The sequence below is a fragment of the Leptonotus elevatus genome, chromosome 15 (genome assembly GCF_054856555.1).
Source record: "Leptonotus elevatus isolate MCC_2025b chromosome 15, RoL_Lele_1.0, whole genome shotgun sequence".
Classification (NCBI taxonomy): domain Eukaryota; kingdom Metazoa; phylum Chordata; class Actinopteri; order Syngnathiformes; family Syngnathidae; genus Leptonotus; species Leptonotus elevatus.
Genome location: NC_141253.1, coordinates 15,060,139 through 15,319,123, shown reverse-complemented (window position 1 = coordinate 15,319,123; position 258,985 = coordinate 15,060,139). Strand labels below are relative to the sequence as shown.

The following is a 258,985-nucleotide window of genomic DNA, read 5'->3' as shown; positions in this document are numbered from 1 at the left end:
GAAAAATGTCTGACTGAGGAATAATTGACAAAATGTCTGAGAGAGCAGACTGATTCATCTTAAACTGTCAAGTAAAGAGACTAACCAGATTGTGTTGGCGTTGCCCATTTTCTGTGGGCTTATCCTGCATGTTTAACTAAATATGTCAGACGTGGACCCTTAAAAGAACAAACGACAAATGTTTTTAATTGGTACACATGTGTTTTTAAAGGGCATTCTGTTTGGTTGGTACAAATAAATGTGATGCGTTACGTCATCACAATTATGTTCTCTCTGCACTTAAGTGGATTTCCCACATGTACTCCAGCATCCACCCACATTTAAAAAACATGTACTGAAGAATGTAGATTGCCCACAGGTGTGAAAGTGCCAGTGGTTATAATTGGTCCTGTAAAATTTACTAAATTGCAATATGGGAAAGCAGCATACATTCGTCTCTGTCATGCTCAAGCTAAAGTTCACATCATTATTTCTTGTATACTGCAGTCAACTCTGATTAGTGTTAATGTAACATGTCCCACCTCCCAGGCACGTTCCGTAACCTGCCCACCAAAATAAAAAAGTGATTACATAATATCGATTGTATAAAGTACTTCTCTTAACATATTTATACTATAGGGGTGTCAAAATTACTGCATTAATTTTGAATTTAATTTAAAGTTCCTTTTTTTTTTAAATGCACGATTAATGATTAATGACCGCCCCTTACTTGGAAAACCTGTACTGGGGGAACTACAATCGCAATGCAGCAGACAAGTCAAAATTTAGCAATAAATTAAATAATAATGCGTATATTTGTGGATACTGGGGTCAAGTTGTATTTTTAAATTTTAAAATTGTGCAGAATTTCACAATTTACTTAATGTAAAGATTAGATAGCTCTTATTATGAAAATAATTATGCATTGAGCTGTCATCAATGTCATACAAATGCAATTGTGCCATCTAGTGGCAGAAAATTGACCTCAGCACAAATCAATATCACACTAGTTTTTTTACAGTGCAGTAGGCTACATCTTTTTAATTTTAACTCAATTGCATAAATTATTAAATTACCGTATCAATGACGAAAAGATGCAACCATATTTCTTTAACATTTTCCCCGACTTTTACGTTAACAAGAGTATGAAAACTGAAAAAAAATATTGTGCATTTTATTGTACTTTTAGAACAGACATAAAATTTGCAATTAATCTGGGGTTAACTATTGAAGTCATGCGATTAATTATGATTAAAAAATTTAACCGCCTAACACCCCTATTTTATAGACTACAAAATGTTTTGCATGATTTCATTCTGCCTACCACGAAACAGTAAGAACATTTCCTATCTCCTACCTCCCCCCATTGCTTCATTTTGAACTTGTTCGCATTATCTTTATAATAACTATAATAATATAGAATGTTTCAATATATATATTTTTATACTACTTATCATATTTAGTGTTGTAGGCAGGTGGAGTCTATCCCAGCTGACTTCAGGCAAAATGTGTCTACACCCTAAACAGGCCGGCAGTCACTCACATTTAAGACGTCACTGAGTGGAAACTGAAAACATCCTGCCTGCTCAGAAATCAGGCAAATGAACTACAACATGATCAACAACGTAACTAAATGTTGCCAATGTATCATTCTGCTATTGTTTATTGTGATGATATGGAAATGCAGATGTTAGACGAAGTGACACAGGTGTACTTAAAATGACAACAAAGGTTACAGAAGTATCATCTGACTGTGCTACAATAACGTAGCATATGTCTGCTGTCATTATTATTGTCTCTCACAATGTTCCATGATGATTGGGTGGGTGGTGTTATTCTTGTGTCTGGCCTGGCTATATTGTCTCACTTCTTGTTTCCATTAAGGCACGTTAGTCACTAATCATTTTTATTTTCAAAACAAGGGAATTTCATGTTACATTTCTAGATGGATCAAGTAGAACTACTATTTGAAATCTCATGATCGGTATAACTTGCTTGTCATCATCAGTATGATAAGAAGCAATTTTCTAAAAAAAAAAAAAATATATATATATATTAATCAGAGCGCACTGTGCTTTCGGTAGAGTAGTTGTCTTCCATTCATCCATTTTTTATACTGCTTGCCCTCTGAAGGGTTGTGAGTGTGCTGGAGCAGGGGTATATACCGTATAAACAACTATTCACAGTCACATACACAACTAATTGCTGTAATCCGCAGTTAAAATGATACATGCATTTTTATTTAATTTAATTTTTTTGTAATGTGGGAACAGGGTTATAACAGCTTTGGATTTTTAATTATACAATAGTTAGTTTATATTTCATTTTGATTTTGTTTTAATTCAGTTACTTTTAAATCATTTTTTAGCTAGGTTTTTTGTTATTAGGTTTTTTTTCCGAAAATGCTTCGATTTAGTTTAGTTTTTTTTTTAAATTAATCTAGTTAGTTAGATAGTTAGATAGTTAGTTGGTTAGTTTATTTGTTTTAATATGCAAAGTAAAATGCAAAACTATTGGGTTTATTTGAACAGTAGGGGAGACCGGGGCTAGTTGTATCACTTTTTATATTGTTATAAATTTATTTGAATCAATATATCATATATAAACAAAATGTATACCAAATGAAAGACCCAAGTCTTAGGTATATTTTTTGTATTCATGTTATTTTCATTATTTGTGTCAGTGCAGAGTTATAAGCCACCAAATACAGGGAGTGAACATGTGAAATGTTGCCCCACCAATGGGTAAGTTGTCACACTATATGGGGTAAGATGTCACATTGGATTTTGCAACTAATAAAACAAGGACAAAATGATGCTTGTTCTCCTGTTTGTTTGTTTTTTGTTTGTTTTTACAGCCAGAGAAATTGTTTATCATTGATCTTGAACATTTACCATAGTCATTGAGCAACATTAACATAAAATACTATGAAACAGAAATAAAGTCTTTAGGAACTACTGGCATGTAGAGCATAGCTCTCAGCCTCAAATGCCTGTTTTGTTTCCCTTAAACTGGAAATTTGAGATTAAACTTAAAAAAATAAATAAAATAAAAAGCTTTTCAGTTAATGGATGGATCATCGTGAAACTTAAACAGTCCTGACGTGGGCATACTGTGGTTCCAACAACTGCAAAATCCATTTTTAAACAATGGAACACAACCCGTCAAACTAATTTCCTCACTCTTCAGAATCATCATCTGAAAAACAATTCTGCAACGTAAACAGAGTTGCCAGAGGTGCATTTTTATTGGCCCATTCTTAGCATATGTGACAACAAACCCCAAAGTGACTGAGACAAACTACCATGTTGGCTATTACTTGCTCTAGTTCACAGTTAGCTTAAAAAAGAGCTGTGACTGAGGAATGACAAGATGCCTGAATCTCTCCTCTAACAAGTCCACGTGATTTGCTGCTAGAATTTGTCTATGTACGACGCCTGTTTCAAAATATATGAAGTTGAAAATTTTTACTTTGGGTTGTGCAAAAACGATAACTGCCACTCATCTCAGCTCACAATGTGCAATTCTCTTCTCAGAAAGTACACAACACCTGACTATTTATATGAAGAAAACTAATATTCCACTTTTTCGTTGTGCCCTCTGGTGGAGAATAAAATTACAATTTGACAACTTACCCGTGAAACAACTAGCCCCGCTCTCCCCTACATATTTATCAACTTTAAAAAAGAAACATCAACAGCTTAAATCTTTTCTTTTCAGGAAAGTACAATATCAATAGTTTTTCTGCTTTTTAGATGACTGTAGAAAGGTGCAAAACCGTTTGAGCAGTGTGCATTATTATGCTATAACAACACAAATGGCAATTGTTATTGCTTCGACTCCTTCTGAATAGCCCGGGAGTTTTCTATCAAAATTTTGCTGGAAGTTGCATTTGTACCACACTATTTTTTCCCCGTGCTGCACAATTATTCACATTTGTGTAATGCAATTGGTAGGTGGACAGTGATGTGTGAGTCTGGATAAGGGTGGAGGGATAAACTAGGGAGTGATTTGTTCATTCAACAGCATGATTGTTTGTTTTGTGATTAATCAGAGGTCTGTCTGGTTTCCAGTCACTGTTGCCATTTATAGGATGGAACAAAGGAATATGCATGTTTCACAATCACATGTTAATCTGAACTTCTTCAGCGTTTTCCTCTAACGGTGTTATGTTGCAATTAAGAGTATTGTGTCGAAAACTAGTAATAGTTTGGGTCAAGTCAAATTAACAATTGGCAGCGGACGTTACAAACTGCAGACGGAGTTAGAGTAGAGATAAGTGGATCAAATACTGTAGACTGATCCTGTAAAATGTTTTTTTGATCAAAATAAATTTTCAGATGACCACTGTTGTCAAATCAAAACCTTTTTAGGTCACCTGTGTCACAAAGGAAAAATATTTTGTTTCCACAGCAGAAAATAGTCCAACGAATTTGCAGCAAAACTTGTTAGTCTGTGGCATGCATTGTCAAAGCACATAGGAAAGTATACAGTAATGTCAGAAAATAATATTTTTCTATAAAAAGCAGGGTGGCTCAAACAACACAGCAACGCAGATGGCTCGTCGTGCCTGTCATGGTCAACAACAGTCAAAGGAAGGACATCCGTTCCTCACCAACTGGAGGTATTTCACACAGCAGTGGGGGACCAGCTGCCCGGGACAATTGCTGAAACACAGAAACACCACAACAAAAACTATACACTGTCAAAGAGGATGTTTTTGGTCCACACAAGAAGTGTTTGTGCAATCCAGCCCCAGCCTCATTTGAAAAAAAAAAAAAAAAGAAGACAAATATACAGACAGCGGAAGTGTTCCGGAGCTTCAGTTCCCAGATCTGATTCCAAGTTGATGACTGTGGAATTATACCCCACATGCAGCCATCAAATTTCTCCACTCAGAACTGTGTTGGTTTGGCAAGTGCTTCAGACAAGTCTTTCTCCTCAACATTGTTATTACTCTTGGGAGCTGAGTTGTCTCACAAAAGGCACAGTCGGATGATTGTTCTAAAGATAAAGCAGCCAGACAAATACCCAATGCAAACAAGTGACTTATAATTTATCAATCAATCAATCAAACTTTATTTAAATAGCACCTCCCATACATTAAAAAGCAACTCAAGGTGTTTAACAATTAAAACAAAACAAAAACACCCATCCCACCAAAAACCGAAACCAAGAAGCGCCGATGGCAGGGGGAAACAAACAAACCTAACAGCTGAATGGACGCTGCAATTAATTCTGTTCTTGCAGAATTACTCACTGGTTTTTTTGTTAAATATTGAACAGCTAGAGGCGCTTCGTGCATTTTTATCTGGTAAAGATGTTCGTGCTTTTTTCCCCGCCCCCCTAAGACGAAACCGACGACGACATTTTCACCCGCTGCCTTGATTGGTCAAAACAAACATGCAAAGATGCCGCATCGTCCAATCAGCTCAAAGTATTGTACAGCAAGTCCCTCTTTTCAAGAACGGATCTGCCGAGTGAAGTTCCAGATTGATAATTTGAAGAACTCCCTTGAGTGAATCACAATTATCAATCTGGCTTGTGAGGTTATCTTGAGCCTCCTCTTAAAAATATCAATAGTCTCTAAGGCTAACAATACGTAATCAACATTGTAAGTGGAGGGTACCAAAATAACTTTGGTCCATTATGGTGTTATGCCACGTGAAGGAAAGAGCTAAGCGCATGTCAGTGTGTTCATTGGTTGACAGAGAATTGATATTTTATTCAAAAAACACAAACGTGGCTTTGGATAGCATCTTCCTTTCTGTTCATGCTGGACGGTTTACAGCATGACTGCGTTTGATTGGCAACATTTCGTTTGCCTCACCAGGGTGTGTTCTTCATAGTTGTGGCTGGGAGTGCATGTTGCCCGGAGAATTATTGGGTGGAAAATGTAGCTTTGTTTTTGTACAGTTTATGATTTATAGTGAACTGTGTGTTGCAAACTCATCTGAGTAAAGTTTTTGTAGTGACTAAGATTCTTGCAACAAAATGCATCATGTCAATATTTTTCAATAGGTCTTGGTGGTGGAATCAAAACAGTTAGCCAATGTAATTGTAATTTGTGCAATTGGTCAGTGTTGCAATAATTCGCCTTTTCAGGGACGAAATGCTGGATTAAAACACCAGCATGTTTTTGTGTCATATTGAAATAATGTGTTTTCTGGAATGATGGAATTATTTTTTTGCACAAAATTGAATTCCCGCAGGGGCCATGCACAGTCAGAAGTATTTTTGTTTAAGGGTGTGGCTGCAGAGGGGCTGCATGGGTTATTTGTGTCTGTAAGGATGGCCGCTGTGGTTGTGTTGTGGTCAGACTCAAACCAGACTTTTACGCGCTTAAGAAAAGAGAGGCAGAGAAGGAGAAATGAGGACTGAAAAGAGAAGAGATGAGAGAGATCATCATTTTTAAGGGCGATTTTGGAAAAGTGTGGGGGGGGGGGGTTATACACAGGTGCAGGTTATTCACGGGATAATAAATTATGGGATTATACGTATATGTTTTTACAAAGCCACAATATTTTTCCAAAATGCTTATAGACAGTCCCCGAAAAAAATGGTGGGGAATTTAAATTTAAAAAGGGGAGGCCGGACCCAAACATATTTAAAAATATTGAAAAAAACAATGAAAACAATTGTACAAATGTGCAAATCTGTGGGTACTGACTAAGTATACAGGGGTCAACTATACAGGTTTTTTTTTTTTGTGAAGCCCTTCTCCAATTCATCCAATCGTAACGGAGGTGTAAAATGGTTTGGCCAACAGCTCAATAATACTCTTATCTTTATTTTGCTCCATTGTTGCTATTTGTTACTAAGTCTCATTTTAAAAAATAACCGCAAATAGTTTTTATGTAATACATGATGAGCATTGATGTTTTTTTTCCTATCATTACCTTCATTGTGAAAGTAGAGACATTATTTAGAGTTTGTTTTATAGGGAAGAGTAGAGTTTACTCTTTTAAAACAGCATAACCTCACACATCTTCATTGTGGTGTGCATTTGGTACATTTTCATTGTGGGACACATCACTGTGGTCCCTCCCATTGGTCTCCAAGCCAGCATTATAAACTATGAAAATCACAGTGAGGAAACCCCCGTCATTGCGGCTCCATCAGGTTATTGTTTCCCAAAAGATATCTGGAAAGGAAAACCAGGGACCAGTCGTGGCTTGACTCGAGGTTATAGCAGATGGATGAAGATCTAAAGATGTAGTAGCTTTATGACAAGAAGTGAACGTGGGTCAGAAAGTTGTTGTTCTGATTTTGTAGTTTGACCAACAAGATTAAAAAGCAGAAGAGAGCACAGCACGGTGCATCTTTTGTAGCCGTTGAAATGACAAAAGATACTTTGCCGAGTCATCAATGGAGAGAGAATAATTGAACAGGAGAAGTGAGGCTCATAATGGGAAATGTCTGAGCAGTCAATGCCTATAACTGCCACAATTTTACATTGAAGCAATAGGTACAGTATATGCTTCACGTATGTCCCCAGCAGCCCCGTTTGCCCGACGCACAGTATGCTGGTGAAAGGCGATGGAGTGGAGCTCAGGCTCAAATGAAACTTCCTTGCCGGGTTATGGCATTATAACCCTCCCCGACCAGGGTTGGGAGGGTTGCTTTTAAAATGTAATCCGTTACAGTTACAAGTTACCTGCTAAAAAATGTAGTTAGTAACATAATCCAAGTACCATAATATTAAAGTCATGTAACTGGATTACTTTTGGATTACTTTTGGATTACTCCAATATTGAGTATGCTCATGAAGACAAAATAAAAATAAATATCACCACAATATATATTCTGTACAATGTGCCCCTGCTATATAGCTAGCTAGATAGCTAGCTAGATAGCTAGCTAGATAGATAGCTAGATAGATAGATAGATAGATAGATAGATAGATAGATAGATAGATAGATAGATAGATAGATAGATAGATAGATAGATAGATTAGCCGTCCAACAGTCTTTTTATTAGAGAATATGTTTCTATGTGGTATGGAGTTAATTAAGCTGAGGGTTGATATGTTTACAAGGCTGCAATGCCAATGACGAAATAAATGCTTCAAACTGATTATAATCACAGCATCACATTCAAATGCAAGCGCAAACTGGACTTTCAGTGGAGCTCAAATGCTTCCATAATTGTTTTTAACCGCAGAGGGGATGTGTGCATTTAACTGTATCACCCAAAAATAGTGTGATGGGTGGAGCCTCGTGCACTAAATAAATCTCATCAGTATGCCCCAGCATAAAACTAAATTAGGTTTGTGTCTTTCCATAAAGGATATTTATATAGAAATATTTGAAATTGAATACAGACAGTCTAGTGGATTCTAGAAAGTCAAAACTCTGAGGTGATACAATATAGCTTTCATTGAACATTACCCCACCTACAGGAAAACCTTTCAAACTGTTTTCATGACCATGTGAGAATATTTCCTAAGTGTCAAGGGACTGACACTTTGCCAATATTTCTATCCATCCATTTTCTTAACCGCTTGTCCTCACAAGGGTCACTGGAGCCTATCCCAGCTGGCTTCGGGCTGTAGGCGGGGTACACCCTGAACTGGTTGACAGCCAATCGCAGGGCACACAGAGACAAACAACCATCCACACTCACAATCACACCTATGGACTATTTAGAGTGTTCAATTAACCTGCCATGCATGTCTTTGGAATGTGGGAGGAAACCAGAGAACCAGGAGGAAACCCACGCACACACGGGGAGAACATGTAAACTCTACCCAGGCCCAGGAAGGCCGAAGCCTGGACTCGATCTCACGTCCTCTGGACTGGGAGGTGGACGTGCTAACCAGTCAGCCACCGTGCCACCTCCAACATTTCTACTTTCTTTTTCTTTTCTTTTTTACAAGAATAAACAGCCTCCTAAAGTGATTATCTTATCAAAATGTAGGTGATTGAGTTGTTCTTTAAAGCAGTTAACTTCATTGTATAACAAAAATGATACTATTATGATGCATGTTCACTTTACGCTTTCATCGCTATGACCAAATGCTTAATAAATTTTACTTACTATTATTAATATTGGTCAACTTGGACAGTATCATATGTACATATGTAACCATTAAGAATGTTCAAAATACTGATCTGAGTCTACCTGTATGCATTGTAGAGCTGGGGAATAACTGTGAAACCACCATTACACTTGGGACTTACCCCAGACTGGTCAGCGTACTGTCCCATGGTTTGAGTTGTTTATACCCTTTTATACTTATGAACAGATCATAAAAGCTCAGAAAAAAGTCCAGTCATTGACCACAATCCAACCAACTGGAATCAGTCAGATCAGCAGCTAGCATATACTGGCCTTAGAGCTGCTCTCTGTAACTATTTTCTCAAAAAAAATCTTTACAATAGCATTTGTATTTGTTTTTTTATGAAACATCTTCTAATTAGTAAATTAACACTTTAGCTGTTCACAGTGGATACTCCTGCAAGCCTCTGGCCAATAGTTTTCAGCCTGAACTTGGGTTCAAATTTCCTGCTCTCTGTCTGCGGATGTGACGTCATGCGTGCATTGTGTACGTGAAGAAGTGTGTGTGCAGTTTTATTTTTTTATCAACAGGTGGCAGTAGCGATTCCAAATTGAATTTTCTGCATTCAGTAGCTTTAATGATGAAACTTAAAAAAATACTTCACTCTTAATTTCATTCCTGATTCTGCTGTTTTCTTATAAAATTCCCAATTTGTCTGCAGGCCAGGGTAGTTTTGGAATTTTCATTATAGTTAGTTTTTATTTTATTTTGAGATTTGTTTTTAAATATAGTCAGTTTTCATTAGTTTTCAGAGTGGCTCTGTTAGTTTATATTGGTTTTAGTTATTTAAAAAAAAATGCTTAGTTTTAGTTTAGTTTTAATAATTTCTTTTTATTTTTTTTACATTGTGTATTACTTGTGTGCAATATTTAATAAACACCATGGTAAGATAAAAAAAAAAAAAAAAAACACTTCTTACCTAGCGATGCGTTTCAGCTGAATTATATTAAAAAGCAGGCAAGGCGAGATATTGGAGCCAAAAGTCAAACAAGCAAAATTGTCACCTAGACGATGTCACTTCTGTGTGACACACTTTCAAAACTGGCTAATATCGAAATAAAAATACTTAAATCACATTTAAAATCAACCCAAAAGGCTCATGCATTAAATCAATCACCAAGATGAGGACTAAGGACATTTTCACTAAAATTATAGTTAGTTTTAGTTTGTTTTGTCAATGTAGTTTCAGTTCGTTTTTTTTTTTTTTCGTTAATTAAATTGTTTTTTGAATTTTTGTTGTAGTTATTTTGTTAGTTTTAGTTAACTAAAATAATATTATTATGCATTTTTCAGTCATATCCAGCTTGGCTGCGGCAAGAGCCCAGCTGAGAAGACTCAGAAAATGAAATACTCGGTTAATATGTATTGATTCAAGGAACCGTTCATTGTGGCATATATATTGTTTAATACAACATATTCAAATTTGGCGTCCCATTGACTTTAACAGTCATTAAAGAACTACAGCATACTGAGTATCCATTTGCCTCACTCAGTTTTGTGGGCAGTTTGGTCTCAGTTAAATCATTTACTACGTGACTGGTGGCAGGGACGCAAGTGGCAACTCTTGTTGCCAACTTAAGTGGCCTTATTTAGTGACCTTTCCGACACCTCAAGCAACTATTTTCCCAAAAGGCGACAAGCAACGAAACTAGTGACTTTTCGTGGCGTTTTTGGAGATTTCTGGAGACTGAGATAGCGCCACAGCAAATCCACCACATTACACTTTTCAATTAGTGTAACGATCCGTATGTGTCTATTTTAACTACTTTTTCACAAATTTGGTTGTCACTGTTCTTATTGTTTTTATTGCTGTCCTAAATTAAAGAGCGTTTGTTTCATTGTAATTTTACATTCCCCACTTATACACAACAGAGTGTGCGTTGGTGTCAAATTATGTCCAGACAAGGAGGTGTTATGCAAGCTTATCCTGTATACCGTTTTAAACATGGTCTTCCTTTACATACGTGAGCATGTGATTACATGTTTATGCACGTGTGTTCCAGCTCTAATTTGAAACATTTTAGGAAAAGTAGAACTAACACTCATGTGGCTCCCATTGGATCAGCCAAGTGTAATTATAGAGCACCACACAGTCGAGGCTGACACTCCCTGAGACGAGGCCCTGCTGCAGGGCCGAGGAAACAACCTTATATGGCCACTTCCTTTGTGTGACTCTCGGGCCAAAAGTCCACCTCTGTGACCTGCAACAACCTTTTTGAACATGCCGAAAGAAAAATAAAAAACAATTGGAAATAGAACAACGCATGACTAAGATGTAAGAAGTACTGGCAGGTTATGCGGCTTTGCAGTTACGGTAAGATGTAGGTCTCCAACCTCTTCCTGATTTAACAGCATGAAGTGGCCTGGTACTTTTATTTAGACAGCTGATCTACTCCCAAAACAGCTGATTCACCTATTGCTCTAACAGTGTTGCTTTTGAAACAGTGTCCTGTTTTCAACTTAATGAAACTATTCATTTTAAATTATATCAATTAAAGGAACCATTGGTAGTATAGTGGTGCATTCATTTGCCTGACTTTTGTGCCGGCTGCATGGGTTTCGTTGTCAATGACCATGTGAATGGTTTGCTAGCCTGTGATTGACTGGCGATGGCGACGAATCAAGGGTGTAGTCTGTGTTTTGTCTGATGTTGACTGGGATAGGCTCCAGCTCTCCACAACCCGCAAGCTGTATAGGAAAATGGATAAATGACAAAAAAAAAAAAATTAAAATGATGTCCTTTGTCTTATTTTTACTGGCTTATAAAATGACTGATGAATGAATGATTTTTGACTGACAAAACAGCAAAAATAGCCTAAATTTGACAGACATTTGCTTTTCTTTCTTTATTTTCCATGTCTGATATGCAACAGGGTTTCACATCAATTAATACTCTAAGAAACATATTTTCCATACACTTGTTCATTCATTTGTTAGTGTCAAACCTGTGTTTTTAAAGTATTTAACTCATTTTCCACATTATGCTGTTTCAGGGTTCATGGTACAGCAATTATCATTGAAGTATAATATGAATAGTTCAGGGCCAACCCTTGGGGAGCCCCACGAGTGATTTACAATTAGTTTGATTCCATATGGTTAAACTAGATGACTATCAGTCATCTTGGTAAGTTTTCATCTATTTGTATATCAGACCTATTTTCCATATCTCATATAATATCATATAATTCCTTAATTCCTTACTATGATCTACAGTATCAAGTTCTTCACATTATCAATCTGGAACTTCACTCTGCAGTTCCGTTCGGAAAAGGAGGGACATTCTGCACAATACTTTGAGCTGATTGGACAACGCAGCATCTTGTTTTGACCAATCACGGCAACAGATGAAAATGTCGTCTTCGGTCTCGTCTTCGAAAGAAAAAAAAACAACGAACATCTTTACCAGATAAAAATGCACGAAGCACCACTCGCTGTTCAACATTCAACAAGGAAACAATTAATTACAGCATCCATTCGTATGTTAGCTTTGTTTGTTAATGCAAAAACTATGAACGCTAGATTTGAGAATTGAGCCCAGGTGTGTCCCACCAGCTGCCAGCCACACCCACCCGCCTGACCTGCCAGGAGAAAACAGACCTGCCATGCACAAAAAGGCAATCATGACAAGTGCTGCACATTAGATTTTTTTTGTTCGTTTTTTTGTCTGTCTTACTGGAACTACATGTTTTGTGTGTTTTTGGGTTACATGAGTGGGCATTTTGAATTGTCTGTGTCATCTGAGGTTTGGCTCAGACTCCAGGGATGTTCCCTTTAAATATACTTAAACATGCTCTTAAAGACGTCACTAACCGTCCTGTTTTTGTTTTTTCTTCCATTACACCACTTGACATAATTACATTAGCTGACATGTATTTGTGCTTGGCATCATTTTATGCTCGTAGGTGTGAGCTTTTGGTACGGAACGTAAAATAGGGTGAGCTGGGAATGTGTGAATCACTCTTTTCTCACAGCTTGTTTGTATAATCATCAGCAACATTAATGCTGACTAATTCCTACATTATATACATTATTGCTTCTGTTGCCATCCTGCTATGAAGACATAATTCCTCAACTGTAAATGACATTTACATATACTGTACTGTTGTATATATATGTACATTGATGGTCTATACAGCAATTATTATTTTTTAGATTGAAATTCATCTGAAATGTCTCAGAGACTGTCCAGCATAATTGGATGCTGTCATGCTGACTTCAATTCAAATTAAATTCAATTTTTAGAAATTAAACAGTTAGGAACAGGAGGAATGAGGTGTTCCAGACAGAATGCATCCTTAAAAAAAATATCTTAATCAATAAATAGTATTGACTTTTTCAAGGCAATACTGTAGGGTAGTGATTAGCATGTCTACCTTTCTCTGCCAAAGTAAGCTGGGCTTTAGGCTTCAACTCACCTGCAACCTGAACGAGGACAAACTAAAATGGTCAGATGGCTTTTTTTCTTTCGTTTTTATACCGTTTTTTGATACAATTAATAATTATATTTTAACATTAAAATATCAATTCAGTAAAAGAGCTTCTAAATAGTATGTGTTAACTATCAAAGAAACATAAAATCAAAGCATATTGTGTTGCTCAAAATGAGTTTATAAAGCAGTAGTATTAACTCCCTGTCCCGTCATACCCTCACCTGTGGTTTATGACCAAATAATTGTTTGTCCTTACAAGTTTCATAACACTATGATGTTACATAACTGACTAGAGTGTGCGTGTGTGTCTTTTATTGAAACACAAAAAAGCACAAAAACTTTCCAGTCAAGGTGCCAAAGATTTTACTGGGGTGAGATGAGAGAGGGAGCTAAATATACACTCTAAATGTCTGGATCTGGGAATAGTCAGCAGAAGAAGACGGATTGCCACATACTATGCTGTATGTCTGCCTCCTATGTTTGCATGTGTGTGCGTGTGTGCACGCGTGCGTGCGTGCGTGCGTGTGTGTGTGTGAGCGTGAACACACGCACACACTAATTCTAATCAACTTTTTTTCCCCACAGCACACAAGAAATAAGTGTTTTTCGCTTAATATTTGTCAACATTATCTATTTAAAAGCCATTACAGCTTAGCCTTTGTCATGAACAAGTTTACTGTATATTACTTGACAATTACTGAGAAACTGTTCTAAATGGAATCTTGTGTGGACACCCTGCAATATCTAAATGTTACCACTGCATGTCACCATTGTTCACTTTAAAATACAATACAGTATTTATTGGCCTTTTTATTTTATATAACATTGTACAGTACTCTGTTGTTGTATCTGAACTGTCACACTAGAGGGCAGCATCATTCCTCAATGATATATGGCATTGTAACATTTTTGAATATTATTGTAAATATTAATTATGCAATTATTATAAACAATGGTTATTATTATTATTATTATTATTATTGGTAATAGACTCAATCAATAATCAATATATATATATATATATATATATATATATATATATATATATACATATATATATATATGTATATATATATATATATATATATATATATATATATATATATATATATATATATATATATATATATATATATATATATATATATATGTATATATATATATGTATATATATATAATGGGTATGAATTGCCTTAGGCTTATAACTGTGAGCCACTGTATTTATTAAACAACCTGTTGCTATCCATTTCATGTTTGAACAGCATTGAAATAAAATATTAAGGGTTATTGTTCCATTAATATAAAATTTTTCCATGCTTAACGTGTAAACCCTAACCCTATGTAAGACGTTTTGTTGAATATTTCCATTAAAAAATTGACATATTAAACATCGATTCGTCCGCATATCGCATTGATTCGAGAATTGTGCGCTGTAATATCGTTATATATTGCCGAATCGATTTATATATATATATATATATATATACACACACATAATTTGCATTGTATAGTACAAAAAAATCCATTCCTTTTCTGTTCCACTTTTCCTCACAAGGGTCACAGCCATGTTGGAGCCTAAACTGCTCACCAGCCACATTCACATTCACACCAAAGGACAAGTCAGAGTTTTCAATGTAACTATTATTTTGGAATGAGTAAGGAAGCCGGAGTACCTGCAGAAAACCCCCACACACACCCAAGTACTGGTAGAACATGCAAACGCCACACAATTAGGCCGTAGTCCGTATTCGAGGCTTGTGGTGTATTATTAGACAATTCAGTCAGTCACCTACTGAATCAAATCGGTCAGCAATAATTGGATAAAATTGCATTTCTGTATACCCGAAGTCATGTTCTGAGCTAGTGAGCGCAAAATTATGTTGATTATGCATGTGTCCATGTCAAATGTAAAAAAATAAAAATAAATCATAGAATTAATTTTTTGACATAAGTTTAAAAGTCATTATCAGTCACATAACTGGGTAAAATGAGGAAAAAGCATTATTTTAATTGAATTTAATAAATTGTAGAGAGGACTAAAAATCGGAAGAAAAAACTGCATACAAGGAAGACATGAGTCAGAGAGTCCGCTCATTGTCGCTGTTGTGGTTTGACATGTTTCCTGTGACTGCTAAAAATGGTGCAGTGTGTGTTGATCTTTCTGAGACTGTGAGAAGCGTGGGTTGAACCAACGGTTCATGTTGGACACGCTTTCTGTCACTACAGGGGAAACAATAACATCCCCTTTGACAAAATATACACATTTGTTTTTCCCTAGCCAAATCAAAAGGAAATGTGGTCTCAGTTCAAATTCATTTTGTGCTCAAATGCTAACTGGTGGGCAACAGAGGCAGAGGTTTTAAACCAAGATGTTTGTTGACAGCAAAGACTTTTGAGCATAACACTTATTACATACCAGAGGTGGGAGTAAGTCATTGTTTTGCAAGTCGCAAGTATGTCTCAAGCTTTTATGAAATGCTTTTGCCCATTAAATTAAAAAATATATATATATATATATAAACTCAGAACGTGGCCATTAGGATTTAGGAACACAACTTTAAGTGCAAGATAAGACAAGATACATAATTATTTTATACATGGCCTATGTATAAAATAACAAGGTATCCTGCCTTACGTTATATTGCACTTGTAATGCACTTGAAGTCATGTTCCTAAAATCCAAATGGTCATATTAGACTTTTTTGTTTCCATTTTTTGTTTTGTTTTAAGCTAGTGTTTTATAAACTAATTAGAAATAAAGGCATAGTTCTATTTATTTGTTTTTAATAATGAAAAATGAAGGCATAGTTCTATTTATTTGTTTTTAATAATGAAAAATGAAGGCATAGTTCTATTTATTTGTTTTTAATAATGAAAAATACATTTAAGTGCAATTTAAGGTACATTCCCTTCGTTTAATCATGGAGAGTAGCATAGGTCGACAATATTAAAAACAATAAGAAAAGAAAGCGAGCCAAGCAACAGCTGTCAAACTACTGCAGTCAGCCAGGCACCCGATGCTAATGCTAACTAGTTACTAGCTACGATTGCCGGAGGCTTGCGCCGTATCATACAATGACGGCGTAAATAACTTGCGGTTACTTTGCGTCCTAAATTAGCTATTTAATATACTTTTTAGGTGGCGTTATGATAATGGTGGTAGAAAATATGTAATTTCAATAAAAACGTCAATAATGCCATGCAGGCAGACTTCAACGTAAACTCTGCCAAGGCTGTTGCATTGGTGTCAATGTATTATTTGGTCAGCTTTATTTTGAAGTTTGCCTTTGCGTGGGCGGCGTGTGTTTGCGCTTTTGCGGCTTCTTTGACATGTCTGAATGACGGTGCTGTGCCAGCCCAGCTCGCACACGTACACACACACTGAGACTGAATTTATTCGTTAACATACATTTTTTATTTATTTTTTTTGGTGGAAGAGGCAAGTCTTTTAAAGTCAAAGGGCTCAAGACCAAGTGAAGTCACAAGTCATTGTTGTAAAAGTCCAAGTTGAGTTGCAAGTCTTTTTAAAAAATTTCAAGTCGAGTCTAGAGTTGTCAAATTCATGACTTGAGTCTGACTCGAGTCCAAATCACATGACTCTAGTCCACACATCTGTTACGTACTACTATACTCAACCAGTATTTCTAGGAGGCGGCACGGTGGTTGACTGGTTAGCCCGTCCGCCTCCCAGTGCAAAGGATGTGAGATCGAGTACATGCTTCGGCCTTCCTGGGTGGAGTTTGCATGTTCTCGTGGGTTTTCTCCGGGTATTCCGGTTTCCTCCCTTATTCCAAAGACATGCATGGCAGGTTAATTGAGCGCTCTGAATTGTCCCTAGGTGTGTTTGTGAGTGTGAATGGTTGTTTGTCCGTGTGTGCCCTGGATTGTCTGGCAACCAGTTCAGGATGTACCCCGCCTACTGCCCGAAGCCAGCTGGGTTAGGCTCCAGCACTCCAGCGACCTTTGTGAGGAATAAGCGGCTCAGAAAATGGATGGAAATGGACAGTGTTTCCAGGGCACTGAGATTATACTGTACTACTTTCCTAATTAAATTTGCCCAAAAGTTAAATGTCTGTGATATGAACTAATACAGCGTTGGCCAAGTTTGGTCCTCAAGAGCCACTATCCAGCAATTGTTCTGTTTTCTATTGAAACTATGCCAGTATTTGGGGCTCATAACGCTATCTCGTTGTTTATAACCATTTTATTTGCAATGACAAATAAATATTGAATTGAATTGATTCATGATCGGCGGCACGGTGGCTGACTGGTTAGCACGTCCCCCTCCCAGTGCAGAGGACGTGAGATCGAGTCCAGGCTTTGATCATTAGATTCAGCTTCGCTGAAGGAGGCAGACATGAGAAACAGGCTGGATAGTGGCTCTCGAGGATTGAATTTAGCCACCGCTGAACTAATAAATCAAAATTGCAGACTGGATCTCAAGATTATAATTTAAGGAATGTATCCTGGTACATATCCTGAGTGGTTAATGACTCTCTTTTAACATGAAAAGCAATTGCTCCCTAACATAAAATACACTAGTGTGTGTGTGTGGGTGTGTGGGTGTGCGGGTGTGCGGGTGGGTGTGTGTGGGTGTGTGGGTGTGTGTGAATGCACGCGTGTGTGTATGGAAAGATGCATGATGCACGAAGCAACAAACAAATGGGAAGTGTTACGTTCGATTAAGTTTTGTTTCAGCTTTTATTAATGTGGACTTTACTCCTTGGCTTAGTCAAGCAAGAAGTAAAACTAAGTGTCTTCAAAGGGTCAAAATGGTGGAATCGGGTTAAAGCACAAAATTATCTGGAAAAAAAAATTGAGCTTCAGCGCACCTGAGTATTTTGTTAATTCTATACACGTTGAAAAATATTATTGATTTGACAGTCCAAAAATGTCTGAGCTCTCTTCTCAAATCTTCCTTGAGAACACAAATCTCTGTTCTGTAGTGACAATTGTCTTTGACATTTATTCTTTGAACACAGGAAGCTGTTAGGTTTGAGGTTATTTTAGTTTTCTTGTTCTGTGTTAATTACGGAAACACACCACATAATTTTGCTCCCTACTAGTCTAAGCACAGCATTCTAATTAATATTGCTTTAGTGGAATATGAATTAAGCAGACAAATCTTCAAATTTTTATCCATCTCAGGGGACGGCCATTTTTCCTCATGTTGTTGACTCAAAATGACATCACAGTACCTAAGGACTCATCTTGTGAACATCACAGCTCACCTTTTTTCTAGCTTTCGTCATTCTTTCCTGATTTTATTTAAAATTAATTGGATTTGTTTTCATGTTTAAAATAATGTCAATAAATAAAATAAAGACCGTTTCTATATTTTACTTAACATCAATAAAAAATATATGTATTATATAAAAGCAATGTTTTTTTACCTGACATATTTACTTTACTATTTATATTTTAATGGCAAAAAATTTACATTTATAATGTACATTGTGTGTAGTCAGACAATCTGGTGAGACTTTCTCTATTTTTGAATGCATGCTGCGCTGCTTCCATGTTTTGTTTTGTTTTAAGTAAGTTTTTGACGGTAGATAACACTTTAACAACAGCACAGAGTGCGTAAAAATCCTTAGTATTTTTTTATTTTGTCACTATCACCAATGCAAACAATAGTGATCGTATTCCCATCTTGAAAATGTGAATTTCTCTTTGTCCACCATTGTTGTTTATGTATTGACATGTGAGTTGCCAATGCACTGAAAATGTGGCATGTGCATGCCTGACATCACTACGCCTAAACATGAAAGTTCCCACAATGCCTCAATTAAAGCTGTAAATACCAGACTTCCTCTTTCTTACTTTTTCCATTATGTACAGCAGTTTGTGGAGTGGCTCTAGTGAATTATAGTGTCAGGTAGGAATCAGATATCCTTCTGTATTTTATTAATCGCTAACTATTAGTTGTGTTGCATGCACATAACATTATGTGTGTGAGAGACCACCGTGGAGGAAAAATACTGCTTGTGCTGTTTTAGAATCTTGTCAAATGTTGCTCATTGCTGTAACTCGGTGGCAATTAATGGTAATTATCTTTTGTGGTGAAAAGTGTTTTGCAGCTGAAATTCAGGCATCAAACTAGAGATATAAATACAACATAGTAATATATGAGTTTGATGAGCAACTTTAATCTGATTATTTACCTGAGAATAATTAAGGTAGTTTAGTCGTTGCTGGAACACATGCACATTTTGGTGTAATACATTACTTGTAACGTGCTACTAGCATAACTGTTGATAGCACACAAATGGGGTTGGTAATCATCAGACCCATATATATTATGGGTGTGAAATAATAATAATAATAATAATAATAATACAGACAATCTGAGGCAGCATTTATACCTTGAAAGGAATTTCACTTGGAATTTTATTTGTATTTTGTAAGGCCAAAATAAGAATAATATTGATGAAAGATGTGAAATGAGAGTGTGCTAAAATATACTGAAGCCGTTTCAGTATCACACTGTTCTACCAACAGTGCGTAGCTTTTCACACCACCAATGAATAAAGATGACTTGACTTGACACCACCTACCTTCTAGAGTCACATATTCACCTACACACCTCAGCCCATTTTTCTGCTGAGACATGCAGTATGCTAATCATTAACCCCGGCCTACCATTCTTATCAAACAACTGCCTATTTTAGGCACATGATAGAAACAGTTACAGTTAGACAATGAGAGTCTAAGGAAGTGGTGAATGTTAACAATGATATTGCCATTACAGTTGACGGCTAAAAGCTTCATTAGTTGAAGAAGCTAAGCTAACTCTTAATGTATGTGCTAACTACATTGGATGGAAAACTCCTCCTTGCCATTTTCATTGTGGGCCTGTTACAATTGCTCATATGGATGTGTTGTGTACCTTCTACCAGTTATGATATGACAATAGTATAATATTTGACAATGGCAAAAGCCAACTTGCAAAATAAACATCAGAATAAGCGGCACAATGCTGAGGTACAAATGAGTGTAAGTGTGCTGTATGTGTAAGTGCAGGCCAGAGGGTGTACGGGAAGGGAGGGTTGATTGTGCCAAAGAATGGTACGAGGGGAAAAACTGGCCTTGGGTGATAGCCCTCAGTTCCTCTTCCAAAACCACAATCTTATTTGTTTTATCTCCATTTGCCTGAACTTCTATTATGCTTGAAAGCCACCCATTGAGTTCCACCTGAAGTGTTGATTTTCATTTGGACTGTGTTTTGTTAAGGTTTTGTGTTTTTGTTTTGTTTTTTGCCTGTATAATGCTGCTCATTGTCAATTTCACATTTGTGGTTACTAGGCTACTGTCCTATAGCCAAAATGCTTTTGTTTTTACACAAATGTAAGTTTTCAATGACTAATCACTGTAGATTTCATTTTATCTTTTTGCCAGATTCTCGCTGTTTGTGTCATTGTACGCATCATCATCACCACCAGGTGTAAGGACCAGCCAAGGCCAAAGAATGGACCACAAAGCAGAAAAAGGTTGGAACAGTAACAAAGGCAGTTTCTCAAGATGAAGAATGCCATGTACGGCCTCGTGAACTCTCGTGAAGTACACATATTCAAGAACGTCCTTCCTAAGAACGTGAGTCTCTTTGTAATAGGAACAGCTGTATACACTGATCTATTTCCGCAACAGCAGCACAAAATGCCTCTTGGGATAATTTCCCAGCCGAGCCTTGACAAGCATCCAATTGATGCTCCTTGGTTTTAAGCCAGTGTTTCTCAACAAGGGGCACGCATGCGGCGTAACCCTTGCTGTACATGAGCACCTTTCAAGGGTTACATGCAAACATTTAATAATCTAGTTCCAAGATCAATAATATGACACAGCCACACCAAAATGACAACAGACACTCGTCATGTTTGCAGGGTTGCTGAACAGCCTCCTCTTTGGAGTTAATTGCCTCCAATTACCTTTTTCTTTTCTCCTTCTTGATAAGCAGAGAAAGGGCTAAAACGAGGAGGACTCTCCTCCTCCAAAAAGAGAAATAGACTTTATTCATTCATTTGTTCGTTCATTTATTCATTCATTCACACATTCATATTATATATTCATATTGTATTTTGTATAAAAAGTGGATCGGAGAATGGGTGGATGGATGAATGAATGAATGAATGAATGAATGAGATTGTGTTATTAAGTGTATTATTCATGATATTTAAAGTTTAAACGCCTGTTTAAAGTTTTTGTGGTAACTGTCATAAGAGTTAAGGCAGTTTTTTTTTATTCTGATTAGTATTTGTTTTTATTTATAGCTATTACTGTACTTATTTATATTCAAACTAATATTTTTATTTGTAGGTGTAAAATCAAAAGAATGCATTACAAGTTAAAATTAAGGAAACAAAAATAAAATTAGTTTCATTTAATAATTATCAGTTGGGTTAAAGGGGAAATCAACCCCCCAAAAATGGTGTTCTATGCAGCCCCACTGGTCTAAATATGGTATTCTGGTTAATATTGTTTTTTTGTGGAATATGAGTTAAGCAGCAAAATCCAGCCATTTTTATCAATATCAGCAACTTTGCCACTTGCTGTCGAGTGAAAATGACATCACAGTTGATCTGGTCACAGGTAACAGCCAATCACAACTCAGCAACAGGTGAGCTGTGATTGGTGGTTGCCTGAGCCCTGAGCAACTGTGATGCCTTCTTCAGTCAACAGCAAGTGGCAAAATGGGATAAAAACGGCTGGATTTTGCTGCATAATTCATATTTCACAAATGTAATATTAATCAGAATGTCATGTTTAGACTAGTGAGGTCACATATAACATATTGTTGTCAAGAAATGTTTAAGTTTGACTTCCCCTTTAAGTTCTACTTATGGAAAATCATCAACATGCATAAGTGAGGGTGTGCTCATAATAGCCTAGGACAAAAAGGTTTGGGGGTACACAAGCCAAAAAAGGTTGGCAACCACTAAGATGGCTGACAAGAACAACTTCCAGATATTCCATGTGTTTTTCCTTTATGCGTACTTTCTCCTGGAACAGTAATTGGGCCGAGACTGATGACATTTCATGAGATCACAAGGATGTAAGAACAGACAAGAATGCATGCTGAGAAATAGCGACCACCGTATATTCTCTCTCTCAGCTTTTTTGTTTTGTGTTAGATATCAAAATAATATTCCATAATACTTATTTTGTGAATCTTTTTATAAAGTTACTTGATAGCAGGAAGGTGTGGCTATGGAAATCCGCCCACCGAGACAGGGTGAGACAGAATCAGGCCAAAACCCAAAATATGACACTATGATTGGTTTTTACCCTTCCAACTTGGAACCTGCCTCCAGGAATTATTTCCCAAATTCATTCATGGCGATATAGTTTATTCTGGCTACTTTAAAGCTACCATTTTGGCATTTGGCCTTGTTTAAAAGGAATGCCCCTTCAACCAATTTCTGCTTCTAGACTTGCTTTCAGCTTTGTCAGTATTTCTGCTTGAGAGCTGTAGTCTTATTTTTAGATCAGACCAATGCCTCTGGCCATCCTTTCAGGTTTTGTCTTGAAAACAATCATGAGAAGTAACACAATGCTAAAGACAGGATCTTGGGGGGGGGGGGGGGGGGATCCATTGTCTATGAGAGGTGTTCAAAATTCTTTATGCTGTAACTTTTATCAAGTCGGTATCTGGGTGAAATAATCACTAGCACTTCCAGTTCTGAAGAAAGTTATGGGGAAATAAACACTTACATACATTGTGTGAAAATGCAATTGCATTAGCTACAATTGACAAAAAATAATAATGAATAGATGTTTAATAATGTTTTTAATGTTGGTAATAGAAAACGACTTTTAGTCTAAGTCGAATATCAATTCTAATCTAAAAATAATTTTCAAACTTGATGTCCGAGGTTATTCAACTTGTAGCTCCTAGCGTGCGTGTTTATGACATCATTTATGAACAGATGTTTGAGGGAGTTATCTGTAAAGAGGAAGTTCAGAATTTGACTGCTGTCAAACCGGCACACTTGTAGTAGGGATTTGGAACTGTGTTTTGTTTCGCTGGTGTAATTGTTTAACCATCTGAATGAAAACCACAGCTATTTTTTTCTTGTGGCGAATGGAGCCCTGACGCGGTGCACATTAGCTCTGAAAAGCCGTGTCAGGAAGTGATCTGGGCTGGAACTCAGCAGGACTGAGAGCTGCAACGACACACGCAGAGGAGCTGCTCAACTGACGATACACTAGATGGGTGAGTTTCTTTCCAAATTGAAATCTCATTTATCATACTTAATACTTAACTTTTATACTTTCCTTTGGCATTTACTTCAATGTTTCTTGCTTATGAAAAAGTTGTAAAACATCTCTGAGAGTTAATTACACCTTTTTGTCTGCTTTCTCTGCTTGTTAGAAAAATGGCGCTTTTTAAAAATATTGTCAATATATAATGCATAGAAAAGCATCGTTACAAAAGGTAATATGTCCTATTTAGCATGCACCACTTCGAATACTACATTTTGTTGTTGTCGGTCACCCATTGTGCACATTGTTACACTAGTCAGGTCTGATCAACCAATCAAAGGATTAAAAAAAAGTCTCATGCAAAGCATTTCAATTAATTTGACAGTTTTTTTCTATCTTAAAAAAACACACACACACAAAAACAGCTATTGCTAATAGTGCATTATGTACCAGCGCTTCTTACTCTGAAGGCACTGTGCAGATTATATTGACATGGCAACACAAAAAAAATATATATATATATATCTAGAATTCACACTAGCTGGGCAGCCAAGACACACACACTATGAAATTAAAATAATAGTCTGTATATAAATAATAACAATAATAATCCATCCATCCTTTTTCTTAACCGCTTGTGCTCACAAGGGTCACGGGGGGCGCTGAGCCTATCCCAGCTGGCTTCGGGCAGTAGGCGGGGTACACTCTAAACTGGTTGCCAGCCAATTGCAGGGCACACAGAGACAAACAACCATTAATAATAATGCTAGGTTAAAAATGAGTGCAAAACATGAGTGAGTGAAGGCCAGTGACGACATGGAAGGGAGGGTTAATCATAGGAATGTTTAAAAAAAAATCCAATAATCACATTGAATAGATCTTCTTTTCTCAGAATCAGATATTGATTCATGTAACCAAAATAATTGGTCCACCCACAAAATTCACCCATAAATTCATGAGAAAATATCATTAATAAATTAGTTTTTGTATCGTAAAGGAATTTAAAAGTATTTTGTTACATTTACAGAATACCTCGTTTATTTCAATTAAAATTATTCAAAATATTTTAGATGTATATTTACAATTATTGAATTACAATTATGAAAATAATATTTTCATCTCATCCTTGCTAATGTCAATGTTTGTGTAACACATCAGTGTTTATATTGTATACGTATTAATACAAATAAGCTCAATTATACTCAAGAAAAATTTGAACGCAACACTTTTGTTTTTGCTGCCATTTTTTATGAGATGAACTCAAAGATCTAAAACTTCTTCCACATACTACACAAAAATATCACTATTTTTCCACAAATATTGTTCTCAAACCAGTCTAAATCTGTGATAGTGGGCACTTCTACTTTGCCGAGATATTCCAATCCACCTCACATGTGTTCCCTATCAAGATGCTGACTAGACACCGTGATTACTGCACAGGTGTGCCTTAGACTGCCCACAATAAAAGGCCACTCTGAAAGGTGCAGTTTCAGAGTCTGGGTTTGGAGTCTGGGGACTCAGAAAACAAGTTTGTAGACCTACTGGCTGGTTTTCTGAGTAAATTAACAGAACAAAGTGTTCCCTTAATTGTTTTTATTTTATTTATTTATTTTTTGCAGTACATACTGTATATACATAGCATATACACTGCTCAAAACAATTAAGGGAAAACTTTGTTCCTTTATTTTTTATTTTTTGCAGTATATTATGTATACGAATCAATATTAAATTGAATTGAAAACAAATCTTAATTGAATAAAACTGAACTCTTGTGGATAAAAAAAAAGAAGAATTGATTCAGGAAATTAGTATCTATATCAAGCTCACCACCAATTTGAAAATGAGAACTACTTCTCTTTACTGATTAATGTAAAGGGCTACCAGTTTAAAACACACTTATGGAATAACACATTTGCTCAAATGATCTTTAATAATATTATAATAAAATGTTATTATGATTCCTTATGATATTCATTTATGTGAAAACATTAATCATGGTCATGACTTCTCACAACAATGAGGAAACAGATAAATAACAATATGCAACACTTTATTTCGATACATCTCTGCCAGTATGCATCATCTTAGGTACCAGGGCGACAACCTCCCTTTACAATCAAGCAAATGCCACTTTTCAAATGCTAAAGCTGTTATCTGATGCTAATCCGCCCATCTAACAAATCTCAATTCAGCTCTGCTTACCTTTTGGCTTTGACATGGTAGTTATTCACCCCTTTGAAGTTGGGCTAAAAACGAAAAACAAAATAACCCCACCTGCCACCCGTTTACATTACCAAACTCAGCTGCACGCATACACACGTAATGGAAATGTAGCCGGAAATGTGTTTTCCCAAGCTTAAGGAGTACAGACGTGTGACCACACCAGGCAACCAGGGTTGCCACATTTGGTGACACGAGAGGCTGTCTGAGATGGGCCACCCAGACATATAATAGAACAGTTGGGTTGCATTAATGTTTCTTTAAAATAAAATAAAAACAAGGACTCTAAATCTGTCTGAGGGAAGCGCAGCCGAGTGCTGTTGGCCCTCGCAGGATTTGCTCATAGCATCGTAACATCTGCCTGAGTGGACAAATAAAAGCGGACAGCTAGCAGTGCCTGATGAAAGAAATGTCGTTTGTGGGATTATGATGTAGACAGGAATACAAGAAATCCTGGAAAGTGGCCTGCATTCTCACCAGAGCTATCACCTATTTTGTACATGTGGTTAATTGTGGAAATATCACTGACAGGATATCCAGACTCATCTAACTACATGTGCTACAACCCATCCAGTCTATTTTAATAGGCCTATATGCACAGTACTAACACTATATTTATCATATTTGTTGCATAGTTATTAATGAAATAAATAAATGGAACTTCAGCACTCAGCATCACATTGAAAACCAAAAGATATGGAATGATTTCAGTTGAATTCATGAGACTTTAGCTGTCTGCTCGTGCCGCAGTTTTACTTGCTGACAGACAAAGGCCTTGTGGTTTGAGACGCAGTGTAAGTGTAACTTACTGTAACAGGAAGTAGTCACACTTTCAAATGTCTGATAGTCCCGTTATCTGCTATGTACATACTAATACTTATATACTACCTATAAAGTAATACCGACTTAAATTCAACATTGTTTAGAGTTCATTTTTATGGCCGTTTGTTTGTTAAATTACAGAAGAAACATTTTTGTTTGTCTCTAGCATTCTAGTTGTTACATGTTTTGTGAAAATCAACTGAATTAAAGATATGGTTGATGGATATAGACATTAACATTGGCAAAGTAACAAAGACATGATTAAGTTTTATGTTAAATAGGTCATGGGTGGTCTAATGGTTCACTGGATCACTCAGCTTCTATGCAGGCAGCTTGGGTTTAGTTCCCATCAAGTCACGCTGTGAAATTTGAAATTAATCTAAATGATTGTCTCTCTCTATGGGCCCCATTTTCGTGCCAAGCGCAACTCTTGCGCAAAATGCAGTCCAACTGTGCACATGGGTGGAGTTTTGTTTCTTTTGGTATTTATATAGACGGGCGCATGGAGAAAGGTATGTTTGCGCCATTGTGGGGGTGAACATCTGACTTACTTTCTGGCCAATGAAAGGGCAGGAGAGATGCACACACAGACGTTGATATTGCGTAAGCAGAAATAGACTCACTGGGGTCCATGCAGAGGATCGACATGTGTAAAGTTTGTTTAGAAAGAACTACAAGTAGACTTCCACTTGAGGATGATGTGGTTGACCAGGGTGAAAACTGTGTGCTCATATGTGGGGCCTATTCACTTTTTGTTCTGTGCCCGTTCCAAACTGATTTGTTGTTGTTCAAAACTCGGTTAACTTTAAGCAAATGTTAACTTGGCGTTAAAGCTTCTCAATTAGGGGTGCCCCCCCCCCCCCCGGGGGTTGTGATGCCAGGGGGTGTGCATGTTTTTTTGTTGCTAAACTAGAATAAAGTGTAATTGCACATCCAATACAGTAAATGGCAGTAACGCTCTCACTGTCAGAGAACGCACAAGGAGTATTAGCTCCTCTGCAGAGGATTACTTACCGCAATTTTATAAACAAAGGATTCTATTTATCGTTAAATATATTTTTCCTGACGCAGAATTTGACAAAATTATAAGAAAAGAATGGGCAGACTTTTTGGAAATAAATGACTCTCCAGACCTATCTCCAGCTCTTCTCTGGGAAGCCGGGAAAGCAGTAATTAGAGGTAAAATTATATCATATTCATCTTATAAAAAGAAACAGGATCAAAAATTAGAAAAAGACTTGGAAGATAAAATTAAACAACTGACGGATGAGTACGCAATAAACCCAAATAACCAAATATGGACTGACTTACAAAATACAAAAATACAGTTAGACGATATGTTAACTAAAAAGACAGAGTTTATAATACAACAATTGAGATACAACAACTTTGAATATAATAACAAATCAGGTAAATTTCTTGCAAACCAACTTCAACGTAATCGGGAAAAATCGCTTATAACGGCTATTAAAGGTACAACTGGTGAATGTACACAATCACCAGAAGAAATTAATCAAATTTTTTATAATTATTATCACAACTTATACTCAGAAACTAATAAACCTAACCCAGAGCATATTGAGGCATTCCTCAGTAGCTTAAGTATACCTCAGGTAACTACTGAATATAAAGATATGTTAGATGCACCACTTACTATAAACGAGTTGTACAGTGCTCTAGATAGTATGCCAAATGGCAAAGCACCCGGCCCGGATGGTTATCCGGCTATATTTTTAAAGCACTTCTGGTCAATGCTTGCTCCACTATTCTTAAGAGTAGTAACAGAAATTAAAACTAATGGTCACATACGCCCACACATGAATACAGCAGCAATTAAACTTTTATTAAAGCCAGAAAAAGACCCCACCCTTCCATCAAGTTACCGTCCGATTTCACTAATTAACACTGATATTAAAATGATCACTAAGACTTTTACATCTAGATTAGAAACAGTAATCCCGACAATCATTCATAGCGACCAAACAGGCTTTATTAAAGAGCTACTACTACTAATAATAATATTAGAAGGCTCTTTAACCTTATTAGTATGTCACAGCGGCATGATAAAAAGGCAGTTATTATATCATTGGATGCAGAAAAAGCTTTTGATAAAGTTAACTGGTCCTTCCTCTTTGCTGTTTTAAATAAATTTGGCTTTGGGAAGTCATTTATTCACTGGGTGTCAGTATTATATGATTCTCCTAAAGCTACTGTTACTACTAATGGGATTATATCTAAGAGTTTTACTCTACAGAGAGGCACAAGACAGGGATGCCCACTGTCGCCTTTATTATTTGCAATATTTATTGAACCGCTTGCATTAGCCATACGCCAGGAAAGAATGATTCAAGGAATTCACTCTGGGGTAACAGAACATAAAATTAATCTATATGCCGATGATATTTTACTTTATTTAGAAAAGCCTGCCATTTCGTTAGGGGAAGTATTTAACTTAATAACTAAATTCTCACAGTTATCAGACTATTCTATTAACTGGACAAAATCAACACTTCTACCTATTACAGAAAATTCATGGAACCCTGCAAGCCAGGACCCATACTACTCATTTCCTATAGGTAATTTAAAATACTTAGGCATAAAAATCTCACCTAAATTAACTGATTTAGTTAATTTAAATTTCACTCCACTTCTGGATAGCATTTATAGTGACTTGGAGCGCTGGAATAATCTTCCTATTTCTCTAATAGGACGAATAGCCACTATTAAAATGAAAGTTTTACCCAAAATAAACTATTTTTTCTCAATGATTCCATTTAAACCTACGGCTAACTGGTTCCAGTTGTTGGACTCAGCCGTTACAAAATTTTACTGGAAAAAAAAAAGAAGCAAAGATTAGTCTATCTACTCTTCAGAAAAATAAATCCAAAGGAGGTCTAGAGGCACCAAATTTTATGCACTATTATATAGCCAACCAGCTACAATATATTATTTTATGGGCACAACCCAATAGAGATACTAACTATTGGCTGGAACTAGAACAGAAGGATTGTAATAACCTCAGACTCCTAGATTTACTCTTTATTACAACATCGATTAAGCGACATAACTGCTTTAAAAATCCAATGATTTCCGCCACCCTGACTGCCTGGTGGAAGGCACTAGAAATGACAAAAGCCCAAGTGGAGCCCAGCGGGCTTTCTCCCCTATGGCATAACCCCGACTTTCAAATTAACAACCAATCGTTTTATTTGAATGTGTGGGAGCAGAAAGGAATTACACATCTCCACCATCTCTTCTCAGATAATATGTTTATATCATATACATCCTTGCTCCAAAAATATAAAATAAAAAACGGAAACTTTTTACATTATTTGCAAGTTAAAAGTATGATAAAGAAACAAATTCCAACACTCCAGGGTACGCTCCAACCGCCTGTTTTAGCTAAAGATATTACCAAGCTTTCTCCGACAACAACAAAAAAACTCTCAAAAATATATAAGTTACTTTCATATACTGATAAAACGTCTTTACCCATCTCAAAATGGGAAACAGACTTGTCTATAGCTCCGGAATCTGTCTTTTGGATTCAAGTTTGTGAAAATGTTTTTAAAATGACAAAACACACAAATTTACAACTTATCCAATATAAAATTATTCACAGAACATACATTACTCAATATATGATGAAGAAAATGGGACTCTCAGACTCCGACATTTGTCTCCAGTGTTTACAAAACACTACAGACACTTATTTTCATGCTTTATGGTTATGTACTCCGGTTATGTGTTTCTGGACTAAAGTCTTAGAAAAACTTTCCGCTGTCTTGGACTGTAGGATACCGTTCTCTCCAAACTTGTGTTTGCTAGGTGACTTAACAACAATTGACTTACCACATAAACAATTTCAATCTATACTTGTAGCCCTTACTATCGCAAAAAAAACAATTCTTGTTAACTGGAAAAATAAACAAACTTTGAATATCGACCAATGGTCTAACCTCCTCATAAATCATATTTTAATGGAAAAAATATCTGCCTCAAATAAAAACCAAATGTCAAAATTTAAAGAAACATGGTCTACGTATATCGAATTTTTTAACCTAAACTTGGATTTTAATTCTGCCTGTTAGCGAGAGCCACAGCAGCGTTATAACTTGCATTGATGTTTCTGTATTAGGCAATTTGTAACTAATGGTTGTGTTTCTATAGTCAGGAACCCGGCTGCTGCCAGCGGGATCGAGCGGATTCACCTCCGATGGGCACCAGGGGTTGATATTCGGATTCACGGCATGCCAGTGGGTTAATTCTGTGGGTGCTGTCCCCCCTGGCGGGGAGTGGGCGGGTCTGCCCCTCTGTTGGCTGCTGGGTGGCGGCTGCGTCTTGGCCGTTCCCTGGGTCTCTTGGGGGGTGCTACGTTGCGGGGCTTTCCCTGGTGTCGGGGGCGGCGCCGTTCCGGCGCGGTCCGTCGCTCTGGGCCCGGCGACGCGGTTCGGGGCCTGTGGGCCGCCGGGGTGCCCGGTGGTTCCCTCTCCCCTCCCCCTTCCTCCCCCTTGCTGCCTCTCCCTCCTCGCCTCTCCCCGCCCGTCCTCCGCCTCCCTGTCCCCTCTCCCTCGTCACCCTTCCTCCTCCTCTCCCCCTCTCCTTGCGTCCCTGCCGCTGCCCCCTGCCCTTCTTGTTGTCCCCTTCCCTCCTCCCTTCCCCTTCCCCGGTACGCCTTCCTTCCCCTCCCCTGGGCCGGGGGCTCCATCCATGGCCCGGGTCTCGGTGCTATGGGGGCCGGCGGGGGTGGCTGGGGTTTGGTGTCGTGCCCGCCCCGCTCCGGTGGGCGTCCTGACACCTCGGGCGGGACCCAGTATCCGGGGGCCGAGCCCTATCGCCCCGCCGGACGGGTCCCATATGCCCGCCGGGGTCCTGGTGGGGTGGGTGGGGGCTTGGTGGGCCGGTGCGCCTCCTGCCCCCGCCCGGTTGGGGAGGGCCCCGCTGGTCACTCCTCTTAACTCACTACACTAGGTTTGCACAATACACTTTTATAGACATATAGGGCACATAACACACTTTGGGGGGTGGGGTAGGGTGGAAACACCGTCTTCACCCTACAACTCCCCTCCAATTTTAATACACCACACAACTTGTGGGTGGGGGGGGTGCTTGTGGGGGTGCCATCGGTTGGGGGCCGCAGTATAGAGCAGTGCTGCGGTCCCCTAGGGGTAGAGTTCGCCAGTCCGCGAGCTGGCGGACTCAGTAACAGGGGTTAATTTTCACAAAGAACGCTGGGGTGACGACCGGGGCCTTCCCCCGCTGGGCCTGGGGTTCGGGGGTGTCGGCCGCCCTCCGGTGCCCCCATCTCCCCCTTCTGCCCCCGGTGTTCCGTCCTTCCACACGGCGGGGGGTGGGGTGGGCGCGGCTGCCCTCTCCGCTCCGCTGTCCGGCCCCTCTTCGGCGCCGGTGCCTGGGTGCGGGTGGTCCCCGGGGGCTGGGAGTCGGGGGTTGGGGGGCTGCCGGTTGGTTGGGGTGGGGTCGGGGGGGGGGGCTTTGTTGGCGGGGGGGGCGGTGGTGGGGTTGCGGGGTGGGGGGGTGCTGGGGGTGGGGGGTGTCTGGGGGATTGGGGGCGTGGGGGCGGCTGGGGCTGGGTTGGGGTGGGTGGCGGGGGTGGATGGGGGGTGGGGGGTCGTGGGGGGGCGGGGGTTGGGGGCCGGTGGGGTGCCTGGTGGGCCTGCAGTGCCCCGTCCTGCTGCGTTGGGCCGGGGGCGCGGGCCGTGTTGGGGCGGGGGGCGCTCCTGCTCCTGGGTTTGCTCTCCGGCCGGTGGCCCTGGCGGGGCCCGGGGGTCGTCCTTTGGCGCTGCCGCGGCCTGGGGGGCCCTGAGGTGTTGCGCTTGCTCTGTTCCGGCGGGGGTCGACGGCTCCCCTCTTTGGTGGAGATTTTCATGCATGCCAGATCCACCACACCAGCATCTACCGAAACTCAGACACAATCTGTTTCCTCCTCAGGTTATTGAATCGGTGGAGGCTGGTGTCTGCGGATCTCACGCGGCTTCGTCTGTCCTTCCTTCCTTTTCTCGGTCTCTCCTTTGGTCTCTTGAGGCCTCCCTGATTTTATGTTTTTTGGATTTGTTGGGGTCTGGATGTTTCTTGGGCTGGGGAGGAGTTCTGGTGGGGGGTGTCTGGTCGGTGCTGGATTTCACCTTCCTTGGTTTTCTTCGGTCCCCTCGGGTCTCCTGGTGTTCGGTTTAGGTGAACGGTATGAGATTTTTTTCTAATAGGTTTTCTGGTGAGCTAACAAATACACGCACGCACGCACGCACGCACATACACATACTCACCCACACACACACAAAAAAAAAATATATATATATATATATATATATATATATATTAAAAAAAAAAAAAAAAAAAAAAAAAGAGCAATGATGATGACATTTCCGAATGAACAATACTGAGCTCTTAAGAAAAAAAAAAAATATATATATATATATATTATTTTTTTTTTCCTCCAGGGGGGTAGCAAAAACAAATTGAGAAGCACCGTGTTAAAGTTACCACACCTAACGACCACAGCTAATTTTTTTTACCACTGGTGAACGCTCAAGTTGGTGAATTGAAATGAATCCTACTTTATCCATATTTTCAGAAGCTTTTGTTAAGTCTGGAAAACATATTTCATAGATTTATTCAGATTTATTCAGTGGCATGGCTCAGTGGTAGAGTGCTCGTTTCCCAACCCAGAGGTTGGTGATTTGATCCGTGGCCCTTGTGACCATGTCAAACAAGATGAGCGAGATATTGAACCCCCAGTTACTCCTGATGAAGTCCCTTTATAGCTGGAAAAGTGCCATACCAGTAAAAAAAAAAACATTTTGATCTTATCAAATGAAGTCAAAAACAAACATTGAAAATAGGTCAACATTGCATCTGTGTATCCATAAAATGTCTATATTTTCTCTCACCACGATAACTTAACAGTCTGTAATTTGATTCAATTAGATATACCGGTAGTATAAATGGAAAATAGTGCTCGGGATCGTTTGGAAGTAAACGTAATGAGTAGTTGTTTGATATATTGGCGCTAAAAAGTGCCGCTAACTTTACACTTTAACGGCGTTGTTTACTAATAACATTACCAACCATGTTTTGAACAACGCTAACAGTTGGTTAGCAAACGGCGGTTTAAGAATGTGACCATCAGTTAGGGGTTAACTAATGGTTCAAATAACCGAGAACTGAACAACCGGGCCCCGATTGTTGCACTTAGTATAACAACTCTGTTTTTGTGCTTTGCTGAGTCTTGGCATTCATACCCGCTTCCTTTAGCCACATTTCTCCTGTTCGCTACAGTTTTATATTTCCAACAAACCCAAGATGTTTATCTGAGTTTCAGAGTCAGGAAGGAAGTTGGAAGTGCAGTAGAGTGCAAAACTCACATCAAACTAAATCTGTGAGATGTGACAAAGCTTCACTGAGAGATTTGGTTCTGTATAAGATGTGTGTTATTGTATCATTATGGAACATAACACATAAACATCATTATACGGGTTGACAGGATCAGGGTCACTTGCGGCTACTGTGGCTCCACAATAGAGTTCTTCTGGTAAGTCACCTGAAAGGAACAGCTCTTTTGGTTGACAGCAGTGTTTCTGGCTGCAACGGATGGAAAGTCCCCCCGTCTTTCTCAGGTCCTTTGTGACAGCATGAAGGGCATGTTTGTGTAGAGGTGTGGGTTCGTTCTGCGAACCAATCATATTGTGACTTACACTAGGCAGGAAGGAAAACGCTTCAGGCAGCCGACCAATCACAAGGAAACCCCTGCAGGAAATGACTGACAGAGATCGAAGACTTCAAACCCTCTCCGCAGAATTAAGGGAAGACACAACTTATTCACCTTTTCTTCTTCAATATGTCCTTCTAACCACACCGTCTCTCATCTCACAACATTGGCAACCTGGTCTGATTCTTCCGTCTCTTATCTCAAAATGGATTCCACCTACCCAACTCTTGCTCAATTCAACTAGATATTTAACTTCCATCAAGCCACGAGAGGCAAGAAAATATGCTGTACTGGGATTTTCTAGCACTGGCATGTATGTTCCATCTGTGAGGAAGAATTCTATGTGGAGCTCCAAGCCGAGCACCAGGATGTGTTTTCATGAACAGAGGGATGTCATGTGAGTAAGGACTTTCCTGGTACTGTGGTGTATGCTGTTCTTTACTTTTTGTGCATTCTTGGGTAGTGATGGGTTTTATATACTGTGTGTGTGTATATATATATATATATATATATATATATATATATATATATATATATATATATATATATATATTTGAGCTGTCAAACGATAAAAAAATTGTAATCAGATCAATCACAGAATTTTGATTAATCACGATTAATCGCTGAATAAAAAAGGCTGTTTTTATCTACATTTTTTTTTCACGCCCAATTTGAAGAGCACCGGTTATGTGTTAATTATTTTGACATTTAATGAGGACGTCTTCAAAAAAAATGTATCCACTGCACACTCTCATCCTCCTCTTTTTCTAATCAGTTAATTACTTGCATAATTTAAAATGGAAAAAAATGACCCCGATATTTTGACATGAACAAATATTCTAAATGTGATACGCAAACATTCATTAAATGCTTTACTTTAATATGTGTAGTTTTGTTTATTGCTCAAACACAACCTGTGCTACCTTAAACGTAGCCATCCTCTGTCACGCTAAAGGCTAATCTATGGTCAAAATTAATAGTGCGATTAATCTGCGTTAATTCATAATTAATGCGATAAATGTTTGTGATTAATATATATATAGTATTTTTTACCAATTTTGTGCCATTTGTATTATTGTTGTCCAATTCAAGTTTTTCCCCACTACACTAAGTCAGTGAGTAAGTAAGAAAATAAAGTAGGTCTCTCAGTAAGACTGTCAATCAAGTGTGCGGTTTCTCAGAAGTTCTTTGAATTAAAATTTTAGGAAATTCTCAACTAACGTTATTAATCCAGCAGCATTGCGTTTATAGTCTTAAGCACACCTCTTGTTTCAGATCTTATTGAGATTTAGTGGAACATCTCAAATTGAATACCCACTCATACAATTTGGGATTTTTTCAAGATGTTTGGGGGAACTGAGGTTACACGTACTGCCGTCAATATTGCATGGGATATCAGATCAGTCCAGATGTCAGCGTGCATTACAGTCTTCAGTTCAGTGAGCAAAATTGGGTTATTTAGGATAAATGCACTCATCATCAGCAATCATTGTTCTGAAATTACTTATGTGATATGGCGTGCATATACAGTATATAAAGTCAGACGTGGGCATTGCTTTTGTGGCATGTGTTTTCATAGATGTCAGTAATACTGTTTCAGTCAGATGTTACTTACTGTGGATATTGTTATCTGTTTGAGATAACACTCCATGCCAAGTCAGTTGTTGTTAGGCAATTGGTTTGTGTTAGAAAATGGGAGATTTCCAGGAAGTGTCTCAGTTTGAAACCTCTGTCAGGGGGGAGGATGGGCATGACATCTTACTTGTCTTCCTGCCTTGTGCTCTTTCACTTTACCTCATTGTTTGCTTCAATATGTACGTATGAGTTTTTATTTACTGTGCGACGACAGTTGGTTGCAATAATATGCATTCTATATTTTTCCATGTGTGAAGTGACAGTACAAGTGCATACTTTTAACATTATCTAGGCTATACTGTATAATGTACATGTTTGAAAATAAGGCATTTAACTTCTTTATTTTAGTCACAGGAAATGTAGATAATCTTAAATGGTCAGATTGAGTGAATTGAGGTGATTTTTTTAAATTTAGTTATTTGTTTATTTTGGCAAAAAGTACATTAAGAAAGTGATGCTTTCATTTTCAAAATGGATGTTTCATTGTAATTTAATAAAATGCAACAACAACAAAATATAAAAATGAATTGTGTATATAACTATTAACAGGAAGGGCCCCATTTTCGTGCCCAGCACAAGTCTAGTACAAAGTGTGGTCTAAATCTTCCATGGGTGGGGTTTTCTTTCTTTTGGTATTTTTTGCAGGTGTGCAGTTCGAAACATGCATTTGCACTGTTGTGGGTGTGAACACAGCTAACTAGGTTCTCGGCCAAGTGACACCTCTCATTCCCTTTAAATTGAATGCATGAGAGTTGCATGGTTTAGAAGCATAAATGGACTCGCTGGAATCTATGCAGGATCACCCTGATCGTTCGTGTCCGTGTGTGATACCCCAACCCCCCGCCACATAGCTGTGTCGCAGTCAGGTAGATAATAATAATAATGCATTCACTGAATTGCTTACAATGGGTTTGATGCAGACTGTAGTTCAGTGTTTCTTAACCTTGTTGGAGGTACTGAACCACACCAGTTTCCTGTACGCATTCACCGAACACTTCTTTATCGCAAACTAAAATGTGATTTTTTTTTAAACACATCACATAGCTACAGGGTTTACTGTCGAATAAAATGAACAGAATTTTCATTGAATCTCGCTCTCTTCACCTCAAATTCAGAATATGTTCTTGTATTCTTCATTTCCATGCAGCTTGTTCCTAGTTTTGCTAGAGAGCTAGTTGAGCTGGACTATAATTGCTCTACTTGGCATTACAAATCATGCAGTTAAAACTCCGTCTCCCATCACTCAACTCAACATTTATAGAGCATGTTAAAACAACAACTGCTGTTTTCTTATGATAGAACCTAGGGGTTAGCCCAGAATTTAACCCTATGGATTACCATACGTTTTGTTATACATGTGAATTCATATCGTACATATTCATCTGGCCTTTTTTTTTTTGCTCATAGTTAATTAGTTATTGCGAAGGGATTAGAAAGAAAAAAAATCACACAACGTACCATCACAACAGCCATAAGTTGACTATTGAGCGCATGAAATTCCCTGCAGCACAGATAGCAGCCAACAGGTACGTTTCCATCTAGCTATTTGTATTCAAATTTTCAAGAATTGTGAAAAATAAACTGAATGGAAACAGCAGAAATTCTAAAAAAGGCCCAAAATTCACAACAAAGTTTTTGCGCACACGCACGTTTGTAGTCACAATAAATGGTGGATGATAAAGTAAGATATGTTTGGGGAGACGAATAAACACGATTATTTTTATAATTAATTAAAGAAAAAAAAACATTAATGCAATTTTAGATGGCTTTATTAACATCAGCTCTCAATGTAACGACACACTTCACTTACATGCGGGACAGAAGCCAACAAGACTTCCGTTCAGTCCGTCAAAACCAACATTCCCACCTGGAACTCCCCATTGTGAAATATTTCCGCCACTACAACGTCATCTCGCGGCACATATTTGCAAAAGAAGAGCGGTTGGAAACGGGCATAAGTCGCATAACCGTTTTGCGCATTTTCACAAAATTCGCATACAAATTTCAAAACATTCGGATGGAAACCTGACTAATGATGGCCGAGCGGGGTGTATCATCACAAATCATATGAATCAGGTGTGTGTCTTGACCTATGCCGAACCCGTGAGACTGACTCACCAAACCCCCCGGGTTTCGATTGAACTCAAGTTAAGAACCATTGCTAGTTATACTTATGAATGAAATATGATGACATCCACCATCCAGAGTGCAGAATATTTCTGTCTGCACTTCTATCAAATTACCCAAAATCGCATTACACCACCTGCGCCACAACTTAGACCTGCTTCATTTAGTCTACTGCCACCTATATGTGCGAAAAATACAACTCCAAGAGCTACTTAATCAACAAAATAAATGTTATTATTCCTTTTGGGTTGATTCCAAAAACATGCAGCTTCACTGATGACTCTAGATGATGTTTAGGTTTGTTTATATATTAATGTGAGGGTGAATGCTTGTCTATATGTGCCCAGCGATTGGCTGACAACCAGTCCAGGGTGTAAACCACTTATTGGCCCAAGTCAGCGGAGATAGGCACCAGCTCACTTTGGCCCTGAGAGGATTAGCAATACAGAAAATGGAAGGTTGGTTGGTTTCAGTAGAGGTGCGTGTTAGTAAGAAGCAGCAATAGACTGTAGCTAATTGTGAAGTAGTTGTGTGATCTTAATAATAATATCAGAATTATTTCTAACAGAAAAGAGATAACAATACAATCATAGTAATATGTGTTTTAAAACTGAAACTGTCAAACAGTTACTGCACCATTATGTTTTAGTTTGGTCTGCTGCCTGAGGGTTGGATTTTCGACTGAGGAGGGGCAGGAAATCCAACCCTCCAGTTGATAAACAGAAGGAGAACCCGGACCTCTGCCACACTGAGATGATGATAGTGGTGGTGTTCACGCCAGAGAACAAACCAAACATATCTCTTCTGTATGTCTTCTTGCAGCCGCTCCACCCCGATGATTGAGTGGCTTTTCATCTTTTATCTGCATTCCATTTCAGCCTCCAATAGGCTGACATGCCTATCATTCCTGAGGGTTGACTCATGGTTTGACTTTTGACCAAAAAGTTGTCAGCATTCCAAATCATAAGTTGACTCATACTCTCATTATGTTTTTGGTGCACTTCAAACGGGACTTTGGGCTCATGCTCTGTGGATTTATTTCTGTAACACACAGTGATCGAGTGTTTTTCTCTGTGATGCTGGTGGGTAATTAATTTGTTCTAATAGAAAATGAAGTGGATTTGCTTGTTTCAGACAACATTCAAATAATTAGCAACCAAAAGCAATGAACCACTCACCCCTTAAAGCAGGGATGTGAGGGAGTCCTGCAGGTTTTGTATATTTCCCTTTTGCAACGCAGCTGATTAATGATCAGCTCATCAGCAAGCTCTGCATAAGCGTGATAACGATCCTGTTAATTGGAATCAGCTGCAGTCCGAGTAGCGAGACCTCTAAAACCTGCAGTTTGCCATCCCTGCCTTAAAGGCAGCTGAAATTATTTGCAGTGTGATCCTGCCACCTGGTGACGTTTCCGGAATTACGTTTATCAGCACCTCTTTGGCAAAAAAACAATAATAATAATATACTTAATTAACACGACATTTGTACCTAATGCTATTGCCATGATAATATTACAAAAACTCACTTGTCATCATATCATACTATTTTTAAGAATGCAGTTGGATCGCAGCACATCAAGTCAAATATTTATACATTTCTGTACTGTGACGGCAAAAGGGAGTAATGCCTTCATTCTTAAACTACACATCATCACATTATCATCCACCCTTCGTCCTCTGGGATCTGCTGATAAACTGCAAGTTAAACGTAAACTCATTTGAGGATGAAGAGCTTGACTTGGGATGTTTATTTTAACACACATGCACTCGCCACACACACACATTACATGAAACCTCAGCTGAAAGACTCTGGGCATGAATGTTTCCTGTTTGAGTCAGGAGTCTATCTCAGTTAGGTGTGTGAGGGAGGGCATGCATGAGAAAAGTTTCCAGTAAGAGAGAAATGTAACTATGTCGACCTCAAGGGAGGAAGTGGAAAGGCAAAAGGAGTCTAGTGGACTTCATCTGGGTCCGGTAAAAGGTCCTGCCGTAGAGCTCTTGCCAGCATTGGCGTACACGGCGGTCGTCTCTACTGTCAATCTGCTGTGAAGAGCATCAAGATAAAGCGTGACAGAAGGTAGGCAGCAAACTATACAGGTCAAACTTTGTCACATCTGACGCAAAGGAATGTGCGAGATCTGTGCTTGTGGAGTTCATCTGGCGCTAAGAAGGATGTTGCCAATTATTGCAGTGATATTTGATATTCTTTTAGAAGTCATGAGTCATGACATTTAGGAATACGAGTATAATGATGAGATAAAGATTAATAGATTTAGCCTGTGTACTGTTATGATTTGTGTATATCATGCTTAGGTTTGTTGTTTTGGCTTTGTGTCCTGTCTTGCTTGTTAGGTTTTGTTTGCACCTGTACTCCCTTGTGTCATCCAATCATCTCCCCCAGCCACTTGTGTCTTGTCCAGGTGTCTCTCGTTATCTTGTCAGTTGGCTTGTATTTAGTTTCCTGGTTTCGTTCAGTCTTTGTTGGATCATTGTCGTTGTCACCGCTCTGGTGTTTTGTTGTTACTTTGCTTTTTGGTCTTTTCAGAACTTTGTTGGTTTTGTTTATTTAGGGTTTTACCCAGTTCCCTTGTTCGTGTTTTTGTTAAATAAATCGTGTTCAGTATAACATGCATCCCTGCCGTGGTTCTCCTGCCTCCCTGCATTTGGGTCCTCCACCCTCATCGTGACATGTACTGCCAGTATTTTTTTTTATTGTACTTGTTTTTGCACAGGGCACATATCGTCACCCTCTTAAAATAATTGGTAAAAAAAATATTTATTTGCCTAAATTGTCTCCTCGTGATGCAAATGGTTAAATTTTTCGTGTTTCCAGAAAAATCTGGAAATAAAAGACTATTTTAAGAAGGTGTCCATATGCTTGTCCACAAACCAACAAATGGGTAACACTGCTTTGATTCATGTCTCAGCTTCATACATTGTCCCCAGCTACACTGCACGCACAGGCAATATACAGTATTTGCTATCTTCTTCCACGCACTCGGACTTGTTTGTAAATGCCTTTAAATGTTGGATTTTTAATCATGTGAACGTTGAAGAACATTAAATTACCTTGTGTATAGGTGCTATATGCCTTGCATTGCCTTGCAATTAAGAAACTTAATCATGCCATTCTTATTGCAGCAAAGGATAGTCATTTGAATACAGATAAACTATATAAAATATTGAAAATATGCTTCTCCTTTATTTATTTTTGATGAATGTATTTAAACTTCCCAATAAAGGATATACAACTACTGACCATTTTTTTGTCAGAGCACACATGGTTTATTGCAATAGCTCATGCTCCACAATTTCATTTTTTTAAACTTTAGCGCAGGGATGTTCTTATTCTTACTGACTGCTATACTAGTTTAAGTTATCCTTAAGTTACGACTTGTCTTTAACTACCAAAATCGGGACTCACGTTCATTGTCATTGATTGTCATTCATCCTCTTCCTTCCCATGCAGAACCATGTCATCTCTGGAGGTGTGTTGGCCTGTGCCAATGCGAGCCATCGGAGCACAGAACCTCCTAACAATGCCTGGAGGAGTTTCTATGGCGGGATACCTCCACAAAAAGGGAGCCAGCCAGTTTAGTCTCATGAGATGTGAGTAAATATTGACAAAACCTTTTGCGGCAAAAGCTGTTGTGGATGATGAGACAGGAGTCAAGAAAAGTTTAACCAGTAGTTTAATCAACCAGAGACACTCGTTCTAATCCAGAACCAGAAGCCACAGACCACACAATTGGCTGGCCATCGTAAGGCATCTAGCGTGGCCTATATACATGGAAATACTTTGTCATGTCCTGGGTTGGAAGTGGCCTCTTATTAGCTGCAAAGAGCTGTATCAAATAATTTTCCTCAACAGAGATAATTTATTTATTTTTTATTCTAACAGACAAGTATTAACTATCCAGCACTACAATGCAATGCAACGCAACATCTCTAACAACCTGTTTTATCGATAGCTATAATATAGGAACATCAGCGTTAACCATTATTATTACTTTGTGAAGTTAGAATTACATATACAGCTCTTGCTATTGATCAAAACATACACTCTAAAAACAGTTGGGCCTAAAATAACCTGATATGGGTCAAAAAGTGATTGACCCAACTTTTTGGGTTCTACGTTCAACCCAAAAACATTGGGTCAAAATAAATAACCCACAAAACAACCCGAAAAATTGGCTTGCTTTTGTTCAAACCTATTCCGTAAAATTGGATTGTTTTGTAATAAACTAAAAAATTGGGTTGTGTACAAAAAAACAACACCCCAAAAAATAAATAACATTAATAGTTAAATAAATAACTCAAAAACAACCCGAAAAATGTAGCTGTGTTGTACAAAACTACCCACCAAAATTGGGTTGTTTTGCACTAAACTAAAAAATTGGGTTGTTGTGTACAAAAAATAATAACTCAAAAAGTGTGGACCTTAGTGCAGGTAAACAAGGTGGCGAAGCAGGTCGGGACTCGGGAGTATTTATTATCAAAAGAACAAACAGGCTAAAAGGTACTTGGAAGAATCAAAAATGCTGAATTAACAAAAGTTCAAATTAACAGGGAGAACGTAACTAACCCAAACATTAACATAGACAAAACTAAAATAGAACTGAGGAAGCAAACACGGGGACCACGCGTGGCAAGGACATGACATGTCATCGACAATAAACCAACGGGACTGAAAGAAAGCAGGGAATTAAATACACATAGTGTTCCCTCGCTATAACGTGGTTCACTTTTCGCGGCCTTGCTGTTTCGCAGATTTTTTTAATGCAATTTAGCTTGTTTGTTTTTGTTTTTTACACAGTAATGTACCTAATTTATAACATTCATGAAAGTTTTACATTGATATTGTTTAAACAAGAGAGAAATGTGAAAACATGTAAATGCCTCAATGATAAAGTGTATAAACTGTTTGGTGAGGGGTTTTAGAGCCTTAAAACATTTATAATAAATGTAAAACATAAAGCTAACTACTTCGTGGATTTCATTGATTGCGGGCATTTTTTGGAGCCTAACCATAGTATAAAAGGAGGGAACACTGTACTAACAAGACAACGAGAGCCACCAGTAAGACACGCGGGGCTGATAGAGCTGATTAAATGACATAAACCGGGATGACAAGCACGGGTGGACATGATAAAACTTGACGAGACAGACAATGTCACCAGGGACACAAGGAAAAATGAAACAAGCACGCGTCATGATGACAAGAAATAACCCAATTCGGGTAAAAAAATAATTTTTAAAGGACTTTCTGGATTCTTTTGCACAAAACAACCCAAAAATGTGGTCGTTTTGTACAAAACAACATAGAAAGTACTGGATCAACGTTTTTACCCAAAGTGAGTTATTTTTTTCAATCTAACTGTTTATCAAATAGGGATGGGCAAGAACCGATACCAGGGCTGATTCCAAACCAGTATTGGTCTCCCTCTTGTGGACGTTTTACAATCAGGAACTAGACATCAGAATTTAGAGAAATAGAAAATTGGATAGAAAAGTACTATTTATCGGTACTTGGTATCGGTATCAGTGACTACTCAAGAGTTGAGCACTCGTACTAGCCTTGAAAAAGTGGCATCAAACACCCCTATTATCAAGTGTACTTAAAGGCCAGTGAGCGAAAAATGTTTTCTTTTCTTTCAGGGCCATTGAGGTATATCATCGTCCACAAGGGCTGTGTGTACTACTTTAAAAGTAGTACGTCTCCTGCACCACAGGGAGCATTCTCATTAAATGGTTACAATAGGTCAGCAGCGTCTCTATCTCTCTCTCTCTTTTTTTTTTTTTGTTCAAATGTTCCTTATGGAGAGTTGGCTTTTTAAAAATGCATTAAATGCTATGCTATGTTCACCCCCCCACCCCCCTCCCACAGAGTGATGAGAGCAGCGGAGGAGACAACATCTAACAATGTTTTCCCATTTAAGATGATCCACTTCAGTAAAAAACACAGGACGTGGCTTTTCTCTGCAGCTGGTGAAGATGAGAGGAGGGTAGGAGAAATCATACCCACACGTCATAGCTGTAAAAAAGAAAAGGAAAAAAAGAGACAGAATACCGTTATATAGGGATGAACTAGGTAAAAAAATTTACTGCATATGCACACCAACGTAACCTGTTACATGTTTTATTTGCTACACAGAAATGGATGCGAGCCTTACGACGGGAGATTGATCATTATAATGACAGAAAAGAGTCCCAGATTCCAAGGTAACCCAATTAAACCCATTCCAATTCTCCAGGGTGGCAATTTTTATGTTTCATTTGCTTTCTGCATATAATCACTTAGTAACTTTGTCTTTGTTGCCATAGTGACTCCGATTCAGATGCAGACAGTTTCTATGGGACCATCGAGAGGCCTTTGGATATTAAACACCCAATCAATAATGCAGACACTGGTAGGACATGCAGAGGAAATTGATTTTGGATCAAATTTGCCACTGAGCTACCCAATCCTCTCTGCATGTAGATTATGGTGAGGATGATGATGATGAAGATGAGGAAGACTATCTGAAACCAGACGATGACTGTTTACCAACATGTACAAGTGAGTGCAACACACATTATCTCCACAGTATAAATCAAAGTACAGTATCGAAGCCATTATAACTGATGCTCACTGAAGTATAATATATTATTCAGCTTTTCCATTTAAAGTAGAACGAGACATGTTCAAGTATCGTATAGGAATTAAAGTTTCCCGTAAGATGGGGAACTTGGAGAGGCACAGTTTTAAGCCATTATTCGAGCAAACAAAACAAGATTTGGGGAGATGGTCGGCCTTGCCAATCTCACTTGCAGGTCGGCTCAATACGGTTAAAATGACTAGATTCCTTTATGTGTTTCAGATGATTCCAATATATATCTCTATGAAAACATTCAAACAATTAGACAAACTGGTTTCTTCATTTATATGGAACAGTTCTAACCCTAGGATGATTTTTTTTTTTTACCTCGAGGTTCCCAAAGAAGCTGGTGCGTTGGGGTTACCCAATTTTCTCTGGCATTACTGGGCACTTACATCATCGTTACCGCATGACAGTAGTTTTCATTCAGCTAACCCCCAAAAAAATAAAAAATATATTTTTTCCATTTACTTGTGTACATACACTCTAAAACCAGTTGAGTAAAAAAAATATGGAAAAAAAAAATTGGATCAAAAACGGCAACACAACTTTTTGGGGTTGTACCATAATGGGTCAAAATTAAACGACCCCACACAAAATCGTTGTTGTTTATTTACTGTTTATACACTGTTTATTTATATATATATATATATATATATATATATATATATATATATATATATATATATATATATATATATATATATATATATATATATATAAACAACCTGGTACACCCTAAAAACAGTTGGGTAAAAAAAAAATAATTGAATCCCAATTTGGGCTCAAAAATGGACCGATCCACTACTTTGATACGCTAATTTGACCCAACGTCCCCCAATTCTCTAATTTATTTTGTTTCTGTTTTTATTTTGTTTTCTCAAACAGACCCAATTTTGGAGGGTTACTTTATACAAAATATGTTTTGTGCAAAATAACCCAGAAAGTTGGGTCACATTGATCAAGTGGCTGATCGGTCCATTTTTTACCCAAATTGTTTTTTTTGTTTTTGTTTTTTGACCTAACTGTGTTTAGAGCGTTGTATGCATTTTGACAATAAAAGTACCTAAAAGGAAAAAAAATGAGTGCCTAAAATTGATTGAAAATGTTGGTTCTAATTCCACAGGTCGACCCACTGGGCATCCACCTTCTTACCCCCCTCCTCCTGTTCCAATGATACCTCATCGACATCAAGGATCCTGTGTAGACATCCATAAAGGCCTACCACCTCCAGTCCCATCACACAACAGATGCCAAACCAATGCAAACCTCAAAAAAACCCTGCCTTCTATACCCCCTCCCATTCTAAAGGACCCAAACAAAGGTCCGCCTCCTCCTCCCCCCTTCGCCTCGCAGCTGCACAATCACTCCTCTCCTATCCCACCACCTCTTCCTCCCCCAAATTCACAGCGGCCTCTTAAAAGCAGGGCACAGTCTGTGGTTGGGCCAGGAATTGACAGAAGACACCACAGACCTCCATCAGCAATCTCAGTACAAACCCCCGCCACCTTGCCTATTTGTGACCAGCTGGAAAGCAGGATGGTAGTCAGTGATTCAGACTTCTCTCGTGATGCCGGAAGCAACCTGTCTCGTGTCAGTAAATCCAGCAACCTCCGCATCAAGCCAAGCCGACCAGTGACCAAGCCTGCAAATTTTGAAGGCCCAACCCCAAAACCTCGAATGGCATACCCCCTGTTGCTGACTGAAACACCCTCCGGCTACCCACTGGTACCCTGTCACGCACCTAGATCTCCTCTTCTTCAAACTGGACTGCACAACAAGAGTGCAAATGCATCGAAAGCTCCACCAGTTCAGCCTCCACTGCCTTTAACCAAGCCCAGACAGACAGGCACGCCCCTCCAGTAAGTTTTACTCGCATACATTCACATTCAGTTTGTTTGGCAGATATAATTAGTAAAAAATAAAAAAAATAAAAAATAAAGAGTCTTCAAGCTGTTTATTGCCATTCTCAGATAAGGGTTACTGTCAAACTAAACATAAAAAAAAAATACACATTATGTATTTAAAGCAACCATGCATAACCTCCTCTACCGGAATGCTAACATGCAATGGGAAACTGTCATTACACAACTAGCAAATAGCATCTATGTTGTGGCGGTGCTGATACCCTTCAAGCAATGAATATCTCAACATAAACGTTTCTCCAACACATGTAGACAGACCATTTAACAATGCTCACTGGCCTATATTCCATCCTTTGCGAAGAATGACTAATATTAGCACCATATCAATGAGCAAAAACGGAGTTGAGGCGTCTCAATGAACAGTATCTATCTCGCTCTCCTATACTGCCCCCAGGTGGCCAAGGTGTGCACACCAGAATTAGCAGCACAAGTGAAGAAGAAAGTGTGACTAAAATATTTTTAATTCCGCTTATGTACTACAGTATACTATGCTATGCTATACTATACTATACTATACTATACTATACTATTGTTGTCACAATACTAACATTTTGACTTCGATACTATACCTGCATAGATTACATCGACACCTATACTGAAATGATACCATGGCAAAAACTAGAAGTTAAGTAAAACACAATTAATTAACCTTGGATTATTTTTTACTTGTATTAATTCAGATTACACATAAACACTTTAAAACAAATAAACTTGTTTCACTTTTATTAGAGAATAAAACAATGAGCATTTTTGATATCCCCGTATCAACCAATTAATTGAAAAAAATATTGATGTTTCAAAAACTGCAGCCTGCTCAAAGAAGCAGATGTCAATTTCAGACTCAGCAGCCCAAGATTACCTAGAAACCATTCAAACATCTTTGGCTAGTGTTACACTTGAAATTCATCATGATAATTGATGGTAATAATAATAATGCATTCAATGAATTGATTTGTACAATTATTCAGATTGCACGCTTTTGTCATATTTATGAATGAAATGCAATGACATCCACCACACGCCTCTGCAGAGCTCAGAATTTGTCTTCCTGCACCTCGATTAAACCCATGAAAATTATATTGCACCACCTGCACCACAACTTAGACCTGCTTTTAGCAAAAAATAGAGCCCATAATGTATTGCCGGAATATTGATATACAGTTTATTGCACCTAAACAAATACCAAAAAACTGCAGGTAACAAGATTTGACAAAACATGGATTTAAAATACTTTTTGTGATTTTATTGTGTGTCTACAAGTCATGGAGTGAAGCATAAAACGACAACACAAGTCGAGGTAGAACATGCAAATAACACAGAAATTCAAACCCATTCAATCCTCTTACCTGCTTGCCACATATTAGCCTGCTATTGTACCACACACTCACCGGTTCAATTTATACTTATTATTCAACGGAATTTCCCCCAAAATAAAAGTGCGTTTTGTGTTGTTTGTACTGCAGTGTATTCTTGTGGAAGCGGTCCTGCTATTTGTAATGTGTTTTCCCACCAGAAGAGCAGCCCCAGAAGGTCAAAGTTTCCGTTCATCAGGAGACAAGACTGCTAAGAAGTTCAAGAAGAAACACGACTTGACCAAGTGCACTGAAGGAGATGTGTCAGATGAGGATTATGATAATGTAGGAAAAAATTTGAATCTTGTTACGTTAGCATGATTTATTTCCAATAACGATACTTGAATTACCCCTGTGTGAACCGTCACCTTTGAATGGTAACTTGGTTTGTGTGCCTTGCAATGATCCTAGGAGCTAAGCTATGCTTTATGCACCTGGCAGGGTCCCCCATGGCAAACAGGTCGTAAGTGAGGGACCAGACAAAGCACGGCTCACAGATATATTGCTAACCACAAAGGGTTGTGGTTAGCAATATCAGTAGATCACGTTTTTTCTTACCGAAACGCCGGTCATCAGACCCCCCGCCCCCTTAGATAGAGCTCAATGCGAGACCAGGCCTGCACCCATGAGACCCAAAAAGGGTCCCCCTTGCCTCGGAGAGTATGTTCCAACTGCAGGGGGATCACACTCCTCAGCCTCCCTGATAGGGAGAGGGGGGTCTATCAGGAAGTCATCATGAGAAAACCCATATACGTATAAATTGAAGCTAGCAATTTTTTTTTAATTTGCAGATGCATCTACCAGAATCCGTTTTCATTGACTCGACGGAAACCAGCTTTGTAGAGAAGTATGACACTGATGTTTTGAATGATATTAATGTTTTAAATGTAAATTTAAAGACTCTACCGTATTATTGTATTGGATCATGCTTATTGCTTTCACTACTAAAAACTGGGTGACTTTTGCTCCTGTAGATTATTTAAGGAGAGCTGTGACGTTCCACAAGATGGACTTTATGGCATTAGAAACTCCGGAACCAAAACCTCCAAGGTACAAAAGATTTCAAGACTGCAATTTCAAAATAGAATAAAAGCGTATATCAAATTGTATATGCTGTACTAATATTTGGCATGCCAGTTTTTCGCCAACAGCTGATTGTTTTATTTGATTGTACAACAATTGTAATGTCTTAACAAAATATGCGATGTACCGATTTAGGTGTTGGTGGTATGGGATGTCAGCGTGGGCAAAGCCAGAAACTACCGGTTGTTTGAAGAGGTACACAAAACTCCTGTTACCTTTCATATTTGCCCATCTAAAATGACAGATCCCACAATGAAACCTCACACATTGAAATGTAATGTCCTCTGTAAAACACAGGGTGAGCAGGTATTTCTGGACAGTGATGTGACCTTCCCCACTCTGTCATCCCTGATCGAACACTACTACAGCCATCCTCTTCCTCACCAGGGCTCCCTTTGCCTGCAGAAACCTTACTCATAAAGCACCACGTTAAACAAGAGGGAGAACTTGCAATGTTAAGATGCTGACTAGCATGGAGACAAAGCCTGCTTTAAATTCAGAATTGAATCATCACCGTAGGTATTAGAATGACTGACATGTTGTCTCTTGTTGCTGGTTTAATATTCTGTGACACTCAGGTAGAGAAAACAAAACAAGATGGAGCCAACTCTAGATCTACACATTAGTATGGCGGGCAAATGTGAAATTGTGTCTTGTGTTTTACTATACGGTATTTCACGGAATATTCCTGTGGAGAAATATAACATCGCTGTCGATACAAGAAAGTAGTGTCTATGTGCACTATTTTGTTTTAAATCTAAGAACCTGACAATGGCTGGCTAGGGGTGTCATAGAATGAGCTACTTTTCTACATGCAGTGTAGCAATGCTGGTCATCACTCTATATTTATATTTGCTGTCCGTGATGTATGTTATAAGATGTAAAACTGAATGCAAATGTAAATATGAATGTCATTTTTTTATATATATATAAATGAGATTATATGAAACGGGCCTGCTGTTGTTTTTGCTTTTTCGAAACACAAAAGAAAAGTTCAAATAGTTCTTTCTCAGGAACAGACACATATTTTTGCAAAATCACATTAACCTATTATTGTGCTGATGTGGCAAAATATCACTATTCTTTGATAATCTTCCCAAAACAGTTTGTTTTTAAAACACTTAAGTACAGAGTACGCAGTTGGGGGGCTTAGGTGGGGTGGAGTGTTGGAACGCAGTCATCAGTGGCCGGAAACGACGCTGATGTGTAAAGCCCCGAAGTCGAAAGTCCGTAGCATCTACCCCATAAGGCTTTCAATTATTTGTGGCTCCAGACAGATTTTTTTAAATGTATTTATTCATTTATTTATTTATTTTTGGTCCAATATGGCTCTTTCAACATTTAGAGTTGCCAGCCCCTGCTCTGACTAGCTAACCTTCTTCAGGAAACAGACATATGACAAGCTTCCAGTTGGTACTATCTTCAAAACATGAATAGATCTCGCGCTTTCTCTATTTCTGTATCGGTTGCCAACTGGTGTACACATCATGATTTCCCAACGATCTCACTGTCAAATTAGTTTTTTATTTCGTTTTAGAAGTCACACTATCACTCAATTAAATGTATAAAAAAAAATTGAATATTTTAGAAAGGGGGAAAAAAGGGAATAAGCAATTATTCAACAAGTATGGTGACCTATTCATCAAAGCATTATCGGTTGTGTATGTGCCACCAAACCAGTCAGATGATGTTTCCAGATGACTGCAGTCGCTGTCTATGGTGCTGAAGTGTTTAAAAAGAAAAATAGGATGAACGGTATATGTTTCTTTCCAGATCACACCTAATAGTTCATGTAGTTTTCAAGATAAAATGGGACTTCTTCACCTTGAAAAGTTTGTTATGCTATCTGGCACTACCGTGTTTTTGTGATGATTATCCTGTATATGGCACCATGTCGGTGTCAACGTGCTAAGCAACAGTATAATAATTTTTGCATACTATATTTTTTTATTTCAAGTCCAAGAATGTTGTTAAGTAAGAAAATGAAGAAGGGCATTTTTTGACATATGATTCTTAAATTAAGGCTGAGCAGTGAATACACACCTATTTTTTTCCTGTACTTTATTATGTATCATGCAGTGAGAAAATGCTGCATTATTTATAGATTATTTATGAAATGCCCCTGTTATTTTGGCTGGTCATATTTGCAGCTGTTCTGCCTTTCCAGTGTTGTCACACTGTTAAAGGCATGACACGCTAATGTGGAGTTATCTATTTTAGAAGAGACAACTGTCATATTTGGTTTCTGTTTTTGGTTGTGTGTCTCCCTTGGTCTTGTTGAGTGTAATCCTGCCCTTCCTCGTGTCAACCAATCCGTGCCCTCAGCCACTTGTGTCTTGCCCCAGGTGTGTCTTGTTGTGTCATTAGTGTGTGTGTATATAGTTTCAGCAACCCTTTTACATAAATATCATGAACTTGTATACCATTTGGGGCTTGTAAAATGACATATTTGTCCAAGTTGAGACAGTTGTCCTGCAAACAAAAACAGTGGCAATTGGAAACAAAGTGAATCCCTGTGGTATAAAGCGTTTGATTGAATTCCTCAACCATAGTTTTTTAAATTATGTAACAATAAACCAATAAATAATATAAATGCAGAACTGCCGTGCATAGAGTATTATTCAGTCATCTGCAGTATATGCAGTGTAATTCATGAGGAATAATCATTACATCTGCAAGATAAATTGATGTTGGCAGTCAACAAATGCAGAATAGTTCAGTGGCTTGTGAGCCCCCCCCCCCCCCCAAAGAATGTAAGAATCTAGGGCAGAACAAGCTTTAGGGGGTATCTGCAGCCATCAGCCATCACCAAGGATGAGGTTCAATCCTCTGATAGAAAAAGAGTCTACAATTTGGCAACAAGCAACCCTCGAATAGTCAAAGGTTTGTTCGGTTTCAAATTGACTTTTAGTTAAGACTGTAAGTAGTGAATAAAATACAGGGAAAAAAAGGAATAATATAATAAATATTCCCTCTGGAAATGCAAAAATTAAAGACACTTCATTGCATGCATTTTGTATGCCATTTGCCCACATACATTTTGCAGATCAGCTGAATCCTATCCCAGCTGACTTTGGGCAAGAGGCTGTACACATTGGACTGGTCGCCAGTCATTCCCAGGGCGCGGGCATAATAGACATCTTGAGCTGGGAATCAAACCCATAACCTCTTGACTGTGAGGAAAATATGCCAACCACTTTGTGAACCATGTTCATCGCATACAATTTATAATGAAATGGTGGAGAGAGGATATTACAGCGGAATTAATTTAACAATGAAAATACAGTACAATATTTTGCCCCTAGCTTGTATTAAATTAAGAAATTAATATGGCTCATTTCATCAACACCATTTTGTATCTTTAATGTGAAGTATGAACTCAATGGCTAATACTAAGTAGTGAAATAGGTTGATCATCAGCAGTGGTGGTAGTGGTACGGGTAACATAACGGTACGCGTGCACCCTCTAGTGGTATGCAAAATGATAAAAAATATATATATATATATATATATATATATATATATATATATATATATATATATATATATATATATATATATATATATATATATAATATTGACCTTTATATGCAGTACATTTTAATTTAATACTTTTCTAAATACTGTTCTGTTTTAACTTCCACATTAAGCACAAAACTGTGCATAATATTACAGTGTATTACAATTATATTTTTATTCATGCATTTTATTTAATTATTTATGTATCTCTTTTTTGTAAACACACGTGCCTTGTATACTGTATTTTAATATTGACCACAACTTGGAGAACAATAGGTGTTACTTATTTAAGTTGGAGAATCACTGCTGTACTGTAGATAATAATATTAAGTTATTGTCTTTATTTAATGCTTGGCTCTGTGAGTAAATTTCAACATGTGTGTTTTTAAATATACGTTACGTTTACTTGTACGTGTACTTGTCATGACGCTTATTGTTGATAACGCTGTCAAAAACATTCAGTATTTTTGTATTAATGAATAAGGGGGGCGAGAGGGGGGAGTCTGTCATTTGATTGCGGATCGTTAAGGGTTAACAAGACGTAGAGAAGGAGGGGAAAATCCACCTTGGCCTTGACGGCCGGTATTACACCAGCTAACCGATCACCTGTACCGGCCTTAAACGTCAAATTTATGACATGGATTTAGTGTGGAATCGAGTAAACGGGTCCACTGGCGACCAGTGAGGCGCGTGACCATCTCGTTGGCTCCGTAGAGCGCGTGCTGGTCACTCCGCCGTGCGTCAATTTGTGTTTGCGTACGTGCTTACGTGCGTGGGAGTGTGTATGTCCGGGTGCATATGCGAGAGCGCGCACGTGTACGTGTATATGTGGTGGGCGCTTGAACCGCAACAGACCCAAAGACCAAGCAGGGCAGCGCCAAGCAGCCGCAAGAAAGCCGAGCGGAGCACAGCACAGCACAGCACAGCACAGCAGCAGCTAAGCAGGCAGCCCGCGAGCGCTCGGCTAGCAACCAAGCAACCGCACGTTTCCACGGCGAGACATGGTCGCTTCCACACCCGGAATCCTGCTCCTGCCGCTGCTAATATGCCTCCAACAATACACAGCCGTTCGCGGTAAGTGTTGACACTCGCCATGAAGGCAACGCTCGCAGCGTCCAGTCGGTAATGTTAGCTAATGTCGCCGGGCTTGAACACCTGTCTTAGTGCTGCCCCCTGATTTGAATGACCCAGCTTGGCTGTGCTGTTCCTTTGCCTTTATTGTTGGCGACGGGGCCGTGCAAGCATGACCCCATTTTGTTGGCACATGGCACGATATTATTATATACAAATGATTGCAAATGATTTCGGATTTATTGGAATGAGGTTCGAAGCAGGCCTGTTTCGTCTGTGCTGCGCTGACTCGTGTCTAATTATCCTTGTCAATTTCCTCCTTTCCGTAAAACGCCTGCTGTTCATATGTGTGTACAGCTCATTTAATAATACTGCGGGATCACCCACTACCATTTGTATTACAATTGTTATATACTGATTCGAAATGGGTCACGATGAGTTCTGGTATGAAATTGACAGTACTTTACAATCATCACTGACAGGTGCATGGCGACAGATGAGTTCACCTGCCGCATGTGATTTCAATCGAGCTCTGATTAACGTGGCATTTTGTATGAATTACTCAATTTATTTTACGGAATGTGTGTGTTTTTTTTTTTTTTAAGCGCTTGTAGTTATCAAATCTTTAACACAAGTACCACTTGAAAAAATACTCGCGCTCCAATACAAACGTCATGATCTTGACATACATTAAAATGCTGTAGTAAGTGCAAATGTTTGGGGAAACTAAGTCACTGTAAGATACATTAACACTGTGCCAATATATAGGAAATGTGTACAAAAAAAACTTAAATACAACTGAGCTTCATTTGTTCAGTGATTAATTTGCATAAAATGTGTGTTACTGTACTGTGCTTGGCAACAAAGGTAGCATTGCAGATCAATCCAACCAGTTTCCAATGCTAAATCTCTGAGTTCAAATAGAACCTTTTCAGAGCAACCGTTTAACATGAAAGCATGGATGCAGGATGTATGTATATAAAGTATTTTAATAATTCAACATTTATTGCAGAGGCAAATGAATTAACTAGCCATCCATTTCCTATAGCGCCTATCCTCGTTAGGTTACTGATACATCTCTGCAGACTTTGGGAAAGAGGCGGTGTACCCTCTGGACCAGGGGTCTCAAAGTCCAGTGCTTGAGAGCCTTTGTCCAGCCTGTAATCAATGTTCCCACCTTCAACACACCTGAATCACATGCAGAATTCTGATAGTGATCATGATAATTTGATTCAGCTATGTTGGAGGAGGGATACATGGATAACCGGCTGGGTAGTGGCTCAGGAGGACTGCCAACAATTCACAACAAAAGACAGTTTAGAGCAGGAGTGTATACAACTTTTCTTCCAAGGCCAGCTGACAGATAAATTGAAGGTTACAAGGGCCGCTTTGGCATTCTGCTCTCTGTAATAATTTGGCCAAAAATATCTTTACAATAGCCTTTTTATTAGACAATTTGTGACTGAAGCATCTTCTAATTAGTAGGCTAACACCTGAGTTGTTCACAGACTGGATTTGGGTTTGAATGTCCCACCCGCTCTCTGTCTGCAGATGTGAAGTCATGTGTGCTTTGTGTATGTGAAGAAGTATGTGTGCAGTTAAATTTTTTGTCTACAGGTGGCAGTAGCGATTCAAAATTGAATTTTCTGCATTCAGTAGCTTTAATTAATTTACATTAACGTTAAAATTTAAGCTAAAACCAATCAATCTGTGTAGGTTGGTAAAGAAATGCGCAGCAACAGTGAGCCTCAGTGTTATGTGCCTTTCGGCCTGCACAAATTTGCATATTCATGGTTCACCTGTGAAAGTGATTTGTGTACAAATACTGAAGACAGCCATTTATGTGACATGTTCATGATTGTGTACAACATGCTAGATGCCTCATCGTGGTGAATTATCATCGCCTCTGTTTTAAGCGCTTTGCTGTCATTTTGTGGCATCCATAAAAAATGAGTCTTTATTGTATTTTATTAAAAAATATATTTATTTTTTTATTGAGGGTGTCAATTACTTGTGGATTTCCGCTATTCATGTCAGGGTTTGGTTCCTATCTGCTGTCAATAGTGGTGGTATGTAATTTATGTGTATATAACAAAGAAAGAAAGGAAAAATGAATGAATAAATAAATCAAACGGATCAGTGATCATGCAAAGAGTCCAATATTTTTCAGGATTTTAGGTTGGCCAATGGCCATAGCCCTCTAACCCATAACCATAGACGGTACTGAGCAGCAGCAGAATCGTATCTCCACATTCAGAACTGTTGACATTGTTAACATTTTTTACTGTTTTACTTTATATTTTAACCATTTTGAATTTAGTTATAACTGTGTAGATGTAGGTATAATTATGTTAACTCAGTATAGCTCAATGAATAGTATTGTCTATTGTATTCTTATCTGTCTCTCTCGCCTGAGAAGAGAAGGGCAACAAGTTTCTTTTCCATGTTATCTAGAAGGGAGTGTAGCCTAGTGCCGGTCTCAGTCGGTCGAGGAGAGTCCAAGGACAGGCTGATGTATTCTAATCTGATTTATACCTATGGGAACTTGCTGATGGGAGGAGAGAGGGATTTTCTTGTATTCACTGATTTTCAATAAATGTACTGTGTGCTGGAGGAGGAGACACACTTTTGAACAGAACACTGCAGCCAATAAACGGGCCTTTGCTGACTATGATTGGAAGCAGGGCCTCAAAATTGATCCAATTATCGGTGTATATATACAGCGAGCTTAAGCACACAAGCAAATGTAACTTTATGTTTCAGATTATTCAATCTTGACAAAGCTGACTAGATTGGAATTGTTGGACTCAGACCTCTGCCAAAGCCAAATAGCCAGCGATTTGGATATGCTCACCTTAAGCACTCATTTTAGTTCCTTAGTCACATCGTTTTTTGAAATTGTTTTTTTTAAACATCTTCTCATGAAATGTCAATTGACTGATATATTACATCAGATTTTATCATTGTTTCTTTTCCCCTCCTTGTTATGTGCATTCAATGTGTGTATACATCGGCACATTGGTCATACAGTCCGTTTCTGCAAATCTGTCCAAGGAAATGCAGGCTCATTTATCAAATGCTTTCGAGAAGGACAGTTTGTCTTTTTCACTTGCATTTATTTCTTTCTTTCAGTCTTTGGTATTTAGTGTTATTGTGGCTTGTAATTTACACAATTTTAATACCTGAACAATTGCCTCCTAAAGAAGAAAAACCCAGAAGATCGTAGAGCTAAATTAAGAGTCTCTGAGCAAGGCGTCTCACAAATTAGATCAGCAGCAATGCTTGCCCTGATTAAAATGGATGTAGCTTCCCTCCACAGTCAGTATGATGGCATGCTAGACCCAGATCCTCAGCTACATGAGCGCGCACGCAGTGTGGGGGTGTGCTTGGCTCCTGAAGTGGGCGGGGTGGTGGACTGGAAGAGGAGGAGGGGAACACATTGCAACAGTTTGTGTTACTGGGGAAAATTGCTTGAACGTGACAGCAGTATAGACTTGACAACCTATTTTTAGCAGAATACATAAGTGCAACATCGTGTTTGTTTTATTTTTATTTAGTTCAGAAAATGCATGTTTACCATGTGATGGTTGTTTATTCTTATGTACCATTTTGAATTCATTCTTTGAAATTGTTGTTGAGGCGACTGAAACTGTGTGTAGTTAAAGCTCAGCATATATTACTCTCATGTTCAGTATTATGATTTCTGACTGCCTAAATTGCTGTAGATTAACCTTGCATGCTAATGGTGACTACATAAATAGTTAAAGGTGGCAGTACATTGAACATTTCACAGATCTGAGTATGTACTGTTTCATAGGACCTTCTTAGACTTAACTTGCATAACTTGAATTTGTAGACGAGCATTTAAAAAAAAAAAATAATAATTCTGAATGTCTTGTTTAAAGTAATGAACCACTTCATATTTTTGTTAATTATTTTAGTATCTGTTTAAGAGGCAAAATCATTTTGAGAATGATGTGAGACATGAGTACATTTAGCCTCTTGGATAGTCATACAGTTCAGGTTAGAATTAGTACCAAGGTCAGATGGTCATATTTTAAGTTATTGGGTCATGGTCAACCGTCATCTCCATTATGACAGACTGCACAAATTGTGAAAGTAGTTTATTCTATTTCTTGTGATTTGCTATGACTTATTAAATCAACAGTTTTCAATTTGAATACATACCCAAGCATAGATGGAACATATGGCAAGGTTTGGAGAAATAAATTTGTCCCCCCACCCAAAAAAAAACGTATAGGTGCAGAACCGTTTGCTAATGTGGGCATCTCTTTTTTTTTTTCTTTTTTTTTTTTTCCTACGGCAAGTCGATGCATGCATAATAATAATAATTCAGTTGAGTCTGCCAATGAGACATTTGAAATGTGAACTTAAAATTGCTTTCTTATCTATTTAAAAAAAATAATAATAATGAGGTTGATGTATACTGAAACAAGAACTCCAGGGATCATTAAACATTATAAAATAATTGCTCTTTCTGTAAAAGTGATGCAAACTTTGTCACGATCTGTTTATGTCCTCCAGGAACTAAAACGGAATGTGAGGCAAACCAGTTTCAATGTGAAAATGGTCGATGCATCCAGTCTGTTTGGAAGTGTGATGGTGATGAGGACTGCAGTGATGGCAGTGACGAACGCTCATGTGGTAAGAAATGCTTGTTAATCTAATCAGATTTGGAACTGGCGTAGAACGAGAGGGACGCATCAGAGTACTGCTTATGGCATGTCTTTTGAACCAATCATTAATATACGTGTATACACACTTTTTTTTTTTTTAACTTATCCAGAGTTTCACCACCTCCTTTTTATTTTTATCTAGGTCATGTGAAGAAACAGTGGCAGGGCTGTAGACTGCCCATAAATAGTGTAATTTTGCCCCTGAAAACTACATTTTTTTTCATCATTTTTATTTTTGTGAATGTGTGACCAATAAATTTGCCTTTTATTTTGTATACGGTATGTATATTTTGGTAATTTTTTAAATTTATATATATATATTTTTTGCCTTCAAGCTTTTGCCACATACTTCCACCCATTTCTCAGTAATATAGTGAAAAAGAGTGGAAATGTGAATATTTACCATGCAAAACACTGGGCAGTATGCATGGTGATTTCATCACAGTATAATTTTTTTTTTTGACGTCCTGTTTTCGTGGGCTTTATAAGATGGAAGCCCAAATAATGTAAAGATAAACAAATAAATACTTGGAATCACTTAAATTGTGAGCCCTGAATCTATAATCTATGAAAGTTTGACTTTTTGAATGAAATTATGGAAATTATTCAACTTTTTCGAGGATATTCAAAAAAAAAATTTGACGAGCGAGCACCTGTCCTGTATACGAAAGTGGAAATAAAATTCTGGATGACATAAAAGAAGATAATAACTGATTGTCCTTCTCCTCATCCAAACAGTCAAGAAGGTTTGTCCAGACACAGACTTTGTCTGTCGCAATGGCCAGTGTGTTCCAAAGAGGTGGCAATGTGATGGGGAGCCAGACTGTGAGGACGGGTCAGACGAAAGTGTAGACATTTGCCGTAAGTAAAGTAGAGCTCAACTTAAATTCTCAAGTTTTCAGTTGGGTTTTGTCACATTGTTATACTTTTTAACTACTAAAATATTATACAGAGTATTACATTCACCAAACTATATTTCATAATTAGATTGACAATTAATACTGAATAGTGGAACACTAGTCTTATACAAAGTTGTGCATTGAAATGGTGATGAAGGTATGGGTACTGAGAAAGATCCAGTGTATTTGCATATATTAACTCATAATTGGTTAATCGGATTGCATGTTAATACTATGAATGAGCAAGTCTGAGATATGGGTTAAGAGGAGCATTTACCAAGCAAAGTGTGTGCATCAAAGATTGATAAATGTATCTGATAATAGAGTGCCGTGGTTACAATGGGTAGTGTGTTAGTATGTGTACTGTTAAATAATTATTTTCCCTTACAAGGTTCTGTTCATGTGCACATGATTAAGTTACAGGCATACCAACTGCAGTGTACATGGGCTGAGCTGCACGTGCAACTGGTTACAATCACTGCTGTTTGTCCAGCTGTTCTTATTCTTAGTAATGGAAAATGTTGCACTTGCATTGTTATTGTTACTGACTTTAATAGACTGTTTATTAGTAAAATAAACAACTAATAGAATATTTTGACATTGTGTTAATAATACACTGTAGATGCATATGTCCTTTGTAATGATCTTTAATACATGTTAATAGTGAGAGTAATGTTATTTATATGTAACTTCCATCATAAAAAAAATATACAGTATAGGTCTGATGCGTACAACCTGAAAAAAACTTATTTGAGGTACTGTTTAAGTGTGTGGTAACGCGAGCAGCATGAACATTTTGACTTCTAGGGAAGAGGTATACAAAGTGGCCAATAATGTAATCCTAGTATTAATAAGTTAATTATTTAATTCATATACACATTTTGCAAATCAATTATTAATAATAATAATAATAATAAATAGTATTCATAATGATAGTAATACTAGTTTTTATAAATCTGGAAGATCACATTTTCAAAACAAAATTAATACAGCTAGCTAGAAAAAAAAAAGCTGAAGATCCTTGTCCTATTCTTTACCTGTGCAGCCAGTACTACTGAGACAACCAAACATTTAGCATTTTAATATTGGTATATACACTAATTTTTGCCGTTAAATTGCTTGTTGTATTTTGTGCCGTTCTAATTCTTCTCTCTTCTGCTGGTTTCTTGTAACATCTGCTGACATTTGGAAAACAAAATATATGGATAGCTGTTCTTTTCAAATGTGAAATCTATTGTTTGTTTTTTAACCTAGAGCAGAAAAAATGTGTATACTGGGGAAAGATCTTAACTTCCATAGCACATGGAAATATGAGAACAATTCTGTGTAACAAAACAGCACTGCAATACTTTTTGACTTGTGGAATGTGTTTTATGTTCATGCAGACATGCGGACATGCCGTTTGAATGAGTTTAGTTGTGGAGCAGGTTCCACTCAGTGTATCCCCAACTTCTGGAAGTGTGATGGCGAAAAGGACTGTGACAACGGAGAAGATGAGGTCAACTGTGGTAGGTTGACATATACAGTCAATAAACAGAGACACAACTCATTTTTTACTTGAGTATTACAATGGTTGTTGGAGTGGGTTTGTTTTATGCATGCATGAAGTTATTTTGTCAGATTTATTTATGTAAATGTATATCCGTTGGGTACAAGTCATGTTTGTTTGTTTGTCTGGCTGCCACTAATTGAAATCAACTGCCAGGAAGGCACTTAATTGCCCTCTTGCTCAATCAAATTAAATCGGTTTAAATCAATATTACCTACCATAAACACAATTAAATAAAAATAGGCACCAGAAATGGAATTAACTTTTTGAGGGCTTCACACAATGCTCAATGACCATATGCAACACTCGAGACTGTGACCAATATGCTTGCAAATGCGGCCAACTTTTCAGTGTGTGGGGATAAAAATAATAATAATCCGGTCGTACTAATGCAAGTGCATGTATTAATGTTCCCTCTGCAGTATCAGTGGTTGAAAGTCACAGACTTTTTTTCACTACTTAAGCCATTCTCCTTCTCTGTCGGCTCCTTAACTTTGGGCGCGTTCAAAAATAAATTCCGAGCGTCCTCTCCTCCACTCCCACCGTTGAAAAACTGTGACCGTTTTTCAAAAGGGCCATTTGGTGCGGCAGAGCTCTTTGAGCACTCTGCGTCAAGCAGTACAGCTAGAAACGTTCAACAGGTGCTGCTGATTGGATGCGTTCGAACATTGCATTGTCTTGACCAGAAAACATTCTTCGTGCTACCTCTGCCGCTGCAGTGGCTTTTAAGAAGTAGCAGAACAAGGACTTTAAGGCAAAGCAAGTTTGAGCACAAATTTGCAGTTGTATTTAGTTTTGTCAGACTTTCATTAAGCACATGATTGAAGATTAGATCAGGGCTGGTTTTCAATTTCCAATTTTTCAATGAAAAACAGGAGATGACTTGTTCCCGTTCATTAGGGATGACAGTGTAGCATCTTAGCGGGTTGTTTAGAACGTGCATGTGAATATCTTAATCTGTGTGATGTTTGTCTCAAAAATAAATGTGAGCCAATGCTGAGCCACAAACACACCATCAACAGTTCACAAGCTGAATTGAATAGTTACAAATTAGCCCAATACCCCAATTATACAAAATTGACCTTTTTTTGCAGACAAACTTCTTGTTCAAATACATATTGACTTACTGTCAGTCTTCATCATACGAAACAATAGTATGCCTATTAAGAAAATTTTACATCAGCTACAGTGGGCATGCTGTACCGCACACAAAAAAGGATATGGGCAAATCCTGGTGCGACCAACTGAAGGAGTTGGTCGCACCAGTACAAAAGTTAGTGTAGAGTCCTGATATGATGGGATTTGAAACTGCAGGAACAGGTCATGGCTGTTGTGGTTGCATAATATTTTTGACTGCTAAATTAAAATCCCCTTAAGTTACAATTTCAGTTCATGTGTGAATATGCATTTTCAGGCGACGTAACCTGCGCTCCAAACGAGTTCACCTGTGCCAGCAACCGCTGCATCTCCCGAAACTTTGTTTGCAATGGCGAGGATGACTGCGGTGATGGCTCAGATGAGGTGGAGTGTACGCCTTCGTCCTGTGGCCCAAGTGAATTTCGGTGTGGAAATTCATCATGCATCCCGAACAGTTGGGTGTGTGATGAGGATGTTGACTGCCAGGTAAGGGGAATGTCCCAAGACTACCACCATTCCATACTGGGTCTTAGTTTCTTATTATTTTTTAATTAAGATTTTATAAGATGTCACTCTTGGAGGACTAGATTCTAGAATGGTATGGAACAGAATCTTCGTAATTGGTCCTGTGGTGTTCTTTACAAAAGCACACTACATAGTATAATCAAAATCGATAAACAAAAAAACCAAATCATCTTTATGTGTGGTTTAACAGATACAGTAATCTCTTATATCTTCTCGTGTGTACCAGGCCTGAGACAGACCCTGAATTTACATATTATTCTCTGGTAGGAAAGTTTTTTTTTTTTTTTTTTTTTTTTTTTTTTTTTTTTTTATAACTTTAAAGCATCTGGACTGTCTGACAGTTTACATATCATGCGGACTCCCTGCATATTAGTGTGTGGTTTTGTGAACTCCTAATGCAATAATAATATTCTTCAAAACGATCAATTGCTTTTCATTTGCCACAGTCTTAACCACTGTACTCCCCAATTCACAATAAGACAAATGTTGAAAATGTGAACCAAGCACAACATAAAATTCCTGCCCTTAATTTGAAATAATCACTGACTTTTTTTTTTTTACTGGGCTGAAAATGATTTAAATTAATCCATGAGTGACATGTATTCTGTCCCTTTTAGTTGCACTTGCACCCAGCCAGGCCTGCGTCAACTAGTTTGCACCAACTACTGTCCAATTCAGTCAATACTGTTGTTTTTGCTCCACATGTTGTTACAAGTTATTTTTATGTTCTTCTGCAGGATCAGTCTGATGAGTCACCGTCTCATTGTGGCCGTCACCCAACCCCACCAGCCAAATGCTTAACTAGTGAGATGCAATGCCTTTCAGGAGAGTGTATTCACAAAAAGTGGAGGTGTGACGGGGACCCTGATTGCAAAGATGGCAGCGACGAAACAAACTGTCGTATGTACCAATATATTACTTGTTTTTCATACTGTAATTTCTGTACATGTTCACAGCTCGACACTTGAGCCTTCACTTATTTGCTGATTTGTATAATATATTTGTAATTGTATTTGCGGGCTGTCAAAGATGTAACAAAAATGTTCATTTTAGTTATCACACAAATATTTTCCTGACCGAAAAACTTTTTTTGAGGTGTCTAATATGATTCGAGCAATGTTGTATGATGTTTGCAGCTGTACGCACCTGTGGCGCAGATCAGTTCAAATGTGATGATGGAAACTGCATTCTGGGCAACAGACAGTGCAACGGCATCAGAGAGTGCACTGATGGATCAGATGAGCTTAACTGCAAAAACCGTGAGTTCTGATCTCTTTAGTAGTATCTTTGCGTATTTTTGTTTTACATATACGCAATTTTCTACGTGCAGCTGTGACTTTCCTTCACTTTGAATCACATTGTGTGAAATTAGCGGACGTGAAGTCTTCAACAATATAATTTGATCTTGTCAGAGAAACAAGCGCAGTTTACAAAGCATTAAAAAAACTGAAATAATACAGTGGGAGGAGAAAGTTTGTGAACACGTTGGAATTTGCCTAACATTTACATGAGGTGAAAGAAATTCCAAGTGAAGTCCTTGATTTAATAACTACTGTAGATGACCGTCTTGGCAGCAATAACATCAACCAAATATTTACTGTAGTTGAAAATAAGACGTGCACAATGCTTAGGGTGAATTTTGCACTGTTCCTCTTTACAAAACTCTTGGTTACAAAATTGTTGATGTTCAACTCTGTTGCTGCTTTTCCTGAGGAGTAGCTGTCATGAAAAGATGACTGCAAGAGCTCAGCACAGTGCGGGGGAGAACACAAAGGAGGAAGTTGTTACTGTCTATCAAAATATGGCATTTCGTTCTTTATGTATATTGTGGCCAGATAAAACCAAAGTTGTTTCGGAGGCCATGCGTGGAGGGGAAATTGCACAGCACACAAACATCAGACCCTTATCCCAACTGTGAAGCATGCAGCGACAAATCCGTCATGCATGTGCTTTGCTCCCTCAGGGCTTGGACAGCTTGCAAGTTTATTAAGATATTTTGCAATCTATCCAATAGTTGAAGCTAAAAAAAGGATAGGTGTTGCAACAGTTCAATGATCCAAAACAGATTCCACTCAACACAATGGTTTTACAAGTTGAAACTGTGCATTTGGAGTAGTCCGGTCAGTCCTGACCTAAACGAGATCACCTCGAGCTATTCACATAAATCATCCCAGGAATCTTGTTCACACTGCAACAGTTTTTTTTATTTATAAAGAGGAATGGTCCAAAAATGTGCCTGATCATTGTGCATGTCTGAACAAATGTTGAGTTGAAGTTATTGCTGCCAAAAGGGGGTAAATTTTTAAATCCAAGGATTCACCTACTTTTTCCACTGTCCTGTGAATGTTTACATGTTGTTTAAAAATAAGAACCTATAATTGTTTTTGTGGTGTTGGTTTCAGCAGACTGTTTATTGTGATTTAGATGATCAGACTACATATTACCAATTTGTGCACAAATGGAATGCGTTCCAAAGTGTGCACATACCTTTTCCTCCTGCTGTAATACAACTCAACCCCCAAATAAAAATGTTCTGATGTTCAATTGCCAGAACTATAGTAGATTAGTCGGCATACTTATGTTTTCTTTTCAAGCAAACAAGGTGGTAATTTCTATCTTACATTTACTTTCATAATTACCGTATTTTTTGCACTATTAGGCGCATCGGATTTTAAGGCGCCCCTTCAATGAATAGCCTATTTAAAAGGAGCACCTCATTATAAGGCGCATAGAATAGAAGCTACTGTAGTAGCTGGGGTTGCGTTAAGCATCCACTAGATGGATCTTACTTAACCAATATTGATCCACATTTAAGGCGCTTTGGATTATAAGATGCCAAGGTCAGTTTTTGAGAAAATTAAAGGCTTTTAGGTGCGCCTTTATAGTGTGTAGATTTTCTTACTTGAAATCTGCATCATTAGCAGCTAGGTAATGAAGGAATATGCATCGTATTAGGACAATAAATCTATTGTAAATGTAGTGCAAATTAGTGTATCTCCCCTCTTCACAGTGACTCAGTGTCATGGACCAGAAAGGTTCAAATGTCGCAGCGGGGAATGTATCGAGATGAGCAAAGTGTGCAACAAGAACCGTGACTGTCCAGACTGGAGCGATGAACCCATTAACGAATGCGGTGAGTTTTACTACACAAACTAGTAATAGTGTAGAAATACTGCAACATCCATAGAATACATTGTCGAGCAGATTGATGTACCTATTGTGATGGGTGTAAATGATCTATTAATTAGCCTAAAATGCTTCCTGCATGTTGCACAAGCGGTAACTGAGCCAATGTAGACCACGTGTTATTTGTGCAGGTAGCGGCTTATTGTTAAACAAAACAAATCCTTGCTTAATTTGAGGCCCAGTTGGAGAAGTCTGACTAATGGGGTCATGGACTCTGGAAATTAGTCATGTGTTCTCCTGTCAGCCAACTCATCATAATTTTGAAACTTAAAAAAAATAAAAAATAAAAATAATCCCTAGATTTTTCTGTATCTCCTGTTTTAGTTCCCCAATATTATCATAGTTCATTTTCAAACAAAATGTCAAAGCAGTCATTCAACAGAACAACAAAAAAAAGCTTTACGGTTGAACATGTTTCAATTATTTAACTATCAGGTGGAAAGAACAGTGTCCATTACTAGGATGAACAGTTTTTGATTTGCTGTCTTGTGTTTTTCTGCAGATGTCAACGAGTGCCTAATGAACAATGGTGGCTGCTCACATATCTGCAAAGACATGGCAATTAGCTTTGAGTGTGACTGCACACCCGGGCTACAGCTCATTGACCACAAGACCTGTGGAGGTATGACTTTTTTTTGGTTCACAAATAGTATTTATTTAAAACATTGCTTGCTATTATTATCTAGCAATTCTTGAAATGCTGCCAACAGCTTAGCGATTTCTGTTGCTCATTTTTGACAAATACTAGATCTTATGGAATTAATGACCACCAGCAGCTCCATGAAACCGTTTGAATTCCTGATCTCGTTCTACCCTTCTTTCTTCAGACGTCAATGAGTGTCTGAACCCAGGCATCTGCAGTCAGATCTGCATTAACCTAAAGGGAGGATACAAATGTGAATGCCACAATGGCTATCAAATGGATCCAACTACAGGAGTATGTAAGGCTGTAGGTGAGTGGTGCCTCAGTGCCTGACCTAATCAAATCTAGCCCCACCTATTCTAGCACCTGTTAGAGTAGACAATATTAAGTATTGTACTCTTTGCGTGTTCAATTAACTGAATGGTGAGATCCTGGTGAAGAAGTCCCTTTGCAAAGGTATTATAATTATCAGAAGCTTCTGATGACAAAAGGCTGACGACACTGAAGCCATGTTGTGTCAGGCTCTCCGGCACATCCTTATTTATTGAAAAGTGGGTCCATAGAAAAGTCAGCCCACAGTACATTTGTTTACAACTCAGTAAAAACAAGAGAATTCCTCTCTCCTCCCTTCTGCAAGTTCCCATAGCTATAAATCAGATTAGAGAAAAACAATAACCAGCCTGTGCCTCCCTTTCCGACAGAGACAGGTACCAGACACATACACTCCTTTATTTTCTCAGGAGTGAGACAGATACAATAGACAATCCCATTCATTGAGCTCCACAGCTATAACTAAATCCAAAACGGCTAAAATATAAATTGAAACTGAAAAACAATGTTAATAACTTAACACACCTTACCAACAGCCGTCAGCATTAAAGATGCACAGAAATGTTTTGATCCCAAGTGCATTCCACTTTACTACGCTGCATCAAAGCTATAAGTTGACTAATTGCTAATCACGTTTTTTGGCATCTAGTCTCCTAAGCAGCCAATTTGGAGACTTTCTACTCACCCGTCTGGATACTCCACCAAACTATGCTTTGTGCAGCTAACGAGGAAACTTGGACGTAGTTCGTACAGCTACACGGGTCTGAGAATACAAAGAGTTGGTAGTAGCTAGTTGGCTAGCACCATGTAACTCCGGCTCTTCTGATCACCACTAGTCTTTAAAACATTTATACCAACAGGACCACAGGATTGGTGGTAAGGAATGAGAACAGCAGTGCAAAGTGAAGCTCCATTTTGTTATGTCAGTAATGTGTGGGAAACATCTTTGTGAGGATGGAAATTATTCATATCACGACACGTACAAACATGACTTCACTTGTTGCAGTACGGCATATGAAAATTTGAAACCATGAGAATAGCAATTGAAGTTACCAGCACCCCCCAAAATCACACAAAAATACTCTACTAGTAAAGTGTGTCCAAACTTGATTTGTAATGTAAAATGTTCCACAATCTGTTGAAGTGCTTTTCAAATCACAAATGCTCTAGACCTTTATGTTAAATAATTATATGAAACCTATTTTTGATATGATATATATATTTTAAAGGCTTTTCAAGCACAAGGTGTGTTTTGACTGTTGATACAAAGTTGAGAATTTCTGTCCTTAACAAGTGCTTCTTTATTCTCAGGTAAGGAGCCCAGTCTGATTTTCACAAACCGCCGCGATGTTCGTCGTCTGGGTCTGGAGAGGAAGGAGTACACTCAGATTGTGGAGCAGCAGAGGAACACCGTGGCTCTAGATGCAGACATTGACCAACAGATGATATTTTGGGCTGACCTGGGACAGAAGGCCATATTTAGGTTACTCTCACATTACTCAGACACATTGTTTGCTCACAAATGTATCTATCTCCTGCAATTTTTTAGGAATGTTCGATAGCACTTTTTTCAGGCTGATACAGTAAAAGTACTGAACTCTTGACTAGCACTTGTACTTTGGCTCGTCCAGAGTACTAAAAATAAGACTGGAATCGGCGGTCAGCACACAAAGTATCAGTACTCGCCCATCCTTATAACAGTTTTTTTTTTCACAGTAAAACCTTGTGTATGTGCCAAAAGTTAAGTTTGGGAAAACTGCGCTAAATTAGTTTGTGTAGAATTTAAAATGCATTGAGCTAGTATTGAGATATTATGAATGGGAAGACAGTTAAGTCTCCCTTTAAATGTAGGCTTTGTATTTACTACTTCTTTTTTCTTTTTCTTCCAATGTGTTGAAATGGTGAAGTGAAACTGCAAGCTTAATATTTGTGTAAATGCTGTAATGTGACACCATTATTTAGTCGTGCAGCTGCCAGACTTTTTTAGGCAACATTTTATTTTAAACTCATACAAAATGTTTAGCAGTACTTGATGTGAGCATGACACCAAAATAATTTTCTGTTTTAAGAACTTTGACAATTCAAGTTTTACTTGATTCAATTGAACAGCAAGTGGCAGTGTGCTCAACGAACAAAGGTGTGACAATTGTCCTTTCCAAATAACACTAGAAACTTGGAATGGTCTGTGGTAGTATGTAATGCTTTGTGCACATGTAGTGTTCACAAAGCTAATGTGCTCACTTTTTTTTTTTCGTAACAGTGACTCGATGCAGCTTTCCTCAGTGTCTGCAAATCGATTGTAGGAGCTGTATCCAAAATACTGTTCTTACAACTATATTGCTCAATTTTGATTGCCGCTGTCAGGTTATTAATTTATTGGTTTATTCATGTGGCTATGCAGTGAATCTTGAGCTGCATCGCATTCTACTGAGAACAGTTTGCAATATTATGATTACCTTTAACTACAAGTCCAAATATGATGCACTACAAACGTGCTAATAAACTGTGATTCGTTCTGTTAAAATATTAAATGGCTTGTTGTATTGCTACACTTGTTTCTGATAATGGTCTAAATTACAGCTTGTGCATGAGGTGATGGATAGGAAATTTTTCAATTTGAAACCCCATTTGTCTTTTTTGACAGCACTCTGCTGGACAAACGAGGCGATGTGAGCACCCACAACAAAGTGATAGAAAACGTCCACTCTCCCGTTGGAATCGCCGTGGACTGGATATACAAGAATCTGTACTGGTCCGATCTAGGCACTAAAACTATTTCTGTTGCAAACTTTAATGGGACGAAGCAAAAAATTCTGTTTAGTAGAGGTCTCAAAGAACCAGCTTCCATTGCCGTGGATCCTCTGTCGGGGTAGGTGCTTATCAGGAATGAAGATGTCAATACAGTTTACTGTACAATCTCTTCTTTTTTTCCCCGTATTTGTTAATTGTAGGTTTCTGTACTGGTCAGACTGGGGTGTGCCAGCCAAGATTGAGAAGTCTGGTATGAATGGAGTCAATAGGCAGATTCTGGTGGCAACGGACATCCAATGGCCAAACGGTATAACCCTCGGTAAGAACAAAGCTGTGCATACAAGTCTACAGGTCAAGTTGTGATCTCATAAAGTACTTGTGGTTTGCGATTTTAAGTTCTTAACCTGAAAACATGACTTGTGGGTGAAGGATTTGGTTCGTGGTTCATCTACAATGTTGACTAGGTTTGTTGTGATAGTGTTTCTTCAATGTGCAAGGCAAATTTTTCAATGGCACTTTTGTGTATTTTTAACTTGTGGCTTTGCTTTCATTGAATTGACGTCTTCCAATAGCTTCTTAGTCATTTTCTAATGTTTGATTGATTTTTTTTAATTACCTTGGATGTTCTCATTAGCAGTGAAAGCAAGTTGAAATTAGATTATTACCCTTTGAGCTACATTTCTCTTGACTATATTTTGTTACCTTTGACATTTTTTTTAATGTCATGCCTTTCTAATCTTCTCTCTGTTTTTTATCTAGATCTAATCAAAGGCAGGCTGTACTGGGTTGATTCAAAACTGCATATGCTCTGCAGTGTCGACCTGAATGGTGACAACAGGAAGAAAGTGCTACAGTCTTCAGACTACCTTGCTCATCCTTTTGCTCTCACTGTGTTTGAGGTACTGCTGCCATGTTCTTTGGCATGTTTCCTTTTTACAAAACAGTATCCTTTTTTTTATTTTAATTTTTTCTTGTCAGTTACATATATTGTTTTCTTTTTTTTAATATATATATATATTTTTGTAATGTGGAATAGGTAACCTGTAAGGGCTACAATTATCATGCGAGCGCTCTTTCTTCTGAAACAATCTGCATTTTATTTATTCATTTTTTCGGTACACCAAATAATATATTTTTTGATGTACCAGATAAAAGTAGTTGGGTTGCTTCAGGAAATACAAACTGTGTCAAACATGTGACTCGCTGTGGAGACATCTGACGAGGAAAAGCCAAAACTCGCTTCGTCTTATTAGTCTACTGTTAATTTTTGTAATTAGAATTCAGTTATTTCTAAAAGTACATTTATTTTTTGCTTCTCTAATGTAGGTATCCTTTGATTGAGTTTATGTGCAGCATTGTTTTGAGGTGCTGACAAATATGTACTGTATTTATTTTTTATTTATTTTTTTCTTAATCAAAACAATGTACATGACATGATCCTCTTTCCAGGACCGCGTCTTCTGGACAGATGGTGAGAAGAAAGCCATTTATGGAGCTAACAAATTCACTGGAATGGACATTGTGACACTAGCCAACAACCTGAATGATCCACAGGACATCATAGTGTATCATGAGCTCATTCAGCTTTCTGGTAAGAACCTAACACAATTACAAAAACAATGTGTGCACATATACAGACTCATGTGTGTATATAATGACACCCAAAATTGTTTCATGAAACAGTAAATTGGGTGGTTTCCAATTTGTTTACATAACTTTTTGGACAAGATACCTTGACTCATTCATGGCCATTGGTGTTTATATGCATTTGTTGTCTTCGCTTTTTGGTCAGAAATAGGTGTTTTGGGCTAAAACAAACTGTGTTCTGCTGCTGATTTACTAAAAGCTAAATACATGTTTTTCTTCTCCTCTGGTCAAATAAGAGTCCATTCTTTTGCCATGTATGGTGCCTATATTGTCACAAAACACAATATTCTGTGGTAACTGGTGGAATGATGGTAGAATGTATAAATGAATTCAGTGGCAACACTGCTAAATGTGGACATGAACTAACCAGAAACCTAAATTTGTTTGCAGGAACTAACTGGTGTGCAGAGAAAGGTGCAAATGGAGGCTGCAGCTACATGTGTCTAGCTGCACCACAGATCAACAAACACTCCCCCAAATGTACTTGTCTGTGCCCAGCAGGACAGGAATTGACTGCTGATGGTCTACGCTGTAGACCTGGTGAGTTAAAACTTGCCTAATGAGCGTGATTTTGTATGTTGTGCTGTTGTCTTTTGTTCATTGATGGTTCTGTTGTCGTGCAGCTTTGCCACATCATCATGCGATGCATGTTGTCTGAAATACGGCCATGCCAGCCACATACTGTGCCCTGTCTGATTACGATCACATTTTTCAGCCCCTTCAAAACTCAAGTCTTCGCCATTTCATATACTTCTACTATGACTCCTATTACTTTTATTTCTTGTTGATACAGCAGTCCTCCTCAGAATTGCAATGTGTTCAGTGCTTATCTCCCTGTGTTTGTGTCCCAGCCAGTTCAATATTCAGTACTGGTGTCATGCAATTGGGCTCCTCCTATAATTGTGAATTTGTAAAAGTGTAAAACAATAACAGTCATAGGCAGAGCAAATGCAAGAGACATCCAGGTTGTATCTGGTGATTTTAGTACTTGTGTGACCAAGAGCTAGGCTAATAAAATGGGTTTAATTGGTTCTGTAATTTATTTTAGCAACATAACAAGATTTCCCCAAAACGATCTGTCGAAATACATTTTTTATTTACATTTCAAGTTCAACGTATGTAGCGCGCACCAAGCTATTTGAAAATATGATGCAATTAGCAGCGCAGAATTTGCTTTTGAACTTCTTATGAAGGGTTTCTTAAATGCCCCAATTTGTCAAAAGGTTAAGTTCATATGAATGGAAATTCCAAGGTGTTCTTCAAATCAGCCTCCCAAAATTAGTGATGTTTCAGAGTATTTTTGTAACAAGTTTGGGCAGTAGAATAGGTTGCATACTTGAATAATCAATTGGTTTACATTAATTATTAGAGGTGTTTGATTTTTGTTTTTTAGAAAATTCCACTAAGATAGCAGCCACTTGTCAAGTTGCTACTTATGTACAACAGCTATACAGTGCCTGCATAATCAAAAGATCTTGATAATTTTCTGGGAATAGATGAGCATTCATATACCACCATGCCATCAGTCTCCTTTTTTATAACAATGTGACTGGGGAATACTAGTCTAATCTGCTCCATCTGATTTTTGTTGAGCCATCCTTCTGCCTGCTCTTCCAGTGTTTTTTTTGTTTTTAATGTATAGACAGTGAGAACCTGGGAACGGAATTCAGTGCATATAAACTCCTAATTAGACTCTCAGCTGCAGACTAAGCAACTGGTGTAAAGAAAGCTCTGAACATCTCCCTGACAACTGTGCCACTGTGCTCCTCAAAAGAAAAATGCCTTGTTAGTCTAAATTGCCTTGAAACATTGGATTGCAAGTTTGTGTGTATAATTGCGTTAACACACCCTTCAGCGAATTTAGTGCGCTGAATTAATAGCTTGAGACAAGGATGCCTTTCACCATCTCTTAATGTTGGGCTGTAGCCAAAAGCCTTTTTATAGTGTGCTGAATCTCGAGCAAATGCATTTATCCCATTTGTTCAGCAATTGTAGTGGAACTGTGGATAATTGTTGCTGACATTTTTACTACCCCTTATCGTGTTTTTTCACGGAAGGTAGCTGATAGGCACTGTCATCCATTTGAGGCTGAACCAATATTTTGGACTTTAACAAATCTTGAATTTAACATTATGTTCCAATTCACTCTTATAAATTGGCCATTAGCGGGGTCGGAAAATCTCTTGTCTTCTGTGAGATCTTTCCGATGTAAAATGTGTGCCTTGGCTCTAAAGTTGGTAAGCAAGTGTGTGCTGCAAACGCTGCCTTGAGGACTGTAAAACAACCCCTCGGTAAGATATTACTTGGAGGACATAAAAAGCCTGGCTGCAATACAGTTTCCCACCAGAGAGTGGCAGTGTAAGCAGAAGGCTATAAACAAATGCTAAACTTTCATTCAGGTCCCTCCCACCAGACTGTAAATAATCAAAAACAATGGTGTGTAATATATGTATGTAGTATGTACCCATGGGAGCGGGTGCTCGTTTACTTGGTTGGCCAAAAACCTAAAGACATAGTCAGTGCTTGCCAATAAACAATTTGCTACGTAGCCCTGAACAGGGGGAAAAGTGTCAATGGTAAAAAAAAAATAATAATTAGTCTCATGGCTATTTGGAAGTCAGTAAAAAATAAATAAATAAAATATAACCCTTGATTCTTTGACAGACCCTTCTACCAAAAGTCCCTCAGAGGATGGGAAACCTCTATTGCCACCCTCCCCAGGTAAAAGCATCAGCTGTTGCCTGCTTTGCTTTCTGATGTTGGGCTGTGCTCCTCGCAACTCTCCTATAAACTAAGATGCTTTGCCTTTTTCTGACTGCGTAACTCTGCTAGGCAAGTGTTTGTTTCACATTTTGTTATAGGGACAAAACCTAAATGTTAATTTTTCAGTGATCATCGCCGCAGCTGCTCTTTGCTCTATTTTCTATGACTTATTTACTGATTTATATCTTTAGAACCTCATTTGATCCAGCTTTCCCTTGTAGTTTTAATATTACTGTTTTGTTTGGAGTAAGATGTGATTTTTGCCTGTAATGAGTCAAATTTCTTGCTTGACTCAAGATGGTTGTGGAGTTTAACACAAATGCTGTAATGTTTCAGACTTGAGGCTTTTAAATGTGATCATTGAATCTCTTCTGGGATGTTTAGTTTCCTAATCTAAATAGCATTTGTGGAATGAGTTCTCGTAAATTGAAAGTTCACACACAGGTTCTCTCTTTAATTTACAGCAGAACTTCACTAGTGACAATTCTTTGTTAGCGGTCATAAGCTATCCAAGTTTGTGTGTGTGTGCGACTGAAGGTTTCCAAATACTGTCAACCATTTGAGACTAGGTCAAACCTGAAAACAAAAGATCAGAAATAGCTGCCTTAAGTACTTATGAATTCTCCTACTCTACTTTGCGCTTAGCTGTTTGGCATTCATGGCACTTGTTTACTGCTTGACATCACTGCAAAGTCCTTTTTGCATGGGGCCAAGAGGGGAGATGTGCCCTTTCACTCGCATTGTTCAAATAAGTCGAGAACTTACTAGGGTACACACAACAATATTGGTGTGGTTCTCAAAGGAGTACAAGGTTGTTTGGTGCTGTCCTCCCCACTGCCCTCATGCATGAACTTAGAGCTATTCTCCCCATGTGCTTAAATCAGACAATGCAGTCACAAACTCACTAGTCACTCAAATCAAGAGTGGTTTGTTTAGAGTTTTTGCTATTTGAAGTAGAAAAATAGCTACCGGTACTATTCAAGGGTTGGCTAGAATGTAGATTGGTGCGCAACTCGTAGATGTATGTTGTTTTTTTTTCCCATTTTCCTTCCAAAGCCTTCACCCTCTTTAAATGCCACTAATGACTGACACAATTATCTGAACAATCGAGACGGCAGTCTCATAACAAATACCACAATAATCACTTCAAGTTATAATGTACTTGGTTTTCTTACAAGGACTTTTTTTTTCTCCAGAAGCCAATGTGAGTACGTCGATTCACGTGAACACCACAGCTAGAGGTTCTGCAGCGGCTTGGGCCATACTACCCTTGTGTAAGTCAATTTCATGAAATTCATATCAACACTAGGGGTGCAACGGTAGAAGATTTTGGTGTACGATAATTGTCTGAGGAAAAAATGCGGTTGTACAGTTATTCTTGTAGACGTAGAAAAAAAAATCACATCAGCATTCTTTGAAAATATTTATTTTTAACACCAATATATAACTGGAAATATATATATTTTTAAGTTGCTGCCTTTTAAAACCGCAGATTAGACAGAAAATAGGGCCTCGGCACACAAGTGGATGGCATGTACCCTCTTTTTCTCTCTTAAAAAAAAATTATATATTTTTTTTCTTTCAATTCCATTTTAACCATACTTACAGGTGAAATGTTCATCCACAGCCTTTAAACTGGTGTTTTGCGCAGTTTACCGCTACACATGTAAGCATTTTGCAGCCATAATGCGTATGCTGAGATACGTTTCTTGGGAGTCTTAAGATGGCGCCCCGCGGCTTCAAAAGTCTCGGGAAAAAAGGGTATTAATGGAGATAAAATCATGCACCCCGTCACGGAAACGGATGCCACCAAAACAGCAAATCAACATTAAGTGCATATTTGCAATTCGGCACCCGTGAAGCTCATTTTGGTGCCCCCTCTTTTTTCCTTCTTGTTCTTCTTTATTTTAATTTAGTGTTTTTTCTTTTTGGGTGGAGATTTTATCTCCATTAATAGCGTTTTTCCCCGAAAATTTAACAATGAGGGTGCATTGTTTTTTTGAGAATTATTATTCCTTTAGTTAGTTTATTTGCGTAATTAATCAAGGGGCAACTCGAACAACGTATGAGGCGGCGGGGGTGCATTTTGCGAAACACCGGCCGCCACGGAACCTTACCCACAGCCGTCGGGTACGCAACTCTCTCCGGGCGGCGTTCAAAGCTGAGCCCTGTGTTGTTGTGCGCCCGCTAAATGGGCCGTGTGGAAACAGAAGAACTATGAACTATGCTGCATGGCTCGTTTCGCGCCGCACCTGAGTGAAAATAACCGGTGTTGTTGAACGGCCGCGGTTATTTAATCCTGACGTTTAAAAACCACGGTTAATTAGTAAAACTGATTAATTGCTGCACCCCTAATCAACACCTTAGTTATAGTTATACAAAAGGTTATGATAATTATTAATAAAATAAATCACCTTTTGTGCTGCATAGAGCATTACTAAATATGTCCTGGGTTATCTCAATTGCTTGAAGCAGTTGTCATTGATTTTTCTTGTGTTCTTTAAAGCATGTTGAAGTATAGGAAATTACTGAATGTACAAAAAACTATTAGTTATGGTTCTGTTTGAATTGTATTTCACTTGTGCAATTCACCCAGGGAGGTTGTGTTAATGGTTTCTAACCTGATGGCACAATTTAACCATCTCATTTCATCATTTGTCATTTTTGTCAATGACTGCCTGAAAACTTTGTGTCCATTCTCACACCCGCAGTGCTGCTTGCCATGGCGGCAGTAGGCGGGTATTTGATGTGGAGAAACTGGACATCGAAGAACCACAAAAGCATGAACTTTGACAACCCGGTCTACCTGAAGACCACAGAAGAAGACCTCAACATTGACATCACACGACACAGCGCCAATGTGGGGCACACATACCCAGCGGTAAGTCAAAGGCTTCCATCTGAAACGACAAACAACCACAACTCACATGATTCCCCCCAAACTGACCTGAAAGGGAGACTTTGCTAAGTAAAGAAATTGAGTAATTGGTGCAGAGTTCCTTAGCATTAGATGAAACTAGGTTAAATCATTTCTTCTCAACAGAGGATTGAGACTGCTTGTTAATGACCGCCACTCACATCTGCAGCCTTTCTTAATCTTTAGTGCATTGTTGACATCCATAGGGCACATCCCCCTTGTACACAGATTAAGCAGATTAACCTCGGCCCACTCAAAGCTCCAAGGCAGAGAACCACATTAACCTTAGCTGTCATCCTCACAGCTGTTGACATGACTCTTGTGACAGCATTCAACAAACCCCATAAACATCAAGTTATATGTATGAGTTTTACAAATGTTATCCCGCTATCAGGTCAAACAGAGGTGTCCAAACTATGGCCCCTGGGCCATTTGCAGCCCGCCATCAGTTTTCACTGGCCCATGACATGACAAAAACAATATTTGACACTCCTCGCAAGGCAGTCAGTCGGTTTATTATACTGCAGATCCTATCTAAATATGCAAATAACGTATTTATGACTAAAATCAACACAATTCATCTTCAAAAAACACTGTAGTGTATAAAGATCAAATTGCGTATTAAATAATTTTAAAAGTGGCCCTCAAACACTGCAGGTCTTAATGCTCAAATCAGATTTATTTTATTTATTTTGTGAAATCAGAGTTGTTGTTTTTTTTTAAGTAAGCGTTCACACTACCCATTAACTGCGACCTCAGTCTGTCTGCTTTGTGAACGTTATGCGACCGCAAAGTGACCTGCATGCGCAGAAAAAGATACAAAGTCACTCAACGCTGTGTTTGCGGAAGTATATGCGTATGGTGCAGCGTGTCAGGGCCACGGAGTTTTATAAGTCCGTCATCGGGGCTCATATTTTTACCTTCTCATATCTGGAGGAGGTGGAAATATTTTGTGAAAATGAGGAGTCTTTTCGAGCTCATCTCACAAAGACCTCTCCTTTTTTCTCTCTCCCCTACTGATGACGTCACGTCATTGACGCGCATAATAAATCAGTCGTCTGCGAGGCTAAATATATACATCACCACAAATGTCAACTTTATGCTTCATGTTTTAAGTGGGATTAATGTCAAATTTGCATTTGCCTGCAGTATGAACGTAGCCAAAGTTTGTACAACCTTGATGCAAAACCTTAAAACATGCACATTGCATAAATACTTTAAATATTTTTGTCGAGTGTTATTGTTGTTGTTGTCACTCAAATGTACAGCTTTTGAAGTATGATGGAATATATTTTATTGGTGCAAATAAGTGCATTTTCAAAATATTCCAAATTATTATCATATTGCAAAGTAACCTGGCATGTCTTGGCAAAAATGAGCAAAACATTTTTGCATGAAATGCTGAGAAGCAGCCAAATTTCAAAATGTCATTTAAGAGGTCGTCAGTGTGCCCTCCAGTGGGTTAAATTAGTTACTGCTAATTTTTGTGAAAACTGCAGTTTGTTTCTTCCTCATGGGCCAAATTGGACCCCCAGGCGGGCCGGTTCTGGCCCCGCGGGCCGTATGTTTAGCACCCCTGTTATACGGTTTGAATGAGTGGCCATTAAGATAAGATAATTTTCATAATGAATGTTTTTTTTCTATCTTTTCAGATTTCAATAGTGAGCACAGAGGATGATCTGTCATGACCATGTTGGTTTATTTATTTTTTTCTTTCTCATTTTTGTTAATGGAATTCATGGCAGCACGTCGTCCCCTTGTTCCCACACTGGGGGGGTTTCAACATCGCTCGCAGTATGACAACATGCCTCCTGAGTGCATTAAATCATTATCAGTGGTGACAGTATCTGAAAGAAATGTTATTTATTTTTGTAAATACTTTGGATTGTGTTGCTTTTGCTCTGTCGGTCTTGAAATCGAGTCTGCTGGACAGGTTTTACGAGATCTGAACTACATCTTTGCCTTTTTAAACCTACAGGCGCTGTTTTATGTATGGCCATGTCTTCAGTAAAAATATTCAGTTTTTGCAATACCTCCTAGAGTAAGTTGTTTTGAATATCTATTATTATTATGGTTATTGAGAGCAGGTTTTCAGCACTTGTACATATTTTGCCATCATCTCAGACTGTCAATCAGGATTCTATTCAATGCACTTTGATGAAATGTTTTGTGTAAATAAGATTGTATACATTTGACATGAAATCTTTTTTGCTATGGTTGTCTGTTGTACCAGGGTTAGGTTTAAAATGTACTGAACAGAGAGAGAGAGAGAGAAAAAAAGTAACACAATTTGGTAAGCTATTTTGTATGTTTGCTGTGGATGTGGATCTTTTCTAGCCTTGTACAGTTGTTTAAACATTTGACATATCTGTGGGGGGGGGGGGGGGGTGGAATGCTTTCCAAACCAATTAAATTAAAACTCTAATTCAGAGAATTGATCCAATCACGGCTTCCTGTCATTACTTTGTGTACCACAGTGGTTGTAAACCTTGTTGGAGGTACTGAACACCACCAGTTTCTTATGCACATTCATCAAACCCTTATTTATTTAAATATGTGTTTTGAAAATGTAATTTTAGTTGGATAACATTTTTTTCATATCGCACATGTTTGTCCAACCACTTTTTTTTCCTTTTTTTTTTTGCTTGTTTGTATGATGAGATTACATTAAAGAAATCACACGACATACCATCACAACAGTCAAGTCAACTAGTGAGTGCACCAAATTTCATGCAGGACAGATGGGCCAAGCAATGTAGTGTGATCACCTGCATTGGATGATGGCCAAGCGGGGCATATCATCACAAATCTCATGAGTAGAATGTGCCTTGACCTCCGCTGAACCCCTGATACTCACTCACTGAACCCCTGGGCTTCAATCCAACCCAGGTTAAGAACTATAACTCTATCTGTTTGTTTGTTTTACCATTTTATAAATTTGTTTTTATTTTATCAACAGACCTTGCATTTGAAAGGTTTTTTTTAAACTATTTGCTAGTGCTTTAATTAAGGTGCTGTAAACTGTTTACTTTTAGATGAATGCCATTTTAGAAACGTTTTTTTTTAAGAGGCTTACATTTGTCTTTGTAAAAGGCCGTAGAAGCCTAAACAATTTTTGTCATGAACGCTGGCTGTGCAGCCAGCCTTCTCATTGAATTCTTGACTTCACCAGACCTCCAAGTTGTTTCTAAACACAAGGGTGTGCATTAATTAAATTAAGCATGTGGGTCAACACACTGGAAGGACAACTAACTTGTTGCATTGGGTACAAATCATCCAATTTCAGTCCAAAGTTCATCTTCATTCATGAACAACAGAGAAGCTGTCAAAGCGACTAATACATCAAACCTTCAGTTTAGCCCCTTTCCATGGAAATTGAATGATAGTGTAAAATGTTTGAAATGGAACAAGTTAAATTCAGATTTATTTTAAAGCGCGTACGCACACTCTGAGAGCATGTAGGCTAAGTCATACACAAAGATAGCATTTATCCCAAAGCCCTTGTATCTACACAGTCTTGATTCTTCCACTCGTTTTAGTGAGCTTGTTGCCATTAGCTCTACCAAAGTTTGCCAAAATAAACCTAAATATGTTATTTATTGTTTATCGTTTAGTGTTAATTTCATCTAACATTTTTAAAATTAGTCTTAGTCCAGTTTGAATTACGATTGCTAGTTTTTATCAGCCAACATCATCCGGTTTTTATTTAGTCCATTTTTAGTCTACTATAAATCTAGCATTTTCGTCTTTATTTTACTCTTTAAAAAAAAAAAACATGATTGTATTCGTCTAGTTTTAGTCAACAAAAACGGTCAACGATTTAGTCAAGACAAACATTTTACCCCTGTACTTTATTAATTTTTTTGGTCAGCAGATTATGTTGAGCATTTCGAATCTAAAATTTATTTCATATAAAATGTGCTCATCTTTTTGATGAAAAACAACTTCACACACAATTGCAGTATATCAACAAGTGGCTACTATTGCTTCATGCTATGAGCTAGTAAATTAGCCAGCATTAGTTAGCGGTCAAATTAACATTATTGTTGGAAGGTTATAGCTGTTGGATTGTTTCGTTATAACTATAAATTTACTTCTTTTTTTTCAGTGACAGATCAGCAGAGACAAGATTTTACAAAATCATATAATTTTCCTCTTGTTTTTGTTCATGAACTAAAATGTCCGTAAATTTTTGTCCAGTTTTAATTAAGTGCAGTTGTTATATATTAAAGTATTTTATCTTTTTGAGAGAAAAGTAGGTCGGCCTTTCACATACCTCACTTCCTGAGCATTCAAATGATGTCCTGAGCGATGAGGAAAAGACTATCGCGGGAAGTAACTAAGACTTCAAAAGAGTGTTTCATTTTCGACTCTATAAAGGATGCATACGTTAAAAAAACTATAATTTATCAAATTTTTGAGTATAATTTAAATATCAGTTTGGAAATGAAAATATGCTCACCCTATCTCATACAGCCGACGTCAACCTGATTGGTCAAGTTATATGATGGTTTGAGTGGAAGGAGAGGGATCAAGAGATGGATGAGCCAAAGGATAATACCATCGAAAACAGGCTAAGCACCCAGATCATCTCAGAGCAACTTCAAACCTCAACAGGGTTCATATGCCATCGAGCGTCTCGCGATGATGCGTTCAATGTGAATCCATTCCGATGCTTTTTTTCCCCCCCTTTTGACAAAATTGACTTTTGCATGATTTCCGTCGTGTGTGTGTAAACTTTCATGTATGAGAGTCAAAGCATGTTGAGACGCCTGAGAGCTCGCAGCAGGAGTTTGTTCCCCGGTTACAAAACCGGCAGCCAAACTGCAGCCTTTCGGGAACGCGACGACTTTGTGGAGCTGACCAGCATCTTTGTGAAGCCATGGAATTCCATGCAGGTCAGACATTTCATCTCTTGATATATCTTCTTTTCTTTTATTGTTTTTTTTTTGGTGGGGGCTTGTTTGCATTTTTTTTTTAATTGTTTTTTTGTTTTGTTTTGTTTTTGAACCAAAGTTAACTCATTCACTGCCATTGATGGCTATAAGCGTCAAAAATTTACAACTGGCTACATTTGCTTTGTGTAGGATCTAGGCAGAGACGTCTATGATCTCTATGCTGAGGACGAAGAAGAGGAGGATGTGTCGCCCTCTTGCATTCTGCTTTCTCCCGCGAAGCACTTCACCCTCAACATCAATGTTGGTGGAACTGTAAGTTTCTACTTGACCCATTTTAACCGTTTGTTCAAATTGTTTTGAACAGTCAATCCAGCACTTAACAAATGACATCACCTGACAGACGCCATCCAGCATGGTAATGTGCTTTAATGTGGACACTTTCAGTTTGAACAGGATTTCAACTTGAGTTGACCTTTTTTATACCCAAAAACTCAACACAACAATCAAGTACCAATATCACTAGTACTTTGATACATACAATTTCTACCCCCAAAAAATGACAGCATTTTAAAATAAGTCCTGTATATCCAAATATAGCATTTTCCCTTAAAAATGCTTGAAAGTAACGGCAATTGCTTGGAATATTGCTAGCTAAATAATTCTAAATAGACCCTTACATCCTTCATCCTTAGAGGAAAACGTTTGACACCCCTGCCCTAAATAGACTGAGCCTGCAGATAATCAGCACTTACTCACTTCAGAGTGAAATAAAGAAAACTATTGTCATCTACTGTACCTCATAATCCAAATGATGTTGTTTTTCCACTTTGCAGGTATACCACCTACCCTACAGGTTAGCTGTCAGGTATCCCAAAACACGGATTGGTCGCCTCGCCACATACACAGACCATAACAGGAAGTTGGAACTATGTGATGACTACATTGTGCACAGCAATGAGTTCTTCTTTGACCGGGATCCCGCCATTTTCCAAAATATCTTCAACTTTTATAGGTAAAAACAAGCTGTGATGCAATGACACCGAATTGAAGCAAAACACAGGCCACAAATATGAAAAAAGACAATCATGTGTAATCTTCTTCTTCTTTGTCCCTTCTGCCAAGGACTGGCGTGCTGTGGATTAAAGATGACCTTTGCCCCCGTAACTTCCTGGAGGAGATCAACTACTGGGGCGTCAGGATCAAGAACAGCCAGCGCTGCTGCCGCATCTCGTTCGAGGAGAGGCAGGACGAGCTGAACGAGCAACTGAAAATACAGAAGCAGCTTATGGCAGAGGTGGGTCGGCCTTGGTGTCTCTTCCGCGGTCCGGGGAAGGAATTCTGTTTCACTTTTTTATAAGTAGATTGGGGTCGGCAACCTTTCCTGTCAAGAGTCATTTTAGGCCTGGAGCCGCAAAACATTTGGATTATGTGACGAAGGAAACGGTGTGTTAGTCGAATATACTGAGGGCCCAAGAACTAATTAGATCTGCACCAGAACAGAAAAATATGCAGCATCCAATACGTAGAGATTCATTGTCTTCCGTTTTTTGATTTGTGTTTGTAATTTTTCACACTTACCAGTAGTTTGATAACATTTTGGGCAATTTTGTGGACATTTTATGGTCATGTTGGGGGTTTCTTCTTTTGTTTTGGGATATTTTATGGTTACTTTTTGAACATTTTCTTTCCTGCCTTTTCTTAAATCCCAACCTTTTTTATTTATTTTCTTTTTTTTCAATTTTGTGGACATTTTATGATAATTTTCTGGATTTCTTCTTTTGTAATTTGACCTTTTTTAGTTACTTTTTAAACTGGGTTTTTCTGCCTTTTTAAAAAATGTAAATGTAAAAAAATTTCTGACTTTTTTTGTTGCAATTTTTGGGTAATTTGCTCTTGGAATATTTTATAGTTACTTTTTGAACGTTTTCCATTCTGTGTTTTATTTCATCCATTTTCTGACTTTTTTGGCAACTCCAAAGACATCTTACCGTAATTTTCTGCTTTTCCTTTTCTTTTTTCAACATTTTTATGGTCACTTTTTGGAAATTTTAGCTAATTTTGAAATATTTTTCATCCAACTTTCGTTCTAACAAATTCCAATTTTGGAAATGTTTTGAATATTTAATTATACATTTTTTAACTCAAAATCATCAATTCATTAATGAATATTTTATCAATTTTTTTTTTAATTTGTACTCATTCGGACAGACACTGAGTCACAGGAAATTGGGACTAAAGTGCCACATGTGGCTCCAGAACCGCAGGTTGCAGACCCCTCAACTAAAAAGAATTCCATCACGAATGCCTATACATCAAAACATACAATAGCAATCATAGAATCCAATGCAAACAAACACATTAACAATATATAAACAAAGTATGAAACGAGTTATATTGACCACGAAATGGCAACTCATCCCCACCCATCCGCACTTCCACAGTTTTTCTTACGTAATCTGCGTGTTGACTGAGTGTGTCTGACCTAAATCAGGGTTCTTGTGGACAGATGGTGTGAGGAGAAAAGGCTTCTTCTTGGCACACTTATGTTCCCATCTGATAAGTCCTTGCTCTGATAGTTTGTCATACCACCATTCACCTTGACGTTTATGTTAGGTTACTGGTTATGATGTCGCTCCGACGTCTTTGAAATTTCCCATTTTAGGATGGCATGTCAAATATTTGGCATTTTGACTATTGTCATTTCTTGAAAAGCTAATGGTGTGCAAGATTTCTGGGAAATAGGACATATTCTTCTTCGCATTTACAAGGTCTGACCACAAAGCCTGCTGTCTTTTTTTATTCCAATACATTTGATATTTTTATCACTTTTGTATAGCCTACATTTTAGACACTGTGTTTTTAATATTTCTTTTTATATTATTTCACTTATGGTAACACTCAGGAAACATTGGTGCAACATATCTGCTAGTCTGTAAAATCAGGCCTTTCACAAAACATACCAGTAAAATAACACGCATCCGAAATGCAAAGTCAGGTGGGCCTCAGAAATGGAGGAGCAGCCCCTGGTGCCGAGGGAAGCCTGAGCGTTTTTCCAGTTTTAAATAGCCCCATGACCACCATCATTTATTCCTCTCGTGTTCTCTTTCACGATTGACATAATGAAAGTTTTTGTCACACCTTCTCATTCAATACAATGCACTTTATGCTGCCCTTCTCGGTGTGTGCGCCTCGGCAACCTGGAAGCAGGAATAAAGACCAATATATGATTTTCTACTTGGATGTAGCATCCAATTATATTGCAGCAGGGTGTGTCCTGCCGAGAAATCTAGTGGGATTAATAACGCGTGTGAAGAGATCCGCTAGTTTCCCTAGCTTTAGCATTCCAATGGAAATATCAAGAGAGCCAGATGGTTCAAAACCAGACAATTCACGTTTGTCCTGACAGAAAAGAAAATGTATATAATTGTAAACTGTAAAATGATCATATAAATAACACATGTTGTGGGAGGAACAGCTGCATGTTCACATTTCTCATACAGCCTATATGCAGTTAATTGTGGAAGTGACAACTTTTATGAAAAACGAATAAAATACAACACATTTGAAGCACACTCAGTACGCTGCCTCAAAAAGATCACACTTCGCAACCCTACCACCAATTACTCCCTATTTTTATTTGGAGTGAGCGGTCAGCAACAGCTAGCAGGAGCTAGCATTAGCAGAAAAAAAGAGCGGCTAGCCAGAACTCACTAGAGTGGCTAACAAGGGTGGCTAGCAAGAACTAGCTGGAGTGGCCTTTGAGCGGCTAGTGAGAGCAAAGCAGAGGGAAACAAGCGGCAGGAGCCTGAATCACGGGACTCTGCAACGATTATTTGCAAGCCCCGCCTGTGGAAGTCAAGCGGCGGTGACCCATTGGGTCAGACATTAGCTACAAGCACCACCAGAGGCTAGGCTAATTACTGTTAAGTTATTAACATTGTTTTTCAGTTTCAATTTATATTTTAGCCGTTTTGGATTTAGTTATAGCAGTATGGCTCAATGAATAGAATTGTATTTTTATCTGTGTTACTTTCATGAGAGAAAGGGCAACGGGTTTATTTCATTTGCTATCTAAAAGGGAGTTTTAGTCTGGGGTCGGTCTCTGCCGGTCGGAAGAAGGGAGTCACAGGCTCATTATGATTGTTTTTCTCTAATCTGATTTATAGCTATGGGAACTTGCAGAAGGGAGGAGAGAGGAATTCTCTTGTTTTTACTGAATTGTCTACTCTAACATTACGCTTGTAGTTCTTCTCTGTCGGATATCCATAGCAGACAGATGGCAGTGATACATGTCAGGGTCCTGTTCAGCGTGGCGCGACCAATGTAATAGAATTCACAAAAGCGAGACCTAGGAAAATATTTTTAAAAATGTACGTTGAGGTGATAGAACATAATTTTTATTATTTTATTTTATAAATGTTTGGTCTTATCAAGTCCAAGTGTCATGGAAGCAGGAAGTGCACTTTTGATCTTATTTATTGTAAGTAAAGTGAATTTAATTATGTCTGCTCCAAATATTTTATTCACTTGAAAAGTGGGTGGATTCAAACAAAAAGTGCTATGTCCCGAGGTATTTAACACATCTCCATGTAAATAAGATGGAATTCCGAACTGTCCCAAATTTCCAAGTTGCCACGCACGCTCGTATTTATGTAGTCAAAAGGATCCCTCTCAAAGCGATGTGTTGGCATGACAACCTGACACCTGGTAATGTGGCCTTGTGGGTCTCCAGGCTGAAACACAGGACAGTCGCTGTGTGAAAATATAAATAATCAAATAAATAGTAACAATCATATTACAATTCACAATTTTGTCAACCCTGTGCCGGGTTTCTCTACTGTCCTGCAGGTGGAGGTAATGGCACTGGAGGAGGACGAGGCCTTGTATCGAAACATGATCTTTGGATGGACGCGCTGGAAGATCTGGAACATGATGGAAAAGCCGTTCTCCTCCGTTTCTGCCAAGCTGATGGCCGTCGCGTCCTCCATGTTTGTCCTGATCTCACTGGTTGCTATGACGATGAACACCGTTGAGGAGATGCAGTATAAGGTGTTAAGGGGGGAAACCAAAAAAAAGTGTTTCATTGTTTACAGATGCCACATGATGTCAAAACATTAGTGAACACACCCCTTGAATTCTCTCGATAGCCATACAACAAAAGTGAGCACACCCCCAAGTGAAAATGTCCAAATTTAGCACAGTTTGTCATTCCCTCTCTAGTGTCATGAGACTTGTTAGTGAATTCTAGTCAGTTCTGATTACAAAAATGTGGGGGAAAAAATACTGTCTGATTTTATGTTCCAGTTGCCATCAGGGCAGTTAAGCGGCAGGTTCTACGGCGAGCACGTGGAGACTTTCTGCATCGCCTTCTTCACCCTGGAGTATGTTCTCCGTTTGCTGTCCACCGCCAGCATCCGAAATTTTGGACGCAGCGTCGTCAATTCTGTCGACCTGATCGCCATCTTGCCGCACTACTTGCAGATGGTCTTGGAGTGTTTTGATGAAGAGGACACACACGTCCATTCTGGGGACATTGAGGCCATGTCACGTGTTGGAAAGGTGAAAAACGGCACACTCGGTGACTGTTGGGATTAACATGACATTGCACTAAGAAGCAAAAGAAATGATGGTGCAATTGTTTTTTTTGTTTTTTTTGGGGGGGGGGGCAAAATTAGTGTTAATTTTGAGTTAATTTAATTTTTTTTTTAATTATCGCGCCATTAACTCTGCTATAGACGTCAAAAATGTTTTTGAACTATTTCTATTAGTTAAAATGTTTTTCCCAATTTTGTTAACAAGAGTATGAAAACCTAGAATTGTTTTAATTGTATTAGAACAGATATAATATTTGTGATTAATTGTTGAGTTAACTGTGAAGTCATGTGATTAATTACGATAACACATTTTAATCGCCTGATGCCCCTAATTTTTAATAATCTTTTCTAAAAAAAAATAAAAAAAGATTAAAAAAATATATAAATTCATTCAAAACAAAAAAGGATGATTAAAAATTAAAAGCAAGAGGCGTTGTAATTAATCGCATGACTTCACTAGTTAACTCACGATTAATCACACATTTTATATCTGTTTTAAATGTACCCAAAAAAATTCTAGGCTTTCATACTCTTAACAAAAATGGAAAAAAATGTTAAACTAATAGAAATAGTTCAAATTAATTTTTGACGTCTATTGCTGTCAATGGCAGTGGATGAATTAAGGACCTCCCCTTACTTGGAAAGTCTGTATTGGGGGGAATTCCAGTTGCAACACAGCAGACACGTCCACGTCGAAATTTAGCAGTAATACATTTAATAATAATGCATATATTTGTGGAGACTGGGGTCAAGTTGTATTTTTACAATTTTAAAAATGTGCACTTCATGTTAAAGATTAGATAGCTCTTAATATAAAAAGAAAAATGCACAGAGCTGTCACCAATGTCTTACAAATGCAATTATGCTAGTGGCAGTAAAATGACTAACAAATCAATATTACACTTCACACTATCACAGCTCAGTACATCTTTTTAATTTTAGATTTTTTTTCAAATGAAATTACTGTATTCTATTAGTTTAACATTTTTCCACCTATGTTAACAAGAGTATGACAACTTAGAATTTTTTTTATTGTGCATTTTAGTGTACATTTAGAACAGATATAAAATTTACGATTGATTGTGAGTTAACTATTAAAATCATGCGATTAATTACAATTAAAATTTTTAATTGCATACTACTTTTTATTTATTTACAGTATATCTATCTGAACCTGCCAGTTAGTAATAAGTTTGATACAACCAGTGACAGAATTAGGGCTGAACAATTAATGAAATTCAAATCAACATCAAAATGTAGTACGAGGACATTTTCAAATCGCAAAGCCTGCATCTTTCATTCCAGTTGCTCGATAGGCTTTACTTATATATATATATATATATGTATCTTATCTCATATCATTGATTTAAAAAAGAAAATTCTGTGTCTTTAAGTAACGCCACAAGAGTCAATCTTGGACCTAGTCAGACCTAAATTGTTTATCCATCTATGGCGTCTAAATCTGTCAATTGCATTCTTTTTTGCAGATGACACTTTTTTTTTTTTTTGGCTCCGGGGTACCCTTAATGATTTGATCACCACTGTTGAATGTGAAATTGGTTGAAAAAATAAATAAATAAAACCGGATGCATGATATTTGGGAACCATAAAACAGATTTAGCAGTGAAGCTGAGAATACCTTTTGTTGTCAACACTTGCAAATGTTTTTCAGTAGGATATGGGCTTTATTTTTTCTATCTATAATAGAAGTAGCTGAAATCATCTCTTTCATAATATTCTTTACATTATCATAAGCTGAAGTATCTTCTGTATGTTTTCTCTCTGTAGTTGGGCCAAGTTCTGAAGATCATGCGATTGATGCGAATCTTTCGAATCCTGAAGCTGGCTCGTCACTCAACGGGGCTCAGAGCCTTCGGCTTCACTCTGAGGCAGTGCTACCAGCAGGTCACGCGCCATTTCATGCTCCTCAGCCCAGACCACCTGTCGTGACATCGTTTACGTGCGTGTGTGTGTTTAGGTGGGCTGTTTGCTGCTCTTCATTGGCATGGGGATCTTCATGTTTTCAGCCATGGTGTACACTGTCGAGCGGGACGTTCCCAACACCAAATTCACCTCCATGCCGCTTGCGTGGTGGTGGGCCGCAGTGAGTCATTACAATGACAAACTCATTAAGGTTGTTAATGAAAGCTAATGAAATAATTCAAACTACTAAAATAAAAATACATTTTTTTTATTTTGACTGCGGCAAACGCAGATTTGGAAGCAGTCAACGGAAAACACTTGTGATAATAACAATCCTAAGCAGTTCCACACACTCTAAAGTATGTATATAAATTTAGCCTATAAAAAAAATTTACGCAACAATTACCATAAGTCTGAAAGTGAAATAAACAACATTACTTTGAATGAAATAGCTTTTCTTCTTCAGTAAAACATTATCAAGTACTGCTTACTTAATAACTGTTAAGGACACATTTTTAAGTTGGCAACTCAAAAGAAATGCGTTACAACTGACTTTTTCATATTATAAAGTAGGCTAGGCTACTTTAGCTTCTTGTCTTAATTATGAGTGATGTCGGTTATGCTTGTTACGTAGCCTAACTTTTTCCAAACAAATAATCAAAGTACAGGTGTAATTAAAATGCTTCCATTAGTTACTGTCAAACACATGCGCTTCTAAATACAGTACAAGTAGCGTTCCTAAATCGTTAGCACATTACGCCACTATCTGCAGTTAACTGCCTGTAGGGTGCAGTAGTGAGCAAGAGTTGACAATACTCAGTAAACAGCAGACACTTTTTAGTAATAAAATACACATGTATTTTAATGTAAAACTAACAAATTAGAAATAGAAAATGCCCATTCAAAACAAAAAAAGATTATTAAAAATTAAAAGCAAGAGATGTTGTAATTAATCGCATGACTTCGCTAGTTAACTCACGATTAATCACAAATTTTACATCTGTTCTAAATGTACAATAAAAAAATTCTAGGTTTTCATACTATTATTGACAAAAGTGGGAAAAAATGTTAAACAAATCTAAATAGTTAAAATGATTTTTTGACGTTTATAGCCGTCAATGGCAGTGAATGAATTAAAAAAAAAAAAGAGAAAGAAAATAATATTTAGTGGTGTCAGGCGATTAAGTTTTTAATCGTAATTAATCGCATGACTTCACTACTTAACTCGCGATTAATCACAAATTTAATATCTGTTCTAAATGTACAATAAAAACATTCTAGGTTTTCATACTATTATTAAACAAAAGTGGGAAAAAAATTTAACTAATAGAAATAGCTAAAATGAATTTTGGTCGTTCATAGCCGTCAATGGCAGTGAATGAGTTAAGTCACTACGCAAATACATTATAGAGGACAGAAAGCAAGATTCTGGTATTTGCAGCTTGAACATGATGTGGGAGTATTCAAAGCATCAAAATGGAGTCGGTGTTGAGAAAAGTGAGTGATGCCAACTTGAATTTTGTTTTCAGCCAACCAACAGTGACTTTTGAGTGTACATGACATGCTAAATCAAGTTGATGTAATTCCCTTCATTAGCATTTAATTCAAACTCCTAAAATAAATGTAGCCACTTAGCAAGTTTATCTAGATCAATTCATTACATATTTTAACTTGCATTTATGTATTAAATCAAGTGGTAACAGATCCTCCAAGCTTCTGACATTGTCGTCTTTGTGTCTCCACTCCCACAGGTAAGCATTTCCACGGTCGGCTACGGCGACATGCTCCCAGAAACTAACCTGGGCCGCCTCTTTGCCTTCGCCTGCATCGCTTTCGGCATCATCCTCAACGGCATGCCCATCTCCGTCCTCTACAACAAGTTCTCCGACTACTACGGCAAGCTCAAGTCACAAGAATACGCCGCCGTCACCAAGGCTCGCGGCGATGTGCATTTCGCCCGAAGGGCGGCCAAGAAGTTTGCGGAATGTTATCAGGACGCCGTTCAGTCGAGAGCGTCTCGGCTGCAGGGTCAATTGGCTGACACAGCACAGGGGAGACGGGCCAATGTCAAAAAAGCTTTTGCAGGCTGTCATGGCCACACTGACCACACATGTCCGTGACGTCCATTTACAAAACCTCACAAAGTTCTTTTGACCCTGGGCCTGTAATCTAGTTGTTGGACTTTTTGAGCTTTTAAGGCTACCGTACTCCACACTGAAAATCTAAAGCTTTTTGTACATGTCCTTTTTTATTTATTTTTTTGGGCACAATATTTTGACATTGTAGTTCCAGTAAACTCTGTTGACTGAAGGGAAGAGCTTAATTTGTGCTTTGTCACCATCTTGTGGCAACTTTAGGCAATTAGGAACCTTTTGGGGGCATACATTGCTTGCAGTATTGTGCTATTTTGACTATAATACTGGGGAAACACTGGTTTAAATTATTTTATTTTTTTTAAATTATGACCACTATTACTACCACCATTTGTTCTTTATATAACAGGATACACAAACAAAAAAAAGTTTCAAGGACCCATGCCCTAAATTCAACAGGAAGTTAGCCATTTTGGTTTGAAGCAGCCATAGGCTACTTGGAAAACTCCTACTTGGTAATTTTCCCAAGTGAGTGTATGACACTTTTTTGCAAAGCATTTTCTCCATAAATCTAATGTGGGTGGAGCTTGTCATCAAAAGGCTAATGCTTGTTTTGTGGATCCGGGTGTTTATTATTTGTAAACTTCAGATTCAGTTTAAAAGTGGCACTAGGACTGGATCAACGCAACTAGTATGACAGCCGTTCTACTAGTGTGCCCTTTGCTAGTACCTGGACTTTAAACTCGACAAGGATATAGAATTAATGTTAATACCTTTCCAACACCCACTGTTGCTCGCGTGACCTGGCAAAAGAGGGTGAAAATGTCTGCTCCTTGTCCTAACTTTGTGATATCTTTCCTGATAGTCTGCAATAGACCTGCACTGACGTTCATACTTCCGCTTTTCTAAATGCCCGACTGTGTCACAATGTCTTAAGAGGGACCAACATTGCAAAGTGAGGCATGTCTAATGTGTGTGTGTGTGCGTGCTAAGAGTACACGCGCGCGAGATATATCGCGTTAATTTGTCATGGAGGCAAGTGCGTTTGCGTCACAGGCGCCACCAGACTGACCAGATGGAATATTCACACGCACTTATTTTACAAAGGATTTGCAAACGGAGGGAATTAACATCCAGAGTAATCAAACCTTTCGCACAGTTCTTGGCCGGCTGCAAAGTCAGCAATGTGACTCTTAAGAAAAACAACTTGTAAGCATGTTTTGCAGTTGATCTCCCAGTGGAAGTTAAGCCGGCAATCACAGCTGCTCTTCTAAATAAATCAAGTCAGTCAATTTCAGAATAAATGTATTCAAAACTGGTTACAACTTTACATGAGCGTAAAAATATATTTTCAAAACTGTCTATGTCATGCATTTACCGTTTATGAACCATTAAACAGAACTGATCTGACCATATATTATGATGCAGTTTTGACTTGGAACAGCAAAACAAAAGCATCATGGAGCAATTTACGTGCAAGCTTTCCTGCTTGCGGTTCTTTTGTTAAACTGGATTATGCTACACATCCCAGAGATGATTTTCAGTGGTCCTCAAGCAGAAGACCCCAATTAACTTTGGAGTACATACATGTTTACAAATACTCAAACATCTGCCTTGGTCCATGATGTTCTGTGACCATCCCAGGACACGTTTTGGTGTTCAACATATGTAACCAATAGTTAAGAAACGTTCATCAGTTGCTGATGTGACACAGTCCTACTTCCAGGTCCAAAGTGATGCCGAGTGTCACCCCTCGTGTCTATTTTCTCAAATTTTCCCGCAGGATTTCAGCTCCCTTGCTGCTGTTGGTGCTGTCGAGCTCAAAGTCCTGCAGAGCTATCTTCACGTCTGCCACCACAGATTTGTCGCAGCTGTTTAGGAGGCTGCGGACAGTAAAGACGCATTTTTAAAATGTCCTCACAGCTTCAAATACAGTTTTATCCTGGGAAAAGCATTTGTGGTGTGGTAGGATAATTTTACACTTCCCTGTCTGAATGGCAGGTTTTTGTGACACAAAGATAATTCATTACAAAACTTTTTCCGTCAATAATGATCTCATCAAAATGTGACCTGTGACAAGTACAAATCCATAAGAGAAAAAAATAAAGTGAAATAATGTGGTTGCTAGATTTAACCGAGGATGTGACTGTTCATGTTCATGAATAGCCAATCACCATGCCTCAACTCAAGGCCGCTCAACTGTGACTACTCTGCAATAACTTGAGTGGAGCATGAACACAAATACACGCACACACCTGCAGAGGACCATGGCTCCTCTGTTGACTTTGCTCCAACTCCTCAGTTTTTCCATCCCAACAGTGTCAACCAGGATCCTGGAAAAGCACTCTGGTAGGAGGAGAGAAGTTACTCAGCATTCCATTGGCAAAGACAGTGGGATTAAAATTAATAAACAAAATGAACATGAATATTTGGAGTTTCGTGTGTAGTCAGGTATTAAAGGTATTTTAAAAAAGTTCCGTAAAATCATTGTTCAGCAGAATGCATTGCTGAGAGAACAAAAAATAATGTAACAGCAGTAATGTTCCTAGCACTTACTGTGCATAGTGCTTGCAGCCACTAGAGGGCGCAGCTGTACAATATTATTCTACTGCATTAAAGCAACCTCAATCTCCATTTTGGTGTAGGGATGTTTGATACCAGTACGAGTACTCAACTCTTGTAGTCATTGATATCATGTACAGATACGACTCCTTTTGATAATTTTTTTAAATTATTGAACCAACGACAGATACTTTTAAAGACTATATGTATATATAACACCAATATAGCATTTTTCCTTAAAATTGAATGAAATTAATGGCCATTTTTTATTATCTTTTTTCACATTTGTTCATAAAGTTGCAATGTGTGGCACAATAAATTTAATGAGGTAAGGACATTAATTCTTGTCATGTCTATGGGCGTTGTGTTACTCGTAGTTGGATGCGATTGCATGTCATATTTAACTCTGACATTTATTCAGTATTTGTTGTACTGCTTTTATTTTTTAAACTAACCTGACCTTAGATTGTGTTCAAAATGGTGACATCCAGGTCAAATCCTGCTAAGCATGAATATAAACCTCGTGCTTAGGCTATTTGTTATGAAATCACCTTGTTTGCCAGCCTCCAGCAGAGTGAGGTCCTGCTCTATGAGCCATTTGAGTACCAGGTGTCCTGCAGGATGTTCTGCCATGTGAAGCTAGAAAAGAGAGATGCACATCAACACTTTTTAGTGCTATTTTCAAAACATTTTTGTATCCTAATGATTTTAAAGGGGAAGTCAAGTCCCAAAAATTCTTCACAATAATATGTTCTATGCAGCCCCATTAGTCTAAATACAGTATTCTGGTTAATATTGCATTAGTGGAATATGAGTTAAGCGGCGTAAGTCTAACAGCTTTTATCAATATCAGAAGGCGGCCATTTTGCCACTTGGTGTCGACTGAAGATGACAGTTGCTCAGGGAACGACCATTCACATCTCACCTTCTTTTTTTTTAAGCCGAGCTGTGACTGGTCGCCACCTGAGATGGATAAAAACGGCTGGATTTTGCTTCATAACTCATATTCCACAAATGTAATTAATGTCATGTTTAGACTAGTGAGTTCACATATTACATATTGTCAAGAAATTGTTGACTTCCCCTTTAAATACAAAACAGCCCTCATTCACTCACGCTCACCTGTCCTTCGACGCCCCCTGGCACTAGATCCTGATTGGCCAGCTGAGCTACAGCCTCCATGGCGGGTCGCAGGTCGCCGCAGGCCGACGCCAGAATGTCACTAACTGTCACGCTGGTGGCCTTGTCCATGACCATGGCGGCGGCATTGTCGCGCAGATAATCTAGCAGCGGCGGGGAGACCACCTCAAGCAGCTCCTTCCTTCGAAGGGCTGTGTCCTTTTTACTGATGGGAGAAGAAAAGAGACAGAGATGAAAACTTTTCCATCAGTTGTGATTAATAACACGCCAAAAAGTGACTACAAATAATAATTTTCATTGTCTGACCTGTGCGTGTTTCCATCTCCTTTTTGCAGCACCTTGATGATCTCAGGCAGCAGGTGCGCAGGGTCTCTGGGGCTCAGTAGGTACAGCAGAACCTTCTTGCCATACTTGTTGCTGATGACCCCATCCAAAGATGACATGAGTTCCTGGACAAGTGAGAAACATGTAAAACGCCCATCTTAAGACATTTGATAGAGCAAAGAACAAAACGGAAACAGATGGTACACTTACAGATAACACAGCCTGTTTGACAAGTTTGGTGTCATCAACGCAGTCAAATATGGCGAGAAGCACCAGGTGACCAAACTCCCCCTGAGGAGACAAATGTTAAATCTGTTCTTAGCGGTTTTAATTGCATCAAGACTTCATCAACAAAAATATTTAATTCATTTGATTTGTGTTTAAGCACTACAAGAAAAATTATGAAAAGTTGCCTAAAAGTGACAAACACATTAAAACAGCCAGTTTGTGTGAAACCCACCGTTGCAAACTTCACCATGTACGTCTTCATTGTTTTGATGATGACTTTCCTGTCCTGAAACAGAAAATAAACTTTAGACAGAGTAAGTACTAAATTTACAGTGCACCCCCAGTAAAAGGACCCAGCTCTGACACAAATAGCAAAAATTTGCACCTAATTGATGACCTGAAAAAGGGTTTGTAATTTCCGTAAGATGCCACAAGAGGGCAGAAAAGAACAACATGCCTTCATCTCACTTTAAATTGTTTTCGTGGCAACAAGACACAACAGATGGCGCCAAAGCAATCCTGTTATGTTATTGGTTTGGTCAGTGTGTGTTTACCTTGGAATTCCCGTGCCACAGACAGTGCATGGCCACTCGAGCTCCATCGTGGGTGTGAGCCATGTAGACTGCTGCCTCCCTTATGGACTCAATCATCTCCTGTAATGAAGTGAATTGTCTGTCAACAAATCAGACTAGACTCACTGTCTAACCATACTGTAGCAGCCAATCGCAGTGCACAGTTATACTATACAAATTATCCACAGACTCACCGCTCTCTCTTTGTCAGGACTTAACAAGAAAAAGTCCAGGAAGACTTTGTGGACCAAAGAATGTTTGATGACCTGCTCTCTGAAACAAAAAATACAACACATGGTGACGTCACATTTTCACATCCTAGTTCGATTCAATTTTAGTTTGGCCATCCTCTAAAAACAAACAAACACATCAACTCAAACCAAAGCTCACAATAATAAAAGAAAAAAAAAAACACAATATTTTTGTCATAATGTTCTCCGTGGTGGATGATAAATCACTTTCAGTAGTCTTACTTCTGTGCCAATGGTGTAAGTATTTGCTTCATATTAATGATGATTTGGTTCAGCTTGTCCGGGTTGGCTTCTGCAACCTTCTCGATGGTGTTGCACACCGATGTCTGCACACATTGACAAACGGCAGAAGCATGTGACACATTCTTAACTCGCGTCATCGAAAGTTGAGTGTGCACAGGAGAGATATTATGCAATTTAACCTAAACAGGTCTAAGGTGTGTTGTCATGCTATACTATCAAGAATTAAAGTGCAACTGTAACCCTGTTAAGTTGGTTCTGGGGGCTGGCCTGTCTCTTGCAATGAGCCCCCAGAAATATACACAGATGGGGTGTGCACATGACATTATTTTTTAAATTCTTACGGCAGTTACAGTTTGGACTCTAAAACGAAATAATTACATTTTAAATAAATTAAATCAAAGTGAAGTTCACATCACAGAAAGGACCTCTCGTGATTAGATCTCGCTCAGGGATTGGGCCTCCCATGACCACAGTCTTTTTATTTATTTATTATTAAGCTAGCTGTTAGTTACATGAGGTTAATAATGTTCTGTTCCTGTCTTTTTCCGGGCACTTTTAGTGCATGACGGGTTAAGTGATGAACACCTAATACCAAGTGGCAGGTTATATTTTGGACCAAGTGCTTTTTAAGAAGTTCAGAAACTTGTTTCCTGGGTTTTGATGAAGCTCAATGTGCTGTATTGTCTTTAATAAAAACCACTAAGTACTAAGTCAGTGAGCTTCTTTTTTTTTAAGCACACAAATAACATCTGCCATTCGGCCACTAGATGGTACACTAACAGAAGAAATAAAGATCAGGGCCCGTATTCCTTAAGGTTCTCTGAAGTATCTCAGAGAGCTCCTAATTTAGCCTAAAAAATCCTAGCAAGGAGTGTCAGCTTAGGAGTGATTTCAGAGCCTTCTCAGCTAACTCTGAGCAAGGAATAGACAGAAACTCGTATCTAAAAGTCAGTATATAAAACGTGGACAGCCCAAACTTTTAGCCGACCTATTTTTAAAGTCGACTTATCCAACTTGGTCAACTTTTCTCCATATATACATGTATCTTGCCTTTACCTAAAATAGCATTTTTGTCATACATCTAGTTAGGAAGCCCTTTTGTTTGTGTACTTGTGTACCTTACAGATGATGAAGGTGTTTCCGTACAGTTCCTCGGTGAGCATGAGTCTCTGCGCGAGCACAGCTTTGTCGTTGTAGGCGTACTCAACGATGGCGGAAGCGGCAGCGTGGCGAAGCATCTGCCGCACGTTACCTTTAAACGTTTGCATCACAGCCGCCACCAGCTCCTTATTCCTGTAGTGCAAATACAATAGGTAACATGTTGCTTCAAATCTAGATGATCAAGGAGCACCAGACGATCCACAGCAGAACGGCTAATGGAAGAGTCAAAATGTGAATTCAAGTTTCCAAGTAGAAGTACTGTATACTAGATCATACAACACACAGTGTTGTTGGGAGAAGTTCTTGAATTTCTGTGATAAAAAGCCTGACCGAGCCTATTTTAAGAGTGTGATGGATAAGTTATGAAGCTTTTTGATAAATATATTAGCACGGATGAAAAAAAAAGCCAGTTTTACATTAAACATTAACTACTCAGATGCAAAATTACATATATTGAATTTTCTAGAAATATTTATTGTCAGACTTGTACAACATGGTTGTTATTAAGTTAAAGGAGCAAACAATGTCAAAATGGGACATCTGCTCATAGAAGAGCAACTCACCCGTACATCAGCATCTTTTTCACCACGTGTTTGCCGTACTGCGACTTACTCAAAGCAAGGACATCATCTGCAGGAGACAAGATGACAACATACATGAGCAAATCCTCCCCCCTCCCCGAAATGAACAGAACTAATGAGCAAATCATTCCAAATAAGCAATGTTTCAATTTCAAATGGACGTTGTCAAAAGGCAAAATTTTTTTAATTGTACCTGTAACATTTAAAAAACAATTTTCATATAAGAAATAACGTAAAGAGAATTGACTTGTTCAAGGTTCAAACTATCGCCGTCATGAAAACCCTTTAACAACATTTAAAGGGGAAGCCAACTCCAAAATTTTATTAAGGGTGTATTCAAGGATCATTTTTTGCTGTGTCTTCCGGGTCGATCATTTTAACCATTGGTTCTCAATCCCGTCAATCAATCTACTGTAACGACGTCGTGCGTGCTCGCTCCTAGTGCAGCATGTGCAGTTTAAGTATTTGTAGAGTGTAGCCGCTGAGATTTGGATTCAGCAATTCATTGTTGTAGCTCCACCAATCTCACCGCATACTTTGAAAATAGCTGAGCTGCAAGAGGACATCAGTCTAGGAAGTGAGGCTGGCTGCAGAGACTGATGAAGATGAGGATGAAGATGAGCTTGCACATTCCCGACATTTGGTTTAACTTGGAAAAAATCTAGTAAATTTTTTTTCACATCAAAAATACTAGTTAAACTCCTTAAAAAATATACTTCGAATTTCTGAGTGCATCAACCTTTACTAGGCTTTTTCAAGTAAATATCACTCCCCATTGTTACAGTGTAGGCGTTTCCTCCAGACGAGCAAGAGAGCTGGTAGGAAGGTCTACCGCATGCGCATTAAAAAAAGAAAAGAAAAAAAAGTGAATAACGGGAACGTTTACCTTCTACTTTTCGAGCAGATCCTTCCTTGAATACACTTTTAAAATATGTTGGTGCTCCCATTTGTCTAAACACAACCTTGTAGTATTGCGTTTGTAGAACCTGAATTAGCAGCAAAATCCACCTATTTTATCCATCTCAGAGGGCGGCCATTTTGCCACTTGCTGTTGAGCGAAAATGGCATCACAGTTGCTAAGGGCTCAGGTAATGACCAATCACGGCTCACTTTGGTCATGTGATGTTTGCAAGCTGAACTGTGATTGGTCAGTTCCAGAGCCCTGAGAAACTGACATCATTTTCAGTCGACAGCAAGTAACAAAATGGCCACCTCCTGCGATTGTTAAATACGGGTGGATTTTGCTGCTTTATCTATATTCCACGAACGCAATATTAACCAGAATGTCGTGTTTATTTTTGTGTAACAGTTTATTGTAGAGAGAATTTTGGGTTGACTACCCTTTTGTGGCGATGGCTGGTGGATGGATAACCATACAGGCCACGATTGACACCTCACCTTTAAGTTCGCCAAACACTTCCTTTCTCTGCTCGTGACTACCCCACTGGATAAAACATTGCAGCACTCGCACAGAGTCATGAGCATACGCCATCTGGTGGAGGGAGATGGTGGCTCTCAGCACATACAGACACAAAGCGCATGTAACCGGCGTAGATTGGGTTTGAAAAACTGGTTTTGAAAATACCTGTTTGTACTTTCCCCTAATCAGGTCATGAAGATCCTTCATCAACTTCTTCTTCAAACCGCCATCACACTTCTTCCTGTGGACACGCACGCAGGACACACAAATTAGCTTCTTCATATTCAGCAGAGGTCAAAAGCCAGTTCAAACTATTTCCTGAGTGAATCTACGTACAATCTTAGGTCTCCCCACACTTGTTTGGCCTGATTGATGATTTGGTACATGTCCTTTCGATCTGCTTGCTGTCTTCTATTTTTCAGGTCTTTCTTCTTCTGTAGCCTGTTCTTGTTCAGCTCTTCATCTGTCTGCTGTGCTGACTGCTTCTTCTTCTTTGGCTTAAAATCTTCTTTCTTGAACCTCCTTGCCTGTGGACCTGGTCATACACATAAAAATAAAATCACTATTAACATGCTCTAATCTCTCTCTCTCTAATCTAATGTAAGTACAAGGTATGTGGAATTTGACATTTCTTACCTCCATCTTCTTTTGCGTTGTCTCCTTCCCCTTCGTCGACAGAGAATTTTCTCTTTGTCCCTTTTCCACCTTTAACAAAAGTTTGTTGTTTCTTGGTGTTATTGCTACTCTTCCCCACTTTGCCCTTTATGTCCTTGTTGTAAGGTTTGAAGGGCTTTTTAGCAGTTGGCTTACTACTAGGTGATCTAGGTGATTTCCCACGAGAATCTGTAAAGAGACATGTCAATGACTGCATTCCGTTCAAACTTTCAAAATGAGCATTTACCGGTAGTTGTTTAACAGTGTTTCCTTCTTATCCTTAACGTTCTCTAATATAAGTGTGTGGAATTTGAAATTTCTTACCTCCATCCTCTTCGCCAACAGGGAATTTTCTCTTTGTCCCTCTTCCACCTTTAACAAATGTTTGTTGTTTCTTAGTGTTATCGCCACTCTTTCCCACTTTGCCCTTTATGTCCTTGTTGTAAGGTTTGAAGGGCTTTTTGCCAGTTAACTTAGTACCAGGTGCTTTCCCAGGAGAATCTGTATAGCGACATGTCAATGACCACATTAGGTTCAAACTTTCAAAATGAGTATTTAGTTGTTTAACAGTGTTTTCATCTTACCCTTGCCTTTCTGTTTCAACTTCTTTCCTCCTTTGGGGATAAAGGGTGTTTTGGGTTTAGCTTCCATTCTACACAAGAGAAACATGTTCAGGAAAAATATTTATACAGTACACATTTACAGTCCCAGATGTTTAAAGTCTTAAAACTTGACAGGATTAAGATTATTTTTGATAAAGTATGGAAAGTTAATTAAATTACCTGAATTAGCTAATTCAATATTGAATACTAACAGTTAAAATAGGACGGTTCAGGGAAATCAGTCTCGGGGGAAAACTAGTTTAAAGAACTCGTGACAAGTGGAGGAGAAATAAACTGCATATGCTAAACTATGTAACTAATTTCTTAGGTAAAATACATTGAAGGTACTGTCGCCATTTTTTATCGAGTGTAATGGATTTATGCCACTCTCGACAACCAAAATAACCAATCCCTCAAATAATTCACACACACTTGAGAGCTAATAATAACACACATCAAATGATAACACCACTGATTATGTTAGTAGTTTGATACGCTTACTTACGTTAATTGCAGATTTACAGACACGCCGTCTCAAACTGCCCATGCGTGTTTTACCGCTACGATTTACGACACTGAAGCTCCAATCAAACTCAGCGTTTGCTGCCGTAAAACGTTGACATCTTTACGACAGTGATGCCGCACAAAACAGAAGCGATAAATGCGAATGTAATGTGATTTGGGTTCACGTTACACAAACGTGGTTCTGCTGAATTAGTTAAAGTTATTTTATTCTGTTCTGAAGTCAGCAAGGGAAGCGTACACGATTGTGAAACAATATTTTCAGTGGTGCATTTGAGTATCACGCTTTAAAGGTTACAATTAATATTTAGGAGTTGCTAATTTGCTTATTGAAAACAAAATTGTAATTACTTCTAGTCCTTCAAATCTCCCAAGTGGTTTTAAATGGCCTGTGTTAAAAAAAAAAGAAAAGAAAGAAGGAAAAAAGAATAAAACACTGGGCGTGGACTACAGTAGCCTACAGGCTTCCTGTTGCCTGGCTACAGACCCAACGTAACAGGACAGAAAAGTTTGGACATGAGACGCGCTGAAATTGCAACGCTCAAGTGAAAAAAACGTAAGCGCAGCCGACCGCGTTTTGCATAGATTTAATGTGTAATCATGTGGCCAACAATGAATTGCTGCTCCCCCCCTTTTTTTTTTTCTTGTTTAGTTTCAGGACCACCAGGAGTGAAAATGTCTACAACCCCCTCAATTCACGATGCCAGTGAAAATGGTGACAGCACACACACATTATGCCTGAATGACAGTATTTACCACATATTAACGTTTATATAGCTATAGCTGGAACAATAGAAGACAAACAGGCCAGTAACTTCAAATGCTTGTTAAAAAATGTAATTATGAATGAAACATATTAATAAAAAAAACTGAACAAATTAACATAAAACACATGAACTTGGTAAACTAGTCAAAAACAGACAGTTATTACATTAGATTTAATGTTGTGATGGTGCTTATGCTTGCCTTCTGTAAAATGATATAATTGATGAGTGACGATAACTGTCAATAGATGTTTGTTTTTATTGTCACCGGAGGGGCTTGTGATCACAGTGGGATATCTGCTGAGGGGAAACAACGCTCTGCAGACATGTGCTACAAATATGAGCAGCTTTATTCAAGACCGTTCATCACACCCGACTCTGACTTCCCAAAGAACCTCCTGAAACTCTCGTATCCTTCATGTATTTTTTTTTCTTTTTTGCAGGAACCCCCTTTCAGTGACATGTCAAAAAGTATGCCCATCCAGGAAAAGTTCTTTTGGAACTACAAAAAAAAAACTGTTCTTAATTGTAATTTTGACACACTTGCTCAATTAATTTAAGTGCAATAAATGAAAAAGATTATTTAAAATTAAGTTACAGGCATCTTAGAATGCTGTCTATACACTCTTGTATTTTCCCCATCAAAACAACACACTTGATGATACACTCATATTGAGATTATATTTTTATTCTAAACCATCCAAGATCCTTCACTAGAGATGCAGCTATTACTATAAAAAGCTGGCCTTGATTTCATGTTAGGTTGCTCTAAAGTAAAACATTTTCAAAAATGTAATCATGAACCTTGATTCTGTCTTCTCGAAGTCACTCTTTTGGCTACGACTGTAGGCGCAGAGCAAACCTTCAGCTGCTGGAAAACAGAACTCTGATCTATATTGCTGGTCAGATGCTGATCCTGCTTGATGTTTCCACCAAGCAGCAGAGATACATCCGCTCCTGCAGTGGCCGTGGAATTGGTGCAATAGGGGTAAGAATGAGGGAAATATACAAGAGCAATTATAAGTGAGCCAATAGAAACGCTGTGAGCAACCTGAGTCCCAGAGATAAGAGAGCCCAGACTGCTTCCTCTTAGAAACGCAAGGAATTGAGGTCCTTGAAGTATTCGTCCTCACTTAGTAATTGGTGAATCAGAATCTCATCGAAGTTGTTTGGAAGATGAATTTATTTTTTCTTATCTGCAGACCAAGCAGGCCAATAGAATTCCCTATTACGCTTGACCACCATGACAGGGACCAACAACCTCATGGCCACAGCTCCAGCTGGCCACCATTGGCCCACTCAGACTCAATGTCTCACACCTCCCCCAGGACAGGCGAACAGACCTTTACAAGTTCGGTTCTGCCAGGCCTGGCATGTGTCCTCTCCCACCAGAGGAACTAAAACAACATCAGGTCGTGATCAGTTGATCTATTCTCTGCAGCTGGAGAATATGTTGTCATGATAGTCATTAGGTAATTGGAAGGTTGGTTTCACAAATTCAACTCAACTTTATTTATAGAGCACTTTAAAACAACCAATACAGCACATGGAGCAAACATTAGTCATACAACAAAACTGTTAAAACAGTAGATTGATAACATAAAAATAGTCAACACCGCAAACACTAAACAATACTTTGTTTTATTTTCATTGAAATTCATCGCCATCCAGGCCTTGATTTCCTGCAAACAAACGTGGCCTCAGTGAGAATGTGTCTGGGACAACGGACTTTCATCCGTATAGCAGTGGAAAGAAATACCAAGTTTTGTTGAGATTAAACACAGGGTCAGCAGATACAGTGAAAACTGCAGAAAGCCCAGAATTGAACCCTATGGAACACCATATGACAGTGGGGCAGTGCGGGACTTAGAAAAACCAAGGATAACACATAAAGTTCTTCCAGCCAATTGGAATCTAAACCACTAGAGAGTACTACCGCCAATGCTCACTGCTGCAAACGAGCCAACAGAATACTGTGGTCCACCGTATCAAATTCAGGTGAAATGGACTCCATTTCTTTCATTGGCCCTGGAGTGCTTAAGCAGTATAGGAAATTGATGGATAGGCCTGTTCCTGTGAAGGTGTTCAAGTAAAATTCAAGTCTTGAGTGCTATCAGCATACTTTGAAACCTAGAAAATCCTTGGGACACTAATATATGCGTGTAGACCCTTCAATTTATTCTCCATCCTTGCAACGTGTCTGTGTATTAATATTTTTCTTGTGTATGTATAGGTACACCCAAGCCAAGAGTACTTTGTCGTGGCAGAAAAGGGTAAAAAGCCCATCCTGATAGTATATGAATCTTCTTCATTACAAGCATACCGCATCCTGAGAGGTGATTAGAACCACAATCCAATCATTATTTCCATTGAGGTCTTGTGCCTGATCATGTGTTTCCTGTGCGTAGAAGGTACAGAGCTTGCATTCGGCTCTGTGAACTTTAACAGCGATGGAAGTCTCCTGGCCACCCTGGGCAGTGCACCAGACTACATGCTGACAGTGTGGAAGTGGAGACAGGAGGAGGTAATGCTCAGGTGCAAAGCAATTTCTCAGGATGTTTACCGAGTGAGCTTCTCTCCATACAACCCTGGCCTACTGACATCATCAGGATCTGGACACATCAAGTAAAGGACAAAATATTTACTCTTCTTAAATTGTATGTGTTCTGTTGATGGAGTCATTATAGAAATGTTTCAAGTCATTATAAAAATAAAAAAAGTTGGATATTATCATACTGTCAGAACCTGCCAATAAATTCAACAAGAAAAGACCCAGTTCTTTCAATGTCCATTTATGATTCAAATATTGTCTCTGCCTAGGTTCTGGAGAATGGCCAGCACATTTACAGGTCTCAAATTGGAAGGACTTATGGGCCATTTTGGAAAAACTGCAGCTACAGATATTGAAGGCTACATAGAGCTTCCCGACGGAAAGGTTTGTGCTCTACATATATGGCAGGTTGGGTTTATTTAAGGAAGGTGCTGGTGTGGCTCAACAACAACAATGCAGGACTTTAACCATTGTCCATCCTCTTAGGTGGTGTCTGGCTCAAGCTGGGGTAACCTGCTTTTGTGGGATGGAAATGCCATTAAAGTAGAGCTCTGCAGCAAGGGAGGACAATGTTGTCATGCAGGGGTTGTCCAACCTTTTGCCTTGGAGGACGGGCAACTGATGACCATTGGCTCTGATGGAGTGATCCGGGTAAAGCAGAGATTACTGCATAATTGAAAGGCTACAATGGCCCAATATGACATTGCAACCTCCCTTTGAGCCTGCAGGGCTGGGACTTTGAGACAATCGACAATGCAGACAGTAGCAGTGAAAGCGGCAAGTTTGAGATGGAACCCATTAATGAGATGACAGTTGGGCGCCATGCATGTCTCTCCTCAATAGTGAAAAGCTCCCAGCCTGACTCTACTGTTTGGTTTGCTCAGGTCACCAGTCATCTTTCACAAAAATGCATAAATCGCACTTCAGCGAATAACTCAAACCTAATCTCTTTTATCTCGTAGGATTCCAATGGAGCTATTTGGAAACTGGATCTTTCATTCACATACACTGTAAGGCTCATCTACGCAATTAATAAAGCATCGTTTATCTTCACTTCTGAATCAAATTGAAATTTTAAAGGATCATGTTGAATGAAGAGTATGATGACCAAATTGTGGAACTTGCCCTACAAATGATCCAATTTGCATGATAAGTCTTCTACATCTTTTGTACTGGGCACCACTACAGAGCAAGGTCCGGAAAGACAAACCACAAGAAAGAACAAACTTAATGGGAACCAATGAGGAACAGACTGAGAAAAGTTTTGCCATAACTGTGTGGGCTTACAAAGTGCATTGCCAAATAGGCTTTGAGAAGTGCTGCTAAAGATAGGGAAAATGAAGGAACCTGATGCAAAAATATGATTGGCTAAGTTGAAGTAGGTTTTTGCAGAACATGAGAACTGTTATATGAACGCTAGAAAGAAGAAGAAAGAAGTCCATCCCATAGCCATTACCTTAAATGGTTAAACAAATGTTGAATATGATTTGTGTTGGTTGATACAATTTGTATGGACTAGTCAACATAGCTAGTCCAAAATGACGTTTAGAGTGGGACATTGAATAAGTATGCTCTGCTCTAGTAACTAGTACTCTACAGCAACCTGAGCACACTTGAATGACTTCATCTAACTGAAATCTCTGAACAGACTCCTGATCCACAGTGCCTGTTATCCTTCCATGCTGGACCAATCAAAGGTCTTGACGTGTCAAAGAAAAGTCATCTAATGGCCACGACTGCTCTGGATCGTGAGTCCGTATTTTTATATGATTGGGATGTTGTTAAAGACTAAAAAATCCCCAATGGCCACTGACAAACGTAATAATTACAATTATAATCAACCCTAGCTTCATCTTCCTTTTGAGTACAAATAATGTTCTCTCGTTTGTCAGTTTAAAACAATTTCAATGACCACTGTAGGTTTATCATTCTTTATAGAAAGGATTCCAACAATTGTGTCCATCTGTCAATATAATTTCAAACTACTGTCACAATACACCTGCTGCTATGTTTCTGGATATTCTATTTTCCAGGTTCTGTCAGAGTCTTTGACTTTCTTGCAAAAACAGAACTCATTTGTAGCCGATTCAATCAAGGTGGAACTGCTCTTCACTGGGCACCACCTTCGGTTAGTATGACATGCATTAATTTACTACCAATTCATTTCCATAAAATTTGAGTAATGAGAATAATCAAAAAAAATTTTTGCAGGTGAATCACATTGGAGGTTTATTGGTGACAGGATTTGAAGATGGGGTGGTTCGCTTGCTGGAGATTTTTGACCCCACAGGGTTGCACAACAACAAAGGAGATGCCCACATTCGACTCAAACAAGCTTTCAAGCCGCATAGCGCCCATGTAACAGCTGTTGCATATGAGTGCAACGGGAAAATATTAGCCACTGGGGTAAAGCACCTTTTATAATCCACTCAGAGATTTTCAGTGCAGTTTATCAGAACAGTTTTATTTTGTCTGGAGGACTTTTCCTTTGATCAAGCGGAAACAGAAATTCATGAAGTTACTAAGCTGATGTTTTTTCTACATTTTGTTTGATATTAGTGGGCTGTCATGAGTTGAGTGTTTTTTTTTAAACTATATTCAGCCTTTATCTTTATCCCCAGAGCTCAGATAGCACTGTGTTCTTCTTTACTGTTGGAGAAAAATATGAGCCAATGGGTTTTGTCCATGTTCCCGGACCAGTGCAGTTACTGGAGTGGTCACCTCATTTCCATGTAAGTCTCTGTTTGAAGGGAAGTATATTTTGACTGTGCAAAATGTATTACTATTGCACAACATGAAAAACATTTACTAATTCCCAATCTTGTACAGCATGAAAACAGGTTACTAATCCTGTGTCAGAATGGTTATATTGTGGAGGTACCATGTCCTGATCAGAGTACCCTGAAGCCAACCAAATCGTACCAACTGCTGGAACTGCCCAGAAGATCCTTCTACTTTAAGAGCATCAAATCTCAAATCAAGGTTTCGCTTCACATCTTTGTTGGGGTTTCACTACATGTTAATCATATTGTTTTACAACAACAGTTCTTCATTTACAAGCTAAACAATAAAATGTATGCTAATAATTCTTGACTACATTTAAATAAACAAAACTCACGACTAGCATGACTCGTATCCATGCGTTGCAGAGAGAAGAGGAAATAGCAAGGCAACAAGCTTTAAAGGTGAAGCAGCAGAAAACGCAAGAGGAGCATCAAGTTGTGGAAGAGGAACCGCTGGAAGAGGAGTTACCCCCCATTTTCATCCCTAACCCTCGTAGTCCTCTTCACTGTGGTTTCTACTCCCAGCCTGGACAATTCTGGCTCTCTATGGTACACATACATGCAGACACATTAAATAAAGACCAATTTGTTGACACACCCACATTTACAGAAATTACAATAATTATTTTGCATACCTGCTTAATTTACATTACTTTTTGTCTCCAGGGAGGGTATGACTCAGGTTTCTTGTACCATTGCAAGTTCTCTGAGAATCAGGATGAGGATCCAGACCAACGTCAGGATGAGCCATTTGACGTCCTGACTGTCCTGAATGCTGAGGATGATGCTATTTGTTCAGTCACCTTCAAGTATGAGGACTGAAGAAACTAAAGTGAAAATACAGGTTTTGCTCCATAGTGATCAGGTCAGGCTTATGTTTGTTTTTTGTTTTTTTCCACAGCTCCAACCGGCAGCTAATGCTATGTGGCATGCACTCAGGCTCCATCAGGGTTTACCCTCTTGATCCGGACAACCACACCCTAACCTCTATGCAGGCATACTGGGAATTGAGCATCCACGACAGCAATTATGGACACCTGTGGCACATATGCTGCAGCTATGATGACCAGTTTGTGCTGACAGCAGGAGATGATGGGAATATTTTCTCCTTCAACATGCTTCCTCATGAGGAGCTGCAAAAAGGCCTGCAGAGGAAAAGGGCCATTGTTCCTTCTCCAAGGGTTAGCCATCTTTTTCAACAAAGAAGCTTTCAAATTACACTGTGCAGACATAGATCCATTTATGATGATTAACAGATTAGCAATTTGATAGAATACCATCAAAATGTAATATATTGTGATCCTTCAATTAGGACGGTCTTGAGAATGAAGATTTGGCACAGGACATTGATGACCCAGCGGCTGACAGGTTGAGTATGACTCAGTTGTTAGTAGATATCACCTTACCTGTGCATTGGGTAGTGTAATTGTATAAGATGGTGTGTTTCATGCAGTTAGACATGAATAGCCCAGTAATAAATCTTCTTTACTAGAGATTTTAGGTAGGGCTAGAGCGACCTCTAACCCGGTGTAGCTCCAAGCCTATACATCAGTTCAAAGTCTAAACCACTGATCACCCTTAAAGTTAGCTGGGAATAGATTTCAGGTCCAGCAACAGGATTAGAGGTGAATAAATTGCAGGTTAGACAAACTTTTACTGATGTAAATTTAAGATTTCCAGAGTGCAGTTAGTTGTGTTTCAAAAAAATCATCTAAGTGATTCAGATTTTATCTGCCCACCCAGCATAGAGATGTTCAAACAGAAGTTGGAGAAAGACCATCAGTGTCGGGAAGCTGAGAAGAAGAAATCTGACAAGCGTAGAAGGCTAGCTGAGATTCAGAATGTGTTCAAAAAACTGCTCAAGGACAACCTTGACCTGCCAGAACACTCCCGGCTGTCACTTACGGTACACACACACACAACAGTAACATTTTGACTATGAGATGAACAATTCTAAATTCAAGTAAAGCCAAGTAACTTGGTTCCTATCTCTTTGTAATTTATTTGTAAGCAGGAGTTGCAACTGGACAAGTGTTTTGAAGAGCAAGCTTTGAGGGAGAAGACCCAGAAATTAAAAGAGGTCCAAGAACAGATGAGCTGGGAAGAGCAACGCTCTCATATTGCATTGAAAAAACTACAGGAGTGGTACTAACCAATTATGGCTTTTATCACAGTCTGACCAAATACTTTTCATTTATAAGTTACTTCTCTAGACAAATGGTAATATTTATTTTGGGATTTGGATGGATTCATTCAACCCAGATGTCAAGACTAAACGTCAAATCCTGCAACCATGCTGAAAAGCCTTTTTGGTCTGTTTTACTTTCAGGTTCAATGGTTCTTTGGAGTCTAACATAGTCACTGTGTTTGCCATCCGCACTGACCACAGAGTCTCCACCTATCGTATTCCAGCACTTTCTTCAGGGCAGGCGCAACAGCAGAGCAGTTACAGAGAGACCAGCAGCAAAGAAATTGCTCCAGATGAACGCAGAAAATCCAAAGATCAAACTACAAAATTCAGTCATGAAACAGATGGTGAGACAAGTATTTGTTTTACCCGTCGAATATTGTACATTAGTACAGTAAGTGATTGCTGATGTGTGTTCACCAGAGGAAGATGTGCCACACCTCCTGGTGTCTCGATCTTCAGGAGTAAAGCTTGCAGATCGGCAGATAGAGAGGCTCAGAAAGGCCGCAAAGAAAGCTGAACAGGCACGTGCCAAGATCGAAAAGAGGAATCAGGAATGGGACAAATTGTAAGTCGCGCTGCTGATCTTTCTGCAAGAAGTTCCACACTGAAAACTTCTGTCCAATGATTTGAATGATTACTGCTAATGCAACATTAACCACTTAATTGGCATCTCAGTTATACAGAGAAACCCAAGAAGAACTGTGAAGATCCACACGATGTGCAGGCCATTTGTGAAGCCAAAGAGAGTGTTGGGGACTTGAAACTTAAAACAGACAAACACAATGTACCAAAACACTTCAGAATGAATGCGGACAAAAAGAAAGCACAGATGACGGACCTGGAGGGCAATGTAAAGCACAAGCACTGTATTCTTATACACATTAAATTCAGAGCATCAACTTGCTCCAGATTTTTTGTAACTTCAAATGCTAATGATCAAGATCAGTTATGGACAGCCTTGGTCCTCAAGGGCCAGATTAATGAAGGTTTTAGATGTTTCCCTTCTCCAACTCACCAATCCTGATCGTTAGAATCATATATGTTGGAGGAGGGAAGCATCTAAAACCTGCAGGATTCCGGACCTCAAGTGCCAGGATTGCCCATCAATGATCTTGATGAAAACTTATCAGTTACAGGCACGACTTTTAGAAATAATTGCAATGATCCATCCCACCAGATACGTAAGATACAGACTGAGATGAACCAAGAGATCATGGCCTTGCGAGACTCCAAACTTCTACTTTCATCAAAAATGTGGGCTGAGGCTAAGCAGCTCCAGAAGGTCCAGAGTCTTCTGCCATCCCATCTTCAACGGTGTCCACCCCCACTACCCACTGTACGTCCAGAGGAAATCCCAGACAAGATACGATGCACCCGGCCCATCCTAGAGAAATACCGTTTGCTGAGGAACCAGAGGTGCTGAAGCTACATTTCACATTTGCTATCTGTAGTTAAAGATAGTGTTGTTCAGAGTTTAGTTCATGGGAAAGACAACTCGCATTTTCTGCACTATTCTTACAATGATTTGTTTTCTTACTCATGACGTTTCCCCCCCCCCCCTCAAAAATTTACCCACTACAGGTTTCAGTGCACAGAGCTGGAGGAACAGCAGGGAAGCGTTGGTTTGCGACAGCAACTGGAAAATGAAATGGAAAGAATGGAGGAAGTGATAGATTTATCTGCTTTCATTGAAGAACGAGAAGAAGAAGAACCTAAAGGGGATGAAGCAGCACAGCTGAGCAAGGAGGAGAGCAAATTGCTGTATATGCAAGACTCTCTCCTGGAAAAGGTCTGCTATATAGCTTAATTTTAGATCACACTTTCATTCATTAATTTTCAGATAAAAAAGGAAACGTAAATTACAAAGTGCGTTGTTTTTTTCAAACCACTAGATGGAGAGCATGGTGACTGACTTTGACAAGGAGCACATGATGTGTCTTCAGAAGGTACGGATGCTGGACTGGAGGCTAAAACTTGGCAACCTTCGTCAGCTGTCACTCTATCAGGAACTGCTGCTCCTTAAGGAGATGGACAAGAGTGAGAAGATTCTGCAAGAGAAGCTTGACATACGTGTGAAGGAGGAGAACAACTTAATGGTGAGAAAATTGTCACCTGCAGTGTCTCACCATTCTTTAATTTTCAACGTGGACCATTTCTGGAGTACATTTTCTTCATTTGTATACAAACTTGGCTTTATTTATCACACGTGATTTCTAAATCCACTTGAGATATACTATACTGTAGATGTTGCCTCATGCAGATTTCTTGTTTAATGCTTTTATTAAAGTATAAGTTGGAGGAGTATAAGGAAGCGCTGGAACTGAAGTATAAAGCCATAACCAAAGTGCAGGACAAAGAAAAGGCTGTAACAAAAGCCTTTCATGCCTCGCTGGTTGACGACAAGACCTTTGAAGAGTACCTCACAAAAGTTTTCAAAAGGAAAATAAAACGTATCAAGAAGAAGGATAACTCAGGTGAAGGTGAGGGGAGGTTTCACAGAATAAGTGGATTGGAAGATTTGTGTTTTTGTTTTCATGCTCCAGTCCAAATGTATTTTGCAGAAGAGGAGGATGAGGACGACTTTGACAATTATGAAAACTGGGACGATGATGATGATTGGGATGCATTGGAGGGAGAAGCTGCTGCAGAGGAATGCCCTCCCGGTCAGTAGTTTACTTTCCTTCTAAGTGCATATAGTGATTGTTTACACAACCTATGGCGGATGCTTAATGAATTACCCAAAATACAACTAAGCACATCCTCCGGGTGTACTTTTGGTCACAGGCTGTGAGCCAAAGTTGTATGCACATATACTGCAGCTTCGTGAACGTCGACTGGACCTCGAAGAGCTGCTGACAGAGGAGAAGAAGAGTGTTGACGTTCTTGAGAGGGAGTGTGACTCCCTTGTTAAGAAGGTCAGAGGCTCATTAAATGTTACATGGATGTGATTTAATTGCTTGCCACAATGGGGAAATTATAGTGGGAACAAGAAAATAAAAAACGGAATTTCTGAGTTGGAGATCCGACTTTTATGGAAGCTGTTCTCATTAAAATTTCTGATATTCATGTGGATCTTGAAAAGAAAATTATTGTAGCACACAAATGCCAGGCCAAATGTAATTTAGAATGACTAACATTACCTGAAGTGTTTGTCACTCAAATTTGCCACAGTGCACCATATACAGGGAGGGTCAGTGGAGGGGATGGATCAAGGTCATTATGAATCTGAGGGGCTCATATCCCTCCATCCATAGTGCTATTTGCTTGAATGGGGGAAAAAAACCAAGTAATATTTACTTTAAAAAAAAAAACTAGTAATTTTTACAAGGAGAGTTTGAAGTACATTTTGCCAGTTTATTAAAAAAGAAGAAGAAGCTATTCAAGGGTTGAGGAACGAACCCACAACCTTTAGGTTGGGAGACAGCCACTCTACCATCTGAGCCATGCCACTCCTGCAGTGTGTTAGTATATTGACAATGTCAGGCGGAATCCTTGTACCTCCAAGAGACCATTTTTTGTCTCATTTTGGGCACACCAACAATGCAGTATTGTAGCAAAAAGCAAGAGTGGCATGGCTCAGGGTGGTAGAGTGGTTGTCTTCCAAGCTGAAGGTCACAAGTTCGTTCCTCACTGCTTGAGTAACTCCCCCCCTTTAAATAAACTGGTAAAACATGCTCAAAACTCTCCTTGTAAATTTTACTTAGAATTTCTGTGTGAAAAAAACCGTTTTATTAAGTTTTTTCAAGCAAATATTGCTCTTTTTTTTTTTTAAACAGTGACAATTATACACACATAGAGAAGTCAAATTGTGCTTATTTGTTTGAACCAACAGCTCAAATCAGTGAAAATCAGTCGCAAGGCAGCAGAAGATGACTTGGAGCAATCCAACAGAGAGAAACAGCATAAGATGAACCAACTAGATGTCGTGGTTCCGTTAAGACTGCACCAGGTAAAGAGAACAGAGGGTTTTATTATGCATTCAAGAAAAGCGACAAGTTTCTTCTCTCAATTTTTCTGCCAACACATAATTTGCTTTCCCTTTTCTTCAAGATTGAGTTTGATATTGCAGTCCAGGTGCCTTCAGACCTCAGCCCGGCATTGGTACTCAACAGGTCAGAGCTGAAACGTCTGCAGGAGCGAGTGAAGCAGTTGGAGGTTGAAAAGCAACAGCAGGCAGAAGTCTACAATCAAGCCAGGCAGCAGCATATCAGGCTCCTTCAAGAACGCAAGGACATGAACTCTGAGATTCAGTGTAAGACCCAAGTAGAAACAAAACCAGAGGGCCCCCAACTAGCAGAACCCAGATGCACTAATCAAATTATTTTGTGTTTCGATGTAGTGCTGGAGAAACTTTGCAACCAGCTAATGATGACAAAGTTTGGCAGAGAGGTAGATCTGGAAGTTCTGCAGACGCTGTCTGGTAATAGGACAGTTGAGGAGTTGAAGCAGGAAAAACTCCTTCAAGAAGTTGCATATGCCAAAGACATCAAACAGTGGGATGTACGTGGACCTTTGCGTGTGATAGTTCGAGCAGTCCATAAAGATTTGACATTCACCTCTCGTCTATGTTTGTTTACATGCATGCTTTTCACAGGTCAAAGTGGAAAAAGCTCGTCAGGCTCTGATGGAGATGACAAGGAGTAACACAGAACGACTTCTCTGCTTGAATAGTCTCTTCGAGCAGAAGAAGGAGCTGGAACAGAAACTCGATGCAAGGCAGAAGAAAATTGTGAGTTACCACATTCGCACATTGACATTATGCAGTAAGTAAGTAAGGCTTTGGGTATACTGTTCTGTAATTTCAGTTAGACATTTCTTAATTTGGACTGTAGACTCATAACATTTGGGTTTGATATTAAAAGATGGTAATGGAATAGAGGGACTTAAAATAGACCGAATTTTTACCAGGCATCCTAATAAGACTCTGACCGGCTTTCATAAAAATGCCCAAGTATTAAGGTTCACTTTACACCGTCAACACATTTTTTCTTGCTAATACTGTATATGTGTGTTCTCAGGGAAAACAGCTTCAAGGCTGCAGAAGGCGAGCCGACAGAAATGAAATATTGAGTCTTCAAGAGCTGGTGAGAAAGCAGTCGCAGCAGATGGAGAATCTCAGTAGAGAAATCAGCCTTCTGTCCCATAAAGGACCCTATGACCTACCAACCAGTCAGACTAAGCTGCCTCCACTTGCTCATTTAGCCAACCCAACAGTACAGACACACATAAGGAAACCAGGTACACCAAATGTTAATCTTAGAGACAGGAAGGCATACAACTGAATGTAGGGTCACAAAAGGAGAATTCCTTAAGGTCATCAAGTAGCTACCCAAATGTTCTCAGCATTATTATTTGCTAAATTGTCTAACACAAGTTGGATCACCCACTGATCAGTTTTTCTCATGACAATTTTTCATTCTGATTAATACTGTCAAAAATAAATGTTTTGTTATTATTTGTTTAATTTCTGCTATACCACTGATTACAATTTTGGTTTCAAGTGTGTTTAAGAGAAACATTTTCTGCACCGGCCAATAAATTCATGCCTACCGTGAGAACCCTATCGCATGATGTCAGTTTTTTAGAAAGCAATCCACATCACAGAGTGTACAGCCTCATCATATGATGAGTAACGGTGGCTGCATATGTTGCCATATGTCAGGAAAGCAAAGCTCAATCACTCTTTTTTTTTTTCTGACTGTGCATTAGACGAGACTGTTCAATGATAATTTCTAACGAATGACCATCACGGCTCACCTGTTTTCTGGGTTTGGTCATGTGATGTTCACAAGCTGAGCCCTCAGACACTGTGATATCATTTTCAGTCGACAGCAAGTGGCAAAACAAGCCAAATTTGTCGCCCTCTGAGATGGATAAAAACAAGTGAATTTTTCAGCTTAATTCATGTTCCATAAAACTATAGTGATCAGAATATCATGTTTAGTCTAGTAGGGTCACAGAGAAAATATTATTGTTAAGAACATTTTGACTTTCTTAGGTTAGGTCTCCTACTTTTCAGTCTGTTCTTCTGTTCTTTTATTTAGGTAAAGGAGTTGAATGTGAACAACCCTTACCAAAAAGATGTATATTTAAGTATGCTTGAAGTATACTCAAAATTAGGAGAGTATACTTCCAGTTTATTTTCTTGTACTTTCTGGAAGTATACTTCACCAAGTAAATGTTAAGTGTACTTGTAACCAAGTATACTAAAACATATACTAAATGTTTACTTACTGTAGTATAGTGGTGCCAAAGTCCAGTCCTTGAGAGCCCCTGTTTTCCATGTTTTTCTCCTGCAGTGCAGCTGAATCTAATCAGCTAATCAGCAAGCTTTGCAGAAGCCTGGTAACGGTCCTGGTCATGAATCAGGTGTGTTAGTGGAGAGAAACATGGAAAACAGGCTGGATAGGGGACCGAACTTGGGCACCCCTGCAGTAGTATATACTTAGAAGGCACTTGCTAAGGAACCAAAATTATAGGTTACATTTATTTTAGTGCTGTCAAAGTTAAAGTTTTAACAAATTAATTAATCACAAAAAATTATCGCATTAATCATGAATTCATGTATATTAATCTCACTATTTATTTTGACCATAGATTATAACCTTTAGCGTGACAGCGGATGGCTACGTTTAAGGTAGCACAGGTTGTGTTTGAGCAATAAACACAACTACATGCATTAAAGTAAATAATTTAATAAATGTTTGCGTATCACATTTAGAATATTTGTTTATGTCAAAATATTGGGGTATTTTTTTTCCATTTAAAATTATGCAAGTAATTAACTGATTTGAAAAAGAGGAGGATGAGTGTGTGCAGTGGTTCGTCCTCATAACATTAAATGTCGAAAGAATTAACACATAACTGGTGCTCTTCAAATTTGGTGGGGAAAAAATGTTGAGAAAAAAGCCTTTTTTTACTAAGCGAATAATCGTGATTAATCAAAATTGTAAGATGTGATTAATCTAGAAAAAAAAATCTTTGACAGCTCTAATTTATTTATTAAGCCCTAAAGATCATGTGGCTGGATAGCCTAGAGGTTAAGGTTGCTACCTTTAGCACCAGTGTTTGCTGGTTTGATTCCTGTCAATTCATCACTGGCCTTTTTGCTGTAAACTAAACTGTGGACATAAGTGTACCACAAAACCTTCAAGTATACTTAATAGTGTACTTAAATATACTTGAAAGTATGCTTAAGTATACTTATTAATATACTTAAGTATACTTTTAAGTGTTAGTGTTCCAATTTAGTCTCAAGGACTTTACTTAAAGAAAAATAAACATAAGTATACTCTATATTATGTACTTCAAGTATAGGCCTACTACTTTTTGGTAACCTATATTATCATAGGACCAGATCAACATTATAAGTAAGAAATTGTTGTAAATGTTCTATCTGGATAAATAGAGATTAAATTAAATGAACTTGTATGTTTACTTTTACTTATTTTTTTCTACATACATGTTTGTATATCTATAGCCTAATTATCTTTACTTCTTCAGTAGTGTTTTGCCATCTCCGTCTAGACTCAGTTTTTAAACCGATGGTTTTAAATTGTGGAAGTGTACGTAAGCGGTCATTGTGATCTTCGCGGTTTGTTTTAATTTGTCAAACACACACGCCCTATCCGCCCTACTCATCTAAATTGGACTGGAAATGAACTTCTTGCAAGCAACGACCTCCCCTGGAAGAAGAGCATAAGAAAGTGACGCTAGTTTACTGGTAATTATTAGTTCTGTTTTCTTTTACTAAGAGAAACAGAAGCTTAAGCAAAGCGTGACTCACCCTTTTGTTGGAGCTAAAAATGTGTTTAGTTTCCTTCACTTAATTTGGCTGTAGATCAATCTCGTTTCTTAGTATCCGTCTCATGCTGGATTATGATGCTATTGCTAACTGTGACGTCATAGACGTGAGAACCTGCATATGTGCGCGTCAAGACTTTTATGCTCAATTCGCCATATTTTTCCTCTCATGGGGAAATACGTTTGAGTTGATACCGGACCATCAATTGTAGCTGTAATTTAAATAATAATTATAATATTTTAAATATAATAAATCAACAAGCGTCATTTTTGTTTTGTTTTTTCCCTTTACCTAATGGCTGAGGTTAGTTTTGTTCTACTTTGTATTACTTATCAGTAAATTGTAACAAAACAATGCTTTAAAAAATTATTATTGAACAAATATTCATATATGATCAGCACCGTGGCGCATCCCAACATACGAAAACATGTAACTCTTTTGTAGGCTACACACAAGACCTGCTATATTGCTGAAAGTGATTAGTACAGAGGTGTGGTTATTGTGATCTACTTGTATGTCAACAGCCATTGAGGAGACATTACTCTTGTGATCTACCAAGCCACCAGTCCGTAGACTTTTCTGGAAATAGTTATGATTTATAAGATGTGTTTGTGAGAATAGCAACATTGTGTCTCCTATATGCTATTAAAAAAAAAAAAAAGACAAATTGAACGATTACTGAGGTATGTCTCTCTTGCACAGGAAGGCACAGAGTTGCAGGATGAGAAGGAAGAAAAGAGTGAAAAACAGCTTTTACCTGTTGACATGTGCTACAATTATGAGGAGCTGTGCTCCAAGCCATTCATCACACCAGAGTCTGACATACCAGAGAACCTCATGTTCCTCTCGTAATTTTTTTATAATTATTTTAAACCCAAAATATATTTATATAATTGGACTTTGATGCCATGTTATTTCTATCTTAATTTGTTTTTCTTGAAGTCATTCATTTGGCTACGACTGTGGCCGGAGAGCAAACCTGCAGCTGCTGGATGACAGAACTCTGGTTTATATAGCTGGTCAGCTACTCATCCTGCTTGATGTTTGCACCAAGCAGCAAAAATACCTGCGCTCATGCAGTGGTGCTGGAATTGGCGCCATTGCGGTAAAGTATACTGGATAAGCTCATATCAGACCCTATTAACAAACCATATCTATGAAAACAGAATCTGACTGAACATAACAGTGATATATTTTGTGTTGTGGTGAAAAGAACAGTTCAAGTTTGTGCAATAAAAGCAATTATGTTGCCACCCGACTGGGGGATAGTGTTTAATAGCAAGAATGAAAATGAGAGCTTGTTCCTGCTAGTGATTAGCATTTGTTTTCACAGGTTAACCATGATAAAGATCATTTAGTGGTAGCAGAAAAGGGACAAAAACCCATCCTGATAATATATAAATATCCTTCATTAAAAGCATACCGCATCCTAAGAGGTAAATAGAACCACAATCCATCATTTTTATCATTTATTTCCCTTGAGGGCTTGTGTCCGATCATGTGTTTCCTGTGTCTAGATGGTACAGAGCTTGCGTTCTGCTCTGTGAACTTTAATAGTGATGGGAGTCTGCTGGCCAGCCTGGGCAGTGCACCTGACTACATGCTGACAGTGTGGAACTGGATGCAGGAGGAGGTCATGCTCAGGTGCAAAGCTATTTCTCAGGAGGTTTACAGAGGGACTTTCTCCCCATACAACCCTGGCCTACTGACATCATCAGGATCTGGACATATCAAGTAAAGGATACAACGCTTAATCCACTGAAAAGCTATATGCATAAATTTTTGTTATAGCCAGGTCCCACCTTGTAATTTTCATGGCTCACAATAAGGCTTAATACAGACTGTACACTTCCCTCCAAAAGAATTGGAACACTGAGGTCAATTCCTTTATCTTTGATTTATCTAGAATTAATATATTTGGGTTTGGCATTCAAATATTAATATATGGAACACAGGTAAATATTTCTAGATGCAAAGTAAGTTTTGTTGCACCAGAATAGAAAGAATAAGCAATAAATTGTGTGTGTGTGTGTGTGTGTGGGGGGGGGGGTGTTGCAAACAAAAAAAATATTTAAAACAAAAACTATTGAATATTCAAACGCGTTTTCTATGAAAAATAAGGCTAATGGGGAGAATACTGGAAAACCCCAAAATAAAAAAAATCTGTATTGAAAAATTAATCAGAGAACATGCAAATCTGTGGGTGTCAAACTGCAAGTATTGATGGGTTGACTGTTTCAAGTTATCACTAGAGAGGGTCGCTGTGGTTCTCATTAGTTCTTATTAGATGGGAAGTGAAGGAGGCAGACATTTCCCAAATATATTGTAAACTTCTTTTTCATGTGACCGATCATTTGCAGGCCAAAATCATAATAACATTAGTTGTAAAATGTCATAGTATGTTAATCTTTCACATTTAAATTCCTTCTCTCCCCAGGTTCTGGAAAATGGCCAGCACATTTACTGGTCTCAAATTGGAGGGGCTTATTGGCCATTTTGGAAAAACTGCAGCTACAGATATTGAAGGCTACGTTGAACTTCCTGATGGAAAGGTCAGTATCCTGCTGATCTTCTTTTTTTTTTTGTCAAAATGTGACTTATTTAATGACAAATACATTTAAGATTGATTTACAAAATTCTTTGGGTATTTTGTTACTCAATTACCTGATTATTGAGCCATCCATCTGCAGTAAGTGAAAGTCATACTCTACTGGGTTATTAAACCTGTTTTGTTGAAACAAATCATCTGTGTGCTTCACGACAACAAATTGTTATCTGACCACTGTCCTTCTTTTCAGGTGTTGTCTGGCTCAAACTGGGGCAACCTGCTGTTGTGGGATGGAAATGCTATTAAAGTGGAGCTCTGCAGCAAGGGAGGACATTGTTGTCATGCAGGGGTTGTCCAACCTTTTGCCTTAGAAGATGGACAGCTGATGACCTTTGGCGCTGATGGAATGATCCGGGTAAAATACATAGACAAATTACCTTTTGTGCCTTGTGTTCAATTCTATATTTAACAATGTCAAAAGCAGGCAATGCTGCATTTCACAATCTAATGTTAAACAGAAATTTCACTGCGCCTTTAACCCTGCAGGGCTGGGACTTCGAGACCATCGACGCTGCAGACAGTAGCAGCGAAAACAGCAAGTTTGAGTTGGAGCCCATCAATGAGCTTGCAGTTGGGCGCCACGTTTGCATCTTTTCAGTAGTAAAAAGCTCCCAGGCCGAATCTACTGTTTGGTTTGTGCAGGTCAGCAGTCATCAGACACTTACTAAAATATGTTTTTCACATGAGCTTTGCCCAAGTGAAATGACTGGTTTTCTTTGTGGTCTTGTAGGATTCTAATGGAGCCATTTGGAAAGTGGATCTTTCCTTTACATACTCAGTAAGGTTCCCCCATTCTTAATGATTTTAAAATTAAGACCTTTTTGAATACCCATCAACATATTTGCTGTGTATGATTTATTTGTAACATTTTTGACTAAAATGGCCAATCTGCCATCTGTCTTTCAGTTCCAGTTTCTAGTGTTTTGTGCAAAATATCACAACATACCTTATATTGTATATCATTGATTTTGTAATCTGATTTGGTCAAACCTTCTGATACCCGCAGTTTATTTAAAAATCCAAATTAATGTTGAATTAAAAAAATCACCTCATACAATTTACATAAGCAAACACTGACCCTGATCTAGCGGAAGTGTTTACACTGATATTAAAAGATGGTTTTAATGTCTCTGTGAACAGACTCCTGATCCCGTGTGCCTGTATTCCAGCCATGCTGGGCCTATCAACGGCCTTGATGTCTCAAAGAATAGTTATCTCATGGCCACAACTGCTTTGGACCGTGAGTTGGTATTTCTAATCTATACTGTACAATGTTCATACATACCTGCATACAGACATACATTGTACCTTCCTACCTGTTCAACCTTCCTATTTTTGTCCAGGTTCAGTCAGAGTCTTTGACTTTTTGGCAAAAAGAGAACTAACCTGTAGCTTCTTCACTCGAGGTGGAACTGCTCTCCACTGGGCCCCACCTTCGGTAAGTGGAACGGTGCGGGATTTGTTCCTTCCCAATAACGAGAGACAGACACAGATTAAACTGCCTCTTTTTTTTGTCCATCTCTAGGTGACTCAAACTGGAAGTTTACTAGTGACTGGCTTTGAAGATGGAGTGGTGCGCTTATTGGAGCTTTATGACCCCTCAGGCCTTCAAATAGTAACCAGGCAAAATGTTGAGGCTCAGCTGCGCCTCAAACAAGCCTTCAAACCTCATAATGCCACTGTAACCACTGTCGCTTATGAACGTAATGGAACGGTCTTGGCCACCGGGGTAAGGAGTCTTAACTTCAATGGAGCATTCGAGAGTTAATTATTAGACTTCTTCGTTCATCTTATGCTGACGTAATAGTTTCAATTGTTTCGCTGATCTCTCACCTCTACCTTAATCCTCAGAGCTCAGACTGCACTGTGTTCTTCTTCACTGTTGGAGAAAAATATGAGCCGATTGGTTTTGTCTGTGTTCCTGGACCAGTACAAGTGATGGAGTGGTCACCTCCTTCCCATGTAAGTCTGTATTTCATTTTGAAAGACAGCACAATGGCTTTTTTTAAATATGCAATTAAACAAATTCCTATTTTTACCTAGGCTGAAAAGAGTCTCCTAATCTTTTGTCTAAGTGGTCATATTGTGGAGGTACCGTGTCCTGACCCTGAAACTCTGCAGACAGCCACATCTTATCAACTGCTTGAACTGCCCAGAAGAACCTTCCGCTTCAAAAGTATCAAATCTCGAATCAGGGTATTACATGAATTAGATTTTATATTTTTTAACATCAAGTTAAATAACACTTGGGAACAAATTTGTTTGTGGTGGTATGTCTTATAAGCTGTTTTTAATTAATTTTTGGGTGCAGAATTCAAAGCTGATCTCAAGTTTTTGAGCTATAGGATCCCAGGTTTCATAAAAAAAGAAAAGAGAAAGAAATGTGTATGTATGTAAATAAAACACCAAGATGGAATAGTTACAATTTACCATATTTTTTCGCACTATAAGGCGCATCGGATTATAAGGCGCACCTTCAATGAATATATGAATATATATGAAACAACTTTTTCCATATATAAGGCACACCGCATTATAAGGTGCATAGAATAGAAGCTACTGTAGTGGCTGGGGTTGCGTTAAGCATCCACTAGATAGAGCTTACTTAACCAATATTGATCCGCATATAAGGCACATCGGATTATAAATCACACTGTCGGTTTTTGAAAAAATTAAAGGCTATTAGGTGCGCCCTATAGTGCGGAAAATACGGTACAAGCTTTGAAAACTTAAAAAAAAAAACAGCATAAAATTAAATAGAACTTACATTGGTATGCCCATAGTTACAGGGTGAAGAGAAAAGTTGGCACAGCACAAATCCTCTTAATTCCGACTATGATATGCTTTCTGTTTGCATATATTGATAGTACTTCTCAGCGTCTCAATTGTGACTGCACAAACAAGTTGCAACGTCACTATAAATGACTTAAGCTAATCAGTGGAATTTTGCTTATCTGGAAGGTTAACTGTGGAGAAAAAAACTTAACATGCTAGAAAAAAAAAGTGACTGCAATTTTGTAATCAGCATTAACATCAGTTTTAATCAGCATCAAAATCGAACTCTTTTTTTTTTTCAAATTGTTCCCCAGTGTAATCATATTCATGTCACTCTTTTCTGTGTAAAACTAAAATAAAATAAAATACTGAGTTGCATGCGTGGTTTTCAGAGAGAGGAAGAAATAGCAAGACGACAAGAATTAAAGGAACAGCGAATGAAGGAACGAGAAGAAAACGACATGATGGACGAAGAGGAGGAAGAGGAAGAGGAGCCGTTGCCCCGTATTTATATACCTGACCCTCCAAGTCCTCTTTACTGTGGTTTCTTCTCCCAGGCTGGCCAATTTTGGCTCTCAGTGGTTCGTGTACAAAAACTCAAAATAACAATTGTTTTTTATGACCTAAAACAGAGGTGGCCAAGTTCGGTCCTCAAGAGCCACTATCCAGCCTGTTTTCCATGTTTCTCTCCACTAACACACCTGATTCATGATCAGGATCGTTATCAGGCTTCTGCAAAGCTTGCTGATGAGCTGATCATTAGATTCAGCTGTGCTGAAGGAGGGAGACATGCAAAACAGGCTGGATAGGTGCGCTCGAGGACCGAACTTGGCCACCCCTGACCTAAACCATTTGCATCCACCACATATTCATAGGGAAGTATAATTTATCGCACAGCAGGATAAGCAGTATTCTCTTTCAGTGGGGTGGCTAGAGAGTACTGCTTTTTTTTAGTGTGAGAATTCTTGATGATAGGTAGCAGTTCCTTACCGTCTGTGCTGCTGAATTCAAAACAGTTTCAATGATTTGTCTCTTCTTTAGGGAGGATTTGACTCCGGTTTCTTGTACCACTGTAAGTTTTCTGAGAATCAGGATGAGAATTCAGAAAAATGTCCGGTGGACCCGTTTGACTTCCTGGCTATCCATAATGCTGATGGTGACCCCATTTGTTCAGTCACCTTCAGGTATTTTTTTGTTAAAATTCAATTAGGTGTGATAAATGAATAGCAAGACATACTTTCTGTAGTTTTCATCAGGTCACAGTTATGTTTGGTTATTTGTGCCACAGTTCCAACAGGCAGCTGATGCTGTGCGGCATGCACTCAGGCTCCATCAGAGCTTATCCTCTGGATCCTGACGATGACGCCTTAAGCTCCATGCAGGCATACTGGGAACTGAGCATTCACGACAGCAATTATGGACACCTGCGGCACATCTGTTGTAGCCATGACGACCAGTTTGTGCTGACAGCAGGAGATGATGGCAACATCTTCTCCTTCAGCCTGCTTCCTCATGAGGAGCTGCAGAAAAGCTTGCAGAGGAAAAAGGCAAAGGTTCCTTCACCAAGGGTGAGTGAACACTTTCCGGGAAGAACGTCTTTTTAATTATTCTGTAGTTAAAAATTGGAACAATTCCTTTGTTTTTGCTGTATACTGAATACATTTGGGTTTCAGATCAAAAGCTGAATATAAGACAAAAGAACTCCAGCTTTTATTTCATGGTATTTATTCAACCCAGTCAGGACAGAGCACCTTTAGTTTGAAGCTACCCGCTTTTCAAGTGAATAAAAGTATTGGAACAGACCTAAACAATTGACTTGTAGTGAATAACATTTTGGCATAACTCTTATTTGCAATAACTGCATCAAGCCTATGACACATTGACTTCATACCAGACTGTTGCATTCTTCATTTGAAATGTTTTTCCAGGCCTTTACCACATTCTCTTTCAGTTCTTGTTTGTGGGGTTTCTTCCTACTAGAGGTAAAATACATTCTCCATTGGGTTAAGGACCAGTGATTGACAGTCTACCCTTTTCTCCCTGATGAAGTCTTTTGTTGTGTTGGCTGTGTTTTTTGGGTCATTATTTTGTCCTGATTAGTTCAGATTATTTTTGGGGGGGATAAATTGCGATACAAAATAGTTTAGTAAACTTCAGAATTCATTCTCCAACAGGAAGTTAATCCATAATTGATTCATTGGCACCCATCTTTCATCATCAACAGAATCTAGCTGGTAAACGCCCCCCTCTGTCATTATGACGAATGCCGGGACTCAAACAGTCCTTTGTGCATCAGTCAATCCTAAAAACTAAACAAGGAGCTTTGTAAAAAACACGCAAAATCAGTGAGACCTTAACAGTAGTCGGGATTTTGTCTTTATTTGTTTGACTTGAATGTGTTTATGACGATGCTCCTGTTTTAATGCAAATACAAATTCAGATCCTGTATCTGACAAAAAAGTATAACTATCTATCTATCTATCTATCTATCTATCTATCTATCTATCTATCTATCTATCTATCTATCTATCTATCTATCTATCTATCTATCTATCTATCTATCTATCTATCTATCTATCTATACATCATTCTGCTACTATTATGAGTTATATTAAGCACAACCCAAAAAACAGAACCAGTTTAGGATCACGTTTTAGGTCGTTTGCGCGAAATGTGAGTGTGTATGTGTGCGGAGTCAAATGCGCAGGTCCACCCCCACGTTCAGCCACCCCATCTGCGCTCTGCAGCCAGGAGTTACTCCACACAGGTGTAAGAAAAATGGTTGAATGTTGATACATGAGTAGTTGTAAAATGTTAATTAAAAGTGACACAATGTTATTCTTCTAACAGGTGGGTATGGAGAATGAAGTGTTACCCAAAGACATTGATGATCCAGCAGCATACAGGTTGAGTATGAATAAACACTCGTGAAATTTTGCAGTAGCCATGCCCTTGTTAATCAAATTAATGTTTCTTTTGTGGAATACAGCATTTCATATTTTTACATTTAAATTATGCAATGTATTGGAATGAATCCTTAACTTTAAGGTCGCCATTTTCGTAGACAGGTGCATGTGGTGCTTGGTGTAAAAACTGGTGCATTTCCATGCCGGAGTGAATCCTTAACTTTAAGGTCCCCATTTTCGTAGATAGGTGCACGTGGTGCTTGGTGTAAAAACTGTTGCATTTCCGTGCTGGAGCAAATCTAGTTTACCATATTAGGAGATTTGGCAAACACCTCTGTGCCCCAGTGGGTTTTTCCGGTGGACCGAAGGCATTTTAAATGACATGCCACCGGCGCACCCGACTATTTGGTAACAGAAACTAGACTAGCCTTTAAACCGGGTGAACCAGGTCAAAGTTGTGGCGCAGGTGATGTAACGCAATTTTGGTGGATTTTATTCAGGTGCGGGCAGACTCTCAGATTCTGTGATCCGCTGATATGTGTGGTGGATGTCATCGTATTTCTCAATTTAAATATGACAATGACATCAACATGCATTTAACTTTCTGAATCATTGTAGAAATCCATCGATCCATCATCTGAATTAATTGAATGCATAATAATAATAATTATTATCATCTTGAATATATTTTTTAAAGTAAGGGGGTAGCAGCCAGCTTTACATTATCCGCAAGTAGAGACTGAGCTTTTTGCAATCCCTTACAAATATACTTTGAGCGCACAGATCTCCTGTATGAATTCCAGCTTTTCCATCACACTTCCAACATGTAGACCTCTTCTACGCTGAATTTGAAAGGAATGAGGGGAGCTGCTTTGATTGCCCTAGAATCAAGTTGGCTGTGTTTAGTCCCCCAGTCCCACAACGGCATAAATACCCATTTCCAAATGCACAGTGCACACGTCTACAAAAATACCAAAAAACTCCACCCATGCACACAGTTAGATTGCACTTTACACTGAAATTTCACTGGGCATGACAATATGGCCCTTAAACTCAGATTCTCCCTCCTTCCAGTATAGAGACGGCCAAACAGAAGGTCGAGAAAGACCGGCAACGTCGGGAAGCTGACAAGAAGATTGTAGCCAAACGGAAAAGACTTGCTGCGCTCCAGAACAAGTTTAAAATACTACTGAATGACAACCTTAATCTGCCAGAACATATTCAACTGACTCCTATGGTATACATGTAGACACTCGCTAGGGAATCAGTTAACGTACATATTTTGTATAATTATTGGACATAAATTATGCTATTATTACATGACAATAGTGTGCAGAGCTTTATTGTCTGCCACTGCGTTATACATGAATCATGGATGTACTGTATTTTTACCACCTGTCCTTTGGCTCGCTTCACATAGGCCAGTAAAAGTCTCTTGGTTTTCTTGTAAGTAGCAACTGCTGCTAGACCAACGTTTCGAAGAGCAAGCTGAGAGAGAGAAAATCCGACGATTAGACGAAGTCCAATACCAGATGAGCTGGCGAGAGGAGCATTCCCATTTAGCGCTCAAAAAGCTACAAGACTGGTACTGTACTGACTAAATCACTAATAAGGCTTGGTTCACATGATAACCTTCCTTTCACATACTGACACAACATCCAGCCTGCAATCACAATGAAAAGCCTTTTCGGCGTTTGTTATTTCCAGGTTCGGTGACTCTTCAGAGTCCAACATTGTCACTGTGTTCGCCATTCGCACTGACCACAGTGTCTCCACCTACCGTATTCCAAGTCTTTCTTCAGCCCAGCTCGAAGAGGACAGCGCTTCTGATGTTAATGGGTCCGATGTGGTTGAACGTCAAAAACCCGTAGACGAAACTGAAAAGGACAGTAGTGACACAGATGGTGAGAGAGTTGTTATGTGTTTGTGTTTTTTTGTAACGCGCGGTGGCTGATCAGCCATGGACGGCACTGCTGGATAGCATAAAAATTGGAGAGCAAACAAAGGGACTGGAAGTCCACAGGTTTACTTTATTAATAATAATAAAATAAGGCTTCTTGGTATCACGATTAGGCGTACAAGTCCACAACATCAAATACACTGATGACCAAAACACAGAAGTGCTGCATAGGAATAACAAAAACAAGGAGGCGCCTTGTGGTGTGGTGCCATACTGCAGACTGTTACAATATGTCAAATACATATTTTATTGTTGATGTGTGCTCCTCAGAGGAAGAAGCACCTCATACCCCTGTGACCCGTGCTGCGGTACAGGTGGCAGACCGGCAGGTTGAAAGGCTCCAAAAAGCTGCGGAGAAAGCTGAACAAGCACGAGCCAAGATTGCGAAGAGGAAAGAAGAATGGGACAAACTGTGAGTGGTATCTAACAAAATTACGGCTCTGGGCTAGAAGAGTTCACCTTAAGATCATACTCTAGCTGTAACTCATGGGTTCCCTTTGGTATCTCAGTTATGCAGAGAAGCCACATAAGGACTGTGAAGATCCACTTGATGTACAGGCCATCTGTGAAGCAAAAGAGGGCATTGGAGACTTGAAACTTAAAACAGACAAAAACTTCACCGTGCCAAAACATCTACGAATGAGTGCAGTCAAAAAAAAAGTTGAGATGATCCACCTGGAGGACAATGTAAGTCACATATAAAATAAAAACGAAATGACATTCACAGCAGGTTTTTCTAAATGATTGCATTCATCCCACCAGATTCGTGAAAAACAGATTGAGATGAACAAAGAGATTGTGACCTTGCGGGACTCCAAACTTCTACTTGTATCAAAACTGCAAGCCCAGGTCAAACAGCTCCAGAGGGTCCAGAGTTGTTTGCCATCACAGTTCCACTACCAGCCAAACCCCGTGCCCACTCTACGAGCTGAGGAAGTACCAGAGAAGAACCTACGATGCACCCGAGCCATTCTCGAGAAATACCGGGAACTGAGGGAGAAAAGGTGCCAGAGACATGTTTCACGTCAGTAGTTTGAAAGAAGCTGACTATTGAGAGAATATTTGATATATTCAAACAGGTTAAAGAATAAAAAGCTGGAGGATGAAGAGGGTGGGATGAGTGTGGTGGATGAGCTGGAAAAGGAGATTGAAGGATTGGAAAATATATCAGATTTATCAGCAGAGGAGACCGCAGGGGAGGAAGGAGAAGAACTAAGTGTGGAGGAACTGCAGAATGTGGACAAGGACGCATTGCTTGACATGCAGGATGTTCTCCTGGAGCAGGTCTGTTTAAGTTTTGATTGAATCTCAAGATCTTTGGCCGTAATCCATGAATTTATTGTTTTCTTCTTTACTAGATGAAGAGCTCGGTGGATCAATTTGATAAGGAGCACATGACGTGTCTTGAGAAAGTACAGATGCTGGACTGGAAGCTAAAACTTGGCAATCTCCGTCAGTTGACTCTCTATCAGGAGCTACTGCTGCTCAAGGAGGTGGACAAAAGTGAAAAGATTCTGCAGGATAAGCTTGACAAACGTCTGAAGGAGGAGGATGAGCTACTGGTGAGAAATCATTTGAAAGGTCATTTTTATCTTTAATGCTTGCAATATTATCAGTGACCACTCACTCGGTTGACCTCTTGAGGGAATGTCAAAAAGATTTGAGTACACAGCTGTGGAGTTTTTTCTGATGGATGCGAATGAAGGTCTAATCTGTCCAAAATGGTTTCTAGTACTGTCTCTGCTCTGCCTAGCCCATGTGACAATGTGTGACCCGATGGTCTCAACTAGATAGGATGATGCCATGCCAGAAGGTCAGGTCACAGCGACACAACGGCCTAGCTAATTATTAAGAGACCTAATCTAATACATTCATAAGTCATTTTCAAGTGTGGACCGTGCCTGTAATTTTAAATTTGTATTTCTCACTTCAGAACCTTTGCTAGATTTGCAGAATTTGACACAATAGTGTTTTGTTTTGTTGTGTTTGTAGCATTCCTCTGTTGGATGAACCCAAGCAAACCTTAGTATCGTAAAGCAGAGGTAGCAAATGAATCACCTGTGGCTAAAGCCAAACCGTGGCAGGGACCTAGAATTGCCACCTCTGCCTTTAAGCACGTAATTTCCATTGTGTATAATGCAGACGTGTTTGTCCCTTTTGTAACAGTCTGAGCTGGAGAAGTCTAGGAAGGCGCTGGAACTGAAACGTAAAGATATTGCAAAACGGCAGGAGAAAGACAAATCAAATACTGTGGCCTTCCATGCCTTGCTGGGCGATGACAACAACTTTGAAGAGTATCTGACCAAAGTTTACAAGAAGAAGATAAAACGTACCAAGAAAAAGGAGGACGGAAGTGAAGGTAATGGGATGCTTTGATCTTAGAATTTGACCTGTTTGTTAAAATGATCAAATCATTTTGCAGATGAGGATGAAGATAGCAATGATGACTTTGACGATTATGAAAACTGGGATGACGACGACGATGACGATTGGGACGGATTAGATGGAGATGGAGCTGTGGAGGAATGCCCTTCAGGTCAGGCTGTGTAGATCCTCAGTCATCCGGGTCATGGTAATCTGCAAAGTTTGAATCAAAGCAACTGGACTGTTTGTGTTAGTTGAAGACGTTCCACCAATCCAAAAGGATTCTTAAATTCTAAATTTTTGGTGTGGCATGCCCTCAATGTAGGTTTGTGGGTGTTTTCCCTGGAAGTGGTCAACATAGGGTTTTGCTCAGTGTGCTTTGTAAAATGATGCCCATGCCAGCAACAGCATTGTGTTGTTGGGTTCATTGAAAAGAGCTACAAAATTTCATTGATTTAATGCGAACTATTAAATTGCTCAACTAAAATTTTATAACCAGATTAAAACCTCCTAAGGTTTAGTGGCCACATACGTGGACAGCACTTTGCATGTAAAAAACTGCTTGGGCCTTAGGAGGTTAACCCATTTGAGTAATATTAGATTTGAAACATGAGTCTCAAAGGTCACATGTGGGGTTCCACAAGGTCCCATTCTTGGACCATTTGTATTCACTATCTACATGCTGCCCCTTGCTCAGATTATAGAGGATCATAATTTCTCCTATATCATATTTATGCAGATGATACACTTTACATTTCAGTGTCATCACATGGCTATGGACCAGAATTATCTCCAGCTCAATTCAAACAAGAAAAAAAAGAAGGTCCAAGATCAGTCTCTATGTAATTGAAAGGTACAAATCAAGCCAGAAATCTTGGTGTAATTATTGACCCAGACCTGGATTTCAACAACCACTTTTCAGATATTACTAAATATGCCTATTGCAATTTGAAAAACATAGCTTGAATTAAGGGTTTTCTGCCTCAACAAGAAAATGTCTTCATGCTTTCACTATCACTATACTGGCTTCATGTTAGTCAAAGAGGTTTTAAAATCTTACTGCTGGACTATAAACCTTCTAAATGGTCTTGGACCAAAATACATGCAAAATGTATGCATTAGCATCCAGACCCCTCAGGTCTTCTGGTACTATTGTTTGTTTCTGGTTCTGGGAACACAGCAGCATTTAGTTCATGTAGTCCTCACCTGTGGAACAAACTCCCGGAATACCTGAGGACTGCTCAAAATGTCAGCTCATTTAAATCAGGGCTGAAAACATTATTGCGGGGTGGCCAATTCCGGTCTTCGAGGGCCGGAGTCCTGCAGATTTTAGAGGTTTCCCTCCTCCAACACAGCTGATTCCAATGAACAGGATCGTTATCAGGCTTATGCAGACCTTGCTGATGAGCTGATCATATGAATCAGGTGTGTTGGAGAAGGGAAACATCCAAAACCTGGACTACAGCCCTCAAGGACCGGGTTTGCCCACCTTTGCGTCTCATGAGTCCCTCTTTTATTTTTTAATCCCCATTTGCACACTCTCTTTTAATTTATGTAGACTGAAGCAGGGTTTTAATGTTTTTGATCAAATTATTTTTAATGATTTTTTCATGTTTTTTGCCATTTCTTAAATTTATTGTTTCTTTTTCTGTAATGATTTTAATGTTTGATGTAAAGCACTTTGAGTTGTCTTGTACATGAAATGTCAAGTCAATTCATCTTTAATGTACAAAATGTGCATTGCAAGTAATCTTGCCTTGCCTGGATTTAAAAGTTCTGATGGACCAAAATGTTTACCTGTTGATCCAAAATAAAATTAAAGATGCATTGTTGATCAAAGATAAATAACAATAGAGTATATATAATAATAATAAAATTGAATTTGATCATATCTAAATTATTTTAATTGTTTTATTTGTCTAAGTAAACCTTAATTGGTAAATGTATCGCTGAAAGTCACCATGAGACAGGTAAAAAATGAAGACTTGTTGGTGTGTCCATCGAGACCTACAAATAGTAGTAATAATAATAATAACAATACATACGTTCTCAAAGTGCTACAATAATAAAAATGTTAAAACAAGTGAATCTAGCTAAAGGTCGCAGGAACACATAAAACTAATTTATAAATGAAAATGTCTTACAAAGAAAGGTTTTAAGTGCATTTTTAAAACTAGTATAGTAGCAATAATTACACTAAAAGTATTGGTGTGCCACAGGGTGTGACCCAAAACTGTTTGACGACATACTGGAGCTGCGTGAACGTCGCCTGGACCTGGAGGAGCAGCTGGCAGAGGAGAAGAAGAATGCCGAACAGCTGGAGAAGGAGTGTGACACCTTCGTAAAGAAGGTCAGAGCAGGGCCATGCGGAAGGCGGGGCCAATGGGACGCCTACCTTGGTGTCTTTTGGTCAATGAAAGTAATGATTAAAGAAACACTAAGGAACTTTTCAACCTTCAGCAAATATTTTCGTAACTTTTTTGCAACTAGTTGAATGGTACCTTTGCCATGGCTTGAGAGCATCTGTATTGCTTTTACTGGCACTAAGCAACTTTGAGGAGGGTGGCAGGAACCCTGCCACACACACACACACAAAAACACCCACAAATGTGCTTATTACATTACGGCATACACCACTTCCCCCTTACCCCATTTGTTACGAAGACTGAAGTCAATCCAAACGTCTTTGCGTGATTACTGTTGTCATGGCAGAAGCTGCAAAACAAACGAAGAAATTATAAGTTTTGTCTGGGTAAAAGGACAGTCAAGAATCAGCATTGGCCTGGCTTTCATGCGCTGGCGTGAGGTCAAAGACGGTGCTATACGCTGGTCCTCATGGGAAATGTGGTCTTCCTTCAAGCAAAACACTACTGCTATTGTCCATATGGAGCCGCCAAAATCTATGAAAACTGAAAGTTCTCCAGTTTTGCTTTAAAATACTAAGTAAACTAGTAAGATTTTTTTTTATTTCTTATACTGTATTAGTAAAATTCCCTAGATACACTTGTCAAGAAAAGTTTCAGAAAATGTACTTGATACGTTCAATGAAATTACAACTCGGCTTTAGTCAATAACCATTTTGACAATTTACTGTAGTGAAAAAGTCAAGGTTTCAATAACCACTAATACTGTCCGTTATAATAGTGAGCTCTTATTTCCTTTTTTGAGGGGACTTCTTATAAGCAACGCACAATATGATTGGCTGCTTGCAGAGTTGAGTAAACAAACTGCCTCTTTGAAGATAATTGGATGCGAGTGCCTTTTTTCTGCTTCTCTGCGAGCACGGAGGAGGCGGTACAGAGGGAGGTTAGAGGAAAGAGACACATTTACAGTTACACAGGTGCCTTTTGCATTGTCCTTTAAAAAAAACACCTGTACACGTATGTGCCAGCGTGTACTAGTTAGCCCAAAGGACAACATGAGTAGCCCACCAGTTTGTTCTAAAAATAACTCACCAGTGATGAGACACTGACTTGCTTTTAAGTGTTAAAACAGAAGAATATTTATTTATTAACTCATGAATTCGTTTTGTTGTTTTTTTTTACTTTACATGGTACATGTTTCGTAATGTACCAAATATTCTATATTTTGTTTAAAAATAAAATATATTGTGTTAAATGAACAAAAAAATGCTGTTTTATTTACACGCATATTTAAAAAAGGACATTTTAGATCAGTAATCTTAATATTATGGCACCACGACATTTTTGCTCATGTCATACCATCAGAATCTAATAACAACCCATGCCTAATTGCAACCCAACATTTTTTTGTACTCGCTAATTTTTGAACTATGGACTTGCAGATGAAATCAGTGAAAATTAGTCTTAAGGCAGCAGAGGATGACTTGGAGGAAGTCAACAGAGAGAAACAGCAGAAAATGAACCAACTAGATGTTGTGGTTCCTCTTCGGCTGCACCAGGTTAAGAAAACGTGTTGTCGCAATGATTTATTATTAATTTTTTTTAAGTGTTCACAGGCGTCAGCGATATTAAGTCATCTGTTGTCTGCTGGTTTTCAGATTGAGATTGACATCACTCGCCAAGAACCTTCGGACCTCAGCTCGGCGTTGGTGCTCACAAAGATGGAACTACGACGGCTGCAAGAGCGAGTGAACGAGTTGGCTCTAGAGAAGAATCAGCAGACAGAGGTATACCATCAGGCCCGTCAGCAGCACATCAGGCTCATCAAAGAACGCAAAGAAATGGCCAATCAGATCGAGTGTAAGACCAAAAAAAAAACACCTGAAGGCCTCCATCTCCCAATTCTGGAATATTCACTTGAATTTGTTTGTAATTTTGGTGCAGCGCTGGAGAAGCTGTGTCACCAGCTGATGATGACAAGGTTTGGCAGAGAGGTAGATTTGGAGGTTCTGCAGACCCTGTGTGTCAACAAGACGGCTACAGAGCAGAAGCAGGAGAGAATGTTGCGAGAAATTGCAAATGCCAAAGACATCAAACAATGGGATGTAAGCTCAATTTTGCTTTTGTGTACGTGAGTCTTCTTGGATAAATTTCACGTTTCTGTTTTTTTTCTGTGACATTTAGAAAAAAGTACAAAATTCTCGTGAGGCTCTGGTGGTGATGACAAGGAGCAACTCGCAGCGTCTCCAATCTTTGAATAGCCTCTTTGAACAGAAGAAGGAGCTGGAGATGAAACTTTACACAAGACAAAAGAAAATTGTAATTAAATTACAAATGTGCCACCCTCAAATGTGTTTGCATGTTCTCATGATCAGTGCTCCTCAAACATTTTCCACCAAGTACCACCTCACATACGCACCAACACCACGACCAACATTGAAATACAGAAACACAGCAGGTGTAAGTGTTCATCAAAAGTGACACATAGGTTTTATTCCTAAAAGTAAATGCAATAATATTGTAAGCCACGCTGCACCATTACAGGAAAAAAAAAAGTGTTCTTAAAAAAAAAATTAATTTGGAATATAGTGCAAATAAAAGTAAAAAAAAAAAAATGTTTCAAGATTAAATGGAAACATACTGAACTTAAAAAGTAAATTAAATAATGCAGTGATTATTTTGCTTACCACTAGAGGGTGGTATTTGGGTTCCCCACTTTGAGAACTGGTAGATGTATGAAAATTAAAAACAATGTCAACCGCATTTTGATATGAAGAAAATAGCAAAAATACATTAAACCAATCAACTTGAACAAATGTTTAGATTTTATTTTTTGGGGTGAATTAGAATCTTAGAGCATTTTATTGTTGTCATAAGAGGGGTGGCTCCAGGATTTTTCTTTCTCCCAGGGCTAAAAGTGGACTTAACCAATGCATAGGGGGCTGAGGAAATAATTTATAAATCTATTTTAGAAAATAAAATAAAATGCTGGAGGGGCTTAATTGAGTCTACACCGATTTCTGACAGGGCTACAGCCCCTGCTACCGCATCTCTGTGTCATAACATGTCAGACTGAACCTCTGTACTTGTGTGTGCTCAGGGCAAGCATCTTCAGGCCTGCAGTATGCGAGCAGACAGAGGTCAGATCTGGTGTCTTCAGGAACTGGTGAAAAAGCAAGCCGAGCAGATAGAGAAGCTATCCAAAGAGATCACCGATCATGGATCTTCTGGAGGACACATGCTTCCCGCTGGCCATGTTCATTTACCGCCAATCCCTCGTCGGTCCATTCCGACAGTCCATAAACTAAGCAGAAAAGGAAAACTTATACCTGGTACTGAGGACACAAGTGATAGTGAGACGGATGACTAAAAATGTAATTACATTTTTCATTATTATAGGCCTGCTTACGAAGCAAATCACTACTACTGCTACTGTTCAGTAGACAAATTGATGAAAAATTAAGTCCAATATTAATATTTGATCATTTCTATTACTTTTTTGTTTTTTTTGACTTTGCATTGCCAATAATTTATTAATGAAAGGAAATGTTGGAGATATTTCTCAACGAAATATATATTAAGTCATTCTGTTAGCAGGTGCAATATTTTCTTTCCCACCCAATTTAATTAAACAAAACATTGTATACAATCTTGGCATTCTGTCTATTGACCATTAAAGGTACGAATGTAACATCAGTTTCTTATACATTTCATATGTAGTCTCAAGAGTAATTTGGGACAATAGGTGCAGTATATACCTGTCCCGCGTCCCATCCAGTGTCCGTCGGGGTGGCTAAAGCTCAACCGCAACCCTAATGAGGAAGTGCTACAGAAATGGATGAATATCCATGACTGATTTGCTGGGGAGGAGCCACAAGGTTAGGGTATACCCTGGGTGAGAGGTGAGATACTATATATTATACAGTATCCCACCTCTTACCCAAACTCACCTGGATTACGCTTCAGCTCACCTACGACTCTTAATATGCAGGTTTAAAAAAATAAAATAAAAAAAAGATGGATGATCATATTCCATAAGTCTGCTTTTGCGCTTTGAATTTTCTATAGTTATTACTATACCAGCTGTTAGCATTACATATGTGTTGTCTAATGTTTCATTGTCTATTGTTTGTATTTGTGTCATGTTCAAAATATTGAAATCAAAGAGTTCCCATCGGTATTCTTTTGTGCTTACTGTGTTCAAGTTGCTACCTGATAGAGGCCTACTGTAAGTTAGCATACCAAACACTAGCTTTTTTTCTTTCTCATTTTACCCTTGACTACAGCCATGGTGGAATTTCCTTAGCATGTTCTGAATACAGTATAAAAGTGTTTAGGAAAAAGTTAGTATAGCAGCCAGGTGTTAGCCAACATAGTTCAGTATAGTTTTCTATCACTGTAGTATCTGTCTATTGAGGCGTCGTTACAATTGGTGTGTTAAACCAATCGGCAACAGCCATGTGAGACACAAATTATACAGCAACTGTTATTATTGTTCAATGTCCTTTTCATTTTGCAGGAGCCAAAGTTAAAAAAAAACTCCCAACTCTAACAAATAAATAAAATGTTTACTGGCTGTCAACGGGTCCATTTAATATTGCTATAATAGTGTTAATGTTGCAATTAAGAAATGAATAGAATTCTAACTAATAAAATATTCATTAGTTGTGTTAATGTGAACAAGAGAGAGTGGGTGGCCAAGGACCAATTCGGCCCAACAGGAAAATCCCTAAATCTGTTGGTAAACATAATTGAAGAATGCTCATTTTGAATGACCTCAGATTTTAAGGTCAACATGTTCATTCTTGTCCAAATTGTTTTGTTGTTGTGGTAAACCTCGTCAAAAATGCACCTGCGTTTACCTTCCTAATGAAGTAGAGGAACTGGGCAGATTTGCAACTGTCAAACCGGTGTGCTGCTTCCTTGTAATTTTTACTTCCTTCATTGGCATCCACTTAATTTGACTACAGAAAAGTTGTCATTAATGACAGGAAAATAACAAAACCTGAACTGGTGTTTATGTAAAATGAAAGCTCAGAATTGTTGATATTCATACAGTAGCTGCAATACAATTTGTCACTTTGGAGTTTATGTAAACATTTAGCATTAAGAGAATTATTTTCTTTTTCTTTCTAATTTATTTAAAAAAACACCTTGAAGATTTCATTCATATTTTCAAACGTGTTTTTGTTTCAAAAATTTTGTTCAGAACCTCTTCATTTTTACTGATCCACCATCCCCCCTTCATCCATTATGTTTCTTAATTCTTACTACCAGTATTAGTTTTTTTCGGTTAGCAGTGAAAGGTGTGAAGTTTCATTTTCAAGTACGGATTGGTTTGACTTTTGTATGGTACATCAAAAAACAAGACCAAGAGCTTTTACATCCCATAATCTTTATATACAGTACGTACAACAGTGCACCCAACAGTCCAAACTCCAAAGGCACATTTCTTTCAAATGATGCTTATTCAAACATAGATAGGTTAGAAGGTCGCTGTTTGGCCACTGCATGTTAAGTGGTCTCATTTGTTTTAAAACACAAACAGAAATCCACCCAGTGCCCACCCCCACTCAGAGGGCGCTCAGTTCCTGCGTCAGCCTCTCCTTCTCCAGCTGCAGCTCCTCGATGCTCTGCTTGTTCTGCTCCAGACGGTCCTCTAGCCACTGGAGCAGCGGTCCGCTCACCGCCGACATTTGGCTGCAGAGGTTCTTGGTGAACACAGATCCGTTGTGGATCTTGGTGACCGGGTCCAAGTGGGCCAAGCTGTGGATCTTGCGGTATGTATCCTGTTCTTCCTGACACAGAATCCGCGGCAGCTCCACGGCCGACTCCAGGCAAACTTTACCGATAGCCTCGCGCGGGACGACGTGGATGGGGATCTCCACACGCTCGTACTCGGAACCCTTTTGGGCCTGGACCGACTGGAAGCAGGTGTACAAGACGCGGCCCGTCTTGGTGTTTTTGTCCTCGATGAAGCAGGAGAAGATGAGGCCCACGAAGCCCTGATCAAGCATTTGGTACATCGCCTGAGTCCGGACGTCGACGTGCGACGGCCACACGGTGATGTGCGGATGGGAGTGGTACCAGCCTACCACTCGCATCGGCCTGCCCGTCATGTCGGCCAGCCTCTCGGCCTCCGTGGAGGCGGCAGACAACTGCTCCGGAGAGATCTCCACCCGGTCTTTCCTCTTGTCTGAGCGACGAAGGATGATAACGGAGTGGATGTGGACGATCCGGGTGACTTCTACCTCTCCGATGCACAAACCCATCACTTCTTCTTTCTCCGTGCTCAAAGCGTGATTCATACACACCAGGAAGGCGTCCGACTCCAGATGTACCGCGCTGACTGCCATTCTCTTTCTTCAAATTAATGTTTAAACGAGAATGGCGTTAAATGCACCCGCCACCATAGATATGGGAAACACGGTTTACTTCCGTACTTTCTTGCGCTACAGTTAAATAGGTCCGAGTTGACGCAACGATCAGTGAAAGGTCCCGCTCCCTAATTCCTCAGGAAATCTCACACAATCCATTTACAAAATACGGACGTGTTTATTATATAGGTTAGTTTCTTCAGCAGCTGTACAGCTAGCAAACATTTTAACATAACCGTTTGTTTGCAACCCTGGCTGTCACTGAAGTTGAGCAAGATTAACATTAAATTGTTTAATAAAAATGGAGCATTCTTTAAAATTTATAAATTCGACATTAAAAAAACGTTTTTCTGGTTAGCCTATCTGTAATAGAGTTGCATCAAACCATAAACTTTTGAATAGTTAGGCCCCATAAAAATTAAATAATAAGCGCATTGTTGATGGTTGAGCTGGATAAATTTGTTTTATCATGATTTATTAACCTCGGTTTTTTTCAACAACAACTACTACTAAATGATTTGCCATTTCACCCCCAAATGTGCCTACAATCTCCTTAAATAAATTCAGCGATGATCCTTAAAATTAGTCTAAATTTCACCACTAGATGTCCCGCTTGAATATAGTGGTTGTGCATAACGTTCATTTGCCAGACTTCCAGCTCTCTTCACCTCTGGGCAGGGCCAGCGTTTTTGAAAAGTGATGGCTGATGATGACTGATGATGATGATGATGATGATGATGATGATGATGATGATGATGATTTTTAAAAGGTGTGGCCTTTTTTTAAGTGTTTCCCCCCCCCCATGAGTCCCACCACAGAGGAGATTGCTGAATGATCAATTATCTGTAATTTAGTTCTTCTGAGCCCTAATCACAAAATAAATCAACAAAATAAATGCAACCAATACTTATGTCTGTTTTTTTTAACATTCTGTCTTGCAATGAGGAATGTTGTTGCTTGTCAGTGGGCCCCACAAATCTGTCAGCAACCAGGAGATGTGTCCACTGATCAAGAAATATAGACCACTATAATGCAATCACTGATTGCCATGTACATATAAATAACAGTGTCAGTTATCTTTTATTTATTTATTATTATTATATATTTTTTAGAAGCTCATGTCAGCTACCATCAAACTTGCTTTAATTGTTTATTCTGTGACTTGTAATGCGCGCAGGTTGATCGGCCGTACTGCTGATTGTTACAGACTGACAGTCAATCAGTCCAGAGACTCCAAGGTGTATATGGAGGACCAAAACTGCCAAAATAAAAAAATAAATAAATGTTATTCAAATGAGGGGGCGGTCCTAAGCGTGTCTTGAGTTGCACTCCGTCGTTGCAAACTGCCTTTCATTGGTCGAGTGAGGAAGTCTCGCCAGCTTGCATGAGAGCTCCAGCAATGGACGACTATCTGGTCCTCTAGTCTGTCACCACAACTTGCGACTTGAGTTGCTCGACAACAAGTCGAGGTGACAGTGGACAAGTTAGTCGTCCATTGCTGGAGTTCTCCAATGCAAGCCGTCGAGACTTCCTTGTTCCGCTCACTCGACCAGTAAAAGGCAGTTTGCAACGCTTAGGACCGCCCCCTCATTTGAATTACATTTCGTCCTGGCAGTATGGACAAAAACTGCCAAATTTGAAAATAAATAAATGACTAAAATTGAAAATAAAAACGGATATAAAAAATATAATTCAAATATTAAATACAAATGTATTTTTTAGTGTGTGTATGTATATATATATATATATATATGGATTTTATTTTCGAATTATATTTTTATATCCGTTTTTATTTTCACTTTTACTCATTTATTTAGTCATTTATTTATTAAAAATGTTGGCAGTTTTGGTCCTCCATATAGTCCAACCACCACCAAAAACACTACAACTGTCGGACACGGGTTTTGCTGCAATCTAAAATATGTGAGGGAACTTTGAATTTTTTTACTTTTTATTTTTGAAAAGAGGACAAATACTAGACTGCAAAATCAGTGATTCGCTGTAAGGTCTTAATTTGCCCTATCGACCAATGATGTCATTGATCAGCTCCGCGAAATAAAACATTACATTTTATATAGGCCTATATCAGCGTTAATTATTTTTTTTGAAGATGGGTTTTATAGAGTAAGGGTATAGTTCCCAGGTCCGAGATTCTTTTTAATGTGATCAAATGAGGAAGTGTGTCTAAATTTTTGACTACTGGTGGGTATGTAAATATAAAATGAGTATGCAGTCATACAGTAAGTCTGTGACACAGACATACAGTAAGTCTGTGATACAATTCTTTCTGTATTAAAATAAAACACAACCTGTTAAAGCTGCTTTCATGTCTCCATGGCAATAGGGCGGTCACATTTTAACCATGGCTTGGGATCAGCATGGATGACACACAGAAGCACACACTCAAAGGTGAATTCAGTTAAATGCGCTTGTCTTCTGCCCAGCGCACACTTGAGCACACACACATGCAATGTGGTTTAGTAAAGCTTTGCTTGGACACATCATGCAAGGAAGGGTGGTATCCATGACAACGGAGATGCAACTAACACAATTAAAAATTTAAATATCATATGAGGAGCAGTCAGTAGAAAAAGCATGAAGAAAATATTGTGTTTGTCAGCATTAAGATACATTACATAAATACTGATTTTTGGGTAGCGTAGAAATGGCACTAGATAGGAAATGCTTTAAAGCTCAGTACTGTTAGTGGTACAAAAGCAGTAGGATGGCACTTCATGTAATGGAGTCAGAGTCAATAAAGAGTGAGTGTTCAGGACAATAAAATGCCATATTCCCCATTGCCAGTACCAGTAAACGAAGTATCTGGCCTATATACACTGCATGGGTATTACACGCATGCACACACACACACACACACACACACACACACACACACACACACACACACACACACACACACACACACACACACACACACACACACACACACACACACACACACACACACACACACACACACACACACACACCCATACTTGCCTCTGTGTATTATGAGGACATTTTTTCCAAACCGGTTTAATTGTGTATTACAGGGACACCCCTTTCTGCTAATGCCAGAGAGATGGGACTTTCACCCAAAAAATTTTTTTGGGGTTGTCCAGGGAAATTTCACTTCAAAACTTGAAAAAACTCAACACACGAAAAAAAGAAAAACCTGAAAAAATCCGTAATTGTGAGGACATAGATAATGACCTAAATAAGCCACGCCCATTACAAAAATGGTAATTATGAGGACCAACTCACATTACAAGGACAAAGTTTACACAACACACAGCAACCATGTCACTGAAGTGACTTGAAAGTTCTGGCATTCTGACTTTACACAAACTAAAATGGCATTGATGTGTAATGACTTACCTGATATGAGGACACATTGTTGTGCACAGCAATACTGTGAAATGCAAAGTCATACCTGGTCCTTGAGCACCATGTTACAACTTACAATTTTAGGACCGACTGAAACTGGTATTTTAATAAAACAATGCTTCTAATGTGAGAACAGGTTATCAAGGTAAAGTACAGCTTTGTAATGGATAAGCTAGACATGAAACCAGATGCAAAAGAGTCAGTGAACATTGAACATTTTATTCTTTTAAACATGACTGCCTCATCTTAAACTTGAACATTGAACATTTTATTCTATAAAACATGACTGCCTCATCTTAAACTTAGGTAGCTCTTAAAAGTGATAACATAGAACGAAGCGGCCGCTTACTTGCCACTTTTCTTTTTGATTGAAGTACCTCGATTGCGTACAAAGTCTCTTATATTTTGAACAGTGCGATTTGCCAGGATAGGGTGCTCTGCAGTCTTGCACAGATCACATTGTATTTTTGTGGCAAACTTCCCCTCCTTAATAAGGTCTTTGAAATGCTTCATCACAGCAGAAACCTCAGCTGGAGACCAAGGATGCTTTTTCTTTCTCCGAAGATCGTCAATTTCATTTGTGAGAAGTTCTATGAAAAATAAATAATTTGTTAGAAACACAAAATGTACTGTATATCAACAGTAAAGACCATTTTCAGTTTTTACCAACACATGCCATCTCAACTCACAATAGTCACCGTTAACAGTGATTCACGACTGACTAAGCCAGGGTACATTTTAAGTCTGAAAAATCTCATGGTACACCCCAAACAAAAATGTCACAAGATGTGAATACACATATCAATCACAGTGGAACCTCGGAGTTCGAATGTCTTGGAGCTCGTACAAATCGGACTTTGAACCCCCCCCCAAAAAAAGAGTAAAAATGCCTCGGAGTTTCAAACACCCAAGCAAAGCTGAATGTACCTTGAAAGGGTAGCCTAGAGAAGCAGGCTGATGCCGAATGCTCACATCACGGTAGTCGAGACGAGGCGCTGCTCATAACAAGTCAGAGCGTGAGATGCCCCGTACAGTCGTGAGTGCATTTTGATTTTTCCATGGTAATTTTCTATGCCATGGGCCCAAAAAAAGACAATAGTGCCAGGGGAAGCAAGGAAAAACAAACTACAGTGGATTTAAGAAAGGAGATTATCGCACCTATCGTGACTACTTTCGTAAATACTGGCGCAAAGACCCCTCCGTAGCTGTTTAATAATGTGCCTGACGTTAAACAGCGCATGCAAGGACCCCTTAGTAGTCTAACAATATGCCCAATGTAAAATACACAAACTCCGCACTGAACTAAAGCTTGCATTAACATAGCAATCATGAGGAATTTATAACGGGGTCTGTACATTTGAGAGTGCATTTTTTTATCCACTGATGCAATCACACCACAACAAAAAAGGTCAGGTTTTTTTGTTTTTACTGTACACGTTAAATTAAATAACAAATAAATTAAAATACAAATGTTCTGTTTAGGGAGCTTGGGAACTGATTAATTGCATTTACATTATTTCCTATGGAAAACAATTTCAAGTTAAATTCTATTTATGTCCCTGTAGGGCAATTAATGTTACCGCAAAAACTGAACAACATTTAAGAAACAAAACAAAGACTTTGAACAGTTCACAGGAATGTTCAAACTCTGAGGTACCACTGTATTTATCTTTTGTCATCCAAGGAAGAGCCTTCATTTGTTCTATCACTATACATTCCTGGCATAGATGGTGTAACAAGCATTCATTATATATTCTAAATCATTTTCTGACCATCCATCCATATTCTCTCGAGGGTCGCAAGCATGCTTGAGCCCATCCCATCTGTCAATGGGCGGGAGGTGTGGTTGACCAATTAAGTAAAATTTTATTTCCCCAGAACACACCATAAGTGCTCTCATGGCGCACTGTGCCACGGCACACTTATTAGGAATCACTGGATGAGCAAATGTATGCCATTACATGACGCTGCATTTATTAATTCAGATATAAGCGCAGTCTATAATCATGTCCGATCAAGTCTGAGCTGGTGCATGTACATGTCCCATGGCGACCAAGCGTACATACAAATGTATTATAATTTCATCCTTGTTAATTTTTACTGCGGTACATTAAGCCTGGTTCACATGGCCGGAGAATTGGCCAGAGTTTAGCCCCAAACTTCCCCTGCCGACATCCAAACGATAATCATAACAGATAATCCTGCCGTGTGTCCTGTGTGCTGACGCCACACACGGCTCATACAGATATCGGCCCTAGGAAGGACCTCCAACTTGAAATTGGGGATATTCAACATGTTAGATTGTTTTGGCCCAGCTTCACTCCATGTGCAGAGTGCCCCGAGGACAAAAACGTAACCTGGCAATAGCCAGATTGATATTGTGATTCACTCAAGGAAGTTAATATATACAATATCAATCTGGGACTGCTCCGCAGGGATTTGCTTGGGTAAGGTGGGACATTCTGTACAATACTTTGAGCTGATTGGACGATGCAGCATTGTGCACATTTGTTTTGACCAATCACAGCCACAGATGAAAATGTCGTATTTGTTCTCGTCAAGGGGGGGAATGGTCCGAACCATGGATCGGTGGAAATCAACAGGCTTGGTACAAGATGTATTCTTCGGAGTTTGTAACTCACAAAATACCACCAGAATTCATCTTGCAGAGCAAGGTTAAAACCACAGCGCAGCCAATCCGAAAGCAAGCCGACGAGTACGATGGTGGGAAATCCAAAATCAATACAGTCATGGAGCAGTAGAAAGTCTGTGCTTGCGCTATTACACTTTTTTTTTTATCCACATACATACTACACGAACAAACGTGGTCTCCGGGCGGGAAGCGAACCCGCGCCAGCAGCACCAAGGGCAAGTGATGCCTCGCCACCCAGAGCCAATTTACACTGCTTTAAATACCATTTCTTTTTACGACGCTTTTTCGGCTGAAAACAAACCAGGAAGTATCGTGACTGATTCTGTATGTTTGTTGACTCAAGAGGTTTTGCAGGACTTTAGTATCACATTCATTAATGAACTTTGTTCGTGTGTGTGTTTGATTGTGCAGTGTGGCTGCACACCACAAACGGTACGTTCAAAACTGTTACTCTTGTGATTTTTTTCTCTTCACGTGGCGTCTCTCACAGTTTGGAAGTCGGCCGACAATTTTAAAATCCTACCGTGTCAACCAGGCTTAAGTGGTACATTATTATATAGTATGTCTGTGTAATTTACCGTGATGTCCACGAGGCTTTGTCTTCCTGGCTTTTTTGGCCTTGGGCCCTGAAGGTTGTTTAACAGGCTGCCACAATGTCTCGGTTCCTGTAGAAAGTACAATATAGCTCAATGTAGTATTACAACAGAATTTGAACTAAACATGATACTCTTCTTTACATAATAATTTAGTAGTGCGGGGGTGCCCAAGTATCGTTATCAGACATATGCTTGCATGGCATTTGCGGTACGGTCAATATGTGCCTCCCAAGCCTTGATGCCCCAATCCGATGTCGGAAGTCTGAAAGTCCGTCGGAATGCGCAAACAACACACAGAAGTACATTGTAACTCTTAACCATACCTCTGGATGTTCCTTCTTGTGGATCATCTGTAGGTGGAATATTTTAAAAATAAAATAAAAATAATTAATTGCAAGGTTTGGCCAACAAGCCGCAAATCATACAATAAAGCATGTTATCAGATGGCGGCTCATACCATGTGTGGGCCCTGAAGGTTGTTTAACAACGATGGCGATGCGCAATTAAGATAGTCTCTGATTGGTCAAAGTCAGACTAAAGTATGCAATCCAATATTAATTTGTTACATGTTTTTGCAATACACATATTGCATGAGCCGTTTGTGTGACAATATATTTTTTTCAAATACCGTGCAGGGTCTTGCTTCTAAAAAATATTTCAACATCAACATGCAAAGAGAAATCAAGTCACCTGGTCAACTTTGGCACATTCTATCACAGCTGTCTCTTCATCAAGTTGTGCTTCAATTGAAACCTGGTGCAGATGAAGAGAAAAATACAACTAAAATTCTGTTCTTAGTAACACACAAGACTGTACCTGTGCATTAACACAGTTACAGTACAATGAATAGAATAAAGTATTGTGAATGCAGACACATTTTATTTGCCATTACAAAAATAAATGCATCACATAAATCCACCAGCATTAGAGGTTTGAGTAAATTGATGATATCTATTTTTCACAATGAAACAACAGAAAACACACACAGTCCTCACAGAGTCCAAACCTGACCAGAGTATGAATTGTGAGGACTGTATCTGTAAAGCCAAGCCCTGAAAACGTATTTTACACTAAGTGTATAAATACACTGTCCTCAGAGTGTCAGTTATTCACATCTACAACATTGTGAGGACTATGTATCTGCGATGGCTGCGCAGATCAAATCCTTTCAAATTAAGTTATTTTTTGTTAGTAAAGGTCGTCGATACAATTCTCTTGTATGGCGATGTGCAATTAAGCTAGTCTCTGATTGGTCAAAGTCAGACTAAAGTATGCAATCCAATATTAATTTGTTACATGTCTTTGCAATACACATATTGCATGAGCCGTTCGTGTGACAATATATTTTTTTCAAATACCGTGCAGGGTCTTGCTTCTAAAAAATATTTCAACATCAACATGCAAAGAGAAATCAAGTCACCTGGTCAACTTTGGCACATTCTATCACAGCTGTCTCTTCATCAAGTTGTGCTTCAATTGAAACCTGGTGCAGATGAAGAGAAAAATACAACTAAAATTCTGTTCTTAGTAACACACAAGACTGTACCTGTGCATTAACACATTTACAGTACAATGAATAGAATAAAGTATTGTGAATGCAGACACATTTTATTTGCCATTACAAAAATAAATGCATCACATAAATCCACCAGCATTAGAGGTTTGAGTAAATTGATGATATCTATTTTTCACAATGAAACAACAGAAAACACACACAGTCCTCACAGAGTCCAAACCTGACCAGAGTATGAATTGTGAGGACTGTATCTGTAAAGCCAAGCCCTGAAAACGTATTTTACACTAAGTGTATAAATACACTGTCCTCAGAGTGTCAGTTATTCACATCTACAACATTGTGAGGACTATGTATCTGCGATGGCTGCGCAGATCAAATCCTTTCAAATTAAGTTATTTTTTGTTAGTAAAGGTCGTCGATACAATTCTCTTGTATGGCGATGTGCAATTAAGCTAGTCTCTGATTGGTCAAAGTCAGACTAAAGTATGCAATCCAATATTAATTTGTTACATGTCTTTGCAATACACATATTGCATGAGCCGTTTGTGTGACAATATATTTTTTTCAAATACCGTGCAGGGTCTTGCTTCGAAAAAATATTTCAACATCAACATGCAAAGAGAAATCAAGTCACCTGGTCAACTTTGGCACATTCTATCACAGCTGTCTCTTCATCAAGTTGTGCTTCAATTGAAACCTGGTGCAGATGAAGAGAAAAATACAACTAAAATTCTGTTCTTAGTAACACACAAGACTGTACCTGTGCATTAACACAGTTACAGTACAATGAATAGAATAAAGTATTGTGAATGCAGACACATTTTATTTGCCATTACAAAAATAAATGCATCACATAAATCCACCAGCATTAGAGGTTTGAGTAAATTGATGATATCTATTTTTCACAATGAAACAACAGAAAACACACACAGTCCTCACAGAGTCCAAACCTGACCAGAGTATGAATTGTGAGGACTGTATCTGTAAAGCCAAGCCCTGAAAACGTATTTTACACTAAGTGTATAAATACACTGTCCTCAGAGTGTCAGTTATTCACATCTACAACATTGTGAGGACTATGTATCTGCGATGGCTGCGCAGATCAAATCCTTTCAAATTAAGTTATTTTTTGTTAGTAAAGGTCGTCGATACAATTCTCTTGTATGGCGATGTGCAATTAAGCTAGTCTCTGATTGGTCAAAGTCAGACTAAAGTATGCAATCCAATATTAATTTGTTACATGTCTTTGCAATACACATATTGCATGAGCCGTTTGTGTGACAATATATTTTTTTCAAATACCGTGCAGGGTCTTGCTTCGAAAAAATATTTCAACATCAACATGCAAAGAGAAATCAAGTCACCTGGTCAACTTTGGCACATTCTATCACAGCTGTCTCTTCATCAAGTTGTGCTTCAATTGAAACCTGGTGCAGATGAAGAGAAAAATACAACTAAAATTCTGTTCTTAGTAACACACAAGACTGTACCTGTGCATTAACACAGTTACAGTACAATGAATAGAATAAAGTATTGTGAATGGTTCTCTTGTATGGCGATGCGCAATTAAGCTAGTCTCTGATTGGTCAAAATCAAACTCAACTAGGGCTGGGCAATAAATCAAATTAATTAGCTTAATCGTCATTTTTAAAATGTAATAGTTGAAAATTTGCTAAAGCGTGAAATCGAATTTTGTCTTCTGGATTATTAAAAGCTATTATGTTCCATTACATCCAGATGTTATTGTGAGTTGTAATTTTGCACAAGTGGTGGCAGATTGTTGGATGGTTGGTTTTAAAGACTTTTTATTTCTTTTTTTGGCCATATCGCTCAGCCCCAGACTAAAGTCAATCAATCAATCCAATATTCCTTTGTTACATGTCTTTGCAATAAACATATTGCATGAGCCATTCGTGCGCCAAGATTTTTTCCATATATTGTGCAGCCCTTGTATCTCCACCCTCCACTAATTTCTTGCTTCTGAAAACCGATTTCAACATTAAAAAATAAATCTCGTCACCTGGTCAACTTTGGGGCAGTCTGTGATAGCTCTGTCTTCATCAGGTTGTTTTTCAGTGGAAACCTGATGCAGATGAATAGAAAAATACCAATACAATACAATTTTTACTAAGACAAGACTGTTATAATGCAATTTCATGTAATCATGAATGTGCGACCAGTAATTCTAGTATGTCACATGTATGACACAATATCCAAATGTCATGATAAGAAATCAAGATATGATAATTAACATGATGTGAGGTTGGCGATACTCACGATAACTGAGAAAAAAAAGTCACAATATTGTAAAAAAAATTATAATATAAAAAATAATAATGATATTGAGAAAATAATTGTGTTTTTGTAAATAACAGTGACAAAAGAGTTGGCCAGTATTTTTACCGTCGGGTGTTTCCATTGGCTCAGTGGTTCAAAGTTTCATTGTATAATCATAATTAATCCTTTTTTTGTTTTGTCAAAACTTGCACGATAAAATGTTACTAAAAATCCCTGTAGACAGTTTATGCAAGTTTTTAAATCAGTAATGCAGTGACACGGGAGGAGAAATTCTATATTTTACTTTGCAATTCAATTACAGTGTCCACTAAATTTCCATATACCGCTCTTAACATTTTTAATTATGGGCTACTGTGTTCCTATTTGTTTTTTGGGTTTTTTTATGTTGCTGAGGCATAATCATGTAAATAAACAATAGGTATTTTCAGTATTTCACCAAAGATGCACCTGTTCATAGTGACAATACTGGGAAATTAACCTAAATTCAAACAGCAAGCCGTTAACTCTTTGTGAAAATTAACTTGTCTCTACCTTTAGTCTCCATGGAAAATCAAAATTGCCATAGTTGTAGGTTATTTCCTCCCCTGGCTCAATGTCCTTTGTCGCAAACAAACAGAGATGGGGCTGTCCGTCTACAGTGATTCTCTGCATTTTGCTGTTTGGGCTGATGTGTTCATCATTGACGAGTCTCCCAAGTGAATTATCCTCTCTGGCTGCATCAATGCTGAAATTGTTAAATAAATTAAAAAAGACAAAATTAATAAAACTATAAAGACAAGCACACATGATATGTATTAATAACCCCCACCTCTTCCACTATAATGTCAATGGTAAAATACAAAATTATTATTAAAAAAAAGTATACCCAACTCAGTTTATCAACATCTGGACACTAATTTTAAATTAGTTATTTTAGGTCAGAAAATATGTTTAACTTCATGAAACTGAGTGAAGCTAAATTTGATTTACGTACCGTAGGCATAGTAGGTCTGAGTGTTCATCAAAAACTAGAAATGTTATTCCTAAAATAAACATTTAAGCCACTGTAATACCATGCAGTTTGACCATGAGCACTATGCTTAAATTCAGAATAAATAAATAAATAAATAACCGTGCTTACGATGATCAATTCAAAATAAAAATAAACTCAACATGTCAAATATGGCCATTTAGATTTTAGGAACACAACTTTAAGCCATTAATACCTTGTTATTTTATGCATGGACAATATATAAAATAATGTTTCTGCCTCATATTGCGCTTAAAGTTGTGTTCTTAAATCCTAAACAGCCATATTAAAAAGGTTGTGTTGATTTTTTGTTTAATTTACTGGGCAATAAGAGTTTTACAGAATAAATGAAAGCAAGCTTCTATCTCTTTTCTGCTGATCCGAAAAACTATCCGATCCGAACCGTGACTTTTGTGATTCTTTGCACCACCAATAGTTGTCGCCATGTTTGTTTCTATTTACAAATTAAACAGAATAAAACACGGATTTGACTACAGTTTTCACAGTATTCGAATGATCGAGGTACTCCCATTCTCTCTTGATAAAAGGTATCATTTAACATTAAGATTTTTGAGACAAATGTTCATTCCACTTAAACTGTTCACCATTTTTGGGGGGTTATTACTGTCAGAAAATGTTTCAGATTAAATTAGCAGGTGCCGCAATTGTTATAATTAGAGAAAGTTACAGTTGCTTGAAAGTTTACATACCCTTGGGGTGTGTAAACTTATGAGCACAACTGTAAATGTACAAAAGCTTAACGTCGCTTAATGACACTAAAATGCTATTAATAGTCACCAAAATTCACAAGCACATCTCTACTAATGTCAACTTCAACCTCTGGAAAATATCAAAACAATTGCCACAGTATTTTGTATTTTATGGACATTAAGCCGGTTTCTCACCATTATAATGTGCTCACATAAGTTTACACAACCCTCGGGTATGCTTTCAAGTACAACTATAAGTTGACTTTAGTTTTACTCATCCACCAAAAAGAGAATCAAGCATTCAACGCTTCTGAACATTAAATGGAATTTACTTTAACATAGTTGAGAACTCAAATTTAAGTCACTGTAGTCTATTTTGAAAACTGCACACTATTGATACATTCTGGTAATGATATGTATTTGACTTAATTTGAGTATTGAACACTCACAGAAAATACGTTGACATCTAATATGTCTAAGATTTATTTATTCACTCGTTTTGTGTTATTTTGTTCTACCCGTCTTTATTGCATGACTGATATTTATTCCATGTACAGCATTATGTATGCGGCTATGGTTATTTTATAGTCCTTTAGAAATAAAGTTGAGCAAGTCACACTATGAGTAAATTAATTTGCTATTTCTTCCCAAAATAGTCAACTTAACTTAACTTATGTTTTACAACATAGTAAAATCACTATACAAAGTAGCAGCCTGCAGGTGTTTATATTTTTTAGGGCGACTCCCAAAAAAAGCCAAAATTAAGTATGACAACACCATATAAACATACCATAGTGTTTTTCCATCATAGCGAAATTCAAACATGAAAACCTTCAGGGCATCATGATAAACTCTCAGCCTGTTTTCACGTTCCTGTTTGCTTACAAGTTCTCCTCGATATTCAATGAGAAAGTCTCCCTTCTGAAAGGAGCAGCAACTGAACACTCCTCGACCTTACATAGAAAAAAGGATACATCAGAAATATTTCATTATAACAATAATGAAAACTAGGCCCATACTAAAGAATATTTTACCAATACTCACCTTTGAATGAATTGATATATTTTATGGTGAAGCCATCCTTGTCTTTAGCCAAGGATGAAAAGTATGCTGCCTCGTCTTTGGGCTTAACTTTTGCTCTCTGTCGCCTCATGACTGACATGTTACTGAAGATAATGATCTAAAGCTATAGAAAAAATGAGTTTCAATTAGTTTGATAGGTAACTTGACGCAGATGTTTTGAAGTTGACTTTCAGTGTACCTTGAAAGCCTGTACAGTGTACAGTAAATGTGCCAAACAAAATAAAATACAGCTCTGCTAAACATTTACATAAATGAAATGTAATGAACACTAACAGACTTTACTGAAATATTTGTATTGAAAGAACAAATGTAAGTAAACACAAATACAGCAATTTACCAAATTATAAGTGATTACTAAGCCATTGTTTAGAACAAACAAGAGTAACTGTAAATTAAATTAATGACATAATGACACATACTAAGTTAGGATGGTCAGCCTTTTATTCAGAGTAATTAACTTCATTACTCCACCATACAGGGACATAAAACGTTTACCAGTATTTTCCTTTGTATATTTTCACATCACAAACCAGCCTATCAATCCACCCTGTTATGGCTTTCCTCTTAAAAAATAAAATTAGCATTTATCTTACTCAACAGACGGTTAGCTTTGCTATGCTAACCGTCGCTAACAAAAGCATAGCAATTCTAAATAATTATCTGCATCCATCATAATCAACAGACTTTTTATTTTGCTGCACTTACACTGAACTTGCATTATAATTCATTGCCGCGAAATTGCAAGGCGCAATGTACACGAGCGACCAACATAAAAAAAACAATTTGGAGGAAAAATGTCGAACTTTAAACCTACCTCATTAGCACAGCTGCAAGCCATCTGCGTTGAGTGGACGTCACGTGAAGTAATTAGAGCCGGGGGCGGTTCTCTTTCGGTGCTGCTAGATGACGTCACTTCCGTACTCCGGACAATATAATAAATCACATTTAAATCAACAAATTGGTTCAGTTGTTGGATTATGAACATTGTTGATAAGAGTGGCTATTGTATGATTTACAGTAAAAAAAAAAAAGAGCACATTTAAAATTAACCCCAAAGGCTCATATACTAAATTAATTACCACAGACGAAAACAAAGGATATTATTGCTAGAATTATAGATAATTTTTTAATTGTAAAATGTGATTTTAGTTTTGTTTTTTTAAAAACGTTTTTTTTTTTTTTTTTTTTTCATTAATGAAAATGTTTATTTGCTTTAGTAAATAAAATAACCTTGCTGCTGTCACACAGTTGCGGTCCTAGGATGTTTTGGTATTATACTTCAGTAATGGATGCATGTGTTCTTTGGCAAAATTGTGAGCGAGCCCAATTTCTTGGCTAAGAAGCAACCTTGCAAACAAATGGTCACATGAAGCTTTACTGTTGGCATGAAGCAGGACTAATGGTAGCGCTCACCTTTTCTTCAACAGACAAGCATTTTTCCAGATGCCCCAAGCAGTTGGAAAGGGGGTTAATCAGAGAAAAATAACTTTAATCTTTTTTCCCTTATTTTGGTCTGTATTTATGGAATCCCTTTTTCACTGGTCACACCAGGCCATCCTCCAAAAGTCTTACTCCCTCACCATGGGTGTAGATTGACTCATACCTGCTTACTGCCATTCCTGAGCAAGCTCTACACTGGTGGTGATGTCCTTATCCCGCAGCTGAATCAACTTTGGGAGATAGTCCTGGCATTTGCTGGATTTTCTTGGGTGCCCTGAAGCCTTCTTCACTTAAAGTTTGTAAGGTCACTAAAGGAAATTACTTTAATTTTCATGGCAAATAGGGAATTTGCAATTCATCTAATCACTATAACATTCATACATGCAAATTGCTATAAAAAAAACAATAATAATAAGTCAGCACTGCAGATTTTAAGAAAATCAATGTCATTCTCAAAACATTTTGCCACTGGTGTACAGAAAGATGTTATACTGTAAAGGCAGGGTGGGATGTTAAATGATGAATCAATGTACGGCACTGACAGTTTCTCTGTCTCTGCCTCCAGCTGTTCAAAGTGATGTGATAAACAGCTGGTAACCATTGTACATTTTCAAATAAACAACCACTGCAAGAATTAAATGCTGAAATATATAATTAAATGTCATAGTGTATTTCATTATTTAATTTATCTACTTAGGAATTGGTGGCTGCAAAAAAAAAAAAAAAAAAGAAGGCTCTGAGTCTACACACAAACATTCACAATACACAGCATTTTGAGAAAAAACTGAATTATGGGGACATGTGCGTAATTGTGGGGACAGGTGACGGTCAGCCAATCAAATGCTGTGAAATATACACTGGTGTGAATTATTCATGAAGTGGTGCATTACAAGGACCTTCCACAGGGGGCGTCATCAAATACACAAAAATACACATATTCACGTATTTATGGTTTACAAGGACATTGGCTAAAACTTTGGATTTAAGCCTTCTACACCCCTAGGAGCACTTCTGCATTGAATGAATTATGAGGACATGGGCTGTGTCCTCATAATTCAAAATGTCCTCGCAGTGTTGCGTGTATTCAGGTGACATGTCCTCATAATACACAAAGGCAAACACACACACACACACACACACACACACACACACACACACACACAGCTTCTGTTTATTCTTTCAGACATTTTTTTGAGCATTTGCACATTCCTACAGATGCATTTTCTATACCTATAATTAAGAGAAAATCAGTAACGTCTACATATATTTCCCAGCAATCTTGACTTAGAGGTAATGTGATCATACAGCACCATAACACTAACGTGCAATTGCTTCCACTGCCAAGCTCTGTCAATACAAATATTAAAGTAATATCGTATCAAAAATTTATACAAATACAGTTTGAAAAAAAAAATCATGTTCACCTTCATCAGCATCAAAATAGTATCACTGACCGCATGTCAACACCTGTTGAACATTGAAGCAGATAGAAATGACTAATGGCTGAGCACTAGGACCCTGGCAGGCCCCTCACTTTATTTCAGCTGTTGACAAATGGTATTTCCCGCTGAAAACGGAATGCAATACCGTATTATTAGTACTACTATAAATTGTATTTTAAAACACAATTAAAAACATTACAGCTAACTCTGGAGTGACATTGCCAAAGAGGAGCAATAACCTGTCTGATTGTAAACTACAAAGTAATGGTGTTCTCAAATGATTTTTCAAACTGCTTTGTGTCTATTACATTACTATTTATGACATTACATTTCATACTATTTATTCTTACGTGAAGAATAAAATTCTCAACTAATTTGCCAAGAACTAATTAATATTTCGCACTCTACCAAACGCATGGAGAGATAACATTCAAATTTCCGAGGTGTCCTTGAATGCGTCAACAACGTCAACCCTCCACCCCAGGAAAAGCAAGCTTTCCTCCATAATTCGGAGGTCCACTTGTTAGTGTGTCCCTTAGTTGAGACTTAAACTGACTTCTGTGCACCTCGGCCGCTCTGTGCGCGGAATTCCCTCTCTATAAAGAACCGTGGGAGCGATGCGACGTCTTGGAGGAGGAGGAAGAGGAGACGAACTGGCCAGAGAGCAGCAGCCACCTGCGAGGGAGATCTGAGTTTCTCGAACGTCAAAGGTAAGACCACGAGACGAAACGTCTTTACAATCCGCTCGCAGCGACTCACACGCCCGATACTGCTGCCTCGTTGACGGGGGGTTGTTTACTGGAGCGTTTCCGTGTTACTTGTGGCTTGGAGCATCAGTAGAAGGCAGGCGGCGGGCTATGAGTCATAACCCGGCAGGCGCAGTGATGATAGGGGCTCAGCTGTGGAGTGGAACAGCGGCTCTGCAGCATCTACAAGCCAGTGTTTTTTTGTTTGTTTTTAATATGCCGCAAATGCAACGAACCGACGTGCTTAAAAAAGAGAAAAGAAAACAGTGATTCCAAATTGACAAATCTCAGAGCAGAGTGTCCTTGCAGTTTGCTTTTTGCAGCTTATGTGGAATTTATCTTGGGACTGAGCTGCAATTAAGGAAGGAAATAGATATGGAATATTGGATCAACAGTTGGGTCTTGATTCCTTGTTTCTCTCAAAGTCAGATTTTTGACAATTAGGAATAATTTCAAATATATGTTTGAAGTAGGTTACTGTGGCATGAAAAAACAAAGGTAACTGTGGCTGATTCTAACAGGAAATCCAATTTGTTGCAATCTAATTTTTATCTACAGGACTGAACTGTTGTACTGCATTGCATTGTGGGAGATAATGTAAAATCAGCAGAGTTCACATTTAACAAATACTATCAAGTGTAGGACATTTGACAGTGACATGTATTTTTCCCCACAAACATTGGGACTGATTATTTTTGAAAACGTTAACTGCACGGTGTCATTTCACAGTACTACATCTTCATAAAATTACAATCATGTGCTACAATGGGACTTTGACTTGTTGCGAATAGTCTAGTTTAGGGGTCTTCAAACTTTTTCATTTGAGGGCTCCATACAGAAACATTGAAGGATGCGAGGGCAGCTTTGAATTGTTTTAATTTATGAAACACACGGAAATCAAGCTAGCGACCAAGGAATTATATTGATTTAATTTAATTTAATTTTCAGCTTTCTATTAAATGTGATAAGACAAATTAGTTAAGGATTTTGAAGATTTTAGGATGGCTGACTGCACTGTATCCCACTCATCAAGATCAGCTCTGAACAGTGATCAAATCCCATTTCTACCTTCAGAACAAAAAACAACAAAAAACACAGAGCAGAGCAGAAAGTGGAAGAAACCATTTTTGATTTTAAAAGTATCTTATTCACCATTGTTTTTGAAAATAATTTATTATTTTAGTCATAATAGTTTATTTGCATCTTTGCATATCTAGAAAAGCTCTACAGTATATCAATTAATTTATTAGTGGTGGCATCACTTCTCACTCTGGCCACCTCCACCGTTATTTATTAATTACTTACTTACTTATTTCAAACAAGCCTTGTGGACCGTGTCAAATGTCATTTTTAGTTATATGCTGTGCCGCAAATGGCCCCCTGGCCCCCTGGCCATTGTTTGCGCACCACTGATCTAGCTCAGGTGTTGTGTGCTGTTGGCCATCTCAAGTACACAACACACTATAAGAACAGTAAGCACATACTTAGAACAATAAGTATCTACTTTTATTTTGGGAAAAAATACAAATGTCCAAATGTTCTGAGCTGGTGTTTGACAACACAGATGTCCCCCCATACGCTACGACAATAATGAGTAATTTTTTTGCATTTGTTGTCAGACTCAAGGTTTTTGTTGACTCCTAAATCTCTTGATGGAGATTGAATGGGTAATTAGTGCAAGCTTCCTATATTGGGTTGCTAATGCAGTTGGTGTCCCCTGAGCTTTTTGCAGATATGCTGTTTCACATCTCTACTACAATTTTAAGATGGATAGTCATTAGGGGTGGGAATCTTTGAATGTCTCACGATTCGATTCGATTCCGATTTTTGGGTGTGCGATTCGATTCAGAATCAATTTTCGATTAGGGGCGATTTTTGATTCAAAATGATTTGATTGACAATGATTTTTGCTTCAATTTATAGATGTTCAAGGAATCGTAATGATCTACTCCAGTCTGACTCGCTAATGCTAATTAGTGCTCTACTCTCAGCGCTTTTATCTCTCAAAAGAACGGCTCCACGTTGGGAAAAAAAACCTTTATTGGAATAACTTGATCGAGACTTTTACCTTCTACTTTTACCTTCTACTCTCTAATGTGGCTACAACTTAACAGTGTATCAGACCCCGTGGAACCACACTGCCTCTAAGTGGCCAAATCAGGTACAACATGCACAGCTTTCCAAATAAAGGCACACACAAACAAAGGGAAAACAGTATAAAATAATTTAAATAAAATCGATTTTGTGACATTTAAAATCGATTCTGAATCGTGATTCTTATGAGAATCGATTTTTTTGGCACACCCCTAATAAGAATAGTAACTATAGCAAAACATGGGACAAGAGTCAGGACACCCACACACACACACACATAGTGTAGTAGTTGGGATATTTCCTGGTTATCTTCCATCCCGAGCTTCAACCTCCTTCCTGTTGTCGTCTGACTTAGTCTTTTCTTCTTCCTCACACTGCTGCCACCTGCTGACTAATGACCAGGAACAGCAGGATTCATTCTTGAAGATGATTAATGCATAGGAAGAAAGACTTACACGAGGTTGTGAGCACATGGCCACTCTTGTACTCCTCAGGTCAAGTGCAGCCCGAGCGATAATTCTGAGTTTAGACAGAATTAATTAAGAGAAGTATGTCTTTGAAGAACTAATCTGGGAGGTTGGATTAATGTTTATTTACATAGGCCAAGGCATAACCATGTTTTCACAAATACTGTACAGTATAAGGACAATGGCTAGCTACATAGTCCATGTATAGCCACTGGAAAAAGTATGATTTCCCCAATTACAATATGCTCTTTTTGCAAGTACACAACAACTCTAAGCTTTTCAACAATAGTAAAGTCATGTCATGCGTGGATGTTTACATTGCGACATGAGAACATGGTTTCTAAAGACAAGCAAAAGCAAAGAATGCCATTGAAAGTTCTTGATGGAGAACACATTTGTACACTTTTTCTCCCAATTGGCTGCATGAGAGGCTTGCTATGTACTAGGTGTAGTTTGTGGAACTTGTGGAATGGACCGACAACGGATGTGACAGACAGAATGTTTGTCCAGTCACCCGCCACGTCTATTGATAGCGACTGCCCCCCAACCCGCAATTGGCTTGTTGAAACGATCGTGTGAAACAAACTCTTTAGACTGAAACTGACAGATTCATTCTAACAGGAAGTTAACTTTTAACTTTGGTTTAGAACCTCTTTCATCACCAACATTATTCTTTATTCAAAAGTGTAAAATTTAACCACAGCACAGAATAAAATTGAAACATAAAAGTTTATGTTTTTAAATTAATTCAATAGCAGTACATTTCTATTCCATTTACGACTGATTTAAGGCTGTCAAACCATTTGGCTAAGAAAGAACCATTTCTCATGTTGCACTTAATCTTCCAAAAGAAAGTAAAAAATGAGGCCAACTTTTCTCACAGCTGATAAATAATAAGGCCATGTATACACGTAGCCGTTTTTTTTGCAAACAGGAGATATTTTTCTGCGGCTTGCCAGCTCATCCACACGTCCGCGGGGATTTTTTCCATTACAAACAAAGTTTTCTTAAAACTCTGGCCAAAGATTTTTGCTTATTTCTCCGTCTCCGTGGTCACGTGTGTCCGCCAGTAAACAAAGTTTTACGTTGTCCTCTACACACGTCACTCAATCACATACCTCAAGTTGTTAAACAAAAAAAAAAAGGAAAAAAAGGTGCCGTGGAAGCTTTTTAAGATTTTGTATTTGTCCTCTTTGTTTTCCTCTATGCTCCGTTTATGATGTACTCATTATTTATTTTTTTAATCAATAAAAAAAAAGTCTTTTGTGCGCTGACAGCACTGATGCATATATACAGATCAGCGGCTGACAGTCCGTGCTTGTGTGACGTATGGTGAAGTGACGTCAAGAGATGAGCAGTATTTGGCTAACTACTGCCACCTAGAGGCTTGGCATGCATCTCATTGTAGGCCCAATTTGTGGAAGTGGCGTCGCCAGAAGGAGGCGTACTCTGATTGGATAGGATTTGGGGAACTGTTGACACCTTAAGGTCTGGAATTGTTATGAACTTACTAAAAATGGCGGCCGTGGCTCAGGGTGTAGAGCCGATCGTTCAATAACCAGAAGGTTGGCTGTTCGATACTCGTTCTCCCCAGTTCATGTGTCGTTGTGTCCTTGGGCAAGGCACACATTGCCTCCAGTGCTACTCACGCTGGTGGATGGAAGGTGCGAATGTTTGGTGGTGGTCGGAGGGGCCGTAGGCGCATGCTGGCAGCCACGCTTCCGTCAGCCTGCGCCAGGGCAGCTGCTGGCTACTTAAGTAGTTTACCGCCACTGCAGTGTGAGTGCATGAATAATGTATCCATTCCACTGTAAAGCACAGACATTTTCCTAAAGCAGACCTCCTATATAGGTAGTTACTCTATTCATTTTTTACTTAATGGAGTCCTTAGTCTCTCCACAGTAGGTGTATGTCCACGCAGGATCTTGCCAGGAATTACAAGGTTATTGCCAGCTAAGCATGACCAAAATTGGTGACGTTTAAAGCCCTTTGGTTCTGCTTTTGCAGTGTGCTAACTGGTGTTTGAGGCCGACGGTAAGAGCACAGCAAGGCACAGCTGTGTGTTTCCATTCGCACGGAGCTCCTGCCTTGATGATGTGTAGCCATAAACATTAAAAAGCTGCCTCAAGCCAATAAAGGGTGCGCTACTGTACCACCACTCAGCAATGCAGGAAGCATAGCAATTGTTTCTGAGTAATTTGTTTCTTCTTACATTTTTCCCCCCCTGTGTTGGCTTCTATGTGCGGAGAGGGGAACATTGATGCCAATATATTGATTTAAAAACAATACAATTACAAATAAATAGTTGACCTTGAATAAAAAATAGAAATCTCTACAGAAAGAACAGGAAACGAATAAATCAGGGTATGAAATTCAGGAATGTGACAAAAAATACTTGCAGATCAATATTGGAGCTTGTACTTGTGCTGCCTTGGAAGTACATTTTCTTCCCCTCAGCTGCCACTTTTATCTTCAGTCGTAAAGCACCATGATTACAACTTCTCATGGAGCGGCACTCCTTATGAAGTAGGGCTTTTTAAAAATGACTCTTAAGCCTGCATGTTGATCTATAGAACACTGAGGGTATCGTACTGAAGATAAAAACTCTTTGTCTCCAGGCAGCCCGTTGTTACTAGTGTTGTGCCGATACCATTTTTTGGCCCCCGATTCCGATACCCAGCTTTGCAGTATCAGCCGATGGCGATACCATACCGATATCTAAGTTTCTTTTTTTCTCAACATGAAAAAGCTGTCCTGCCATTGGTTCAGAGCATTCAAGGGGCAATAGGATATTTTAGCTCGGCATGCAGTGAACATGTCACACATCAGTGACTGTCGTGCATAAACATCCAAAGTCCTATATTAGCGTCAAAATGAATGGTATCGGCATGTTACTTGTTAGTACTCACCGATACCACTGTTTTAATGCAGTATCGGGGCCTCTGCAGATACCAGTATCGGTATCGGAACAACACTAGTTGTTACAGTAGCAGGTCTGATGAACTATCAGTTTTATTTTTTGGATGAGATTGGTGCACAGCTCCTAAATCGTTTGTAAGATTGCCAATTTGATTCCTTGCAGTATAGTTGAAGTATACTTTTGCAAGTTAATGAGACCCAATTGCTTTGTAAAGTCAGGAGGCACATACACTAAAATGAAAATTCACGGCCAAAAGGTAACCAGTGCCGAAAACCGAAACACCCTTAATACTGTACTCTACCTTAAAAAAAACTAACAAAAATTCCTTGGCTGGATCACTTTCTGCACTCAATTGGGCATCAGGCCCTACATGCAATGTGATCATAAGTGTGAGCTCTCTGGCAGTTCTCGGCGGCCACGAAGCCTTCTGCTCACAGGCCAATTATCGGCTGCCACGGCGGCGGAATTTGGGCTCATTTCCCCATGTCGAGACACCACCTTCGTTCACTTCAGCGGGCCGTCAGCGCAAAATAAAATTAAATATTTTCTAATTTAAAAAATCCTTTTGATGAAGTATGCTAACCATGAATAGCAACAGGCAAAACAATCAATTGCTTTTCCACTAGATGACAGAAGGTGGATAACCATAATTAGCTTGTATAGCCACTTTTTTGGAATCATTTTACAAAGTGGTGCGCTGTAAGAGTTCCTCTGATGTGAAATATGTGCCTTGGCTCAAAAAAGGTTCATTAAAAAAAAAAAGAATCATTTTTGAGTTGGAACAGGTGCCTTATACCTGTTATGTTAGCTAGCATACGACACAACTGGGGTGGAAATTGGGGAAAAAAAAACAAAACAAGAAGAGGCCATCTTCGAGCACAGCCCAAACAAACTCCAGCTCAGACTTCAAGAAAAATTACTATTTTATTTGAGCGCACGTACTCGCATGCGCACCATGCATGATCTTGACACAGAGGCTGCAGTTACACGTTAGGCCAGAGGTGGCAGTCACGAGTAAAAAAAAAAAGTGACAAACTTCACAATGCATCATTGGAAGACATGCTTCTTTAGACTTTTGATTTAATTTGCTGTTCCTATCATGTGTTCCATCATCAATCCCAAAAAAATCATAAAGCCAATCCATGACAGGACCTCCACACAGATGCACTTTTATATTTGGGATTATGAACAGGTCATTTCATTCTCCCCTTTGATAAAGATGAATCTTTCTATTGTCAGTCTTTAAAACTTTGTTCCTGTACTTTAGTTCATAAGTCTTCCTCGAATAGTAGATTGTCATACTTTAACTCCTGCCCTCTTGTTGTGGATGACGCTCGTCGCTATGACAGTTCTTACTGAATCATTAGAATCAGTTTGTCTAAAAGAATCTTGCCATTGTTAATCCGTCAATACAATATTTCAAGTCCAAGCAGATTGTAATCGTCAATCTGTCAACCTTATATGCATTGGGCTTCCGTCATCGCTTAATTACAGCCGCTAATTTAAGCAAGGAAAGGCAATTTTATTTTTGTAGTATATTTCATACACAAGGCAAGTCAATGTGCTTTACACAAGAAAAGACAAAACGGCAGAAAACAAAATTGGCTTACAAAATTACTAAAAGAAGACACATTAACAGAAAACGTAAAAGCAAGTACTAGTATTATAAAAAAACAACAACATGATTTAAAAATGTTTAGAAGACCTTATTCATAAGTTGTTTTTAACCTGGTTTTAAAAGCATATACACTCAGAGCTTCTGTTGGCAGCTTATTCCATTTGTGTGCAGCATAACAGCTAAATGCAACTTCACCATGTTTACTTTTGAACTTTGGGTTTCACTAATTAACCCATGTCTGCAGATCTCAGACCTTGACTGGGTTTATCTTCAGTCAGCAGTTCTTGAATGTATTCAGGACCCAAACCATTCAGGGATTTATAGACCAGTAGCAGAATTTTGAAATCTATTCGACAGCTGACTGGGAGCCAGTGTAAAGTTGCAGTTGATTGTTTGTTGTAAATCAGTTTGAACAGATTTCACGATAGTTTTGAAAGTCAGGTGGTATTGAGTCAAGACAGCTAGTGGAAGGTTTCAACTGCTGAACCAAATATCTTAAAGTTTTTTGATCCACTGAATCAAATTCTGTCTAATTTCAAGTTTTATGTAATTTTGCTCAATTTTGCTGGTTTGTGACTGTTTGACTTGATGGATTGAACTTTTTCACTAAAGTAGCAGGCAAATTCAAATTCATTGCATGTATCTGTTGAGAGGAGTTCTGGTGCTATTTGATTTATGGGATTTGTGAGTTTATCAACCACAGTAAATATAGTGTGAGTATTGTTGAGGTTCATACTAATGATTTTAGAAAAGTCTCATCTAGCTTTTACTCTTTGTTGAAATTACAGAGACATTTGTGGGGTTTCCATCCAATTGTTTACATAAAAAAAAAGCAAATTAACTGATAATACGCAAAACGCACGTGTCACTTATGCCGTTTTCATCTGTTCTTCTTTTGTGAATATTGAGAGGGGACTCCGCCGCTGTAGGTGGCGGTATACACCATAGAGATGTGATCCTCCAGTAATTTAAAAAAAAAGAACAACAGACAGCGAAAGTAATTCTTGATAAACCGTAGTTTCTTTTCCATCTAAAATTGCATTAATATTCGCTTCTTTAATTAATTCCAAAAATATTTCAGTTTCGTTATCCCCCCCAAACATACCTTACTTTATCGTCTGACATTGCTTTGCGACTACAAACTTACGTGTGACGTGTCTTAATCGCAAAACCTGTTTCCATAGCCAAAATTAGCATTTTCCTTTTTTTCGATACGCTTCAAAATCCACCCCCTCAGTTTTATTTTCACACTTCTTGAAATTTAGAATAAAAATGGAAACCCCACTATTGTCTGTACAGGTCAAAATGAACTTGGAGTTGGGTTATTCTCCACTTTCGCTCCGCTTTCCTGCACTTCGATTTCAAAGTTATTATGTTTTCGTAGCGCACTTCCAAGGTGTTTTAGGTCGGCATGAAATGATCTTAGTAATTGGAGCAACAGCATCCAGGACATCTTGGATTTTTACAGGTGAATTCATTCAACAGTCTCTGCATTGACAGTTGATGACAAAGCCATTAATTTCATTAACATATTGCTTGTGTTTTAATTTATAGGCTATATCCCCACCCCACCCCCCTTTTTTTTTTTTTAATAGAGACAGTGGTTCTCTGAACTTGGTGTGAATATTTGTAATTCAAAGAACTAGTGTTGCAAGGAATATCGGTACCTCAATTTTTGGGCGTCAAAAACGGCTCGGTAAATTTTGTTTTTTTAGTACCAGTACTAGGAAGATGGCCTCACACACTGAACACTGACGCGCTCGCTGGCCGTCCACTCCTCGTTGAGAAGTACGACTCGCAAAGTGTCTATGGAACTTTTTTCTTACGGCAAGTAAACCGACATGACGTTTTGTAACAAGAGCAAATGTTTTTCACGGAGAAGCAGAAGAAAAAGCGTAATGTATAATGTGTAATGGAGAAGAGCAGAGACGGGCACGCACACTGTATTACCAATATTTAAAACGGATGACAACAAATGCAGTCAAATACATTATTTCATAAATATGGCATGCAATGTGAAAGCACATACAGTATATACATAAATATATGCACGATTTACATAAATTAACATGTATACATCCTAATGTTTTGAATTATTAAAAATAATTTTGCTGCTTTTGCTGATGATTTTGATTTTTGTCGAGGTATTTTATGCAGGTATAGTATCAAAGTCAAAAATATTGGTATCGTGACAACACTACAAAGAACACATAAAAAAGAGATCTAAACTAGCCAGATCTTGAACCTCAACAGATGAAATGTCAACATGTTTCGATTTATTAATCGGTGACTATTTGGACATTCGTTTGAGTGGGCGTGGCAACTTAAAATTTAGATCAGATATTGTGCCATCACTGAAACCTGCGTCACTTCTCTGGCCCAATAATCAAAATAATACTAATAATAATAATCATAGTCATAATCATCATAATAATTGCTAAATTGTCTCAGGCTTTGAACACAATTTAGAGTTCATTCACTTAGAAAGCACTCAAGTATGAAAGCTTGATGTGCAGGTTGAAAAAGTGTGTGTGTGTGTGCATGCGTGCGTGTGTGTGTGTGTGTGTGTGTGTGTCAAAAAACAGTACAGTAATGTAAAAGAAAAGAGAGTAGCAAAGATGAGAGAGAAAACGATTAAAGCATAAGGGAGAAAAGGCTAGTTGCCTGGTGACAGAGACGGAACGACTGAAAGGAGAGAAGGTGAAGAAGGGATACAAAATGAGGAGGAGGAGGAGGAGGAGGAGAGGTGTGGAGATGTTTTACAAGTGCAGAGAGTTACTGGTCACGATGCTGCTGCTTTGACTCCTATTGCACTTGCTTAGGAACTCTCAAAGGAGGAAGACAAATATGCTATTTGTCTTTAGTCGCTGTAACTGTCAAATCGCACAACTTCCAATTGCTAACTGTACCGATGTAAATAAGCATATTCATGTGTGTCATTCCAAATGCTGTGGAGTGATCCTGTTCTCAACTCATAACTTTAGTAAATGTTCAAATTGAATGTGAAACAGTATGAATATTTCATGCCACTATTATTGTGGTATGAAAGTATCAGTTATCACATCCGAATTACCACAATATTGCAAAAACACAACAACATAAACAAACAGCGACTCACCTTAAAGTTTTATATTCAATGCAAAAATGCTGCAACATGTAAGGAACCACAAAAGGCAATAATCATCATAGAAATGAGTTTATATTTTGAACGTGTCACCCTCGAATGGCTATTTTAACATTTTAGAGCATACTTTATATAACATACAGTATCTTAAAATATATGACTTGTTTTTTAAGAGTTCCTATGCAAAGCAGCTTTCTTTGTGGAAGTACACAAATTGACTGCCGCTGTTTTATTTTAGAAAATAATGGAACATTTTCTTACTGATCAAAAAGAAGAACAAAAAACACACACACACAAAACACTAACAGTGTCTTTTTATAAGATGCCTGTGTGAATGCAAAGTGCTGGGTGAAGGCCCACTGCCAGTTCCTATTCACACACACTGCAGCTTAATCATTTACCCTTTTGAATTCTGCATAGTTACCGTGTCTGTACCGTATGTGCAGCAACTACGCGTGTCCTCGGGATCTTATTCAAAAGTGTATTTATAATACTCCACTAGGTGTTGGTTTAGATTTAAATTTTGAGTTCTGGGATTACGTAATTTATTTCAGATGGTCACATTAGATGTATACCTTGCTGGAGGACTTTTATCCAGCTCATTATCTTGAGTGACACACTTACACACCAGCAGTGTGTTTCAACATTGTGACATACTTGCGTGTGCGAACGTCCGCTGTTTTAGAACACATTCAGTAGCATTTTAAAACACTTCCAATTTTGAGACAGTGTTGTGTTTTTTTTACCCCAAACGTTTTGCTGTTAACGAAGTACAAAAATCACACCACATTTTAGACTGTTTTTATTTTAAAATGTTCATGTACTGTATAAACTGAGTCAAGATGTTTCTTTGCTTACCTCTGCCAAGTTAAAATGTGCAAGGGCTAGTAGTATTGCTTTTTTAGTTGCTTGTTTTGTTAGTTAGCCAACTTCACAACAAGTTTTGGGGTGCGACTGGAAGGGTCCCGAGGTTGATGCCCCTCTAGCACATTTTGATGCCCCTTCAGCATGCCCGTAAATGGGCGGGGAAAATTGTGAATTGACTGGGTGTGTGTGGATGCCCTATGTCCCATTGTCCCCCGGCTCCCCTACTCCTACACCAGAAAGATGGCCCCAACATGAAATTGTTGGCATCAAATTAAAAATAAAATAAGTAAAAACTCCAACTCTTCACTTTGTTTAAATATCTGATCATATGTTTATTGAACAAATGCTCGAATTTGCAAAATTTTAATTTTTTTCTTCTTCAACAAATTGTTTAGGGAGCTCTCATCATCAGCATGTCTTAAAAAGTTAAAGAAATTAAACAGATACATAGCTCCTTATAGTTTTCTTCAGTAAATAAAAAAAAATCCAAATTTTCCAAATTACTGAATTGTTAAACTTTTACTTATGTTTATTTCAATTTGAAACAAAATGAAAAGGTGTAGAGAGCAGCAGCATCTCTTATAAATTTAACTGAAATCAATCAATCAATCAATCAATCAATCAATCAATCAATCAATCAATCAATCAATCAAAAAAGAAGAAGATATTTTTCCCTTCCCTGAAGTTAACAGTTTTTAATTGATGTCATACCAGGTGTCTGATTTAAAAAAATAAAATAAAAATAAATAAAAATAAAAATCCCAAATATGGACGCTGATAATCGGCCCGACCTACAGTATAATCCATCCATCCCTAATCTGGACCATGAAAGAGTTTGAACATTATTCATCGTGCATTTCTGAGCCCACTGCAAATGTTTTTCTTTGGCATTGCTTTGGGAGGACAAAATACAGTTTAATGCATGATTGCAATCTTTTAGAGAATCCAGCGTTGAGAAGGTTGTGGGCTACCAAGACAACAGCAGCCACAAAAACCTGTTAGCTGCTCATCAGTAGCCTTGTCTGGAAATATTAAACCTTTGCTTGACAAACATTCCTAAATATTACTTTATTGGAATGAAACTATCCAGTGAGTCACACACAAATTATGCTGATTTTAATGACGTGCCCAATGTTCCCTTTGCAAAAAACTTTCATCAACAATACGATCATTCTTTTTCCCCATTCTGTATAAAAACGGTGACTTTTTTTTTTAAATAATGTGGAACAATCTTCTTTTCTTCCTTTAATTGGGATCACTTGAGAAACCAATTCAAAGACCAAACCCCTCCCCCCCACCCCCTCCACACACACACACACACACTCTTAATCACACACACTTTAAACTCAAAAAGATATTTCCCCTCAAACGAGTTGATCTTAATACATAGCTGCCTCCAACATGCAGTCACGCTAATTTTCATATGTGCGTGGTTTGGAGGAGGAATCCATAATTCATGACATGATGTTGAGTAAAGGGTGAATCCACAGAGGGACAGCGCAACTTCCTGATAAACATCCACCTCATTTCCATCCGCTCTTGGTTTGGATTTTCCAGTCTGGTGGAATAAAATATTCACACATATTTGAAAATGTCGTTGAGTTGCCAACAAGCGGTCTTCTCTCTGATTTCTTAATGGATACAGCAACCATTAAAACATGCTGGTTGACTTTCGTTTGCCACCAGCAATGCAAGAGCAATATATATGGAATAATTATCTGTTTTAGTCAAAATTTAAACAAAATATTAAGCAATGTTTTTCATACATTCAGTGATTTCCAACCAGTGGAGTGTAGAGATAATCAGGTGTGTCGTTGGAAATGATCAATATCACTTTTCTTCAGATCAATACCTGTTCAAGCACTAAATTCTCGAGTAGTCACCGATACAGATATCGAGTACAATACCACTAGCACTTTAGATACGGTACATGGTTCCGAAACACACACGGTGAAGTGGGTCATTTGCTGACTTCCGATCAGCTCTGTGGGTTCAGTTCCCACTCAGTGACTGTGTGAATGCGACTGTGTGCAGTGTAGAAAATGGATGATGTTGGTTATGATGACACTCTCTTTTAGTCTAGACACACTTCCAAGAACACCCTAATGAGGTCGAGTCATTTTACATTTACAATGTGCACAAATTACAGTGAAGGCATCACTTCATCACCAGAACGTTGTGTGCCTTGTTGGCTGCAGTGCATTCTGGTCTAGTCTCATTTCAAACCATCTTTTTGAATGTTGCTGTTTTAAATTGTTTTGTGTGCAAGTTAATATGGAATAATAAAGCAATGAAAATACACACTATCCATGTCCAAACTGCAAATGCAGCTTTTTGTTGCTGCTATGTGAAAAACATTTATGTCCATTTTTGTCTTTTGTTGTTGTTGCATTTTTATGTTTTTGGGATGAAAATGAATGCAGAAATCCCAAAAATGTAAAAAAAAATTGAGAGAAAAAAGAAGCGATGATTTATAAAATAGACGGAGTATGTGTGTGTGAATGGGAGGGAGCCAAGTGGAAGAGTGAGGTTACAGACACCAACATGGTGGAGGAGTTTAAGTATTTAGGGTCAACAGTCCAGAGCAATGTAGACTGTGGAAAAGAAGTGAAGAAGCGTGTGCAGGCAGGCTGGAACGGTTGGAGAAAAGCGTCAGGAGTGATGTGTGATTGAAGAGTTTCAGCTAAAATGAAAGGAAAGGTTTATAAAACCGGGGCGAGACCAGCAATGTTGTTTGGTCTGGAAATAGTGCCACTGAGGAAAAGACAGGAGGCAGAGCTGGAGATGAGATGAAGATGCTGAGGTTCTCTTCGGGAGTGACCAGGATGGATAGAATCAGGAATGAGTACATCAGATGGACAGCACGTTAGAGGCTTTGGAGATCAAGTCAGAGAAGTCAGACTGAGATGGTTTGGAAATATCCAGAGGAGAGATAATGAGTATATTGGCAGAAGGATGCTTAGTTTCCAAATGCCAGGCAGGAGGTCTAGAGGAAGACCAAAGAGGAGGTTTATTGATGTACTTAAAGAGGACATTAAAATAATTTGTGTGAGAGCAGAGGATGCAGAGGACAGGGTTCGATGGAGGCAACTGATTCGCTGTGGCGACCCCTGAAGGGAAAAGAAGAAGAAGCGATGATTTATAAAATAATACACAGCCTTTTATTTATTTATTTTTCCTTTTTCTTTTTTTCCACCAAAATGTAGCACTTATGCTCAACACTGTCTATCACAAATATTTTCAACTTGAAATAAAAGTCATAAGACACAATAAACGAAAACAGACACAAAACTCAATAGACATGAGAAGAATATGATGAAATGAAAGTAAATAACAAACACATGACATGACTCAAAACAACCCTCTTTTCATGCTGTAAAATATAAACAAAGCCACCCCAGTGTTATGATGACTTCTTCATCCTAAACTCTCTCCCGCTTTCTCACAAACACAGTGCAGACACAAATACAGTAGAGACAATCAACAAAAGGTAGGAAGTACATACATGTTTTAAACTGTAGCCACATCAATTCTTTTGTCCTGTTTTTCCATCAGCTTCTTTTGGTTAATCTCAATGAAAAATGTATTCACAGTATGTGCAAAGTTTGTGTGTTTTGTGTGAATGTCTTGATTAATGGAAAAGTATAGGTGGCTTTGCAAATATAGATTTTATGACAGTTTAACAATTTTTTCGACATTTTAGTAAAAATATAAAGCTTAAGGTTGCTTCCTACTGTAAACAGAGACTTGAGCCTTATTTTTCGTCTTCTTGAGTGAAGACACTTTTATCTGTCTTCGATAATCAATCAATGTGTTGTTTACGACGGCACCAGTTTAACTCACTCGGTAATTCTATCAGCATTAGTCATCAGTCTTGGCTTGGTGACCTTGTTATGGTCAGTGAAGAACATGACGATCAGCAGGTGGGCTACAATGACCTCCATTGTGCAGGCTGGACTTCACATTGTGTTCTTTGAGTCACATAATGCCTCCGAATGTCTCAACACATAATAGATGTCGTTCTGTTTGTGAGAAGCCGTTGTTGTCTTGTGACTCTTGACTTCCAGCCTGATATATACAGTGCTGCTCAAAAGTATGTGAACCTCCTTGAGCAATTTTTACTTTCCAATTGTTTCAACCTGATTTTGTTGTTCAATCTGAACCATTACATTTTATATGAAATAACAGGTGTATATATAGAATTCCAGTAGCGATGCAGCCTCCACGTCAAGAGGTCCTGATGATTCAGCTGGTAATAAGGTTTCAAAATTACGTTTGCAATCTTCGCTAACTACTTCCATTGTCTGATCGGAATGCACAAATAAAAGTTCAGCTACCTCCTGAAAGTGCAGAAATTGGACAAATTGCTTAGGCTAGCGATGTCTTACTGTTTGTGCGCCTGTCTGTTTTTATGGCAAAATCTAGTACCAAAGACGGTTCTATAACGGTAGCAATAATAATAATAATAATAATAAAAAAACTAAACCTATATTCTACGGCTGCACCATGACCGGGCTGCAGTAAATGGTGTTGGGTCACCATAGACCAGGGGTAAGGAAGCCTGGTCCTCGAGAGCCACTGTCCTGCCTGTTTTCCATGTCTCCCTTCTCCAACACAGCCAATTCAAATGATCAGCTCATCAGCAAGATCTGTAGAAGCCTGATAATGATCCTGCTCATTGAATCAGGTGTGTTAGTGTAAGGAGACATGGAAAACAGGTGGGACCCTGCCATGGACAAACAAAAATGACAAAAAACAAATACACTGCTAGGGTGCATGTAACTGAGGTTACGTCTACCTTGGTGCGACCTAGTTCTTTTTCTTTTGCACCTTTTTTTCTCCAGGGAAAATATATTCTTTGTGTACTTTGTCAATTGTTATTGGGTTTTTTTCTCAGCGTTTCTAGTGGAATATTATTACATACAATACTAGGGTAAGCTCCCCTAGCCTGCATAGCATTCGCACTATTCTCATTCGGCCGTCAAAAGGGATAGCAGCAATTACTGTGGGGTGGCCAGTGAACCATAATCTGATGCCTGCTGTGTATGTGTGCGTGCGGCTGTGTGTGTGTGTGTGTGTTTGTCTTACCACCTTCCTGTGAGCTCATTTCCATGTTAGATGTGCATCTGTGCTCTGTTCAATACATTAATAAGACCTTTCCTGGTTCACTGGGAATTGTGACTTCCCATCCTCTCGTCTCGGTGCAACATGTTTGTTTGATGTTGAAATCTTAGCACATTGTTGTGGGCCCCGATGTCCTTTTCATGTTGTAGTAATGGGAGCAGAGGGATTGTAACTTTTTCCTTGCTGTAGTTGAGGGCAGTTTACAGCAGCTGTTCCCGCTGATGTGATGGGACTAAATACATGGCAATGCTCGAACTTAGCGCCTCAAAGCGAGAGAGTGTTCAATATTCAAATGTGGTGAATGCGGTCTTTGTAATTTTCACGTTTGCTCCAGTGACTTTTTGTGTCTGCGCTTGCCCATAGCAAACATCTCTTCAACATATCATGCGGAACAAAATGATACTGTGAACTATCCATTATTTCGCATGATGTCACTACTGCAGGGTTCACCAATTCCGGTCATTGAGGTCCAGAGTCCTGCAGGTTTTGGATGTTTCCACCCACTAACACACTTGATTCATATAATCAGCTAATCAGCATGCCTGATCTTTAGTATAAGGTGTGTTGGTAGGTGGAAACATTGAAAACCGACCTCAACGACCGGAATTGGTAAAACCTGCACTGCTGGTTATGTGGCCAATGACAGGTTGACGCGCTATACAAGTACAGTATATAGAGAATGTCCCAAAAATACTAATACTTTTCACAGATAAAAGATTGAACTTTATTGGAAAATTCTGTCAGATTTTGTAGCTACATTATGCAGGTCTTCCTACAATTTCATGTAAGGGTAGCATTGCAGATACTCAATGTGTGCCCTACGAGTTACTCTGCAAAAATGGATGCAATAATCTAGCTCTGTCCACTCTCTGCAGCATATCCAAAGTGCACACCGCTTCAGTGGTAACATTATTCAACTCATCCAGTGTTCCAAGAAGTGGAAACTTGCACTATGAGAAAATAAATTTGAGTCTGATATCCCCCGACAGCGAGATGCCTTTGTGACAGTGCACCGTCTTCCTAAAAAAGGTAGTCACCATAATCGGCAGCAAGTCTTGGTATTACATTGTTTCCCACAGATTTGCAATCTACTCGGGTGGGTGGATTCTGGCGAGGGGGGTTATGGGATGGGATGGGGGGGTATGTGATGTGATGGGATGGGGGAGGTCTCAGTTACTGTTCCTACGTCTCCTCTAGCCTCACGATCCACAAGTAACGTTACATGTGGTATATCCGGTTGCGACACGTTATTTTTCTTTTTAGATATATTTTTTTATACATTTTCTTGAAAACTTCTTGGGTGGTGGCCAGTTTACTTGGGTGGCCCGCCCAAGTATTAACATGGTGTGGGAAACACTGGGTTACATCAGGCTGAATAACATCTCCAGCTAACTTTGACCACTAGCAGTTCATCACTCAAATAAGACAAAGACATAAAGTGAATTGATCGATTTGGGCTGTTAGACTAAAAATAAAATACACTTAAATATTTTTGATGATAGGGAATTTTTGGATTCCATGTACTGTATAATTTATTGATATACCGATTCTGATAATTGGTACAGTAAAATAAAGATAACACTATTATTATTATTTTATTTTTTATTTTTTTAACTAAAGAAATCTACAATAAGCATCATCAAAAAACTATTTCCACGAAAAATTAGATTTTGCCCCCCCCCCCCCCAATTTTTTTTTTTTTTTAAAAATTAATACAATAAAATAAATAATAATAATCTGTGAGTAGGTAATAAGTGGGGGTTCAGTGGGGGCTCCCTAACCTAACTTAATAAAACTGCTGGAACGGCGCGTGTGGATGTTGGAATGCATGGTGAGCAGCGAGCGAATCTTGTGTGGTGTCTTGCCAATGAGCGGTTTATAGATTAACATGGACCAGTGAATTTGTCTGTGCGAGTGAAGAGTGGGCCAGTTGACCAGGGATTCCATTTCACAGTGGCGGGTGTCAAAGGAAGCGCCAGTGCTTGAGTAGCCAGTCATATATACAGCATGTCTATTTTGTAGAGTGCTATTGAAGCTCATCTTTATAGTAGTGCCCTGGATTGGCTGGCAACCAGTTCACGGTGTACCCCGCCTACTGCCCAAAGCCAGCTGGGATAGGTTCCAGCACTCCCCTTGTGAGGAATAAGCGGTTAAGAAAATGGATGGATGGGTCTTCATAGTACATCTATAAAGTCATTTAAATGAGACACAATTCAGCTGAAAGAGTTTGTGACGATTTATTTCAGTAGAGAGCTTAATTTAAGTTTAACTTTCGAGAAATTAGTATTGATGTTTCAAAAGTTAATAAACTATAGAGGCAGATTGTAGGATATTTTAGCAGATCATGAATTGAACAACAGAAGTTTTAAGATACGAATATTTCAAGGATATTCTGTTTGCGGGAGGTTTCTGTGAAGATCATAAATTTAGTCTTGCCTATGTTCAGTGATAAATGTAGCCTGGAAAAAGCATTTTGAATATGCTGCTCACGGGCACTGAAAGCACCCAAGGACCACATGAATAGACCACGTGCCTGTTTTAACAGTAGTTCAACAGTGAGGGGACATTGTGATTTCCAAGGAATGGTGTCAATGTGATCTTTAAAAAAAATGTATTAAGAGATGTGATCATTTGAAATTTGCAAAGATTTATAAAAATTGCCACACACCTTGTTAACTCATTCACTGCCATTGACGGCAATAGACGTCAAAAAATAATTTGAACTATTTCTATTAGTTTAACATTTTTTCCACTTTTGTTAACCAGAGTATGAAAACCTAGAAAAAAATTATTGTACATTTAGAACAGATATAAAATTTGTGATTAGTTAACTAGTGAAGTCATGCGATTAATTACAAACATTTTTAATCGCCTGACGCCCCTAATTTTTTTTATAATATAATCTAAAGAAGTAATTTTAATTATTTTTTTAAACATTTTTAATAATCATTATTAAAATTTAGGGGCGTCAGGCGATTACATTTTTTATTCATAATTAATCGCATTACTTCACTAGTTAACTCACAATTAATCACAAATTTTATATCTGTTCTAAATGACCAATAAAAAAAATTCTAGGTTTTCATACTCTTGTTAACAAAAGTGGGAAAACATTTTAAACTAATAGAAATAGTTCAAATGAATTTTTGACGTCTATAGTCGTTAATGGCAGCAAATGAGTTAATTCATTGTTGTTAATTATTGTCAGTGTGGCTACAATCTATTGTCCATTGTGAAATGCTAGCTAAACATAATATTATTTTTCGTTTCTGTAGCAGAAAGTAATCATACAATAATTGCCTTTTCCTAAGAATCCACAATATCTGCCCACTGGCTGTCCTACAAAACTGTTGTAGAATCATGATGGAGAATGGTGGGCAGTGGTGTGGGGATGTGTGTCTTATCAAAGCGACGGTTCTCCTGTTGTAATGCCACGTGTATGAAACTAGACCTTTGAAATAATGAGTGCACAAGAAGATTGGTGACACCTTGTCTATACAAAAACTTTGATGTTGTAATTAATTTACCTTCGGACACTCTGCCCTTTTATAGTCGGTGTAGCTGCTAGTGAAATTTGAACAAAGATTAAACAATGTAATCGTAATATTGATTTTAAGGTAGCACAGGTTGGTGTGCTCAGAAGCTATGCAGCAGTGAAAAGACTATTGAAAGATTGTTTTGTCCTGAATATTTATATAATCTGATTGATCTAGTGGATAAACTGTTGTATTCCCTTGGAAATGTCATCTAACTAATTTGAAATTAAATTACATAAGAGAACGCGCATTCTGGACACATTATCATTGGCCTTAGGTTATTTGTTGCTGTTACTTGTGCAACATGTGATTTGACTTGCGTAACAAATACAGAATGTATTTCCTGCTTTCAAAAATTATCTGCAGTGACAGTTCAGGTCTTTTATACTGTACTTCCTGCTTTACTACTTCACCTGCATAACCTGAGGCTGCTCTCCACTGCACTTGCTCCAAATGATTATGTGCGTGCGTGCGCGCGTCTGTTTGTGTGTTCACCACGAGAGCTAGTTTACCATATCCTTGCCCCACCCTCTAATTACACAGCACAGCAGTGGTAAAGTCAGACAGAATGAAGAGACAATAGCAGAGGAGGAAGGAAGAAAGAGGGGGAAGCTGAAAGAGAAACCTTCAAACTACTAAAACTCAGTAGGTAAAAACAAAAATCAGATGGTTAGCAGGATGGGGCAGTTGAAGAGTAAACATGTCAGTCAAAAAAATTAATGAGATATTTGTCTATCTAGGCAACACAATAGAGTACATTCTTTTGTTTACTTTAAAAAATTTTCCTTCCTTGTTGTCTGTTCCAGTAGTAGTTTTTATTCAGTTATAGAATTGTAATTCAACTGGTACATTGCACTCCTTTATCTACTTATTGAATTAGCGAGTTAACCACCACAACAGCCAGAGCAAGGTGGTTGGCCGCTTTAACCGAGTTATTCATCCTTCCCTGCAGCCGGCCAGCAAGTCAGCTGATCAGATAACTCGGTGGTGCTGCGTGTGGTGGGCGGGGAGTGGCTGTTGGCTGGTTGGCTGTTAAAGTTCCTCGTCCTCGTCTGCCTCCAGCTGAATGGTAGGCAAACAGTTAGTTGGTGTGTGTCGATGCGAGGCTGCTGGTCAGCTGCTCCCTGACGCCTCCTTTCCCCCTCCGGGACCCGGCACTGTTGAATCAGCTGAGGACCAAGTGAATGGTAAGTTGGGCCTTGAAGCCACGGCGATGGATGCATGTGACAAGCCACTAGATGAATGCAGGGGGAGGGCGGTTGTCGAAAGGTAGCAGGCAGCGAAGACATAAGACACAACTTGATTGTTTGTATCTGTGTGTGTGTTTGTGGGCGGCTGTGGCATCTGATTACGCCCTTTTCTTTGAAAACGGCTGATAGGCTGTTTGCCTTTTGGTGTTGGAACTTGCAAGAAACAGACCTGCAGGGACAGAGGCTGGTCATGAATGTTCTCTCCAGTTGGGTCTCGTGATCAAGTGATGATATGCAGCAAATAACGACTCTTGAAACGGTTTGTGAGGTTTAAGTTGAACAAAATGGGTGTGTACATTTTGGAATTGGCGGTCAAACTCATTTAGCATCATGCTGCTTTCTTAATTAAATCATCAATTTTGCATCACGGACTGTAAAGACACTAGAGTTTTTGTAACATGTGATGTTAGGTTAGTCTTTCACCCAAAAGTGTTCAAACCAGTCAAGTCACACACAAAAACGATCCCTTAAAAAGACAATACTGTATGTTTCTTATAGTGGTTGCCATTAGCTTTGGTAACAATGTATGGTTGCAGTGCTATAAGTTGTATAATATTTCCTCTCTCATGCTGCTAAATGAGGTCACAAAATATCAGAAACACCTTTTACTTTGCAGACATGATCTAATTACAGTAATCAGATTAGACATAATCAGATACTGTGTCTTCTTGCAAGTATATTTAAACCAAAAATGAATCATGCATACAAAATAATCAGCACTGCAATAACCAGTATGTTGGAAATATTCTTTTTTTTAGTTCCCTCACAACAATTTATAAGACTTACTGTATTTACATATATAAGGTAAATGGCGAAGGAGTGCTTGGCTGCCTCAGTTGATCGGTTTGGAGTTTGAAGCTCAGCTTCTCGTGTGTGTGTTTGCAGGCTTTCCCTGTGCTTGTGTAGTTTTTTCTTCTTCTGAAGAAAAAATCATAATGATAATATGAAAATCCATCCATAGTAAATATCTGTGATTATAATAACAGTGGTAGTAATAATAAATGTATATAATATATAAATCTAATTTCATACCGCATGCATGTATAACATTTCTCGTAGGTGTGAATATGAGTGTAGGGCAACTTAAACGATGGAGGGCTAGAAGTTTTCATCAGCGCTTCTTGTGGCACATAGGACCGCACATTTCCTAAACAGATGTATGACAAAAATGCTATTTTTAGTACAAAATATGTGCATGTCTGTTTTTTTTTAGTTTTTTTTTATTAAACCAATGTACATAGGGTTATCGTAATATATTTTAATTTTCAAAATATCGCTGCCATTGGACCGAAACCTTGTACCCCCAAAATTGTCACTTTTGAGGAGACCTCGAAAATAGCATGTTTGTTCATCCATTAAAATTGCATCATCAAAGAGAGAAAGACATTTTCAACAATTCTACATTGGTCAATAATTTGTAAAAAAAAAAATAACACCCACATGTGGCCTGACCAATGGTATAGATTTGTGATAGATTTGTTACTCCTATGCCAAAGGGGTACTTGCATAATATTTGTTTTGAGAACTGGGAAAACTATCATGTCAGCTGTGTCATTCCATTGTTGAATTGGAGTGTGCATCTTGTTATGCGTGTAAGCAATGAGTGAGGTGATGATGACACTAAACAAGGAGGCAACAAATAAAGAATGCAGTTTGTAACTGAATAGGACACAGTAGACCTATTATTGTAGGCTCGCTACGTATTTTTCTCACTAAACGGAGAGATGATGCTTGGACTCGCATTACTGTTACTTGTTGTTGTGCACTGCAGTTCGTATCAAGCAAGGTCACTAAATTCAGCTGATCACTACTAAACTGGAAGTAACGTGATGAACGACGAATCCTTCAAATAGTTCATCTCTTTTTTTCACCAGTTTCAGAACATTTTCTTTCACTGCTCGTGATGCAGCAAATGTATAGTGAATCATAAAATATGAATGATGAAACTCCTTTGGCATAATGTGTGCAATGCAAACGTTCTCTTGACTGAATAGTTTTGTTTAAGGTGACTGGCAATCTGGTTCAATGAAAAGTAGTCAGTCATAGCAGTCAGCAGCTATGCAGAATAGAAGTACAGGGATACTTTAAAACAGGTTTGACTGCAGAGAAAAACACATCTGCAGCATGTTGTCTTTGAAGCCTGCCAATGTTAGAAAAGTCAATAGCTGCAGGAATGACAGGAGGCCTGAGAGTGTTTTTGAGTAACTCCTGTTGCATCACATTTGCTTTTGCATTTTGCTTTTCTATGAGGTATTTAATAGAGACGTGCATGTGCTTTACGATCCTGTATCTTGAAAATGAGTCACTGGTCCCTCTTCCCACTCAACTATACAAATACACCTTTATGTTACCATAATACCAGGGTCAGATCTGTTCTGAGACACAAATTAGAATTTTAATTTTGAAGAAAAATAACCCAAGCACCTACAAAGACAATTAAACAATTTGAGTTTTATTTTTGCTTGTGGAGGCAGCAGCCACAAGCACATCACTAAACACAAATACCTCTAATCAACAAGTTTGCAAAGCATTCATGTGTGCTGGTTATCAGAAGAAAAGGCTGATAACACTATAGCTATCTATCGCTAATCTGTGCATCACTGTTTAAGTGTCATAACATTCTGATCTTATGACTGAGCAGAAGTGTTGCGTTAATATTTAGTGCTGTTACTGGTGTATTAATTATTGTACTGATACTTACTTTTTATGCTACCATTTCCATAGGCTTGAAAAGACTCCACAGGTGCCAGTATTTACAAGTATTTTTTTTTCCTTTTTTGTGTGAACAAATGACTTTGATTTTGATGTTCTGTGACTTGTGTCCATTTGTTAGTGTTGTTTGAACATAAGGGACAGATGTAGACAGCCGTGTTAGCAGCTCACACTAGCTGCAACAGGTTCTGCAGATTATTTTTTTTATGACCAATGTCTATCTTGCTGTGTTAAACATAGAGCAGTGGTCGGCAACTTAGTTCCTTTTTTTTTCTTTGAAGAAGAAAAAAATACTAAAAATGTCTCATTAGTAGTAGTAATGTAACGATATTCATCGACCGCAAAATCAAGTCAAGTTTATATATATATCACATTTAATCACAAAAGAGTCTCAAAGCGCTTCACACACCCACAACAAATATTAACCACATCCGCTGATCTAACCACAAGAGGGCAAGGAAAAACAAAAAGAAATGAATAAAAACTTCAGTTGAAAAATAAGGGACCTTCTATTCACATTAATTCTCTCTCTTTTAAAATTGGAAGATTAATGTATGCTCTTTATGTATTGTATGTATTGTGCACATCTGGCTTTTGTTTGCTCGCGGAAATAATCTAGTACAGCAGTTCCCAACCACTGAGCCATGGATCGGTACCGGGCCGTAGGTCACTTTGGACCGGGCCGCACATGCAGTTGAAAGAATAAAAAACGTACTGTACTTCCGGTTAATTGATAAGCCGAGGCTTAAAAATATTTTATTTTGAAAAGTGACCAGATTCTCTCTGTTTACGATGGACTTTTGACCTATGTCAACATGCTAATTATCTCAGTTGCGTAGTACTGATGCTAATCGACAAGTTGGCAAACTGAGTAAAAAACTGACATATTAGGAAAGTTTGTTTGCAACGGAGAAAAGGCCCAGTGATTAGACAACACAGGAGCCCATGACTAAGAAGAAAAAGACAAGCTACATGTGATTCCCACACATGAAGGGTTCTGCGGCGAACAGCTCTTAATTTAGCGTTATGATGAATGAGTTACTCATGGACTTTATATTTGTTCTGTGGTGCTTAGGTATGATGGCGCATTTAAGGAGGGCGACGCTAATATAGGTACATAAAAATGTGACTTCACATTTATTGTTATATCTACAAAATGCCCCAGTTTTTATGTCGCTCGTATCATTCATAAGCATTACCATAGTGACCTCACCATATTTAAGCGTTGTTGTAACCCTTGTTATGGCGTTTGTGCCGGTACTACAAGTACATAAAAATACATAGTGAATTTGTGTTTGTTGTCGTAGCCTTTAATTAATCTGCCGCCGAACAGCCAAAACCTCCCCCCCGGATTTCCTGCCTCAAACATCATTCACAAATGATGTATATAAATGTTGTGAGGATAAGCGGTACTGATAATGAATGGATGGATGGACATAGCAACCACCAAAGTCAAAGTCCACTATAATGAATGTAGGCTATGGATGAAACGTCATAAAACGCAATCATACCTTGTCGTAGAAGCGTGTCGGCGGTCCAGTTACCGTGCTGTGTAATCCAGAGATAATCTTCAATTCCATTCTGTTGAACCATCATAACATTTTGATTTCATTTATGTGATCATTTGATTTGAGACATAACATCCATGATGGTATCAAGTAACTTGCTTATCACAGACCACACCAAATTGCAAATAATCTTTTAATTCACACAAAATTATTAAATCAAATTTCCCACTGCGGTATTATGACCTCATTTAAAGAAATACCACAAAGAGCAACAATAAAATAACCAAACTATGGCTGATGCCATTTTCGTCTGTTGAGAGGTCAAACTTCCAAAAGCGTTCAAATCTCGGGACGACAGCCTTACCTGACTTTTCCCTGATATTTTAACAGCTCCTGAAAATTTCAGGTTCATATCTTTTTCCTAAGGTACTGGTTGCTACGGACATTTGAAAGATGCAAATACCAAAACTTTAAACCCGTTTTTCTCAAAACTAAGGATTTCAACCTTCCAACATTAAAATTGCTGTAACTTTGTCAATTTTTTGAGGTACGTCCATGTATTATATATCATTTTAAAGGAAATTAAGTGCAGAATTTAAATATATCAATATCTCAATTTTGATTTTTTTTGGGCACATGAGGACCCTTTTGCCAGAGTTAGTCACAAATGATCTAATATTGCGCTTCATTTCAATACATGTGGAATGGGATACAGTACTGTATATGGCCTTTTCTGTGGCTTCTCTTCTGATCCTTAATTTATTAGTTTTGGCTACCTTTGTGGTTCAGCAGTGGACAAGACGAAACGATCGGCATAGAGAAAGCCGTTAGTGTGCCACTATTCTAAGAATTGCACAATGAAGAAACAAGAGGGTGTTTATCCTACACCACATGCTGCATCTCGTGTCTAATCATCAGGGAACTCTTATATTCATAACATTTATTTTTAGTTTTTCTGTCATGGAGACACAAATACATCTTTTTCATATTCCTCAAACTTAACCCTCCAAACACAGTCGAATAATGGTTGTCTTGCAGGCCAAACTATTGAGCAGATGAGCCAGTGATTTTGTGATGAGGGTCAAAGGTTAAATGATTTCCAATGTACCCTTTAGCAGCTTGGCCATAATTGGAAGTAAGGTGATTAACTCTTAAGGATAATGTCGACTTCTAGATGTCCTCCAACATTAAAGGAGGGAAGAAGACGATTACAGCGTAGTCTCAATTTAGGAATGTCCCTGTATACGAACAATTCGAGTTACGCACTAAATTTTTGTAGTACATTTTTTAAATTAATAAATATTTACATACTGTTTTCAGTATAAAACTTGTCTTGGCATGAAGTAGTTAACTTCTTGCACTGCATAACCATGATTGGCAACGTGCATAATAACGCATTGCACGTTGGTTATCTCCGTGGTGTAGGGCGGGAATGCTTTGCATATGTAGGCAGAAGTTCCGCCTCCACATCCATGATCATCCTCACAAATGATTGATATGGTAGCCTAATTGAAGTCCAAAAATCATTTTATTTTCGTCAGAAAATACTATATATAGTATGTGTATGTTATTTATTGTATTGCAGCATCTCTTTAATGTTGTGTAATAACGTCAAATTAAAATTAACCATCCTCATGTATTGTCACAAGGCCAAAGTTTCACCCATGTACAATGCATTCAACCAAACACGGATGTCAGAATTAGCCACATGGATTCCAAAGAAATACTGTCTTAGTTAACTATAGTGAGATAAATCAAAACAATTTAACTACAACTTAGTTTTGGGGCTGGAACGTATTAATTGTGTTTTTGTTAATTTCAATGGGAAACATTTATGAATATTTCAGGTCTCACAGAACCAATTAAGTTTCACACTTGAGGTTCCACTGCACCTCTGTAGTGTCTGTACCCATAAACTCTGCCAATGTAAACTTTATTGGCTGCAACAAGAGCCAGTATCAGGCCGCGAAAAGACCTTTTGAGGTTTTAGCCATACATTGTTAATGGCAACAGACAGTGCTGCAAAGAAACAGCTTTGCACATAATGGACAATTAGTCCAGCCTTTCCACTTGGGACTGTCACAAATTATTCATTTTTTTCTTTTTGATTTGCTTGACAAAATCTGTTATCAAATAGCCTCATATAACCCACAAACAAAAAGTCACGAAAGTATGGAAGAATTGGGGATGAAAGCCTGCAACTAGCAATTATTTTAATGATCCAGTAGTCAATTTATTGTTGCGATGAATAGTATTAAAACAACTTTTAAATTTCCATCTTTATTCAAAAACAGGACCTTGTTTCAAATTGACATTGCAGAAAAGTGTGAAAATAAATAAATGGTGTCATCACTAAGTCAATGATATGCTTAGTCAGATAGCTATTAATTTAACAATGATATACAGTACAAGTATTTGTCGTAGTTTGCAGTGATGTATAACTGCACTGCATCATATTGATTGCTTTATTAGTTAAAAACTCAGCAACCATCAATTTCTGCCTGCTTTCGAGTTGTTCTTCCTGGAACTGCATCATCCATGCTGACCTTTCACATCCAGCTGTGTTAGCTTTCTGTTGTGTTTGTCCTGCTGTGGGATTAAGGAGAGATAGAAGGAACTGGTTGAGACGTTTAGATCTGTAATGATGCCATTAATGTGCTACTACGCATGTTTGCACTGTACTGAGCCAAAGACAGTATGAGGTCTATGAACAATGCAGTTTTTAGATGCACTATAGAGCTAGACGTAGCAGTTTCTTTGGACCACAGCTGCCCATAAACCAGAATGATTTCATTTCTTAAAAAAAGGAGAATTTTACGTATTTGGTTTTACTCATTTGACCATCTGATTTTAGATGTGTTATGAGACTTTAAAGCGGAAGTCAGGTCAAACATTTTCCTTGCAATAACATGTCTTATGTGTTTCCGGGGAGTTCTGTGAAGGGGATTTTCAGGATTATTGGGGTACCGGATCCTCTGATACGGGGAATTTGGTTTCTGTAGATCAAGAGTTTAGAGTGCGTTTCTGGCATTAAATCAGAGTTTCCAGTAAAGCTTGGACTCCGCCAAGGCTGCCCTTTTCACCGATTCTGTCCATGTTGTATTTGGATAGAATTCCTGGGTACACCCAAGGCATTGAGGGGGTCCGGTTTGGTGGTCTAAGACTCTAAGCACTGTATTACTTTTTCTTGGTTTTGTTGGCTCCATCAAGCTGCAATCTCAAACTATCATTGGAGTTACTTCACAGCTAAGTGTGAAGCGGTTGGGATAAAATTCAGCACCTCCAATTCTGAGGACGTGGTCGGGGATGAGATCCTGCTTCAAGTGGTCTTGTTCAGAAGTGAGGGGAAAAATGGAGCGGGACATGAACAAGCGGATTGGTGCAGTGCATGCAGGGATGAGGACTCTGTATCAGTCTAAGCTAAATCAGAAGGAGCCAAAAGGTGAAGCTCTCAATTTACCAGTCATAAATGTCCCCACCTTCACCTATGGTCACGAACTTTGGGTCATGACACAAAGAACAAGATCATAATACAGTCAGCTGAAATGAGTTTTCTTCAGACGATGTTTGGGCACACCCTTAGAGACGAGAAGCTCAATCATCACGGTGCTCTACTGTGCACCTCCTCATCGAAGGGGTTAGGGCATCTTGTTAGGATGCCTCCTGGACGTCTCTCTGGTGAGGTTTTCTGGGCATATCCCACTAGGTGGAGACCACTGGGAGGACCCAGGACATGCTGGAAAGACTATATGTCTCGGTTGGCCTGAAAGTGTCTGTATGAAGTGGCTGGGGAGAGCAAAGTCTGGGCTTCCTTGCTAAACCTGCTTTCCCCGTGAGTCGACCCCAGATAAGCAGAAGAACATGAATGGATGGGTGGATGGACAGTGAAAATAGATCTGGATTTTTACCTAGTTGTCCCCATTACATTAAGAAGAGTCATTCACTATGAATGCAGTTCATTTAAACATGGGGTCAAATGGACAAATTGACTTAAGTAAATGGAGGGTTAGGAGGGGGTGTCTCTGTGGGACATCCAAAGGGTGCAAACAATGAATTAAAGCTATTGTTTCAGAATTGTAGGTCTTAATGTCCACCTATACCAAAAATAAATTTTCCAAAGTAGTTAGAAAAATGAGTCCTTGCCACCATCTGCTTAGACCTACAGAAATTTCTAAAAACGCAGAAGCTAAGATGAATGATTTTCTTGTTGAAAACATTGTGAAGGTGTGAAGAAATCCTTCTGCTCTCAAACGCTCCAGATTGGTGAAGCAGAAGGACCCAGCGGGCACTGTCATCATGAATGCCTCAGTGTTTGGTTAAAAGGTTCTGAAACACTGAAAGGTTTAAAACCGCCGAGGAAACCCCGAGGAGGTCTGGACAAAATAATTAAGGGTTAGTCTTCATTCCCTTTAGCAGTTATTGATTATTGACTTTGGGAAGCAGATTGGTGCCTTTAGCAAAGACCTTCACTGGTGTCTTTGGAGCAGAACAGTTGTCTGCTTTGCTTAAGGTGATCTCGACTCTCGAGGACACATCAGCCTCGGTTTCTCTGACAAATGTCAGCTCTCCTTTTCATGTGCAATTGACCAGTGAGCACTAATCTTCAATTTGAAAACATATACAGCCATACATCTGTTTGTATCCAGCACTTGACTGGTCTGTAATGTTATCATACCAAGTTGGAAAATACAGGAAGGCGTGTCCTCCAATTTGTTCTGCTAATCATTTTCATGAAATCTCTCTGGACTGTTTTGTCAATAAAAGGGTGACTGTAAATGCAACATTGATTGGTGATCTATATGCACGCGCGCACGCACACACGCGCACACACACTGCTAAATATGGACAAATACTAATCTAATTAACAAAGAAAGCACAAAATGCTTTATTCTTAAAATTCAAAAGTTATAGATCTGTTTTGTTTTTTAGCCACCAAAGCAATGATTCTACTTCATGTTCCTTGCTAAAGGGATCTTTATTTATTTATTTATTTTCACTCTTAACAGATATAAGCATATAGTACCGTATTTACATTTGGTTCTCCCAATTCTCCATGGCATAATTTTCAAATTAAATTTGCCTTTGAAAATAAATATATAAAAAATGAAATACAGGGACAATTGTACAGACTGAATATAACGACGAGGTGATAATACATTCAATATTATTTCCGGCCATAAAAGGAACTAATGAAATGTAACTTCTCCATGTATTTTTTTGAAGTAAGAGCAATGTTCTTATACACAGGAATGACCTTTATTTCACATTTTTATATAAAAAGATATGATTGACACTGCATTTGTGTGAAAATATGTGATGTCTATGCACTTCATTTAATTTGTGTAAAGCAGTGGATAAAGCCGTTTTATTTCTCTGTGTTTCTTTACCGGCTTCATGCGATCTTCTTGCAACAAGCCCTGACTGGCTTTGTATGATTTGTTCATAGAGCTGCACATTGTGTCTGCATCTACACTGCTGGTTGTTTCCATCTCCCCTGTTGTGTTTGATTCTTCATGCATTTTTAATGTCTCTGTGGTGCTTTATGGTTTTGTTCTTCCTTGTTATTGAGAGAGAAGATTTAGCTTGCTCTTGGGACTGCTTTTTCTACTACGAGCTCAGTGTAAAAAATTCTATGCAGCAGTATTTCTGATAGCCTGTAAATTTCTGTTATGTGGGAGATGGTGTGGAGGGTGAATTTAGGGGTTCCTCTTAGTATGATGTTGTAAATGTAATGTATTGTCACCTCACTTAGATTACATACAAAGTACTTCCACCCTCATAATTCAGCAATACATCAATTACAGTATTGCTGATCTCCACTGAGACATGACAGCATCCCGTATCAGTAGACTACCCACTACATTGACACGGTCAAAAATTTTCAGCCAATCAGCGATCGTGTTCGGGAAAAAGATTATATTAACCGATCACTGTTACAATCAGAAGATAGATCAATATATCTATTAAATAAAAAACAAAAAAATATTTTTATATTTACTCTACAGTCGACCGTCGCCATTTGTAGGTGATAGGGAGTGGCCCGGCCCACGAATAGCGAAAACTCACGTATGATTGACATCAGTTGAAATGCATGGGAGAAAAAAATATTCAAAAATGCTGGTAAACAATAAATACAACATATATTGTCTTATTTCGTTGAGCAGATCAATGTTGTCATTGATCAATCGGGCGAATTAAGACATTACAGCCGATCACCGATTTTGCATAAAATTACTAGATGTCATCCGATCCCGATCCAGCCGATCAGATCGGTGTAAAGTCTACTACTCACATTTATTCACCCTCCTTCATGGTCCTTTTCATGAAATCAGGCGCCACATGATAATTGTTAGATTACATGTATACAAAAATTAGTCATTTATACAACTTTACTTACAGACATGAAACTGAAATCACTGCAGCAGTTATTATTATTATTATTAATACTACTACTACTACTGCTACTTCTGTGTGTGTGTTTCTTTTGCAAAGTAAACTTAATTATCAGTAAGGATGATGGAAGTTTTAAATATAATGTACATTTTGACAGAAACACGACAGTCCACACACAGTGAGATGGGTAAAAACACTCTTCTGCATTCATGTTTTATTTTTATTATTTTTTTTTTTTTACAGCGATCTATCAAGGACTGAAATTGCGTTCACAGGATGTCAAGTGCCTTAAAATATTAACAGCAGCCACTCCCTTCTTCAATGCCATGTGAGAGTTATAAGGAGCAGTGGTACGCATGCATTCACAATTTCTCAAGGTTTAGAACCAGCACTAATTCATTTATGCCGATTGCTAAAAAGCTTAGTATTGTCTGTATCTGAGACTTAGTTTTCCAAAAAGTCCGTTTCAAGTATGCAAAACCTAAAGCCCAGTATGCTTACAAAGGCTCTTGAGTCTTTTCTTCAGCTTGACAAGCTAGCCGTCCCCCGCCTGTCGTCTTGCATGTGCCTGTCATCTTGAAAAGTCTTATTTTATCAAATACTAATGGGGTGAATAATTTAGCTGTCCATCTTACCACATGCCCTGATCGGTGCGCTTTCAGCATGATCTGAGATAGGCCGGGTACAACACATAAAGATAATCGGGTTGCTTTTGTTCCGTTTTTGCCACTTCCCAACCAAAGATGTCAAACGCCAGACAATCTTCTGTTTTATAAGATTATCCTCATGTCTGAGGTGTGTTATGAGGATTTGTCCCAGCAATAGGATCAAAATGAGCCGGGCCGACAATCTTAACTAATGAACATGATCAATATTTATGACCCAACATTTTTACACTTGTGGGGGAAGCTGACGTCTCCCGAGCCATTTGACTCCGCAGACTGTGACGTGACGGAATGTAGCCAATCAGAGGAAGTGGCGGTAAATAAAACAAAGTTATGCCTTGCCCGTTGTCCATCCATTGCTTATTCTGCCTCACTTGGGTCGCGGGTATGCTGGAGAGTGACTAACCCAACATCTTTGGACAGTAGGCGGCCTACTCAATACCGTTTTTTGTATAAATGTCCGTTCCCCAGACGGCAAGAAGTAGGTATTTCCTTGCCAACATTACCTCGCCTATGGTCTTCTTAGGAAACACTCGGCAACCACCGGTGCATAACCGGAAGAGCCTCATCGTCTTTATATTTGTGAGGTCCCATGTGATCACGTGAGAGCTCTCCCTCAGAGGACTGGATTCTTGACCATTGGTGGAAAATAGTCTTTAGATGTGTGGGGTGCTGTGTTGAGATTATCGGAGCAACCCAACTCTTAAATGCCCTTTTGCCGTTGTTGTTGTTGTTTTGTTTTTATCTGTGGGTTAAGCCAAAGATTTTGTTTTATTTTTAAAAAAAATTGCAATTTGAAAAATCCTTCCTTATATGTATGCTTGTCCTTAGTGTGATTGTGAGCAGTTCTGCCAGTTAAACTATGGCCTCTCTCTAATCATGTTTCAGCTGAGTCAATTGGAGTCGTATGATAGTCTATCCAAACATTCCCACATTTAACCCTGAGGCCATCGGCAGAGAAGAGAGAATCATCTCAAATACGCTACATTCCTCTTCAATCAAACTGTTATCCGTACTAATAGAGATCAGTCACGGCTCCCTTTTGGCTTTGATGGAAGCCGAATAGTACAGACAATACTATTAGTTTTACATTTTTGTCATCACATAACACTGGTTGCGTCGTCTTAGGTTATTCATTCTTTTTAGGTTATTCATTCTTTTTTGTAACAAAATGCGGACTGTTGTTAAGCAGTTGAAAATGCACATGGTTAAAAATGTCTGTGTGTTAACACGGGTCTGCTTCTGTCTTGTCCAGGTTTCTATTGGTCATCACTATGACTGATGGGGATTATGACTACCTGATAAAGCTCCTTGCACTGGGAGATTCTGGCGTGGGGAAGACAACATTCCTGTACCGATACACAGATAACAAGTTTAACCCCAAGTTCATCACCACAGTCGGCATCGACTTCAGGGAAAAAAGAGTGGTAAGGCCGCCCGCCTCTAGCAAAAGCAGGATGTGTGTCCATGTTTCTTGTCTCTGCCAGTCATTTTAATGGGTTACAGTTATATCATAATATTAGGTCTTCCTTATAGATGATTGTGGCTTATTTTTGTCATATCTGATGCAGCAATAACATCTACAATAAAACCCTTCTTGACTGATGAAAATAATGTGCTGATTTAACTAATGTATGCATATCATGCTAGGCTTTTTTTTCTTTCTTTATCTCGGTGACCTTTTGACAAAATTGACTTGTCATTTTGGGAGATTAACAAATTGATGTCGTTTGCATGTCATTTTTTTTTTTCAGATAATAAACAGGTTGTTGTTGTCATGTTTGTGTATTGTGGAAATAGCACAAGTTAAACAGATTACATGGGGGAGTTTGGGATCTCTGTTTGGAATCATGTGACTGTTCTAATTTGGAAAAGGTGAATACCCACATGGGAATGTTGCTAGTTCCCAGCTGTCTGAATTTCCAGGACTGACTTATGTAGATGCTGGTGTGGCTGTACACACACACATACACATACACATACACATACACACATAGCCCAAGGATGTCCAAGCTTTATCCTTCAAGGGCCACATACAGAAAAATTGAAGGATGCCAAGGGCATTTTTTTTTTTTACTTTAATTTATCAAGGACATCACAATCAAGCAATTAAAGTATGTTCTTTATATATTAGACTACAGTGTTTTTTGAAAAACTGCTACGTGAACTGCTTTCTATAAGGCAAACACTTTAGGATTTTATAACCCACTAGAAAACATCTTCCCCTCTACTGAGCAGAAGGCAAATCTCATCCCTACTTTCAGAACCAAAACATGAGCAATCTGTTATAAGATGACTATTTTTTAAAGTAGTTACTTGGGAATGATTCATGTGATATGCTTACAATTTGAACCAAGACACAGACCAGAAAGTGGAGGAAACCATTATTACTTAAAAAATATATATATCTTTATTCACCACACCAAATGTTGTTACTTTGTTTGATTTTAAATAGTTAATTTGCATTTGAGCTTATTTCAAAAAGCTCTACTTGTATATAAAACATTTTTAGTGACAAACAAATGTTATTTTTAGTATAACGTCACAGGCTGCTTAAAAATGGACGGCGGGCCATTATTAAACAGTGGCAACTAACACCGGTGGTGGCTAGCTATAGCTCCTAGCACCTAGCATAGCGCCCAGCCAAAACATGGACCAAAAAAAATGGAGCTCAGCAGGTCCTCCTGCTATTGATAATGTTTAGATCATAATACAGCGTTGAAACGAAAAGTATAAATGTGGCTATAAGAAAATAAAAGGGGCATCTTAATGCAACTTACCTTGAGCAGATCAACAGGACCCTTTCTGAATGCACATATGCGAGAGTGTAGAGAGGTGGAGCCTATAATTACTGTATACCACACGCAGGATAAAATGAATTTCCACATGTGCGTCGAAACGTCAACTTTCGAATCCAAAAGATTAACAATAAAATACAAATTCGTATATATTTTTTTATTAACTAAAAAAATTCTAAAAACACAAATAATGCAGCGTATCTAATACTTTTTTGGTGCTCATGTACAAAGTACAAACATGGTGAGTATGGGACGTCACATCAACGTCCATATTTAGGCCATGGTTAGACGTCATATGTCAACCTATTTTGGTGGTCATATGGACGTAGAAATACGGTCCACGACCGACCGACGCGATTTGGACATGATCTGGCGGTCCATTGGACGTCGGCTGTTTAGAGGGTAGTTTTTCCCAAGTTATCTATTCTTAGATGACTCCTCTTTGTGACCTTTATGGGCTACTCAATAAGAAAATACAATGCTTTTAAATGTACAATTAATTTAGTTTGCTTCTTACCGTCTGGCAGACACTTCAGTATTTCTGATAATTACAATACATTTCTGCTGTAAACTCAAGTTCAACCACTACGATTCATCACTGAGAAACTGAAAATGCTACCAATCTTTATTCGAATGATCACATAGTCAATAAGAGATAACGCTCAAAGTTCTGAGGGAAAACACAAAACTCTTCATCTTCGTCAGCTTTCCTGTAAATGTTAACATACAATAAAACTTATCTGGTATATAACGGGTCGATATACAGTAAAACAAAAATGCTGGTTTGGCAAATGTATGTACATAAAACATAAAAGACAATATAGATAACAATACAATCATAAGTAGCTGAAAATTGTCTGTACTACCTGTACTACAAGAGCTCACTTTACACCTGTATTCATCATACAAGCACAGTTTTGCTCCCTCTTCTTGTAAATGCTGCGTGAAGCTGTTATTAGATGAGAGAAGGGAGCAAGATTGAAGTCTCCATGACCCAATTTGAGGGCGCCGTTTTGATAGATGTCGATGACTGAGACACTGAAATTGTAATCTTGGACTCATTGCATGCGTGATGTCACTCTGAGTTGGAAAGTAAACAGCCGACTGTAGTTTTCTAACAGCTGATAGTTTGTCCGTTGGTGAGAAACACATACAGAAACATTGGTTCAATTCTCATTTCCCATTTACAGTAGTTGTCTCTCTCACTTCACTTGACTACATACATTTTAGCATCAGAAGAAGAGTGGAACAATAAACATACTTGGCACTGTTCATTTTTAAGTTCAAGATTGTCACGCTTTTTTTTGGGGGGGTCACCTGGTAAATGTTACCACAAATTTCCCATGGGATAAAGAAGTGTATGGACAGACTCTCAGTCTCACTAGTGACAGTGACGCTGTCTCATTTGTGACAGTCAAAGGTGTGAATGACGCCCGAGGCTTCCCACAGATACACAAACACAAGCGGTGTCTGTGTTCAGGCCTGTTGAGATACCACTTCCTTGAAGTAGTCTACAGATGGAAAATGGAGAATTTTGGACTCATGGATTAAATAGGTCACCTCCCACTCCATGATTGCCAAGGAAACCAATGAAATGATCACATAGCCTGCCAGTAAAGTGTACTTGGATGCATTTGGTAGAATATCCTCTGATCTTCTGTATGTATCGACATAGGATTTATTTAGTACATGATAAAAATAAGTGCAAATGGATTGAAATAAAGAATTTCGTAATGCTTTTGTAGATGGACACTTCTTGATTGCAAGAGTAAAACATATTAAATTCACTCCCAGCCATTTTCACTGAAGCAATCCCCTTCACTCCAGGCTGCTATACTGGATTGTGACTGATTTTGCAAAGCCCACAGAATATTGTGTTCTATTGCTATAAAAACATGGAACCGAGCAAAAGAAAGATTAGAGTTGTCTTCTTTCATCAGGAAAAAAAAGTATATTTCCGTTTTGCAGCAATCAGCATACTAATATAGCTAAGTTTCATCGTTATTCACAAATCTATTTAGAATTGTGAGTAAATTAACTTTTTTTTAAACATGGCCGTGGTTGATCTCTTATGCTCTGCTGCCTGCTGGTTGTTTGTGTATTTTCTTCAACCGTTCTTTGCAGTTGAGAGGCTGCAAAGCTTTCTGTATGCTCTAGCATAAAAAAACAACAACATAAAAACGGACAAATATGTATTTGGTACACTTAAAACATTTAAAATAGAACGTATTTATACATTTTTGGGAGCAAATGAGTTAAGAGTGCATGTCAATGTACATGTATATGTATACTATACGCAGTATTTGGCTTCACCAGATCAGTATCCATCAATAATAATGCTTTGTAAAGCGCTTTGTGCACCATATGGTGTAGAAAGCACTATATAAGTTCTGTCCATTTACCATTTACACCAGCCAGCATATAGACAAACAAGCATTTACACTCACATTCACACTTAAAGACAATTTGGAGTCTTCAATTAATCTAACATGCATGGTAGCATCAGGAGAAGATGCTAACTCCACAAGAAGGCTGAAGCCCAGATTCTAATTTCAGACTTCTTGATTGTCAGGCTGAGGTATTAACCTAACCACTAACCAGCATGTTGCCGTAGCTGCTGTTTTGTATATATTTATTTTATTAAAAGAAACATATACTACTCTTTCACATTTAAACTTGCATCTAAATGGACTATGTAACAGAACATTATTAATAGGGACGGGGGAAAATATCTAATGAATTAGGCTGACATTGTAGAATGGAATGGCTGATTCCAGCATTAGCGGCTAACAGCTAGCCGCTAAGCAAGTATGCTGACGAACCATTGGACTATTTTTCAAAGGCAGTTTAATTGGTGAAAATGACTCAGCACACATTGATGATGACTGCCTGACATAGTTGCATTCCATACAAATTCATTTTTACCAAACCAGGCTTACACAAGTGTGCTAATGTGGTTTTGATGTCACTTTGTCTCTCAGCTCAAAATCTCACTTACTAATGTTACTAGAGAAGACAATGCAGTTTTGCTGCTATACACAGTTTAAATTCAGTTCATTTAGTTTATTATTAAGTGAAATGTTATTTTCACTTGTGTATTCATAACACAAAAACATTTTATGTTTATCTAAATACTTTATTGTTCAATAGAATTTTCATTGTCACTCCAAATGCCAACATATTTGATAGCTCCTACTCTCATACCCTTCAAGTTAGCATATAAGCGTACCTACTGCATCACACATCTATTCAATTCCTTATCAATATTACTAATATTTAGGATGTGGTCACACTTAATCTGATCCATTGTGAACATTTCCTTCTGAAAATGGTGGGAATTTTCAGTTATTGCTCCAATTGGAAAAACTGTAACTCAACAGGTAATCTTCTCTCTCTCAGATGTACACAACTTCCAACCCGAATGGAATGACAGCAGGAAAAACCTTCAAGGTTCACCTACAGCTCTGGGACACAGCTGGACAGGAAAGGTGGGCTTTTTTGAAACTATTATTTGAGGAAATTGATTCATCCAAGCTACATAGGCTCAGGTGCTTATTCTATAAAATGCATTTTATCATCTCGAGTCTTATATTTGTCAACACAACACCGTTTTAAATACACATGAGCATCTACAAATGATTATTTGGTATTCAGATGGGAAAAATGAAACCAAAAGCATCAAAGCCGGCCTACCACCAACAGAGATGACTGGATGCATACGCACATCATATTTTCTCGTATTTGACGTATACGTATGCTGTGTTTGCTTGTAAACAATTTAGTAGATTATTTATGTCCACTCTGCATAATGTACAGTATGTGTGTGGTCTTTACTAATTAAAAGGCTTTGATCTGTTAAATGTTTTTTTTTCAAGGCTAGATGACTCACATAAGGATGACTCAGTCACTTACATAAGTTTTTAATTATACTTTGTAGCGCTTTTAATGGCAAAGGGATAAACTAATCACACAGAATCAATACACCTACGTACAGTACATCTGGCATGTATTGCACGCCCTCTTCATGTGTTCGTGTGGAAAGTGTTTACATTTAATACCTTCAAGACATTTACATGTAATCCATTTTTTTTTTGTAAGTATGTGTTTCATGAGAGTGCACTTGTATTTGATAATACATATTACAACCCATCAAAAATTCACACCATCGGCATGGACTAACAAATAGCATCTATGCTATTTGTGATGGATATTTGAACACAATACGGCCATACATAGACAATATAAAAATCCAGATCGGCATAGATCTTTTATCTTCTGCAAAGATGAACTAGTATTATTACTGCCCTGAGAAACTGTTGTACCGCACATGAGTCTATCTGTCTTATTTATACTGCCCCCTGTTGGTCAAGATGCATACACCAGAAGAAGAAGCCCAAATGTGCATTAAAGCTACTGAACGTAGAATGTTCCATTTCGAATCGCTACTGCCACCTGCTGATGAAAAATGAAACTGCACATACCGTTTTTCACATACACGCCACGCACATTACGTCACATCCGCAGACAGGGCGCGGGAAATTCTAACCCGAATCCAGTATGAAAACTATTGGCCAGAGGCTTGCAGGAGTACAAATTGTGAACAGCTAAGGTGTTAATCTACTAATTAGAAGGCATTCCAGTCATAAATGGTCAAATAAAAAGCTTATTGTAAAGTTATTTTTGAGAAAAAAGTTCCATAATGCAACTTTAAATTGAACTTTAATGGCAAAGATATGGACGTGCTATCCGATTCTAAATGTGAATTAATAACCTTGTATTTTATTAACAATAAAACATTCAATGTACATGTATAATACTATGGAAATTAGCAAAGGGTTGTAAATGTATCCAAAACCTAATTGATGGTCAAGCCTTGTTTGGGCTTGTGTTCCAGGTTCCGCAGCCTGACTACGGCGTTCTTCAGAGACGCCATGGGCTTCCTGCTGATGTTTGATCTCACCAGCCAGCAGAGCTTCCTCAATGTCAGAAACTGGATGAGTACGTTGTTGATGTCACAGTCAAATTTTTTTTTTAACTGCATTGCCTTTGTGTCAAATCACAGCTGGAGACAAAAGTGGAAATGTTTGGATAAATAAGAGCTCAATTGGTTGCTTGTGTTGCCTTGCAGGCCAGCTGCAGTCCAACGCCTACTGTGAGAACCCAGATATAGTCTTGGTGGGAAACAAGGCAGACCTGGCTGACCAGCGCGAGGTCCAAGAAAAACAAGCAAAAGAGCTGGCAGATAAATACGGGTACGTCCACAGGATGGCACTTAATAGAGATTAATAGTAAATTAGTGATGTCATTTTCAGTTGACAGTGGCAAAATGGCCGCCCCCCGAGATGGCTTAAAAACGATTCATGTTCCACAAATGCAATATTAATCAGAATGTCATGTTTAGACTAGTGGGGATGCATAGAACAGAATATTTTAAAGATTTGTTCTTGATTTTTAGACTTTAAGATATAAATTAGGGGTGTCAAAATGAGTGCGTTCATTTTGAGTTAATGTAAAGTTCCTTTAACGCACCCATTTTTTTTTAACGCACGATTAATGACTGCCCCTTACTTGGAAAGCCTCTACTGGGGGAATTCCAGTCGAAACGTCCATGTCAAAATTTTGCAGCAATAAATAAGCAGTAATAGAATTTCACAAGTCACTTCATGTTAAATATTAAATAGCTCTTATAAATACGAAAACAAAAATGCACCGAGCTGTTACCAATGTCAAATGCAATTATGTCATCTAGTGGCAGAAAATTAACCAACACAAATCAATATCACACTCTTTTTTTACAGTACAGTACATCTTTTTTTAATTTTAACTCTATTTTATGAGTTATTATGAAATTATGGTAGCAATAACTAAAAGATTCAGCCACATTTCTATTATTTTGTTCCCATTTTATGTTAACATGAGTATGAAAACTTAGCGACAAATATTTTATTGTACATTTAGAACACATATAAAATTTGCGATTAATCGTGAGTTAACTATTGAAGCCATGCAATTAATTACAATTTTTAAAAAATATATTGGCCTGACATCCCTACTATAAAAAAAAACCTTGCCAACTTGACTTGTTGCTTACAGGATCCCATATTTCGAGACGAGCGCTGCGACCGGGGTGGAGGTGGAAAAGGCGGTGATCACACTGTTGGACCTGGTCATGAAGAGGATGGAGCAGTGTGTGGACAAACCGCCTTTGGAGCCTTCTAATGGCACGGGGACCACAAAGCTCTCCACTGCACAGCCGGATGAGAAGAAATGTGCATGCTAGAGCTCAACAGCTCGTTCAGGAAGTGACCAAGTGTGCTCTCAACTCGCCAATCTTTCGCTGTCTTTCCTCATCTTTGCTTGCATGCTTCTTTGGTGTCATCTTGTTCATCTCCTCCCGTCCACACACAAATAACCTTATTATCTTTTCCACTATTAAATGATGTTGCCTAAATGCCTCAATGGGACTGGAGCAACACTAGTTCTCCCTCTAATGGTTAGTCAAGGTACTGCAGTGTCAATTCAGCTTTGGATAGTTTTCTGGTCCTTACTGCTGCTACTTAGTGGTTTTAAGTGAAATGGTCTTATCTTTTCATCACTTTAAAACAAGGGAAAGGCTTCTTCCTGTTTTGGTTGCCTCTCTCAAACTAGTTGAAATTCAATCAGCAGGCCCACTCAATTCATTTCTTTTTGTGTCAGATTGAGCAGCCTTGCATCCCACCTATACAATACATGTTGAGAGTGATATAGATTTATACTAAACTATGGATTTCATGGTGGCCTAAGACTGTGCATATTTACATATACGCAGTTGGATTAATTTGGATAAGATTTTGGAAAAATGAACCTGGAAAAAAACAAACATTGTTTTCAAACACATTTGGAGTTACTGTAGGTGTTTATCACTGGAGAGTGTCAAAATTCTGCCTTGTGCTAATGACTACTAGCAATGTATATTTATTATTTTCCCATAATTACATAGGATGCCTATTTATATCTCCACGTGAAACAGCTGCAGTGATGTTTTTTCTTGGTTGCCATGCCTAGATTTTTTTTTGTCATTTTCCATCAGATCAATGTATCTAACTTTCGATCATTACATTTTTTTGGTGCATGTCAACCATGTACCTAAAATCATGACACCTATCTGCCTTACATTATGGAAAATGCGTGTTGATTTACTCAAGAAATGAGAATCACCGTTTTTGCTTGCTTTCTGTGTATTTATTGCTTCCCCAATGATGCATTTGTACGGCTTTCGAGCCGAAAAGTGCGCTGAGACCAGTGGCAGCCAAGAGTCAGCAGTTTGTTGTTGCTTAATCCTCACATGAGTTCCACGGCACTTTTAGGAAGGTTGATACATAACGACTTCTATACACAAGAATACATGGTGTGTTTTTTGTGTGTTTTACACCATGGAATTGTTGGAGAGGTTAATGTGCCCTTAAGCTTTGGCTTCACTGTGTCACCTTTAATCTGCCAATGTGCCAAATCAAAATAAAAAGAGACAGTTCACACAAAAGCATTTCTTTTCAACGACACAAAACCTCGGATAAAAACTACTTTCACATCGTGTGTGTGTGTGAGTGCCAACGTTTGATTGAGTGCCATATAAATCTCAATAAGTATGGCCACCTTACTGAGTGGACATATAAAACAGTATAGACAAACAAACATTCACACTCACATGTATTCACACTTTGGGACATTTTAGTATCTTCAGTGAATTCGATGCATGTATTTGGTATGAAAGCCTCCATGTTTTGACTTCACTTCCCGTGAGATTTTCTCATGAAATACTTTTTTTTAGCTCAGGCGTTTGTAGCTTTACTTTCTCCCACGCATCAATGATAAGCATCCCCGCCCCCAAACACATACTCCAAAGCAAATATTTGATCCAAGCCTCCCTTCACGTATTGTTTGCTTCGTTCTCCAACTTGTCTTCTTGACTGATGTACTTGATGCATGTTTTCCATGAACCTCAATCTTAAGTGTAGTTTCAATATCCTCTTGAAAAGTTTACAATGTTTAAGGAGTCATTTTGTGCCTGTTACTAACTCTTCTCGGATTCTCTGTAAAGTGTGTGAGCTACTCAATATGTTGATGTATTATTCATTCTTGAAGTACAACACAGAAGCAGAAGGAGAGGATGACATTGTTTTATGTGCCAGATAAAAAAAAATAAAAAAATCAAGGTACCTCTAAGAGCTTTTATTTTTGGAACTCTTCTTTGTGTAAAAATTCTCAGAAGACTGCAGTTAGTAAATGTTTTGTTTGATGCTTGTGTGCGATTTCTTTCGATTTTCTTCTTTTTAGGTTTGTGGCACCGCCAGGCAGCATGTTTGAAATCATTGAGAATGAAATGACTGCGATGCATTTGGTGTTGCAAATAAATCTGTTAGTTTTAAACTGTGCATTTTTTGTGGAGGTTTCACATGCAATTCTAAACTACACTAACAACTGTAAAGTTACCATGTTAAAAAAAAAGAAAAAAGAAAAAGGGGGGCTTCCCCAACAAAGGCAATGGGTTGCTGATTTTGCTCATTTCCCACACTTACAACTGGCAAAACCTGTAAAAATACACCCCCCCCCCCACACACACACGCACACGCACGCACACACACACACACACACACACACACACACACACACACACACACACACACACACACACACACACAATCATTGTCTTTTGTGATGCGGGTAGCTGGAAAAGTATCAAGCTGGAAGGGTGACAAATCAACAATTTGAGTTCATAGCTTCATAACTAACATAAAATTGTCTACAGATGATGAACCACAAGTGAACTCTGTGCATCCTACGATTGTCTGTTTCCAGGCTCTCCCTCCCTATCAAATTCTTATCTTAGAGTCTCACCGTCAGAACTGTAATAATCAAAGACGCACACTGACACCTGCTGGGAAGATGTTTCTTTACAAATATACAATATCCACTCGTCTGTCGCTTAAAAGTAATGCTTGGCTTAACATTTTTTCTTTTTATAGGCGTATCTTATTTTAGGTCAAATTTCCAATTTTATTGCCCAACAGAGTATAAATTAGAGGAACGTTGCTTTCCTGTAAAATACATCAATTTCTTATTTGGTCACTTGACCAAATAGTGATTATTGGATGATAAAGTGATATTGACAATTCTAAGCTTACGTAACAAGTCAAAATGGCGGTCTTATGCTGCATTCGAGGAAGGTTTGAAGACGGATTTATCCCACTCGGAGTGTCCGAGTTTTACTTTTTCAGGGGTGGGGCTCCGTAAGGTGTTTAAAAAACAAAAACGACCATGTTTACGGTGTAAGGTGTTTTTTTTTTCAACACCATGTATACTAAGGCTATGTTTTAACTACCATGTATAGCATTTAAAAAAAGATGACCATATATGTTTTGAGTATTTTTAATGGGAGTTTGATCTTTTCACAGACAGAGACATGACACTGTTGGTGTAAGCTGGAGAAACATTGTCACTTTCAGACAGTGCAGCCTAGATCAGTGTTTCTCAACCCAATATATATATATATAACCTAATAACCTAAATGGGCATCTCGGACCGCGCGGGGCATTATGGGTAAGGCAATTTTTTTGGGCTACCAAACAGTATTCGAAACTTGCGGAAAGCAACAAAGGAAGCTATGAGATGGGACAATTAATCAGACGCGTTGCGCACTTCGCTTATAGCGTCCTCTGGTGCAGTACGGTAATGTTACCAACAGATGGTGGTGTTGCAACGTGCTGTTTCTGCTTTTCTGACTTTTTGCACAAGCTGAGATAAGGCTGGCAGCTTGCCCATGTAGTACAACAGCACTTACAACAATTCTGCAATTTTGTCATTGAAATCATGGGGTTTATTCAATTCAAAAAGAAAATCAACATAAAGACCAGACTAGAGAACTCAAATTTTATGTAATTACTATTATTATATTCTTTACGTGTGACTGCATGCACTGAAAGCCCACAATGCAATTGTGCCACAAGTAACTAAATCAACTAAATTAATCCTCAAATGAGAACATTATCTGATTATTATTTTTTAAATGAACCAACAACAAGAAGTTTACAGTGGAGAAGAATTTATTCAGGAAACTTCTCACCAAAGACAGGGAATGTGGAATAACAACAATAAATATCCAACATGAAGAGCATAACCAGCATACATGCTTACTGACATGAAAAACAAAACACAACAAAACAAAAAACAGTAGTATGTTTTAATTTGTTGTAAATAATTGTAGTAGTTTCTTTTAAGGAATGCAGAAAGAACAGCAATGAAATATGGCATCAATTCCATAAATCAAATTGACTTTTATTTCTAACAGCATAGAAAGTAAATACACCAGTAAATGTAAACAAAATAGACATAATGCTGACATTATTTGAATATTAGGTATGATATACTGCATATATGTAAAAACAGCTCACTTTCTCTCTGAGCCCAAAGGAGGCAGTGAGTTAAAGTATCAAAGAAGGCAAAATACAATGGCCAAGATCAAAATATAAGAAGTGTCATTCTCCTCAGACTCACGGTATCAATGCAAGCCTATTTTTCACCCCCATGTTAACTCCATTTTAAAACTTCACAATACAGTCTGGATGTTAAAAACATCATAAGCACATAATGATGTTGATGTTTGAGGCAACGCATTTATTTATTTTTTTATATTCAGCAATACACCTCCCAAAATATTTAAGGCACAGCGTTACAAGCAACATTTTTACAAACCTGTTTTGCCCAACAAGCAATTAGCAATGCAACTTGAACACAACTTTTATTCATCAGTATAAATTAATTTGTAAAAGTTGTGTGAATCTCGCGCTCGGCACTTTTACAGTGTTTTGTCATAACCCTGTAATGTAGTAACAACCAGTAAGACCAATATAGTGACAACACTTTTGAACATTAAAAAACCCTCCTTAAAGATTGTCTGCAAAATTAACATGAACAACTTTTTTTATACTGAGCCCATTTTTTTCTGAGACAAATTATCACCAAGTAGCAAATGAAAATTTACAAAACAACTTCTGAAAATTGAATAGTGGGTTTGTACTTTTTTGTTAGGCCCATTTGAAACTCTACCTTTCAAAGGTGACTTTGTCAATCAGGACAGTAATAAATACATTCGATTATTCTGGGAATATTATTGTGGAAGTACTTAATTTAACATACATTCTCTTAACTTTACCAATTAATCTTAAACATTCAAATGTTTGTTACGACTATACAAACTACAACCATACACACAAAAAACATATTGTTACATCGTTAACTCTCTAACAGTATCAACCAAAACTGAGCATTGTTACCTTTGTAAAGACAGTTTGAGAAGTAACGCATGCAGTAGAGCTTGTGCAGGTGTACTTAACTCATTCACTGCCATTGACGGCTATAGACGTCAAAAATTCATTTTAATTTTCATTCATAACTTTTTCTAGTTTAACATTTTTCCCCACTATTGTTAACAAAAGTATAAAAACCTATTAAAAAAAATTGTATTAGAATGGATATAACATTTTTGATTAATCGTGAGTTAACTAGTAAAGTCATGCGATTAATTACGTAAAATAAAATTATAATCACCTGACGCCCCTAATTTTTTTATATTTTTTCCCCCCCAAAAAAACCATTAAAAAAAAAAAATATATATATATATTTTTTTTTTTTAAAGAAAAGGATATTAAAAATTAGGGGCATCAGATGATTAAAAATTTTAATCGTAATTAATCGCATGCCTTCACTAGTTAACTCACGATTAATCACAAATTTTACATCTGTTCTAAATGTACGAAAAAAATCTAGGTTTTCATACTCTTGTTAACAAAAATGGAAAAAATAATTTAAACTAATAAAAATAGCTAAAATGAATTTTTGACGTCTATAGCCGTCAATGGCAGTTAATGAGTTAATGAAGTGTCTTATGAGTTTATATTTCAAATTGATAACGATCCATAAACAAAGTTATTGATAGTGATACAAAAAATAAAAATGCATAATTATAGTACATGGTCAACATGTAATATTTGTTTTCTAAAACCTGGGATTTCTGTCTATGATATCGTGATACAACGAGAGCTCGTTTACAAATAATGTTACGCTTGGCAAATGTGACTGTGCTCTTTGTGTGATGTCAATTTGAAAGAAGCATGCATGCTTTCAAATAGAATTGGGGCCCATAAATACAAATAAAGTTGATCCCAGAGAACATGTGTGATATCTTCTGATTGTGACACGTGCCCTTTCCCTCAAACACATTGACGGTGGACTTTTAAACCTCAGTGACCTTACTGAGCAGCTCCGGCACCTTCTCTTCTTTCGTTTCTTTCTGTTGTGGCGCTACTTCATCTTCATCATCAACGCTGAGGTCCAGCCGCAGGTTATCCAGAGTCTGGCGAATTGTCAGAGTCTCCTTACGCCTAAAAGGGCAAACGATTACACTTTGACATTTTTGTTTGAAAAGGCGCAGAAGACTCACTTACATCAGCCGCCCGCAACATGTGGACTCGATGTTCCTGTGACTACACTTGCGCATATTAATCAGAAATTTAAGATCCACCGGACTAGTGCCAACATTCCTGGATGTGGCCGTAGTTAGGAACATTGATGATACATTGAAGAGATGGATAAGAGGCATGGTTCGAAAAGATTTAATTTTCATGAAATTTTCATTTATTATTACCATTGACCGTGTGTGTGTTGAGAGTAGTGTTAATTTCGTTAACGAAAACTAAACAAAAATATTGTTTGACCGGACTAAAACTAGACTAGACTAGACTAAAATCCTCGTTAATAAACAATAACTGTCTGGGACAAAATCATTATGCGCTTTTGTCAACTAATAAATGAGATGGAAATGTACTTCACTTAATTAAAAACTGGACTAAAATCTATAGACATTTTAGTTCCTGAACAAAAACGAGACAAAAACTATTTTTGAATAAAATCCTGTCACTGTGACACTGTCATGTGACACGCCCCCTTTCAAATTTGCAACTAGAGAGTGCAACATGCACAAACACATGGGACAGACAGGAGGAGAATTCACGGTGAATGGTAAAAAAAAGAAGAAAAGAGGTAAAAAATTATAGTTATAACGTAATATTAATCCAGTGGCTACAACGTTCCAACAATAATTTTAATCCAACCGCTAACTAATGTTGGCTAATTAACTAGCTCCTAGCATGGAGCCATAGTAGCCACTTGTTGATATACTGTAATTGTGTGTCAAGTTGTTTTTTCATCAAAAAGATGAGAGAACATTTTAGGTGAAATAGTTTTTGATCCGAAATGCTCAACATTATCTGCTGACAAAAAAATACAGAGCCTAAAATTATTGTCCTGACCAAAACTAGACTAAAACGTTGACAGTTTTTGCTGACTAAAACGAGACAAATCAAATTATGGACTAAAATAAAGACTAAAATGCTAGACTTATAGTTGACTAAATAAAAACGGGATGAGGTTGACTAACTATGATAACAAATACATATTAACAAGCAGGATGGAAAGTGGACTAAAATGTCGCGAGCATACTTAGTTTGCAGGTGTTGGTCGAGCAGCTGCCTCTGAAGCCGTCCGTTCGCTTCCCTCTCCTCGGCCAGTTCCCGTTGACAGTGACGCAGTTGAGCGTCCCTCCTGCTGGCTTCCTCCTCGGCCTCGTTCATCTGACGCTTCAGCGAGCGGATTCTCTGGGCCATCTGCATGACCGATCGACAGAGTCATTGGGAGTGCATCAGGGATCAACTCTAAGCCCCTTTTCTCTTTGCAGTAGTGTCGGATAGACTGACAGATGAGGTTAGACTGGGACCATGATCGACAGGACTTTAGATTTCATATTTAGGGTCCCCTTCACTATATATTCAGATTTGAATGTTTTTCAAGAACACTGTCAGCTTTAAATGAACATTATTTGACCATGATGTGTGTGCGTGTGTGTCACCAGGTCTTTCTGCTCAGCAGCTATCCTGTGCTCTTCCTCCATCTGATCGGTCAGCTCATTGATCCTCCGCTCCAGTTTACCAATCGTGTTTGAAAGAACGGCTTTGTTCCTACCAAGAACACAGATGGAAAGCGGGCATGACATAATGCTCTATATGCATTACTGTACTGTACTGTATGTATAGATACTAGGGGTGTTAGAGAAAATCGATTTGGCAATATATCGCGATATCACAGCGCGCAATTCTAGAATCGATTCGATATCGATTTTTAAACATACATTTTTTTATGGGAATATTCAACAAAACGTCTTACTTAGGGTTAGGATTCACACATTAAGCATGGAAGAATGTTATATTAATGGAACATTAAGCCTTAATATTTGATTTCAGTGCTGTTCCAGCATGGAACAGACCGCAACCTGTTTGTTAAATGCAGTGGCTCAGTTATAAGCCTGAATTTTCAGATAAATAAATACATTTTCATACAAATCTTACAGTGTATACGTACACGTTTACTGATTTGTATTTTCTAAATTTGAGTAAAAGTAAATAAATCAAATAATCAATTCATAGATTCGTATCGGGATTAATCGGTATCGAATCGAATCGTGACCTATGAATCGTGATACGAATTGAATGGGCAGGTACTAGGCAATTCACACCCCTAATAGATACCAACACACATTTTATGCAATTCTTTTACAGAGGGGGGGGGGGGGGGGGGGGTCCATTTGATGCAGTACCTCTCCTCAGTTCTCAGAACATTCTCCAGCTCTTTGACACGACTCTCCGTCTTGGAGATGACGTCCTCCAAAGGTTTGGCGCTCTGAAGCTCATCGATCTCCAGACGCAGTTCACGATACTTCAGACAGACACAGACAACTTTTGATAACACTTGCCGTAATGTGAGCGCAATAAGATCGCTTTTTTTCCCTACTTTAATTATAAAATAGGGCTTCCGTCTCATATGTGCTAATTTCATCAAGGTAGAAAATAGGCTGTGTATAATATGCAAATCTATAAGATATAATATGATAAATCAAAATGAGTGTGTTAATTTTGAGTTCATTTAAAGTACCTTTAACACCACTCATTTTTTTCACGTGCGATTAATGACCGCCCCTTACTTGGAAAGCCTGTACGGGGGGAATTCCAGTCGCATGCAGCAGACACGCCCACATCAAAACTTAGCAGTAATAAACGTAATAATAATGCATATATTTGTGGAGACTGGGGTCAAGTTGTATTTTACAATTTTGAAAATGTGCAGAATTTCACAGGTTACTTCATGTTAAAGATTAGATAGAAAAATGAACTGAGCTGTCACCAACGTTTGTTTTTACAGTACATCGTTCTAACTACATTTTATGAATTATTAAAGAATTACTGTATCAATGACTAAAAGATACAACCATATTTCTATTAGTTTAACATTTTTTTCCACTTTTATGTTAACAAGAGTATAAAAACTTATTGATAATATTGTATTGTACATTTTATTGTACATTTAAAACAGATATAAAATTTGTGATTAATCTTGAGTTAACTATTGAACTCATGCGATTAATTATGATTAAAAATGTTAATCGCCTGACAGCCCTAAATATAATATAATATAATATAATCTAATAAAATATAATATAATATGCAAATCCCATACACACATACACACACCTGTCTTTCAATGATAGCCTTTTCAGTTTCCAGTTGGTCGTTCAGATCTTTCTCCTGAATGAGCTTCAGCTGCAGCTGCTCAGTCTTGACAGGAAACATGAACATGTGTCAAAGAAAATTCACCAGATCAAATCAGAAAAAAAAAATGGTGAACTCATTCCATGTGTGCAGTTTGCGTACCTGTTCAATAGTTCTCTTTTGCTTGGCCGCCCATCTCTGCTCACTATCGTGCAGCTCCTCCACATCACTCTCGAGATCAATCATTTTCTCCTAAGAATAAGAAATACAACCTTTTGAAAGTAACTATGTCGGGTTCATGACATGACCTCATTGGCAGAGCACACGCAAGTTATACATAAATGGCACAGATTCGCTATGTTCAGAAATAGTGACATGATGACTTTTGGGGATTATGGAATTTACACACTGATTGCTAAACAGAATTTACATAATTAATACCCCATTAACCCCAAACTGTTGGTATGCATGGCTGATTAATTCAAGTGGACATCTTGGTTTTCAGTCATTAGGTCATGCATGTAAACAAATCCTTATAGGAAAAAAAATTATTTAAAAGAGACACAGGAACAAATATGCTTTTTATAAGCGCACATTAAATTTTTTCCACAATCATGAATTTTCAGTGTCCCTTGGCAATTTATTTGCCAAAACATAATATAATCATAAAATGGCACAGTGGCCAGACTACCATGAAAAGTAGGGGTAGGAATCTTTAAATGTCTCATGATTCGATTCAATTCCGATTTTTGGGTGTGCAATTTGATCCAGAATCGATTTTCGATGTAGAGCGATTTTTTGATTAAAAATGATTTGATTGACTGATTTTTGCTTCAATTTATAGATGTTCAAGCAATCGTAATGATCTACTCCAGTCTGACTCGCTAATGCTAATTAGTGCTCTACTCGCGGCACTTTTATCAGTCAAAAGAACGGCTCCACGCTGCAAAAAAAACCCCAACTTTTATTGGAATAACTTGATCGTGACTTTTTCCTTCTACTCTCTAATGTGGCTTCAACTTAACAGTGTATCAGACCGCGTGGAACTACACTGCCCCTAAGTGGCCAAATTGGGTACAACATGAACAGTGCTCCCAATAAAGAAACACACAAACAAAGGGAAGACAGTATAAAATAATTTAAATAAAATCGATTTTGGGACATTTAAAAACGATTAGAATTGTACGAAATGAGAATCGCTGAAAAGGTTCAAATTTCAGTTTGAATCTTTCTATTTGATACTTTTGAACGTCAAGCTTCTAAATAGCTGTCAATATGTGATTCATGTAAGCATATACTGTATGAACAACAGTAACAAAGTCACAATATCAACTTCAAGATTATGCACAACAGCTAGAAAAACTAATAGTTGCAAACTTCACCCAAACAGCTGATTGATTACCATCTGACTTTCAGCAGTCATAATCAATCACTAAAACAGCCTTTAAACTGCGGGAAAACGTGCTCAAAGCAGACCAGGTTGCCCATGTTTATTTGATTGATTTATTTATTCTTATCTCCAGTCATCTTAATTATTGTAATAGTGTAGACTGGACTCCCTCAATAAGAGCATCAAACACCTACAGCTTGGGTTCTGCCCAAAACAACGAGATCAGAACATATTACTCCAGTTTTGCACTGGCAGCTGTAGAATAGATTTTAAAGTTGGGATGCTAGTGAAAACATCACTGAATGGTTTAGGTCCTGAACACATGAAAGAAATGCTCATAGAATGTAAACCCAGTGTGGCTGTGAGGTCTTCAGACTTCAGTCAATCGGAGCCCAGAGTTAAAAAAGAAAATAAAACACGGTGAAGCAGCATTTTGCTGTTATGCCGCACGCAAATGGAATAAACTGCCAAATGAAGTGAAAACAAGCCCAAGTATAAATGCTTTTAAATCCTGGTTAAAAGCATTTTAAAAAAGCAATTCATGCAAAATTATGTTCCTCCAATGTACATTCTTTTAGTAACTTTTGTTTTAGTTTTATTTCTTTACTTGCTTTTAATGCTTTTAAATGTTGTACTTTTAATGATCTGAAACATATTGTGTACCTTGTTTATGAAATGCACTATGCCATTGTGATAGGATGCAGTTTTAGACCAGTGCAAAGTATACCGACAACAATGCGAACGTATTTTCCATATAACCCGAAGCAAGCTTGTCCTGATCATGGTTGTGGGTGAGCTGCAGCCTTTCCCAGCTAAGTTTGAGCAAGTGGCGCTATGCATCTAGGACGCCAATTGCAGGGTCATTGCTACCTAAAACGGAATTGTTGACCTACTTGTACCGGATCATAGCTCATTCTGGTCTAAATAAAAAACGAGCTAATACATGTATAATCTAGCTGAATACGTGTATTGTATATGAGACGTACATACAGCATTTGCCTTCATTGTGCTAAGCAGATTGTACACAGACAAAGTGCACAAATACGCGTGCCATTTTTCTGATTCTGAAATCAGATCTGAATGTATTATATCAAAGCAAATCCCAAGTGATCCGAATACCTGAGCTTGCTTGAATTGTTTGGCCAGGTCGTCCTTGGCCTGGATGGTGGTCTGCAGCTCCACTTGGAGGTCGTACACCGTCCTCTCTGCCTGCTTGCACTGCAGCTGGAGTCTCTCTCTCAGCTGGATCTCCTCCTCCAGCGTCTGCTCCTTGTCTATCAGCTTACCGGACACCTGCGTCACACCCGTGTCATATTGTTCACACACAAATATTATTCTCGTTATAGCGCCTCGCCTTTCGCGAGGTCCGGACTCACATCTCCTTGCAGCCTGATGACGAGCGCATGAACTCTTTGCAGCTCCTGCTCCTTCTCCAGCAAAGATTCCTCCAACTCCTCCATCCTCAGTTGGGCATCCTGACGCAATTTCTGCTGAAGATTGAACTCTGCCGCAGACTGAGAGGACGTCTGCAGGGCCTCGGCCAGCTGGACACACGAGTCACACATAGCTTGATGTCACTTTTTTTTTTTTATAATATCTGTAGAACTTTTGATAAAAAAAAAAAAAACATTCAATACAATGACAAAGAATGACCTGTATTTCTGACGCAGATGATGAAACTGCCGCAGTATAGCGCCAACTACTGCAGAGGAGGACTTAGGGATGGTTATCGGTCAGATTTTAACGATATCATATACTCATATCGATACCGCTTATCGATCCGGTGCCTTAACGGTTAGAACGGTTTAGAAAAAAATAGAGCAGTCAAATAAAATGTTTAAATCAGATTAATCACATCTTAAATTTTGGATTAATCATGATTAATCACTTCATTAAAAAGGCTTTTTATCAATATTTTTGCCCTCCAAATTTAAAGACCAACTGTTATGCGTTCATTTTTTCAACATTTATTGTTATGCGGACGTCTTAAAAGAAAAAGTATTCACTGCACACACTCATCCTCCTCTTTTTCTAATCAGTTAATTACTTGCAAAATTAAATCAATAGTTTGACATGAAAACAAATTCAGAATCATTTATGTAATGCTTTACTTTAATGTTTATTGCTCAAACACAACCTGTGCTACCTTTAATGTAACCATCCGCTGTCATTTTAAGGATCATCTGTGGTCAAAATTAATAATGTGATGAATCTGTGTTAATACATGATTAATGCAAATTTTTTTGTGATTAATTAATTAGTTAACACTTTAACTTTGACAGCACTAGAAAAAAAAACTCCAAAACAAAAATATTATATTTAACACTGTTTAAAAAAAAAAATAATTACATTATTTTAAATTTACTTGATGTATATGTAAAATAAATATGTAAAAACAAATATTTACATAAAATAAATATGATTATAAGGTGAAGCATGATATAAAAATTACTTATTGTAAAATGAAACTATGCAGGGCAAAAAGGTTGGAACATGAAAAATCTTTTTTTGTGAGGTGAGATGTACATTTTCTATGTTTGTCTGAGGACTTACTCAATGTCAGATTTTTTTTGCCTGTAGTATCAGGGGCTGGTATCGACAGCTTCTACAAGTACCCAGTACCAACAAATAAGGCCCGTATCAGCTTGATACTGATTCCTGTACTGGTCAGTATTACTTACTGTATATTAATAGTTAACGTATAGAAACAGGTTGGACTTGTATGAACTTAGTCATAAAGAGGTAACAAGGCAATGTTCTCTTGTGGCCATTTTCCGATCAGTAACTAGAAATTAGGAGAATTTAAAATTAACATAATTTCATGCAATTTTAAGAGAACTTGCTATACAGTATTGGGATATATAGGTCTTTCTTAAAAATTATCTGTCTTTTAAATATATATATTTTTTTAATCAAAAGTACGAGTGGTATCAGTACTTGGTATCAGTGACAATTTCAAAAGAATAGCCATAACTTCTTCTGTGTGTGCATGCGGTCTCTAAAAAGTTGTGATATGATTAAAAATGAAAAAAAAATTTTTTTTAGCTTGGGTCGTGTGACGCGTGTATTAGTGCACCTCCGTCTCCAGTCTGAGGACAGTGCTGCTGAGTTCAGACGTCTTCTTGCTTTTGCTGTCTTTGTCCACCTCCAGCTCCTCCAGTTCTCTCTCAGCCAGCCACAGCTTCTCTGCCAGCGTCTGCGAGTGCAGCGTCTGCTTCTCAAGGTTGTCCTGCACGCGCGCACGCACACACACACAGCAGTTCAGCAGTTTTGACTCGATTCAGCAGAACTGCAGATGTATAAAACGAGTTACTCGATTCATATCAGCACAAAGCGTGTTTTATTTTGCGTGTACCTCAGCATCCTGGATCTTGTTTTTAAGGGACTGCTGGAGGAAGCCGAAGGCGTATTCCTGAGTGTTGGCCTCCACCATCATGTCGCGGGCCTGCTTCACCTCGATCTGCACGCATGAAGATCAGTCACTCACCACAGTTGTGTGCGGATCCACGCATCCGTTTTGTACCTCCATCTCTCTCTGCTTCTCCACCAGAACCTGATGGGTTCGCTCCATCTCAATCATTTGTTCTCGCATTCGCTTCATTTCATTGGCCAGCTGAGTGTTGGTCCTCAGCAGGTCTTCGTTGTTCACCAGCAGGCCCCGCATTTCAAACCTGGAGGCGAGTATTGTACAGTCTTTATCGTTTCTATTCTATTCCGGAAAGTTTACACAACTCGTTCAGAGAAATAAACACGAAGTGGGTTGAGAATGATCATGATGAGATCACCTGATCTGGTTCCTCTCTTTCTCCATCTCCACACTCTCGGCCTCTAGGAACTGGTTACGCTGGAGAGGAACATGAGGTGTCAAACAACAGCAAAAGGGTGTTTTCAGATCAATTTGCTTGGACATAACAATTCAAAACTGAGAGGTGATTTATAATATTTTGGATACCTGAGGTCCAAAATATTAGGGATATACCGATTATTGGTATTTACCGGTATTTGGCATTTTGACAAATTTCAGCATCGGCCATTTTACAAATTTGAAGGCCGATAAAGCTGGTATCTCACAAAGCAAATTTAGGGTTTTCATGAGGATTTGTAAGATAAGTAAGTTCTTACTTGTGGCAAAGACATTGCGAACATATTCAGACATTTTTTTACTTTTGAAACCTTTTACGAACCCTGACGAAAACCCCAAATTAACGACATTCCCATGCATTTGTCGCTCAGTGACATACAAGGAACTTTTCATTTATGGATCTATTTAAATTTCCACTTCATAAAATAAATATGCTGACACTGGGAACTATTTTTAAGAATTAAAACAAAATTGAATTCATAAATTATGTTGAAATTTTGGAAAACCATTTACAGTAGAAAACTTAACGGAACTATTTACTTGCTTAATTTTTTAATTTATCTTAACACATGCTGATGACCCTGGAAGCTCACTGCAATTTTTTGTTAGATTTTGTAAACAAATCTGTCAATTCTTTATAAATTCAAAATTAAAATATATATTTTTTTACGCTAATATTTTACCTTTTACCGCAAATAAATATCAGCTTATTTACATGCATGCATATATTGATATCGGTATCAGCATTGGAAAAAAACATTTTGATCTATCATTACAAAATATCACCTCCCATACCAATGCAAAAATGCTCATAAGCATTCTGATTGCGAGGCCCACCTTCTGACAGTCGTCCAACTGTTTGGTCAATTCCTCAATAAAGTCTTTTCTACTAAGGCCTCCCATTGTGGAAGAGCGCATGCTGTAATGGGTTGACATCACCTAGAGCAAAAGAAATGCAATATACAGTACAGTCATTCCACATGATAAGAAGCTAAATGTAAGTTCAGGTCAAATGTCACAATGTTTGTTTGGAAGCATACAGGGTTGGGAACATCGTTCCTCCTCTTCAGCAGATTATCGTAGGCCGAATATCGCGTGCGAGGGGGGATGGGCCCGCCCCCGCCCATTGGCACAGGGCTGTTGCTGCGACTGTTGAAGGTGTGCAGGTTCAACTCTGATGTGGCGGGAGAAATTCCACTCTGGATGAAGATGGAAGTGAGGTTCAGTCAAGTTAAGCACAGTCTAATTCCTTTTGATATCTAAATACAATTTTTAATCGATTACTTGGTGAGATGTTTGGCCTGATCTCCCTTAATTTTATGTCTGTCTATTTATTTTGGCAATAGAGTTCTTGAGCAAAAATGTTACAAACCTTAAAGTCATTTGCTCGGTACATGGGGTTATAATCAGCAGATGCGTTCACATTCATGCTGTAGGGACTGTTGAACACTCGAGGGCTTTCAAGATACATTGCCTGTTAAAAAAAACACAAAAAAAAGCATTTACACAGTTGTTATATGGCAATTATTTGACTCTTTACCCAGGAAAAAATATGCATACATTGCCTTACATATTCATTCTAAAGTGGGAGAAAATAGATGAATGGAAACAACAGGGTACATGAAATCTGTATTTTGACCAGCAGATGGCAGTGTTTGACAACAGGTAAGGTGCATCAGACAACATCCATCCATCCATTTTCTATAGCCATTGTCTTCTTTACGTTTAGCAGGAGGCTACCCCAGCGGACTTGACCGGCGGTTTGCACCCAGAACCCGTCCCCAGTCAGTTGCATGGCACATACGGATAAATGGCCACGCACTCACATTCCCACCTGCATGTGGGCAATTTAATTATTTATGCATGTTTTTGGAATGTGAGAGTCTGGATAAAAAAAAAAAAAAAAACGCTAACAGGGATTAAAATACACCATAAGGTTATTATAGTTAATGACAATGAACAAAATAGCCAAAATTAGAATTAAAAAAAAAATTTCGTCAAGAAAATATAAATGATTTAAATAAAAGAGAAGAAACTGAAGCTACCAGCTAACTAAAACCAAGTATTATTATAATGAAAATGTCCTTCACTTTCGTCTTTGTCAATTAATACCTTACGTGATCTTTCAGGGTTAATTTTAAATGTAATTATTTCAGTATTGCTGCGCAGGGGAAAGGTCAAACAGTCGTTTCTAAATTGTAGTTTACTTTATCACATAACACTTAGTGAGATTTAAAAAAAAAAATGCACGGAAAAAAACGAGAACTGTTACTAAAACCAATTAACCCCTTCAGACCCATAGATGGTCCCAGTGGACATGACATATTCGCATGTCTAAACCAATAAAAGGCATAATTTAATTCATGATTGGATCTTACATTTGCATGATGTTAATGTTAAAAATGTTGCATATAAGCTTATAGGTTTACAACACGTTACAGCCATATTATCCTGGTGTCCACTATAGCAACTAAAAACATGAGATAACCCCCCAAAAACATTTGTTCTAATGTGGGAAAAGAGTCAAAATTAGCAAAAATAAATAAATTTTGCCCAGCAGAAAAAAATTGGATGTGAAGGGGCTAAAACAAAATTAAAACAAAGCATTAAAAAAAATAAAAAGTAAAAAAAATATGAAAACTATGTGAATTCGAAATACAAAAGTCAAAATGAAAATATAAAAGCTATAATGAAAAATGCAAAAATTATTATGATATGATTGATATGATTATGATATAGGACCTATTAGCTGTACTGAAAAAGAATTGTGTGTTGAATTTATTCAATTTTATTTTGTAAAGTAGTTGCACAAAATAAAACCAGATCCATTTTTTTTAAGAGGGTTTACATCGACTTAAAAATTGTATCTGCATCCAGATGATTTTATTATGTATTATAACTACTTGATGAAATAAAATTTAGTAAATTCAACAGACATTTTTTTTCAGTGCATGTGAGAAAAATATGTCATGCATCAGTAAAGACAAAAAAAAAAAACCTTCACTGTCCATCTTGCCACGTCAATGCCAGAAAATGTTTGTTACGGCCCCTTAGAATTGTCAATCACTCTACAGGCAGACCCCCTTTCCCCACGCCCCCCTGCATACATAAATGCTCTCCCTTCTGTGAGTCACACACGTATACCCTCCAAAACACACACACACACACACACACACACACACACACACACAGACACACAAAGGAAGGGCACTGATTAGCCCCACCCACCCGATCAATTTCAAAGTCCCGCGAGGCGACTGACTCCATGGACCCTTGGAAGTTGTTGATCCCCGGCCGAGTGGTCTCCCACCGGGACAGCCTGGGGCCGTTCTCCCCCTGTGACCCTCCGCCTCCCGGACCATCTGCATCCTTGCCACTCAAGCCGTTGGTCTTCAGATCGTTGTCGAGGAACAGCTGATATTTGGGGCTGGGTGGCACGGTTCGAGGAGTGGAGGGCTCTTCCTCGGACAGGCTGTCCGACTGTTTGTTTGATTCGCTTTCAGGCTCCTGAGAATAAGAGGAATCGTTTTGGTTATCATATGCACACGGGAACGTTATACCACGCAAGGGTGATTTTAGTGGTCGTGTGCTGATGTTGTTCAGCTAAAATGAAAGCAGTTGCATTTTATTCCCACATGTTACTACTGTGGACTTTTGTCATGGTGCTGAATGCTTGAATCAGTTCTTCCATGTCACGGAGACCCTGAGAATTGTTTTCCTATAGACAAACCGATATCCAAAATCCTGCTTCATAACTTGCTGAAAACAGCAGTACGCCACTGAATTCATAAGTACAACACATGGATTGAGGATACACTACTCACAAATGGATATTCGGCGTTCAAGTGAAATTTAAGAATGCACCTATAGTCATTCCAAGGAATCAAATGGTAATTTTTCAGAGAAGTGGCCACTGACTTTCCGTTTGGGAGTTTGTGTGCCGTACACACCCCCTCCCCATGTCAACAAAAGACAAATAGTAATTGTCAGACGTCAGCCGAATCACCAAGCCCTTCCATCATGCCGGCCATTAGAATTCAACGTGTGTCGTCCTTCTTCCACATGAGAAAGAGCTTCCACTTCAATTCCACTTCCTTCAATTTCAATTCAAATTCAATTCGACATCCTGTGGGGTGGAGTCAGTTCAAATGATTCCATTGAATTTTGCACAGCCACGACAGACGCAGATGTCCTTAAAAGTTAAGAAAAATAAACAAAATAAAACGCAACACAAAACTGTGCCACAGAGAACAGCAAATTGTGCAAAAAGTACTGAAACATTGAACAGCTGGGCAAAATTGAGAGAAGGTCAAATTAAGTTCACTTATAAAAAATATCGTGCATCTTATGCTCATTCTAAAATTTGACCCAAAAGTCCAACATCCCTAACGTTTTGTGAGTAGCACATATTTGAAGTTTTATTTTAAAACACACCAAATACAAAAAGGTACAAACATAAAGATAAAATGGAGGGAGCTGCGACTTCTGTAGTTTAAACACAATGAGTAGTGACTTAGCCTGGCTTTAGGGCTTTTGACTATTTATTTTTTCAAACATAACCTTTATAATAGCATTTGTTTTCTGATGTTTTAGAATATTTTTGACCAAGACCGATGTGCCTCTCATTCTGGATGGGAATGTGAATAATTGACATGACATGTTAAATGGAAAATCCAGAATTTGCCTCGAAGCCAAAATAAGTCGCTGCTTTGCCACAAACATCGAATCAACAAAAACCCAATCAGGAACTTCAAAAGTCCATTTTACCACAACCGCAGTAAAATGGTCATTTGGGGATCATCTACAATGAAAAAAAATCTACAGGAAGGACAGGAGTGAGGAAAGAAAGACTTTAAATCTATTTGATCAGTTTGATTATTGACGACATGATTAGAATCTACCTGGTAGTCCATTCCCACTTGTTTACATGGCGTCTTTTTATTTATTTTTATTTTTATTGTGCATTTTAAGAACATGCAGTGCCATGCTGTCATTTTGTCTTCATGCAACATGCAAGATTTTTTATTTATGTATTTTTCTGCTTACCGATCCCATGCCAGAGTCCGCCACCGAATCTCTACCAGAGTCTGCTGTTTTGTTTGAATCTGTCCTCTGACTGCTGCCCCCTACTGGACAATCAATACTTGCGGTTATCGGGCTAATTCCAGTGTCTGTCTGAGCAGAACCAGCGGTTCGCTGAATTTCCTCCTTGAATGGAGGCGTCACAGAGATGCGTGGAAGCGGACTGTTAAATGCCAACTTGCACTTAGGAGACAGGTTTGTCTCACAGGAAGTGAACTTTTGAGCTCTTCCTGCTCCTGAACAGAGACCCAGAGTAGACCCGAGATATAAGTCACGCTCTGGACCAGAGAATTTACTGATAAGGTCTTTGACGCTGCCGCTTCGCTGCATATTTGAGAGGCCTGCTTTCCTCTGACTGGCTTTCCAGTTCTGCTCGGCTTCTTCTTTGTTGGCTGTCTGCTGTTGGCTAAGTGGCGATTGGGAGGAAGGAGACTCAGGTGTATGCTGAAAGAGGCGAACACAATAACAAGCCGCCAAAATCAAGTTAAGGATTAGCAGCAGACACACTGCACAACATTTCAAGTGCAGGCCACAACAGGCAGACAGTTTTTAATAGGGATGCTCGAAACTAGGGCTGTGCAATTCATCGAAATCCAATTACAATTTCAATTATTACACTCCACAATTACAAAATCAGCATAATTTTAAACAAAAATAAAAGATTATAATTCATCATTTTGAGATGTTTAAATTTGTATACAGTATTTGCACCGTTTTATTTTATTTTTAAATGACTAATTTAATAAATCTTGTTTGTTCCAAATGAACTTACATAATCATAGTGCTTCAAATAATTTTATTTGTCTTAATATTTTTAAAATTTTAAAAATTTTCTTGTTTTGTACCCCAAAAAAAATCATTTGTGATTCCAATGATAATTTTTTTTTTTGATTTTTTCCATAATCGAGCAGCCCTACTTGAAACCACTTATTAAAAATATATTATTACGAAGACTCAACTCTTGAGTAGTCACTAATACTGATACCAAGTACCAATAATACTAGAAATATGAAAATAATGACAGATTTAAAGAAAGACCTCTAATACCTATTCTTATGAGGTTAATATAGCATTTACCTTAAAATTACATGAAATAAATGGCAATTTTCTATTCCTCTATTTGATCATTTCTCGTTCCTGATTGTAAAATGGCCACAAGAGGGCAGCCAATACCAAGTAAATATTCCTTGAAATAAGGCCGGGTATCGGTCGATATACGATACCTAGTATTGGTACTCACCAATTAATAGTTTTTAATCAAAACGCTACAGTGATATTTTATTATATACTATAATATAATATCTCAAAATTGGTATTTGATCTGTTTTTGATGAATATGGGTGCATAAAAAATGAGTGTTTTGTTTTGTTATCAACTCTGGTTTGAAAATGATGACCGAATACACAATTACACCTTTTTGTTAAAGAGAGAAAAACATACATTTGTCACTGGAATACAGTGAACAGCGGATAACCTGCTACCGGCGAGGGAGTAACCAAGACTCACCTAAAACGGTTGGTAATGGTCTGCAGATGCCACGTGATAGTGGCAAAGCATTATTTCCATTAGACAAGAAAGGGGTCACTAAAATGGTGCCTGAGGTCACCAGGTAGCCCCCAAGGACCACATGAGTAGCCCACGGGCCTTTTCTAAAAATAGCTCACCCGTGATGGGGCATAGTGAATTCGTAGGAATGTTGTAGAAGCGATCATTTGAAAATGTAAATGTAAACACCAAGATGGCGCCTAAGCGATATTTTTATTTATATTTGACACGGCTACTATTTTTACACTATTATATTGAAGTATTATTCGTACTTTCTAAAAAACTTTGTGCGGTTACAGGTTAAATATTACCTTTAAAGTTAATATAGTTTGATCCTGAAAACATTTCCATTTCTTATGAGAAAGTAAATTTGAGCAGATCAGTTATAAGCCAACATCCAGCAATATTTTAAATACATACATGTTTTAATAATTTTCTTAATATATTTCTATAAATTCCAAAGGAAAAAAGTAGTAAAAACTCTATTGAGAATGAAAATAAGTATCGTATTTTAATGGGCATTACTGAGTTTCTAAAATCGGGACCTCTATCTTATCCCCTCTATCTCTTCTGTTGTTTGTTTGAAAAATACACAATATTCATGATGACACGAAGCCCAGAGTGTGTGCGTGTGTGTGTGGTGTGTGTGTGTGTGTGTGTTCTAATCCTGACATAAATCCCTCTTGAGAAACTGCAACATCTGCTCGCTCATCTAAAAACATCTCCCAGCGAAACAAACACCAGGCTGTCTCTCACCGAAATAATTCGATAAAAGAGGTAGACTCCAAAGTCCACTTAACTTAATAACTCAAAAGAGACGAGAAGAAATGAAAATGGCAACATTTGTCACTGTTTTTCGACCAACCACTCGACTAAATCCAACTTTAATTAACAATCACGACAACGAGGCCAATGCCACTTAGAGAAATGAAGTGGCACTATTCCAAAGGTTTAAAGCATGGTGTGGCCTTAATCCAGGGACTCGCCTGCGCGTCTCCCCGTGGGACGGCGAGTGGAGGCTGGGATGGGATGGGAGCCGCGGCGAGCCCTGGGAGGACGGAAGCTGGGGTCAAAAGGCTATCTGGGGTTTGGGATAACCCTCCATCACCACAGTATTAACATGTTCACAGGACGGAATAGGATTAATTTGAAGCTGATTATTTTAATGTTATTTTCACCCTGTGAACCGGGCACTCATTCTGACATGGACATGGATATCACGATGGTTTCTGCGGTTGCCCCCTCCTCTGAGAACACGTGGTTTTTAAGATGCACATTTCCGTTCTTGACAACAAGATGGCTTGTAATCCTTCAGGATTTCTGCAGTTACCCACAAATCAAATTTAATGTGTTTTTAATGATGTTTTTTGATGCACCTTAAAACTAATTTAATGTCCACGTCGCACTGCATATACACACATGTGCACACACATACACGTATACGTACATACAGTTTATACAGGTATATGCATATACAGTTAATATATTATAATTACCCATTCTATCTCTCTATCTATCCACCCATCCATCTATATATATATTAGGGGTGTGCCCAAAAAATATATTCTCAAAATAATCGTGATTCTCATTTCGTACGATTCAGAATCGTTTTTAAGTGTCCCAAAATAGATTTGATGTAAATTATTGTATACTGTCTTGCCTTTGTCTGTGTGTGCCTTTATTTGGAGCGCTGTTCATGTTGTGCCCAGTTTGGCCACTGAGGGGCAGTGTGGTTCCACACGTTCTAATACACTGTTAAGTGTAGCCACATTAGAGAGTAGAAGGAAAAAGTTATTCCAATAAAAGTTTTTTTTTTTTCAGCGTGGAGTCGATCTTTTGAGTGATAAAAGTGCCGCGAGTAGCGCGCTAATTAGCATTAGCGAGTCAGACTGGAGTAGATCATTACAACTCCTTGCACATCTATAGATTGAAGCAAAAATTATTGTCAATATAATATATATATATATAATTAAAAAAAATCAAGGTTTTCATACTCTTTTCATACTCTAAATTAAAACGAAAGTGGAAAAATGCAATGTGGTTGTATCTTTTAATTCGTTGATGCACTAACTTTATAGTTAGTTAGTTTTTCATTGTTAAACGATATACCAAATAGTTAAACAGAGTGTGAAACATTGACTCAGATTAATGTTGAGGTAATTTTGTGCCACTAGGTGATATTATTGTTTCATGTTGGATGTTGGTGACAGGAACTTTACATTTTTCTTTTCAGATTCAGACCAATTGGTATTTGGAACATGAAGCAACTCATGGACTCACGCCATTTTGTTAATTGTAAATGAATTGTAAACTAGTGATTAGTCCCCACAAATTCATATATATTTATTTGTATTTGTTAATTGTTAAATTGTGTTATAGTGCCTCCTTTGCACAACATTGTATGCAAAATAAAGCATGCACAATGTTTTTTGCAAACATTTTATTTAAATTTGAAATGCCTCTAGACATCATATTTAATGCCTTTTAATACCAATTAAGGCATTCATTTAGCAAAACCTATTTAATGACTTTTTATGCTTTTTAATGACTGACGGAAACCCTGTCCTTATATTATATATATCCACACAGAAAAGTCTGGATTTGAACGCCAAACTTCAGAACTTGATCAAATCTTTTTTTCTGACTTTTTTTAGACTATACATCCACTGTGTCCCTTATCTTTAACAAATTAAGAATGCATAGTAATATTTTACGGGGCATTTTGTGAAAAAATAAAATAAAATATTTTTATAGCTTCAGGACCATCCTCAATTTTTCTTAGTGCATGTGGCCCAAACAAAGATATTATTGCGCCACAAGCAGGATGCCTCATACAGGCTGCGAAGAATCCTTGCCGCCATGTTAGTGTTTAAACTGGTGGCGAGCCCTGTTAACTGCATGTTCCGTCCTCATGTCCAACCAGCCGTGATTGTAGTGAGTCAAATTTGATTAGGAACCAAAAGCGACGGGAATGTTTGCAGGGATTTCTTTTGATGGTCGACTTTGTTTACAAGGCACCCGCAAAGAGATTAAAGTCATCTGCACAAAAGACAATAGGAACTATACAACTTTTTTTTTTTGAAAGTTTAAAACAATCCATTTTATCAACTGTCAAGGCACATCCATCTGTCGCCAAACGAACTTTTCATTATTTGGGTGTTTGTGGCCACCTGACTGCAAAATATATTCCAACTCATGAAATTGTTTTCCTAAAATCTATTTCAGGGATTTTTTTTACAGGTTTGATTTGTGTTTTATTTTTTTAAATATATGTTTTTACCTTTGAATAATACTTTCAGAAGTTATATTTATTTCTGCATCATCTTCCTTTCAAATCACTTTTAGATGTGTTATACTTTATTACATGCAACCCAAAATGTATATGATTACAGGACTTTTTTTTTTTCTGTGTTCATCAAGATATTTTTTTCCCCTCTCATAATAAAACCTTCATTTATTACCAACTAGATTAAATCTGGCCAAATCCAGAATCTCTCTTTATCCTACGTGGGAATAATAAAAATGAGCTATCATTGGACTAAAGCCAGTTTTACTAAGCCTATTTAATGAGATGCATCTCAATGATAGGTTAAATAAGGATAATTTAAATAAGGATGAATTTAAAACAGGATAACTGCACATCACAGCGCAATTTAGGAATTCTAAATAAATAAATACAGTAAATCTGCTATTCTTATTCGCAGATGTTCTTGGATTTTTTTTCCAGCTAACAGCTCAAAAACAATGAAAAATGCAGAACAATTCCTCCAACTAAAGAGGGATATTTAAAAAAATATATGTTATTTTTCCCTTTATTTGCAATGTTATATTGTACCCATTATAAGTGGCATTCAAGTATGGATCCTTCACAAAGGCACATGTACGTGTGCATGTGCGTGTGTGGTCTAACAAGTGCACAAATCCTGGATATATATCACTGGCCTTTCATTAAATGGAATCTAAATATGTTAGATTTTTCTCTAATCATTGTGATGTGTGATTACACAAATCTTGGCTCATTTTCTAACAGATTAAGGCCAAATAATCTGATGAACAGGTCACAAAGCCTCTTTTAGGACCGGATTGGCTCATCTAGATTAGTACGTCCAAGCGTGAGACTGCGGGTTTGAACGGCCCGAGCTGCCGTTCCCACTCAACTGAGCAGCATGCAATCATTAGCTTTTTACTTTATGAGCAAATTATTTGGGTATTTTAATGAAAACAGCAACAGAACAAATCACGTGTCATTGTTTGCACAGTACTGGTACTCCCCGTGCCCTTCAGGTCAAAATGACCCACCTTCAGTTGTCCTTTGTTTTGGTTTGCATTTCTCGGAGGAATCATTCCATTTACCCAACAAACTGTAGTTTAATAAATAAAGTACATAAAAACTGGAATAAATGTGGATTTTAACCGTCATTTTCTGATTATTGCTATAATAATGACCTCTCTGGCTGTGCTCTCTTTATCTGAGTATTAACAGTAATAATGAATTAATTTTATATTGAGATACATCCAGGGGCGCTGCTATGGTTGTCACTTTCTGGCCACACCTGTAGCCACCCCTATAAAAAGAGGACAATTATTTGTGATTTTTCTACCATTTTCACATGGATGCAGTATTTTTATTCCCCTTAATACTCTACCGCAAACTAATTTATGTTAGCTGCATATAAAGAATTCATATACAATTGCTGTGACTACAAACACTCAAAGAATCTGTCTTAACTCATTCACTGCCGTTGACGGCTATAGACGTCAAAAATTCATTTGAACTATTTTTATTGGTAAAACATTTGTTCCCACTTTTGTTAACAAGAGTTTGAAAACCTAGAATTTTTTTTATTGTATTAGAACAGATATTAGTTTTCATGCGATTAATTATGATTAAAAAATTTAATCGCATGATGCCCCTAATTTTTAATAATCTTTTCTTGTTTTTTCTTTTTTAAATGAAAAGATGATTAAAAACAAGAAATAAAAATAAAATTACTTTTTATTTTTTATTTTTTTTAAAGAAGAAGAAAATATTATTAAAAATTAGGGGCATCAGGCGATTACATTTTTCCGTCTTCACATTCACCCCAAAGGTTTTCTGTTGTGTCTGCACGGTGCTGTTTGCATTGACAGTCTTTGCGTTTAAGCTTCTCTGCTTAAACTCTGATGACACTTTGACAGCTTTCCCGTTATAATAAGACTCAAAAGCATCCCCCCCCCCCCCCCCCCCCCCCCCTCATCGTTACCTGTCACAACTGTGTCAGCCTTTTACCTTTTTTTGGGGAAATATGCTAAATGTGTGTGTGGGAATGTGCGTGTTTGTTTGTGTGTGAGTCAGACAGAGCCAGATGAGCAGGCAGATGTTTCCTCTGTATCTACTCCAACTGTCTAAGAAAGACTGACAACAGCTGGATCCATGCCAGACACACACACACACGCGAACACAGACACACCGTGTTCTGTTTGAAAACACATTAGCTTCTTTATGTATATGTAACATTATTTTAAAATTGAATAATTTGTGAATTTTAGTTGTTGTGAAATTGTGTCAAGAAATTGTGGCCATTGATTGACTTTTGGGATGATCCCATGTGTGTTTTCTGTTCGAATGCACTGCACATAGCCTACGTAGCATAAATGTATGGTTGAATATACTTTGGTGTGCAAGAATTTGAGGACCCTGACCTAAATCCCACCACACATCTGAACTACAACAAACATAGTTAGCCTCAACTAGTGATGACTGACCTGTGAATCAATTGCTGTTTTTTTTTGTCATGTACGTTCACAAACATGATTAAAGACATGATTTTGTTAACTCGTGAGTTTATCACCCTACCATGTTGTTTGTCTCGTTCTTCTCTTGCATAGTGGGGCCACTCGGGCGGTTGCTGCTGGAAGTCTCTTCTTCCTCTTCTGCCCTGAAGAAGAAAGAGACAATCAAGATCAGCCAATCTGAAGCAAAATGTCGTTGCGATGAAATAGGTCCATATTGTTCATCAGATTTGTTTTTTAACCAATCATGTTGAAATGTTTTTTCCGAAGATATCTTACTTTAAAAAAGATAAAACAGGCCAAGATCACCCTCGAGGGCTTTATTTTCATACACAGCACATCTGCACCATGACACAAAAGCCGACGGATCCTGATTTTCATATATAAGCGCAAGGGTCGCTTTGTGTGCTAGCTGATTTGGCAGACCGGTCTCTGCCAACAGGGGGAGTGACATGGAAATGTGCCTGGCAGTCACAATTTGGGAGCAGCAAGTCGATCTAAATCTTAATTAATCTTAATCTTGTCAAACACAACATATTTAATTCATAAATATGTAAAAAGTGAGTATCAAGCCTTCTGAATGATTGTATTATATATATATTTTTTAAACCAACACACAGGGCAGCAATTGGGGGCATGAACGTGCACGGCACTTCCGCCATGTAGAAGCTCGAGTGCTTTAATAGCACACTGCATTTAAAGGGATTGAAAAGAACCTCTTTGATTGGCTATGACCACTCCCACAGCGTCACAGTCCTCCCTCTCACATCTCTGCCAGCCTGGGCTTACCAATTTGAGGGCAATGAAGTTTATGGTATGTCTTATTTTATTTTTAAATTGTGGTTTATTTTATGAGTGAAGGTTTTATGTCATATACTGTAAATGCAAAATTGGATTATTGATTATTATCGAATTGTGTGGTATGGCCTTCTTGACGCATTCACTCCAAGATGGGTGAATTTTGACTGATGTCCACATAATATTCAGTTATATTTCTATAAAAACATGGAACCAACCAAAAGAAAAATTAGAGTGTCTTCTTACATCAGGAAAAAAGTATATTTCTATCTGTTTACGTTTTGCAGCAATTCGCATTATAATAAAGCTAAGTTTCATCATTATTCACAAATCTGTTTAAAACAGTGAGGAAAATAGCTTGTTTGCAACATGGCCCTGGTTGATCTCTTTTACTCTGCAAACATCTGCAGGCCGTTTTAGTAATAACTACCGTTGCTTCAAGAATTCTCTTCAGTTCAGAGGCTGCATCAAAGCCTTCTGTACCCTCTAGCATCCAAAAAATAAAAACGCAAAACACGTATACATACGTCTTTGGGAGCATGATAATATTTAAAATAGAACACATTTATACGTTTTTGGGAGCAAATGAGTTAAAAGATGCATATTTTATATGTACCGCAATGTTGTAGATTTTAATTGAGAATTAGCACCAGCTGTAAACTCTGTATGCATTACATCAGCTTTAATTTAATTTAATTGCATTGTCCGTGTTTTTTGCATTTTTATTTTTTGGGGGGGAATGATGAAAACAATTATTGCATTTGCTGTGTTCATTAAAGGTCTACTTTGCTTCTCTAAATGTCAAATAAGAATTGTAAAATGTTTGTGTTGTTTACCTGTTTTTGTTTACTCTCCGTGTGAAACAGGTCAGTCTGTGCGTCTCTTCCTGGTATGTGTGCAAGTCTTGTGTCAGAAGGTCACGGAGCGTGCTCAGTGCCTCCTTCTGGAACACAAGCTTCTCTAACTGGACCAGACAAGCAGCAATTGAGGGCTGAAGCTCCTTACAAGCCCTCAAATGCAACTGGGAGGGAAGGTAAAGGAAGGCAGTATTTTACTAATAGTAATAATAATAATAGTAATAAAAATACACTACACTAATAATAGTGTAGGTTGAATGTTCTTCTCTTCTTTCTGCTTATTCTAAATTGACAATAATCACACTTTTTTGTCAGAGGTTGACAGCTCGTGTGAGGTTACAACACGAGAGGATTAAGATGTACGTTATATGAATATTCAGCTAATCCATACATTCTACTGCAGCTATGTTTTGTTTTCCCAGCCATGTTCACTCACAATGGACGTCTGAAGGGTTGGGTTACTTGTGAATTCCTGCTGGATTTGCTTCTCCTTCTCGCGCAGAACAAACAACTCAGAGGTTAGCTGCTGCAGACGGCCTTCAACTTTTCGTTGTCTGATGACACACAGGCACACAAGAGGTTTCCAAATGGACCACTAACTTGCTTGCCAGTTAACCCTCGAATCAATATTCATTAATATTACAAAACAGTAATTAAACTATCTTTCCAACTTTTTCAGTGTAAGCATAGTTCAATTACTTTTTGATTTAAAAAACATGCATTTGCCACCTTAACATTATTGTGAGTTAGGGAGTTATTGAAGTAAGTAGTAACCATTATATTATGTAATTTCATTTCAGCATTACTTCTTAATGCCATTACTGCAATGACTGCTATTAATGGGCTTTTTTGGTCGACACAAAAATTCTGGCCTCAAAACGATAATGAATAGGGCTTCACCTAATGTTATTAAAATGCCCAATTAATATCATGTTTATTTTATTAATTAATTAACAAATCAGATTTAGCAAAACATTCTTCAATTTCCATTAATTTATTCAAAAACAGGATATTTTTAAAAGGGACATTCATTTTCACAATGCCGTTACTGGCATGGTCCGTAACATGTCAAAAATTAGGAAAACATGTCGATCATCGTTTTAAAAACAGCTGTTGGCAATGAAGAGGACTAAACATGAGCAATACATGTAATACAAACACATATTTCAGCGTTTACAGCATTTTCTCTAGAATGTCATTCACTATAAACCCACTAACCCTCTATCTATCCATCCATTCATCTATCCATCCGTCCATCCGTCTATCCATCCATCCGTCTGTCCATCCATCCATCCATTCATCCATCTATCTAGAGAGAGAACGGGGGAGAGAGAGACTTTACGTCTATGTTTTTCATTTAAGTCATTCAAAACTGATCTTAAGCATTCAAGTCTTCATTAAAAATGTGGAATGTGTGACGAGTGAGGAGGGAAATTATAAATCGCAGAGAAAATGTCATAATTAACAGTGAAATGTGTGTGCGTATTTGTGCGTGCATACGTGTGAGTGTAGTTCCAGTGCATTTACATGAAGGGATAAAAACACAGGCATATGCCACATGGTAAAACAATGTGTGAAATGCACGTGAAACGTGCACACACACACGCACACATTCCGCCAGCTGTCAGTGTGTTCTGATTTGGTGCTTTCGCAAAATAGGACTCCATAATTATATGAACGTATGTGACAAACACCACAATTGCAGGTGAAAAATGTGTGGGAGTTGTTTGTTTCTTCATTTTTTATGCGCTACTTTTGGCCTATCTCACCACTTGCAGCCTGTCACAGGAATCATTTTCAACCATGTAGTACGTATACATTGTGTGTTTATTCATAAATTGCGTGTTGTATATATCTATAAGAAAGTTTTTGAAAAAAAATCTTGAAAATGTGAAAATTCCAAATAGTAATACAGCTACAGATGCATGTTTGAATGAAAAAATCGAACCCCCTATAGCCAAGGTTTTTCCATCTATGAGTTTGTGTTTTAGGAAAAACTATAGTGTGACGTCTGCCCCCAGTTTGTCATTGATTCTTTGATACATAACATGCCAACACATACCTAGCAGTAAATGCCACATGAGGTTATGAGAAATTGCTGATTACGTCATTCTTGCGTTTCCTCCATTACACTTAATGGAGATGACAAAGGGGAAGTCAACTCAAACATTTGCTTTACAATATGTTCTATGAAGCTCCACTAACTAGTCTAAACATGGTAATTGGATTAATACTGCGTTTGTGGAATATGAATTAATCTGAAAAACAAAAAACACCCATTTCTATCCATCTCAAGGGGCGGCCTTTTTGCCACTTGCTGTTGACTGAAAATTACATCACATTTGCTCAGGGCTCAGGTAACGACCAATCATGTTTCACCTGTTTAATGAGTTTGGTCATGTGATGTTCGCAAGCCGAGTTGTGATTAGCTGAATCCTGAGCACCTGTGATGTTTTCAGTCAATAGCAAGTGGCAAAATGGCAACCCCCTGAGATGGATAAAAACAGGTGTTTTTTTGTTTGCTTCATTCATATTCCACGAACACAATATTAATTAGAATGCCATCTTTTTTCTTTTTTTTTTAAGGCTAGTGCATTAAACATATTCTTGCAAACATTTTGGGTTGACTTCCCATTTAAGAAGTTAAAGCAAGGTGAAAAACAAAATCAGTTTTTAATGTTTTGTATTATATTGGTAAATATAATGATTAACTGAATGTTTCCAGACATGATACAACAACAAATAAATACTGTCTTATAGACCCAATATTGAGCTGCTAAACACCACTTTGTTTCACGTTGGAAGCTGGATTTCATATCATTTTAGGTAAATACAAATTGTTAATGAATTGTTGATGTTTCATTTTGCTGTCAATAAGTCTTGAACTAAACCCGCATTAAAAGTTTGGTGCAAATGAAAAATATCTATGTCGCTTGTTTGGGATTGTGTTCTTACAAGACAGCATATTTTCCCAATTTCTTTTCTTTTCCTTATCACCCCTACAAAGAGACTGCACAAAGTAACTTAAGAAATGTGTCGAATGGGATGAAGTCACAGGATTACTCCTGACTCAAGCGTACACTAAGACTCTCTAAGTGTTACACACTGCCAAATCACTTTTCCTACACTAAACGCAAACTCGAATTGATGCTGTCATTATGAAATGTAGAGGAAAACCCTTAAAAACAAATGACAATAAGTGTATTAGGAGTGAATATCCTTTAGGGGCGGGCCATCGTAATCGGTACAGTTCCTCTATAGTTCTAAACTTGTTTGATCCAGCCTGAAACATTATGTCAGTGCATTAATTCAAGGGCCAACATTCCAGGGCAATTAGGAGATTTCCAGGAAATGTGTCATCAAACTGTGTGATTCGGGTGGGCAGACTTTGTTGGCACACCTTAAATCCAGAGCTGTGTTTTAGCCTGCCGTGACTGTTAAGATCTATCGAAAGTGTTCTTCTGCCAAAGTACCTGTCATGGCAGGAGCGTAGAGAGACGGAGCAAATAGGGTGAGGCAGATATCACCAACCAACAGCAGAAGATTCACTTAAAACACAATAGGGCCAGTAAAGTGCCAAATTAGAGTTAAATAAACATGTTTTTTTTTCTCTTTACTGCTGCATCTGCTCCATTTTCCTTTTTCATTTAATTGATAGGAATCAAACATGCTCTGGAGAGTTACTTTTAAAACGGCTCTTTTGATTACTTTCTAACCATAACCTTTTGAACATGAAAAATGGCAAAAGTGCTGTATGCTATGACAAGACTGCTTTTGTTGGCATGCATTGCTGCTAATAGAAAAAGAGTCATTTTCACATGAACTATAGTTAACTGTTGACATTTCTCCTGAATTCTTGTGAAAACATGTTGTGGCAAAATGTGAGCAATCCGTAGTTTAGTCAAGGTTTTCCCAGACTTGAGCTTAAAACCAAATTATGAATGTAAGTCTTCCTTATGATTTATGCAACCACAAGCGATTCGAGTTGTTCCGCATTGCAAAGCGCCTGCGGTAATTAACACAGTTATTGGCCAAATAAGGTTCACGAATAACAAGTATGAACTGTTTCTCCTCCGAGGCGTTCCATGTGCTGCTCTTTGTTATACAGAATGGGAAGAATGACAAAAAGAGATGAGAGGATCATCACCTTGTTTTCTTTCTCACCTTTGCGCACCTGGATGTTCATTTTGTGATGATAGCTTGTTGGATAAAAAAAGGCTTTCTTGTGAAATGAAACCGGTGTGGGGGAGGAGCTTCTTCAGATCTATCTATTTTCTATTTTGTGCCCAGTCTAACTGCGTGCCTGGGTGGCGTTTTCTTTCATTTGGTATTTCCATAGATGGGTGCAGTTAGAAAGGGGTGTTTGCGCCATTGTGGGAGTGAACACATCCGATTTGCTTCCCGACCAATGGAAGCAGCTGCAGCATGCAGAAGTTCCCTCGTACCCTACCCATTGAAATGAATGGGACCAACCACGATCTTTTCCTCTACTCACTTTCTACAAACTGTCTTGTTTAAGAGTCCATGTCTGTTAGTGCCAGTATAATACCTTAATGCACACAATATTCCCCAAAATATTGCCTCGGTTCACGCAGTGTTCTTCGGTTCAATCCGTTAACGTGGAAGGCTCAGTTGAGCTTTTTCTTACGCTGTGTTAATGTGTCACACATTTTAGATATCTTTTTTTGGGCGGGTCTAAGCAATTCAGAAAATGGAATGATGGACAGATTTTACTCAGTATTGCTCAAAAGAAAATGAAAAATGTTAGCAAGAGTGTTATTGAAAATCCTAATCATATTACCGTAAGAAAAATAAGGAAGTAATAGCTATATATGAAACATGGTGTTCTTGTTGCGCAATCTACCATCTGTACTATTGTTCAGAACAAAGAGGCAATAAAGGTAGCAGATGTGGCTAAAGGAGTGAATGTTTTGACAAAAGAAAGACCAAACAATAGAAGAGAGGAAAATCATTGTTGGTGTACATAAATAAAAAAAGAGCTCGGCGCCTAAGACAATGCTCAGTGATTTGCGAGTAAACATTTTTTTACATTAGCATTTTTTTTTTTTTTACTTTTTAACTACACACTGATAAAAACAATTGATTAGGTCTATTTCCATTCATTTTAATAGGGACTGATCGGTTCATTCATTTTGTGAACCAAGTTTGCACTGTTTTTATTTTCCTCTTCAGAATGTTTGCATTATAATGTATGTGTATGGAAATTGGCTGGTAGGGGATTCAATACGATTCTTGTACATGGGATGGGATGTAAATATTTAAAAAATGTAATTTGGTTCCATTCAGTGGGATTCAATATGGCACAGCTATAAAAACCTCTCCAAAGCCCAAACTATCAAACCGACTTAGCTGGTGTACATCTCTTATTAAGATGATTCAATACATATGTCGACACATTTCAAAGATGCAACGATTCGATTCGGTTGGTCAAATCAAAACCGATTTACATCATTTTTCATATACAGATAGACTATATGTGTCCCCCTAAGGTATCCTTTCATCAGCATTACTGCTGAAGAAGTATGCCAAGCTCTGAACATGGAGAGTGCAGTATGGAAATGTGATCATTGGGTGGGATTAAAAGGATTGTGAGAAGGGATAATGCAGTTTGTAATTAAATTCTCCTGCAATTACTCAACCTGCAACGTGACAACTCAAATTGAAAGTCCGACAAGATTACACAACACCAGCATTCAAAAAGCATAATTTAAATGTTCAGAAAATGGAAAGTAACTTTTGGAATTGTAGGAAGTAATTACAGTACTGGTACTTTATGCAACTATGGTGATGAATAAAAAAGTCAAGCCAATTTATTCCTAAGATGTGGGAACATTTTATGTGATAAAACCTCAAGGAAAGAAGGACAACACACAAGTGAACTTTGGCTACAGTACTTCACTTGCTTGCCTGATTACAACTCGAGTAATTAGACTAAATGTACTTAAAGTACAGGCAGGATTCCTGCTGTTTTTTCTCGTAAAGCATAAACCTGCTGCGGTTACAAGATACAATGGAACTTTCCCAGTCGCGTTTCAGCTATGTGACGAAACCTTACAAAGCCGCAATGAGCTGCCTCCTAACAGGTTCAAACACAACACAGCCAACCCCTCATCTCAAACAAAACAATTAAGAGTTGCACTGAAGCAGAAATGTTTTTCATGCTTAAACATTTTTGAATGTCTGTCCCTTTTGCCAGAAATATATTCAAACATCTCAACATATGGACGCCTTGCCACTGTATTTTTGGTGGTAAAAAAAAAAAAAAAAAGACAACCCATAAGCACATCTTATAACACTCAGTAGCTTTCACATACTCCATAAAAGTTCTGCACTCACTGCGTCTGTATGTTGTTGAGCTCGTATTCAGTCTCTGTCTGCAGCTGCTGGAGGTGAAAGGTCAACTCCTTACTTAAGACAGCAAACTTCCACAGCCCTTCTCCAGCGTCCTCCGCAAACGCCACACCCTGAAACAAAGAATTCGCATGACTATACATGTATACTATGCTAATTTTTTGGGGGGGTTTTGGTCATAATATGCATTCCGCCATCCTGACTAAGTTCTCGGAGTTGTGAGGAAAACGACCCATGTTTCCCTTGTCTATAGCAGTGTTCAACACAGCTCGAACAGCACACGGGCTGTTTCAGCAGATCGGTTTTATACGTCACTAACCCCACCTTTTTCGGTTTCATACGTCACTAGCTCAGCGCGAACTCCACCCACACAATTTGTAACCCCTCCCCCCACCTTCACTTTAATACTCGCCGAAGCTGGTCGGCACTGGCTGGCGGCAGTGGACCTTCACGAGAGAGCAGGGAATGGCTGGTTTCTGCTCGTTGGTTCGTGGAAGCCGCTCGGCTGCAAGGCGGGCCCTGCGGCTTTGCCTTGCTGTTCGCGGAGGCTGCCACCGTGGAAGCCGTGCCCCGCGGCGCCGGTGAGACCCGACAGTTCCCGCTCTCTCTTGCGAAGGTCCCCGAGAGAGAGCGGGGACTGGCTGGTCTCACTGCCGGCCAAGCGGGGACCTCTGCTCTTTCTCTCACGAAGGTTCCACCGCCGCCCGACCGGGGCTTGCCTTGCTGCTGAGCTGCTTGTGGAAGCCACCGGCCGCAGAAAACGTGCCCCGCGGCGCCGGTCGCGGAAACCGTTCGGCAGAGAGGCGGGCCTCTCGCCACTTCTTGTTTTTGTTTTTAATGCAGGTCAGATTAAAGGTTATGGTTTCCCTCAGAGGGTCTTTATGACTGAATGGACCATACAAATATATGCCATATTTTTCGGACTATACGTCCCTCCGTAGTTTAAGTCGATCCAGTCAAAAAATGCATCATGAAGAAGAAAAAAACAAATAAGTTACACCTGAGGACCAGTCAAACTATGGAAAAAGTGTGGCTTATGGTCTGAAAAATACGGTTATTACATTTACAAAAAAAATAAAAAATACATAACTGCTGCTGAATGCTGGATGCAAAACGACCAATCACGGCTCAGCTTCAAAAACAAGTGAGCCATGATTGATCATTACCTGAGCACTGAGCAACTGTGATGTCATTTTCAGTCATCAGAAAGTGGCAAAATGGCCGCCCACTGAGATGTATAAAAAACGGGTGGATTTTGCAACTCAAATAATAATCCGCAAATGCAATATTAATCAGAATATTGTGTTTACACTAGTCGTGCTGCATAGGACATATTATTGTAAAGAAAATGTTTAGGTTGGCTTCCCCTTTAAGTAGCAGTAAAGAAGATCTGCCAAAACAAGCAACAAAAAGAGGCTGTAGGTGAAAAAGTAAAAGCATCACAAATGTTAACAAAGCACACAACATTCCAAAAACAACCACTAAATATTTCATCAGGACAGTAAATAACAGAAAAAGTACATTTGCGAAACATTGTCACAGACAAATGTGTCAGATTGCGAGACGTTAGGCAACATGGTGAGTAAAAGCAAAGCTTGCCATGAATCACCAGCTGCGGGAGAAAAGAGGAGAGGGCAGACAGACTGAGGAGGCAGGAGGTGATCACGGAGCCCAGAGAGCAGAGGAGAGGCATGAGGACATGATGTGGGCGGATTCAAGTTGGTGGAGGTAGCGTGGGCGTGTCTGAGCTTGTCGCGGTGACGGAGTCCTTCGATGGCGGCTGTCGACTGAGAGACAGCAGACTGGATGAGTCACCCTGGCAGAACATGCTGATCACGCTCAACGCCTGTGAGTCATGTGCTCAAACTGGCCGTCACAAGAGATCTCAGACTGAAACTGATTAAGTTAGGAATACTTGCATTAGTGGTTAATATTAGAATTCGAGTTTTGTAGTATACACTCATTATGTTAAAATGGGCGGTCTAATTACATTCCATCCACCAGTGGTTCTCAAACTTTAGTAAAAATAAAATCAGCTCTCTGAAAAGTGACTGTTTTGGAGGTGCAAGGCTTTGGCCCCGACGCCAGCAATATGCACATTTGTATACAAAATGTAATTGTACCTAAATGTTCAAAAACAAACATTTAATTTTTGTCTTCTATATATGATTTTTGGGGAAATCATATTGTTATTAACAAAAGTTTATACTGTATTGTGGACATGTGTATTTTCTTTAACAATGCGGTTTTCCCTTTTTGTACATGAAACACTATCAAAGTGACCTTGACTGATAAGCCAGTTCGGAACAGACTGCTTGCTTTCTTGTCTAGCTGACCCTCCTTTTCTCCTCCCAAAACCTAACCAGGCTGCAATAAGAATCTTCTCATGATAATTTAGGGAGCACACTCTAACAAATAATTTTGTGTAGACTGCTCTTTAAGCCTTGTGTATATTTGAAGCTTGAAATATAAAGAAACCCAAAAGACAAATTGCTTCCCGGAGTGTTTCATTCATCTCGCCTAACTACTAACAATTCCACAACAATAATTTTTAAGAAAAATAAAATAGTAATATATATTATTATTATTATTTCACGGAATGTCTTAATGCCCAAATGTTATGGTACTAGTCAAAATTGTATTTTTAAGAGGGGAAAACATGCACAATTGAAATTATATACAAAAAATATCATAAGCGTATGAGAAATAAAGTTGTTCCGTGCACAACCAGTGGTTGTCCTACCACACTTTGAGAATCACTACCATATATAATTCTAACTTTGCATGCATGATTTTTTTTTTATAGCACGTTTTGTAAATACGTAAGGTGGCATAGGTAATTAAGAGTACAGTTTGGTATGCTCTAAATCGGACAATATGGCCTTGCGGACCACATTTCTTCGGTTTTGCAATTCACCAGCACTGCAACTAATGATTATTTTACAGTACCACAATGTTGAAAATGCCGCAAAATGTGTACAATATGTAGTCCAAAATTAAAGATATGCCCTAAGCATGTTTTGCTGTTTGAACCTTTATTTGTACAATATGTAGTCCAAAATTAAAGATATGCCCTAAGCATGTTTTGCTGTTTGAACCTTTATTTGTACAATATGTAGTCCAAAATTAAAGATATGCCCTAAGCATGTTTTGCTGTTTGAACCTTCATCATAAGTGATATCATCACATCACGCATGATTGCATAAATACAACCAAAATGAAAAGTGCGCCTTTGCCAGGTTGGAAAACACACACTGTATCTGATCTGTGTCCAGCCGACTTCCAGCATCCCTTTTACACATTTCATTGAAGTCTAACATGTCTAAGAGTGGAAGTGATATTTTGCCGCCAGCAAGTCAGTAAACCGGTCTACAATTGGCCACGTCACTTGCACAACCGAATACATCATCCGCAACGGGAGATTTTGCAAGTTACACAGACTTTATGCTCGCTGATCTCATGCACGGCCAACCGCCCTGATTTGAAGCGGAATGAGGTGAGCCGCTTTGATTGGTCAGCTGTGTTAAATACAGTAAAGGTTTGGAATAACTTCAAGTGCCATAAATTACCTGTTGGTCCTCTGTGATATCACAATGTATAATATGCACTTTTTCTTCTATTAGCTGCCGTAGTTTGTTGAGAGAAGCTGGGAATTCTCTTCTGTTTTTTTCAAACGCTGGACACTATGAAAAAAAGAATTTTTTATTACAATATTTGGATTCATTCACATTAGTTTTTACAAAATAACTCAAATGTTGAACCACCGGTGGAAATTCCGATGCTCACTGCTGGATAAATAAGGATTCCACCGTGGTATCCTTATTTATCCAGCAGTGAACATTTCTTGTAAAGAAATCTACTGAATCTCTTTGTGACGTTAAGGTATGAAATAATAGGGCAGCTAAAATGCAGCAAATCCCTTTCTCCAAATAAAACACAATTTGAATGAACACTAACACACTTAATAAATAGTTGAATGTCCCACCCGGATCCAACAGGGCTGGTACACAGAAGCACAAAAATAAATATTATAAATTTTTAGCTAACCTATGAAGAGAAATAATTACATCGTGTGCAGTTATTCCTCAAGGCTGCTCCTTCTTATACAAAACTTTACAGCAAACATTTCCTGCCTGCACAGGAAGATCTAATTATTGTGAGTGTTGATTCTATTTCTGATAATGATGAAGCCAAGCTAGTCTGCCTATAGGATCATCTTAAAGAAGGAAATTAATTAATGTACATATAGAAGACTTACAGATGGCAATTAATTCCTCACTCACAATATGAGTGATGGCATTCACAACATGAGTGGGCCGGATGGTCGTGACACATTGAGATAATGATGTTCAACTTGAAAGACAGTTATGATATCACTAGGTATATTGTGCGATACACAGAATGTAAACACTGGTATTTATGGACTATGTATACAGTTGAGTATGTTGCTATGCATGTTTTTATCTTAACAAGGAAAGCTTTTTTTAAAAACTAGTTACTAATTAAATACTAGATATAATATGTTTTTTTTTTCCTTCAGGACCATTACCGGTTATTAGTATAGTCAAGGAGGTTGATGGAACCAATATTCATTTTCAGTAAAAGGCACAAAAAAAAAAAAAAAAAAAGAAGGAAAAAAACATAGGGACCAACATTTTTTAAATAAACATTCCAACTTTAAAATTTGAATTATATTGAGCAATTTTTCAGATTTTCAAAATGTATAGACATCTTTATTTTACATTTCTAACAAAAAGTTTGTGGAGTTCCCAGAGTCATCAGTATGTATAAATAAAAAGAAAACGGAAAACAACTCAACACCATAGTTCCCTATTGTTTTCTATGATAATACATAAATTTTTCCAAAATTTCTAAATAGCTGAAATGTTAAACGTTCATGTAGTTTTCTTTTAATATAAAACAAAATAAACGACAAAAAAGGTACAGGGAGTCTCCAGGGTCAGTAGCATCTCTTATAAAACGTTTACAGAAAATTATTAATAATGTGCCATGGAAGTTATGAGCGTCACATTATTATTATTTTTAATGGCTGAAACCGATATTCCTCAAAATGCTAAATATAGGCACCCATATTCGGCCCTGCCGATTATTGGTCGATCCCGATTTTTGGTTTTACTTCATGCCAGGAATTTGGTCATACCAAGTCTCTTTTGGGAAATGTTGCCTAGTAGGGCTGGGTAAATATATATATATTTTTTTAAATCGATATATCGATATTGAATCGATATATTGACTTATAAAACCATGAACGCCCCCAAATTAACGTGCCTTCTCGCGTCACGGGGAAATTTATTTTACAAAAAATTAAACTACGGAAATATTCATGTATAAAAACTCGTTGCTCGAGCGTTGATCCAATGTGCCCTTCTGTTATGCAGAGTACCTCAAGAGGAGCCCAGTGTTTTTGCCATTGTATTTACATAGTGCTGTGGTTGCAATCAATTTCAATTATTATTTATTGTTTTGATCAGGTCATGTTCAATAAAATATACATGATTAATGTAACTGCATTGGATTCAATTTTAAATGTAAATATTCTTTTTTTCCCATAATAAGGCACCAAGTAAGAGCAAGAAGTTAAAGAAAAATCAGTCCTTCAGCAAGACAAGTATGTTCCAAACTGTAAATACCGGTCGCTACTTACTTCCTCCTTTTGTCCGTGAACCCTTTTAAACAGGCCGCGTGCCCAACGCGATGTCAACAAGTCTCTCTCTCGCTCGCTCTCATCGTAGGAATTGTAATCCCTCAAAAGTATCCCCATTTTTAATAAATGTACCTGGAATCTGATTACATGTTTTTTTCATGTAACTGTAACGGAATACAGTTAATTTTTGTTTGTAATCTGATTACGTAACGGCGGTACATGTATTCCGTTACTCCCCTTATCCTAATCCTTAATTGATTCGAAAATCAATGTGAATCGAATCCAATCGGACCCTTCTGAATCGAATCGATTTGGGAAATCGGGATCGATACCCAGCCCTATTGCCAAGTAACAGTAGAAGGAAAAACAAATGTTTCTCTTAGACGAGGCTGTGCTGATACACTGAATCTACTGCAGAATCCTCATTCTTTCCAAACGAAACTTGCAATTAAAAACACCAGAGATATTATTTAGTAGATGAGAAAAATAAACTTTTTCCATGGATGTCTGTGAATTGGTAACATAGTCATGGTAGTCTTTAGCACAAATACACCCATTCGGTTTGAACCCACAGGATTAATGAACCATGCCAAACCTGCCTCATAACAAACAACTGCACTCTTGAACACAAAAGCAACCCCAACACATACAGTATGACTAAAACTTATTATTGCCACGAATATTCAAAGTCGAATCCGTAATGTTTCATTTCGGAATACTCACTAGAAGAAATGGAGTGAGTGAAGAATTCATGGTGACAGGATGACTTAAAAGTAATTTCCTGACTGAGCGCAGACCACTGGGGCTTGTTTGCATGGGTGATAGTGGGTGGGCTGCACTTCTGTGTACATGGAGACGACCCTAACGACAACCTCCCAAGCCACTACAACAGACAAGCATTGTCAGCAAAAGATAGAACTGGCAGAAAGAGAATGTAACTTGGATTTTGTTCATGTATAGAAGTCGACGCTATGACTTTTTCTTCACCAACAAAATTACACAGAATAAAGCAGCTGTATTGAGGATGACTCCCAAAGCTTCCTCAAAGCATATGTCTTCATTATAGCTACAACAGACTGCCATTTTTCTTCCCACCTTACAACAAAATGTACCAATGAAAATAGGAACTAACTCAATAGTATGAAATCACCTCCAAATTGTGCGGGGTTAAACAAACAATGCTTCATTTGGAAGATAGTGCGGAGTTCACAGGTTTTCCCGTCAGCAGCCCCCGCCCTGTATTTTGGATCCCCACCCCAGGGTGTGTCTCCGTGCAGCCGGATCACTGAGGCAGGACGCCAGATCTGACACACCTTAACAGGCAGGTAGCTATGATGTAAGAAGATCTCACTTCCTTTTTTTGTTGACTCGTCTTTTCTGCCCTCATATCTGCCTCTTGATCGACATGCCCGATATGACGTGAACACTTGCGAGATGAATAGATTAGAAGAAACCACACTAAGTACTCAAGATGTAGTCATACTAAACCGTGATAGTACGGGTCAGTTTAGGTCTGTTTATGACAACGAAGCAAGTTACGCCAGAGGCAGAAAATGATGTCAAAAAGAAAACTCCTTGGAAATAGCTACAATAGTAGCCGGGCCATCAACAGTGAGTCATAACTCACTAAAGTTGACAAAGGGTACACAAATGTTGACATATATAATCTACTAGCATACAGCTAAAATGAATAGATGAAGGTCATCAAAATCCAGGTGAACACAAAAAGTATCATGTCATGGGGGTCATGTTGGAGAGAGACCAGTGCTATCGGAGCTGGCCTGAGTGCTGCATGCACCGATGTACAGTAGATGTAAAAAGTCTACTTGAACCACGAAGACTTAATGTTCAAGAGTTCACTACATAACTCAATCATATTCTCAAGTGACGACCTAGGACACGCTGGAGAGATTATGTCTCTCGGCAGGCCTGGGAACGAACGCCTTGGGACTCTGTAGCAGGAGCTGGTTGAAGTGGCTGGGAAGAGGGAAGTCTGGGCTTCCTTGCTAAAGCCGACCCCGGATAAGCGGTAAATGGATGGATGGATATCCTCAAGTGGTTAACGTTCAATTACAAAGTAGTCTATTTTTTTCCATTTATAAATTAATTAACTAATAATTAACTTAATTAATAAGTTAATTAACTAAAGTTGCAACAATTAACTGACAACTAATTGATGATCAAAATAATTGTAATTTCATTTCAGAGATCTTCTTTCACATCAAATTGTCCAAATCCTTGGAATTTTGGAATTTCTGCCTCACCAGTAAATAGTCTCAGATTTCTATACAGTAGTTCACCATGAAAGCATTGAAAAAAAATTATGTTAAATCAAAATAAGACATTTGCAAACATGTACGTGAACATTTTGAAACTTAATGACAAGCGATTGTTGTTTGTGTTTTCTGCATTGTCAATTGAAAGTGAATTACCCTTTTTGAATTAAGAGATAGATATTAAGATGTTTTTTTTAATCGGTTAAAATTAATTAATTAATTATTATTATTATTTTTAATCAACAGAATAATTGATTATTTAAATAACCCTTATTTACAGCCCAACAATTGATACACACTGCAATGGACACAGTCTCAGGCCCTTATAAAGGGGGTGGGCGGTTACCAATGCTAATTAGGACCAAACAGGGGATTTAGAAAAACAGGTACGAACAAGAGTGTTTCATAAATCCCCAAGCAAGCGTTGTAAAATAGCAAAAAGTCAAAAAAAAAAAAGTATTTGTGTGTCAAAGTCATTTAACCTGTATAATATTATACAAACGAAGAATGACAGAAAATGCAAGACACTATTTTTCTGAAATTCAGCCCCTGTATGCAAGCAAATATATGACACTTTCATATATTTCCACTCCAGCGTGCTTTCCTCATGACTCACATGTCTGGCACGTCACTTGTGCGCTCGTGCACTCTGAACCAGTAAGCACTTGAAACTGGGTGGGAGTGGAAGCAGATGCCCGCCAGGGTCATTTATAGATCGCGGTTAACACTTTTAATAAGCAAATGTCTGTGAAAATGTTTCACTAAATCTAAATAACAAAGTACATAGATTGTGCTTGTTTTCAAAACAATCTGTTAATGAGCTTCCATTTCATGATCTTGTGTGGTGTATTTTTTTTCCCACTGTAGTCATTCTTAACATACAGTAAAACATGAAAAAGAAAAAAACAGTAGTAGTCTACTGTGAATTGTTGTGCAAAAACACCAGCTGCAACATTTTCTTCACATTATTTAAAAACAAGGACAAGCATTTGTAATGTAAAGTTGTCCATTTCACTTTCCTCATTCAATTGTGAAGTGAGTCTGTGTAAGGCACTTCTCAGTAGTCAGTGCACACAGCAAAGTTCTCACGGTTGCCCAACAACAGTTTTGGGGGAGTGAATGGGAACCTTCTTTAAGCAACATATTGTGTAGTGCAGACAATAGACAAACACATCCTTAACACCAGAAAAAGAAAACGATGACATGTTTATATGTAATTTATGCTTAACATGCCGACGGAAATTGTTTCATGTAGAACTGGTTGTTTGGTATAGTACGGAAAACCCCCAAAATATAAGATGTTTGGATTGAAACTGACACACACGGTGACCCAAATTTTAGCCCAGGTGAACTGATTTGCCCTCGTACACAGAATACTTGATCGTGATGTGGGTTCGATTCCCGGGGGGGATGCTGCTGGTTACACACTAACTACATGCTCGAGATAAAAAATGGGGACAAATAGTTTAAGACAGCACAAAGCAATACTGAAGTCTAACTAGACTGTTTTTTCACTATTTTTGTTTATTGTTCACTAAATATTGTAATTGGTTTCATAACATATACTCATGATAAATACAGTTTATATTATTTCCGGCTGCTTGTGTTACCAAACTGTTATTATTGTGAGCAAGTACTAATGATGGATTTGTAATTTTTACATGCCGCCGTTTCTAAAAGAGGACATTTTTCTGGACTACAGAAAAAATAAATAAATAAAAGGTGAAAATTGAGAGTATACAAACTTCTCCAGGGACCACTGCTCACAAGCTTACACAGATTTTCATAATCAGCCCAAAAAAGAAGTAGCTAAAAATAAATGATAATTGTTCCACTTCATAATCATATTTGATTAGCGGTAGTGTTACTGATGTATACAGATTGAGCAGGTTCAGGCATGCATAAAAGATACGGTGTGCATTTTAAACTCTCACCTTTTCATCTTTTGCAACATTTCAAAAAGTAGAACATCGACAAACAACAACAACAACAACAACAACATCTACTCTCCAAGCAGTGCAGCTCCCACCAAGCCGGCACCCACTCGGCCCTCTGACGAGGCTTAATGAGTAATAAGCACTGGGTGACCACAGTTTTGGAGTCAAGCCAACACTCCCAGATGCCAAATTGAAGCCTGAAGGTACTGCATAATGCAAAACAACACTCATTAAAACTTGAAGGGGAAAAAAAAACAAGGCGCTATAAAATGCAAAAATTCACCAAGATGCATTTCAGGAGAAGCTTGGTGGCAATTTCTCCACAACGGAGATGAATAATTACAACTCGCAAACAGCCATTAGGGGGAGAAATTACAACATGGGAAAATGGGTTTCATGACCTACACTATATGGATGGAGAAATATGTTGAGGGGGATGGAAAGGCAAAAGAGATGGAATAAAAGTCAAGGTTTGCTGAATTATTCAGGTTTGAGGTAAGCAAGTTTATACAGTCTGCATTTTCAGTGTTGCAAAGATGAAGGTTCGATCAGGGTTCATTCAAGATTGCAACATTTGCTTAACGGTCGCTAAACATCCCCCAACTTTTAAAAAAGTTTTTTTCTTGTCAAATTTTGACTATATTCAAAATTGCCTTGCGACAAGAAAAAACGTTACAACTCTAGGCAAATGTCTGCCGAACGTTTAGCGAACACTGCAACCTTGGACGAACCCTGACAAGAAATCAACATTCGTCAAAGATGGATGTGTCATGAAAATTGGGAAAATTAAGAGAATGCTGCCTCTTACACTGTGTTTCTATACCAATGACTTGAAAGATAGGCTGGGTGAAGATCCACCACTTTCATGTGATGTCAGGAGTTGCCCACATAAATGAGTCCATCAAAACAGGCTAATTTCAGGAACACAAGCAATTCAGTGTGCACGCCCAAATTATACTCCAAAAATATTAGAACCAAAGAACCGAAATTCAAACACAATCTGCTTCTTCCTCTGGCCGTTGAATCGGTGGAAGCTGATGTCTGTGGATCTCACTCTGCTTCATCTATCCTTCCTTCCTTTCCTCAGTCTTTCCTTTGGTCTCTTGAGGTGTCCCTAATTGGTTGGAATTTAGATGTTTCTTTGATCCTTCCTCGGGTCTCCTGACAACCTCACGACTCTAGCTGGATTCGGTTTAGGTGAACGGTATGGGATTTTTAATAGATTTTAGGTGAATTAATGAGCACACACTCACATGCACGCACACACCCGCACATGCACATACTCACATACTGAGCTCTCTCTTGAAAAAAAAAAAATATATATCTTTTTTTTATAAGTCCCAATAATTTTCTATTCATATGCCTCCTAGAGAACAAACTTTTAATGTCACTTAGCATACAAAAACCTTGATTGATTACCACCAAAATCTTTGTTTACATGTATACCCACGCTCACTTCATATTCCGAAAATATTAGAAGGATAACCCCAATATGTTGAATTTTATAGAAGATGTAAACCGTTGCCTATGAAGAGGCAACATTGGGAGCAAACTCCCATGCATAAAATCCAAACTATTGCGATTTTCATTCTATTATTTTCAGAGTATGATTTGGGCATGCACATGTGCACATTAATGTTGTTGAGGATCAATCACGGTTTTCGGACGTAGAGATTTTCATAGAAGGCTCATTACGGGCTCTCAGGCTTGCTGCAGTTTCCAGTCACTGCCACAGTAAATGTCTTACAGCAACTCGTTTTTTCCTAAATCTAAATCTAAATTAAGACAATACTTAACATCGCCATATGTCATTTTAGAGCAAAATACACCAGGAAAATAGTCAAAAACTAAAAGTGGTATGTTACAGCATGCATTACGTCACAGTGATTATGGGACGGGCCAAGATGGCGTTGTTGTGGGAATGTCATTATTTTGATACTGAATCGGCTTAAAGGTACAGTCCGATGTTTTACCATTTCTGTTTGTAAACACAACATTCAAAGCTGATGCTCAAGGAAGCTGAGGACAGTAGCCAACCAGGAACACGTGTGAAACCAGCCCACCAATCAGGAGCGGTGGTATTGTTCATTCGGTAATTTTACCGATTCGACATGTCATCATCATTGCTCTCTCTCTCTCTCTTTTTTGTTTTAAATTTTTATTTTGTATGTGCTTGAGTATGTGCATGTGTGTGTGTGTGTGCACGCGCAGGGGTGCGTGCGTGTGAGTGTGCACTCATTAATTCACCTAAAACCTATTAAAAATCCCATGCCGTTCACCTAAACCGAATACTTCAGAATCCAGTTAGAGTCGTGAGGTTGTCAGGAGACCCGAGGAAGGATCAAAGAAAAGAAAGGAAAGTGAAATCCAGCACCGACCAGATATCACCTACTACCCACCGGGTTACCAACCAGTCTTTCACCAACCCCAGAAACATCTAAATTCCAACAAATTAGGGAGACCTCAAGAGACCAAAGGAGAGACTGAGGAAAGGAAGGAAGGATAGATGAAGCAGAATGAGATCCACAGACATCAATCTCCGATTCAACGACCAGAGGAAGAAGCAGATGAATGTAATGTAATGTAATTAGTAGATAAATGTTCATGCATTTTACTAGTAAACGTACACTCTAACAAAGATTGCAACATAGGTGTCGAATTGCGTGTTTCAAATCACATTAACGAGCCAGATAGTTGGCGTCCACACAGCTTAGTTTTAAAATGTACCTTCTTCAAAACTATGAAGTGTATTTGACTGTTTAATGGGGAATTTGGGGTGCGAGCGTAGCATCTCGTTCCAGAGACTCAATCAGCGACAAGCTTTCAAATCAGCCCCGGTGTAAGGAGAAGAGACGGCATTGACTACATAATGATATAGGTCGTGCGCTCTGAATTCCAGCTAAGTCGGCGATTTGATTAACTTGGCAAAAACGGCAGGCGACAGAAGGTAAAGGGCTGTTTGTAAACTAGCGATCTCCAACTTAAGTAAATATCGGGCTCTGTGAGTCCCGACTGAATGTGCAACTTCCACTGACAGGCGACCTTCGGTTTAAGTAATAGATTCCATGGCTCGATGGGCAATAATAACTTTTCATTTGTAAAATAACAGTCGCTAAGTCACTAAGTCGCTCCGGGTCACGTCCACTTACATTCAACAATCATTTCCTTCCGCCGTCCGTCATAGGGCAGTCACGTGACAAATGGGCAATACCTCTAAACTTTGTTTAAGGGAATTCGATGCTATTGATATTTGCACTATTAATGTTTGTAATGTTGTGTTTATACACACTGCCTAAATGAATGATGGACAATGACTTTTCAATTCAATTGAAACAATGACATCACTACTCCAAAATGTGCTCTCCAACAGAATTGTTAATTAGAAATATATGATTATTAACTAGCTAGCTCCCTAACTCTCATTTGCATGTAGCTAAAACTAGCAGCAGTTAATATTTGGCTTCTGACTGACTGCAGGGTAATACAAACACAACATAACAGGTTTGTTAAGTCAGACATACTGTAGGATCTAATATAGGATGGCTTTTTAGGCGGGTTAAAACAAAACAAAAACAAAAAAATAAAAAATAAAACTTATTTTTCTGAACATGCTATCACAGATATCAATGTTGAACTATACTTTGCTTTAAAACATTTTGGACAATCTTAATTACAAACAACCTGGGTAAGGTATTTTAATGTTCCAACTTGACTGTAGAAATTCTTCACAGAAGAGTGAAAGCACTCAAATGGAGACAACTTCATACTTTCTATTCCTCCCAATACTTTTGCCAGTACGATGAAGCTTTGCCATGGGTGATGTTTCAGTCTATTTCACTAATGCATGAAGCAAGTTAAACATCGTCTAAGAAATTCATTCATCCAAGTTGGCTTACCTTCACAGTCCAGCGAGCACATTACTGCAATGTAAACAAAGTCTGCTCTTGGTTGGTTTGTAGATTTGCTTTCATGGTAGGGGGGGGGGGGGGGGGGGGGGGGACTGCAAAGTTTTTTGTTGACATTAGAGGTATTTGTAGCCACTTCTAACAAGTAGCAAACTAATCTGCACAGAATTATTTCTTCTGTGACTCCCTTGTAGCTTCATTCTCACCTCCCAAATCGATTTGCACGTCTAAACTTCTAACCTCTGTCCCACACTGAAATCCCAGATGATTCATGGGTAATATTGGTAGTAAAAGTCAAAGTACCTCCCTTCAGATCATTTCCCAAAGATAAATAAATCAAAAATTGTTTCGAGTTGTTTCTTCAAGCTCCGCACCCGCTTTCGATTTAGAAAAGATTTGTAGCATCGCCACGAACCTTGAGAAAGTTATGCTAGCTTCGACGCTTGCCAGGCCAGAATGAGTGACAATAAAGTGTAAAGCTAACCTTACCCTAACCCTTATTCGATACGATACTATATGCCCACACTGAACAGACACGACATGACAACATTAATAAAGATGTTGTATACAAGCTCAAAATTATAGTCAAGAGAAACTAGACTGGCACTAATATTATTTTGGATCGACAACCTTAACTACCTTGCTAACCAACTTCAGTTTTAGCAAAGATGCTGGAAAAAAAAAAAGAAATACAGTTCATGCTGTTACCTTCTCACTTATCCAGTTCAGCAGCTTAGAGCAGAAGAACCCTCAAACCAATAATACACAATGACAAACTATGCCAGCATGGCTATTTTAACACATTGCAGGAATGTCGGATGGGAAATCAAGCATCCTCATATCGGGTCAATATAAACCGCAACATTAATTACCGATGTAAAAATAACACTTCAAAATGTGGCAGTTTGATGCAAATTGTTTGTTGGGCTGCTACATACCGGTAAGCGAATGTATCGTCCACTAAGCATGCGGCTCTTTCCATAAATCACTGTTTGGATAGATAACAGCTATTAAAAGCTACGGGGCTGTCAATGTAATAACAGGGTGTAAGTATTAATCAGCGATGGACTGCATTTAAAGTCAAGAGCAGGAGAATGACTGCGACATATTGTGTTCTCATCTCAGCCACGTCACAGAGTGACAACGCTCAATCAGGCAAAAGCATGAGATGCAGAGAAAGTGGGCTTGAAGACATCCCTGCACATTTTTACTCTGTAAAACAAAAATTCACATTTCACTGAGGGAGCCCTTGTTTAAAATTGTACACACGCACACACACACGATCATCAAATATTGCAAATATTTGGTGGAACAGTATGTGATGCTAGCAATCCAAACTATTTCATGTGTGATGGCATTCTGCTCACGCCCTCATTTCTAACATACCTTGAACATCCATCCAACTTCCTACTTTCCATGATTCATCCTTGACTGGCAGATTGGGCCATTAAGTCAATTTCAGTCCGACTGTGATTTCATTAGTTGTGTTGTGCAAACTTCAACAGATCAATATGAAGGAAATAAATCACGTAAACGATCTGGATCAGTTAGGGTACAACTGGACTGGATAGTAACGCTTAAAATGAGAAATAATTTTCAGTCATTCAAACTGTACACATTGTAATAAAAAAACATAAACACAAAACATTTGTTCTTGTAAAGAGACAGAGAGACCGACAGACATGACTGATAAAAAGTCTACACACCCCTGTTCAAATGTTATTGCGATATAATCAGACCAAATAAAATAATTTTAACACTTTTTCCACCATTAATGCTAATGATAAAGCTATACGAGTGTGCACACCTGTGCGTCCACGTTTTCGCAGTTGTTTATATGTATATATATATATATATATATATATATATATGGTTGGAATATGAGGAATTAATAAGGCGGTTTGCTAATCGGAAGTATCTTAACAATATTTTGAGATATAGTCATAAGAACTCAAACTGATTAGTGTCTTACCTGTATCATCATTTGTGATCATCATTATGAGCAGTAGACTGAAACTTATACTTGGTGACTGGATTGAACCGACAACATTCTCCTGCTCTACATGAATTCCACAGCATTAATGATTGATGGGCACCAAATGCCACCTAAGGGTGTTTCTCATACCAGAAGACTTGACATTTGAAGTATGCTAAAAACTGATACAGCACATAATGGGCGGCTTGTTCACTTAGTGACCATGAGCTCATCCAGCCCGATACCGCATTTGAGGACATGAGCATTCATATCTTTTCAACCTACAAACCATCCAATGACCATTGAGGAACATGGCAATTACAAATGCACAGCAATGACATACTATATGATGCAAACATCCAATTAGATGGTAAGGACAACATTTCTCAGGTCCATATGCAGCAAAAATTTGGTTTGGATCACAGTTTTATTGTGACATATTTATATGCCAATCAATATATATATATATTTTTTTTAATCATGTAGCAGAAATGTGTGCACTCATGCCCATGTGCCTGAATGGTGTGACATTACGATTACAAACACAATAGAAGAAGTAGAGGAGAACGACAAAAAATAACAAAGACACCTTAAGCCATCCTGATAGATGACAGACTGGCAACACCCTGAATGAAAAATCAAGCAAGAGGCAGCGCTTGCACGCCACAACAGAAAACTGTCACAGTTACTGCAAAATGGGCACTTAAGCCAAACATGTATTTCCTATTTTGTATGATTATTTTCTGCTTTACACACTAAGTGAACTTGTAGGTAAAAAAGGTAACCATAATAATAAGAACTCTGCAGTGCAGTTCAACATGACTCAACTACAGCTACATGAATATCTTCCTAAACGAATAATGTTTGAAACAGCTCTTGTGCAGGTGCGCCTAATGGTGTGTATGGCAACTATTTGTAAACCGTCACCACATGTAACGAAATGTTGCATCCTTACCTGCAACATGCAGATCAGACCAAGTGTATCATATTGTATAAAAACATGGAGACAGCTAAGCTCTGATCCAAAAACAGGGAGAAACCATTGACGAATTCAGACTGTGTAGTTTCGAACCCCTTTTTGAGAAATAATGTGGTGTGTGTGTGTGAGAAGGGAGAGAGCAAGCGAGAGAGAGAGAGTGGTTGGGGGTACAGGAAGGAGTGACGGCGATCGAGTGGAACAAGAGTCAGAACAAAACGAACAACAAATAGTTACTTAAAATTGAGACTCTTATTCATTACTGTCGTTACTTTTCTATACTTCATAACACCAAATTTACATGTGACTCTTGATAATAAGGCTTATTTGAATAGCTCGAATTTAAATACAGTACAGTGGGTGTGTGAGGGCCAAGAGTTGTGCTTTCTCGTTGGTCTGGTCGGTTAACTGTCTGTACTGAAGTCAAGGGAAAGAATGCGGGCCCATTAAACACAATAAAGCGACAGTGAGAAATACTGTGAGAGAACGAGAGAGAGCGAGAGAGAAAGGGTGTGTGTGTGTGTGTGTGTGTGCGTGAGAGATGTGAATGAGGACCAATCCCTACACATCAGCAGATTTTTGATACTTGTATCTTATATTAATGGCTTTCAGGCAGAACAACCAAGGATATGGGTATACATTTAAATCTAATATACAGGCTCGGTATAATATTCAGCATGACTAACGATAGGTTTATGTAATAAATGATCGGTTTGTAGTATGTTAGAATTGCATCAGACTGTAATGAGTTTACAATATTCTATTTACGGTATTCTGCGATATGAATGCAAAAAAAACCCATTTGAAATAATTAATTTGCACAACAAAGGCTATTTAATTCTTATTTTGATTTGCTTTGCGGAGCAGTTTTGTGAATTTATTTTTATTTATTTTTGCACATTAAGCCCAATAACCTAAAGCAAGGGTTTATTATAAGGTTATAATACAATTAATGAACAATTTGTTTTACATTTTATATAATCAAGAGTTACAATTTCTTAAATTTAACATTGTGTACAACAGCACACTGCTTTTGTCTAGAAGCAAAAAAAAACAAAAAAACAAAAAAAATGATCTACTGTAGAGTATATAATTGAGAACATTTATTGTGCAGATCAAAAGTCAAAATCAAAATTCAGGAATCTATTGTGAAAACAAACAAAACATATTACTAATAATATAAATATTTTATACTGTTTGTATATCATTCATTCATTCATCCTCTGAGCCGCTTATTAACTCATTTGCTCCCAAAAATTTATAAATATGTTCTATTTTAATATTTTGAGTGTCCCAAAGACGTATTTATATGTTTTTAATGTTTTTTTTTTTTTTTGTTTTAATGCGAGAGCATATAGAAGGCTTTGATGCAGCCTCTCAACTGCAAAGAACGGTGGAAGAAATTGTAGTTATTACACAAAAGACCAGAAGGTGGCAGCAGAGCAAAGGAGATCATCCAGGGCCATGCATGTAAAAAGAAAAGCTAATTTACTCACAGCTATATTCTAATGCTAATTACTGCAAAACTGAAACTAGAAAATATACTTTTTTTTCTGATGAAAGAAGAGACTCTAATCTTTCTTTTGGTAGGCTCCATGTTTTTTATAGCAATAGAACGCAATATTCTGAGGGCCTTGCAAAATGCTTATTGGCTGCTAGCACTGCACGAGCAACCAATCAGATGGTGCTGTGGGCAGGCCAATGATGCAGGGAGTCAACAGCCGCTGACTCAGAGCAGACGGAAGAGAAAAGCGCCCGTCGGAGCAAAAATAACAGTTTTTAATATATTGGCCATCAAAACAAAAAAAGAGGCCGATGTCGATATTCATAAAATGCTGAATATTGGCGCCGATTATCGGCCGGGACAATTATCGGTCTATCCCTAATGCAAAACCATTTATTTGAACCTTGCACACATACAAACAGCTTAGCAATGTAAAATATTATGTTAAACAATCAAAAGTGAGCATTTTTAAATATTTGTTAAGGCAACATACAGTATTGAATCTACCTCTTGTGTTGGAGCTCAGTGGACCAACATTTTCTATGCCCTACACTTGTAAAGAACTTTTGATATTTACTACGATTACTACTACCACAACTCATCACATTTCAACATTAACAGACACGTTTTGACACTAGCTAAGATGCAGTAAAGAGCCAAAGGCAGACTTGTAGATGCTAACAGCTGATACAGAGTTGACTTTCAGCATTCCTCAACTTGGGAAAAGACTTTCACTTGCATGACTGATTTTCGCGTCTGCCACTGCGAGAGGACACCGTGACAATGTTTCACCTGCAGTATGCCGCAAGGCAGCTTAGGAGTCTTTATACAGCAGCACATATCTGTCAAGCTGTTTTTTGATGGAAATCAGTGTATTATGATTGTTTTACAGTCTTTTGTAAATTCCATCTGTGGACAAAATTAATTTTTTCTGTAACGTGTTCTAGCCCATAGGTGTCAAAGAAAAAAGAAGTGAAAATAAAAATGTCAAAGTTGGCTGCTTTCTTGACTTGACATGTCTGAACAACTAACTGAATGATTGTTTTTTGCTTGACTGGCATTAACGGCCAAACTCTCTGCCATAAGAAGCCAGAAATGCAATTATGTACTTACAATAGATACACAGTAATATATCAACATTGACATATTTGCAGCCATTTTATAACATGCCATATAGTCTCACTCTACAACTCAAATGTGTTTCAAACCAACAAAGAACAATTCTGGTAGTTGTCATAAGCTCAGTACGTAGAATGTGTGGCTTCACGTGAGCTGAAGTAGGGGACATTAGCGAGCCCCCTCCCAGGTGAGATACAAATTCCTTTTGTGCAGCTTCCTTATCGGTGCCCAGTGCAGAGTACAGTCAGACTCGCCCTCTGACTCAACATAGAGCTTCGCTTTGAGGGAACAATAATAACATACTGCATATTTAAGCCACTGAACAAATGAAGATGATTCTTGAATTGTCCCACCTATGCCAGAACGGTCTCAGTAGCTTACAACCTTCAACATCTTGCGGGAAGTATTATTATTAAGTAAAGGCATGGTTGTTTATCTTCCCCTCCCTATCTGATCACGATAGTTTCCTAATGATGCCCCAACCGTGACCCTTAGTTACAACGCTATCTTACTATGATGTTTGTCGTTCCACTGTCTCAGCTAAACTTTGGGAGGGGTTCTCCCCAGTCACGTTAACATTAACAATCTCTCACAACGTTAGATTAACTGCTAGTGCCCCGGGAAAGGTGATATATACATCAATGTTATTATTATATTAACAAGTGATGTCAATTTTGTTATTAGTATTATTATGAGTGGGATGGCATTGCTACCCTGAGACCAGTCATGATTATGCAGTTCTATGCCAAAGAGAACATAACAGCAGTGTTGGCAGTGTCATCTAAAAGTGAATATATCTGATGGCATTTTTTTTTTTTAAGTGCATCTCTTGTATTGGATCTTATTTCATTCTGCAAGTGGTTGGTGTGTCTGTGATATACAGCATAGGACTGAAAGTGTCCACTGTAAACAATTATGAAATTCCTCTGTGGAATCGTGAATAAAATTAAAAGTAACTTTTTGAAAATTCAGTTCAGCTTCGCTCTTAACAACCCACCCAAACTATTACGATGGCATCGGCGTCTTCCTCTGTACTTATAATCAGCCATGACAACTTTCACGGTTGTTGAACGTCAAAGTTTGCATCTCACGCTTAAAGAGTTGTGTCTGCTCAGCAACTGACTATCCAGAATACGTCCGAAAAAGTTATTAGTCCCGACCGGGTCACGCCAGCAAAAGCCACGTACCGAACGCCACCAAAACGAACTTGTCGCAGTGAAAACTCTTCAAGTTAATGCGTCAATAACTTCTTACCAGTTTCCGGTGCCTCTGCGGTGCTCTTCTACACACTGACAAGCTGCACTACTTCGCCTGTCAGAAGTTTGTGTGGTGGGTGGGGCGGCAGGCTGCACCTGCAGCATTCCGCGAAAGCGTGCGGAAGGAGCTTGCGTCTACGGAGGGGGGTGACGTCACTGACGCATGCTCAGTAAGTGTTGCTTAACCAGGTATCTGATGAGGGAAGAATGGAGGAGAGCGAATGAACCCACTAGAGGGGTTATCTATCTATCTATCTATCTATCTATCTATCTATCTATCTATCTATCTATCTATCTATCTATCTATCTATCTATCTATCTATCTATCTATCTATCTATCTATCTATCTATCTATCTATCTATCTATCTATCTATCTATCTATCTATCTATCTATCTATCTATCTATCTATCTATCTATCTATCTATCTATAGGGGCAAAAGTATTCATACTAAGTACAGAAATTAGAACATTATATGGCAACAGTAGAAATACTGAACTCAATTTCTTTACTTGAGCAAACCGATTAAAATTTACCTAAAGTCCAGAAGTAAATGTGCATTTTTGTTGTTGATTATATACAATATCCATTTCCCTAACTTGGCAAACCAGACAATGAATTGTGCAGAATATAGTTGCCTTCTTTTGGAAGTAATAATAAGAATTATGGGTTTATACTGAACTAGCTAAACACGTCCTGTATAAGCAAAACAAAACAACATAGCAAAAATAATAATAACAACTGGAGAAAAAAAAACACTTTACTTGCATGTTTAGTTTTTTTCTAATTAGATGGGGAAATTGTTTTAACTCCCGGTGCTTTTGATTTTTAGACAGGACACAATGCATTTCACAAATGATTCTTTGACAACATAAAACAATTCTTTAAAATACTGCCATGGAAGCGGTCTCCCTTCCTTCTCCGAATCGCCGAATCTGTTGTGGTTAATGTTCTCTTGTTCATGGTCAGAAAATAAACATATTCTTGTAAAGAGAGTTTACAGGTGAGGTGTGGAAGCTCCTGAAGTCAAGTGTTGGTTAAACAGCAGCACGTTGCTAGGACGTTGGCCTGAACACAGAATTGCGTCGTGTTGCTCAAAACTGGTAACCACGCCTCACATTCTTCCGTGCATGAGCTGGAGAAGCACACCCATTCAACAGGTTGACACTACTTAATCTGAAGAAATAAAAATGATTTTGAATTGTGTATTTTGTCTTCAAAATTGAAAAGGATGTTGGGGTACAGGTAGGTCAAATTGACAAAATTTTGCCCTAGAAAATTTTTCATTAAAAGTAAAAAATGTGGCAACAAGAAACAAACCGCTCTTTAAAATACAATCTAATATTATATACTTAGGGTCTCCATGGTAGGGATAGACTGGAAACAAAAACTGGCCCGGGAAAATATTTAACAACAGTTGGCGGGTACTGACAGCATTGCACTTCACTGCAATTCACTAGTATATACAACTCAATAGACTGTTATACAGATTTATAGATGAATGGTTATTTTTACTATACACAAAATTGTAATAAAAAAGAAAAGAAAACTTATATTAAAACTGACAAAAACTAAACTAAAAATTAGTATTTAAAAAAAAACAGCCAAAACTAAGAAAAAGTTAAAAAATAACCAAATAAAAAAAGCTGCTCTGAAAACTAATTAAAACTAATTAAATGTATACTATAATAATAATATTAATAATAATAAATCTGATTTATATAGCACTTTTTCTATATCATCAGATACTCAAAGACGCTTCACAATGGATACATTATTCATGCCTCACACATTCACACTGTAGTGGCGGTAAGATACTTAAGTAGCCACAGCTGCCCTGGGGCAGGCTGACGGAAGCGTGGCTGCCAGTGTGCACCTACGGCCCCTCCGACCACCACCAAACATTCGCACCTTCCATACACCAGTGTGAGTAGCACTAGAGGCAATGTGTGTGAAGTGCCTTGCCCAAGGACACGACGACACACGACTTGGGGAAAGCTGAGATCAAACAGCCAACCTTCTGGTTACTGAACGACCGTCTCTACACCCTGAGCCACGGCCGCCAGTAATAATAACCACACATTTCCTTACTTTTTGTTCTGCTTGGTTTAAAAATGTGAATAATGGCATAATTACAGTTGGAACGTGAGGAATAATTTCACATTATAATACATTAATTGATTTGATCACAATATATTTTGTTAACATCTCCAATTTCCTGTTTGGAGATTCTTTGCCAGGCCATCACCACAGCAACCTTCACTTGCTGCTTGTTTCTCTGTTCCTGATGCCTTCACTTTCATCTTAAGAAAGTAAAAAGCATGCTGCATTGGCCAGAGATCAAACAACTAACATGACCATTAAAGACTAATATTTATTACTCCCAAAAATTCACTGTGACTAGTTGTATCTGCAGGTCATTAACTCATTCACTGCCATTGACGGCCATAGACATCAAAAATGTATTTGAACTATTTCTATTAGTTTACATTTTTTTTCCACTTTTGTTAACAAGAGTATGAAAACCTAGAAAAGATTATTGTACATTTAGAACAGATATAGAATTTTTGATTAATCGTGAGCTAACTAGTGAAGTCATGCGATTAATTACGGAAACAATTTAATCTCCTCACGCTCCTAATTCTTAATAATCTTTTCTTCTTTCATTTTTTTATTTAAATTTTTTTATTTTTAATAATCGTATTTTAAAGAAACAAATATTCAAATTCCAAGTAAAGCAAAATAATGAAAGGGGACAGAAAGAACTAAAACTTGTTTTGTCTGCCCCTGATCAAAAAAAATAATTAAAAAAAATCACAAATTGTATTTCTGTTCTGTTAACAAAAAAGTTTTTATACTCTTGTCAACAAAAGTGGGAAAAAAATGTTAAACTAATAGAAATAGTTCAAATGAATTTTTGACGTCTAAAGCCATCAATGGCAGTGAATGAGTTAATGTGTGTCATGTACAATAAATGCTACAAAACTGATGCCAGCTTCACAGTGCAGATCTGTAACGGGACAAAATATTCAATAAAAAAAAAATCATGAAAACTTTGTTTAGTCAACAGAAATTGTGGATTCTCCAATGGTCAATTTAGCGGCCTGATCCCAACTCCACGTGTTCCCATTAATGAAGGCAAACGTGACGACAGCAAGATGCACAAACAAGCAGCAAACTGCCGGTGGTTGCAATGTAGGTCTCGCAAAGTATCTCAGCAGAGGAAACAGAATTTGTTGATGTCCATGAGCACCAGAGTTCAGGCAACCATTGAAGTACGAATAACTCTAAAAATTTAGTTAATCTGCATAAATTAAAATATACACTTCAAATCATCTTGACTTGTATTTTTCAAATCAGTGTTTCTGGTATTGAATAAATCAGGAAGTGGCCCCTGGCCAGTGGCTCTTAAGCATTTGCAATCAACCTTGAACATTAAATAAATATATTGTAATGAACTAGCATTAACATTTAAAAAAAAAAATCTTAATACTCAGTAGAAAAATCCCTATTATATAAATTGTTTTTCTTCCTTCTTCAGTAGAGAGCGACACATGTGGTTGTGTCACCTGTTGTTCAGGGTGTGACTGGAGTGAAATTCTGAAGTTGGGAGCGTCCCACAAACACAACCTTTACTCACACTGATAACTCCCTCAGCTGATAGCTGGCTGATTCATTTCAGCACTTATGCAGGCAAACAGCTTGCTTTTGTGCAATGCGTAAAAGTTCTTAGTAGGTTTCTTCTCCTGTTTTCTCTGTGGCGAAAAGTTCATCTGTCAATTCTCGGCAGTTGTTTTGGTCTTGAACTTGACGAGAACCCTTAAAAAAACGATTCCAGTAACAAAACTCAAAGACATGAGTTCAAACTGAACCCCTGATGGGATTTACTCATTCATATAATTTATTTAGTCAGGTGTTGCAGATGAATTGACTTATTTTTTTATTTTTTTTAGGAATTACGTTTGACAAAAGCATATAATCCGACGACCAACCAAAAGCAGCAAAAATATATCACTCAATATTGGCAGTGGACGTAAATGCTATCATAATTAAACAATGATGCCATGGTAAACCAACAGAGAATTTGCTCAGGGTTATACTTATCTGTAGTTGAGTTCTACAAAATGTTGAGTTGTAGTGTTATTGTTGATCTAAAACGACACACATAATGTATACTGAATGTATTATAAAGTGTTCATTTGTAGTATCAATTATTTGTAGTAATGTAGTATCAATTTTATCATTTAGATGTCGTCTCGGTTTTAGTACCGTTTCAATCACGCTCGTTAGTTTTTATTATAATTAGTCAACTTTAACCCGCATTTATTTAGTCAACTTTAACCCGCATTTATTTAGTCAACTTTTAGTTGATTATAAATCTAGCATTTTTGTCTTTATTTTAGTCCAAGAAAACATCATTTTATTTGTCTAGTTTTAGTCAGGACAATCATTTTAGCTCTGTAAATTTGTCAGCAGATAATGTTGAATATTTCGGATTCAAAACATTACACATACAATTTTCTCTCGTCTTTTGGTGAAAAACAACTTCACACACAATTACAGTATATCGTCAAGTGGCTATTATGTCTCTATGCTACGAGCTAGTAAATTAGCCAGCATTAGTGAGCAGTCGCATTAACATTATTGTTGGAAGGTTAAAGCCATTGGATTAATGTTACGTTATAACTATAATTTACTTCTCTTATTTGTTTTTTACCTTTCACCGTGAATCCATGTATTTGTGCATGTTGCACTCGCTAGCTGAAGATTTTAAAGGGTGTGTGTCACGTGACAGATTAGCAGAGACAAGATTTTACAAAATCATATAATTTAGTTAATATAGTTTCTGTTCACGAACTAAAACGTCCATCGATTTTAGTCCAGTTTTTATTAAGTGAAATACATTTGCGTCCCGTCTTCATTAGTCGTTGAAAATGCATAATGATTTAGTCCCAGTTATTGTTTTAATTTTATTGTTTTAGTCTCGTCTAGTCTAGTTTTTATCCGGTGAAAAATGTGTGTTAATGAAAATAGTGTTGTTTAGTTTTTGTTAACGAAATTAACACTAATTGGTAAATGGACTGCTTTTGTATATAGCGCTTTTTTCTACAAATGCCTCATTCACCCATTCCCGCACACATTCACACACCAGTGGTCAACTACTGCAACTACGCAGTCCACCGGGAGCAAATCGGGGTTCAGTGTCTTGCTCAAGGACACTTCAACATGGTCACCAGGGGTGAGGATCGAAACCACAACCTCACAGCGCCCCTAATTCAGTGTTATGTTAGTGGTATGACATTGTCACAAAGTTTAATTAAAACTGTCTTTCGCTTTATGCAGATAGATAAGTAGCCTACACGGCAAAATGACCAGTGTTAGCTTAACACTGAGAATGTTAAATCTAACACTAGAAAAGTGTTTGTGTCCACACCGATGAGTGTAAATGTAACCCTTTTGTGTGTGTATTACTTTATTTTACACTGAACCAGTGTTACTTCAACACTGTATTGTGTAAAAAATCCACACTGGTAAATACTGAGGGGTTGGTGATAATACTCTACACTAGTATCAGTGTTTAAAAAAAATCAACTCGAGCAACCTACACTTAACGCTTGTGTTTTAACACTTCTGAGTGTATCGCAATTAACTCCAGTAGGTGTAGAATGTTGTGTATACAGCCCCTTCCCCATAAACTTAATAACAAGAAACAAGAAGTGAAAGTTTCACCAAATATGTCTATTTATCACCAGGCACATCAGTATTAAAAATAATGACAGTATGGGATGTCACTCTTTTTGTAAGAGTTTTGCCCATCACTACAATGCACCTTTTAAAGAGAGCAGGTAGCTGGAATGCCAAACAGTATGACCAGCCTTATCTCAAACAATTAGTTGACTGTTCAAATAGATTTGGAAACAGCAACAAAACAGCTATTCATATGAAAGGTGAGAAGGTCAGTATATAGACGGTAAAGCAAACAATACTCATACTGTCACCGAGGTCACCACACTTGTAATTTCGAGTGCTTTCGCAAGTGCCTCGTCCAATCCAAACAAAAACA

General features: G+C 38.2%; 10 protein-coding genes and 1 long non-coding RNA gene across 30 annotated transcripts; 6 read left to right on the top strand and 5 right to left on the bottom strand.

Annotated features, from left to right (window-relative positions):
* Nucleotides 1–23,470: 23,470 nt before the first annotated feature.
* sh3bp2 (SH3-domain binding protein 2) lies at nucleotides 23,471–50,110 on the top strand. Of its 4 annotated transcripts, none has more exons than XM_086096967.1 (13): nucleotides 23,471–23,680; nucleotides 41,666–41,805; nucleotides 43,855–43,957; nucleotides 44,084–44,201; nucleotides 44,351–44,418; nucleotides 44,521–44,606; nucleotides 44,678–44,755; nucleotides 45,961–46,696; nucleotides 48,273–48,396; nucleotides 48,903–48,958; nucleotides 49,086–49,161; nucleotides 49,330–49,389; nucleotides 49,492–50,109. In XM_086096967.1, exons 2-13 carry the CDS (start codon nucleotides 41,670–41,672, stop codon nucleotides 49,612–49,614), a joined length of 1,764 nt encoding a protein of 587 aa, XP_085953093.1. In that variant the 5' UTR covers nucleotides 23,471–23,680; nucleotides 41,666–41,669; the 3' UTR covers nucleotides 49,615–50,109. The 4 variants fall into 4 exon arrangements, with proteins under 4 accessions (XP_085953093.1, XP_085953091.1, XP_085953090.1 ...); XM_086096965.1 differs by lacking the exon at nucleotides 23,471–23,680 and adding an exon at nucleotides 34,504–34,832 and having other exon boundaries at nucleotides 48,276–48,396; nucleotides 49,492–50,110; XM_086096964.1 differs by lacking the exon at nucleotides 23,471–23,680 and adding an exon at nucleotides 34,504–34,832.
* Nucleotides 50,111–53,273: 3,163 nt separating this feature from the next.
* vldlr (very low density lipoprotein receptor) lies at nucleotides 53,274–79,197 on the top strand. 2 transcript variants are annotated; one of them, XM_086096347.1, is made up of 20 exons: nucleotides 53,274–53,787; nucleotides 58,330–58,449; nucleotides 59,220–59,342; nucleotides 60,766–60,888; nucleotides 62,344–62,552; nucleotides 63,329–63,491; nucleotides 63,728–63,850; nucleotides 65,602–65,724; nucleotides 66,280–66,399; nucleotides 66,605–66,730; nucleotides 68,062–68,233; nucleotides 69,395–69,619; nucleotides 69,702–69,820; nucleotides 70,261–70,400; nucleotides 70,951–71,092; nucleotides 71,539–71,688; nucleotides 73,813–73,869; nucleotides 75,108–75,185; nucleotides 76,623–76,792; nucleotides 78,481–79,197. In XM_086096347.1, the coding sequence occupies exons 1-20, from the start codon at nucleotides 53,715–53,717 to the stop codon at nucleotides 78,514–78,516; spliced, it is 2,592 nt and encodes an 863-aa protein (XP_085952473.1). In that variant the 5' UTR covers nucleotides 53,274–53,714; the 3' UTR covers nucleotides 78,517–79,197. The 2 variants fall into 2 exon arrangements, with proteins under 2 accessions (XP_085952473.1, XP_085952474.1); XM_086096348.1 differs by lacking the exon at nucleotides 73,813–73,869.
* Nucleotides 79,198–81,412: 2,215 nt separating this feature from the next.
* On the top strand, nucleotides 81,413–92,751 carry kcnv2a (potassium channel, subfamily V, member 2a). Its single transcript, XM_086096354.1, has 9 exons — nucleotides 81,413–81,726; nucleotides 81,916–82,038; nucleotides 82,560–82,738; nucleotides 82,849–83,020; nucleotides 86,575–86,775; nucleotides 87,031–87,285; nucleotides 89,109–89,225; nucleotides 89,299–89,424; nucleotides 90,995–92,751. The coding sequence occupies exons 1-9, from the start codon at nucleotides 81,571–81,573 to the stop codon at nucleotides 91,361–91,363; spliced, it is 1,698 nt and encodes a 565-aa protein (XP_085952480.1). The 5' UTR covers nucleotides 81,413–81,570; the 3' UTR covers nucleotides 91,364–92,751.
* Nucleotides 92,625–117,787, bottom strand: pum3 (pumilio RNA-binding family member 3). 4 transcript variants are annotated; one of them, XM_086096351.1, is made up of 20 exons: nucleotides 117,672–117,787; nucleotides 115,643–115,749; nucleotides 101,057–101,124; nucleotides 100,797–100,973; nucleotides 100,455–100,661; nucleotides 100,155–100,353; nucleotides 99,984–100,059; nucleotides 99,797–99,890; nucleotides 98,381–98,447; nucleotides 97,775–97,949; nucleotides 96,636–96,739; nucleotides 96,357–96,435; nucleotides 96,145–96,243; nucleotides 95,823–95,876; nucleotides 95,573–95,653; nucleotides 95,345–95,487; nucleotides 95,021–95,243; nucleotides 94,450–94,537; nucleotides 93,592–93,682; nucleotides 92,625–93,219 (listed from the first exon to the last, which is right to left on the bottom strand). In XM_086096351.1, exons 3-20 carry the CDS (start codon nucleotides 101,121–101,123, stop codon nucleotides 93,096–93,098), a joined length of 2,148 nt encoding a protein of 715 aa, XP_085952477.1. In that variant the 5' UTR covers nucleotide 101,124; nucleotides 115,643–115,749; nucleotides 117,672–117,787; the 3' UTR covers nucleotides 92,625–93,095. The 4 variants fall into 4 exon arrangements, with proteins under 4 accessions (XP_085952477.1, XP_085952478.1, XP_085952479.1 ...); XM_086096352.1 differs by lacking the exon at nucleotides 117,672–117,787 and adding an exon at nucleotides 116,120–116,135; XM_086096353.1 differs by lacking the exon at nucleotides 115,643–115,749 and having other exon boundaries at nucleotides 117,672–117,754.
* Nucleotides 101,705–115,421, top strand: LOC147162120 (cilia- and flagella-associated protein 44-like). 3 transcript variants are annotated; one of them, XM_086096342.1, is made up of 35 exons: nucleotides 101,705–102,152; nucleotides 102,249–102,311; nucleotides 102,634–102,769; nucleotides 103,186–103,348; nucleotides 104,594–104,696; nucleotides 104,769–104,985; nucleotides 105,181–105,295; nucleotides 105,398–105,562; nucleotides 105,640–105,795; nucleotides 105,874–105,921; nucleotides 106,560–106,659; nucleotides 106,945–107,039; nucleotides 107,123–107,317; nucleotides 107,533–107,643; nucleotides 107,741–107,893; nucleotides 108,061–108,243; nucleotides 108,361–108,503; nucleotides 108,596–108,875; nucleotides 109,007–109,062; nucleotides 109,438–109,600; nucleotides 109,709–109,839; nucleotides 110,024–110,229; nucleotides 110,306–110,450; nucleotides 110,561–110,735; nucleotides 111,063–111,301; nucleotides 111,467–111,674; nucleotides 111,778–111,981; nucleotides 112,173–112,365; nucleotides 112,447–112,548; nucleotides 112,670–112,800; nucleotides 113,718–113,834; nucleotides 113,936–114,137; nucleotides 114,225–114,385; nucleotides 114,480–114,614; nucleotides 114,904–115,421. In XM_086096342.1, the coding sequence occupies exons 2-35, from the start codon at nucleotides 102,272–102,274 to the stop codon at nucleotides 115,165–115,167; spliced, it is 5,235 nt and encodes a 1,744-aa protein (XP_085952468.1). In that variant the 5' UTR covers nucleotides 101,705–102,152; nucleotides 102,249–102,271; the 3' UTR covers nucleotides 115,168–115,421. The 3 variants fall into 3 exon arrangements, with proteins under 3 accessions (XP_085952468.1, XP_085952469.1, XP_085952470.1); XM_086096343.1 differs by having other exon boundaries at nucleotides 102,609–102,769; XM_086096344.1 differs by lacking the exons at nucleotides 101,705–102,152; nucleotides 102,249–102,311; nucleotides 102,634–102,769; nucleotides 103,186–103,348; nucleotides 104,594–104,696 and having other exon boundaries at nucleotides 104,776–104,884; nucleotides 104,970–104,985.
* Nucleotides 117,398–136,544, top strand: LOC147162118 (cilia- and flagella-associated protein 44-like). 2 transcript variants are annotated; one of them, XM_086096345.1, is made up of 34 exons: nucleotides 117,398–117,608; nucleotides 118,392–118,537; nucleotides 118,632–118,794; nucleotides 119,023–119,125; nucleotides 119,207–119,423; nucleotides 120,127–120,241; nucleotides 120,488–120,652; nucleotides 120,784–120,939; nucleotides 121,028–121,075; nucleotides 121,438–121,537; nucleotides 121,641–121,735; nucleotides 121,823–122,026; nucleotides 122,149–122,259; nucleotides 122,341–122,493; nucleotides 123,465–123,653; nucleotides 124,114–124,256; nucleotides 124,361–124,640; nucleotides 125,923–125,978; nucleotides 127,053–127,215; nucleotides 127,433–127,563; nucleotides 127,686–127,882; nucleotides 128,209–128,350; nucleotides 128,448–128,625; nucleotides 128,701–128,942; nucleotides 129,018–129,222; nucleotides 129,297–129,500; nucleotides 130,105–130,297; nucleotides 130,361–130,474; nucleotides 132,522–132,652; nucleotides 134,108–134,224; nucleotides 134,324–134,525; nucleotides 134,610–134,770; nucleotides 134,850–134,984; nucleotides 135,766–136,544. In XM_086096345.1, the coding sequence occupies exons 2-34, from the start codon at nucleotides 118,455–118,457 to the stop codon at nucleotides 136,033–136,035; spliced, it is 5,166 nt and encodes a 1,721-aa protein (XP_085952471.1). In that variant the 5' UTR covers nucleotides 117,398–117,608; nucleotides 118,392–118,454; the 3' UTR covers nucleotides 136,036–136,544. The 2 variants fall into 2 exon arrangements, with proteins under 2 accessions (XP_085952471.1, XP_085952472.1); XM_086096346.1 differs by lacking the exons at nucleotides 118,392–118,537; nucleotides 118,632–118,794 and having other exon boundaries at nucleotides 117,563–117,608.
* Nucleotides 136,545–138,040: 1,496 nt separating this feature from the next.
* brcc3 (BRCA1/BRCA2-containing complex, subunit 3) lies at nucleotides 138,041–139,122 on the bottom strand. Its single transcript, XM_086097016.1, has one exon. It carries the CDS (start codon nucleotides 139,019–139,021, stop codon nucleotides 138,239–138,241), a length of 783 nt encoding a protein of 260 aa, XP_085953142.1. The 5' UTR covers nucleotides 139,022–139,122; the 3' UTR covers nucleotides 138,041–138,238.
* A 3,506-nt stretch (nucleotides 139,123–142,628) lies between these two features.
* On the bottom strand, nucleotides 142,629–146,351 carry LOC147162116 (uncharacterized). The gene is made up of 3 exons (XR_015097220.1): nucleotides 146,002–146,351; nucleotides 145,661–145,747; nucleotides 142,629–143,019 (listed from the first exon to the last, which is right to left on the bottom strand). It is a non-coding gene; the product is annotated as an uncharacterized LOC147162116 (long non-coding RNA).
* A 2,182-nt stretch (nucleotides 146,352–148,533) lies between these two features.
* Nucleotides 148,534–153,295, bottom strand: LOC147162115 (N-lysine methyltransferase KMT5A-A-like). Of its 2 annotated transcripts, none has more exons than XM_086096355.1 (6): nucleotides 153,109–153,295; nucleotides 152,256–152,397; nucleotides 152,002–152,164; nucleotides 150,024–150,225; nucleotides 149,215–149,277; nucleotides 148,534–148,621 (listed from the first exon to the last, which is right to left on the bottom strand). In XM_086096355.1, the coding sequence occupies exons 2-6, from the start codon at nucleotides 152,371–152,373 to the stop codon at nucleotides 148,550–148,552; spliced, it is 618 nt and encodes a 205-aa protein (XP_085952481.1). In that variant the 5' UTR covers nucleotides 152,374–152,397; nucleotides 153,109–153,295; the 3' UTR covers nucleotides 148,534–148,549. The 2 variants fall into 2 exon arrangements, with proteins under 2 accessions (XP_085952481.1, XP_085952482.1); XM_086096356.1 differs by having other exon boundaries at nucleotides 148,535–148,621; nucleotides 150,024–150,216; nucleotides 153,109–153,284.
* A 2,349-nt stretch (nucleotides 153,296–155,644) lies between these two features.
* Nucleotides 155,645–199,409, top strand: rab27b (RAB27B, member RAS oncogene family). 4 transcript variants are annotated; one of them, XM_086097518.1, is made up of 7 exons: nucleotides 176,246–176,317; nucleotides 176,625–176,859; nucleotides 189,456–189,627; nucleotides 194,398–194,486; nucleotides 195,893–195,996; nucleotides 196,127–196,250; nucleotides 197,092–199,409. In XM_086097518.1, the coding sequence occupies exons 3-7, from the start codon at nucleotides 189,475–189,477 to the stop codon at nucleotides 197,276–197,278; spliced, it is 657 nt and encodes a 218-aa protein (XP_085953644.1). In that variant the 5' UTR covers nucleotides 176,246–176,317; nucleotides 176,625–176,859; nucleotides 189,456–189,474; the 3' UTR covers nucleotides 197,279–199,409. The 4 variants fall into 4 exon arrangements, with proteins under 4 accessions (XP_085953643.1, XP_085953645.1, XP_085953644.1 ...); XM_086097517.1 differs by lacking the exons at nucleotides 176,246–176,317; nucleotides 176,625–176,859 and adding an exon at nucleotides 155,645–155,886; XM_086097519.1 differs by lacking the exon at nucleotides 176,625–176,859 and having other exon boundaries at nucleotides 176,238–176,317.
* A 1,650-nt stretch (nucleotides 199,410–201,059) lies between these two features.
* Nucleotides 201,060–252,954, bottom strand: LOC147162113 (uncharacterized). Of its 6 annotated transcripts, none has more exons than XM_086097394.1 (23): nucleotides 252,920–252,954; nucleotides 235,878–235,991; nucleotides 232,294–232,421; nucleotides 226,373–226,490; nucleotides 225,916–226,100; nucleotides 224,346–224,427; nucleotides 216,929–217,408; nucleotides 215,111–215,389; nucleotides 213,255–213,356; nucleotides 212,923–213,081; nucleotides 212,720–212,821; nucleotides 211,806–211,864; nucleotides 211,544–211,691; nucleotides 211,376–211,480; nucleotides 211,097–211,249; nucleotides 209,397–209,564; nucleotides 209,140–209,313; nucleotides 206,793–206,882; nucleotides 206,613–206,696; nucleotides 205,682–205,800; nucleotides 204,938–205,046; nucleotides 204,532–204,695; nucleotides 201,060–203,414 (listed from the first exon to the last, which is right to left on the bottom strand). In XM_086097394.1, the coding sequence occupies exons 6-23, from the start codon at nucleotides 224,373–224,375 to the stop codon at nucleotides 203,267–203,269; spliced, it is 2,673 nt and encodes an 890-aa protein (XP_085953520.1). In that variant the 5' UTR covers nucleotides 224,376–224,427; nucleotides 225,916–226,100; nucleotides 226,373–226,490; nucleotides 232,294–232,421; nucleotides 235,878–235,991; nucleotides 252,920–252,954; the 3' UTR covers nucleotides 201,060–203,266. The 6 variants fall into 6 exon arrangements, with proteins under 6 accessions (XP_085953520.1, XP_085953517.1, XP_085953516.1 ...); XM_086097391.1 differs by lacking the exon at nucleotides 252,920–252,954 and adding an exon at nucleotides 249,022–249,128; XM_086097390.1 differs by lacking the exon at nucleotides 252,920–252,954 and adding an exon at nucleotides 238,697–238,764.
* Between the last annotated feature and the right edge of the window lie 6,031 nt (nucleotides 252,955–258,985).

Coding starts and splice junctions, on each gene's coding strand:
- sh3bp2 (XM_086096964.1), top strand. CDS start 34,747: ATGTATGTTCCATCTGTGAGGAAGAATTCTATGTGGAGCTCCAAGCCG. Junction 43,958..44,083: donor TCATTAAATGGTTACAATAG/GTCAGCAGCGTC, acceptor CCCCTCCCACAG/AGTGATGAGAGCAGCGGAGG. Junction 46,697..48,272: donor CAGACAGGCACGCCCCTCCA/GTAAGTTTTACT, acceptor TTTTCCCACCAG/AAGAGCAGCCCCAGAAGGTC.
- vldlr (XM_086096347.1), top strand. CDS start 53,715: ATGGTCGCTTCCACACCCGGAATCCTGCTCCTGCCGCTGCTAATATGC. Junction 60,889..62,343: donor AGAAGATGAGGTCAACTGTG/GTAGGTTGACAT, acceptor ATGCATTTTCAG/GCGACGTAACCTGCGCTCCA. Junction 63,492..63,727: donor CAGCGACGAAACAAACTGTC/GTATGTACCAAT, acceptor TGATGTTTGCAG/CTGTACGCACCTGTGGCGCA.
- kcnv2a (XM_086096354.1), top strand. CDS start 81,571: ATGTATGAGAGTCAAAGCATGTTGAGACGCCTGAGAGCTCGCAGCAGG. Junction 82,039..82,559: donor ACATCAATGTTGGTGGAACT/GTAAGTTTCTAC, acceptor TCCACTTTGCAG/GTATACCACCTACCCTACAG. Junction 82,739..82,848: donor AATATCTTCAACTTTTATAG/GTAAAAACAAGC, acceptor CCTTCTGCCAAG/GACTGGCGTGCTGTGGATTA.
- pum3 (XM_086096351.1), bottom strand. CDS start 101,123: ATGGAAGCTAAACCCAAAACACCCTTTATCCCCAAAGGAGGAAAGAAG. Junction 96,740..97,774: donor ACACCTTCATCATCTGTAAG/GTACACAAGTAC, acceptor CAATGTGTGCAG/ACATCGGTGTGCAACACCAT. Junction 93,683..94,449: donor GCTGGAGGCTGGCAAACAAG/GTGATTTCATAA, acceptor TCCTCCTACCAG/AGTGCTTTTCCAGGATCCTG.
- LOC147162120 (XM_086096342.1), top strand. CDS start 102,272: ATGTCTACAACCCCCTCAATTCACGATGCCAGTGAAAATG. Junction 107,894..108,060: donor GCATCAAATCTCAAATCAAG/GTTTCGCTTCAC, acceptor CATGCGTTGCAG/AGAGAAGAGGAAATAGCAAG. Junction 109,840..110,023: donor TTGAAAAAACTACAGGAGTG/GTACTAACCAAT, acceptor TTTTACTTTCAG/GTTCAATGGTTCTTTGGAGT.
- LOC147162118 (XM_086096345.1), top strand. CDS start 118,455: ATGTGCTACAATTATGAGGAGCTGTGCTCCAAGCCATTCATCACACCA. Junction 122,260..122,340: donor AGTGGTCACCTCCTTCCCAT/GTAAGTCTGTAT, acceptor ATTTTTACCTAG/GCTGAAAAGAGTCTCCTAAT. Junction 129,501..130,104: donor AGGAGGAGGATGAGCTACTG/GTGAGAAATCAT, acceptor CTTTTGTAACAG/TCTGAGCTGGAGAAGTCTAG.
- brcc3 (XM_086097016.1), bottom strand. CDS start 139,021: ATGGCAGTCAGCGCGGTACATCTGGAGTCGGACGCCTTCCTGGTGTGT.
- LOC147162115 (XM_086096355.1), bottom strand. CDS start 152,373: ATGTCAGTCATGAGGCGACAGAGAGCAAAAGTTAAGCCCAAAGACGAG. Junction 152,165..152,255: donor ATATATCAATTCATTCAAAG/GTGAGTATTGGT, acceptor TTTCTATGTAAG/GTCGAGGAGTGTTCAGTTGC. Junction 150,226..152,001: donor TATGATGGAAAAACACTATG/GTATGTTTATAT, acceptor TAATTTATTTAA/CAATTTCAGCATTGATGCAG.
- rab27b (XM_086097517.1), top strand. CDS start 189,475: ATGACTGATGGGGATTATGACTACCTGATAAAGCTCCTTGCACTGGGA. Junction 189,628..194,397: donor ACTTCAGGGAAAAAAGAGTG/GTAAGGCCGCCC, acceptor TCTCTCTCTCAG/ATGTACACAACTTCCAACCC. Junction 196,251..197,091: donor GAGCTGGCAGATAAATACGG/GTACGTCCACAG, acceptor TGTTGCTTACAG/GATCCCATATTTCGAGACGA.
- LOC147162113 (XM_086097390.1), bottom strand. CDS start 238,726: ATGAATTCTTCACTCACTCCATTTCTTCTA. Junction 209,314..209,396: donor TCATCAGGCTGCAAGGAGAT/GTGAGTCCGGAC, acceptor GGTGTGACGCAG/GTGTCCGGTAAGCTGATAGA. Junction 203,415..204,531: donor GACCAACACCTGCAAACTAA/GTATGCTCGCGA, acceptor TTGCCCTTTTAG/GCGTAAGGAGACTCTGACAA.